At 58.6% G+C, this 204,772-nt stretch overlaps 57 protein-coding genes across 57 annotated transcripts in view, besides 11 other annotated features; all 57 read right to left on the reverse strand.

The window, feature by feature from the left end:
• The window catches only part of LPMP_271800 (hypothetical protein), a gene marked incomplete at both ends in the record, with an annotated part of 7,840 nt that extends 5,416 nt beyond the window's left edge, over window positions 1-2,424 (reverse strand). The window contains one exon of the mRNA XM_010701964.1: window positions 1-2,424. Within this exon, the coding sequence (XP_010700266.1) occupies window positions 1-2,424 (2,424 nt within the window).
• Window positions 2,425-3,662: 1,238 nt separating this feature from the next.
• LPMP_271810 (GTP binding protein, putative) lies at window positions 3,663-4,781 on the reverse strand (the record flags this gene model as incomplete). Its single annotated transcript, XM_010701965.1, has 1 exon — window positions 3,663-4,781. One exon carries the CDS (start codon window positions 4,779-4,781, stop codon window positions 3,663-3,665), a length of 1,119 nt encoding a protein of 372 aa, XP_010700267.1.
• A 970-nt stretch (window positions 4,782-5,751) lies between these two features.
• Window positions 5,752-10,050, reverse strand: LPMP_271820 (dual specificity phosphatase, putative; the record flags this gene model as incomplete). Its single annotated transcript, XM_010701966.1, has 1 exon — window positions 5,752-10,050. One exon carries the CDS (start codon window positions 10,048-10,050, stop codon window positions 5,752-5,754), a length of 4,299 nt encoding a protein of 1,432 aa, XP_010700268.1.
• Window positions 10,051-13,369: 3,319 nt separating this feature from the next.
• LPMP_271830 (paraflagellar rod protein-like protein) lies at window positions 13,370-15,697 on the reverse strand (the record flags this gene model as incomplete). Its single annotated transcript, XM_010701967.1, has 1 exon — window positions 13,370-15,697. The coding sequence occupies one exon, from the start codon at window positions 15,695-15,697 to the stop codon at window positions 13,370-13,372; it is 2,328 nt and encodes a 775-aa protein (XP_010700269.1).
• A 1,006-nt stretch (window positions 15,698-16,703) lies between these two features.
• LPMP_271840 (hypothetical protein) lies at window positions 16,704-19,466 on the reverse strand (the record flags this gene model as incomplete). The annotated part of the gene is made up of 1 exon (XM_010701968.1): window positions 16,704-19,466. The coding sequence occupies one exon, from the start codon at window positions 19,464-19,466 to the stop codon at window positions 16,704-16,706; it is 2,763 nt and encodes a 920-aa protein (XP_010700270.1).
• Window positions 19,467-21,672: 2,206 nt separating this feature from the next.
• On the reverse strand, window positions 21,673-23,631 carry TRYS (trypanothione synthetase, putative; the record flags this gene model as incomplete). The annotated part of the gene is made up of 1 exon (XM_010701969.1): window positions 21,673-23,631. One exon carries the CDS (start codon window positions 23,629-23,631, stop codon window positions 21,673-21,675), a length of 1,959 nt encoding a protein of 652 aa, XP_010700271.1.
• Window positions 23,632-24,385: 754 nt separating this feature from the next.
• LPMP_271860 (hypothetical protein) lies at window positions 24,386-25,939 on the reverse strand (the record flags this gene model as incomplete). Its single annotated transcript, XM_010701970.1, has 1 exon — window positions 24,386-25,939. One exon carries the CDS (start codon window positions 25,937-25,939, stop codon window positions 24,386-24,388), a length of 1,554 nt encoding a protein of 517 aa, XP_010700272.1.
• Window positions 25,940-26,918: 979 nt separating this feature from the next.
• On the reverse strand, window positions 26,919-29,510 carry LPMP_271870 (endo/exonuclease Mre11, putative; the record flags this gene model as incomplete). Its single annotated transcript, XM_010701971.1, has 1 exon — window positions 26,919-29,510. The coding sequence occupies one exon, from the start codon at window positions 29,508-29,510 to the stop codon at window positions 26,919-26,921; it is 2,592 nt and encodes an 863-aa protein (XP_010700273.1).
• Window positions 29,511-31,057: 1,547 nt separating this feature from the next.
• LPMP_271880 (hypothetical protein) lies at window positions 31,058-34,522 on the reverse strand (the record flags this gene model as incomplete). The annotated part of the gene is made up of 1 exon (XM_010701972.1): window positions 31,058-34,522. One exon carries the CDS (start codon window positions 34,520-34,522, stop codon window positions 31,058-31,060), a length of 3,465 nt encoding a protein of 1,154 aa, XP_010700274.1.
• A 2,197-nt stretch (window positions 34,523-36,719) lies between these two features.
• LPMP_271890 (hypothetical protein) lies at window positions 36,720-37,439 on the reverse strand (the record flags this gene model as incomplete). The annotated part of the gene is made up of 1 exon (XM_010701973.1): window positions 36,720-37,439. One exon carries the CDS (start codon window positions 37,437-37,439, stop codon window positions 36,720-36,722), a length of 720 nt encoding a protein of 239 aa, XP_010700275.1.
• Window positions 37,440-38,574: 1,135 nt separating this feature from the next.
• Window positions 38,575-38,997, reverse strand: LPMP_271900 (hypothetical protein; the record flags this gene model as incomplete). Its single annotated transcript, XM_010701974.1, has 1 exon — window positions 38,575-38,997. One exon carries the CDS (start codon window positions 38,995-38,997, stop codon window positions 38,575-38,577), a length of 423 nt encoding a protein of 140 aa, XP_010700276.1.
• A 1,085-nt stretch (window positions 38,998-40,082) lies between these two features.
• On the reverse strand, window positions 40,083-43,940 carry LPMP_271910 (hypothetical protein; the record flags this gene model as incomplete). Its single annotated transcript, XM_010701975.1, has 1 exon — window positions 40,083-43,940. The coding sequence occupies one exon, from the start codon at window positions 43,938-43,940 to the stop codon at window positions 40,083-40,085; it is 3,858 nt and encodes a 1,285-aa protein (XP_010700277.1).
• Window positions 43,941-47,305: 3,365 nt separating this feature from the next.
• Window positions 47,306-48,240: a repeat region.
• Window positions 48,241-48,439: 199 nt separating this feature from the next.
• Window positions 48,440-49,938: a repeat region.
• A 298-nt stretch (window positions 49,939-50,236) lies between these two features.
• Window positions 50,237-50,888: a repeat region.
• Window positions 50,889-51,218: 330 nt separating this feature from the next.
• LPMP_271920 (hypothetical protein) lies at window positions 51,219-52,277 on the reverse strand (the record flags this gene model as incomplete). The annotated part of the gene is made up of 1 exon (XM_010701976.1): window positions 51,219-52,277. One exon carries the CDS (start codon window positions 52,275-52,277, stop codon window positions 51,219-51,221), a length of 1,059 nt encoding a protein of 352 aa, XP_010700278.1.
• Window positions 52,278-53,272: 995 nt separating this feature from the next.
• On the reverse strand, window positions 53,273-54,040 carry LPMP_271930 (hypothetical protein; the record flags this gene model as incomplete). The annotated part of the gene is made up of 1 exon (XM_010701977.1): window positions 53,273-54,040. One exon carries the CDS (start codon window positions 54,038-54,040, stop codon window positions 53,273-53,275), a length of 768 nt encoding a protein of 255 aa, XP_010700279.1.
• A 1,667-nt stretch (window positions 54,041-55,707) lies between these two features.
• On the reverse strand, window positions 55,708-58,587 carry LPMP_271940 (protein kinase-like protein; the record flags this gene model as incomplete). Its single annotated transcript, XM_010701978.1, has 1 exon — window positions 55,708-58,587. The coding sequence occupies one exon, from the start codon at window positions 58,585-58,587 to the stop codon at window positions 55,708-55,710; it is 2,880 nt and encodes a 959-aa protein (XP_010700280.1).
• A 1,179-nt stretch (window positions 58,588-59,766) lies between these two features.
• Window positions 59,767-64,302, reverse strand: LPMP_271950 (hypothetical protein; the record flags this gene model as incomplete). The annotated part of the gene is made up of 1 exon (XM_010701979.1): window positions 59,767-64,302. One exon carries the CDS (start codon window positions 64,300-64,302, stop codon window positions 59,767-59,769), a length of 4,536 nt encoding a protein of 1,511 aa, XP_010700281.1.
• Window positions 64,303-65,724: 1,422 nt separating this feature from the next.
• LPMP_271960 (hypothetical protein) lies at window positions 65,725-67,041 on the reverse strand (the record flags this gene model as incomplete). The annotated part of the gene is made up of 1 exon (XM_010701980.1): window positions 65,725-67,041. The coding sequence occupies one exon, from the start codon at window positions 67,039-67,041 to the stop codon at window positions 65,725-65,727; it is 1,317 nt and encodes a 438-aa protein (XP_010700282.1).
• Window positions 67,042-68,175: 1,134 nt separating this feature from the next.
• On the reverse strand, window positions 68,176-68,508 carry LPMP_271970 (small nuclear ribonucleoprotein, putative; the record flags this gene model as incomplete). Its single annotated transcript, XM_010701981.1, has 1 exon — window positions 68,176-68,508. One exon carries the CDS (start codon window positions 68,506-68,508, stop codon window positions 68,176-68,178), a length of 333 nt encoding a protein of 110 aa, XP_010700283.1.
• A 1,280-nt stretch (window positions 68,509-69,788) lies between these two features.
• LPMP_271980 (FtsJ cell division protein, putative) lies at window positions 69,789-72,572 on the reverse strand (the record flags this gene model as incomplete). The annotated part of the gene is made up of 1 exon (XM_010701982.1): window positions 69,789-72,572. The coding sequence occupies one exon, from the start codon at window positions 72,570-72,572 to the stop codon at window positions 69,789-69,791; it is 2,784 nt and encodes a 927-aa protein (XP_010700284.1).
• A 1,231-nt stretch (window positions 72,573-73,803) lies between these two features.
• Window positions 73,804-76,980, reverse strand: LPMP_271990 (hypothetical protein; the record flags this gene model as incomplete). The annotated part of the gene is made up of 1 exon (XM_010701983.1): window positions 73,804-76,980. The coding sequence occupies one exon, from the start codon at window positions 76,978-76,980 to the stop codon at window positions 73,804-73,806; it is 3,177 nt and encodes a 1,058-aa protein (XP_010700285.1).
• A 1,503-nt stretch (window positions 76,981-78,483) lies between these two features.
• Window positions 78,484-79,704: a repeat region.
• A 293-nt stretch (window positions 79,705-79,997) lies between these two features.
• On the reverse strand, window positions 79,998-80,591 carry LPMP_272000 (hypothetical protein; the record flags this gene model as incomplete). Its single annotated transcript, XM_010701984.1, has 1 exon — window positions 79,998-80,591. The coding sequence occupies one exon, from the start codon at window positions 80,589-80,591 to the stop codon at window positions 79,998-80,000; it is 594 nt and encodes a 197-aa protein (XP_010700286.1).
• A 1,265-nt stretch (window positions 80,592-81,856) lies between these two features.
• On the reverse strand, window positions 81,857-83,530 carry LPMP_272010 (hypothetical protein; the record flags this gene model as incomplete). The annotated part of the gene is made up of 1 exon (XM_010701985.1): window positions 81,857-83,530. One exon carries the CDS (start codon window positions 83,528-83,530, stop codon window positions 81,857-81,859), a length of 1,674 nt encoding a protein of 557 aa, XP_010700287.1.
• Window positions 83,531-85,308: 1,778 nt separating this feature from the next.
• LPMP_272020 (D-lactate dehydrogenase-like protein) lies at window positions 85,309-86,790 on the reverse strand (the record flags this gene model as incomplete). Its single annotated transcript, XM_010701986.1, has 1 exon — window positions 85,309-86,790. The coding sequence occupies one exon, from the start codon at window positions 86,788-86,790 to the stop codon at window positions 85,309-85,311; it is 1,482 nt and encodes a 493-aa protein (XP_010700288.1).
• Window positions 86,791-87,130: 340 nt separating this feature from the next.
• Window positions 87,131-87,378: a repeat region.
• A 533-nt stretch (window positions 87,379-87,911) lies between these two features.
• Window positions 87,912-89,117, reverse strand: LPMP_272030 (branched-chain amino acid aminotransferase, putative; the record flags this gene model as incomplete). The annotated part of the gene is made up of 1 exon (XM_010701987.1): window positions 87,912-89,117. One exon carries the CDS (start codon window positions 89,115-89,117, stop codon window positions 87,912-87,914), a length of 1,206 nt encoding a protein of 401 aa, XP_010700289.1.
• Window positions 89,118-89,840: 723 nt separating this feature from the next.
• LPMP_272040 (hypothetical protein) lies at window positions 89,841-90,527 on the reverse strand (the record flags this gene model as incomplete). Its single annotated transcript, XM_010701988.1, has 1 exon — window positions 89,841-90,527. One exon carries the CDS (start codon window positions 90,525-90,527, stop codon window positions 89,841-89,843), a length of 687 nt encoding a protein of 228 aa, XP_010700290.1.
• An 845-nt stretch (window positions 90,528-91,372) lies between these two features.
• Window positions 91,373-91,647: a repeat region.
• Window positions 91,648-91,888: 241 nt separating this feature from the next.
• Window positions 91,889-93,055, reverse strand: LPMP_272050 (ribonucleoside-diphosphate reductase small chain, putative; the record flags this gene model as incomplete). The annotated part of the gene is made up of 1 exon (XM_010701989.1): window positions 91,889-93,055. The coding sequence occupies one exon, from the start codon at window positions 93,053-93,055 to the stop codon at window positions 91,889-91,891; it is 1,167 nt and encodes a 388-aa protein (XP_010700291.1).
• Window positions 93,056-94,013: 958 nt separating this feature from the next.
• Window positions 94,014-95,168, reverse strand: LPMP_272060 (hypothetical protein; the record flags this gene model as incomplete). Its single annotated transcript, XM_010701990.1, has 1 exon — window positions 94,014-95,168. The coding sequence occupies one exon, from the start codon at window positions 95,166-95,168 to the stop codon at window positions 94,014-94,016; it is 1,155 nt and encodes a 384-aa protein (XP_010700292.1).
• Window positions 95,169-96,359: 1,191 nt separating this feature from the next.
• LPMP_272070 (hypothetical protein) lies at window positions 96,360-98,258 on the reverse strand (the record flags this gene model as incomplete). The annotated part of the gene is made up of 1 exon (XM_010701991.1): window positions 96,360-98,258. The coding sequence occupies one exon, from the start codon at window positions 98,256-98,258 to the stop codon at window positions 96,360-96,362; it is 1,899 nt and encodes a 632-aa protein (XP_010700293.1).
• A 933-nt stretch (window positions 98,259-99,191) lies between these two features.
• Window positions 99,192-99,336: a repeat region.
• A 1,140-nt stretch (window positions 99,337-100,476) lies between these two features.
• Window positions 100,477-100,689, reverse strand: LPMP_272080 (hypothetical protein; the record flags this gene model as incomplete). The annotated part of the gene is made up of 1 exon (XM_010701992.1): window positions 100,477-100,689. One exon carries the CDS (start codon window positions 100,687-100,689, stop codon window positions 100,477-100,479), a length of 213 nt encoding a protein of 70 aa, XP_010700294.1.
• A 1,029-nt stretch (window positions 100,690-101,718) lies between these two features.
• Window positions 101,719-101,897: a repeat region.
• Window positions 101,898-102,217: 320 nt separating this feature from the next.
• On the reverse strand, window positions 102,218-102,664 carry LPMP_272090 (hypothetical protein; the record flags this gene model as incomplete). The annotated part of the gene is made up of 1 exon (XM_010701993.1): window positions 102,218-102,664. One exon carries the CDS (start codon window positions 102,662-102,664, stop codon window positions 102,218-102,220), a length of 447 nt encoding a protein of 148 aa, XP_010700295.1.
• Window positions 102,665-104,055: 1,391 nt separating this feature from the next.
• On the reverse strand, window positions 104,056-105,279 carry LPMP_272100 (RNA-binding protein, putative; the record flags this gene model as incomplete). The annotated part of the gene is made up of 1 exon (XM_010701994.1): window positions 104,056-105,279. One exon carries the CDS (start codon window positions 105,277-105,279, stop codon window positions 104,056-104,058), a length of 1,224 nt encoding a protein of 407 aa, XP_010700296.1.
• Window positions 105,280-107,705: 2,426 nt separating this feature from the next.
• LPMP_272110 (lipase, putative) lies at window positions 107,706-110,243 on the reverse strand (the record flags this gene model as incomplete). Its single annotated transcript, XM_010701995.1, has 1 exon — window positions 107,706-110,243. The coding sequence occupies one exon, from the start codon at window positions 110,241-110,243 to the stop codon at window positions 107,706-107,708; it is 2,538 nt and encodes an 845-aa protein (XP_010700297.1).
• A 1,934-nt stretch (window positions 110,244-112,177) lies between these two features.
• Window positions 112,178-112,329: a repeat region.
• A 1,308-nt stretch (window positions 112,330-113,637) lies between these two features.
• Window positions 113,638-114,651, reverse strand: LPMP_272120 (hypothetical protein; the record flags this gene model as incomplete). The annotated part of the gene is made up of 1 exon (XM_010701996.1): window positions 113,638-114,651. One exon carries the CDS (start codon window positions 114,649-114,651, stop codon window positions 113,638-113,640), a length of 1,014 nt encoding a protein of 337 aa, XP_010700298.1.
• A 1,806-nt stretch (window positions 114,652-116,457) lies between these two features.
• Window positions 116,458-121,494, reverse strand: LPMP_272130 (hypothetical protein; the record flags this gene model as incomplete). The annotated part of the gene is made up of 1 exon (XM_010701997.1): window positions 116,458-121,494. One exon carries the CDS (start codon window positions 121,492-121,494, stop codon window positions 116,458-116,460), a length of 5,037 nt encoding a protein of 1,678 aa, XP_010700299.1.
• A 5,548-nt stretch (window positions 121,495-127,042) lies between these two features.
• Window positions 127,043-127,196: a repeat region.
• A 1,077-nt stretch (window positions 127,197-128,273) lies between these two features.
• LPMP_272140 (hypothetical protein) lies at window positions 128,274-130,880 on the reverse strand (the record flags this gene model as incomplete). The annotated part of the gene is made up of 1 exon (XM_010701998.1): window positions 128,274-130,880. The coding sequence occupies one exon, from the start codon at window positions 130,878-130,880 to the stop codon at window positions 128,274-128,276; it is 2,607 nt and encodes an 868-aa protein (XP_010700300.1).
• A 2,675-nt stretch (window positions 130,881-133,555) lies between these two features.
• LPMP_272150 (hypothetical protein) lies at window positions 133,556-133,717 on the reverse strand (the record flags this gene model as incomplete). Its single annotated transcript, XM_010701999.1, has 1 exon — window positions 133,556-133,717. The coding sequence occupies one exon, from the start codon at window positions 133,715-133,717 to the stop codon at window positions 133,556-133,558; it is 162 nt and encodes a 53-aa protein (XP_010700301.1).
• A 1,510-nt stretch (window positions 133,718-135,227) lies between these two features.
• LPMP_272160 (hypothetical protein) lies at window positions 135,228-136,358 on the reverse strand (the record flags this gene model as incomplete). The annotated part of the gene is made up of 1 exon (XM_010702000.1): window positions 135,228-136,358. The coding sequence occupies one exon, from the start codon at window positions 136,356-136,358 to the stop codon at window positions 135,228-135,230; it is 1,131 nt and encodes a 376-aa protein (XP_010700302.1).
• Window positions 136,359-137,913: 1,555 nt separating this feature from the next.
• LPMP_272170 (hypothetical protein) lies at window positions 137,914-142,686 on the reverse strand (the record flags this gene model as incomplete). Its single annotated transcript, XM_010702001.1, has 1 exon — window positions 137,914-142,686. The coding sequence occupies one exon, from the start codon at window positions 142,684-142,686 to the stop codon at window positions 137,914-137,916; it is 4,773 nt and encodes a 1,590-aa protein (XP_010700303.1).
• A 1,102-nt stretch (window positions 142,687-143,788) lies between these two features.
• On the reverse strand, window positions 143,789-144,652 carry LPMP_272180 (hypothetical protein; the record flags this gene model as incomplete). Its single annotated transcript, XM_010702002.1, has 1 exon — window positions 143,789-144,652. The coding sequence occupies one exon, from the start codon at window positions 144,650-144,652 to the stop codon at window positions 143,789-143,791; it is 864 nt and encodes a 287-aa protein (XP_010700304.1).
• A 1,583-nt stretch (window positions 144,653-146,235) lies between these two features.
• LPMP_272190 (vitamin K epoxide reductase, putative) lies at window positions 146,236-146,724 on the reverse strand (the record flags this gene model as incomplete). The annotated part of the gene is made up of 1 exon (XM_010702003.1): window positions 146,236-146,724. One exon carries the CDS (start codon window positions 146,722-146,724, stop codon window positions 146,236-146,238), a length of 489 nt encoding a protein of 162 aa, XP_010700305.1.
• A 489-nt stretch (window positions 146,725-147,213) lies between these two features.
• On the reverse strand, window positions 147,214-147,939 carry LPMP_272200 (hypothetical protein; the record flags this gene model as incomplete). The annotated part of the gene is made up of 1 exon (XM_010702004.1): window positions 147,214-147,939. One exon carries the CDS (start codon window positions 147,937-147,939, stop codon window positions 147,214-147,216), a length of 726 nt encoding a protein of 241 aa, XP_010700306.1.
• A 2,231-nt stretch (window positions 147,940-150,170) lies between these two features.
• Window positions 150,171-151,238, reverse strand: LPMP_272210 (dual specificity protein phosphatase, putative; the record flags this gene model as incomplete). Its single annotated transcript, XM_010702005.1, has 1 exon — window positions 150,171-151,238. One exon carries the CDS (start codon window positions 151,236-151,238, stop codon window positions 150,171-150,173), a length of 1,068 nt encoding a protein of 355 aa, XP_010700307.1.
• Window positions 151,239-152,638: 1,400 nt separating this feature from the next.
• LPMP_272220 (ribosomal protein L11, putative) lies at window positions 152,639-153,676 on the reverse strand (the record flags this gene model as incomplete). Its single annotated transcript, XM_010702006.1, has 1 exon — window positions 152,639-153,676. The coding sequence occupies one exon, from the start codon at window positions 153,674-153,676 to the stop codon at window positions 152,639-152,641; it is 1,038 nt and encodes a 345-aa protein (XP_010700308.1).
• A 1,214-nt stretch (window positions 153,677-154,890) lies between these two features.
• On the reverse strand, window positions 154,891-161,334 carry LPMP_272230 (hypothetical protein; the record flags this gene model as incomplete). Its single annotated transcript, XM_010702007.1, has 1 exon — window positions 154,891-161,334. One exon carries the CDS (start codon window positions 161,332-161,334, stop codon window positions 154,891-154,893), a length of 6,444 nt encoding a protein of 2,147 aa, XP_010700309.1.
• Window positions 161,335-164,069: 2,735 nt separating this feature from the next.
• LPMP_272240 (hypothetical protein) lies at window positions 164,070-165,554 on the reverse strand (the record flags this gene model as incomplete). The annotated part of the gene is made up of 1 exon (XM_010702008.1): window positions 164,070-165,554. One exon carries the CDS (start codon window positions 165,552-165,554, stop codon window positions 164,070-164,072), a length of 1,485 nt encoding a protein of 494 aa, XP_010700310.1.
• Window positions 165,555-167,377: 1,823 nt separating this feature from the next.
• LPMP_272250 (ribosomal biogenesis methyltransferase, putative) lies at window positions 167,378-168,118 on the reverse strand (the record flags this gene model as incomplete). The annotated part of the gene is made up of 1 exon (XM_010702009.1): window positions 167,378-168,118. The coding sequence occupies one exon, from the start codon at window positions 168,116-168,118 to the stop codon at window positions 167,378-167,380; it is 741 nt and encodes a 246-aa protein (XP_010700311.1).
• A 1,027-nt stretch (window positions 168,119-169,145) lies between these two features.
• LPMP_272260 (hypothetical protein) lies at window positions 169,146-172,580 on the reverse strand (the record flags this gene model as incomplete). Its single annotated transcript, XM_010702010.1, has 1 exon — window positions 169,146-172,580. One exon carries the CDS (start codon window positions 172,578-172,580, stop codon window positions 169,146-169,148), a length of 3,435 nt encoding a protein of 1,144 aa, XP_010700312.1.
• A 1,939-nt stretch (window positions 172,581-174,519) lies between these two features.
• On the reverse strand, window positions 174,520-176,529 carry LPMP_272270 (hypothetical protein; the record flags this gene model as incomplete). The annotated part of the gene is made up of 1 exon (XM_010702011.1): window positions 174,520-176,529. One exon carries the CDS (start codon window positions 176,527-176,529, stop codon window positions 174,520-174,522), a length of 2,010 nt encoding a protein of 669 aa, XP_010700313.1.
• Window positions 176,530-178,170: 1,641 nt separating this feature from the next.
• Window positions 178,171-178,563, reverse strand: LPMP_272280 (hypothetical protein; the record flags this gene model as incomplete). The annotated part of the gene is made up of 1 exon (XM_010702012.1): window positions 178,171-178,563. The coding sequence occupies one exon, from the start codon at window positions 178,561-178,563 to the stop codon at window positions 178,171-178,173; it is 393 nt and encodes a 130-aa protein (XP_010700314.1).
• Window positions 178,564-180,184: 1,621 nt separating this feature from the next.
• Window positions 180,185-180,716: a repeat region.
• A 1,220-nt stretch (window positions 180,717-181,936) lies between these two features.
• LPMP_272290 (acyl-CoA oxidase, putative) lies at window positions 181,937-184,096 on the reverse strand (the record flags this gene model as incomplete). Its single annotated transcript, XM_010702013.1, has 1 exon — window positions 181,937-184,096. The coding sequence occupies one exon, from the start codon at window positions 184,094-184,096 to the stop codon at window positions 181,937-181,939; it is 2,160 nt and encodes a 719-aa protein (XP_010700315.1).
• A 1,521-nt stretch (window positions 184,097-185,617) lies between these two features.
• Window positions 185,618-187,699, reverse strand: LPMP_272300 (transcription elongation regulator-like protein; the record flags this gene model as incomplete). The annotated part of the gene is made up of 1 exon (XM_010702014.1): window positions 185,618-187,699. The coding sequence occupies one exon, from the start codon at window positions 187,697-187,699 to the stop codon at window positions 185,618-185,620; it is 2,082 nt and encodes a 693-aa protein (XP_010700316.1).
• A 799-nt stretch (window positions 187,700-188,498) lies between these two features.
• LPMP_272310 (hypothetical protein) lies at window positions 188,499-188,807 on the reverse strand (the record flags this gene model as incomplete). The annotated part of the gene is made up of 1 exon (XM_010702015.1): window positions 188,499-188,807. One exon carries the CDS (start codon window positions 188,805-188,807, stop codon window positions 188,499-188,501), a length of 309 nt encoding a protein of 102 aa, XP_010700317.1.
• Window positions 188,808-189,626: 819 nt separating this feature from the next.
• LPMP_272320 (hypothetical protein) lies at window positions 189,627-190,370 on the reverse strand (the record flags this gene model as incomplete). The annotated part of the gene is made up of 1 exon (XM_010702016.1): window positions 189,627-190,370. One exon carries the CDS (start codon window positions 190,368-190,370, stop codon window positions 189,627-189,629), a length of 744 nt encoding a protein of 247 aa, XP_010700318.1.
• An 869-nt stretch (window positions 190,371-191,239) lies between these two features.
• Window positions 191,240-192,184, reverse strand: LPMP_272330 (protein phosphatase-like protein; the record flags this gene model as incomplete). Its single annotated transcript, XM_010702017.1, has 1 exon — window positions 191,240-192,184. One exon carries the CDS (start codon window positions 192,182-192,184, stop codon window positions 191,240-191,242), a length of 945 nt encoding a protein of 314 aa, XP_010700319.1.
• A 578-nt stretch (window positions 192,185-192,762) lies between these two features.
• Window positions 192,763-193,941, reverse strand: LPMP_272340 (GTP binding protein, putative; the record flags this gene model as incomplete). The annotated part of the gene is made up of 1 exon (XM_010702018.1): window positions 192,763-193,941. One exon carries the CDS (start codon window positions 193,939-193,941, stop codon window positions 192,763-192,765), a length of 1,179 nt encoding a protein of 392 aa, XP_010700320.1.
• A 375-nt stretch (window positions 193,942-194,316) lies between these two features.
• On the reverse strand, window positions 194,317-194,796 carry LPMP_272350 (hypothetical protein; the record flags this gene model as incomplete). The annotated part of the gene is made up of 1 exon (XM_010702019.1): window positions 194,317-194,796. The coding sequence occupies one exon, from the start codon at window positions 194,794-194,796 to the stop codon at window positions 194,317-194,319; it is 480 nt and encodes a 159-aa protein (XP_010700321.1).
• A 311-nt stretch (window positions 194,797-195,107) lies between these two features.
• Window positions 195,108-196,358, reverse strand: LPMP_272360 (hypothetical protein; the record flags this gene model as incomplete). Its single annotated transcript, XM_010702020.1, has 1 exon — window positions 195,108-196,358. The coding sequence occupies one exon, from the start codon at window positions 196,356-196,358 to the stop codon at window positions 195,108-195,110; it is 1,251 nt and encodes a 416-aa protein (XP_010700322.1).
• Window positions 196,359-204,772: the final 8,414 nt, after the last annotated feature.

Raw genomic sequence — 204,772 nt, forward strand, 5'->3', positions numbered from 1 at the left:
AGCGCGGTACTGCGCGTCTTCCAGCTGATGCGCAAGCGATTCCAGAGCCGCATTCATCGTGCTGAGGTCGGACTTAGCAGGAACAGGAGACTGAGCGTGCCACGTTGTGGCAAGGCTGTTCGCTGAATCCTGTCCAGCCATCTGCAGCTGCGCCACTTGCGCCTGAAGGTGCTCCACCGCACGCTGCTGCTCTGCACATCGCCCACGTTGGGCCTCCTCGGACGTGATAAGTTGCAGCTGTTGCTCCTGTGTTGCCACTAGTTCGTCTCTCAAAGCCACCATGATACCCTCCAGGTGCGCCCGCTGCGCCGCCGCCGCGTCCTCGGCATCAGAAAGCGCACGGGACTGCGATGCTAGCTCAGCCTCCAGCGCCTTTATCTTCGCCTGCAGCTCAGCCTCCACGCGTACACGCTCTGACTGCAGCGTAGCTATGGTCTCCTTCAACTGCTCGATGCAGTGACGCGCTGCCTCGAGTGCAGCAATATCCTCTTGCTGTGGCACTTCTTCATCATCTGCATGGGTACCTAGAGTCGCTTTCACAGTTGACAAGTGTTTCTGCAGCACCTCCTCCGCTTGAGGCAGTGGTGATCTGAGAAGGGCGAGCCGGTCTTCTTGCAAGCGACGCACCTCGCTGATAATTTCGTCGCGGTCGCCGACGAGTGCGTCACGCTGCGAGCGCAGCGTTGCGAGCTCATCCTCCAATGCCTCTCGTGTCTTCACCGTCTCGCTCTCTGCTGATGCGGCTGGGGTGTAGCTGAACATCGCCCCCCCTTCCACGTCTCTATGCTGCTGCCGCCGGCGCTGATCCTCCTGTTCAAACTCTTCGATACGCTGTCGAAGCTCACGGAGCTGGGACTCTAGGCTCCCACGCGTGTTGCAGAGATCCTGCAGCTCAGCGGTGGCGCCAAGTAGCTGCTCCTGTGTCGTACGAAGGTTCTCAGCCAGCTGCTGGTTGCCACTGACCGCCGCGTCAAGCTGCTCTTGACGCAGTTGGTTCGCCCGCTCTGCCAGCTCCAACTCCCTCTGCAGATCAGTGGCAAGGGACTGCATTTGTTCATTGCGGGCCTGCAGCTCCTGTCGCTCCTCCAGCCCAGTAGTGAGTGAGTGGCGAAGCTCCTCCTGCGCCTGCTGTGCACTCTGATGGTATTGCTGCTCTTTCACGTGGAGCGCGGCTATCTGGTCCTCGGCCTTGGCAAGTGCAGCGGTGAGGTCATTGTACGACGTTTGTAGTGCTGCGTAGCCTTCCTTCGAGATCGGTGCACGCTGGGTGAGGGCGGCCACTAGCTCGTCTTCCGTGCTCTGCATCTCTGTGCACTGCTGCCGCAGCTGCGCAATTGTGTCGAGTAGCTCTGCGCGATCAGCTGTGGCGGTAGCGTTCTCTTCGGCGTGTACAGCTAGCGCAGCTTTGTGAGCCGCGTGTTCTTCTTCGAGGCGGCGGCTGAGAGATGTGTTGAGGTGCTGGAGCTCCTCAAGTGCGGTGTGCAGTGCAGTAGACGCCGCTTCAGACCCATTATGTACCTTCCTCGTGCTCGGTAGATCCCGCAATGGCGATATCTGAGGAACTGCAGCACCCTCACCGGAGACGTTGATGCTTCGCCGGCCATGCTCAGCTGCAGTGGCGCTGGAGCTGTGTCGCTGCGACGACGCTGCAGCTTCCCTCTCGCATTGTTGTTGCAGTTCGCGCAGCTGCGCATCTTTGAGAACCAACTGAGACTGGTAGAAATGAACAGCAGCGGAGGGATCGGCGCCGCTCAACACAGACACTTTGGCCTGCATGTTGCGGACATGTCCCTCAGACTCGGCGAGTTTCTGGTGGAGTTGAGCATTGTCCTCCCGAACCTTCACCAAAGCCTCGCTCGCCCTCTCTTGCTCACGCCGGAGCACATCGATCTGCAGGTACTTGCTATGCAGCTCCTCCTTCAATCGAGCAACCTCGCGACGGTACTGGTCGCGCCTTGTGTACGCCTCCAATAGGTGTTCGCTGTACTGCTTCGATGCGCCCTGCAGGTGGGAGGCGTAGTTGTAAAGGTCATCGCCGCTGAGGTTATCAATGTCGCGGTGGGCGAGTGACATCAAGTCACTGGCGTCAGCGCGGGTGGAGAGCGGTGGCAACGTCGACACGCCGCTGGTGGCAGCATAAATAATGGGCGACGTGGGTATTCCAAACCCTGCGAAGCCGGTCATGGCAGGGCTGCGTCGTGGTGCCGGTGGCACTGCTGGAGGCGGCGGCACCGCAGGCACTCGCGAGTGCGCTAGCTCCCGCACACTAATCGGTCGTGCGAGATCGGCTGAAAGCACGCCAGCGGGCAGTGGGCGTGCGGGCTGCGCAGTGTACGAAGGAGAGGCAAAAGAAGTCGGCAGCCCATCGTGTCGGAGCGAGGGCTGCTGGTGCGCACCAGCCTTGTAGAAGTCGTTGCCCCACATGTGCAAACTGCGTGGCTCTCTTTCCCTCTATAGAGTGGGTGTACAGATGGCTGCAGCTCCCTTCCTTTCAGGGGCGGGGAGCTTTCTTCTTCCTCGCCGCGCTTCTGACTTGCCGAGTATGCGCTTCGCCTGCTCGCCGCTGCGTACGCGTTACCGCTTAATATATATGTGTGTGCGCGTGCGTATACACTTTGCCTCTCCTTTCGTGTTCTTCTTAGCTCAGGTTGCGCTTACTCTGTTCGCTCTGTGTGTGTGGTGGGGGGGGGGTCTGTGCTCGTGTGCAGGACGAGGGAGCAGGCAGGAAAAAGGCCAAGGCAACTGCGACGCCACACAACGCTTTGAATGCCTCCGCCTTGTCACCCTCGCGCTCTTTCGTATGCGCCGCTTGAGCTCCTCGTTCGCTCCCCCTGTTAGATAGGACGCTACACTCCTTAACCGCGGTGAATCTTTGGTCCACACACACACACACAGAGAAAACCAAAACAGTAAAGGGACCACAGAAGGAGAGAGAGGGAGGGAGAGAGAGGGAGACGGTCAGTAGAAAAAAAGAGAGGAAGAGCGGATGACCAGGGCGAGGGGTGGAGATTACAGCGAACGGCGACGCCAAGACGTTACGAGGAGGAAGAGGGGGTGAGAGAAACAGCGCCAATGAGTGTGACTTTAAACAGCCTCCACGTGCACTCACACGCCCCACCACCACTACCACAGCAGTGCCACACTGGTCAGTTGAACGCTGTTTCTTGCAGATTGCAAACACTACCACCGATACGCACGACTCCGTCGGCATACGCGGGTGTAGGTGAGGTTGATGGCCTATTCCTGTGCATGGAGGATGGTGATGCGAACGCCAGTGCCATTTCCTCTTTCTTTTCCGCTGTTTCCTTTGCTAAGCAAAGTGCCCTGTGTGAAGAACAACCGTCGCCAACGACCAAAGCGAAAAAGGGTGAACTACTCTCATGCGCGGCCGCCAAAGCAGAGACCGACATGCACAGTCCTCCTCCTCCCCCCTCCTTGTCCACCTTCCTCATACAGAGACACAAGCACATAAAGAACAGAAGAGCACATCTACTGGACTCACTGTGCAATGTGGACCCGCGCGTATGCGCGATGCACGATGCTGGTCACGGTAGGAAGAGTGGCACGGGGCTCTCGCAATCGGTGCCCGCCCGCCTCCTCTCCCTCCCCCCACCTTTATACACACTTTACCCTGACCTGCACGTCGGCGCGATTCAGCACCGCTACCCACGCTGCGTGTTGTGCTCCACAATGAACACCTCTCCATCCTGCATCACGTACCTGTCGTTCACCATGCGCATCTGCATCTCCGCAGATTCGAGGTTTGGCATGCTGACAAACATGTCCCACGCCGAGACCTTGGCACGCACGAAGTTCTTCTCGAAGTCGGAGTGGATCTCGCCGGCTGCCTGCCGTGCCGTTGAGCCCTGCACCACTGTCCAGCCATGCGCCATCTTAGGCCCCACTGTGAAAAAGGACTGCAGCTTGAGAAGGGCATATACTTGCCTCATCAGCACCTGGCCACGCGGCACGTCTATGCCGTACTCCTCCAGGAACAGTTGCTGCTCCTCACGGGAGGCAAGCTGTGCAGTCTGCTCCTCGATAGAGGCCGACACGCGGCAGGTCCGCTCCACTCCAAAGGCGGCCTCCACCTCACGCGAGAAAGCGTTGCCGTCCCTCACACCTCGCTCGCTCACGTTCAGCACAAACATCATAGGCTTGTTGGAGAGCAAGTCGTAGCTCTGCAGGAAGTCCTCCTCCACCACGGTGAGCTTCGCCTCTGCATGCATGTCCGCTGCTGTCTTGCCCTCCCCCAGCCACTGCTGAAGACGCTTCAGAAAGCTGTACTCAGTGTCCCGCGTCTTCGCTGTCTTATGCACCTTGTGCATCCGCCTTTCCACCACCTCGAGGTCTGATAAGACAAGTTCACTCAGAATGACGTGAATGTCCTCCAGAGGGTTCGGGGTGTCGAAGCCATCCTTGGAGCTTTCGAAGCAGCGTACCATGTGCAGTAACACGGCGCAGGTTCGGATATCGGCAAGGAACTTGTTGCCGAGTCCGGCCCCTTTCGATGCCCCGGCGATCAGCCCCGCCACATCCGTCAAGTCAACCTCGACATCCATAATTTTCTCTGCCCCAGTAAAGCGTGCCAGCTGGCGCAGTCGCTCATCGATCACCGGCACCCTCGATGTGTTCGCATGAATAGTGCAAAAGGGAAAGTTACCTGTTTTAGCAATTTGGCTGCATGTGAGGGCGTTAAAGAGGGTGGACTTTCCCACATTCGGTAGCCCCACAATACCCGCAGCACGCCGCTTCCAGCGCGCCACACTAAGCCGCAGCATGAGGGGTGGTCGGGCCGCGGTGGTGCACCGTCTTTCACGTTGATGATATGCGGTCGTAACCCACTCTATAGAGATAGGAAAGATAGTGAAGAGGTGTGAGAAGGAGAGAGCGCGCGGGCGAGTACGGGTATGCGTGTTCGGAGGGAGGGGGGGAGCGGCACCAAAGTCCGGAGAAGCAGTCGAACATTTTTCCGTCTCCTGCTTCCTTTCGACTGAAGGAGGAGAGGGGGAGGCAATTATGAACACGTGAGCAACGCATAGGCACATGCGCGCAGCCGTCACGTGGGCCGCTCATCAAGCACACATGACGTCACAGCTCCGTCGACATACACTTTGCTTCCTCACAACATCGGTAATGGGAAAGCATCTCTCCCTCTCTCCTTCTGCATACATGGGGAATGTCTTTGATTGCCTGTCTCTCTTAAGCCTGTCGGTGCCTGTGGCCACCACCTTTGATTGCCAAATACGAAAGCGAGGCCGGACATCTTTGATGTGTTTTGCTCTCCTCTCACGAACCCCACACACACACACACACACACACACACACGCACGCACGCACGCACGCGCCAACCCTCCACGGGGGAGATCGCTGTCTTTCCACACGAAGCTCGTTGGGGAAGAGGAAAGAGAAGGGAAAACGAAAAACGAAAAGAAAGTTTCTAGCGAATGCGCCACCCTCTCTGCAAACAAACAAGCACCTGCCCCAACCAACATCTGTCCAGGGTGCCAGCAACCCTCCCTCCCTCCCTCCTCTGCCAGTAGCCGTTGCATGGACAACATGCGAGATGAAGATAGTGGAAGCAGAGGGTGGCACTTGACAGCACCAGACGACAGTGACAACAGCCGAAGCAGCAAAGCGTGCCCCTGAGAAGGGGAGGAAAAGGAGCTGCCGCACCACATCACCCACGAGCGCTCACATTCATCGCAGCTTCCCTGCTGTCGCTCGCTCCCCCGGCTCTTTCCTCATTCTTTACAGGAGAGTGAAGAACTCCTTTGGCTCGTTGCCTTGCTCGACATACAACACACGCACACCTGCGAGCACCTCTGTCGCCACGTCAGCTTTGTCCGCCACACTGGCAGCGGCGGCGCCGTCGTCGCCACGAGGGAAGTTGAGGCTGCAGGTAGTCCATTCCCCAGCTTTCAGCGCCTGGGCTACCGCGGCCTGCCCTGCCGGGTCGCTGGCACTTAGCAGCTGCCGCACAAACGCGCTCACCACGTCGGTCGAACTCTCCGCTGCGTCGGTGCCACGCCACAGGTAGACGAAGGTGCCAGTGCGCTGCTGGAAACCGAGCACGTAGCACTGGTCGTCTTCGAGATCGTCTAGGTCCGAAATAGTCACTTTCGCCGACGCCGTAAACGGGTAGGCGTAAGCAAAGCTCTCCCCCTCAGCCATGCGCACTGCCACGTGCGTTGGTCCGTTCTCATTGTGAGCAGCGGCAGCAGCAAGTGATAGCCCTGAGATGCCCTGTAGCGGTAGAGAAACTCCGGCAGACTCCATGTGCGGTGGGAATGCCGCCGCAGAAGCTGAAGAAGCAATGGGAAGCAGAGTTACATGTTGAAGCTGACTTACCGCCGACTGCGGTACTGAGGTGGAGGCGACAGCTGGCGCGCTACCAGAAAAGCTACGGCGCTGCGATGAGGAGGTGCCAGTCGACGACCAGTATGCAGTATCACTGCTCGCAAGCTTAGCGCTCTCTTTCCCCCGCCGGTGGTAGCCGCTGTTGCCGGAGGACGATGTGTGTAGCTGTCGCGGCGTTCGAGGTGTGCGCCGCCCGGTGCGGAGCAAGGATGATGTCAACGCAGTAGGGCTCACGGGTAGCGAAAAGTTAGGAGCCAGTGTCGTGCGTCCTGTCGCGCTTGTCGGTCGTCCGGCTGCGACCCTGCTGCTGCTGCTGCTGCTGCTATGCAAGCCACTGCCCTCGGTGACTCTTTCGCGCGCGTTCCGCCGCACCGCTTCTCTGGAGTCGAGCCGATCCTCCTCGGCGATATAGTAGCTCAGCATGGCGCCAAGTTGCGTGTTTGACAAGAGCGCATCCCACTGCGATTGTTGTGCCATTCGGATGCAAAGTTGACTTGAGACACGCGTCCACAACAACTGTTGCACCACCTCCACCGGCACAGCCGCAGTGGTGGGCGGAAACGGAGAAGAGGTGGACGGTGGGCAAGTCGCTGAAAAAGTTGGCAGCAGTCGCACCGGCCGCATCGGGTGGAAGTGCACCACCCTCCCAGTGTTAGTCAAACTTGTGCGCTCCTCGCCGTTGTAAAAGTTGAAGCGCAGTAGCTGCTGACAGGCAGTAAGAGCGCGTTCAGTGTAGACCTTATTAAGACAATGTGGTCCCATGACGACGCATCCTGTCACGGCGCTGGTGTCCTCGTCGCTGCAGGTGCCAGCACCGGGACCCAGATTGGTGCTCCGAGCGAGCCGTGGCCGCTGATGGCCCTTCTCCTTTGCTCGCCGCCAGTCTGTGCAGAGGCTATTGGAGCGGCTGGTTCTGTCCGCAGCTCGCGCACCTGGTGCGAAGAGAAACAGATAAGCCAAGCGCGGATCCAGCGAGAACGTGCTGGGAAGTGCTTGTGGCGCATCACTCATGTCGGTTGCGCGCGTCAGGACATCGTGGCGAAGCTGCTTGTGTGCTTCCTTGTCACGTGGAGAGAGGAACCCAGGCAACCGCCCCTCCGGAGAGCACGACGACGATACAGGCAATGGCAAGGTAGAACACGACGCAGCGGCGCTGGCGACAGTGGAAGACGTGGCGCAGTCGAAATACGCGGTCAGCTGGTAACAGAAGGGCATCGGCGACGTGGAAGTGTATGGAGCGTAGGCAAACACGCTGTTCAATAGAGGCGTTGACAGCTGCGCCTCCCAGAGACGAAGGTTCATGAAGAAGCCGAGGTTCGGATTACACACGTTTCGCCGCGCCCGCACGAGCTCGTAAGCGCGGTCGTAGCACAGCCCCTTCTTCCACATGATATAGGCAATGATGAACGTGCACGAGCGCGATACGCCCTGCTGACAGTGTACGAAGACTCGGCCCTGATGCCTCTCCAGCGCGTTCTCGATGAAGGCGTTGACGACGGCAAAGAGGGAGAAAATCGGCTCATCAGCAGCGTCGCTCAGGCTGAGCGTGAAGTACCGGAAGAGGTCTGGGTAGAAGTTACTGCAGCAGCAGCTGACGGTGTTCACAACATGGGTAATGCCTTTCCGGAGGAGCTGCGCTCGATCCCGCGCGGCGTCCTCGCCGCCAACAAACAGGTATGGCAAAACCTCCGTCACCACTGGCTGCGACGCTTTCAGCCGCTGCGCTCGTTCCTGCTGGACGTACACTTCATTGTACTCGGCGTCCTCTACCGGAGGCAGTGCGGATGCCTCTCCGTTGCGATTCGCGGAGACGCCCTCGGCGCCGATATCGTAACGGCCGGTGATTCCGTCCATGGCCTGGGCACCTCCGCCGGCATGACTGTGATGGTAGTGCCGGGTGTGGTGACAACACTCGGCAGCGCAACCGTCTGGCTGCGCACCGTCCTCTTGACCGCGCGGAAGAGAAAGCGCGTCTGCTGTTGGGACAGGGTTGCTAGTTCGCTGCACCGTCTCCTCTCCTTTCACGCTCGCTTCCACGTTAAGCAGCTGTAGCGGTGGGAGCGCTGCTGCGGGTGAGACTAAAGACGACGCATCCGTAATGCTTTGCTCCGCAGAGGCGCTGTGCTTTGTCGAGCACACGTTTGCAGCGCCGCCTGGCGTTGCAGAGCAAAGTAGGCTGAGTGGGAGGCTGAAGGCGTGGGTTTCTGCGGCAGACGCTGTCAAGGTCAACGTGGTTGGAGAGGTGAGCGCGGCGCCTGGCGGAGTCACTCTGCCAACTCGGTGATCGTCGCTCAGCACGCCCAACGCGAGCGAGGGCAGCTGTGGCGGTGAAGGTGTCCGTGGCGTGGAGGGCGGTACCCATGCGCGTCGTGGCGTTCTGCCCATGCGGGGGGTCGTTGCACCAGTTGCGGCGGGCTGTGCTGAACCTGAGGGTCCCATGGCTGCGGGAGCGGCCCGTGCCGCCCGATGCACGTCGAGGGGCTGGGGTCTCTGTAGCCAGCTGGAGATGTTCAAGGAGGGAATCGACGCCATTGTGGCAGAGGGAGTAGCGGCACTGGGGGCCGCGCCGTCGCCATGGACGCTGCGACGTGGTGGACGGAAGGACAAAAGTGGGTCAACGTACCACGGGCCCGTTGCTCCAAGCATGGCTGCGCCTGAACTTGACCCACCTGCGACCCCTGCGGATGCACCACCAGGCACGGAGTAGGGCGCTGAGTTCAGTGCGCTGACTACGTCGCCTGTGTGCGTCCAGCGAGGTGTTCCGACGCGGACGCCACTCAAGACGCGGTAGACGGCGTTCAGACTATACAGCTCCGCAGGATTCGAGGACACCACTGTGCTTGTCACGTGGTCGCTACTGCGCTTGTTAAAGCACGGGACGGGCACTGTGACCGAGCTGAGGCGTGTGACAGCAAGCAGCTCCCGTCGCAGCTCCTTCGATGCCCTCAGCACGGCTGTACGGTACTGTCGAGACGTACTCGGGGCGCTGTTGGAGTTGTTCACATCCCTGCTCGTCGTGTTGCCTGTTATCGCCGTCGAGGTAGTGGCACCCCCTCTCGAGCTCAGTGACGCCTTGGGGCTCTTGCGCGGATTCCTTGCAGCAGCATTCGTGCTATTGCTGCCGCTACCGCTGCTGTGACGTCCAGAAGTGACGTCAGGGCTGGGGTGCATGCCGTAGCCGCCGGCCATGACCTTTAACTTAGCCACGTTCAAGTTGTAAAACAGTCTTCGATCGAACTCGGCACACTCGAGGAAGAGCTTCTCAACGGCGCGGGCCGTGAACAGCCCAGCCGCCGCCACTATGGCATCCGCCTGCTTACCTGTAAGAAGATGAACGCTAAAATGAAACTCAGAGGCACGCGGCGTCGCCAGCGAGGGCGTGGAGCGGGCGGATGCTTGCAGAAACCCCCCAACGCCGCACCCGTTACCTGGGGTGGTCGGTGTTGCGGATAGGGTTGAGGATAGGGTTGCGGCAGAAGCAGCGGTGGCGCTGCGTGGGGTCAGGCGGCCACTTGTCGACCCATTCGTCCGTGGCGTCACGGAGGGAGAGTGCCAGTGGCCGGCGCCGCCGTGGCTGCTGCTGGAAAGAGTCGGTCGTGTCATGTCAGTTGAAAATGGCACAGCGAGGCCGCGCGGGGTAAACAGCTGCACCATGTCTCGTGGCCACTCGGTGGTCGCGTTGGCGACCATCGCTGCGCTGCTTGCCTCCCATCGCGCAGCGGCGCCGGCTGCAGTGGCTGCAGGGAAGGAATGCGGCGAGGTCGCTGCTCGGGCGTTTGTAAAGCTCATGGACGGCATTGCAGGCGCCGTGCTCGTTGCCGGCGTCCCCAGCATCGTTGTCCGCTGCACAACAACGAGAACATACACCTCAGTCGCCCTGAACTCGGTACGGCGCGTCAGATCGACAGGCTGCACGGATACCTCGCGGAATAGCCACGAGCGTGGCGACAGTAGAGCCTCAGGCGGCGCCGATGTAGACACCACCCCTGGCCAACTGCCCACACGGCGTTGGGGAAGGCAGTCGACGTTTGCATTCAGCAAGGAGGCATCGGCCGCTGTCGAAGGAAAGGTAGTAGCGGCAGCTGCAGTGCTGTCCTCCGTGGCATTCGGGTCGCTGTCACGAGAGCCACACCACTCGTGCAGGCTCTGCGGGGGCTCGCGAGTTGACCCCCTGCCGACTGCCGTCGTGGAGGAACCTAAAGATGGGCGGGACTTGCCTGGTGGTTTCTTGCCTCGCCCTTGACTGGATATTGACCTCGGCGCACCACCGCTCGGCCCCGCTGCCGTGTTCGCTCGGTGGGAACAAAGGTGATGTCGGGTGCCACTTCGATCTAGCACGCAGCGCAGAGCATGAAGCGATGTGTCGTACTCGACGTACTGACGCTCCACCTCCGCTCTCAACTCCTTTCGAAACAGCACATCAGCGCAGCTGCCAGTCGAATCTGCGGCATCGTGAGGCTGTGCGTCGAAGAGCGATGGGCCGCGGGCCAATGCCTCGAGATCCTCGAGGGAGAAGGGGGAGGTGCTAGTGGACACACGGTTGCCCATCTTTTGCTGCCACTGCGTCTTTTAGAGACGACTGCTTGTTGGGTTGTTGGCCTGCGTCACGCCCCGGCTTGTCTGCTGCGCTGCTTTCGCGTCTTCGATTCGCTCTGGCAATGCTGACAGTCACTTGTTGAAGTCTCCGCAGCCGAAACGAAAATGTAATAGCGAAGAAAAAAGATGTAACCAACACTGGCGAGAACAAATACCCAAGAGAGGCCGATAAAAGGGCCCACGATATGTTGCACAGAGAGAGAGAGAGAGATGACAGATGACAAGAGATATAAACGCACGCACACAGACGCCTACACTGACACACGCCGAGAGGGCGGAAGAGGGAGAGGAGGGAGTCAAACGACAGCAGCAAAAAGGAAAAAAAAGGAAAAGGGTTCGCAATGGCACGAGCACCGTAATCGCCGACGGAGAGAGGCAGCGAGGGGAAAAGATGAGGCGGGGCAGTAGGCGAGAAGGAGGGAAGGGGAGAGGGAGAGCTCGCCCGCAAAGCAAAGCAAAGCAAAACAAAGCAAAAAAAAAAAACGACCAAGGCAGAGCAGCAACAGTGAGTAGAGAAGTGGGTGGATGGTGTTATGCCACAAGTACCGAGTGATGAACGACAAAACGGGTCGAGCAGAAGATGCACCGTCTTTGTGTCGCCTATGCGTTGCGCGCACGCTCCCTCCCTCTTCTCTCCTTCTTCTCTCCCCTCCCCCCACCCGCCCCTTTTTGCATTCAACGCTCAAAGAAAAAAGAGATAGATGCCCACACGTGCCAGGGATGGGCAAACCACACAAGTGTGCGCAGCTGAGGCTGTGTGTGTTTTGGGTTTGCGTAGTGTCACTCCTCCTCTATACCCTGCCAGAGGCAGACGTGCAGGCGTCGAAGGGGGAAGTACAAACTTTGAGAAACAAGAAACGTAGAGAGAAGGGCACATGCGTGCCCACCGCCATTCGCGAAGAGAGAGGGGAGAAAAATGCAAGATAGACGTAACGGAAGGAAAGAGCGGGGAGATGCGCAATGTAGCGCAGGCGTGCAGACTTCTTCAGCTGCCTGGGCGGTGTGCGTGTACGTGTATTATGTCGATGTAATGTCGGCTCGGCAGGTGGGGTTGGATACATGAAAGCTACCGAGCTCCAAGTGGGGCATCGATACACACACACACACACACACACACACACACACACACACACGCACACTAAGCAGAAAAGCAACGAGCATCATTGCTGAGATCGCCCTGTTAAACATGGCGTGCAGTCGCTGTTGTTCTGCTTTTCTGGTCGTCAATTTTTTTCTTCCTGCATTGGTTTGTACTTCGTGTTACTAGTGATCATCGGGAGAGAGAGAAGAGGGATAAAAGAAAGAAAGACGAGGGGACTTTGTTCCTCACTGCTGTTGAATCGATCGGCACGCAGGAACGCACACGCACACACACACAGCGCGAGGGCGGAAAGGCGAAGTTCACACACAGAGAACAGCGTGTCGCCTAGTCACAAATCAAAGTGCAACGCACCACACAGCAAACAGACACACACACACACACACACGCGGTAGAGGAGCGAGAAAGTGGTGGAGGCCCCATCAAAGGTGGATCGGGCAAAAAGGCTCGAATATACGAATGCGGTCTGTGCGCGTATGCATGTGAGCCTCTGCTCCCCGGATACACACACGGGCGCATGAAAAATGATCGAGGAAGCGCTCATTCATCCAGCGCACAGGCGCAGAAGCACGCGTACACCAAGAAGGAGCCACAACTGGGAGGAAAAGGGGATAAGGGAATAAGGGGAAGGGGAAGAGAAAGAGAGGGCTGAGGAGGGGTTGAGAAGCACCCGTTGTGGGGGTGTAGAGAAGTACAATGACAAGCCGAGAGAGAGAGAGAGAGAGAAAAAAAAAGGGGGGGCTCCCTAGTGTACATGAAAACGCATGAAATGTCCACACCTGGGCGTGTGTGTCGGCGTGTGAAGAGCACCACCCAGAGGGAGGGAGGGAGACACACACACACACACACACGCGTGTGAGTATACGCAGGAAAAGAAGAACACAACAAAAACGCTGCCAACGTGACTCAACACCAAAGGCGCAAACAAAAGAGAAAAGGGGAAAACACAGACAAACAAACGAATGTACGGAGGGGTGGCGAGGGGGAGAGAGAGACGGGCAGAAAGGGCAGAAAGGGGACAAAGAGAGGAACACGGCGAGAGAGGCGCAAGGAAGGAGCCATTTGGCTTCTGTGGCGGTTAATTTTCTTTTGTTGGGGGGGGGGGAGAGGCCCATCCGCGTAGGTGGAGAAAACTGTGGACGTGTGGATACGCCGCGGCAGCCATGCACGTCCGTGGGTCACTTTGTAGGCGTATGCATACACACATGCTTGACTTCCCCACCCCCCCCCCACACACACACACGGTGACACTCGGCTCGAGTCTCTCACCACAGTACCTCTGTCCTCTTTTTCGTTGGTTTGCCATACAAATTCTCACCGCACTGCAGCTCCCTCGCGCACAGGCTGAACGTAGTTGATTGGGAACAGCCCGGTGCGCTGGTTGCACACGCCTCTAAACCAACCCTCCTCCGGTGCGCGGCTAATGCAGATGATCTCTTGCCCCGCCTCAAAGGTTAGCTCATCTGGCGCGCGGGCGCAGTAGTCGAAGAGCGCCTGGAATGTCGCCCCTTCCATGCGCGCCGGCGACAGCGGCGCGGCAGGGGTGGCTGTAGCGGCGCTCGTGTTGATGACAGACCCATCGCTGTTCACCACGCTTGCCGTTGAATGTGCCACCGGACGCGAAATGTATGGCGAGGCGGCGGCACCGCCTGGCGTGTCCTTCGAGGGTGACGACGTGTTTGTGCCCCTGGCGCCGCCAAAGCGTGTACCGCCCTGCTGTACCATCGCGTGTACGCGCTCAACAAAGCCCAGAGGCGCGGACTTGGCGGGTGCAGTGCCCGTGACGGTCGACTTAACGCCCGCAGCACCGCAAGCGTGCAGGACCGACTCACTCGTGCTTGGTGCTGTCCCGGCGCCCACTTTCATCGCATTGCACAGCAGTCGCTGGTGTTGATGCTGGTTGCGCGTCGACATCTTCTGTGTCTCTAGCTCGCTCCGCAGCTTCTCGATCGCGGCCGTCGCGCGTACAACCGATTCTTCACCGTCCTTCTCCAAGTTGATGAAGGTGCGATAGTCTAGCATAGTGCTCCACCGGCTGAGGTTCATCTTCTCTACAATAATGCGAGGATGTACATAAGCGATGCCAGCAAAGTCGAGTGACCGCAGGGTCGGTGTGACGGCCCGCTCTGCTCGCTCTAGCTTGTGCCGGATGCGCATCACTTCCTGAGCCACCTCGTGCCGCAGCAGCGACAGTCGCTGGTCCGCCTCCACGTACTCCTTCACATGAGGATCGAGCGTGTCGGAGAGGATCTCACGATGCATATTGTTGGTGCACATCTCCGCATCCATCTGGCTCAGCCGCCGCTCCTTGCGGTAGAGGTAGCGGCTGGCGGCGATGTAGTAGTCGGAGAAGCGCGTGAAGTGGTGCTGCTGCACGAGCCGCAACAGCTCCCCCAGCGCGTTCTGCTGCTTGTCGTATTTGGCAGCAATGTTGTCGCAGCCGTCTAGCACAAAGTCGTTGAGCGACGTGGCAAGGTTGCGCGCGGCGGCGGCGTTGTTGATGGTGTCCTGCAGCTTCTGCACATGCTCCGCGGCGGCCTGCAGGAAGCTCTCGTGTCCGCTGCGCCGTCCTGCCTCGCGCTCCTCCATCTGCAGTCGTCGCTCCACCTCCTTGTGCCGCTGCTGCGCCAGCGTCGTCAGCTCACTCGAGCATGTCTGCAACTCTTGAAAAAGGGTAAAGATGCGGTTCCACACGCTTTGCTGCTTCTCCTTGTTCTGCTGTAAGAACTCGTCTGACTCGGCGCGGTCAGCCTCGTAGCGCTTGCGCTGCTGCACGTCGTCAGAGCTGTAGTTGGACATCTGCTCTTGTATTTTGAGCATGTCCTCCTCGCAGGCTTCGATCTGGCGGTGCTTCGCCTCGATTACGGCGGTGATGTCGCGGTCCACCATGCGGAACACTGCCCAGCGCCGCCGACGTTCGCTGCTGCGTGACTCGGAGTAGTAGTTGGAGATGATCGGGTACTGGTCTGTGATGAGGCGCAAAAGGTGCTCGTACACATCCAGCTGGCGCTTCGAGATGTCCTCGGCGAGACCCATCTCGCCATTCGCAATGCTTGCCTCCAGCAGCTGCTCGCACTGATCGATATCAGGCGAGACCTCCTCAATTGTGTTTTGAAAGACTGTCAAGTCATCAAAGACACGTCGTGTATTGCCATCCTCAACGAGCTTTGTCTGCAGCGCGTTGGTGATGAAAAGGAGATCGCGTGGCTCGAAGACAACGGACTTCAGCTCCGCCTCGCACTCCTCAATGAAGCGGCGCTGTTTCGGGGTGATGAAGGAGTGCGACTTGGTCTGCTGCAGCGTCGACACGAGCTGAATCACCGCCGGCAGCTCTGCGTGCTGGTCCCCGTCCAGTTCCGTGTTACGGCGCAGAAGCCGGCGCTCCGCCAGGTGCAAGTTGCAGTGCTCAATGACTGCCTTGCTACTCCAGAAAGCACCTTTGGGCACCGACACGTGCTGATGTAGCACCGATAACTGCTGTTCGCATCGCTCGTACTGGAAGTCCAGCTGCGAGATGCTCTGGTCAAGCCATGACTGAAATGAGCGGAGGAACTGGTCGCTGCATATGATAGCCTGCAGCTTCGCCTCTTCCTCCAGGTAGACGCGCTTGCTGCGCTCAAAGAGTGACACGGTGGCGGTCATTTTTTCGCTCTCGCTCTCCTCTGCGGTGTGGAGACGGACTCAGACGCGCGTATGTGTATGTGCGTGTACGCGTGTTAGAAAGAGAGAGAGAGAGAGAGAGAGCTGCCGTTGATGCGCACCCCCCGTGATAGTGCGATGGAGAGCGCAACAACGCACCCGTCAGTGTGGCGCTGGGGTCTGCGAAGGTGAACGTGTCTGTCGAAAAGTTGGGCTGACGATCGTTTTGTGTGTGGGGGGGGGGGGGAACGTGGGGGAAAAGAAGTGGTCAGCACAGAGGTGCAAAGATGTGCGGAGCAGCGGGGGCTTGCCGCTGTGCATTGCATGTGTAGTGGGGTCTCTCTCTCTCGCTGTTTCGCTTATGGGCGTGCGTTATGCCTGTGCATATTTGCACTATCGGACTCAGAAGAGAGAGGGACTGAGCACTGAAGCAAACAACATGAGCCCCAGAAGGGGGAGAAAGAGGAGGGGAGGAGCGGACCACCGCCTCATCCACCTGTCGCCTAAGTCGCTTCTGCTTTCTAGTGCTTCCCAGTACCGTTGATCAGCGCATCAGCGCAGCTCTGCAGAGCGATTCATCGTTGGTGCCTCCTGAATCCTTAGCGGTAACAGGCAAAAAGCGACGCTCCACTCCAGTCCCCGCACCCTCCAGTACCTCCACTCCGCTCTCCTCGCCACGTATCACGATCACATCGCTGCAGAAAGACGGTTGACGCAATTGCGGTGGTCTGCGCACACACCCACACACACGCGCATTTCGGGTATCGGCATGTCAGTTGTGTGTGTGTGTGTGTGCGCGTGTGGTGGGTGTGGTGGGTGGGTGTCATTCTCTACGTGCTGAGGTCCGCCTAGACCTGGGTGGTGGCACTTCACACGGACATGCAAAGGAGAAGGGAGACGTCACCAAGAAAACTGCAATGTAAGTGCCGGCGAGGTCTACGCGCACGATGACCGCATGATGAGTCCTCACCGGCGACGGAGAGAAAGAGGGGCAACAAAATCTAAAAACTTACATACCCGAAACCCAGCCGCAATTCAGATGTGCCTCAAGCTGCGCGCGCCACTCCGCGTAGCCGTCGTTGTCTGCCAAGTTGGCCCTTTCGTCGGTGATATTTTCGCCATTTATGTTGTTGCTGCTCGCAGCCCGGTGATGTCCGTCGCGTGCCTCCTCCAGCTGTCTCTTAGGGGAAGATGAGGACCTCTTACCAGAGTCGTCAGCCAAGCTCGCCGTCTCGAGGGATTCCCAATCGCTCGACAAGTACACCGGCTCGTTATCAGAGTGCGTCGTCACACTGCCGTCGTGTTGATGAGTATCAGTAAGGTGTGTGGAAGTCTGCCGAGGGGAAAAAGAGAATGAAGCTGGTGACGGCGTGTGAATGAGCTCTGTCACTTTGACAGGGGCAGTGCCAACAGCAGCAGCCTCTTTGGCTAATGGCCCACAGTTGCTGCAGCCGCTGTCACCGCCGCGCGGCAGCTGGGGTGGCTGTGGTGCGAGCGCGTGAGAATGGGACTGCGGGAGCAATGAGGACGCCAACGATGGCAGCGATGCAGCATGTAAGGTGTTGCCCTCAGCCTTCGGTTCGGAGCTCTGTCGTAAAATGGGAGAACAGCTCGGGGCCAGCAAGGGCTGCCTAGAGGCTGAAGAGGACGAGGATGACGCCATCGCTGGCATAACCCGCCTCGGATGGGCAGCCTCACCGGAGCTGTGGCTTTGTGTCGCCTCGGCAACTGTGGCCTGATAGTGAGCGAGGTGGTGTGCAGCAGCAATCTGCGCTGTTGTATTGGAATCAGTCTCTGGAGACGTGGCAACCCGTCCATGACCCAACGTCGCCGTTGCCTGGGTCGCCGTGTCTCGACTGCGTAGGAGCTCCAGCAGACTGTGAACGACAGACGTGGGTGCAACCTGAGGAGCGGCAGCAACAACAGCAACAGCATCGAGGGGAGCGCTCTTGGGTGTCACTGACTCTGTCCGCATGGCGGTGTTGATTGCCACAGCACGACCAACCGATGGGGAAGACGGAGACAGCGAGTTAGCAGGGTGACCTGGGCTGTCCTCCACAGCTGCAGCAGCCGGCGCAGTAGTGCCAGCGTGCGGAAATGACGACGCCGACTCACGACGAGCCACTCCAGAAGCACGAACCGCAGCTGGCAGCTCTCGGCTCCACGCCGTTGGAGTCTCGAGCTCCTCTGTGCCGCCACGGTGTAATCTTTGCACTGAGTTCCCCCTATCCTCGCACTCCCACGCCATGGCCATCTCGTATCGGGCGTGTACACCGGTGCCGACATCGTCCACGTGGCCATCCCATGAGGGCTGATCCCACCGCGTCTCTACTACCTTGGGCGCAGAGGTAAGCGATTCGGAATGGAGACCGTGAAGCTCGCACCAATCGCCAGGTCTCTTGACAGCGGCTGTGCGCAACCCCTCATCGATCCTCGGCACGGTGGCATCGCTGGCGGCGAAGGTAACTGACTCAGCATCGTCGACCTCGTCCTCGTCCTCGCCGTATCTGCTGCTACTGCCACTGGTGCCGTAGACGAGGTTCAGCGAGCAGCCGAGGGAGCCTTGTATGAGCTCACTCACGGCGGACCGCGACGTGGGGCGCCATGGTGAAGCTGACGCCATATCAACCGTTGCTCCTACTGGTGCTGACTGAATCAGCGCGCTTGGCGACGTTGGAGGAGTGCGGCTCGGCACAGTTCTGTCAGTCTGAGTCGACGCAACAGTACCAGAGGCGGTCCCTCTGCTGAGGACGTCGACCACTCGCTCCGCCCCCTCCACATACGCCGCAAGCAGCGCCACAGTACGCCGTGCGTGCCGCAGCTGCCGTGTAAGGCGGACCTCACGCTTGGCAGAGACCTGTACGCTGGCCTCAAGGGCACGTGCATGGCGCTCCCAGGCAGCACCGTCCGCCAAAGCCTGCAGGAACAGGGACTGGTACAACTCCGCAGTGCCTCCTTGGGCACTTGCAGCATCCGTCGCAGTGCACCCTGCTCGTTGCGCCTCTGCCTCAAGCGCGCATAGGAGTCGCCGCACTCGTGAAGCGGCCCGACGCGAAGAACGTGACCGCGAAGGCGATGCGTCAAGGCGCATAATGTCGAAGGTCGGAATGGCTGCCCGTGTAGGTGAGTCAAGCAACTGTGAGGAGAGCGGTGACAGCTGCCGATCGCAGCGGGGACGAGCGAGGTGTGCGTTGGGTGCCTTTTCCTCCACCACCGCAGAACTAGCGTCCCCTCGCTGCGATCTTAGCCACCGTGCCTGTGCTTCAGAGGGCCACAGCTGCTGTGCTGACGCACTTGCTGCGCTGCGTGGATAGTGAGTCCGGGAATAAGGCCTATGCTTGACGCGGCGCATATGGGCAGCGTTAGCGTCGGGAGTGGGCGAGGCCGACATAGACGAAGTTGCTCCACACTTCATGAAGGGGGCACTAGTGCTGTAGTGGATAAAAGGGTCATGGTGATGGTGGTGCTGGCGCAGATGCGATGACGAGAAGCCGCCAGGTGATGCGTGCAAGGTTGGTTTCGGACGCGAGCGATGCGGCTCGGTCTTATCGCCTCCGTTGTCCACCCAGCAGCAGAAGGCATCTCCAAAAGGCAGTGGTGTGCCGTGGTGCGCTGCGTCGAACGTTAGTTGCTCGTAAGATGGGTGAGGTGTGCATGCGGGAGAGGGGCGAGCATGGCGGTGCGCTGGTTGCCGGCAGTGTGGCGACAAGGTCACGCGCCTGGGGAATACGGCCTCCGATGGAGCCGCATTCGAGCGACCAGACATCCCCATCGGTTCTACAATATATCTCGACACTCTATGAATGTGCTTCACTGGGAGAGCCACGCGCTGTGCAGTGCATGCGACGCTGCAGAGCAGCCGAAGGGAGCCAAGCCAAATGAGTGACTACCACAAGCGCAGGTATAGACAAGACGTGCATGCGCAGCCACACAAACGTAGGCTTCGCTAACACACACACACACACACGCACACGCACAGCGTAAAGGCGGTTGAAGGTGCGTGCGAGTCCGTAAAAATGCGCGGAAAGAGAAAACAAAAGGCCCAGAGTGTGGGGGTAGGGGGGAGGAGGAGGAGGAGAAGAGAGAAAGAGCGGAGTGAAAGTGAATTCGATTGAGTGCGAGAGAGGGAAAGGGGAAGGAGCAGGGAGTGCGTGTGTGTGTGTGTGTGTGCGCGCGAAGGAGGGGTGATAAAACACCGGTGTTTTCGCCTCCTTGAATGCTTTCTTTTCTCTCCCAGCCACGTAGCAGCACCGTCGCTGCCGGTTCTCGCTTGGAGATGACTCGTACATCCTTTCAATGTCAAGAGCAACATGTACGTAGACAAAATTCGCAGGCTCAAATGCACACGTGTGCATTTGAACCTGCCTCCAGTTCGTGGTGATCGTAACGGAAGGAAAGATCAATGTCAACGGACCGAGAGAACGTTGTTGTGACAATACTAATCGACCAGCGCCGCGTGTCTTCTCTCTCTCTTGCGCCTCACGTTACTTCATCCTTCCTTTTCCTTTTTCCTCGTCATGAAGCAAACCAATCCCTACGGACACCCGCCAAAAAGCGCCAACCTTCTCGCCCTCTGCATTGGCCACAGTCGGCGCGACTCACATTGGCCTGCGTGTGCTTTACAGTTAGGGAGGGTCGCCCATCACCACTTGGTATTGGGCTTTTCAGAAATGCGTGAAAAGAAAAGGGGGCCAGAGAGAGTGGCCGAGAGAGAGCATTCACACACACGCATCTACACACACACACTGAAGGACAGAGAGAGATGGAGAGAGAGGCGGGAAGGGAAGTAGAGGTGCTCCTCTCTGAGAGGTCAGTAGAGGGGTTTGTTCTGCTTGTCTGCCCCCTCTGCCTCGCTCGACGGAAAGGAGGAGAGAAAAAGAGAGTGCTACTGCTAACACGTCGCTCGGTGTAGTTCGTAGTCGTAAGAATAGGGGAGAGGGAGGGTCACGGAAGGTGACCGGGGAGCAAGGCGACGGAGCGGGGGCTCGGGGGACACCCTCATGCGTGTTTGAGGGAGAAAAGGCGAGGAGGAGGGGAGGCTGCACTGCCGCGGAAGAGAGAAGTGCGGTGGTGGTGACCTGCTCGGCTGCTGATGTCGCAGACATACACATACGCAGTCGAAGAGGGTGAACAAGTATAGACACGCTTATCAAGTTGTCAAGACAACAGCTCGCAAAGAGAGGGAGAGGGAAGAGAGGCACACACAGCGCGGGTGCGAAGAGAGCCAAGCTGAAAGGGAAGCAGCCAGGGAAAGGGGAAAAAGAGAGAGAGGCGCCATCACAGCATTCTCAGCTCTCGTAACGAACGGAAACATCAAAGAGTCGTGTTTTTTTGTTGTTCGTCCTCCCTCCCCGCGCCAGACCGCACACACAGAGACGCCAGCTCACCCGCGTGGAGAAGAGACCCGGACACGCACACGTGCGAAGCGTGTTGACCATCGGCAATGATAACCGTTCCTCCTTCCCCCTCTCGCCAACATAAATGCCCTCCATCTACATCGAGCGCGTTGCCTCTCCTCTCATCCTAATCCGCTTACCCGCTTCGAGAAGGGGAGGGAGGGAGGGAGAGAGAGAGAGCAAGTGTCTGCAAGACGCCTTTGTAGACCGCGCTCATCAGACCTCGCAGCAATCGAACCCAGCAAGAGAAAGATGCTACCGAAATGGGCAATAGATATATACTACTGAAAAACAGGCGACAAGCGCATATGAGAAATGTATATTGTGTGCGCGTCATGTGCACGGCTGGAGTGGTAGTGAACGCGGGTGTAGATAGGACTGGGTGCGCGAGGATGAGAAGCATGTAGATCGCGAAGCGTCGGTTGTAGTAGCGCAACTCAGCAGCAACTCCTGCGCATCGTAGAGAAACCGTGCGGCCCCAGTCTACAGTCCCCTTGCTTTTCTTCTTCGCATATGACTGTGTGGGTGTATGCGTGTGTTCTGAGTACGCACTTGTCGCTAAGCGCGCTTGCAGCCCGAGCTTTACTCGTCCTCGGCCATCTTGTCGACATCCTTGGGTATCACAGGCGCCGGGAGGCTGTCTGCCTTGATGCGAATAGCAGCAAAGGGGCTCTCCACGCCGGTGATGATGGACTTGTCCTCGCGGATGCCGGTACCGCTGAAGGTGTCGCCGATCATCCAGGCTCCAATGATGGCGTAGTAGTCGTCCTGCTTCGTCAGTGGAAATAGCTGCTGGTAGACCATGTTGCGCTTGCCATAGTTGCCACCCGACTCAGCGTGCACCTCGCCGTCGCCGGAAGTGATGGTCACGTTGCTACCAATGCGGCCAACAATCGGCTTCTTGGCATACCCGCACTTGCGCAGCTCGTCAGATAATTCGTACTCCGCCTTCAAGATGGCGGGGTGCCGAGGGTGATTGTGGTAGATCATGGGCAGGATGGCCTTGTTGCTCGGAATGACCTTCCACATCGGCTCGAAACAGAGGATGTCCCAGTCATCGCCGAGGAGCAAGTCGCACAGGCGCACCTTGTCCTTCGGGGACGGCTTCCAGCCCTCGCCACGTTCCTCCCGGGCGGCATAATAGTCCGTGATAGCCGACTCCCACATCCATGTCTTCCACACATTGCGCACGCGCACGCCGTCGCTATCCACAATGTGGCCATCCTCATCAAAGTGAAACTCATCAAACATGATGCACAGCCTACACTCTAGCCCGACCGCCTCAGCGGCCTGCAGGCAGTAGAGGGCGGTGTACTGCTCCTCCCTTTCCTTATCAACGCAGAAGTGAACGCGGCCAGTCGCCCCGCTGGAGGCCCACGCCATCTTGAGGTTGCGCTCCACTGCGAAACCGGAGCTGCGGGTGCCCTCCTTGTTCAGCCCCACCGACTCGGCCCACTTTTGCTGAATGCGGCCGCATTCCAGCAGCGTCGACGCGCTGTCAGCGTTGTACTCGAAACACTTGATCTCGCATGTCTCGTTGTTGAAGGCAAAGTCGAAGCGACCAGAGATATACGTCTGCTGGATCTTCCAGGAGTGGCGAATGCGGGGCCAGAAGTCCTCAGGAATGCAGAAAAGCCGGAGCTTCTCATCGCTCTCAATCACCTGCGCTGTTGCCTCCATGAAGATGGCGTGCAGCTGGGTGCCGTAGGCGATGCACCGCAGGTGGAACTCATGATTCGACTCGTAGTAGCTGGCAACCATCTCCTCCAGGCGGGAGCGGCTGACGTCCATGCCGAACTCTTCCACGAATAGTCGCTCCGCAGGGTCGTTCAGGTCAAGCCAATTCGGCTTCGCCTCCTCCACCACAAAGCTGCGACGCAGCAGGTACGGCTTCGGTGGTTCACTGAAGTACAATGACTGATGCAATGCCACCGGCGGCGCCCCTTCAGCCCGGTTCTCACGACCAGGAAATGTCACCCATCCAAGTGGGATCTCGATGTCGTCCACGTTAATATCATCGATGATGGTCCAGATACCGTCCTTGTGCTCAAGCTTCAGCCTGTACGCGTAGGAGGACTCCCACTTGTGGAAGCGGTAGTTCTGATCCGCAACGCACACGTAGTCATCGCCCACCTCGGTGATAACGCTGATGTGACCAACCGGGCATGCATCGGTGGAGGAGTAAATGAGAAGTGTGTCGGCCTCCGGCTTCCTCTCGGTGCCGTTGCACACTTTCAATACCGCGAAGCCCTCCGCCGTGGCGGCATCCCGGACCTCCTTCAGCTGAAAAATGTGGCAGGCCCAATTCACATTCGGCAACACCAGCCCCTTGCGCACCAGCAGCCAGCGGCGTGCGAATTCGACGCACTGGTACTTAAACCCGCAGAAGAAGTTCCCCTCAATGCTACGCTCGCCGGAGAAATAGTGATCATGCTTGTTGCTGTACGCCGGGATGCCACCCGGGGCGTAGCCCTGCAGAACACCAAAAGGAACGTGCCCCAGCCTATTGAAGCTCACCGGCTCGTGTTCCAGAGACGGCATGGCTTACGAAAATGCCTGCGTGTGTGTGTGTGTGTGGGTGGGTGTGTGCCTGGGTGGATGTGGGTGCGCGCGCGTCGTTGTCGTCGCTGGCTGGTGTAGCACTTGTGGTGTCAGGAAGTGGATTAGAATAGGTAAGCCTTTTTTTGTCGCTTTCTTATTGGTTTTCTGTTGCAGTTTGTTTTCGTCGGTGACCTCGTTGAGGATGGCGGTGATGAGGTTGACTAAAACACCGACGGTGGGGGTGGCAGTGGTGTCGGTGGTGCTTGGTGGGGGATGTTGAAGCTTACAAGGCATACAAGAGAGTCACAGAGAGACAAAGAGGGAGGGGGTGAGGAGAGATCAAAGAAAGGCTGTGGTGTGTCAGGGATGGCCGTGGTAAAGACGGCAAAGGAGAAAACGCATCGTTCTCGTCGAGGTGGGGAGCGGCGGCGGCGGTGGCGGGAGGGGTGTGCGTGCGGTAGTGCTCCTCACGTTCACCCGACGCTCCTTCGTTGTCAAGGTCCGCTTCTCCGCCTCGGCATACCCCTCTTCCTTTCTAGCCGTGCGCGGTATGGCGCTATGAAAGGGGGTAGCGATACGACGACAGCCAGAAGAGGGAAGGGAGTGTGCTGAAGCGCAACTGGGGCGAAAAGAAAACAGCGAGCGAAGGGGATGTGAGCGCACGATATCAGCTGCACACAGAGGCGCAGACACACACGCACGTAGCTCTGTATAGAGAGAGAGAGGGACATCACTTTGAGGGTTGAATGGCCATTCATTTGGCGCTCTCTCTTGCGCTCGTCGCCACTACTGCAGGGCCGGCGTCAGCGCAGCTTCCGGAAGGCTTTTCGGGGCCCTCATCGCGCTCATGGGGCTCCACCTCCGCCTGCAAGCCAGCGTGCAGAGGGGCGTAGGTTGGCTGTAACGGCACACCGAGCTGCTCCGCCGCCGTCCGACGCTCTCCCTCCAACATCTGCTGCTGCTCCTCGCGGGCGCCAAATACTCGAAGGCTCGCCAGTACCTCGTGCTCTTCAATCAGCCGCCCGTCCAGTCCGACCTTCGCACCGCGCAAGAGGCTCTTCCCCTGCGTCGCAATCCCCTGCACCAGCTCCGGCCGTTTGCCGATCCACCCGTCGTACTGCAGCAAGGTCCGCGGCGGTGCCAGGCCCGGGTACAGCGCGGTGCGTCCGGGATTCAGCGTCGAAAGTGGCACCTCCCACGGCTCCTCGAGGAAGGCACGCTCAAACTGCTCCAGCAGCATCGGTGGCACGTAGATCTCCACAGTGAAGCTTCGGTTCATGATGAGCGCCTCCTTAGCCTCGTTGCTCAGCCGGTGGAACCCCTTGATGACGGCCTGCTGGTTCAGCTTTCCCAGCTCGTGAAGAAAGCGCCTGCCACAGGAGTAATGGCACAGCGCCGGCACCCGTACCACATCGGCCACAAATGGCACCGCCCGCTGCGTCGCCGCCCTCCCCCGCAGGTTGCTCCCGGCAGACGATGACGACAGCGCGTGCCCCAGTTCAACTGCTTCGTACAGGATGTTGCGGTATGCCGAGATCATCTCCACCTGAGCCTCCTCGCGGTGAAAACGGTCGTGGCTGATGTCCGGATCGACGCAGACAGCTGTGTGGAAGTGCTGACGAATGGTGTGCGGCGAGCACTGGAGAGGCTGAGTCGCGGTGGAGGTTGAACTTGGTATGCCCAGCGTCGTCTGCCGCACCTGCGCGCTGGACAAGAGGGTCGTATCACCGTTCTGCTGCAGGTGGCGTCGGTCGCCTGCGGTGTAGAAGAATGCAGGTGTCTCAGGAGCGTCAACCTTGGCGACGGTACCGCCAGCAGCATCAGCAGCAACTGCGGCCTCAGCGCCTGCCTCAGTCGTATCGGACGGCGACGCTGGCGTGGGGATGCCGAACTCCGCAGTGGGGAGGCGCTCTAGCACCTGAGAAGACGACCACCCCTTGACCTCTGTGGTAGTCCAGTCGTTGTAGTACGCTGGATGCGGACTCGGAAACGGCACAGGTGTACGGACCATGTGCAGCTCAATGGGGTCCACCACAAGCACGTGCCAGTCGCGCTTTTCGCGCAATGTCGCCTCAACTCGCTGCTTATCCTCTACCACCTTACGCGCGCGTGCATCGCCTGCCATGTACTTCTTCTTCTCGAGGGGGTTGCCCTCGCTGCTCGTCGGGTCGTCGGCGTTGACTGCAGTAAGGAGCGAGACGTCGATAGGGCCGTAGAGGTCAGACATCTGCGTCAGCGGCACGATGCGCAGGCGGCTCGCAAACGCCACGGAGAAGGTGTCCCGGCCGCGGGGGCGGTTGAAGGTCATACCAGAGCGCCGCAACCGGTGCACACGCGACTCATCAAGGCCCGAGTAGAAGTTGCGGTGCAGCGTCCGTACAGCCGTCGCCGAGCTAGTGCAGGGGGAGGCAGAAGAGGAGCTCGGTGCGACCGACGATGCGGTTGCGCGTAAGAACGACTTATGCAGAGTCAACGAGCAGTACATTTTCGACGCACCGATGGGGTAGACGCGATGGACGGGGATGTCACTGCTCTGATAGTCACTATCACAGGGGCCATGAAAGAATTGCTCCACGAAAGAGGGCAGCACAGCTACTCGGCTGCTCACAGTCGTGCGTGGCGTACGAGTGGCACGTAGCACGTGAGGGTAGAGGCCTTGGCGATGCACAGCCGACGCCAGCGAGAGACGCGCCACCGTCGATACAGAGGGGGGGTGAAGCAAGATGCTATGGATGATGATGACGACGATGGACTCCGCCGGATGCAGCCGCACTCTCAAATGCAAAGAATGAGCAAATCACAGTTGAGGGAAGGAGGCAGAGGGATGGCGGTGATGGCGTCCCTCAAGTAGGAGGAAGAAGAGAAAGCGAGCGAGAGAGCGGGGACACAAGAAGCACGTGATCGAGAGAGTAGTCATAGAAACAACGGGTCTGGGCACCGAGCAACCAATACCAAGGCAAGGCGGCGGTTTATGTTGCTCTTCCACTGTTCCTTGCCTGCAACCAGCAGGCTGAAAAGTTGCGTACACGAGAGGGGAGAGGTGGTGCACTGTTGTGGTGTGGTGGTCGGTTTATATGGCCCCTCCGGCACGGCAAGAGGCAAGAAGAGGGCGTGATGAGTATCGGCATCCAGCAACCGTGAAGTCCGAAATAAAAGGGAAGATGGACAAGTGTGTACTCTCCCGCTCCATGCGGAAAGGGATAAAAAAGGCTCAGCGCGGGGGGCGTCGGCTTCCCACTAAAGAGAAACACATGCGTGCACGTGCGAACCGACAGCTACCCCTGCCACTAGTGCTGTTGCTGGTGAGATCCACCTGTCCACTTGGACAAAAGATTCAGCATGGCCCCCTTCGACGTGCTGACACCCTCAGCGGAATCTGCGGTGGAGGAGGCCGGCCTACGGCCAGGTGACAGCACAGCCGAGCACCCTTGATGCGCAACGAAGGTCAGCGTAGGCCCGGCGCCAGCTGAGACTGCCGATGCGGCGCTCAGCGCACCAGCATTGGCGGCTGATGGCGCGCCTTGGCGAGCTGTAACACCGCTGCCACCACCGCGTCGCGCGCTGTTTGTGCGCTGCTGCTTCTTAGCGGGGGCAGGGACCTTCGCGGAATCGCTTGCTCCAATGTGACTGCAACCATGTCTAGAGGTACCATACCCCCTGCCAGAATTGGCATCGTCCCAGTTGTCCCCGTCGACGACATGCAGGGTGTTGCCATCATGACCGTCACCACCGACGCCATGCCTCGAACCATTGTCACCTGCCAAAACGGGTTTCACGTTGGGTGCGTGAGCACTCCGCGCTCGCTTCGATGGCGGGCACACCTGCTGTATTGCCTGCGCAATCACGCTGTCAATCGGCATTCGGCCGAGCCCGTCATCTGGAAGCTCCTCGCCATCATCATCCGCACCACCCCCATCGGCGTCAACCTCGACAACGGCACCGCCGCACCGTGGAGCTCGCTGGCGTGGTACGCCGGCCGCTGCGCCCGCGCCATTCTCGCTTCCTTGTTGGATGGCTCGCTCCACGAGTCGCGAGACAGACGTTTGCGCGAAACGGCCGCTGAAATGGCTTTCATTGCCGTCCCCGATATCGCTGGCGGCGAGACCTACGCGAGGAGCAGCGGCGCGCATTACCGCAAAGGAGTCGAGCTCACATTCGCGCTCCGCTTGATGCAGCGATCGCGAGGCAGCGCCGCCTCGGCTTTGTCGTTCGCTAGCAACCCCATTGTCCTCATTTTCCTCAGCATCGTCCCTCTGCTCCTTCTGCTGTTGTGCGTCCTCCAGCTGAGCAGCCCGCGCGTAGCGCTCGTTGACGTGCCGCTTGTGCGTAACAATCTCCTCCACGACGCGATCTGGCTTTAAGATAGAGTCATTCGCGCCATTCTCCAGACGACGCCACACCGACTTCTGCGAGGTATGCAGCAGCTCCATCAGCCGCTCATCAATCGCATCCCGCTCGCCTTTTTCGGCAAAGGCGTAGACGGCGGCGCTCAGCTCCGCCTCAGATAGGAGTGTGCAGGCGTTCTTCGTGTTGTGGTTGAAGACATCGGCGACTTTCACTCGGATGTCGAGCGTGTTGAGCTGTGGCGCGGCCGGCACGATGAGGCCGCTCGCCGAAGCGCCTCCAGGTCCGAGGACCGTGCCCAGAGCACCGCCACCAGGTCGTCGCTCCAGCTTCGGTTTAACCGGCCGCAACAGCTCGCCTGGGTTCGCGACGACGTCCATGTACTGCTGGCCAAAGCGATTGAAGTTGGGCTGCGGGTATGGTGCGGAAGTAACATCGGTGAAGTCCACGGCCAAGCGAATTAGCGGATACTTGAGATTGGGGTGAAACGTGAGGACGTCGTCAGGGATGTGGCTCACATGCTCTTCGGCTTCGCTGATCATGTCGCTCATCACGCTGTGTAAGAAGGTCTCCACCGCGTCCAGCGTTCGGCCGTCTGGCAGATCCTGCCGCAGCTCTACCGTGCGCCGCACAACTGGGCGCACGCTGCGCAGTGTATACGGGGTGAGCCGGTACGACGTGCCGCGCACTTCGAGGATACCGTACTCCTTTGGGTTACACTCCTGCGCGGAGAGAGATGTCATAATGGTGCTGCCTGGCTGCACCACATCAAAGCCGTCCGACGGCTGCGGCACCATGAGCTGCTCGTGCTCGTTGCCCCAGATCACGAGGTCTATGCCGAAGCCGGCGAGCATTCCCTCCATGATACCGCCTTTGCTTGCGAGACCACGCACACCGCGGTTCTGATGAAGTACAAGGATGTTGAACCACTTGCGCCCAGGCACCGGCTTCGGATAGACAAGCTGAACCTTCTTCAGCCGGAAGCAGCGATGCAGTCGCTCGTCGCGTACGTTGCCGAGGCCGTAGAGAGCGATCAAAGTGCTTCCCTTGCGCAGCAGCACCGGCTCGAGGATGATGTCATCGAGGGAGGTGACGTGGCCAAAGTAGTTGAGGTAGCCGTTGGTTGCGAGCAGGTCGAGAGACGAGGTGCCGCCGACGGGGTCATCGTGGTTGCCGTGAATGGCAAACACAGGCAACGCAACGTTGATGTTGGGGTCTTGGAAGTTGGCCATGGGCAGCGCGTGCGTTGGGAAGTTTGTCGCCGCGTCGCTGAGCAGCGAAAAGGGTACGGTCTTGTTACCAAAGACGTACTTGCGAAAGAGGGAGCAAGCACGGACGAGACAGCCGAGGCTAGGCTTGTTTTCGTGGAAGAGGTCGCCACCAAGGAGCATCGCGTCCACGTCGTGCTCCGTACGCGCGGCACGCAGCACCTCCTCGAAGGTGGTGAAGCTATCATCACCTCGCCTGGGGTCGCGCTCAGCGAAGCCGAGGTGGTTGTCGGTCGTGAGGAGAAATTTGAACGTACACTCTGACATTCTCGGCGCAAGGGGAGGGGTGAACGCCCTCGATAGATTTCCCTTGCTCCTCGGACAGGAGATCGACTACCGCTGTTGTGCCAGGCGCGAGCTGAGCAACAGTTCTTACGACGTACCCAGAATTCAAAAAAGAGAAAGCACAACCAAAGTGCGTACAATGTCTTTATGGGCCGCTGCTGAGTCCAATTCCCTGCACGCTTTCGCCGTCTATGAAGCTTTGTAGTTCTCTGTATGAGTAGTGCACGTCTGTGTGGAATCTGTGTCGATACAAGCCCTTCGTGTGGGGTGTAGCTCGGCGTATGAAGCGGGCGCGTGCGTGTCTGTGAAGGTGTTCGCCTGTCCAGTGATGACGACAAGCATGATGAGTGGTTTCCGTGTGCTGTGCTGGACTACAGAAGATCCAACGTGGATGCGTAAAGTGTCATGGACGGGGACCAGGAAGTAGAGAGGAGAGATGATTCAGAGGACCAGAGGGGTAGAAGAAGGCATGAGACAATGCGCACCTCTCTCTCAAGTAAGTACCAGTACACTCCCCCCTCCCCCACTCAATGCGCCTAGTGCGTAAGAGAGGAAGGGGACAGAGAGAAAAGGAGGGGTCGAACTCAGTCAGCGCTCATTGGCGAGATGAGTCTCCCTCTTCGGCAGTGCAAGCCACCACCTCGCCTCGTCTTTTCCTCTTACTCACTCCCATTAACGGAGAGAGAGGGGGGAGACACAGAGGGAGAAAGACACGCACAGTCTCTCCTGATATTTATGTGTTGCTCATGCTAACTCAAGCCACCTGTCTGCTACGTGCGCGCATGCAGATGTTCCTCTGCGCGCGTGCGTATTCGCCGCGGTACGAGAAATGCGCTCCGTCACCTGCCCTATGATGTCGTTTCTTTTTGAGTGCTTTTCCTTTTCTTACGTTCCCTGTCGTTCAGTGAAACTCGAAGAGTCAACAGTAGTGCGAGCTCAGCCGCATCGCTACAGAGTGCGCTTCCTCGCCCGCCCACCCACCCACCCTCTCCCGCACTCCACTGAATTGGCACCCATGCCGAACAGACACACGCACACAACGTAGGCCAACGCAGCAGCAGCAGCAAGAAAAGGGGTATGTAGGTCAGCGCAGACCACATGCACAATCTGAGCTCCCTCTCCCTCGCCACCACCACCATGGCGGAGATCACCATAAGCGTCTCCTCCGCCATCCTCTTCTGCCCTGGACTACTCTTCTACAGTGTCCATCAAGGCAAACGTGATGAGAGAGAGTGTGTGTGTACGTGTGTGTGCAACAGAGAGGACGACAGGGGGGAGGGAGGGAGGGAGGGAGGGAGAAGCAGAAAGCCAAGAGCACCAGCGATGCCTCCATCACCTCTCGCTCAGTAGAGCCAGAGAGACAAAGAAGGGGATGAGCACAGAGAGCTCTGCAAACAGAGGTATTCCTGCCTACGGATATACCCACAACAACATCGGTGACGGCCATCCCGTTGGACCCACAAATTCACCCGCGCATACGCGCACACCGGTCTGTCCGTCTGTCTCTCTCGAACAGCCCCTCATCACTCTCACAGCTGCACCCACTTGGGCAGCGGCACTTTGGTCTGGTAGTCGCGCACCGAGTCCTTGACGGCACGCACTTTGCCCGTTTTCTTGTCCGTCTCCCACATGTGCGAGGGCAGCAGGCCAGCGTTGTTGCGGTGCATCGCCACTTCCGGGCGGTTGAACTGCGGCATCGGGTGATGCTGGCGGACCTCCCAGTAGGTGCGGATCTTCTGCGCCTGCTTCCACGGCGTTACGCCGTCGACGAACTGGAGCATGTCGCGCACCTCGTTCTCGTAGTTGCGCAGGTACCCGTGTGGCCGGGCCTTGTAGCGCCACGAGCGGTTAAGAGAGAAGAAGTAGCTCGCGCCGACGTTGTCGGTGCGCACCGTTTCATAAATGATGGGCTGATCCGCCTCTTGGATAGCGATCCACTCCCACGGCGTGTACCGGGGCAAGTAGCCTTGGCGGACGTAGTCACGGCGGTGCGAGATGGAGAGAGGGCGGTGGTTGTCCGCCCGCGATGTGTCGAAGCGGTTCCACTGATCAATCTCAGTGATCTGCTTCGTCGTGCGGTACTTGGCAGAGGCGGTGTTGTTCACGAGGCGCCGCTCGTATTTCTCCAGGAAGTGGTCATCCGGGTCGTTACCGCTCGCGCCGGCAGACGAGCTGGGCGACGCCTTCTCATTGTTCGGGTCGGCAACGTCGATGTAGCGACGCAGGCCTGCGGGGTTGTACCGACGCGACTCGTCGCCGGCCGTACGCTCTGGGCCGTGGTAGCAGCGCTGCCAGATCATAACATCGGCTAGCGGCACCTCCTGCACGACGCCGTCGGCGTGGAAGGCCACCGTAACGAGTCGAGGATCAGGGTTAAAGAAGGGCTGCCGATGATACTGAACGATGCGGCCTCGCTGGTAGTCACCAGTGATGGCGACCCCAGCCCTGTCCTCGCCTGCAACGGCGAGTCGCCGGCACGCGCGCACTGGCAGCCCTGGGCGAAGCCCATCCGCGTGCGTCGCTGGCGACCACCCTTCCTCTTGATCTGCTGTCGCCCTCTCCCAGATTATGTCCTGGGTCTCGACGTAGTTGCCGCGGTTGTAGTCATACTCACCAATGCCGTAGTTCAAGGCATGATTGTACTTGGCACTCGCCGGCACCTCCAGCGGGTACGCGGAAAAGACCTCATCCGTCAGTTCCATGGACTCGCCGGACTCGAGCCGGATAGACAGCGGCGTCACGATGCGCTCACTACCCGGCACAACAAGGTACTCCTGGCCATCGACGCGCACCACTGTCGATGACGACGACGATCTTGCGCTGCTGCTGCTACCCCCTGCGGGTTCTTTGCCGGACAGCGCGGCCGCCACGCTCCTCTCCAGCAGCTTCGCCGATATGGTCAGCACCGCTCCTGTTTCTTGGTGCTGCACGTCTACAACGTGTACCTTGTAGCCCTGCCCCACCACCTCGCCATACTGCTCCTTCTCAGCAATATAGCGGCGGCCACGTGTCATCTTCGCCCACTCGCTCAGCTGCACGTCCGACTCCTGCTGCACGTACTGCTGGTACATGGCACGCTCATCGGCGTCAAAATACTTGAGGACCTCCTGTGGCTGGGCGTACTTGACGACCGGCTCTGGCGCCTTGCCAGCCACCTCCTTCGTGAAGCCACGGTTCCAGCGGTGTTGGAAGCCTTCAAACAATAACAAGCGGCTCAGGTAGCGGCTGCTGAGGATGTGCTCGCGTGTGTCGGCCGCATTCAGCTCATCTGCGGCGTGCTGCAGGTGTAGGTTGAGCGCACCGCCCTCCGCGCGCACGACGGACTCAACGATGGTGGGAGAGGGCAGCACGTACACGCCAAACCAGTTGCGCAGCGTCTCAGCATCGATCTTAACCTCGTCGTCACTGGTGTGCAGCTTGGATGGGTCGAAGGGCGTTCTCTCACACAGCTGATCCAGGGCAAGTCGCCGCGCCGCCCGCTGAGCTGCCGTTTCGTTTGCGACTGGCTCCAACCCATGCAGTAGCGCCAGCTCGCGTCGCTGATTGTGGTGGGCTCGGTAGCGGGTGAAGAGCTCCCACTCGAAGGCCTCCGGGCGCTGTTTTAAAAGGGAAAAGCCTTCAATATCGCGGTACATGCGGTAGAGCCGCTGAGCGCGAAAATTAGGGAAGGGCTTGAAATAGTCCAGCGGCCGCTCCCCGCGGGCATTGCGGTGCGCAAAGACAAACTCGTCGATCAACTGCTGAATGGGAACGCCATAGTGTATCGTATTACGCTCTGTCAGATCCTGCTGCCCGTGCGCGACGCGGTCCTCGCGACGCGCCATGTCGAAGCGATTGGTGAGAAGATGTCCGACGCCTGCCTCCGTGTTGCGTCGCACGTACGGATCAACGTGCTCGTCCGTCGTCGTCCGTCGGTACGCATCAGAGGCAAAATTGACTGCGTCAAGCAGCCGTTCATCGTTCGTGTGCTTCTTGAGTGTTCGCCGGTCCGGCCCACCGTCCTGCACAAGCGCGCCTTGCCGACCGAGACCGAAGCGCTGCTTTCGGGCCTGCTCCTTTGCATCCTGCGAACTCTGGCGGCGCGCGTGCAGGCCACCGATGACGTCGCTGGTCAGCGCTTCGCCGAGCTTCGGATCCTCAGAGGTGGTGTTCTGCGCGTAGGTCTGGCGGGCCTGAGCCTCCGTGTCGGGCAGCGCCGCCGTACTACACCGCAGGTTCTTCATCGCCTCTTCCATGGATGAGGGCGGGATTAGGGGTGGCAGCTGCTGTGCGCCGTGCGGACGTCCTTCGCGCTGTGCTGCAAAGCGATCCATATCGTAGCCCTGAAAGGGAACGCGCGAAGAGCGCTGCATGATCTTGAAGTCGAAGCGTTCCTTTGCGCGAAGACCGTGGGCGATGCGCAGATCCTCGTCTATGCAGTCATCCGCGGCGGCAGCGTAGTCTTCCGCTAGCGCGTCGACAAGCTCGCCTCCAGTGAGACCGATGGCTGCAGTGTATGACACACCAAGAGCAGCAGAAGACGACGACGTGGCGGCGGCACGGTAGCGATCCAGCGTGGCCTGCTGATAAACCTTCTCGGGGCTCTGCAACCCACTCGTCTGTAGCTGGTCCATGGCCGCGAGTGAAGTGTTGACCGAAAACGCGCTGCGGTGGCGATCGGCTGGCACATGACGTTGCATGAACGCTTCGCGCTCTGCGTCACTGCTCAGCTGCCGCGACGTCGCTCGGGCGTCCTGCGACTCAAATCCCATAGCGGCCACGTCATGCTCCAGCCAATTGCGGCGCACCACTGCCGCCGCGTACGTATCGTGGGCACTCCCGCTGCCCTGCAGGTGAGGGTAGGCGATACTGCCACCTTGCACAAAGTCGCGCGGCGCGTACTGCGGTGCATAGCCGGTAGCTGGGTCGCGGTAGTAGTCCTTGTGGGCTAGCCCACCGAGGGGGTCAGTAGGGCTCATCAGCTCCCGCTGCAGCTTCGATGCCCAGTCCGACATGGGCAACTCAACTGCAGCAGCAAACGAGGAGTTGTGCGGCGGAGGCGGCGTTGCACCACCCGCAGAGTACACGCTGTACAAAGCACCAGATGCACTATGGCCGCTGCCGCCTCTGCCACCTCCCAAAACCCTCGACGGCGAGGGAAAGGAGGAGGTGGGGCCAGTATTATCTCGAATGAATGTGTGGAGGCCACGTCCGCTCCCGCTTTCACCGCTGTTGCTCTTGCTGCTGCTCTGTGCGCGACAAGACGTCCTCTGAGCTGGAGAAGTTGAGTGCGTCGTGAGTGATCCGGCGGTCGCTGCGGCGCCGAAGACACCGCCGGGGACGCCGCAGCGACGACGCATCATGGTCAATGGAAAAAGAAGACGGACTTGAAGCACGATTGCGATTGCCCTACGGTCACAGACGCACAAGCCCGAGCTGCTGGTGGTAATGCAGTACACTTCTGACTGATACAAGAGGGAGGGAGGGAGGGAGAGGGAGAGAGGAGGCGCACATACGCACGCGCACACGAGAAAAGAAGAGGTGCAGTAAAGAGATGGCGCACGTGCGCCTGCGCGTCGTTTCTGGCAGGAGCGAAGCAACATGTAGTGAACCGAATGAATCACGGCACCCCTGTACGCACACACACACACACATACACCCCCAACTTTCATATCATTGGAAGCCACTGCATGAACGGTGGAAAAGGGGGGTAACAGGAGGCAGAAGTCCTCTATCAGACCGTGCCGCTCGATCATCTCTCACACATCGCGCCCCTCCTCCTCCTCACTCTCATTCAACGCTGTTGTTCAGATTGGCAGGGTGTGCACCTGATTGCGCAGTCCACACAGGAGACAGAGAAAGAAAAAGGCGGTGAGGGTGTCCAACAGAGAGAGGCGGGGGGCATCACGCGTTGATAGAGCAACGGCAGAGAAGAGACAGAGCGAGCCACGATGAGCGCCAATGGGGATAAGAGAAGGCGTCTTTGAGACTAAGACAAAGAAGCGTGTTTTTCTTTTGCTGATGATGAGTTGAACAGGATAGTGGTGGTGGTGACGGCAGCACACACACGCACAGGTGTCGATAATGCAGAACAGCCATCTAAGCCTATTTATCCGCATCACACACATACGCACATGCGCACAGAGAGAGAGAGAACATGTCATGCCCAGAGACGAGGACGTAGAGAAGCAGCACCGTAGAAGCGCATATGAAAACAAAGAAAAGGCAAGGAGACGCTGAAGAAGAAATGAGAGAGAGACATTTTGTGGGGGATGCACAACACACGGGGAACGAGACAACCGCAAAACTAAACACCCGCCTGTACAAACAGAAGACGCAATCAGAAAGTTATGAGGGGCAGAAACAACATCTCCTGAATTCGTAGCTCATCTCTCCTCTTTCCTCCCCTCCCCCTTCCGTTCCCATCCGCTCCGAGCAGCTCCATCACTCACAAACACCGTAGGCAATGTCACCAACACAAGCAGCAGCACAGACAAAAATAGACATAGTCGTCCATCGCGCCAGCCGACCGCGAAAGCAATGCACACGAAGGTGGGTGCCTGCAAACCCGTCAGCAGCAACGGCAGCACCTATAGAAATGAACTAACCACCCAACACCACTGCACCACGCCACATACACACGCACGCACATGCATCACCGCCGTCTCTGAAAGATGCTAAAAAGGGGGGCTAGAGTCGATCGAAGAGACGACAAACAAAACAAGTAAGACAACCACCAGGGGGCCCCCAAAGGCTAGCATGCGCCCACAGATGCACCTATACAGACGCACCGAGAGAGAGAGAGAGAGAGAGAGAGACGCAGCCCGCTCCCCCTCCTCCTCCTTCTTTCCTCAACCAAGCTAGGAAGCATTACAGCTATCGAGAAAGCGATGGAGAGAGAAGTCCGCAAACAAGGCAAATGAAAGAATGCAGTGTGAGAAAGGGAGGGGAGACAGTGACGGGTGGAACAGGGGGTAGCGGTGGTACGGCGAGAGAGAGAGAGAGGAGCTGGACAAAAAGGCGGTGAGTCCCACGCAGCTGTCTCTCTCTCTCTCGCCCGCTGCGCCTGGGGGAGTGCACGTGTGGGGGGAGAGTAGGTGTGTGTAACGTTGCTTTTGCACTTTTCTACTCCGGAGGTTGTCTCCATCACTGCGGCTGCTGGGTCTCTACAGCAGCTTCCGACTCCTCAGAGTCGCTCTACACCGCGTTGCCTCAGCTCTGGGTAGCGTTAGTGTTGTTGCCGCCACCACCTCCCATGAAGAAGGACGCGACGTGCCCAGCCGCCTGTGGCCGGGCCACCGCCTGGGAAAGCATGAAGGAGGTAACCTTCTGCTGCGCGTCGCGGCGGCACTTGAAATAGCCGAGGAAGTTCGCACCAGAGAGCAGAAGCCCAGCGAGGGTGATGGGCAGGTACTTGAAGGACAGGAAGTTCAGGAAGAGAAGCACCACCCAGACCACACAGTTCGCGCCAGTTGTGATCCAGAAGAACCAGTTGTCGTACGCGTTCACGCGCTGGTCCGCCTCGTGGCTACTCTCGAATATCCACTGAGTCGACCCATCCTCTTTTACCTCATTCCACCACCGCATGGAGACAAGGATACGGCCCGTCACGTTCTTGGTCGTCCAGAAGTCGGCGGTGAGGAGCAATATCGTGATGACAAGGACCAGTACATACTTGAGGCCGAAGATGCCGCTTAGCAAGAAGACCAGGATCGCCGCTACCTTGAAGCAGACGTGGAAGAAGGCCACGATGGGGTGCGCACCCTTGTAGCCACCGTGGTCCGTCGTATCAGCCGGGATCGTCTGCCCATCCTGTCCCGCGGGCGGCGTCGTCGTGTAGTTCTGGTTGCTCTCCCCCACGAAGCCAGTGCCGCCTTGCGCTCCAGCCGGCTCGCTGCTAAAGTAGAAGGTTTGCTTGTTGTCTTGGTGCATCACTGCGGCAACTGCGCTTTCTGCAAAAAAGGGAGGGCAGCGTTAAGGGAGACGTGCGTCTGTGTCGATGCGTGTATGTGGATGTGTGAGCTTGAGTGATGGGGAAACGCGGAAGAGGGGCAAAGGTGTCGAGAGAGCGAAAGACAAGAGAGACGCGAGCAGATCTTCACGACGGCGATAACAGAGGAAGGGGGGCTTTGAGTGGAGCAGACGCAAGCACATAATACACAATGAAAGCAAAGGCGAACAGGAGAGGGTGATGGGGGGTGAGGAAGTGAGGGGAAGGGTAAGAGGACGCAAGTGAATGGCGTGGAGAGCGTGGGGGAGAGGGGCAGGAAGTGAGAGCACATGGGCAGAGGTAGGAGAGTGGGTAAAAGAACTGCCTCCAGCTACAGTGCGGGTGAAGGATGGAGAGTGAACAAGCGAAAGTGGGAGAGGCGGGGGGAAGGGCCAGCGTGCTTATCCTCCGTGACCGCCGCCCTCCCCTCCTCTCTCTCTCTCACCCTCTCCCGGGTCGTGCATTCTTTGCTCAGTTCCTCGGTGCTCTGCGGTTTGTGAGACTGCTTAGGAGCGGCGAGATGACGGCACGGACCCTCCCCTGCCCCGGCTTGCCTCCCCCAGTTCGCGCTGCTTTTTCTAGTACCCTGTAATGTTAGTTTCCTCTCTCCTCTAACCTTATTTGGGCTGTGAGGGTCGCCCTGTGCAGGTGTTGGGGTCTCACCGCGTGTGTTAGTGTAGGTGAAGATGTGTGCACCTGTAGGCCATGGAAAAGGGGGAAGAAGAGTCATCGGTTAGTTAGGAGGGGGAGAGTCGTCGTCGTCGTCGCCAGGTGGGAAGAACGTACGCACACAATCGGTAGCAAAGAACGAAGAAGCAGCAGCCATACACAAGCACGGCCACATGGCAGGCACAACGAGGGCAATGGCCGGCAGAAGAAGCGCACCACATCACTCCCAATCGTCATTAAGGAAAGAGAAATTTAACGCCTCCTGAAAATCGCTCGGAGACGGCGCGTGAGGGATCCAGAGAGAAAGAGAGAGTCACAGGTGGGGGGTGCAGTGTGTTCAGGCGGCGTGCCATCCGCCATGCCTCCCTCCGCCTGCCATGTCAGGCCGAGTGAGCACACGTTGCCCGGCTACTCTACCAAGCGCGGCGCCACAGAGCTACCCTGGCGCTCCTTTTGCCGCTGCACAAGGTAGACCATACCGCAGTACACCGTCTCTAGCGCCTCGGCCTCGCAATCGCGCCCCTTCGCACGCTGGCAGCGCTGCAGCGCCCGCTGCTCGTTCTTGCACGTTGGCGCCATCGCGGCTGCGCGGAAGATGGCTGTTTGCTTCTTGTCATCTTCTAGACACCTACGGGCGACCTCCTGATACGGTTTGCATCGCTTGATCCCTCGCCGCTGGAGACTCTGATCCACGTAGCTGCCATCTATGTGCTGCGGCACGAAGTTCTGAATACACGCGTCGAGGTCACTGGCCTCTTGCGAGCAAAAGCGATCTGTCATCAGCTTCGTCAAGAGAATCTGAAGATTCTCGTTGGTAATCTGCTCTACCATGGTGGGTAGAGGAACGATTGGGAAGGGGGGGGTGTTGAAAAAGTAGAGAGGAGGGACACGTGCGACTGAATCGATGACAGGATTCTTGTTTGCTGCGTTACCTCCGTTTTGCCTTCAAGCCCCAGCGCTCGCTCTTAGCGAGTGTCCGATATCCCCTGCTTGTGTGTTGGGGTATGAGAAAAGGAGGGGGGATGGGGCAGCTCGATCGCGCTTTCCCGTTGTTGCGTCGGGGTGGTGATTGACAACGGGTGATGGTTGATGCGTCGCTTTGTGGGCTGGCGGCGAAGGAAATAAATTAAAAAGAGGAAAGCGGTAGAAATGAAGGAAAAATGAGGAGGGACAAGAAGAGGTGAGTGGGATAAAGTAGCAGGGTGCGGAGGGGTAGTGCACGCAGTGGCGGCTTCAGATCCATGCGTGTGGGCGCCGAGAGTAGATGCAACGTAAGATATACCGCCATGGTGGTGGTGGGGGGGGGGGAGCGGGGCGCAGACGTGCATGCAGTCAGAACGCATAGGCGCACATGGATACTGAATGCAGAGACAATAGAAAAGTGAGTGCACCAGTGCTTGGCCAACGCCTGCCTCCTCAAGAGGAAAAGAAGGAAATCAACACGCAATACGCAAGCCCACAAAGACTGTGGAGTACATACGAGGGCAGGGCGGTGATGGCAAGAGTAGGGAGTGAGAGGCACGAGGGAGGAGCTGAAGTGTGGGGTACACGCATACACACACACACACACACACTTAGGCATGTGAGACCGCCAGTTGAGAGGAAAGAGGAGGAGCTGCAGCGTGCCTAAAGGGACGTCGTATTATTTGAAGCAAGAGAGAAAGAGAGAGAGAGAGAGAGAGCAGGAGTAACGACAAGGATATGAGAGAGGTAGCGAAAGGGGGAAGGGGGAAAGGAAGAAGCAGCACCGGAGAGGCTACTCGCATTATATGCGGCAGTCGCCCCCGTTCCTCTCCCCCTCCGCTTCGCTCCGTTCCGTGTCGCTTTTTCCCTTTTGGGAAGCCGCTACCGACGCATTCTTGCACCGCCACAGTCCACCACCCATCAAAGAAACAAGAGTGTAGCCTCCCCCCTCATCAAGGTTGCCCATGCTCTCGCCAGATTGTGCTCTCGGCAGCACACTGCTGCTGCTGCCAAGCGGCATACTGCTCCACATTCCACGCGAGGTTCTGCGTGAGATGTGGAAAAAGTGACGGTAGCGGTGATGACGCTGGAATGATGGCGTTGTACGATGCACGCAACCTACGTGGCGATGGAGAAGGGGTGTCACTGACACCTGCAGCGGCAGCATCAGCACGTTGGTGGCGATGACCGTGCCCTTTACGGGGACGCCGGCGTTGTCGTCGGTACCCGCTGCAATGATGACGACGAAGATGCTCCCAGACAAAGTGATCAATCGTTACGTCATCCCTCTCCACCCATCTCCGCCATGCAACGACGAGCAAGACCGCTCGGACAACGGAGGAGAAGACCGTTAGCACCAATAGTAGAAGCACTGCGTACGTACGATAGCCATCCTTATGTCGGCACTGACCGTACTCGGCACAGCAGCCAGCGATGCTTCGCTCAAAGAAAACGTTGTCCTTCTCCTCCCGCGCAAGAAAGCATGCTGCGTTGCACCCCTGTACTCGGGAGTAGTCAGGGAACGTACTGTGGGTGGGCAGGTACGTGTCTGTCGCGTTGCTCACGCGCTGCATCGACGATGCTAATCGAGAAAGCACCGCTAGCGCAAAGGAAGGCGAAGTCGTCCTCAGACTCTCACGCGCGCTTAGGTGTCCGTGCAGCAGTGGTACACCGCGCGTTGCACCACAACAGAAGGTGCGTTGGCGAGCCACCGCTGGCGACGACGGCGGCGGCGGCGGCGGTGGCGGCCGGGCCCGCTCAAGCTGGCGGGAGGAGGGGTGCGAATCGTCAGCACCGTCTGTGGCGAATGCATCGCGGAAAATGCTGACTGGGTGCTCGCAAGAAACTTCATAGAGGCACTCGCGCAGTCGATCCCTGTAGCAGTTGCTGTGCCATGGAGAATTGGATGCAGATCGCAGACGCTGGTCGTTGCGGAGCGCACCCCCAACTACGACGACGTAGTAGGTGCTTACCGTCACTAGAACGCCTGCTGCGAGCAAAAGGGGCCACCAGTGCCGTGAGCGCCGCAGCATGGGGATAAGGACGTAGTGCAGCGCAAAGATGGTGAGTGTCATCAGCAGCAGCTTCCGCTGACCTGGCCAGCTGTCCAGCAAGAACACGGCAGCAAGGTATGCGTTTGCGGTGACGACTCCGTCAAGCTTCACGCATGCTCGCAACACTGTCAGCCTCTGCCGCACGCGAGACAAGGAAACCTGCACGATGCCCTGTGCGTAGCGCCGCCAGCCGAAACTTGCATACACCCACGGCGACAGCAGCGAGGCAGCAACAAAGAGCGACACACTGACACCAACATTGACACAGGTAAGCACGAGGAGGGCCTGCTGGACTGACCCAACCGTCGACGTGGGGTGCTCGTGGAGAAGGGCACCTTCGCTGCCAGAAGCATCAACGCCGCTGCTGAAGATGCGGGCGATGGGACGGCGTAGACCAGTAATCAACAGCGGCCAAAGCGGCCGTGAAAGCGACGACACGGAAGACGCCTGCGTGTAGGATCGGGCAGCGATAAGAAGAAAGTAAGTGGCGCGGCAGACCTGCAGCGCCACTATGACGACCTGCACAATGAGGAGGCCGCCCTTCTCGTAGCGCACGGCTCGGACCGCGTAGCGAACGGCAAGGACGCCGTTGAGCAGGAGGCAGATAAGGCTAAAGGACACTTCGGGTGGGATGCGATTCTCGAAGGGGTAGCGATTGCACGCCGCCGTCTCCTCCTCGACGTAAGTCACACGAAAATGGTCAAACAAGAACACAGTCAGCAGTAACACCGTCGCGGTGAGTATCGTGAGCCCCACATACTGCAGGAGCACGAACATCTGGCTGACAAACGCGATGTCAAGCAGTAGCGGCTGGCTCAGAGAGTGGGCATTCGCGGGCGGAGGTGGTCGTGTCGCTTCAGAGATGCTCGCCACCGCGTCTGTGTGCTTGCCTAGGCGTGGAGGCAGCGACGACGAGCCAGGCATCGCGTGACAGTTTGCAGCATCGCGTGCGCCTGTCTCAGGCGTCGGCGTCACCGACGTGCGCTGTGAAGCGAAGACGTTGTAGTAGGCCACGGTGCTGCTCAGCATGCGGTAGCAGGAAAGAGAGCCTCGACGCAGCGACGCACCTAGTCTAGAACAAAGGACTAAGAAGCAATGCGACGACGTCACCACGGTGTCCGCGGCGGCGGCCTCTCCGAGGCCCTGATGTCGGGGTGCTGCTGTCACGCCTGGCGGCAACTGCGTGGAGGACGACATCGGCAGCGATGAAAGAGAAAGTGGGGCAGCGTCATGTATGTTCTCTCCTTCTTCGCTGTTGGCACTGCGTTCATCGTCTTCCCGTGCAAAGCGCGGTGGGCGCACCGCGCCAGGCCTCTGCAGCAGCCGCTGTCCGCACTGCGTATTAGAAGAGCTTGAGAGCAAAGGCCGACGAACGTGTGGTATCATCCCCGACCACGCTCCGAAAGGGGATGGTGTTCCTCCCGTGGCACCGGGCTGATCGTCCCCCTCTTCCTCCGTGCTATGAATGGTGTCTCTGCCGCTGTCGTAGCCGTCGCTCTCACTCGCGCTATTGAGTAGGGAATAAGTCATCGCGCATGTGCCCCGCCCAGCTAGGAAACGTCGTAGGCACCGGACCACCGCAACAAGGCCCATCGCGGCATGACACGGTAGCCACAGACACAACCCAACTCCACAGAGAGCGCCATCTTCGTCGAAAATATTTTCAGTCCAAATCGCCGCCGCCTCCTCGTCCGGCTCCTCGGCATCCCACCCGCCAGTGGCGGGCTCACCGTGTGCGGTCCAGGCCGCCTGCCACCGGCGTCTACCATTGAATGGTAATCCAGAGTCCCAGGGCCCTTGCTCAGTGTTCGGCATCACCGAAGATGCTGGCCACCACGCACGGGCTCGTGTACGCACTGCCTCATGAAGCGAAGCTGCCGGTGCTATAGATGCCCTTTCTACAGCACACTGCGCATCGCTTGTAAGTGGAGAAGCGCCACCGGTGGCGGCGGCGGGAAAGCACAGCGATGAAGGCGACGAGAGTGCGGCATCATTGACAAGTAGGTCACGACCTACCATGGCATCGTCAGCCTGCCAAACGACTTGCGCAGGAATGACGAAGCCGAGCGGCGGCGGCGGTGGCAGTGACAGCGTGGTGCTTATTGCCTCCGACATCCCAGACAACGAGGCCGCCCGCCGCGCTGCAGCACTGGTGCAAACGTCTGGAAGGTACGGCGAGGCTAAGGAGGGGTCAGCCAGCTCCCCAAACGGGGGTGTCACCGCGAAGGGCACGGGCGTGGCTGCAGCGCTGTTGCTACGTCCACTCTGTGCAAGTGGTGCGTCGACGCGGGCAGCGGCAGGACCGACGGGCTGGTGTAAAACAACACTGGGAGCTGCCCACGAAGCTGCCTTACGCATGACGCACTCGCATCCCTGAACTTCGTCGTCACTACTGCAGTCGCTGAGGCTGCGGCTGCCTCTCCTGTACAGTCCGTTGTCTTTATCAGAGTCGAGATCAGGGGAGCAGCCGAAGACACCCTCGTCCTGCAGCGTTCGCTCTGGTGCCGTGAAGTACCGCATCGCAAGCGCTAGATGTGCAAGAAGCTCGCGAGGAGACGACAACGCAGCGGCAGATGAACTGTCACCAGACGCGGCCACACCGGCGGTATACAACAATGGCGCACTTGAGTCACCCGTGGCGGCTCCTGCGGCGAACACCTCCACAGGCGGAGGGGCCTCTGCGTTCCTTTGCTCACTATTTTCTGGGCGGACGCGACGCTGCGCTGCAGCGGCGTCATCATCATTGAAGTCATTCATCGCGCACCTCTCTCACATGGCATACGCGCACGAAGAACTCAGTGAGGTGCGCTGCACGACCGTGAGCGTGGTAATACGCGAAAACTCCGACGAAGAGTAAAAAGAAAGAGAAGAGAACGTTGAGGTGCTCAAGTAGCCGCAGCAGGCGTATGCGGTGTGAGTGTGCAGCCGTGGTGCGTCATCGATTCAGCGACACGAAGAAGAAATGGATAAAAGGAAGAGCAAAGAGGACTTGCCTGCACGCGCCTCGTCGCATCCGCTCACGTACATAACGAAGGAGCCCAGGCAAGACTGAAAAGGGGGAGAAGAGCGAGTGATTATGATGAGAGGAAGATGTAGACGTGAAGAAGAGAGGAGAATCACAGTGCCCGTTGATGGGTAACAACGTCCAAGTAGCGCTGGAGCCAGCAGGTGAAAGAGGAGGAGCGGGGGTCAGTCGACTGCGCAGGCGCGTGGCCACACGCACACATACATGTTCGTGTGTGTGGCATGACTTCATCATCGAGAAGTACGAAGACGACACAGTCAAGCAGCGAGGGATTGAGAGATGCGTTCGAGCAGAGATGAGAAAACACACATAGCAGCAGACGCGAGAGAACAACATAAAAGAGAGCAGCAGAGACTGTGAAGAGGAAGGAGAGGAGGAGTGCATGTAAGGGAGCAGACAATAATGAACGATGGAGGCCACAGACACGCACACGCACACAGAGAGGAGGGAACGAGCGGGAAGGCGCAAACAACATGGCGGAGAGCAAAAGGGAGAGGGAGAGGGAGTCACCTGGTGAGCTGCGGGCACACATCAGCAGTAAATGACACAGAAAAGGAAGAAGAATCGCGATAGTGAGACGAGAGAGAGCGCGCGTGAGTGGAAGATGAGGAGGGATGGTGGCGTTTGGGGAATGATCTGTGGCTCCACTCCGTAAGTCGACATACACGTACACGCGATGCTAGTCAGACAACGCAGCTTCTCCATCTCCCCCATCCATCCGCGTCCTCACTAGAACGCTCTCTCAAGAGCAACTCAAAGCTACGGCTGTAGCCGCACAAACATGGGGGCATCAGGCTGCCCACATGCACAGCACATGGTTGCGCCCCATCTCCAGCACCCTCATTGCCAGTCCCGCAAGGATGAAATAAAAGTCCGGCTTGAAGGACACCCAGACAAGCTCAGAGGAGGCAGAGCTGTGGTAGTACGCCATGAAATGAATGATTACACCCCAGCGCGCCACACAAAACCGCTGCAGAATTACAGTCAAGTATGCACAGCGCCAAGTCCACCAACAAACGCCACCCCCCTCTCCTTTCCGCTACTTACGTCGCAAGCACCACTCCCTCCATCACAGGGAGGAAGTCGCCACCCTCCCCGTACGCCTGGCCATCACTGCCCGCCCCAAAAGTTCTGTGACTCGCTTGCCGTCGCTGCGCGACCTCTTCATCCACGTGTACCCTCTCGTAGAACGCCAAGCAAACCGTGCAAACAAGAGAAAGAACAACTGGAGTCAACAATACTATGACCTGCATAACAGGCACGACAGGGAGTCCGGGGTACGCCATGTCACTGCAGTCTTTGGAAACCCCACGGTCGAGTTAGTCGCTGTAGCCGTCCTCCTCTCTCTCAACATCGTTTCTGCCAAGAGCCGCGCGGAGGCCGGCGTTGGAGTACAAGAACAGGATGCGCAATCCAGTGATCACCAGCGTCGTCACCACCACCTCAGCCGCGGCGTGCAACAGTGCACATCGCACACGCTGATGGCATGCCTTCGGGGTCAGCGAGTACGCTGGGAGCGCCGGTAATTACGCGGTATCACCGCTCCCAAACGCACGACAATGGGCGCGCTTGGTGACTCAAGCCCTACCCGCGCGTGCGCCAGGCACCGTCCCTCCTGCTCTGTTGCAGTCGTGGTGGGCACCATAGCAAGACATGTTAGGTCACATGCGCCGTCATCATGGAGAACAAGGGGCCCTTCAAGTCAGTCAAATAATGGTTGGCTGGCGGAAGAACACAGTAAAGAGAAGAGAGCTATGTACGATGACAACTTGGCTGAGAAACCGAGTGGTGCAGCACCCAGGTCGATGAGGAAGGGGGGTGACGACGCCAAGTGGCTGAGTGGGCGGGGGGGTCGTACTGTGGAAAAACGGTCAGAGTGTGTGCGGTGATTAGGCACAGAGAGAGAGGCATGCTGATTCTGAAGATTCGGCACCACACACACACACACACACACATGCGTGTGAATGGGCACCGCCGTGATGAGCAACAGATCAGCCAGTAAGAGTGAGTCGGAGGAGAGTCGCAGAGAGAGAGAGAGGGGGGTGTAAGATAACAATGCAGCAGGTGGGAAGCTGAGAGGAGGGGGATGGAAGAAGGGAACATCACCCCGAGGCCACGCAGAGAAGGTGGGCGGCACATACAAAAGTCCGATGGCGCAACTACTCGACAGCACCAGTGAAGAAACGTGACACTTTTTCATTACGGCAAACGACGGCACGTGCATTCGCACACGCACACACACACACACGCGTCATACGCATACACTATCGTCATTCTCATCACCCGAGAAACCATAGAAGCGGCAGAGAGGGGGGGGTGGAAGAAAAAAGAACAAACGTCACGCGTAATGCCCCAAAATGAAGAGAAAACTAAAAACAGCGCATATCACCACCAACATCCTCAGCACTGGTCATGATGACACAAAAGAGAAACAGAGGGCGAAGACGCTGGCTACTGAAAAGGGGGAGAGAGAGAGGGGGGAGGGGAAGGAAAGAAAGGGAGTAAGAGAAGGCGTGTGCAGTGGGCTGTCAAGGAAACGAGCTCTGCACACTCGCCGCAGAGGAGCATAAATCGGTCAATAAAAGCGGTGCCCACGCAAAGCACACCACAGACAAAGCGCTGACAACACTTGAAGTAGAAGCCAGAGGAAGCAATGACAGTGACTACTACCAATATAACAGCAATAATAACGTAAGAATCATAAGAGTGAAGAAAACGCGCGCCAGCCCGCCAGCGTAATGTGAGGAGACGACCCGCGTTGCACGCCTCACCAACTTTCACAACTCGGCCTTCCCACGGGGGTTGAGAGTAAGTAAAGCAAAAGTGCACACACGCACACACACACACAAGGAGATAGATGAAATAGCCCTCCTGCACCAAACGTTGACAAATATGATGAAATAGGGAGAAAGAGAAAGAGAGAGAGGGGGAGAGGGGAATGGGGAAGCGCGCGAAGACAGAAGAGACGTACAAGCGGGGGAAAGAAAACGGCACGTAGTGAAGGAGGGGGAAGAGAGGGAGGGAACAGAAGCAAAAAAACGCAGCGCTGAAAAAGGTAAACAGCGGCAGTGGCTGTCATGGCAATCAAGACAAGCGAACAGACGCACACACAGCCACAGCTCACGCCACGCCGCCGTGTTGCACCACGGCAAAGCCCGAGTCGTCTCGGACAAGACGCCCTGCCGTCGAATCAAACCGCGCGTCCAACGGACTCTTCTCGGCCTTCCTCGCCCCGTCTTCGGATGCGCAATGGGCGCCAGACGGACACTCAGGTGAACCGCATGTCTCGATCCGAGTGGGCCGCAGCACCGGGGCCCCGCTCGAGGACAGAAGCGGTGGCTGCTATCGTAGGGGGTAATAGGGAATGCTGGCCTAGCCTCCTCCGGGAGCGATGACCAAGCCAGCCACTCGTGCAGTGGGCGCCGGTGCCTCCTACCACTGTCAATTCCACCGGCTTATAGATTTCGCCATAGTGCTCCAGCTCACGGTGACCAAAGACAAACTGAAATAAGAGGAGAGTACGACAGACTAGTGGCGCCAGCTTTTGTGTCCTGAGATGCCGCAGCACGCCATCCCCCCATCCTTGTAGGGTCCCGTGCTGAGCGCCATGAGGAGGGAGGGTGATGCGGCAACACCAGCCACGCTTGTTTTTTTTCTGGGCCTTGGTTGCTGAAGTTGCCTTCGCACCAGGCCAAAGCCCAGATCTGCTGCTTCGCACTCAGCGCAGCAGCTGCAAGGGGTCCGCAGCCTCTTGTCGCTGCACCTACAAGTGTATTATTGTTGTAAGCGCATCGCGGCTGCTTCTGGTGTGACGCGGCTGCTCGTACCGCACCGTTGGTTCACAGCGGGGCAGGGCGACTTCGCAAAGGGGTAGAGGGCGCTGCCCGCACGTCGCGCCTTTTCTCGTTCTCGAGAGACCCCGCCGCAGCCCGCTGGGGCGCGATGGGCCCAATTGTACGCGACCGCTGCGCATGGGGGAGGCGTGCGGATGTGGTGCTCCGAAGGGGTCGACGCCTGCACGCCCGTGTGAGAACCGTCGAAGCATTATGACCACACCGTCATTCAGCGTCTACACCTCCCCGCCGCAAGGTGCCAGAAGGCAGCCTCCTTGAGTGGTTGTGGAGGGATGCAGGAGGGTGCGGTGTACAAGCACTATGGCGTCGAGGCGCAGTGGATCCGCCCCTCTCAGTACGTACCCGCTGCCTGCGTCTGTTGCGGCTCCCACTGCGATTGCGGCTGCTTTGGCGTGAATGCGCTCAAGGACCCCTCCCGCAGTGCTTGCTAGCACTATCCCACCACGCGGTGGCGCCGCAGAGTTGCTCTGATCCAATCAGTGCCCTGGGGAAAGAGCTGGGGTGGCCCTTTGATGGACCTCACTCCTGCGAAGAGATTGCCCTCAGCTTGGCAGGTCGAGCAGTGCTGCTTGGATGCCCTCTACGAGGTGTCGGCCAGTACCACGCATTGGCTAGAGGGCCAATGTTGGGAAAGAGGGAGTAGCGATTCCCCTTCCCGGCACGGGCGTGCCACGGGGAGCTTCAGCTGGTGGCGGTGTCGCGCACCAAAGGGTGTGCCCTTCGCTTTGGGGGAAACTCAGCTCCACGAAGTGCTCCAGTGCCCCGTGCTCGGCCCTCCAGAGGGTGGGCTGCAGTGTGGTTTGCATGACATGCTTGCCTGCGGAGGGCGAGAAGAGTGGGAAGTCACCAGCAAAGGAGGCGTGGTGCGGTCCGGGTGTCCTGCTGAGCTCCAGACTCAGTGCGTCGACCCCAAACAATGATGAGGGCCTCGGACAGAGACCTGAGGAGCCCCGCAAGTAAATTTGGTCCTCTTCCATTTCGCCTCGTGAAAGCGAGCGCAGACAGGGAGACCGCCTCAGACATCCACTACCCAACAAGTACGAGGTGTGAGCCTACGTTCAACTTACTCAGTACCGTGATGATAACAGCGTGGTTCCGTGAGCCGAACCACCGGGCGTGGTCCACAAGCACTTCTCCTACCTTGGCACCGGACTGGGGCTGCACCGCTTTGTGCAGGAGCAAGTCCAGAGGCTCTACAGTGCAGCAGCGGGGGGCAAAAGCCGGACTGCTTTAGGCGGCAGCCTGCCTCCCAGATGGTCGCGCAGTCGTCGTGAGACCATTCACTCGAGTAGGTGGCACAAATTGCTGGCCGGCACCGCACAGCGCTAGGACGCGGGATCACCACCGGGCTTGTGCGGCTTTCAGAAGGGGCGCAGTGAGCCCCTCTCTCCACGTAGAGGGGACGCGGTTGCCGGGGACACTGTGGCTGTTGCTGCTCAGCAGCACTTTCCTGCAGTGCATCGGGAGAGTCTTGACACTATCACAGTGAATTTCGGCGACGTTCAGGGCGCGGCCGCAGTGGACCGCGCGGGGTGCCACCTCGAGCCCACCAGGAGTGTGCGGGGAGGGGGGCATGGGGGGGCCTGGATGCGTGCCATGGATTGAGGGTCGTCGGAGAGAGCATTGCAGGATCGTGCCCATCCTTCGGGGCTCGCTCCTTCAAGCTCGCTGATAAGCGCATCCGAGAGAGGGCTGCGCTCGGAAGACGCACAGGGTACCTTCTCGAGAGCCGCCCCCAATCGCGTCAGCGTTGGCATCCAGGGCGGCCTATAAGCAGTTCTACCACACGGAACAGCCTTCCTGGCGGCTGTTGCTATTGGCCAGGAATCTCACCCTATCCATGAGGGATACCTGACAGCTGTGCATGTGCTGTGGCAGGTGTCACTGCATGGGCGATCCGCCTCCCCTTTGATGCGCTTTCGGGTTGTCGCGGTGGTCGGCACGGGCTCTGCGGGTCGACTTGGCAATCAGGCCGCAGCACAGCTGGGCGCCAGTCATCACTGGCGGCGCTGGGCCATATCCCGCCACAAGGTGGACAGTGAGCGTGGTCGCGCGGCGTCAGGATGACGTGCGGTGACGTCTGCGCTGTGCCATGCCCGGGCGTCTTTTCTCGCTCGCACGCGCCAAGTCGTTGCCCACTGACCTCACCGCGCCGAATGGCCCCAGCCCGGTCAGGTGGCGCGAGTCGGCGTCCATTCCAGCAACGTGTGAACTGCGTGCGACGCCGCTTGGTATCTGATTTGAGAGCTTCCCGTGTCACCAGGTCACTCTTTCGCACGTAGCCGGACGGGAGGTGTGTCCGTCCAGTAGGGCCACCGCGGCAAAGCCAGGCCGTCACGGCCCCAGCCCCGTCCTCGAGAGCACGAAGGCCCCTGCACCTGCACGCATGTCCTGCTGTATGAGCAATGGGGACGCCACCGCCACGCTTCCCTTCGCGTGCCGCACTCGAATGCTGAAAACAGGGGGAGGCCCAAATGCCCTACAGGCCTGTGGGGTGAGAGATGTGCGCCCCTTGCAGAATGCACACCGGCATCGAAGACCCGTCAAGGAGCCGGGCCAGCCAGCCAGCTCCCTTTGGCGCCGTCCAGCCCATTCTAATCCCACCGCAGCGCAGAACAGGCAGAGAGGCGGTGCGCGGGTGCGCATCTTTGCTGAGCCGTCGACACGATTCGCGGTGCGTCGGGACAAACATCATCACGACCGCAAGTCACCTTGGCACACCGCGAGCCCGCCAGCCATACCCGAGAGGGGGTGGGCTGCAGGCTGCTTGGCTATCGGGCAAAGAGTGCGCAGTAGACCCTGCGATGCCACGGTTAGGTGGTTGGCACCACCTGTGCATGTGAAGAAAAGCAGCAAAAGTAAATAAAAAGAGCGAACAAGGCTGCTGATTAATAAGCACAAAAAGCGCCGCACAAGAAGTCTCCCCAGCTCGCTTCGGTACGAGTACTCGGTGTCCTCCACCCGCTTACAGGCGCGTGTCGATGGCGTCATCAACAGCAACCGCCTCCCACCCACCGAGGAATACCAAAGCGAAGGGAATGTGCTTTCCCCTGTCTTCCCCTTCCCCTTCCCCCCCCCCTCCCCCTCACCGACGCTGCGCTGTAACTCGCCTGTAAGAGCGAAAGGGGGGGGGGGCAGCACTCCCCTCACAAGCACTTAATACAGCTGAAGGTGTGGCAGCGATATGGGCTCCATCTCGCGGCTACCTTCCCTCTCAAAGGGGCCGTGGCACGACTTGCCCGAATAGCCCTCTTTAATGCCGTCTTTGAGAGGCGGCTCGGAGGAGCTGCAGGCGCCGTCACCGGTCGCGAGGGCACCAACTTCGCGACAGCTGGACACAGGGACGAGGTGGCAACGCGGCAAGCGCTGATGGAGACGGATGCGCAGCATCCGATATGCGATGTAGCAGTATAAAATAAGCTCCAAAATCTTCAACACCAACGCCACGATGGTGATGAAGAAACCCCTCTGAAAGGACACGGCTCCTTGTTGCTCCATGGTATTTCTGTGCAATAACCTCATGTCGGACACAACGGCGATCAGGATGATCACGCTGATGACCTCCACACCGCACTGCACACAGAACATCCCGGCGTTTCGCAACAGCCGTGAGTGCTCGTTCGCCTCGAATCCACAGCATGGGTCCAACGCGCCCTCTTCCTTCGCAACGCTCGGCTCACCACCGGGGCCGCACACGTGCCCATCATCGCGGACCTGCACGCCGTGCTGCTCCAGCAGTTCTCGGTTGAACAGCTCTTCGCTCACGCGCGCGTGCTGGTCTCGACGCACACATAATACTACGGAGATAGGGCAAATGAACGAAAACAATAAGAGGAATGCAACAAGAAATGCTGAAGAGACAACCAGTGGCGTGCGTCGCTCGGGCGGATCGATCATAAACGCCCCGCTCCCACCCGCGAAGGAGAAGAAGCTCCGGCTGTTTTTAGTGAGGAATGGCGTGGACAAGCCTAGCAGCGTAAGCAGGAAAACGGCCACCTCCAACAGCACCAGTAAAACGGCACCAAGCACGTAGCGGCTATACACACGAGGTGACAGCGAGTACATGGGGTGCACAACCAAGTACAGTTCCCCGTTCACGCCTAGGGCCATGTGATTCTTCTGGTGGGCATCCGAGGTGAGGGTGGAGTAGCGGACACCAGACGGGAGTATGCAGGCTGCAAACACAGTCACCTCCTCTGTGTCATGCGACGACATCACGCAGGAGCGGACGCGTGGTGGGGGGATTTATGTAATATCTCTGCGAGACGAGGAGGAGAGAGAGGGGGGTGAGGGGGGGGCGTGTGGGCTAAAAATTGCTAGAGGGAAGAGGAAAAAGGCAAAGCAAAGGAGCAGGGCTCGTGAGTGTAAGTGCGATCACAATAGAGACGCGGAGTAGCCGAAGACGTTCTGTGGCCAAGCAGGGGCTCAGCATAACCATAGCAGGCAAACACGTAGGCATAATCAACGCAGCAGCGCAAAGAAACGACACAGCAAAGGGGGGTGGAGAAAAGAGAGAGGGTGAAAGGAGATGAGGTGGGGAAAGAACGCAACAGCTGGTGTGGTGGCGGTGCTGCGCATGAGCAAAGTACGGCGTGCCTGCAGCGGCCGTATCTCCACTACGTGAGGACAGCTTTGCTGTGTAGGGAGTGGGAGGAAGGGGTGTCGCGCGGGGGCCCTATCACCACAAGAAACGAGCTGATGTGGTGAAAAGAGAGCCTGCAGTGCACGCCTATCTGTTTCCTTCCTGACATCCGCTCCCATTGCGGCACGAGGCATCCACGCATACAAGGAAGCATAACCATCACAAGGACTATGGCGAGAGGGGGTCGCTGAGGGCGGAGTGGGAAAGAGCTCGCAGGCACGGGAGCGAGAGGGGGGAAGGGGAAGAAAGCTCTACAGAACACGGAAGAGAGGAGTATGATCATGCAGGCGGAAGAGAGAGGAAGATACACGGCTCGGCTATACATCGAAGAGTGTTGTTCCCCCCTCTGCAGAACCGCTGGCAATAGTGAGAGAAGGCGGCAGCTCGCGGAGCGAGAGCCCTATACACGGTGTGGAGGCACACACTGGGGGATGCAATATACAGAGGAAGGGAGAGTGCGAACGAGCTACGTAAGCCACGTCATGGCACGCACTCCCCCCATCCACACCTCAAACTACCAGCAGCTCAAGCACGCAGACAAGCACCTCACCCACTCATCCTCCATGTACTATCGAAGTTTCCATGTAAGGATGTTGTACTCCGTTGAGTTCATCTGCCGGCTGAGAAACTGCTGGCGTGTGGCGTAGCGGGTGCGCACCTCAGCGTTGTGGCGCATCACCTTCTGCTCCGCCTCCACTGTGTAGCATTGGTGAGTGATAGGATCACGGTCGTCTTGCTCACGGTTCTTGCGCGCCGTGCCCGCTACGTTGGCAAGTCGCCTCTGCACTGCCTCAATGGCCGCGTTGCGGGTAGCTTGTAGTGTCGCCTCACGCGCCGCCGCCCGCTCGTGGCGAGCCTGCTGGTACTCACGGAGCTTTTGACGCCTGCACAATCGATCCTGACGAAGAGTCGCGTCGACTGTCATATCAGCATCAAGGCGCTGCGCGTCCGCTAAAAATGCATCCCCGCCACGCCCGCTGTCACAGTCCATGCGCGGGTGGCGCTGATGCTGCTGTAGTAAGTGCGGTGGCACTACATTGTTGAGTGCAGGAGCAGTAGCGCAGTGCTTTGATGTTGTATATGATGACGTCCCAGCAGTGATGCTTGGCTTCACCGAGGCTTCTGGGGAAGGAGAGACAGACGAGAGCGACGAGTGCGCCAAGCTGCTGCTCGTGCCTGGCCGTACTGCTGTGCTGTTCGATGCTGAGCATGGCGGGAGAGGAATGATCGGGTGCTGATAGCCGGGAGGATGCTGCAGAACCTCTGCCTGGTGCCTCCAGATACCGCGATACGGAATTGGCTTCAGATGGAAGGGGGCCTCGTTGCCGAACAGCATGATATCTGGAAAGGTCTTAATATGTTCTGCCTGCGTGTGTGTAGGAGGGGTTCAAGGGAGGGTGAGAGAGTAGGGAAGTCTGGCGCGGATGAGAGAATGATCGAACGAAGAGAAGGCGGAATCAAAAATGAGCAGCTGGGAAGGGAGAAAGGCGCCAGTGCGGAAGCAGCGGAGACACCGAGAAGCGCTCAGATCTCAGAAAGAGAGAGAGAAGAGAGGCCATCGTTCGCCTGCACAAGCGATCCGCCTGCCTCCATTGGCACATTCTTTAGTTCTTTATTTTGTTCCTCATCCCGCCCCGCCCGGCATTAAACCGCGTCTTGTCACTGCACATAGGAGATGCGACGTGTATGCGGTGCACGTGTCTGTGCGTAGCGGAGAGGGACAGAGCGGGGGAGGGGGGGGGGACGCAGAGACGACGACAGTGGTGGCTCCCCGTTGAATGGATGAGCATGTCGACATACTCTGAGGCGACTCTCCTTTCACGCCCGTTCCCTCTCTCTGCGCTTGCGCATGTCTGCCGCGCAGCGCCTGCTGAAGCCTCGGACGCCTCCATCTGCAGAAGGGAGGGGAAAAGGAGGGCTTCGTACATTGCAGTTCCATGCTGCGATGTACAGGCTATTGGCAACGGCAATACACGCGGGACACAGGTGGCTGTCAAAGTGAATCCCACACCAGCACACAAGCAAGCAACCACACAATCTGCACGCCGAAGAGGTACAAGAAGATGAGGAGGGAGTGGAGAAAAGCATCACGAGATGGCCGAAAGGGATAATAACGACATCATCGCCAAAATAATAGTGAGAGCAACACCCAGACAGACAGACAGACACACACACACACACACACACACACACACACGCGGCGTGCGAGCACCAACACAAGCGGTGATGTGCACGCAGCGGAGGAAGAGAACCAATGAATGGAGGAGGGGAAGAGAGTCAACGAGCATACGAACACACACACACACACACACGTACACACCAACAAGTACACAGATATGCATACTTCAACACAAAACATAGATTTGCAAGGAGGTAAATGACAACAGTCGCAGCGATGCGAGGTAAAGTGGGAGAGAGAACGGTGGCAGTGGCACGGGTGGTGGCGGTACCACGGATGGGAGTCGCGGAGCGGAGAGAGGGCGGGAGAGAGAGGGGGTGAGAAAGAGAGTGGAGAAGGGGATGAAGGGGGTGTGATGAGGAAGGGCGGCGCCAAACATGTCCCCGCGCACGCTCACAGAACCGGCCGCACCAGCGGTGTCGAGAATCTCTGAGGAAGTCGAGCGGTACAATAGCCACAAAGGGTGGAAAGGTGAAACTCCGCAGGAGCCTCAACGTGCATCTCATGGCTCTCGCTCGCTCCGCCTCTCTCTCTCTAAACACACGTGAATGAGTCAGAAGCGCCCTACCGATGTGGCGCAAGAGCAGGAGAGGAGAGCAGAAAAGGGAAACACCAGCCACCGCCACCACCTGGCTCTGGACAGGGAGGAAAGAAGGCAGCGACAGAGCCGGCAGCAGCAGGAGGAGAGCGCGCAGGCGCAGATGCAAATACACACACACACACACGCACTCACATGGAAGAGGAGGAAGAGGGTCGAAGCTAAAGACGACTACAAGATCGTACGGCCATTACCCTCGGGGGGAAGAGAGGGGGAGCTCTCTTTCTCACTCATCTCGGTCTTGGTTCGCGAGGAACCGCACCTGTTGCTCCAATCTCTCTGTACCCGCATCACTGTCGCTGTCGTCGACCTCGTCCTCGATCTGGTCGCGCGTGCTGCGGCGCGTGTGCAACTTCAGTCGCTGCTCCTCTTCTTCCTCTGGTGCTAGGTCCCCGTCGCTGCCGCTGTAGTCACGGACACCGATGGCTTCCTGGTATCCGCCGCCAACAGTGTTGCTCAGCACGGTGTTACCGTTGCTTCCAGGGAACATATCCGGTGAGGCACTCGCCAAAGAAGATGCGCCACCTGTGGTGTCAGACGCTAGTTGAATAGCTGCGACGGCCACCGTCGCTCCGCTAGGAACGTCCATCACGTGCTGCACAGCAGGGGGCACACTCGCAGAAGACGGCCCCTCAGCTGAGTTCGACGCCATCCGAGTTGCCGGGGGAAGGGCACCCTGCGACACCGGGTTGCCAGGCTGATTACGCCGATCCTCGCAAACAAGTGCTGAGGAAGGCATAACATGAACCGCAGCAGCGGCAGCATCCAGCCACGGCATCGGTCGCATTAGCTCTGCCGGTGCACACGGCAGCGGTTCCTCCGTGAAAAATCGGTGCTGCAGAGCCTCGGTGGCAGATGGGCGGCGGCGCGGGTTCCACTGCAGCACCGATGCGAGCAGATCCACCCCGCTTGCAGGCAGCAGCGCACCCTCCGCTGCCACAGGGACACTGCCGTGCGCTACAGTGGGGAGGATAGCGCCACGTTGGAAGAGGCTCGCCAGACGTGAGGTGCGGTTCCAACGCGGTAGCGACTGCATCATTGCCTTCGTCTGAGGAAGGTGGTACAACCCAGGGAACGACTCCTCCGTCGGAATGCCCAGCACCTCGCACAGGGCCAGCAGGTGTTGACTGTCGGTCGAGGCGTGGAAAAGAGGACGGCGCAGGAAAAGCTCGGCAAATATGCACCCGACCGACCAGACATCCATCTTGTGAGAGTAGTCCACGACACCAAAGTGCAGCTCCGGCGCGCGATACATGAGCGTCACAACGGTGGGGGTGAGCGCCTGGCCTTCGCGGTAGAGGCGGCCAAGGCCGAAGTCGCACACTTTCACGTAGCCGTTCTCGGCGAGCAGCACGTTTGACATCTTCAGGTCGCGGTGGAGAATACGGCTGTCGTGCAGAAACGCCACGGCGCGCAAGAGTTGGTATACGATGGACTTGGCACGTGCCACGTAGCTCGCCGCCGCCTGTGGATGCGCGTTGCGTGGCGTGATGTGAAAGAACGGCACCTGAGTACTCGTGTGAGGGAGCTTACAGTCGCCGCTGCCCCGAAGCTCCGCCATGGTGGTGTACCGCCGCATGTAGCTCCCCAGGTCGTAAGGGCAGTAGTTCATCACAAGGAAGACGTCCTTCGCCTTGCTTGCAGCGCCGACAGCAGCCAGTGGGCGTGTGGTGACAGCGTCCTGAGCAGTGCCTTTCGCACCCGTGGTTTGAGTTTGGGGAACGGAGCGGCCCTCGTCCCGCTGCAATGGTGGCTCGCCGGCGCTGTCGCTCTTCGCCTTTTTCGTTGGGTTTGGCGCTGTTGTGTCCTCCGCGGTGGAGCGGGGACGGCGAAGGGGGCGATCGCTCTCCGTGGCCTCATCTGCGGGCTGCTCGGTTGATGGCGACTCCGACTCCGATGATGATGACGGTGACAACGAGGATGACAAGGAGGTCGAGCGCGATTTTGGTGGTGATGTCAGGCGACGCGGGACCGGCGTCGGGTCTAGCAAGACGAGCTCTAGCGCGCCCATTATGTTTGGATGCTGCAACCGGAGTAGCAAATCAATTTCGCGCATGAGGTAGGGCGGAAGCCCCACCTGCGAGTCTTCTAGCCACATCTTCTTTATGTGCTTCAGAGCATATACCTGCACATGCGTTGGCGGTGGAGCGGCTGACGAGGAAGCTGAGCTCTGTTGAGTCACGCGGTGGCGCGATTGCTGTCGGTGCTGCCGCTCGTAGTCCGCCGTGGTGACAGCGCGGAAGACGACGCCATACACGCCCTGCGAGATTCGGCCGACTCGAGTGTAGTAGTTCACATCCCGGCAAATGGGCCGAACTGCCCCGGAAACATCGACGCGGGCCACAGCGCAGGCAGCATTGTACGCTGCATCGGCAAGCAAGGAAGCGCTAGATGAGTAAAGAGAAGAAATCGACGGCCCCGCAGCAGTGACAGTCTCAATGGCGGTGGCAGATGACTTACTGTCCCCTGTCGCTTTGGGGGCCATCTGTGGGGATCCTTGCGCCGCCAGGACCTCTCGCATACGCGCGACAGCCTTCTCCACGACAAGCTGGCTCTCCGTGCCGCTGTTTCGACGTCCGGCGCCGGAGCTCTCCCCAGACATCTTGCTGGATGCATGCACGTCATGGGCGGCGCCTCCAGTCGCTTCAGTGCTGGCTACCACCCCCTTCGCCGTGGGTGCCACACTACCATTAACGCCGCCTGGAGCAACAGCGGTAACACCTGGCGTTGAGTGGCGCTGGTAGTCGTTGAGGAGCGTGTTGAGGACCGACACGACCATGTCGCATGTGAATGGCACACACAGCGGATCCGTCGCGTTGTCGCGGTATTCGAGCCGCGCTAAGGACGGAGAGGCAAACACAGGCGGAGGCGCCGGCACCGCCACACCGGTAGACAAAGACGACGAAACGGCGACTCCACCGCCACCCGTGGCATCTGCGTCAGCGGCGTTCAATGTGGGTGCGTCTCTGCTCGTCGTGTTGGCAGTGGGGACAGTGGTAGTAGTGTTCGTCACTACTGGCGGAGCGGTGGCAGTGGCGGCGGCGGCGGCAGCAGCCTTCTCCTGCCGCACCTTCCGCATACGCTCCAAGAGCGAGTTGACCTGCATTGTTTAGATTGCGGTGATCTCCACGTATGGGTGTGACTGTACAGGTGGCCTGCAACCACAGTCGTTATTTCTTCTGGCTCTTCTCACCGTCCGCCAGCGGATGCGCAGCCGCTCACAACGATGCAAAAGCGCGGAGAGGACGAGAAAAAAAAAGAGGGAAGAGAGGGAAAGACAGGGCGCACCGATCGAAGGTGAGCGCGCTGTCATACCCATTGGAGGAGCACCCGCACCGCATAGAGGACCGTGATGGCACATGTGAGAGAGATGAATAGAGACAGAGGAAGGGGAAAATAGGGACAGGATGAAAGGGAGAGTGCTGCAGATGATGGAGTGCGGAAACGTGTGGGCGTAAGAGAAGGGGGGTGACAACGCCGATACGCGCACACACGTAAGCGGAGCTACATACCCAAGCCTGCACACTTTGCATTAGTCGCACGGTCTGCTGGCTAGAAGCGTTTCAGGTCCTCAGCGGTTTTTCTTCCCTGGTCCTGGCTAGAGCGCGGCTCTGCTTAACACCCACCAGCCCACTCAGTCACCACTGCTGCCAACTACTCGTTACATATCTTCAACGCTGCAGCACCGCACAGTCACCGCTGACGGAGCCCGGCCGTGCTTTAGTTTGGGTGCGTATGGGTGGGTGTGTTCGCTTTTGCCCAACCCTTCTGGCATCACGGAGAGCGGATGCAGTGTGACGTGAGGGGGCACATACACGCGCCTATACATGCATACCAGTACATCGGCCCACCCAAGGACTGAGTACGCCGGCAAATAATAATAAAAAAAACGGGGGGTGCGCAAGAAGTGGGTGTGGTGCGCTGATGCTCACACAGCTCACATTAACAAGAGAAAACGAAGGTGTTGTGGGGGCGTATAGTACATATATGCGTCAGGCCCCTCTCCACCGCAACGTAGTCCATAGAAGCATCCGCGTTACTTGGGATAGAGGAAGGGCAGACGCGAGGTAGAGAGCCACTGTTGCGCATGCCCCAGAGACAGAGAAGTGCACGCAGGCAGCCACACACGCATAGAGAACTCGCAGCCATTGTACATACATAAAAAGGGGGAAAAATAAAGAGTGGCAAAACGAAAGTGACGGAGATACACCGCAGTAGGGCCACACACACACACGCGCGCGCGAGCCTGCACTAACATCAGTAGCTGCTCAGACTCACTTTTCTCTTACAGCGTTACACGGCGGCAGTGGTCGAAGAGAGCATCGGCTAGCGTGGAGACAGGGTCATTTGATCGCATGCGCACCACACCCGTCATGACAGGCGTCAGATTCGGAAGCACGTACCTCATCAGGTACGTCTCCGCAGGCAGTCCCAGCATTTCCGCCGTTTCAGGGCTTCCTTCAACGATCTGCAGATGACGCAGGGAGGCCAACTCATGCAGGATCTGGGACGCCTCGTCCTGAGAAGCAGCAGCGAGCCTCGCCTTCCGCTCCGCCGCTGCCGCTGCAGCGTCTGAGGCGCTAGCATCGGCTGGTGCTTCAGACACCCCTATGACATCCACTTGACTCGCTGGCGCGGCAGCCGTCGCCGTGGCGTTGAGCGCGAGCGGCGAGGTTGTCTCAGTGCTTGTGTACGACGCACGATCGGCTGTTACGCATGCCGCTGGCAGTGCAGCAGCCGTAGCCACAGCTGTAGGATTTCGGCGCGCGGGCGCAATACGTGTGCACAGCTCCTGCGCAAGAGCCTCTAGAGATGCGGCCGGCTGTAGTGCACACCGCGACGCGGCGAGACTGTCACGAGGGTGCGGGGTGTGCGCTGAAGAGGAAGGGGCCTGGCTGAGGAGTGCTGCAGACTTTGGGGCCGCAGCGCCGGTCCAGCAGAGCGGTGCGAGCCGCATCAGCGCCACCGGGAGCATTGCATTCACCAACGCCGATCCGCACTCATCACCGCATGTACGGTTCGGCATCGTTCGTGTCGCCATACCGACCGTTGCCGCCCTCGCGTCAGCTCGCGCCTTTCGCTCGCGCGCCGCGCACCAGCATGCTTTCACTTCCTCTGTGTTTAACACCGGCACCGACATGAAGAGCATCTGTGCGGTGCGGGTCGTTGGAGGTGCCTCCATGGTAGTTGGGGCGACGCCACCCGCGCCCTCAGCGTCAGCAACATCATCATTGTTGCTAGGGGGAACAATAACTTGCGCGCTGCGCACACCTAGCGCGGGTGTTGTTGTGATGGCGCTGAGCCACGCCAGGAGCGACTGGATCGGAGAAGCAGTGGCAGCGTGATGCTTCATGTACCACTCGAGCTGTGCAGCATATGGAGTGATATGAAGAGAGTCACGAAGCGTGGCGAGCGCCGCCTCTGACAACCCTATCGCAGCAGCACTGTGCGCAGAGGGTGCGGCGTCTCTCGGAGACGTCGATGATGGCCGCCGATCCGCAGCCGCATCCAGCTTTGTCTGTAGAGCATCGATCGTGGCGCGCAAGAAAGCCGGGTCGGCCTGGAGTGCCACAACATAGTCTACGAAGAGAGACTCGTCCACAGGCGTCATTACGGTCTCCACGTCGCTGCTGGCAGCGGCCGCCTCCTCCGTCAAGTCGCCCATCGACTCTACCTCACCGGCGGCGCTGCCACTACATGCTGGGCCGCGGCCACGGCGATGGGCCCGCTCCAGCGCCAGCAGCTCCTCCTCCTTGATGCTGGCGATGTCAGGTAGAGGGAAGTCCGCATCTATAGGGGCTAGAGGCCCGCCGTCCTCGTCGTCCGCGTCGCTGTTGTCTTCGGCAGCGTGGTCATCAGTGCGCGTCAGCAGTGGGGCGAGAGCACGTTGGCGGCGCAGCTCTCCATCCTCGAGCTCGGTTTCATTTGCACGGAAGCATAAGATGGCCTGCGCCAGCGTCTGCGGGAAGTCGCTGAGAATGTAGCCTTGGCAGCGGCAATCCGACTGACGCAGGCGCCACCGACACATGAAGGCGAGCGCACAGTCGAGGTACACGGAGTCGTCTTCGTCGGGGTCAATCGCAAGGATCGGATTCGCCTCGTTGATGGTGCCAGCGCGTCCGTAATCGGTATCCTCGTCCTCCTCCTCGGCGCCGTTGTTGCTGCCCTCCAGCGACGCGTGAGGCTCACCGTCGCTCGGCGCCTCCCCATCCGCCTCCTCATCCTCCTCATCCTCCTCGTCCTCCTCGTCGCCCTCTCCGTCGGTCCCATTGCTGGTGCCGCCGCGGCCAACCTCGTCACCGTACCCGCCATCATTGACGCCGTCCTCGGTCACCGCTGGAGTGGGCAGCGGACGTGGCAATCGCCCCTCCGTAGACACCTTTAGCGCAAGCACCTTTAGACCGAGAAGGTACTCCTGACGAAGCGCCGCGATGCATCGCAGCTCCTGCCGGTCCACGTCGCGTGCAAAGGCGCGGCCACGGCTACGGGCAGCAAAGCGCGGTAGAGCTAGTGAAGGCAGGACCCTATCGCCCATGGCAGCGGAGAGGGGCACAGGAGGCAGTAGCTCGCGGTCCTCTTCCATTTCTGCTTGTGCTTCCTCATCCTGTGCGTCGAGCTGAGCGAGCCAGTTGCCGCCACCTTCCTTGTCATCCTCCTCGCCCCCTTCCTCTTGCTCCTCGTCAATCTCAGCGCTGTCTTCGTGGTCTCCATCGCCAACGCCGGCATCGGCGGCGCCGCGGATGTACGCCTCGTTCACAACCAGCTCAATGGGCCGTAAAGGCGGCTGCCACCATTGCTGCACCGCGCCCTCCTCGTCTTCGTTGCCGTCATCAGCACTTTTGGTGGCCGGAGGAAGAAAGATCGACATCAGAGAGGCACGGGAGTCCACCTCAGATGCCGCGTCGATGCCCTCGCCCTCCTCATCCGCTGCCGACCCTTCCTCGTCCCGTTCCTCCTCGCTTCCGCTGTCATCGTCTGTGTCGCCGCGCTGCTGCCGATCCTCTCGCCGCTGGCGCCGCTGCTCCTCTTTTGCTAGATGTTGAGCAACTTTCTCCTGCGCTGCCTGACGCACCAGCCGAGCTTGCATCCGGGCGCGACGGCGCTGTAGGCGACGCATGAGCAGGCCTCGCAGCGCGGCGCGCACGTCCGCCATGTGCGCCTTGTAGTCCACAACAATGCTTTCACGCGACACGCACGGCACACGGCAGTGTTGCGCCAGCAGAGCGGCGACGGTCTCTGCCCCGCTCAGCGGTGGACCGGTGATGAGGGCGCGGACCGGCTTGAACATCTCCGCGTGCGCAGCGCGAAACTGCGCGCATACGACGTCAAGGTTCGCAAGGAAGCCGTCGAGGGACACCCACTCCTCCTCCACGTGCACCGTCAGCGCGGTAGAGGGCTCCGCTTGGATGTCCGAGAGCACCAGGGCGGTCAAGAGAGCGCCGCCGTCGCCCCAGCACGACTCGTTGCCAAACGTGGCGAAAAGGTCTTGCGGGCTGGTCGGCGGTGGCAGCTCCAGCCCATCAAGACACACCAAGTCCGCTGCCGTCAGCGGCAGGGACACTGCAACAGCCGGCTGCACAAACCCGCCGAAGCGCGCCTGCACAGCGTGTAGCAGCTGCCGCTGTGTGACGTGGCCCTGGTCGACAGCGAACACGTACCGCTTGTCAAGCACATCGTAGGCGCTGCCAACCTTGTAGAGGACCGAGGCCAAGTCCTGCACGTGGATCATGGGGATCCTATTCACGCCGGCGCCGTACTGCGGCAGAACCTGGTGGTACCATGCGCTCCGCAGGAGCCCGAACAGCATGTCCGACCCTTCGCCGGCGCCGTACGGGAGACCAGCGAAGACAACGTAGGTGTGCAGCGTCTCAGTGTTGGCGCACTTCACGAGGTGCTCTAGTGAGTGCCAGTGCTGAAAGCGCGGGTGAGGCACACGCTGCGCATAGGCGTCGTCGGTAAAGACTCGGTCCGGAACAAGCGCGTGGATCTCGGCCTCGTCCTCGCCAGCGGCAGGCTCGCGCAGTGAGAAGGGAAGGCGCCGCTCTAGCTCTGTGCGACGCGCTGCACGGCGCGCCTCTCTCTCTGCCATGGCAGCAGCGCCCTCGCTAAGGTCATCCTCGTCACCAATGTCTTCATCCTCAGCGTTGAGGAGCTCCTCCAAGAAGGCGCTTCTTTCCTCCTCGCGCTCCCTCTGCCGCATCTCACGGGCACGCGCGCGCTCTGACGTCAGTGTGTACGCCCACGTCACGGCCGAGGACACCAGTACAAACGTTTTCTCTACTTCGTAATGTGTCCCGGCGAGAATGCGGATGGCGCACATGGCCTCGTACGTGTCGTCCTGGAGGACAGCAATGACGACGTCATTGGCGAGCAGGCGCTTACGGAACTCCTCTGCGTTGTCGTTGTGCTTTGGAACGATACTGCGCACACAGAACTGGAGGTCTGCCGGCAACATATCTTGCTCCTCTGCGGACAAGCCTGCGAGTGGTGGTGATGTGGGCAACTCCTCCGTGCCTACAGCGGATGTGGCGCGCTTCTTGCTTCTGCAGTGCGATCCAGGTGTAGAGGCGGTAGAAGGGTCGTCCGAGTTGTCGGCTGCAGCGGCGACCAGCGACCTTTCAAGCGAGTCCCACAGACTCTTCATCTGATCCCACAGCCAGTCACTCGAGGTCGCCTTCGACACCGTACGTGTCGTCGCCGCGGCCCGCTCGCCAGTGCGTGTGAGCGTGATCTCAACGTCATACTCGTACGACTGGTAGAATGCCTTCACGACATGGCGACCGACATACGAGTCGCCGTTCAGCACCAGCACCTTCTTCATTCCAGCGGGGTAAAGTTGCTGATGTGGCACAGACAAGAGAGGGAAAGAGAGAGAAAGAAGAATGAGAGGCGTAGTAGGTGTGTGGGTGTGCAGCGAAGGGGAGGGGCAAGGGTGTTGGTAGATGACCCCAAGGGGAGAACAATAGCAAGCGGAGAATGGAGGGAGAAGTAGATGGAGAGGAGGGAAGGATGCGGAGTCAAGCATGAAGAACGAGGCGATGGATATGTGGGCAGGTGTGGGTGTGAGTAGCCACTGTTGGGTGTACGCAAGCTCAGCGGCAGAATCGACGTAACACATGAGCAGAGAAAGGAGAAAACAGCGGGAGAGAGACGGCAAACACACACGCAGCACGAGGGGGGAGAAATCGGTGCTGACGACAGTAGCACAACAGCACCCCTCCCCGTGGTCCGCTCTGTGTCTCTGTGTGTATGGGCCTCACTGCGGTTCCCCGGGCCCTCACATCTGTCATTCTACTTCTCCACCCTCTCTCTCTCTCTACAGTGTCGGAAGCAGGCAGCTCGCACAACTCGAAACCGGACGCACATGGTCGCAGACGCTCTTCGGCGGCGGACGCATCGAGTCTCCGCCTCCCCCCAATTCCCGTTGCCTCTTCATTGCTCGAGTAGGTCTAAGAAGAGAGTTGCAAAAAAGCCCGTGACTCGCCTCACGGGCAACTGAAACGCTGGAGGGGTGACAGTGCACATGCAGCGTCTCATCCCACATATGCACAGGCACACACACACACACACACACACACACACACACACACACACACACACACAGACGCAGACGCAGAGAAAGGGAGACACAGGCAGCCACCACATTACTCTCGCGCCTCCTCCTGATTTTTTTTTTTTTACACGCGCGTGCTTGCGTGAAAGAGCGAAGAGAATGAGGACGCGTTTTGCCTGCTGTGTACGAATGAGAGAGGTCGAGTGAAAATCGACTGCATGTGGGCAGGGAACACCGTAGCACACAGACGCGGGTCTATGTGCCTGTGCGCAGGTCGTGCTCTCGCGAAATACATGAGTCGAGGAAATGGGCCAAATCAGAATGGCGCGCACACACACACACACACTATATATATATATGTTTATATAAAGAGACTCATACACATACCCAACAGGCAACCCACGAGGAGTTAGGGAGGGGAAGGGAAAGGGGAACAACGTCATTGGGGCTGCGCGAGACAGAGAGTAGAAACCCAGCGGATCCAGCAAACACAATCGTAGGTACACCCACAAAGCCAAGGGTGAGGAGAGAGACAGTTAGGGATGAACGGCATCGGGTCGCACAGGTGGCCATCAGGACTGGATGAGCAATGGGTAGAGACACACTGTGGAAGAGGCGCGCACGGGTTGGCAAGGTACGTCTACGTGTGTCACCTGTGAGAGGACAAGTGCTCAGTCACCCCTCACAGCTCTACTTCGGGAAGAGCTTCGCTCCCTGGGGTTTAACAGCAGCATTCCTATTACTCTTGTCTCTCCTTGCCTCGCGCCTCACCACCGCCGACGAGACATTGGTGTTGCTGCCGCCGTCTCCACCGGCCTCTCCAGGTCTGGAGGCAGCGGCGGATCGGTTGCAGCTCGACGGGGAGTTGGTGGGCACTGTGGCACCGTCGTTGTCCCCGTTGCCTGCATTTTTGCTCTTCAATACCGCGGCAGCCGGAGCAGCGGTGGGGTGCTTGCCCAGCGTCTTCGACATAGTAGTCTGGAATGACGGAGGCGGCGAAGCAGCCGCAGCCTTTTCGTGGCGCTTCTTCTCTGACTCGCGTGCGGCTCCTCCGGTGGTGCCCACCGCTGGTGCTGCGCCCCCAGGCATTGGCAACGAGGTCGTCGGAGCCGTAGTCATCAAGCCCTTCTCGTTGCGCTTGCGCGTCGCCTCGCCGCCGGTCATCTGGCCGATGTCGCTGGCATCCACCGGTACGTACGCCTCTCTGCTATCCTTCTGCAACTCAGCCGCGTCCAGCATGTCGGAGGTGAGCTGCACCAGCAGCATTTCTGGGTTCCATGTGACGTCCTCGTCCAGCTCCCGTGCCAGGCAGCTTGTGAGACACGATAGGTCATACTCGCTGCGCATCATTCGCAGCAGTTTGTCCCAGCTGTTTGTGGCGTCGAGTTCGTTGAGGCGCGGCAGCGTCGCCTGGTATCCCGTCGGTAAATCAGCGATGTGCTGCGCTAGATGTTCCTTCTGCCGCTGTGCGCGCTCCGCCTGCTCATGACGAATCTGCTCCAGGTCGTCGATGCCGTCATAGACGACTTGAACGTTTTGGTTCAACTCTGTGTCAGCAGGGCGATACACGTTTGCAGGCTTCTCTGCGTCGAACCAGTTCGAATTATCTCGTCGTTGACCGCGGCGGCCGCAACCAGAGCGGGACTTGGATGGAGAGTCGCTGCCGTCTGCTGCAGTGGAGGCCTTCATGCTATTCACGCTCGGCTTGCTGTGCTGGTCTGTGTTCATCGACGCGCGCGGTCCAGGAGCAGAGGACTCCGCAGCCGTTCTACCGCGGACCTCGGAGTAAGACGGACTCACCAACATCCCACCCGTCTTGTTGGGCGCGGAGAGAGCGCCCTGCGAGGAGAGAGAGGAGTCGGCAGAGTGCATCGAGTCGAGTAAAAAGGGCTTGGGTGTGCCATGCATGTCTGGCACCGACGTGACAGGCGCACTGATCTCCGTCCGCAGTGGAGACGGAAGGGTCCCAGCGGTCCTGTTGCCGCCGCCATTGCCAGTGGATGTCATGGTGCGTTGCACAAGATGAAGCAGACACCCGTGTGCCGTGAGGATAGGTGAAAGAGGGGGTGGTACAACTACAGTGTGAGCAGTAGCGGAGCCAATACTACCTACAAGGAAAGCTCCTTCCGAGGTAATGTACCCCAACGGACTCCGAGTAGCTTGCCTGGGTAAAAGTCGTGCTATGGGACCTCGCGATGATGCGCCGAGGTCCGTGTAATGGCGCTTTGGTATGTGAGAGTATCAGCAATCTCTCAAAACAACAGCTAAAGACACAGTAGCAGCAATGGAGGATGCGCCGAGGTGAGCACACAGACGAACGGACGCGCGCCCGGCTGAGACGCAGATGCCAATTCAGTAATCTTCCACGAGTGATAAAGAGGGAGACAGAGAAACGAGAGAAGACGGCAGGAACGGAGCAAGAGAAGCAAGGTGAGTAGAGAGGGACGGTGAACACGACAGGATAGGCAGCCATCGTCGTCATCCTCATGCGCGCAGACGCATACGCAGGCATGAGAGGGAAGATAGAGGAAGAGAGGGGGGGATCAAAAGCAGTAAAGGGGGGTAGAGAGGATTAGCAGTCGTGAACACTGCAGTTGCACCTTTACTCCTCTTCGCTTCTTCCTTTCGGGTCCTCATGCAATCACACGCGCACATACGCTCCGCAAGTACACGTCTCTCTCACTCTCCCTGAAGAGGAGCTACGCAGGCTGACACTCGCCTCGAGGTGATGAGCAGAAGCGCATCAAGGGCGTTCCAGCGATTATTCGTTGTTGCTGCTTCCTGCCTTCTTCTGCTGTTGCGCACTATCCTTTCGGGGTCTTTTTCGTACTACGCGCTCATCCATCATCGCCCCTTTCCCGCCGCCATCGCCTTTTGTCGTGGGGGGAGGAAAGAGACACCATCGCCATCAGCACCAACGCATACATGCCTACACTCAGCACACGCGGATGTGAGCACACAGGGGCACTCACAGATATGCGACCGTAGACGGACACAGAAGAGAGAGGCCAGGGTGCTTCAGAGCACACGCACACGCACACACACACACACACACACACACACACACATACACAGCGGTACGAGAAAGTTCAACTCACTCCTCAGCTTTTTGGAGGTGCCAAGTTTGCGTTTTCCTCGTTACTAGCTGCGCTTGCGCTTCATCGCCGTCGCCTTCGCCGACTTGGGAGCGCCGCTAAAGTTTGCCGCGGCCCCACTCCCGCCGTTCTCGACATCCTTCATCACTGTAACGGACACGACGTGCTCGCCGCGCAGCAAGATAAGCCCCAGCTGGCGCTTTGACGAGACGCCCTCCTCAGCCATCCTCTTGGACTGTGGCCGCTCCTCGACGGCATCGCCGAGCACAACGTTCATGTGCTTGTCAAAGACGAGCAGCTTGCCCGTGACGCTACGACCATCATCGAGCACAACGCACAACACCCTGTTGATGTTGTGCAGCATGGTGTATTTGCCCATTTTCGGTTTTCCCTGTATGTATGCGCCTGGATGTGCTTTGCCGTGCTTTTCGAGACTACGCTTCCACCACTGAATCGATTCTGCGGTTGTGCGTGATCATCCATGGGTAAGACCACACGGCATGTGCAAGAACGAGCAAGAGAGGCGCGCCAATGTTGCCATCATGGTCAGGGTGTACGCACACACACACACACGCTCGCGCACAGAAAACACAAAGAGTGGGAGAGGAGGAGGAGGAGGAAAGAAAAAGGAGCAGAGAAAGGAGGCGACGTGAATCGGAAAAAGTGAAGATGTGCTGCGGTTTGGCTGTACGCGTCACGCAAAGGTGGAGACAAGCGGGTGAGCTCGAGTCCTCTCCCCTCGCCTCCTCACAGCACCTCCCATCACATGGTGTCATGGCCACGTAATGAGCACTGCGGCCGCGGATCTTTCACCGCGCGAGATGAGTCGAAACACGCTGCTGCATGCGTGTTTAGAGGTGCATGGCATGCACCGCTGCCGGCAGAGAAAGAAGAGGGAAGAGAAGAGAAGGACGGGCGACACAGTCGGACGTCATACCTGAGCTTTTCTTTTGTCTTCTCTTCATTCAACGCCATGGTGGCTTACAGGCTTCATACGCCAAGACGCAAAAATGCGGCAGGACGAGGAAAAGGAATGTGTGTGTGTGTGTTAGCTGTGCGCGTGTGTACGTGTGTGAAGGGAAAGGAGGTGGGAAGCAAGGAGGTGCAGCTGAAAGGGAGGGGAGGCTGATAGCTGTGCAGCGTCGGTTCACAGAACGATGTGCCACCAAAAGAGCGAACGACAAAAACTGAAGAATGCGCGCACAGAAGAGGAGGACAGCACAGGCGGCAGGGAGGCCCACACGCACACACGCACACACACACACACACACACATATATATATATATATATATTATGAAGCCACAAGAAAAGAGAACACTTACACCGCTAGAGACACACACACACACACGGACTCTCTGTAAAGAGCTGAAAGGCACAAGGGGAAACAAGAGAGACCAACTTAACCGAGTCTTATCCGTATCAAAGATAGCAAAATACTCACCGACACCGACACACACACACACACACAGACACATACACACGTATACACGAAGGTAGACACTGGTGCACGATGAAAGGCACATGCACGTAGAGAAGCGCTCATCTCCGAGAGAGGAGGGGAGAAGGGGGACAGAGAGCAGAGGCGAGACAGTACGTCACCCCTACGTCGCTCCCTCTATTCACACTCTACCCTACACGCCCAAGCACGCATGTGTGCTTTACTTCCGGCGCTTCAGCTTCTGCTTCTCGCGCCGCATGCGGCCCATCAGTTGGCGGTCGAGGTACTTGTGCTTCTTCTTTCCCTGGCCTTTCACCACCTGCGAGCGCATCAGCTTGCGCACGCTAAGATTGCCAGCCTTCTCGCGCGCGCGAGGGTCGGCCTTGCCTTTGTCAATCAAGCCACGTAGCATGCGCTGAGCCTTCCGGCGCTTGCGGCCCATCGCTTCCATCACCTTGCGGCTCGGCCGTGCGTTCAGCTCCTGAAAGCGGCGGCGCTGCTCCTCAATCTCCTCCGCGGTCACGGGCAGCACAACACGGCAGTTGCGCTGCTCATCCTTCACGAACCAGTCTGGCAAGTCATCGTCGTCGTTGAATACGTAGCGGTTCACAGAGGCGTCAAGGATGTCGCGGCGCGCCTTGGGGTCCAGCATCTTCTGCGCGATTGCCAGCGTGCGAGCGCGGATGTCGGGATCCGTCATGGCAATCGGGATCTCTTCAAACTCGGTGTCCTCCTTGCCACTGACATGCTTGCCGCTGTTTGTGTTATTCTTATTACGCTTGTTCTGCTTGCGCACTTCCTTGTTGTCCTGCAGGGCTTGCTTCCGCTGCTGCCGCACGAGCTCCTGTGTGGTGGCCTTGCCGATGTCAGGGACGAGCTTGCGCTTGCGGCGCGAGTCTTCGCGACCACGGTTGATCTCGTAGTCATCGAGGTCGCCATCGCTCAGCTCCTCGGACAGCTCACTAGCAGAGGCGTCGCTGTCGTCATTGTCGTCGTCCTCAAAGCGCGTGCGCACGTGCTTGCGCTTATCCGGGTCTGCCATCTCTGTGGGCGCGTTCATGGTGATGCGCTCCTCCTCTAGGACACGCTGTCGCTTCTTGTTCTTGGCACGATTGTGATCCTTCGGCTTTGGAAAGGTGTCGTTCAGCACCTTTTCGATGTTTAGCTGATGGCGCTGCCACTTGCTGCTCTTACCCGCCTCCTCAAGCTGCGCCGCGTCCTTCTCTGCCTTCACACGCTTCTTCTTGGATGCCGGCGTCTCGTCTGCCGCCTCCGCATCATTGCTGTCCTCGTGACCCTCCAACCCTGCCTCGTACAGCGTCACGCGCGTCGAGCGCTGCGCCGGGACGTAGTTGCCGTAGTTGTCGACATCCATGAAGTACTCCTCCCCCTCAACGAGCTGCTTTGAGTGCGGCATTCCATCGTCGGCACCTTCGGCCTCTGATCCGTCACTGTTCTCCTTCTCCCCCAAGTCCCAGTCATCCTGAGCGGCGAGGTTGACCGACATGACGGGGTTCAGCGGATCGTTGCCGCAGTCCTCCGGCCCCGTCCAAGTTGTGTCCATGATGCGAGCCAGCTCCTTCTCCGGGATGAGCCCGAGCTGCTCCACAGTAAAATGATCGAGCTCATCAGGCTTGCCGTCCTCGTCGCCTGCCGCAGTGTCGCCATCATCGTCGAAGGCGTCAGTGTGAGTGCCTTGGTAGTCGAACCCATCGGCCTCCGTCATATGCTCGGCGCTCATGTTGGGGTCATAGTTGATGAGTCCCTTGATCTGCTTCAGTTTGCGATCCACCACCTTCTTCTGCTTCTTCTTCAATTCCTTAGCCTTCTTCTTGCGAATCTCGAGCAGCTCACGCGCGATCTGTGTGACACCCTCAGGGCTGTCAAAGTCAAAGTAGTAGTCGCGCTTCCTCTGGCCGTCATCTTCATCGTCGCCGTCGTCGTAGCCGTCGCTGCCGGTCCCGCCGACCATGCTGTCCGCGTCGCCGTCCTCTTCAGTGCCCACCGCGTCGGCCTGGATGTGGCGAGCTTGCTCGCGCAGCAGCTGCTCACGCCACCGCAGCATGCGCCGGAGGTCGGCCTCACCCACCTGCTGAAGATCACCACAGAGGTACACCAGCTCCTTCTTGGAGCTCTTCGATTTCAGGTACGCCTTGTCCACATCGTCGCTAAAGCGCAGCTCATGGTGTATCTTGAGAAACCCCTTGGGGTCATCGGCGCGGAGGAAGTCGGAGAAGGACGCGACACGGTGTGAGACAGTCGCGAATTCGTCGTACCCTATCGGCACATCGGACTTAGGGGTAACAAGCAGGCCGGAGGCGGAGACGATCTTCTCCTCGCCGACCTCAGCAAAGACCTTCTGCGGGTTGAAGAAGGCGGGGTCGATGTTCTTGGGGGCTTTAAAACCGGCACAGACAACGAAGATCTCGGCAGACTCCATACGAGACGCCTGCGGCTTCGTCGCCTCGACCTTATCGAAGAGCTGCTTGAACACCCAGAGGAGGTTGTGGAAGTCCGGCGAGCGGAAGACCTTCGTAACAAACCAGCCGCTTGCCTTCAGCATAGAGCACGCCATCTTGGCCGACGCCAGTACGAGCGCGTTTTGGTCGAAAAGATCGCGCGACCAGACACCACCGACGTTTGGCGCACCATCGTGAATGACACAGTCGACCGGCTCCTTCTTCAGGTACGTGACGATCATCTTGCGCGTCTTATCATCCACGATGTCGCCAACGAAGGTCTTGACGCCGCGGATCGGCGCGATAGGTACAAGATCGACGCCGACGATCTTAGAGCCTATCGGCATGTGCTGTGCCGCCACCTGGCACCAACCACCAGGCGCTGCGCAGAGGTCGACGAGGACGCGTGACTTGGCGAGGAAGTCATACTTGCGGTTCAGCTGGATCAGCTTGTAGGCAGAGCGGGCGCGGTACCCCTGATCCTTGGCCAGACGGTAGTACGCGTCCAGCCGGGTCTTAGCCTTCTTCTTGGACTTGACGCCCATTGGTGCCTACCTGAGGTACCGATGTGTCGTGACTGAGGAGGTGGGCAAGAAGAAGAGGGAAAGGGCTGGTCGCTATGATTCACGTGCAAATGCTACCAGTACCACCTCAGGCTCCAAGTACGCAGTGGGTGTGTGTGTGGGGAGGGGGAGATGTACGGAAGGAGTGGGAGAAAGAAAGAACAGTTGAAGGAGAGGAAGAGTGGGTGGGGTGGAGGGACTCCGCGGACACGCGAACGCTCCTACCTGCACTCGCTCACACTTCGACCTTCGCTTTACTGCGTTCAAGCGCGGTGGGTGCGCGAGTAGCGGCCATGAACAATCGAGGATCCAAAAGAAACCCCAGCAAGGCGGCATTCAGAAGGGGAAAAGGGAAAAGCGAGAGAGAGAGAGAAGGCGGAGACAGAGAGGGCTAGAGATGGAGGAACACGAGCCTGCGTACGTAGCCGCGCTGCCATTCAACGAAAGAGCGACAGGTCGCGCACCGAGAAGAGGAGAGAGAGAGAGCTCGTGGGTATGTAAGATGGGGGAATCAGAGGCGCCGCGCAGTATGTGGGCTTGTACATTGGCTGGGGAAAGTGGGGTCGTTTGTTCTCGGCTGACAGAGCCCATCACCGTGAGGACAGAGAATAAGGAGCACAAAATGGCGAGGAACGTCCAAAACAAATGCAAAGAACAACGAGAAAGACGAGAAACGGCGCCCAGGTCGATTGATGTGTGTGTGTGTGTGTGCGTGTGCGTGGGTGGGTGGAGAACATAGAATAAAAACCGAATGTGACGTCGCTGTATCGCGCAAGCGGGCGTCAAGAGCGACGTGCTGACTGAGCAACCCAAAGGGGGGTGGGTGGGTGGTGGTGGTGGTGGTGGTGGAAAGAGGAAGACGACAATGGTGAAAGAGAAACAGAGGAGAGACAGGAGGAAGAAGGGCTGCAAGGAAGTGCAGCATGTTCAAGGAAGATGAAGGCGCACAGATACACGCTCACGATGAGTACGTGTCAGCAAAGACGCAAGAGCGAGAGGGAGAGGTTGGAGGCAGGGCTACAGTTCGCACACGCCTCGTTCCTTCAAACCTTGTTCCGACACACTCTCCGTCTCCACCCCCGCTGCCACCACCGCCACTCCCTTTGACAGCCACAGTGACACTCACAATCGCCGCCAACACCACCGCTGCACTCCACAAGCCAGCAGACAGGGAGAACTTACATCAAATCACACCTCAGCCAGTGGTTTACCCTCAACCACGCATCGGATGCTGCCGCCAGATGCAGTAGGCGTCGGCAATGAGAGTGTCCAGCCACCGCGTCGCCGCCTCCGTCGAGCTCGCACGGGCTTGGAGGCTGCTCTGCGCATCCCTGTTTTCCCTGTCCACCGAACGCTGCTGCTGTTTGGCGGACGTGTACTGGGGAAACAGCGCCTCGAACGGATGCTTCAGCGTATTCATCACGACGTCCATGGGTGGTGCAGCTGTCAAAGATGTGCCCAAACGTACTCCCACATCTGCCGCTGAAGATGCCGACGCGCCGTTTCCCTCGCGCTGTGGGGTACGCGAACCAAAGACAGGCAACACTGTGGCAAGCGCCGCCGCCCCCCACCTTCCGCCAGGCACTAGTGACGCAGTTGAGGTTGAAGTATGGGAAGCGGTACGGAGCAAGCTGGTGCGCAGGTTTCGGAGCAACGCGCAGCACACACATACGTGGAAGTGCATGATCTCCTCGTCGCTCGCCCAGGACTCCTGTGCTGCCATGCCAGCGGCGAGCAAAGAAGTCGCCACGTGAGCACCACTGACCGTTGCTGTCATCGTTGGTGCACGATCGCCATCAATCCCAATCGCCAGGTAGCAGTCCCACAGGCGAAGCAGCAGTGGTAGTGGCAGCTCGCGTGCCAGCAGGCAGTGCAGCCACTGGAAGCAGCCGTCCATCACAGTCAAGCCATACCCGTCCAGGAAGGCGATGAGAGAAGGGTCCACAGCGCGCACGAGGGCCTCAAGGCGACGCACATTGCGTAAAATGCCTGGCTGACCCGGCATAAAGTTATCCTGCAGCAGCGACAGCACACGACCGGCGCACCAGTACGTGTCGCCCTCCACCTGCATCAGGTAGCTCTCCGGTAGCTCCGCCAACATCGCGTCCAGGGCGGCGGGGGTGTCAAACAAGATATCAACATCCGCCTCGGAAAGGTAGGGGGAGAGCGCGGCGGCTGAGGCGGCCCGAGTGGCAGGCGCGCTGAGCGCCGTCGTGGCGATTGGCGGCGCCGCCTCCGCCGGCGTCGGGGCAGCTGTGAAGGGCCGGGAGGTCCGCTGTCCCGTGGCAGAGAGTGACGACACCAGCAGACGCATCACCGCTCCCGTGTCCGTGTCGCAGACCATGCTGCCCATCTCTGTGCCGCTCGGGCAGGCGCCTTTATCGTCACTTTCGCTATCAAAGCGCACTGCCGCTGCTGTCCCGCTTTTTCTCGGCTCGCCCTCGCGCGTATGGGTGGTGGGCTGCTCCGACCCCCGCGCAAACTGCCGCAGCGCGTCCGCGAGGAAGACTTGATAAAACACGGCGACTACGTCGTCCATGCCTTGCACGTACCCGACAACAGGGTGCCGTTGGGACCAGAGAAATAAGCAGCGCGCCATGCCTGCGAGGGAGCGGCCGGCGTGAAAGATGGGTGACTGATGGCGCGGCAGGTCCAGCAGCATCTGGTAGAGAATAGCGCGCTCGTATGGAGAGAAGACCGCCACCGCGGACGTGCTTGAGGCACCACCGCTGAGCGTCTGACTGAGGCCATTGCTCTGCGGTAGTCCGGCGCCGGGAAGCCGAGAGAGGGGTGGCGCGTCGCGAAGGCCAGCAACGCCGGCAGCACTACTACCCTCGTGCATCCGTGGCAACGGTGACGTCCATGGCAATGTCGACGGCGATTCCCTTAGCGACAGCATTGTCAGTGCACTGCAGTACTGCCGTGTATAACTCTCATACTGACGACGTTTGCGCTGCAGCTCCTCTTTCTGCCGCGTGACCGCAGCAGGCGCGTAGTCGCTCAGTAGCCGCCACACCACCGCTCGCAGCAACGGCGGTCGGCAGCCACCCCACGCGACACACCGGAGCGAGTTTGGCTCGTCACAGGAGGCGCCAACCTTGATGGTGACGCCAAACCCGCTGTCGATGACGATGCCGTTGAGAGTCGCTGCAGCAGCGGCCGCTGCTTGTGCATTTTCAGAGTCGGCTTCCAAGGTCATTGGCAGCCTCTCTGCTGCAAAGCCAGCGCTGCTGCTCGTCGCTGTTGCGCCGGTTGACCCTGTCGTCTCGCGGAGGGTGGAGAGTGGGGCTCGAGATATGCTGGAAACCGCTGCGATATTGTTAGTGCTGAGAGGAACCAAAGGGGAAAGACGGGTCTCCCCGTTGTCGAAACCGCCGCCTCCGCTGCCGGAGGCACTGGCGGGTTGTGCTGGTGTTCGCCGTAGCGGCGTCTCGCGCAGCCCAGCCGCCTCCTCGGGGGTGAGGAGAACCGCCAAGCCGAGCCCGAGCCCGCTGGCGCCGCGTATGCAAGAATCCGCCGCCATTGCGGCACCATGCCGGCCAATGTTACCGCCAGCGCTTCGTTCATTACCATCTGCGTCGCTGCCCTTACCATTAGCCACGCCCGACGGCAAATGATCTCCGTGAGTCACGACAGCCGCCGACGATATCGATATGCTGGCGTTGAGAGTCCTGCTGGTGTGTGGTAACGGGAGTGCGTGACTCGCCGGCTCAGCTGCCAGCTCCTCCGTGTAGGCCTGCTGCAACAGGCACTGTGGCGGCACTACACGGAGCAGTGGCAGTGCCTGCAGAAGAGACGACAGCCTGAACTCCTGCTCTGCCTTGCATCGCCGCTCCGTCTCCATCGCCAAGATGGCGGCACGCTCGCGACGATCTTGGCTCCCCGTGCGGTTGCTCTTAGTATCTTGGACGCTCAGCTGTGCGTGCTGCGTCACAGCGATTTTCTGCTGCTTCTCCTCTCGCCGCTCTTCAGCTGCTGTAGCCTGCCGTCCTCCGAGGTGCCCCGTGCCAAGCCTCACGCTGCCGGCAGACTCACGCACTACCTCCACACGCGCCTGGCCATCGTCGCTGTAGCGCAATAGGCGGCGCAGCAGGGCGCCAGCAGAGTGGTACGCCGTGCCTGGCGGAACACGGCGCACTCGGCCTGGTCCACGCAGGCGTCGCACACAGAAGGGAAGGAAGCCCACAGACCTGTCCTCTTCCACGCCCGCGACGAGCGTGGCAATAGTGGTGTGCCGCGGCTGGAACGCTGTAGGCTGCCCCCCAGAGTGTGCGGCAGCTCCGGAACAGTTTTGAAGTGAAGAGGTGGACGGTGGCGAAGGGGATTCAGGCAAACCTGACGCACCGCAAAACAGCGACGACGCATCTTGCGTTGGCACCATCGCGGCCATTTCGGGCGTGACGATGCGTATAGAGAGAGAGAGAAGTACGCGTCTGTCTTGGGGCAGATCAGCCACCGATGGTAAAGAACAACAGATACACACACACACACACACACACACACACGTGTGGGCACAAAGACGCGTTGTGCGTCAACGGCTGCAAGCAGCAAGAGGAGAACGAATTGCCTCAATTACGATGATTAAGAGAGGGCGCAATACGAGATGGTTGAAGAAGAAATGAACAGAAGAGAGGGAGATTAAACGCACTATATTTTTTGTGTTCCGGTGCATTCCAGCGCACCTTTCTACCATGAACAAGTCAGCACATATATACGCACACGCAGCCGCAGCTTATCCGCCCGTGTCGCACTAGGGCCGAATCCTCCTAGTCGACTGGGGAATGCGGGAGTGTAGAAGAGGGAACCAAAAACTGACGATGAAAAGACGGCACCAATGCAAAGCATAATGCAAAAAATGCGTGGGCGTGCTGGGGAGAGAGGGGGAGAGAGAGGGGGAGAGAGGGGGGAGAGAAAAGTTAAAACGGGTGCCTACAGAGGACATGGAGAGAAAGACAAAGAAGAGTGCGTCTTCCTATGCGTAGGTGTGTATCCCAGCTGAAGCTTGCGCATTCGCCAAGCTGCTCACAAAAGATGAAGACAGAAAGAGGGCTGTGTTTCGCACATCTACAACACACAGGCACGCACACGAAGCAGATGCCTGTATCTTCGAAGAGCAAGCGTCATCCTATCGCTAGCCCGGTGCCAATTATTCTCTTCCATTACGAAGAGCCTATACTATTCCACACCGACCTGCAGTCGCTGCTGTCTGTGCATCAGTATCTGCGTGCGGGGGTGAGCACCACTTTTATCTAGCTTCTCGCTTCTTCATATAGCCAGCTTTCTCATTTGCTGTTCCATTCGTGCTGCACTCGCTTTCCGTCTGAACCCTGTCGCTTTTGATAAGCACACTGTTCCTATTATACGCCCATACACACACAAGCACACACACGCACGCACGCACACGCACGCACGCACTACACATATTCACATGCAGACACATATACACATGCACGAGAAGAGCAAAGTTTGCAAAGAAGTCTAAAGCAAGCGTCCCTCCAGGTCACATCACACACAGACACAGAGAGAGAGAGAGAGAAAGGGGGGGTGGCGAGGCGAAATCAGTAATAAATGACGAAGGTGAGAGGAGAAGAGGAAATATATATAAAGAGAGGTGGAGAGGGACCGATGACGCCGCACACGTGCACACGAGAGGAAAGAGAAAGGGAGGGGAGGGGGGAAGCGCAAAATGTCCCACATGATCAAACGCCCGCGTTTAGGGCGTTTGCTTCGCGCGTTTCCCCCCCCCCCCCTCCACACGACTCCCTTATCGCACCTCACCCCCTCCATCGCCTCAGTACGCTAGCTCATCAGCACCCGCCATCTCACGTTTCTCTCCGTCTCTTTCTTGCGGTCTTCTACAGTGCAGCAAGCAGTTTTCATTTATGTTGTTTTCCAACAGGCCCATTCCACCATGAACAAGCGAACAGACGCACACACAGCCACAGCTCACGCCACGCCGCCGTGTTGCACCACGGCAAAGCCCGAGTCGTCTCGGACAAGACGCCCTGCCGTCGAATCAAACCGCGCGTCCAACGGACTCTTCTCGGCCTTCCTCGCCCCGTCTTCGGATGCGCAATGGGCGCCAGACGGACACTCAGGTGAACCGCATGTCTCGATCCGAGTGGGCCGCAGCACCGGGGCCCCGCTCGAGGACAGAAGCGGTGGCTGCTATCGTAGGGGGGGGACACGAGGCAGTCCAGACGCATGCCGGCTAAGCCCAGGAAGGAAATGGACCAGCTGCAGGTCAGGGCTCTCTGGGACCCGGCACCCTGTCTGTATGCCGTGTCTCTCTCTAAGTCGCCTCGCGGCGCGGCATCCCACAACACGTCGAGACTCTGTACACTGGAGTTTGGGGGACTCGCTGATGTCATTCCAGGTGCTCTCGCCATGCCCCCGGTATCTGTGCCGCATCGGCCAACCCGATCGGATGGAGAAGATGCCGCATGTTTTCGCACGCATGCACTTTGGCGCGGACTGCTGTGCATTTCCTTGCCGCTTTTTCGTCGATGACACATGCTCTCCTCAGCTCTGCGTGCCTCCCTCGAATGGGATACGCCATGCAGGCTCTGTGCTTGACAGCGCTCGCACTCCTTCCTTTCTCTTGTTGCATCCTGGAGCCCCTTGCAGGGCGGCGTTGTGGTCCGGATGGCTGGCCCGCATGTACTGTGGCAGGTGGGGACGTTACTATGAGTCTGTAACAGCACCAATACTCCGCCTTCTCCTGGACCCGCAAGCCCTTGACAGCAGTGGGTGTGTCAGGCGGATGGGGCCCATAGAGGAGCATGTGTCCGGGCACAAAAACCCTATAGCCGGTCGTCTTGAAGGGGCCCAGGGAGGAAGGGGGGCAGCGATAGAGAGCCGACAGGGGAAGCCCATGCAGCGCAAGCGAGGTCCGGGGCGAGGTGACTGCGCACACAATCATAGCGCAAAATGAAATGCACTTCGGCCCTCGAGAGATCCTAAAATCCTGCGTGGCATGGCAGGTACAACGCCGGGTCGGGCATCCTCCTAGCATAAGCAGCTGAGAACAGAGGCTCTGGCAGGCGTGGTGCACCACAACGCTAGCTGAGCACTAGGCAGCACGTCATCTGCGCTCCATGGTGCCACTGCCAGTATAGTCAATAAGTCCTGTCCCCTAAAGAGCATCGTGCCGCTATTGCGCAACGCCAAGTGAATGAGAACAAGAAGCTCACGAAGAGGTGGAGGAAGGAAAGGAGCTGCACCCAGTAGGTGAGCGGAAGAAGGAGCACTGTCACAGTGGCCCGGACAGCGGCGACACACTGAAGATCAACAACACGAACAGGATAGAGGAGTAAATCGGCCTCTGGGGGGCTGTGCTTGGCACCACTCGGCCGCACTCTGTAACACACGTCACACCACCAGCCATTGCCAGCAACACCAGTGCGCCTACGGCTCCTCGCCGTCGTACGCGTAGTACGCCTTGTTGTGCATGATGAGCTGGTTGCCTACAAAGTAGAAGCTGTCGCTCGCCGCCTCGAATGGGTTGGCAATGATGGCCTCCTCCCACTCGGGGCTCAGGCTTGGCATATCGTAAATGGCCTCCCACGTGTTCGTCGAGTGAGGAATACAAAAGCCAAATTCGAAGTCGAAGGACTTGATCAGCACATTTCGAAAGTAGTGCCGCTCAATCATGCGGAACTTCGGCACTGGCGCATCACCGCTGATTCCGAAGACGAGCTTTGCGCCGACGGCTGACTTGCGCAGGAACGAAGGGGCAAAGCGGTAGCGGATCGTGCGGACAGCCGCAGCCTCCTCCTCGGACAGCTGCGCCACGCGGGCCAACATGTCCCTGACGTTCCCATCCCCGGCACCATTCGGGGACTCCCCGATAGAGAACAGTATTTTGTTCTGCTCGATATCACGAATGGTAAATTGGTAAAACTCGATGCCATATATGTTTGCTGTGAGTGGGCACAGAAACCGCTCCGTTGGGGCGGTGAAAGCCAGCACCTGCGCAGGGGTGACAGACGACGAGCTCATGAGGAAGGAAGGAAGGGAGCCCTCTCCAGGTAGCACCAACGAACAATACAACGAGGATAGAAATATAAATATAAAAAGAAGGCTCGTTTTATGGGCGTGTGCCTGTATATGAGCAATCGTGCATGCGAAGGTAACTACGTATGATGGGGGGGTAGGGAATAGAGCAATACGGAGCGCGGGGTGAGTGAAGTATGGCGACGGTTCGCTGTCGCGCTAGCCGGTGGATAGATGGGGATCCCGCTGATCGATGACGCCAATGCCTAGCGGGGATGTATGAAGACGTGCTTTGAGAGGAATTGTGGAAAGGGAGGGGAAAAGAACAAAGAATGAAGATGAACCGCAGCTGTGTAGATGGGGGGAAAGAGAGAGAGAGAGGAGGGGAAGGGCAGAGGAGAGCAGGAGATGTGCCCGAGGCAGGCGCGGTGAAAGCGTGCTGAGGGAATGTGATCTGGCAGGAGGACAAGAGGGCAAAATGTCGTCAAGCAGGGTGGAAGACAGCGAGGAAGAGAGATGAAATGGACGCCATCGCTACTACCTGCCTAAAATGTCGCTAGCTGAAAGAGCTCACACCCTCAAAGGATGACGTTGCCCCGTGCAGCTGGACACAGCATCAGCAGTTAAACGGGGTGTAAATACAGCCAGGCAGAGTGCAAGAGAGGCAGCCTCACGCACGTTCAGCAATGCTCGTAAGAAATGCTTTGCACAGAAGAAGCGCTTGCCTTGACCCCTGTCTAAGGTCAGGAGGGGGGAACGAGACCACCGACCAACACGCACGCACGCGTGGTTACGATGGTGTCTCGAACAACGGTAATGAGTCTAACGAACGAGGGGTGCCTGTTTCGAAGAGACGGAGGGAGGGGGGGTAGAAGGAGAAGCGAGAGAGGCATGCACACACAACCATCCAATGAGAGAGAGATAACAGGTACAGAGAGAGGGAGAGAGACATACAGATGTGTGTGTGGGGGGGGTATGGAACCACGGAATTCGGTGAACCGGGAAGTAAAAGAGAGGGGCAGAGCGAGATGGGTGGCCGACAAGGTAGGAAGAAGCGAACACACACACACACAAAGAAGAACTAAAACACATATGCCCGACACCCCCACGCCATCAATGCAAATGTGCACACGCACACGAACATGCACGCACGCACGCACACGTCAGAAGAGAGAGAGACGCGTGGCACTACGTTGACGAGAGCAGAACGCGAGACAACTCTCCCAAAAAGGACACGCAGATAACAAAAGAGAGCGACGAGATGGTACAGCTCACACCTCGGCTGTGACCTCTTCGCCTATTGCCGACCCACCGTCGGAACCACGACCGGGGAAGCATAGTGCGTCGTATGCACCGTTGGGGGCATGATCGAGCGCTTGACCGTGATACATGACAGGAGGATACCTAGCGACTGCATCTAGCGCGTCTCTGACGGTTGCTAATGGCTCCTGCAAACCACGCCCACGGTCCAACACCGAACAAGACACTGTGGCGTTCTGTTCCATTGCCTGCTGCAGCTCTGCCAGCTTTCGCCGCTCGCGCGCCAGCTGCCGCTCCACCTCGGCCACTGCCTGGTCGTACCGGGTCGACTCGAGCTCCAGTTCGTGCTGTTGGTGCTGCAAGGCGGTAAGGCGCTTTTGCCGCTCGGTGCGGAAGCGGTACGCCTCCATTTCCCATATGTAATTCTCCTCATCAAGGATGGTCTCCAGCTCATCAGCTCGGATGATGGCGCTGGGTGGGATCGACGCAGCCACATATGGTAATCCGTTATGTAGGGCAGAGGATGCCGCGCGAGGGCGATACACCTGCTGTTGCTGCGACGCGCGCTGCGATAGCGACGGACCACCACTGGCTTGCTCACAAAAGTTGCTTTGGTGGTCATCGTGGTGAGAGTAATTGAGGCCAGCTGCCGGTGCCGCGTACACGCCACGGCGACTCGCCGATCCGGAGCGTGACGTCAGTGGCGGCGGTGCACTCAGCGGAGACGGCGAGTCGTGCGGTACGTGCCACCGCTGCTGCATTGACGGCGGCGGGGACGCTATTTCATAGGACGACCTCCGGAAGCGATCGGAACGCGACCCGGACGGTCGAGCACGGAGCTCCGGTGGTAGTGGCGACGGCTGCGGGTACGCGTACGGCGGGACAGCAGCCTGCATGTTGCCTTGCGCAGAACGAGATGTACATCGTGCAGGCATCTGGGGTCGCGGGCTCTCGGCGTTGCCGCTCCCGCCATTGGCCCAGTTCCCGGACGGCAGGGAGGATAGCGTTGTGGCGGAGGTCCACAGTGGCAGACTGCTATCGTTCAGTGGTGCAGGATGAAGCTGCTGCGGCAGCGGCTCGCACGCGAGGTCGTCACCTGCGGTGGTTTGTCCTTGGGCCCCCTTTGCAGGGGGTGGCGGTGCGTTAACGAGGAGGTTAGGCGATGGTGCGCGGCGAGTCGACGCTGAGGCGCTGGACGCCATCGATGCGGATGCAGAACCTGCGCCACCCCCTCTCCTCATGGTTCTGGGGTCCACTGATCTAGAGTTACCCTGCCACGATATTGTGGGGGAAAGCGTGCCGGCTTCGGTGGAGGGACGCGGGGAGGGGACGGTTGCCATAGAGTCACCTCCATCGCGACTGCCTCGCTCGTTGTGGTCTCGCCCATCCTTGGCTATTTGCACGAGGTCGAGAACATCCTCCGCATGCAGCCCCACGGCGGCGCCTATGGTATTCGGCGCAAACAGCTGCCCATGCACGAAGAGCTGCTGCTCCTCCGGTGGTATATGGCTGATGCGCGCGAGATGGTGGCGCAGCTGCTTGCCAGAGAGCCGCCGCACGTCGCCTTCAAAGACGAGGTGGTAAATGACGCCAACAGCGACGTTTCGAACACGAAGGGAGGTGCGCGGACGTGGCGAGCAACGGCCCCTATCAGATGATTGCGAAGGCGATGCGTAGTGCGTCATTAGTGAGAGGGCCGGGAGGGTGTAGGACGATGACTACGCTGGCAGGGATGTCCTCCTCTTCTACCACCCTCGCTTCCTCCGTATACGAGAGTGTATAGGGGCTGAGATCGAGCAAAGACTTCGAATAGCGTCTGTGTGGGTGGAACAGGGAGAGGTGGGGGGAAGGGAAAGGTTGAGGACGCTATATTGCTTTATGCGGGTGTGTGGACGTGTGCTGCTGACCTGCCACATTCCCTTTGTTCGTGACAACACCGCGGCGATATGAATGAGGAATGAGAAAGCAAACGCGTGTATGTGCGAGGTGCGAGGGAAGCCAGCAAAAAAGCGGCAAGGTAGGAAAGGGAGTAGCGCATGGGTGAGCTGGCGGAGAGAGAGGGGGGGTAGGGGCATCCACACACACACACACGCGCGCGCGCCCATCCACCCACACCTGCGGGCAGCAGCAACCCCAATAGCCAGCGTACATGTAGGGCGAGCGGGATAAAGAAAAGCAGAGGCCGAGACACGTGAACACCCGATGAAACCAAAGTGCAACCCCTGAGCTTCAGGGGACAGACAGAGACACACACACACATATACAGGCATCACCCATCACAGCTCCAGGGAGAGAAAGAGAGAGCGGCGTACGTACGTGTGGAGTGCATACGTGCCGTATGCATACGCTACGAGAGAGAATGGGCACGTTGACTCTTGTTTGGTTTGTCGTATTCGATTTAGTCATCATAATCTCTACCTCCGGGGGCTTTCCTCTCACGCTCTAGTTCTGCGTCGGCGTGCGCCACATGCGAACGGGCGTGTAACTCTCGTGTGCCCAAGCCGCAGCCGTGTGCCGCGGTACTGCAGACACAGTCTACTTACCAACACCAGCACATCCACAGAGAGAGAGAGGGGGGGAGAGGGAGACGAACAAGGAAAGAAGCGTTACATGCACACTGCTTCACCACTGACGGCAGCGACCATCGACGGTTCAGAGAGGAACAGAGGGCACATGTGAGTAAATCGGAGAGGAAGAGGTGGCGGTAAAAGAGGATAAAATACAACAAAGGTCCGGGAGAAAACGTTCAGAGAATGAGAAGGGAAAGGGGGGGGAAAGCGCAGCGTGTGTACTACTTCAGCATCACAGCATCCGCAGCGACAGGGGGTAGTAGTAGTAGTAGACATCATCGCAAAGCGCCCACGCATGAAAAATCTACAAAGTACTCGCACTGTGTGTCAGGAGTAAGAAAAAATGGGCTTCTCAGTAGGAAAGTGCCGAGGAGGCCGTAACGAATGGGAGCACCGTCGGAGTGCTGAAGAGTGCGTGGCTGTCCACTATCAGTTTGATGGCGTCTGTGTAGATGGGTGGGTGAGTATGAAACCTCCGAGGGGAAGGAGGGAGGGAGGGGAGCTCTGTGCTCCACCTCTCCATTCTCTTATGTCCTGCCACGCTCTGTCTCCCTCCCCGAACCCAACGCTGCGCGAGAGCAGCAGTCCAGTCACAAGTCCGCAAGGGAAGTCATACGTGAGAGTAAAACGCGCCCGCAAAGAACGGGAGAGGAAGGGACAGCAGTGCTACGCCACGCTCACGAGTCTGCGTCTTCCTTTCCGCCTCGAAGTTGTGGGGTAATACACGTGCTGTTGCTCCTCCTCTCTTAGCGTCATTTGGGTAGGGAGTCTCTCTTTTGCCTTTCCGCGTCATTCAACGCGCGGTTTGAGGTCGATATCACGAGACAGGTGCACACATATGCCCATGCTCATGTTAATACAGGAACACACGAAACTGATGCTCTCGGCAGCTCTCACAGGTGTGCCGTGGGATACAAGCGCTGCTGGAAGGGGTAAAATGCGCCAGGGTTCATCAGGTTGTCCTTGTCCAGCGCAGTCTTGATCACCTCCTGCACATCGATGTGTGACTGGCCGTGCTCTCCGACGACGAGGTGGACCTTTCCCACGCCGATGCCGTGCTCCCCAGAAATCGTGCCTCCGAGCTCGATGGCGCGCTTGATCATTTTCGTCTCCAGTACACGCAGCTCCGCCATCTCATCCTTGTGGGCAAAAGGAACGGTCAGGTGGTAGTTGCCGTCGCTGATGTGTGCGCAGATGAAGCACTTCTTGTTCATCTTTGCAAACTCGGCCTCCGTGTACTCGATAATCTCCGTCAGCCTCGATATGGGCACGCATACATCTGTGCCGAACACCTTCTCCTCCTTGCCGCGGCAGCGCATCGCGGCAAAGTAGCACGAGCGCCGCGCCGTCCACACGTCCCCCATCTCCTTACCAGACCGCAAATAGTGCATCACCTTCGCCTTCCCCACCTCCTTGAAAATGTTCTCCACGCACTTGTAGTCACGCTTAATGTCACTCAGCCGAGAGTCATTGCCAGTGAACTCCAGCAGCACAATTGCCATCTCTGGAAGCGACATCTTGTTGTAGCTGTTCGTTGCCTCAACGATCCCCTTGTTCATCAGTTCGCATCGCAGCAGTGTCTGCGGCACACCACGCTGCCGCATTGCGACGACAGCCCGCACTGCATCACCTGTGGATTCGAAGGCGGCATAGCCGCCAGCGGAGTACTTCGTCAAGGGGAACAGTCGGAAGCACACCTCGCACACAATCCCCAGCGTGCCCTCGCTCCCAATGTACAGCTGCGTCAGCTCAAGCCCAGTAGACGACTTCCGCACAACCTGCCGTGTCTGCACAACGTCACCACTCGGCGTCACAACGCGTAGGGAAATCACGTTCTCGCGCGTCGTCCCGTAGCGCAGCGTCGACATCCCGCTCGCGGACGTTGATACCATTCCGCCAACGGACGGGTTTGACGCAGGATCAGGCCCGAACAGAAATCCCTTCTCGCCCGCCGCATTGTTCAGCGCCTTCTTTGTCACGCCAGCGCCAACCCATACACACGCATTGTCGACGTCGAAGTCTATGCGGGTGAGTCCCACTGTGTCAATCACGACACCGCCAGCGTAAGGAATGGCTCCACCCTCGATACCAGTGCCAGTGCCGCGCGGCGTCATGGGCACCTTGTGCGCCGCGCAAACCTTTACTACTGCTACGACCTCCTCCACAGAGCTCGGCTTTACCGCAGCGGCAGGAAGCACATGCATGTGGTACGAGTGATCCTTGCTGTACACATCCAGCTTGTTTTTACGCACTTCCAGCTGCCTTTCAGGATTCTTCAGCACCTTTCGAAGCTCCGCGATGCACGCCGCGTACTTCGCCTGCCGCTCCTCGAAGGTGCCCACATTATACTCGCCCTGCTTCAGTGGCCCCGTCATGGTGATTGTGCCACCAGTAGACCAAAGGGAGGGAGGGGGGTGGCGAAAGCGGTGAACAAAACGCAAAATGGTTATGTATAACGAATGGGCGGACTGCGCTGCTGATTCGCCTTCCGTGAAAAAATGTGTCGAGCGATAGGCCGCCGAAGGAAGGAAGAGCTCAGCTACACGTTCAGCAGATGTGCCGTAGAAGAGCAGCCTATAGAGGGTGAGCTTTCCGCTGTGCGAGGGCGAAGCGAGAGATCCACTGGCTGGATAGACGTATGTATGGGCAAAACAGGCCCATGCAGCACTCTAAAGAAAAGAGCGGATATACAGAAAAAGATTCAGTAAACGCTGGTCGGCGCGCCCATTCGCTGCTGTGGTACACGAGGGTAAGCCCCCCACCACACACCCGGCCTGTCTCACACAGGGCCCATCGCGTGGCGCGAAGCAGCCGTGGACGCGCGCGCCGCAGCAACGCGCCGGCCCAGCCACCCGAGCACGGCCACACCAGGACCACCCCGAGAGGTGGCGCAGGCTCCCCACAGAGAGAGAGTGAGAGCGGGGGCACTGGGCCCTACGACACCACGCACTGAGGTGTCTCCCTGTTGTCGGGGTGTGAAAAATAGAGAGGCAAGAACTACTGGCGAACAAAAAGTATAACGAGGTGCGTATGAGGTGCCGCCTCTCTGTCTGACGCTACACATGGGCACCCTGGCGTGGAACCGGGAAAGGGGGGAGGAGGGGACAACGATAAGGCGATACAGAAAGAGAAACAGCACGAAAGAGAGCAAGACGGAGGGCGTAGCAGGGCTACACGCGCAGGCGCACGCAGAGCGTTGGAAAGAAGGAGAGGTGCGCTGACAACCTTCGCGCGCCTCTGCGCTCGGAAAAGAGAGGGAAGGGAAAACGAAACAAAAAAGCGCACATGTCTATCTCACTTGTTTATGCCAGGGAACGCATGTGTAGGTCGCGGAGTTCGTATCGCCAACGTCATCGTGCGTCTGTGCCGCCTGCTCATCGTCTTTGAGGCTGCTGTGCTGCTCGCTGCACCTTCTTGTCCCAAATAAGAAAACCAAGTGCCACGGCGTCCCCGTGGCCTTCCTCCGTAGCAAGTGATCAGTAGCGTCGCCTCCGCCTTAAGCCTCGATCTTCACGGACCATGGGCTAGGCGTTTTGCCGTACTGGATGTCTATAATCGCCTGCAGGAAACGACTCGCGTAGCTCTGCGCAGGGAACGGTACGCTGTACTCCTTGCCGCGGTAGGCAAGCATGTTGACGGGAGACACGACGAGGGCCGTGCCGCATCCGAAGCACTCAATCACGCGACCCTCCTGCAGCGCCTCTATCAGCTCAGACACGTAGTACGGACGCACAGACACCTCGAATTCGCCCCACGAGCGGGCAAGCTCCAGGATCGAGTCGCGCGTCACGCCGGGCAGGATCGTCCCGTCCAGTGGTGCGGTGACCAGCTCCGTCTTGCCCTCCTTCGTCTTCCACATTGTACAGAAGTTCATAAAGCCGGCCTCCTGCACCTCATCCTGGGCACCGAGCCACAACACCTGATTGTAGCCCCGAGCTTTCGCCTCGTCCTGAACCAGCAGCGGGCCAGCGTAGTTGGCACCCACTTTTCTGCCTCCCGTACCTCCAGGCCACGCGCGCTTGCGCGTCTCCTCCACGAGCAGGCTCACAGGCTTGATGATCACCCCATCCGAGTGGCCCTCTGGAAGCGGGTAGTACGGCCCCACGGGCGAGGCAATCACGAAGAGACGCACAGACCTTGAGGGAGTGGCGCCGAGGCAAGCTGCAGTACCGATCGCAGCCGGGCGCAAGTACAGGGAGTAGCCGTGTTCCTTCGGCACGTAATTCTTCTCTGTCCTCACAAACTCTGTGATGATCTTCAGCATTTCTGCCTCGTCAAAGCCGGGGAAGCACAGGGCGTGCATGCTGTCGTTGAGGCGAGCAACATGCCTGTCAGGGCGGAACAGGCGCAGGTTCTGCTTCCCCAGCTTCTCACCCTTCGAGACCTTCGTGATGTCACCAATGTCCGCATACACCTTCATTCCATCAAAGCACTGTGTAGCGTAGTGCAGGCACGACGTCTGCGGTGGAAACGAAAAGTTGGCGAAAGGAACGATCTGCGGCGCACCCCACTTGCCGTCCTCGTAGTCAATGAGAACCATGTGCGGGCTGAAGACGGTGCCGAAGGCGACCCCCTTCATCGGCGGCAGCGGCGGTGGGTTGGTCACCAGCTTCTTGGTAAGCGCAGCAGCCGTAAAGGAGGCGACAGGGGCCTTGCTGTCACACGCCGCGCTACCCTGGCGCCAAAGTCGGCTAAGGAACATAACAAGAGATCTAGTGCGCTTCGAGGGGAGAGAGATGGTGATGATGCAACTAAAGAAAGTGGTGAACAGTGGTGACTTTAGTACTCGTTGATAATACTGAAATGGGCCTCTGCGTATTGTTGGGAATAAATGAGTGATGTATCTGAGAAGAGTAGACAGGCTTTGCCGATGAATACTTGATGACCTGTCGAGAAGAAGAGAACGAGCGGTGCAGCACCATAGTGGGGGGGGGGGGGGGCAGCAGCAGCAATGACGAAGAAAGACACAGGAGAGCGTGAAAGCATGCACACACAAGATACCCAGGCAGTCGCCACTGCGAGCACGCAACACGCTGCCGCGAGCCCCAATGTCAAAGCCAGCGACTATGTGCCGTATGCGAGCTAAACTGTACCGCCCTCCAAAAGTGGTGGGGGGTAAAAACCTCCCTAAAGTGCACGTCAGTGTATGGACAAGCGCACACCCGCCCGTATGCGCATTTCAGCTCGCACGCCAAAGGCAAGTGGAAGGACGGGGGAGTGTGGGAAGCCAGTGGCCGGCTCGATCACTGTCGCGCTCCCTCTCTTTGGTGTTCATCTTGCTGTTTTGTGTGTGTGTATGTGGCGCGCGCGCTCTCTCGCTCTCCCGTCGGGCGCGCATGCCTATGGGCGGGTAGACAGGCACATGGACTCTGGTGTTTGAGCGTGGGCGTGTATGCTCGTGAGTGCGCGCCTCCCTTCTGTCTGTTTAGGTGTTGCTAACCAAGTCCGCTAGGCGATGGAGGACGGTGCGTCTCCGACGCCCACCCGCCATTGGGTTCGCCGCGGGTGAGTCGCCGACGGATGGGGCGCTGAGACCACTACTGTATATCCCCCCCGCGCCAACGCCGCCCGGCAGCCGATCATCCTCCATAACACACGACGACAGCAGCCCGATTGGAACGAGCCACAACAGGAGGAAGAAGCCCATAATCAGCAGCGCGGACGTATAATACATAAGTCGTAGCGCATACCAGTACCACATGGCGCTCTCCACCAATACCGCCAGAATCGTCCCCAGCACGAGCAGGTTGTTCACGCCCGACACAAAAGGGAAGGTGCGCATGACCCGCAGGTAAAGCACATTCACGAAGAGGCTCAGCAACGAGCGCCACCAACTCATCTGATCCACAATAAAAATAGACACGTGCACGATAACGTTGAAGGAAATGAGCGCACGAAGAGTCCACTTGGCGCGCGACGGGTGCTCTTCCGCAACTTCGGCTACGAACATCACGGCACACGCGAGGCCGAAGGCGATGAGGGCAATAGCGACGGCCACCATCAGCGTGGAGACGACGCGGAATGGTCCGAACGACCTGTATGCGCGCTTCGGAGGTATCCACCAAGATTCATTCTCCTCATCGTCGTAGTTGTGGTAGCCTTGTCGGCTCATGATGTGCCACTTTCTTTAGACTCACCTACACACAGGCACACTTGCAGAGATCGCCTCGCTTAGTGAAAACCTTCCAGTGAGTCGCACCTGCCGCTGGCCAGCTCCCCTTGTACCGACGTGCTGCTATTCTGGTTACTCCCACGATGTGGTACAAGCCGCTAGAAGCGCGGGTGAGCGTGTATCTGTCCGCTCGTGTCTGCCAAAGAGTGAAACGGCGCTGTTGGGATGATTTTCCTGCGCTGCGAGTAAAGCTCGCGTGCAGTTTAACCCTACGAAGGGCTGCACTTGGGTTGCAGCTTTTCATGCGGTATGCCGCATGAAAAGGGCAAGTCAGCGTTGAGTACGTAACGTGTTGGAGGTTTGGTTCCCGGAGGTGGTAAAGAAAGGGGGGAAGGAGAAGAACAGGTGAGAAGATAGCCGAGATCGAGAGGGACAGTCGCGTGAACAGAAAGCATCTGCGAATGAAAACAGTTGGGGTAACCAAAGCTCCACCGCATCACATCTGCTGAGCTCCCGCAAGCACGGTCGAGCCACCTACACCCCTCAAAGCGCCGTCGCTGTTCGCATTCTTTTCATCCTCTCGCTGGGTAAGGGCCACTTTGCAGATTCGAAAAGACGCGCACCACTACGCAGTTCATACACCTCTCGCCAAGCGAGAAAGAGAAGCACAGAGAACAGAGACGTAAGAAAACAAACCACTTCACAAACGCAGTTGTTGTCCGCTGCACGCGTGCCGCTGCGGGGACACGTGAGCAGAAGTCACAGGGTGGTTGGGGAGAAGAGAGCAGTGGACAAGAAGCGCAAACTAAGCCGATTTTTCTGCTACGTCCAACATGCTCATTCCCTGCCCATTCGCTGCCGTGGTACAGGAAGGCAAGTCCCCCACCACACACCCGGCCTGTCTCTCACAGGGCCCATCGCGTGGCGCGAAGCAGCCGTGGACGCGCGCGCCGCAGCAACACGCCGGCCCAGCCACCCGAGCACGGCCCCACCAGAACCACCCCGAGGGGTGGCGCAGGCTCCCCACCACTGGGCAGCGAGGGCTAGCGGCAAGGCGCTCGAGTCGCGCTGGCACCCCCCTCCCCACCACACGCATGCTGCAGGCCTGCTCACCGACACATACGCGCCTGCAAGATGAGATCACACAGTAGTGTGATGCCGCTGCAGTGCAGTGATGGTGTTCGTGCTCACCACATACAGCCCTTGATGGACTCACTGATAGATGTACGTAACTGCGCGGTATTGCTTATTCCCCTCGTACTCCCTCCTCCCCCTCCCAATACACACACCAACGAAGCACTGCCCCAAACGTACAGCGCTGGTTAAGCAGTGAGGGGAAAGTCGGGTAGCGTTTTTTCTGCTTAGAAGTCCTCTGAGAGGGAGAACTTCTTCGACGTCCCCTCCGCGCTCATCACGCCGGCCTTCTGGTACTCGCCCACCTTCTTCTCAAAGAAGTTCGTTTTGCCCTGCAGCGAGATCATCTCCATGAAGTCAAAGGGCTGAGTCGCGTTGTAGTGCTTCTCCTCGCCCAGCGACACAAGCAGCCGGTCCGCGACGAACTCAATGTACTGCTCCATCAGCTCAGCATTCATGCCAATCAGCCGCACCGGAAGCGCGTCACAGATGAACTCGCGTTCGATGTTCACCGCATCCACAATGATCTCCAGCACGCGCTCGCGCGGCAGTTTGTGCTTGATGTGCGAGTTGTACAGCAGACACGCGAAGTCCGTGTGTAGGCCCTCGTCGCGCGAGATGAGCTCGTTGCTGAACGTCAACCCCGGCATCAGACCGCGCTTCTTCAGCCAGAACAGCGCGCAGAAGGATCCGGAAAAGAAGACGCCCTCCACTGCGGCAAAGCCGATCAGCCGCTCCTGGAAGCTCGCGCTGCTCCCAATCCACCGCACGGCCCACTCCGCCTTCTTCTGGATGCATGGGATCGTCTGGATCGCGTGCAGCAGCCGCAGCTTCTCCTCGCTGTCTGTGATGTACGTGTCCAGTAGCACAGAGTATGTCTCTGAGTGGATGTTCTCCATCATCAGCTGGAATCCGTAGAACGCGCGCGCCTCCGGCACCTTCACGTCGCTCATGAAACGCTGGGCAAGATTCTCGACGACGATGCCGTCGCTCCCGGCGAAGAAAGCGAGCACGTGCTTGATAAAGTGCCGTTCCCCGTCGTTCAGCGCCACCCAGTCCTTCATGTCGTTGCCCAGGTCGATCTCCTCTACCGTCCAGATGCAGCTCTCCTGCTCCTTGTACTTGCGCCAGATATCGTGGTACTGGATGGGGAAGAGAACGTAGCGGAACGGGTTCTCCTGCTGCAGCGGCTCCTCCTCCGCGTTCGTCCCCTCGGCAACCTTGTCCGCCAGCAGCACCTCGGCGCCGGTCGCGATTGGCTTTATGACGAGATCCTCCGTCTTGGCAACGTCGGCGGCCGCGCCGTCCATCGACGTGCAAGCCACTTCCACTTCTGCATCCTCCTCGCGCGGACGCTTCGCAGCAGCCGTCCCGTTGGCTTCGGTAGACGACATGGTGATGAGCAGGGATTGCACGGGTCTGAGGAAGAGAGTCTAGAGATCTGCGCGTGGGCGTAGGAGTATCTATGGTGTTGAAGAAGAGAGGAAGAATTTGGCTAGAGCGCACTTGTGGGCGTATCTATGAAATGCAGATGTGGAATACCAGAGAGAGAAAAGAAGCGAGAGATGGCGGCCTGTGTGTGTGTGTGGGCGGGAGGGAGGGGGGAGGGGGCGTTGAACGAAGTGTTTAAAGTCCGCGAGAGGAAAATTGAGAAGCGAGAAGACAAGGATGAGTGCCCTTTATGAATGTACATGCGCACGCGAGGAGTGGCATAACTCACACACTCAGTCACTCACAGCGAAAGAGACCACGACGAACGCCGACCCAAAAGTGAGGGAGAAAAGCGAAACCTCAAGCGCGGAGGGCAGACACCGATCCCACCCTCCCCCACCTCCGCCTCTCCAAGGGCGAGGAGAGGGGAGCTGAGATGGACACAGATAGAGTGCGAGGCACGCATACACAAACAGCAGCCCTTACCACGTCTTCTGCGTCTTTATCGCTGTTTCGGAAGTTTACGTGTGCATTGCGCACCTTTCGTATGCTTAAGAGAACTGTGGAGTAGCGCCAGGGAAAGAGAGCGCGATACGGAGGGAAAGGAAGACCAACATGCCATCACACGCGCACGCCTCCAAACATACCCGCTTGGGTTTTCGCAGATCCACTCATATGGTAGATGATGAGCAAAAAAGGAAAAGAGAGGTAGATGGCGGGAGAAAGGGAAGACGGCCAAATTGTGAGATGGAGCAAGCACGAGGAGGATGGATGCGTTGCGTTGGAGAGGCTCAGCAGCGACGCACACAAAGAACAGGGACATCGCTGTCCACCACCACCACCATCACCACCCAACCATCATTCCTGATTTCTCTTAACGCCCTCTGCACGCCTGCCCTCCATCTCCTTCAACTTCATCACTCATGATGAATTCAATGAAGTGCGTGGTCGCTTATGCGAGCCCTTACGGATGCCTGCCGCTGCATCGCCCTCCCCACCTCTCTCCGGGATGGCGCACTCGATGGCCACGATGCGACGCGCTGGTCTAGCGCCATATGTGCCGCCGGCGGAGGCGCGCGACTTGCGCGCTCGCCTCTTCGGTGTCGCCTCGGCCTCGTCTGCTGCCGCCCCGCTGGAGGACTGCGCTGACGGCGGTGTCCTTTCGGTGAAGAAAAATGGGCCTGGTGCCGCACGCGGTGGGCGGATACCGATGCAACGCATGGCAGCCGGCTCAGAGATGAGCAGGACTGCTTGTCCTGGTACGATCGACTCGTCCTCAAGGCACCGCGCTGTCACGCGCAGCTGCTCATTTTCGGGGATGTCAGTGCGGCACTTGTGCTTCGCAGCAGCAGCAGCAGCAGCGGCGGCTGGAGTGGAGGCATTGACAGCTGCGTCACCGCTGCTCGGCTCCACCTCCTTGTCCTCCTGCGACACATTGTCGGTGCCGGACACCGAAGCACCCCCGAGCAGCAATGCTGCCACGTCATCTGCGTTGCCCCTGGCTGCCACCGCTGCAGGCACGGCCACTGTCGGCACCCGCACTTGCATGCATGACGTGAACGGTGACGCCTCCGAGACACCGGCGCAGATCCCGTGCTGGAGACGTGCTGCGACAAGAGTTACCATTATGTTCACCTGCACATCACCGCGTGGGTTCACCTGAAGAGCCGTGTCAGCGTGGACCTCGGCGGACTTGATGTGAACAATCACGTAAGGCGTCGACGAAGAGGATGGTGACGTCGGAGCCGCATAACTATCAAGTGAGCTGTGTGCACTGTGGTCTGGCTTGCCGCCATTGTGGGCCTCCTGCTGCGAGAGCTCCTGTTGAGCGAGGTCCTCTGCGGATGGCTCGTAAGTGCGGTGGAGCAGCTTCTTCAGCAGTGTCGCATGCAGGATGCTGCGGTCACGCAAGTGGTGTTGTGGAAGCACGACGGAGACGACCTTGGCGATGGCGACGGCGTCGGTGAAAGTAGCGCAGCCTAGAGAAAAGAACGGCGACGGGTCAAGCACACTTGTAGTCGCATCCACCGCGGCTGACTTGGACGGCGCTGCTTTCTTCCCCCGCTGCTGCCCCATCAACTCTTGCCTGTGTTGTGTGTCAGTGTACGTCGCCAAACAGGTCTGTGTGAGTTGGCATATAGGCAAGCGAGTGAGTCTCTCTGTACACAGCTGGGGGGTAACAGGGGGACTTCTGCTGTTTTCTGTATACATACATACATATGTACATGCATAGAGTGTTTGGGCGAGTGAGAGAGAACGAGAGAGGCGGGGATGAGAAGGCGTAATGCATTCGATGCGAGAGAGAGGAGGGAAGGGAGGCACACGCGATCCAGCAATGTACAGGCCCCCCCCCTCTCTCTCCTCCCGACACTCATCCATATGCAGAGACAACGTGCCTTCTTCGTTGCCCAGTAAGGAGAACACTGCCCCATCACGGAGCCCTTGAAAAGGAAAAGAGTGACACGGCCGTTGGCAAGGAGGAAGACATCAGTGGTAATGGCAGCGGGGGGAGGGGGGGAGGGGGGGGGTGCCGGGCGTGCGCGTCCCAGCATAATGTCCCTTTCGTATCCGGCGCGTCCAGCCCCGCTTCTCTCTTTGTTTTGCTTGCGCAGGTGCGTGTGCCTGACCGACACAACGCGTAGTTCGCCATGGAAAGCAGCAGGGCTGTGGAACAGAGACGTCCGCTGTCTCATCTACTTTGAAATACATGTGGGAGAGGGGGAGAAAAGAGATGCATCCCCAGCCACCCCATCCGCCACGCAAGACGCGGATTGCAGAAGAGAGCCTGCTCGTCCTTGCATGTATGAAGAGGGAATAAACTGACCGAAAGACGAACATCAAATACAACGACGAAGCAGCACACACACGCACGAGCCGCAGCGCTCCTACTCCTAAAAGCGCGTACGCACTCATCAACACACGTGCCAGGAGAAAGAAATACTTTTCGGACTAACTCTACATCGAACTCTTGGCGGACAGCAGCAACGTACTTCCAGCCGGAGCGCTGGTGAAGGTCAGCTCTTCATTCACCCGTCTCGCCACTCTTCTGCCGGTTGCTGGGGGAGGGTACTAGCTCAGTCTGCCTTCACCATCCGGGCCAATTCATGCAGTCCTCGTGCGGGAGGCGGTCGCAGATGCTGCCGTGATCACTGCCGCCGCAGCTCCGTCTAAACACCGCCACTCGAGCGCACATCATCGTCGTCGGTGTCCAAGCCCGTGGGGGCTGTCACGTAGCGTAAGTGCATCCTCGCTGTTCCAGCGATAAAATCAGTCGCCACTGCGGCGGCTATTCGGCGGGCGCTCAAGCATGCGATCCAAGATGTCATGGACCCCAACGATCTGGTCCGGCGATTCCTGCCATGACCTCAAGGCGCAGTTGTAGTACTCCTGCGTCAGCGGGTCCCAGAACATGTTTTGGTCGAACGAGTAGAACATGTCACTGCGGTCATCGTAGACCCAGTCAGTTGCGCCGGCGATTGGCACGCCAAGCTCCGCGGCGGTAAGGTAGTTGGAGTCGTGCTTTCGGCTGAAGAAGCGGAGAAACATGTTTTGGTGCTTGCGGCCTTGCCGATAAACCGGTGTTGCACGCAGCTTGTGTGGTAGGCTCTGTTTCTGCCTTTTCGAGGTCAGTGAAGGCTGTGCCGTTGCCATCTGCGGTCCAGCGCTGTACTGATGACCTGTGTGTAGAAGTAAAGAATTCTCTGGCGATGTTCTCTGCCGGTCACGACACTGACGTTGGTCATTGCCGCTATCGTCCGCCGCCGCGGTACCGACGCTCCGCTCACGCGTCACAAAGCTGCTGTCCGTGCTGTGCCCTGACGCGTTGGATGCCGCCGTCGTTTCAGCAGCAGGAGCGCGGGCACGGCCATCGCCAAAGGGAAGCGTCGACACTGACTGATGCTGTAGATGGCGGCGAGATCGACCGTCTCTGAGCAAAGCAGAGCCCCCATCGTTGTCTGCGCCGCCCGGCGCATCGGCAAAGAAGACATGTAGCTCGCTATCCTGCACAGAAGGCGAGTCACGAGCCGGCTTTGTTAACGTAGTCGCTGTAGCATTGTTGCGCCCATGGTCACTGTTGTGATGAGCTGCGTTGCCGCTCGCACCGCCACCCTCGCAGCCGCCTTGATCGGCACGACCTCGATTGTTCGAAGGGGCTGCAACGGCACGGTCGGAGACAGTCACTATTGCGCCGCTTGGACCAGCGGCGGCAGTACTCGGCTGCCCCACAGGCTGATGTTCATCCAGAGGCAAGGTTGTTCGGATGGCATCCGGGGTACTGCGAGCACAGCTGTCACCACCATTGTCACCTGCAACGCCAGCAGTTGTCGGCGAGTCCAGCATACGCACAATACTCTCTCCAGCTTGAGCTCTGTGGGAGAGTCGGCGACGCTCTGTTAGAAGGTGGTCGCGCGACGTGACACGGATGTTGTGGATGTAGCTATGCATGCACAGCGCGAGCACGAGCAGTAGCCCATGTACGGCGACAGAGCCGATGTGCAGCCGGTACCCGTAGCGGTAGCGCACGTCGCACGCACCGCCTGGCACGCGCTCGCCATCGCAGGTGCGCCGCAGACAAGAAGTGTAGGAGGTAAACAAAATCAGGGTCACAATACCGCTGCAAACGCTCAGCAGGAAATCAAAAATTAGAAGGACAAGTGCACCACTACGGGTCGGGCGAGCCGTGATCCACAGGCTCAGAACCAGCGCCGCCACCTCGCAGAGGAGCTGCAGAGTCCCCATCGTCCACAGCGCCCCGCTAAAGCGACGCACGAACCCCGCAGATGCATGGCACAGTGTGGCCTCCGTGACAGGGTCCACGACGGTCCACTCCAGTCGCGAGCTCTGCCACGACGTGCACGTGTGCAGGGGCGGATTGCGGCACGAGAAAAACAACCCGACGGACAAGAACGAGTTGTTGCTCTGCACGCCTAACCACTCCGTCGTGAACGTGCTGAGGACAAGGCAGAAGACCGAGAAACTGAACACAAGCAGCAGCAGGATGGAAAAGCGCCAGAGGACGTTCACAGCGTTGTACTTCTGTTCTTTGTAGAGAATAAAGCTCTCCAGGTCGTGGCGGCTGTAGGACTTTCGCTGATGCGGCTTCAGGACGACCATGCTGCTGCCCATACGGTGGCGGAGGACAACCACGGCGGGAATGTCGGGCATTGAGTCGCGCGGCTGCTGCTCCTCGACAGAGGTCAAGAGTAGTGTGTCGACTGGAGCTGCCTCGGTTACTAAACGGTCAGAGAACTCCTCAGCAACGTGCTCTGCGGAGAAGACCTCGTTGTCACGTAGCGGAGAAACGTCGGCTTCTCTGGCAGAAGTGCCACGACAGCCACTGCCTGTACGCCACTCTGCAGTAAGGCGGGGAGAGCTGGTGAGAGGAAACACATCGACCGGATCAACGCCGACGTCACCAACCCTAACGGTGGCGTCACTTCTCCTATTGCCGTCTCCGCCACCATCAACCCTGCTCGCCCGGGCCCCCTCCCGTCCGGGGACCTGCGCTTTCAACGCATCATCAGCTGCAGAGGATGCGCCATTGGCAGCGCAAGCTTGACTCCCGCTGCTGGTATTCAGAGCTCCGCTGTCAGCGACATCATTCAGCGGCACGGTCGACAACATTTCCAGTGTGAAGCAGGAGGAAGAAGAGGTAGCGGTGGGTATAGCGGTGAAAAGACCAGTGGCGGCAGCAGGAGCAAGAGATGCGGATGATGTAGAGGTCTACATCAAAGCGATAGAAAAGGGAAACTCGACGAGCAACTATGATTTGACCGCACCAGAGGTAGAGCCTCAACAGCGACAGTGATAAGATGTAGGAAGGAGGAGGAGGAGCAGCAGAGATGACTACGGATAGGGAAATATGCAGAGAGAAGAAAAAACGAACCGCGCCTCCGCACGATTGATGGCATAGTACAACAGAAAGAGCCAAACTTCAGATTGGGGCACCGCGAGGTGCGAAGGCAAAGATGCCGGCAGATCAAGCAGCAAACGCGTCTCTCAAAACACAGAGAAGCACACACACACACACACATACACACACCACCATCACTCACGCTCATGACAAAGGGAGAGACGCCTTTCGTTTTCTTCCCCCACTGCCCATTCGCTGCCGTGGTACAGGAAGGCAAGTCCCCCACCACACACCCGGCCTGTCTCACACAGGGCCCATCGCGTGGCGCGAAGCAGCCGTGGACGCGCGCGCCGCAGCAACGCGCCGGCCCAGCCACCCGAGCACGGCCCCGCCAGGGCCACTCCGAGGGGTGGCTCGGCGTCGGCAGGCATAGAAGGGGAGGGGGGCTGCTCGGCCTCCCCACACAGAGAGAGAGAGAGAAGATGAAGTGTAGAGAATTTGAAAATCAATAGAGGAGCAAAAGAGGCAAGCGCGACAGTGAGGGGTGTGCAGGCCAGACCCGCTATCGGGCTTCAGAGAATGGGGAAGAGGAAAGAGAGAAGACGGGAAGTCAAGACGCTTTCAAAAGGAGGCAAGGGAAAGAGGAAGCACATAAACGATGGAAGAATGAAGCAGAAAGAAAGCGAGAGAGACTGCCGCCGCTCCTTGACGCGTCTGCCCCCTCCCCCCCCCCCGCCTCCTTTCTCTCTTCGTACTCGATATCGACGAGTAGGGGAGGGAGGTCGTATAACAGGAGAGAAAGAGCGAGTGTAGAAGAGAGATGTATGAGTGAGTACGGTCATAGAGAGAGAGAGTGGCGTCAGAAGTTACAGCATACGAGTGAGTGAAGCTGCCATGTCTCTCATCTCGTTAAACTCAGTGGAGTTCGTCCGCCTCTGGAGACGCAAGGGTACGTGGGCAGGTATACTTTCGTGTACTGCAGCCTCTAGCCGTCATGTAGCGGGGGAGAGGTGTAGACCGGGGGTTGAGCGCAATGATGCGCTGCTTTTCACTTGGTTTCTGTCCATATCGGTACAGATGAAGACACAAGGCGAGCCAGCAGGGGAGAGGGGAGGAAGAGGTAGGAGGGACAAGCGCGAAGCCTTGCATTCCAGCGAAGTGTCAGCATGACCTACATAAGTCGCTGGTTCAGCAGAGGCATTTTAAGGAGTAGGGGAACTTCCTTCGGGGTAGTTTTGCGTGCTCTCCATGCTGTTCCTTGTCATTTCTTCTGGTAAGAGGGGGGCACATGGACGGCAAGACACAGCAGCAGCAGCAGCAGCAGCAGAGGAGAGGAGAGGAACAGAAGACAAAACCCGGCGACCCGCCATCATCCGAGAAGAGACAGAAAATGAGCGAGAAGAGCGTTGATGAGGGAAGGGAAACGCATCATGCTGAGCGCGCACGCCAGCGACTACACAGGCATGGAGCTGTGTGATCTGGCGTGCGGTGCCGCCATGCTGCGTCATCACGAGGGCCTCTACCTGAGCGCTACAGCCCGCTTGACGCGTGAAACGGCGTCAGGGCCTTGACCCGACCTTCCATGTCGCGTATCATGTCATGAATCTTCTTGATGTAGTCGAGGTGAGTACGGTAAGTGCGCTGCCGCAAAACAAGATTGTAGTAGACGCGAGCCAGCTGGCCCTGCAACTCCTGCTCTGCAAGCACCACGTCCACCTCCCTCCGGGTGAGTCGAGATTCCATCGGCGACAGAAAGCGAAAGAGCGAGCGAGGGGGGGATGGCGTGTAGGAGGCTGTGTGTCTGTGTGAGGATGTGGGTGTAGCCTGCTGAGAAATGTCCTCGTCGCGAAGTGAGACGCAGAGGCCAAGCGCGTTGTCTTCCGCACACCAAAATAAGGGGGAGAAGTGAGGTGTTATGAAGGAGGGAGGGAGAAGTAAGCGAACGCCACGAGGAAAAAATGGCAAGGCGACACACCAACTCCTCTCCTGACCTCCCGTGCTGGTCTGTCGTCTGCGGGGTGGTGACTTTGAGTGTGGCCTTCATGGCACCTCAACCGTCGATCCGCTGCTGAGTGTTTGTCTTACAAAAATGCAACGCACACACGAAGGCCTACGGGGGGGGGGACGTGCACATGTAGGTTAATCCTGACGTATACCGTAGGCATGGAAGGACGGAGGAGGGAGAGAGACGAAGGAGTGGGTTGTGGAGATGCGCGCCAAGAGTTCAACACACGAAAAATCGTTTGCACACATCCGCCCAATCCACTCCCCAACCTTACCATAACCACTAGCAACAATGCTCAATCATGTGTGCGCGTCTCTGCGCATCTGCTATAAGCGCAACCATCGCACCCCTCGCGTTTGCCCTCGCTCTCTCTCTCTTGGTGCTACCATTGCTGCTCAATTCATTCCTCGTTTCGTGCTTTATTTCGGTCCACTGATGCCCCAGTGAAGAAGGCAAAAGTGACCTGTGCTTTGGGGGTGGGAGGGAGGAGGGAAGAAGCGCAGGGGACGAGAAAGCGACACCGAGAGAACGTGTATGCCACGATTGGCTCGTAAAACGCGTGCTGGTGAATGGCCTTCTACGAGAGTGTAAGCGAACCTGGAAGCGCCGGGTAGTGGAGTCGATGCTGAGGCCTGCGCACACGCGTGCCACGTCAGGCGCACAAATGCGCATTTAGACAAACACACCCGCGAATCCGTGGTTGACTGGGAGTCAGTGAGTGGGTCAGGCGCAGGGGGAAGGGTGACCACTATCAAAGCTTTCGCTGGTCAGCGCGCCCATTCGCTGCTGTGGTACACGAGGGTAAGCCCCCCACCACACCCTCGGCCTCTCTCACACAGGGCCCATCGCGTGGCGCGAAGCACCCGTGGACGCGCGCGCTGCAGCAACGCACCGGCCCAGCCACCCGAGCACGGCCCCACCAGGACCACCCCGAGAGGTGGCGCAGGCTCCCCACAGAGAGAGAGAGAGAGAGCGGGGGCACCGGGCCCTACGACACCACGCACTGGGGTGTCTCCCTGTCACCAGAGACGCTATTGACGAAGCAAACGAAAAAGAAAGCAAGGGAGAAAAAGGGGGGCTACCAAAAGCTACAGCAAGCCTTGTTCGGCATATGTGCTAGCATACACGTACAGCCAACATGAGAGCCATCGCCGATTTACGAGGACGGGTTGACGCGTCGATACGAGCCTGGACGCACACGCACACTCACACAACCGCGTCCCGAGGGGAGAAGAGGGGGAGGCTGAGTTTTTCGCTTTTGCTAACCTACTGGATCTTCATGTCGGGATGCACAGCCTTGGGGTACGACGCCACCCAGCGATCCTTGTTCACTTGCGAGTAGTCCCAGTGCTTGGCGCACTCCTTCGCCCACCACACCCGCCGCATCATAGATGTCTCCTTGTTGTTCGCCACGTTCTCGTACCACAGCGGGGCGAGGGACATACCAATACAGAAACCGAGCACCGAGAAGCCGCTGAAGGTGGAGAAGAGCACAAAGTACGTGTTCCTGCGCCGCATCACGACGTACCACGACCCAAGAAGTGTTGACGCTGCAGACAGAGTCAACGCAAAGGTGAGCTGATAGCGCCGCTGCCTAAACTGCTGCCCCCATACACCACCCTCCTTCTCGAAACGGCGCATGTCGCTCGGCCACATCATCGGCAGATCGGCTATGAGGACCTTACGGCCCGTGTTGGTCTCGTTGGCGCTCATCATGGGAGGAGATATGCGAATGCGCGGCGCCTGTTGGGCAGAGGGAAAGCGAGAGAGGTGCTCAAGTTTTGCTCTATGTCAAGTGCAGTCACAGACACGCAGAGCACAGTGAAACGCGGAGACTGAAGGCAATCGGTGCGCGCCGTTTCTCTTCTTTTTCTTCGTCGATGATCCGTATCGCTCACTTGAGAAAAACAGCACGAGTTGTTGCGTTCGACGAAGTCCTCGTCGAGACGAAAGTTGTGCTCGCACAGGTCCGCTTTTCTTTTCCCCTTTATGTATGAGTGTGTTTGTGGGGGACTGACGCGTGAGTAAAGGTGTACGGTCGTGAGTGCTTGCGTCACCAATTTGTGCTTTTCCTGCCTGTCACAGAACTGAATTCCTGCTGTCCCAGCGATGCGGATATGCTGAACTGGTGCGTATGGAAAGGGTAGCGAGGGAGGGAGAGGAAAGGCAAGGTGAAGGGGCAATGCTGAAGGCGGAGAACGAGAGAGGGCGACAGGCGCACACACGCACAGAATCTCCTCGTACATGCGACTGTCATGAGTTGCGGTCATGCGAAATGTAGAGCGAACAAGAAACAGCGATGGGTACAGAGGGAAGGGTTGATGGCAGTGCGCAGGTGGGCGTGTGCGTCAAACATGCTACATGAGAGCAAAATGCATCGTCTCCACTGCGGATCGCATCGACGGGGCGAGAGAGAGAGAGAGAGCAACGGGAAGGGAAGCGCATCCTCTCCCCCTCCCCCTTCGGCACCTAAAACCAGTGCACCCTTGGTCTGGTTCTTTCCACACTCATCCACACCCGCAAACCCGCTATAGCATCGCCGCCCTGTACGACTGCAGTGACAGTGTAGGTAGCTGGGGATGAGGCGCCCTCTTGGCTGAGGGGTCTGTTTCCTTGCTACGCGCAGGGTCATGTTAGTCTGCGTCATTACCACACAACGAGAGGCGCACTGCATGATGTAGAAGACAGACAAACAGTCAAACGAAGAAATAAGGGAGAGGAGAGAAAGAGAAAGCCCCACGCATACCACGAACACGAGCACCCCCAGAAGTACCAAAGAGATGCGCAGATCGCTCACAAACGAAAAACAAACCGCAACACCTTTTTTTCCCGTGAGATCGTCAAGCTGCCTGCCGCCTCTCCATACACACGTCTGCATACACACACACACACACAACACTTTATCCGCAACGTCGGGCACCTCAGCATCTCTGCGCCGTCTTATGCTACTCGCCTTCCTCTCTCTCTTTTTTTCCAGCCCTCAACTCCCCGGGAATCGCCTCCAAGGCGTTATTGGGCTCGTCAAGAGGGAAACAGGGGCGCACTGGGGCGCAGCGCTCGCCTACACACCCCACTACTGCCGTTACGCACACATCGCCCTCGTTTTAGTCTCTTTTGCTTTCCTTTTGACGGCGGTGACGTGGCGGGCTGCGGCTGTGACGGCGGCGACGCGGCGGGCTGCGGCTGCGCGAGTGGCGACGGCGGTCGCAGTCAAGCGAGTCAGAGCGGCGACGGCGACGGCGGTCGCGATCGGACGAGGAAGAGGAAGAGCGACGACGGCGATGGCGCTCGTTGCTGTAGCGTTGGGAGTCGCGCGAATGCTCCTTGCACTGTGCCGCCACGTGTCCCTCTTTGTCGCACCGGCGGCAGATCAGCGGAAGTCGTTGCTCCACCTTCACACGGGTCCCCATAAAAGTCTCGCCCGACTTACTGATGGCCCGCTTGGCATTCTCGGCCGAGGTGAAGGCCACAAACGCAACGCCGATCTCTGGCTTGACGTACACGTCTGTTATCGGCCCGCAGTCGGGGGAGAAGAAAGCGCGCAGCGCCTCCTTGGTGACGTCAGAGGGGACGCCGTGGACGACGACGCGGACGTCCAGCGCCCGCCGTTTCGGCCCAGAGGCACCGGCGCCGTCATTGCCGTGGCGCGACGCGTCGCGCCGGGACGCAGGCGCAGACGCATCATCGCGTGGAGGACAAGGCCGCACGACGACGGGACTGCCGTTCACATTGGTTCCATCAAGCTTCAAGGCCTTCTTGTACGCCTCATCCGTCACGTAGCCCACGAAAGCCATGTGGCGGGCGGGAATCAGGTGGAGGTCGCAGATGGCTCCGCACGCACCGAAGGCGTCGCGCAACTGCGCCCGCGTTGTATGAGGAAAAATCGACGTGACCAAAATCTTATTCTTGGATGTCCTCTCGGTCTCCGCGGAACGACGTACCGGCAAGCTGGTGCCCGGTTCCGCTGGAGCTGCGGCTGCAGTCGCGTTGCCGTTGGTATCGCCGACAGCGTCAGCAGCGGGGGTCTTAGCGAGGACCTCCGGCTCCCCCATCGCAGCGGCGGTTGGTGCCACAGCGGAGATGTAGATTGGGATGTCCTCCTGGAAGTCGCTGCCGCTGATCGACACAGCACTGACGGCATCCTCGGGTTTGTCGAAGACGACCTCCACAGTCGGCGCGATTCCGGAAGTCGGCTGCTGCTGCTGCTGCTGCTCCGTGGAGGGCATGTGCACCTCTGCCACGTTGCCGATTCGAGTGAAGAAGTCAAAAATGTCATCCTCCGTCGCCGAGGCTGGCATGCCGGTTACATAGACAGTGCAGGCACTCATGATGACGTGTCCACCCCCCCCCCCGTGTTGTTCTCTCTGTTTCACTTTAAAGAGAGAAAAGCTGAGAAAAGGGCATGCAAAGCACCCGCCTCTTCGTGTGCGTCCCCCGAGTAGCGCTACAGGAGGGGCCAGAAAACAAGAGAGAGAGAGAACCTAATCCAACCCAACCACTGTGCGGAGAGTCAGCCGCAGACACGCGAACGCACGCCGAAAGGGTGAAGGGTATGCAGAAGACAAGAACCCACCAACAGCGCCAGTCCAAGACACCCCTTGAGATGCACAACAACAACGCGCAGAGGGACGAATGCTCCACAACGCAAGAAGAGTGAATCACCGCGCGCGTCAGAGAGCTAAGAGGATCAAAGGAAGCGATAGTTTTAGTGGGATTGATTATGCTTAGAACAGTGGAAATAGTGGTGGTGGTGGTGGTGGGGGCGATGATGCTGGACGTGTCGTATGAACGAATACAGAAGCAAACGAAAGAGAGAGAGACACGAGGAGGAGAAAGAGGGGGGAGGGGCAAACACCGCAACACACACACGCACACACACACACACACGTACAAGATCAAGACACTCACGGAGACTGGAAAAGAGAAAGCGAGAGAGGGAGGAGGGAGGGCGGCGTTCGAAACGGGTGAACTTTTGAGGCCACGAAATCGTCTATATCGCTTTTGCGCTCTTTTTTTTTGGTTATTCTTCCGCGTCGTATGGGGGAGAGAGAGAGTGGAGAGAGGGAAGTGTGGCGCGTCAGTGCGGGTGGGGGAGGGGCAGGGAGGGGGGCACGCAAGGTTTGAGTTCGGCGAGGCGGAAAAGGCACCGAAGAGGGGGGAGGGGAGGGGGGGACAAGGCACATACACGCATACGTGTAGGCAGAGAGGGAGAGGGACACGAGAGCAGCGAAATAACGAAAGAAACGCGTGTATGAGAGGCGGGGAATGTTCAGGCGAGGTGTGGGATGCAAACGAAAAGACATGAAAGAAGAGGAAGGGGGCTGAAGGGTGGGGTGCGTGTGGCTTTGTTTCGTCTTGGCAGGAAGAAGGGGGAGGGGAAGAGAGTCCGAGGTGGAGAAGGGGGCGAAGGGGGGGGACGGCGCTGAGAGACCAGCATGTAGGCAGGTGTGCTCTTCTTTGCGTAGAGGTACACGTGCATACCCACATTCTCTCCTCCTCCTCCTCCTCTCCCAGGAGGCGCAGTGACAGGCACGTACAGGCACACAGATACTACCACAGCCACCATTCGTCGTCGCTCCTGTTTCCTTCGCACCGTTTCTCTCTCGCTTTCTCCTCCTCTTACTGCTCCCACCCTCTCTCGATGTCCGCTATGCCTCACCCACCCGCCCACAGGGAAAGAGAGACATACTCCATCCAGTGAACACAGCTCGCTCTCGCTGCGGCTGCTATTGTAGCCGCTATTGCCGCTTCTCTGCCACTAAAGCTTGTGCGCTTCAGCACGGGTGCTGTTGTGTGAGTGTATAGTTGAATCACTGTAGAGATCGCGTCATCCTTAGCACATCAGCGGCTAAAGCGCTGACCCACTCGCTGCGCTGCCGGTAGCTGCTTCCTGTTACTGTTCTACGAGTCACTGCTGCTCCGGTGGTGGTGGTGGTGGTGGGTGGACGGGGCTGTCACCCTGTCCCCCCTCTCGTTACATTCGGTCACGAGCATGTCCCACCCCAAGGCCCATGCATGTATGAGCCTGTTCTTGTTTGCTTGTTTTCTCTTTTGTACGTATGACTGCCTGAGTATGTACGTAACCTTGTGGCGTGCGTGGGTGGATAAGCGGCTGCCTGTGTGCTCCACTCATCCCAGCGCTCATGTGCAATGGATGCTGCCCATCGTCCGCGTTAGGGTTGTCCCCACACACACGCATTCACCCTCTTCCCACCCTCCCTCGTGCCCGCTCTACCTTCCACAACCTTCGCTCACGATTAAGGGTGGTCGTGCGTAGACATACACACACATACACATGCATACATATAAATCCTCTTCCACTCTACTGTCTGCACAATCCTTGCGCTCGACACACCTGATTGTGTTGGCCTTCCTCTTTACCCATCCCACCGCAGACGCCAAGCTCCGGCAGCAACTCTCGCACATCAGACACCCGCAGGCACACTTCGAGAACGCTGTCCCCTGCCGTCGAAGTTCCTCCTCCCCTTCAACACACCCCATTACTGTAATCCAGGTGAAAGTGCCTCTCGCTCCGCTCATCTCGTTCCGTCCCCTCTCTCACGTAGCCACGGCCTCACCACCATACCCCACTCCCGTGTCGCTGTCAGCTCTGTGAGAGTTGTGTCCCAGTTTTAACCAGTCCAGTTTCATCGCTGCAACCAGAACAAGATGGAGGGCGAAACTTCGGTCCCTGAACAAACCTCCATCCCCAGACACTGCTCTGCGCCATGCTGCTCAGCAATTGCCATGCTGGTTAGGCTCGCTCCTCTCCGCTTGCGCACCGTGGGGCTTCGTGTATCTCTCTCAGTGACGCGCTGTACGCGTCCACCATGTGCTGCATCAACATGGACTTCATGAGGAACAGCTCATGCATGACAGGGTGGCCACGCGGCACATCCACCAGGCGGTTCGTGATAATATCCCACGGCGAGGTGAGCAGCAGCACTCGTCCAGGGTGGTGAAGCTCGTGCGAGAGGTCCCGCACATTGTACGTCCTGCCTTCGCTCTCCAAAGGCAAGCTCCCGAGATGGGATCTGCCCTGAGCGCCACCGTCCGTCGATGTGAGCAGTTCGTCGAACTGAGGAGTACCAGCCACGGAAGTCGCAGAACGGGATGCAGTGGAAGATGAGGCGATCGCCTTCTCCTTTGGTGCTGCCACAACCGCACCGATCTCCTCAGCACCCACTGCACCTGCCCCTGCACCAACGAGCCCACTTGGCGTGCGCACTTTACTCATCACTCCGAAAACTGAGGCTTGCACGGGGTCCTCCACGGTATCATCCGCTGCTGTTGCTGTGTTGTCTTTCGGGAGACGCGCCAATGATGCCTTCACGGTGACGATTGGGGTGGGCATCGCGGACATGCCAACCATCCCCATCTCCTCATGTGCGCCGGTATCCGCACCGTGCGCCGCTGCGTCTCGCTCGCACAACTCTCGTAGCACCTGATGCTCTGCATCTGCGGTGGCCGGGGTCAAAGCCGAGGAGGCTGCAGCTGACGGCACCTCTGCAGAGGCGGCAATCTGAGGCTCGACCACTTGCCGCAACAGTCGATCAACAGTGTTCAACTGCAGCCGCGGCACGCAGTCGAAGCCATTCACGACATTCCACACTGGGAAGCACGCCGCTGGTGTACTTTGCGGCGCAGTATCGCGACTACTGTAGCCACCGTCGCCCCGCGTGCTCACCTCGTCAAAGCATGAGGCAGCTGGCAAGGACAAGGTCGGCATCGGCGCGAACGCGATCACGTGAATACGCTTGAGCACCGCCGGAGGTAGTGCTTGGTCATAGTGCAGCCTCGTGGCGAAGAGCACGGCAACACCGCCGCCTAGTGAGTGGCCTGTGATGAGGATCGAATAGGAAGGGTGCTCCGCCGCAAGCTGCTCGAGCCCGTCGAGAAGGCCATCTGGCGTGTCTAGCGGTTGCAGCGCACACGGCTCCAGTACGGTCATCACCGACTCCTTGGACGCTTCAGGGGCGCCGATGTCGTCTGTTTTACTGCTGGTAGAATGGAATGAGGTCGGTTCCTCCACACTTACAACCCTCCTCGCTGGAGGTGACGGAGCCGCCGCTGCCCGTACGTTGAGGTGACGTGTTGCGTCCTCCGCAGTGGCAGAGGTCTTGTCTGTGGCACCCGCGACAGCCGTCATAGCCGCACCTGTTTTCTTTCGTTGCTCCACCCTCTCCCCATACCGCGAGGAGCGCTGATCAAAAAGCGTATTCACCACCTCCGCTGCGCCTTGATGGGCGTGGCCACCGCAGAATGGCTGAGTGGTCGCCGCGAGGTCTGTGATTATGTCGAAGGTGCTTAACGTCCCGCGGAAGGAGACGACGATGCTGCCAGCGACGTCGTCCACGAGGAGGACGTAGCTCGGCTCGGTCACCTGTGAGCCCCACCGCGACAGCTGCAGAGCACTCGGGGGCAGCCCCAGCAAGGTTGTCACCGCCGCATCATTTACCTGCTTCGGTACTTCGACGGCGCTGCGGTTGATCGTGAAGAGCAGTGCGGCGGAGAGGGTGGAAGAGAGGGAGCCGCGCCGGTACACCTCTCCGTAGACTGCGGTGGCGTACCGCATGGCCTGCCAGAGCAGGAACTGCACCGGATAATGAGCGATGGGCCACGTTGATGGTGTGGCATCTTCATTGCCATTGGACGCCGTCCACTGTGCTGTCATCGGTGTCGTTGCCTCCCTGCTGAAGGGGGAAGGGAAGAAGCCGTTGCCGCCGGCACCGCTCACACTCGTCTTGAGATTTTCGAAGACGAGCCTGTCCACGCGCAGCGGCCGCATGGCGGCGAAGACGGACGTGGGGGATGTGGTGGCGGTGACACCAGTCCGCGCTTGTTGGTGTAGTCGCACTTCATCCCAGCTAATGCCGCGGAGGAGTGCCGTGTCGTCTAGAGATGCCACACACGCTGCATACAACGTCTGGTGCGCGCTGCTCAGATCCTGCATCACCGAGTACCGCTTCACAAACGTAAGCGGCGTCATCGTCGGATAGCGCGCAATCACCTTGTCGAGTAGCGCGCACACGCCCCCAAGTACGGCCTTCACATTGGCGGCGCGGCGGTTGTACGCACCGTCATCGGTGTGGAGGTAGCTCTCAAGAATTGCCTTGACGCGGTCCCATGAAAAGGGTCTACTGGCCGTTAAAGACGATGCAATCCCTGTTGCAACCGCCGCCAACGTTGGGGATGCGGAGGTGGTGGGGGAGGACGAGGCTGGTGTGGACGAAGAGGACAGTATCTGATGCGCGGCCGGCGAAAGCACCTCGCACGCCTGTGTCTGCCGCATCTTCGTGATGCAGTGGAAGTGCAAGACGAGGTCACAGATATCGCACCGGTAGCCCTCTTTGCCGAATCCAAGCAACGGCTGAGACGGAGCTGCAGTAACAGCAGTCAGCCCTGGCGAGGACGTCGAGGAGGACGGAGAGCACACCGCCTCAGACGGTGTGCTCAGATCACTGGCTGAGGTCGAGTTCGCAGATTTGGGGATGAGTAATTCAGGGAGTGATAACAACAGAGCGAAAGGCGACGACGAGGCAGTGCCTGACTGCGGCGTCGTCGTCGACGTCGTCTCCGGCGGCTGTGGATTCAACCAGATCCTCTTGAGCATTGCTGCCTTGCACACCTCACACAGAGCAGGAAGAAAAAACTGTGTTGGCCGCAGCTGATGGACGTGCATCGGGGACAAGGACGACAGCGGTGCGCGGCACTCGGGCACAGTCCTCGTGCTGCCAGCACCCTCCGCCCTACCGCCAAGCCCGCCGGTTCGCATTGGTGTAGATGGATCCATCATGCGCTCTGCAACCGGGTATATGTCCGTCAGGGCCAAGTACGACAGGAAGCTGCTGAAGAAGGCATTGTCAGAAATGAAATCGGCCAGCATGGTAGATCGAGCGGGTGGCGGCGACCACGATCGGTTGGCGGCCACCTCCACCAATGTATCGTTGGGATCGGGCGGTGCTGCTTCACACATGCGCGGAGGGGCCTTCGGTGAGGCTGCAGCAGCTGCTGCTGCTATTGATTCCGACGACCTTGTTGCTGCTCCCTGTTGTTGGCCTTCCCTGAAGAGCTTTAGCACCGCCGCCTTCTGCTCGGTAAGATACTGCAGGAAGTCTGAGGATGACATCACATCTGCCGGTGTAGACGGTAGAGTGGTGCTGCAGCCAACAGGTGCTGGCGCGGCTGTCGCTACAGCCTCCGTCGCATCACCCACCGAACAAGTCGATGCGGACGCACTCGTCATTGGTCAACAACGGCGACACGCCTATGCAGTTGCCGGTATAGTTTAGAAGGAGAGACGGAGGAGCGGAAACAGAAAAAAGGGCCAGAGATGAGCCTACGCGTGTGCTATGCCGTCCACCACCACCACCACCACCATCCTCAGTGCGCGACCAGTTCCTCCAGAACACTTCCTATGAATTAATCACTTGGTGTTGGTGGCAGCCGGCACGCACGTGATGAAGTCTCGAGATCTAAAGGTGGTGCACGTGATAGCCAACGAAAGCGCCTGTCTGTGGGTCTGTGCGAAGTAAGCGAGCGGGCTTGACTGCGCACGTCGGTCTTGTTTCGATGCCCAATATGTGAGCCCAACCGTCTCTTTTTGTTGCCCCACTTATCGAGACGAAAGGGGGGGACGCGGAGAAGTGTGTGCAGAGACGGATGGCGGGCGAGAGAGCGCGCCGAGCGCCAAAAAGACACCAAAACACAGCCAAGGCGAGGAGAGCAGAAGTGAAAAAAAAAAACGAGAGTTGCCCCGTCACGAGTCAAAGGCGAAAGAGACACAAAGAGTAAGCAGCAGCAGCAGCAGTGGTAGTACTAGTGGTAGTGGTAGTGGTAGTGGTAGTGGTAGCGCGTGTGTGTGTGTGTGTATGTGCGTTGGCCTGAGTGTCACAGTCGAGTAAGTCAGCGCTATGATTCGTTATTGACAGGATGGCACGAGCAGTACTGCAACCTTGGCCAGTGCTAGAGAGAGCCTGTTGGTCTGTCGGAGTGCGCATGCCTTTAAAGTGTAGGGCATTAGAAGAAGAAACAAACAGGAGGGAAGGAAGGAGGGGGCGATGGCAGCAGTAACTACACACACACACATGCACAATGGTGCGCGTTCAGCAAGAGCGCTTCGCTGAGTGAGCGTGCGTAGGCATTAGATCGGCCACCTCATGGGTTCAAAGAATCAGGAAGAAGCCCGCAAAAAGGCCGACGCTTCAGCGCGAGAGCCACACTCCCTTTTCTATGCTTCCCCGCCGCCGTGGTACACGAGGGCAAGCCCCCCACCACACACCCGGCCTGTCTCACACAGGGCCCATCGCGTGGCGCGAAGCAGCCGTGGACGCGCGCGCCGCAGCAACGCGCCGGCCCAGCCACCCGAGCACGGCCCCGCCAGGGCCACTCCGAGGGGTGGCTCGGCGTCGGCAGGCATAGAAGGGGAGGGGGGCTGCTCGGCCTCCCCACACAGAGAGAGAGAGAGCGGTGGCACAGAGGTGTCTCCCCCCTCGGCCATCATCAGGAGAAGTGAGAACCAGAGGTAAACGGAAAGAAGAGGAGGGATGCATCGAGGGAGTGTAGAGAGAAAAGGGGGGCAAACAAGAAAGATGCAGACGGTAGAGACTCACGAGTACACCCCCGTCCGTCTCACTGTGCACTGCTCGCATTATAAACACCAACCGCCGTCATTATGGCGGCAATGTGTCAGGTAAATCTATGTGGACAGTACCAAATAGCGAAACTCGCCTCTTACACCGTCTCTTACGATGCATCTTTGCCGAGCCAGGGCCAACTGTACGGGAAAAAAAGGTGCGTTGTGGGGAGGGTACACGAATCCGTGCCAACTCTACAGGAGCTAGGAAAAGTAAGACAGAATATGGTCGTAGCTAGTGCAGGTGAAAGTCCTATCCAGAGACAGAGCCTCTGATTGTCCCTTCTCGCGTATGTGCTACTCGCTTCAAGCCTCACGGAACCCTCATGCGTGCTTCCTCTATGCACAGCGCGCAGTACGCTGTGAACCCGAGAGACGCTGATACAGCTGTATACAAGCACCTGTAGCGATGCAACAACTCAGACGCAAAGGAGGCGCCAAGGAAACAAAGAAGGGGAAAAAAAGGGAAGAAATCGAACGCGATGTCTGGCATCTCTCTTCGGCTGGTATGGCTGTGTGGCTTTCCTCATGCTTAAGGCGCTCACACACTTCGACGTCAAGGCCTTCCACTTTCTCTCTACCCGCCAGCACCGCACCTCTCTCCCTCTCCCGACTCTGCGCCTGAGCAGTAGTACCCCCTTTGCAAGGACAACGTTGCTAACAACAGCCAGAGGCGACGGCACAGATGCGCGCAAGGGGGGGCGAGCTACAATGAGGGGGGGAGTGGCAGAGCAAGACAGCCAGCCAGAGAGCAAGGGGAGGGGAAGCGAGAGAAGGATGCGCGACTAGTACCCAGAAGAAAGAAAGAGGGGAAAGAGTGGACTGAGACCACAACAGGAAAAGAGAAGCCAGAGCACACGCACACACACCAATGTCAGGGCCGCAACCAACAAAGTGAAAGGAAAGAGAAGAGGGACACGAAAAGGCGCAAAGACAACACACACACACAGAGAGAGACAGACACAAATCACCTATACCTCTTAGGCGTTTATGCAGTGCAGCTCACAGACACGCTGCGCCTGCCCACTCACCTGCGGGTGCAGGTGCAACGCTAGCGCTTTGTAATGAGCCACGTCAGGAGGTTGGACTGATCCAAAAGGCCGCACAGAAATGTGAGAGCCAACAGCACGCTCACCACCCTGTAGGAGAGTTTGTAGTTCATGACCTGACCTAAAATCCCCTTCAGTGTGACCTCGCCATCAGGAGCGCCACTGGAAGACCTCCACTTCTGGGTTGGGCTCGAAGACGTTGGAGAGGCGAACGGCGCCAACGCAGCCCCGGCCACACCTGGCCTCCCTGCAGAGACGCCCGGACCACGTGCTGCAGGCAGAGCGCCGCTGGCATCGTTGTGCGGAGTCGATGCGGTCGGCGTATTGCGTTGATTTTCGGTGTGGCGGTGGAGCAGCGCCTCCGGCGGAGCGGTGTTCTGCGACTGTGTCGAGAATGTCATGGGAGGGCAAGTACTCGGCAGCAGCGCGGTACTATCCGCTGTCCCCCTGGTCCTGCCGCCCTCCTCCTTCATGCACATCACCAGGCTGTCTGGTACGTTGTTGCGCGGGGCGAAGACGCATCTGAGCTTGTAGCGCATCGTCGACGGCGAGCCCTCCTTCACCGGGCCGCGTTGCTTCCAAAACAGCAATGCGTCGGTCATTACCTCCCGCGGCACCTTCGTCACCTTGCTGCCAGGAACCCAGTGCGCCAGCGCTGTCTGGACCGACTGCGCGTCAACGACCGCGAAGTCGAGATGTATGGCGTCCCTCGTCGCCTCTGTCGGCAGCTCGCGCTCCTCAGGGATCTTGGCCATCCTAACATGCTCGGGGTTGAAGGAGAAGACGATGGTGACATGCTCGCCAGCACCAATGAAGCCGACAGGGGGACGAACAGAGTACCTATGCTGCACCCGGCTCAGGATCTTGAACGAGATCACGTTTGCCTTCGGGTTGCCTTGCACGACCGGCAGGGGGTTCTTCATCTGCACGACGTTATCGATGGTGGCGTTCGTGAAGGGCAAGGGAAAGAAGAGGCTATCCTGCGATAGCGTGACCTGGAGGTTGTCGCTGGTCATGGTGGTCTGCTTCTTCTACCGCGCACGTGGGTATCAATGTGTACGTAAGCGTGCAGATGGGGTGAAGTGAGGAGGCGCTTGATAGGAAGAGAAGAGGGAGAGAGATTCTCGCGGGGAAGCAGACACGCACGCACGCCGAGAGCCACGGACACAACTGTCTCGGGGTAGCGGGGGAGGGAGAGAGAAAAGCGCTCTGCCCTTGATGTGACAGAAAGGAGAGGGAAGGCGAGGGGAACAACTGGAAAGAAAGCGGAGGAAGGGAAGGGCAGCAGAGCAAAACCTCAAGAGAGCAGAGGGAAGCGAGACAGGGAGAGGGGGATGGCAACTGATGGGTGTGTTTGTGTACGTATGATGGAGGGAGGAAAGGCAGGGAAGTATTATGTAGAGGGACGTCCGAAGAAGGTCGTAATATAGGCAAGAGTACAGCCGCGTGCCGCCAGTCTCCATTACCTCAGTGCGCCTCTGCTTCCACGCTACGCTGCAATAGTGGACGGCGTTCTCCTTTCGTTTTTCTGCGTCTGTGTGTGTGTCTGTGTGTGTGTGTGTGTATCGAGGGCAACAGACAGCGAAACGCCGAGCTGCAACGGTGCGAAGTCCCAATAGGATAAGAGAGTAAATATAAGCTTGTGCATGTGATGAACGAGAAAGAGAGAAAGAGAGCGACAGCATGTAGTATCGAAGATGGAGATGCTCGAGAGACGTTGGAGCGAGGGGAGGGGTAAACGGTGGAAAGCGTAGATAGATAGAGGCAAGGAGCAATGGCGATGTAGATGTGAGCCGTCGTCTGCAGTGTTTAAGCTCCCCGATCACTAAGGGAGTGGGGAGGTACGAAAAGGAAGCCACACACGCACACACCGTCGAAGTGATACCTGCGTTTTCCCTCTCTGCCACACCCACGTCGACGCCGCAGCGACGCGTAGCAAGCACAGCCTAACCCTTGTCCTCGGTGTCATCGACTCAAAGACGGCGCACATGAGAAGAGAAGGGTAAAACGAAAGGAAAGAGGAAAGAGAGAGGGTGGGAGTCGAGAGCAATGAGAGACAGCTGTCACCAGCAGTCGTCACACAACTACAGCGTGGACAGCGCTTTCTTACTTCAACTACTTGTTTGTCTCGCTGTGAGGGTCGTCAAGCGCTCGTGGTTGTGTGTGTGTGCCACGCAGCACCGACTCCGAGACATACATCGCTCTCTCTCTCTATTGTACTCGCCTACGTGGACATGAAGAGTGTAAAGAGGAAAACGATGCGGCATGGGGCATCACACACACGCACACGCACTCACCATCTTACGATACCACGCGAAACAGCGAGGAGAAAGGCAAGAGAGGAAAGAGAGAAGAGAGACTGGATGGTGGGCATCGGGGTAAAACTGTACATGTGTGATGGTGAGTGTCGTTGGTGGCCTTTTGGAGAAGAAAAAATGGGCACGCCAAGTGAGCAAACACAAACAAACAAAAAATGGCACAAGAAGAGACGGGCGGGAGGAAGTGTGTGGCCGAGGAGGGAGAACGTGCGCACAGAACGCCCGCGCCATCGCACAACGCCTACGGACGACTGGAAGGGGAAAAGAAGAAGATGCAGGCGCCGCCGTCCCCACACATGCGCAGCCAAATCCAGGCATACACACGCGTGCGGAGGCAACGCGAGCACACGAGTATAGCTACATGTCAGGCACCGCACAGATGAACATCCACAAACACCCACACGCACTCACCCTTTCTCTCACTGGGGGTGTCGCTCGACATCGTCGTGGAGAAGAACCGATTCTCTTGTCTTGGGTAGCACAGCCTACGTGGCGAGGAAGGCTTCACACTGACCACGTCACAGCGACCTCGTCGTCAATGTAAAGCGCGGCATGACCGGCAAACGTCAGCGGTATCGAGCAGATCGCCGCGTACACGACAGCGGTGCCATCACCGTCGCCCTGTGGCGGTGACGATGGCGACGAAGAAAACGTTGTACCATGGGCCAACGACGGCTGCGGAAGCAGCGCTACTTCACCCGCCGCCCTCGCCGAGAGTCGGGCGGCACCCTCGCCAACCGTGCGGTTCAGCATGTCAGCCCGCTCTGAGGACAGATGCTGCTGAAGACGAACGGCGTGGAAAACTGCGTCACGGCCGCTGCCGGCAGCCACCGCCGCTGTGTCGAAGAGACGGAGCACTACATTCGGCGCTGCTGAATACAATGGCATCCGCTGCAACTGTGTGGTCTCCAGCTTGTCATTCGAATCCTTCAGTACGAGTGACGGTGACCAGGGCTCAATGGCAGCCAGCTCGGCAGCAATGCGCACGAGGCGAGCGCGACGCAGCACCTGTGTACGCTCGCGTGTGCGCAGCGCGTCGGTGGCTGCCACAGCCGCCTGCCTCAGTGAGGCCACGCCTTTCTCGACCACCTGAAGCTCACTCACCACGTCGTCATGGTCGTGCTGCAGGCGCAGTTGCTCCTTCCCTTTCTTCTTGTTGATCTCTGCGGCTATGCGGTCACGCTCGCTGGAAAGGATGAATCGCACGCGCGTCAGGTATGCCTCCCAGAGGTGCAAGTCGGCGCGCAACCGCGCAGAGAGCCCTCGAAGGTCGATGATGGAGATGAGTGACGGCTGCAGGCATGCTTGCACGTTGCCGCTGCGGGTCGCCACAGACTTCAGAGCTGCAGCACGCTCAACTACGGCTTCGTACTCGCGCAGTGCACCGCTCTCCTGGAGTTTGGGTGTCGCATTCCCGCTCAGCGTGCGACGGCGTGCCTGTGTGGGTGCCGGGAAGGATCCCGTGGCGGCTGCCGTTGCCGGAGTAGCAGCTGAAGACGCCATCGCGCTGTCACCGTCCTTGTACGGCATCTGCACTTTCCTCTTCGATGCGTCGGCGGGAGCATTGTTGGCGGACGAGTGGCTGCCCTGCGCCCTTGCTCCACTGCCGCGGGCGGCATCCGACGTGGTGGATTTGTTAGCGGCGCGCCTGCCGTCGTTGTTCATTTTTTTCTTCCCCGCGCCCCTCCCGTTGAATGGCGCCGATGCAACTTCAGCAACGACGGAGGTGCATTCTGCGGCCGCACCAGTTGAAGCAACTGATGCGGTAGCGGTTGCTCCTGACCCATTGCTGGCGCCGAAAGCAGTGCCCGTTGCGCCTGCATGCGCATCATCGGACGGTGGTGCGCATTCGGTGACAGGCAGATTGCCTCCCTCCACTAGTAACTGCAGCGGCTGGTCTTGGTCAGAACCGGCAGCGCTTGGCGACTGTGCTGCCGAGACGGCGGTTTGTTCGTCGCCCTCTGCCACCACTTCATCCGTTAGCTTTGTCTGAAGATGACGCAGCGTCGACACGCGACGACGCCACCACCGCTCAGTGCAGTTGACGGGCAGCTGCACTGCTACACGAATCACACGCCCTGCAGCTGCAGCTGCCTCGCTGCCTCTGCCACCACTCGTCGTCTCGTGACAGACATGCAGCGCCTGCGGCACGTCACCGCAACGCTCCGACTCGCGGAAGTCCGCAGAGAGCGGGCAGAGCAACACGCCATCCCTGCCAAGCAACGGTTCATACAGCGTGGGCCACCCCGCTGACACGGCAGTCGGCGTGGTGGTGAACGACCTTGGAAGCACGGATACCTGCGCCGCTGGGTGAGAGATGGCGATCAGACTCGTAGCCGTCTGCGAGAGAGGCGAGGCAACGGCGCAGGCGAGACCATTCAGAAGGTACCGCCACTCCGGTGCCACCAGCACAGAGGGCGCGGGCATGGCAGGCGCTGCAGAGGTGGCAGTGACGACAGCACCGGCGTTCATCTCGCGTGGCTGCAGGTACTGCTGCATACGGATAAAGGCGACGTGCTCGAACTCGCCCATCGCGTCGCTCATGTCCTTTGCGTAGATGTGCAAGGCGAGCGGCACGACGGTGCTGGCAACGGTGATCGCCGTCCCATCCGCCCCGCACAGCCCATCTGCGTTTAACACGGCGCCGCTGTTGTCCGTTACTGCGGCGGCGTGGCGCTGGAAAGCAGAAGCGGTGTCAACCAGCACGAGCCAAACAGAGGGGTCCACAGGGCTTCGCTGGACCAGCACCTCGGCCGCGCACGTGGTCGGGTGTGGTGGCGTCAGCTCACACTGACGAGTCACCTGAGCTACAATGCGGATCGAGGAATCGTGACAGCTGCCGCTGCGCACTCGCCCATCTGCACCAGCGCACGTGGAGCTGTGTGTGGCGGAGAGTCCTGGTGAGGTGCACGGCACACGCACAGCCACACAAACAGCGCAGCACGACAGGTCGTTGGCGTGTAGCTGCACAGGATGCATGGTCGGGGTCAGCAGTGTCACACCTAGCGTCGAGTGCACATCCACTGCGGCGCGGCGCGCCTCGACTGCGTCCGCAAGACCACCGCCGTGCCTGGAGCTCTGCGGGCCACCTTCGTGCACCGCCGCTAGCGTACTCTGCACAACACGCCGTGCCGCTGCTGGACTCATGTGGCGACATCCACGCACCACCTCGTACTCCTCGAAGCCAGAGGCAAACAACAGTGTCGTGCAGATGACAGCGTGTGCCCCCTCCGTGAAGGGGGACTGTGGGTCCCTGCTGGTCAGGGCACCGGAGGAGGCACGCGCTGTCATCTGCCGCCTCTCGCATGCCTCCGTAAAGGTTGGTACATGACGCCACCCACGTACCTGCTGCCAGCCGCACCCAATCGTGTAGGCACCAGCCCACAGGAGAGGCCACAGTCGCTGCGCTGCTGCCGCTGCCGCTCGTTGCGCATGAGACGTGGCTGTTGTGGCGCCAGTGCCGCCGTTGCTACATTTCTGCTCAGCAGCAGCGGGCGCCACTACTTCTTTGCTCAGCCACACCGCTGAGGTCTCATCGATGCTGCCCTGCTCCCCCGCCTCCTGCTTCGATGAGGCCACTTGGATCTGCGACAGATCTAAGCGCACCGCGTCGTCGCTGGTGCTGGTGTGTGGGTCGGCTACCGCGTACAGGCACCCCTCGATGCGCACTCCCGCGTAGCACTGTGTTGCGTTGGTGCTGTGCGTCGTTGGGTTTGTCGATATCCTCCGCGCTGCCTGGCCGTTGCACTGCTGTAGGCTGTGGCTCGAGAGGTACAGCACCGGGGTCAGCGAGCCGATGATCATCTGCAGCAACAAGGAGCGGGGGCTTCCAGCCATAACCTGCAGGTGCAGCCCACGCACCTCGCCAGATATGTAGCCATACGTTGTACACGCATCCCTTGCAACGTTGGTAAGAAGCAAAGCCTCCTCCGACAGCAACGGCAGCACCCACGACGGCACCGTCTCTGCCTCGCTCCGCTCGCGCGTGTCGCTTTCCTCGACCTCTTCAACGCGATCGCACCGGCTGTGCGAGCCGCCAGCGGCTGTCATCTTGGTGTGCGACACTTCAACTTGGTGCTGCTCAAGCCGGCGCGAGAGTCGCTCTAGTGTCAATGATGTTGTGGGGGCACCTGGGTGCTCTGCCAACCCCACCAGCGTGGCACGCGATACCGCGTAGAGCTCCTGTAGCGCCGCTACCCGCTCCTCGTCGCCGTAGTAGGTTTCAGCTGTGTCACGAGCAGCCAACGAGAGGCCACGGTGGCGCTGCACGAGTGGGGCTGGTTGTGCCTCTCGCAGGGCACGCACCGCGTCGAGAACGAGGTTGGCGGCGGCAAGACTGCGCTGGCAAGCATTGCGGACGTCGCAAAGCTCCTGCTCCATTCGTTTGGTGCGCGCCTCGTGCATGCCGCGCAACTGCGCCATGTCTTCGCTGCGGCGCAGCGCAACGTGGTCGTCCGTTGGGCCGCTCGTGTGCGTTGGCAAGTTGCTACTGTTGGTATTGCTGAGCTTCTTGCTGCTGTGCGGCACTACCACCGACGCGCTCGAGTCGCCCGTGCTGTTATTACTTTGCAGGGCAGCCGCTGAGCTGCCTGTGTTGGCGCTGAAGCTGCTTGTCGTCATGAAGCGGCGGCTCTTCTTTAGCGCTTTCTCGTCCTCGGAGGCCCATGCAGCCTGCTGTGCTGCCTCGGCCTGCCGCTGAGAGGCTCGCATGTCTCGCAGCGCCGCCTCCAGAGCAGCTCGGTAGCGCTGCTGACAACGAAACTGGTGACGCAGCTGAGAGAGGGTCAGCTCATGCAGCCCGTGGTTGCGCAGCGTGGCCCGAGTCGCGTTCAGCGCAGACACGCCCACCACCGTTACCCCACCCCCTGTGAGCTCGGGCGAGATCACCTCCCGCCGCGATGGCGATACGGCACCGCCGTCAGGACCCAGTGTGTGCGCGTTCTGCCGCTCGGATGCTGGCACTGTCCGGCTGCTGCGGTATCGAGCGCCGCTGCTCGCACCAACACCTGTAGAGGTCGCCGGCGGCGATAGGGAGACGCCGAGGCCTTTTTTGCCGCTGCGCTTCTCCGGACCGGTTTGCACGCCCGCCTTCGGCGACATGACATGCATTACACCACGAGACACGGCGGCGCCAGCGGCGGATGACACCTCGGCCTGCACAGGGCAATATTGCTCCTCCAGAGAGCGGCGAAACTCAACAGCCGCGCTCTCGGCCGCGCTCTCAGCCGCGCTCTCGTCGCAGAAGTAAAGGTCGTTCTCCTGGACGTACGGTGCTCCGACTGTGGCCTCTCGCTCGACGACGGCTGCGTAGGCTGCTGGCGCACGTCGTAGCTCGTTCAACTCTCGCACGAGTTCCTCCTCAAAGGCGGTGTAGGCCTCGGTATTTGTGCTGACCGTCGCGCGCAGCGTCGCGGTGTTGCTGAAGCTCGCTGCCCACGTCTTGCGCAGCGATGCCTCCTCCACCATGTGCACCGATTCCGTCGTCGCACCGGCACCAGCACATGGAGCAAAAGGCACTGTCACCATGGTTGAGGCTTCCATGCCTGTACGCGCGAGAGGTGAGCGTCCGCCGTAGCGCGACAGTAGCGAACGCGCCGTGCCGTTGTGCACCCCTGCGCTCGGCTGCATCAATTGAGAAGAGTATGGCGTGCGATGGACAGTACCTTCGCTCAGCCGGCCTCGCAGCCCACGAATAGACGTAGTGGAAACGGCTGCAGCACGAGCAGCTGGTGGCCTGCTGCCCGAGGCATTCACGTTCACATCGGCAACACAAGTGGCAGAGGACTGCAGAGCCGATGACGTAGGGTTCAATTTGGATACCATACAAGAAGAGCTGTGCCCGCGCGGCGACACATCACCACGGGTAGAAGACAGGACGGCATGGATGGCGGCCTCGGAGGCCGAGGCCACTGGTGTCGTAGCATATGGCGCCGAGTACACTGGGATAGAGCACTGCCCTGGCGGACGCGCGGCCTTTATGGTGGGCATCAAGGCAGTGAGAAATCGCAAGTCTGACGAGCACAGCTAGGGTAGCGAAGACAAGGTGGACTACGCACGCACACAGGCACAGCGGACAAGACTCAGAAGGAGCGCAACAATGCGCTGCTGGAGTCTCGGTGGCGATGTAAAGATGCGTCTCGTCACACATGGGCGCATGCATGCGTGTATTCCCATACAACAACAGACTGCAGAAGGGGAGGGGGGACTGCGAGTGATTGCAAAGAATAGCGTGGGCAAAAAGAGAGAGAGATGCGCCGTAAAGTGAAGATGCATGCGTGATGAATGCTTCCTTGTCCGCCACTATAGTGAAGGGGGGGAGGGTGCAGAGACGAGAAAATAGGTCTTGTCACCAGTGGCACAAGCATGATCGGATAATCCCATACGCAGAGCGTATGCGCGATTGTGCCGCTTACACCAAGTCGTATGACTCAAGGCAGTACTCTCGTGCTGCAGGCGTCACTTTTTCGGTTCTGCTTGATGCACACAGAAGTGCTGAGCCCCCACTCCAATCCGTCCGACCTTCCTGTCTCACCTGGAGGAGATGTGAGCGATGGGTGGGACTGACTTCACCACACGCGCATTTGAGGAAAAGTGGACCTTGAGCGGGCACATTGAGTGAAAGGGCAAAGAAACACGAAGCGTGCAGAGCCCTCGAGGAAAAAGAATAAATGCCAGGGCACATCCAAGCCAAGAAGCAAAGCGCCTGGTGCCTAATACACCAGTGCCTGGTCGCTGAGTCCCGTCCGTCAGGGAAGAGAGGGAGGGAGGTAGAGGGAGGGCTGACCAAAGACGAAAACAAAAGAAAAAAAGACTCAGATGAAATCGGTGAAGAAAACGAGCAAGACCGCAAACGTGTTCGTCCAAGACGATAACCGAGGCGCCCACACTGACAGCCCGTGGACGAAGGAGAAGTTAAGGCACTGAGGCAGAGGAGAAAGAGAGGGGGAGAGTAGGGCAAAAGACAACTGGCGGATGCCTGCATTCGCTGCCCAAGGCGAGTCATCATCGCAATGCGCACATACGACTATTTGTTCCGCCTTTGCTAGCGTGGAATCAGAGAGAAAAGAGAGAGAAAAAAGGACGGTTAATTAGTCAGCTGAGGAGTTCCATATCCTCGCTTACCAGTCGGGATTGGGAGGCGCTGTCACCAAACGTGTTGGGTCGTGGCCGGGGTAGGGGGAAACCGGTTGCCATATTCCGCTCTTAACGAGATTGCTGCTCATCGCTTCAACGACTTCTAGGAAAGCGCAGAGTCCTCCCCTCCTTACCCAACATCTCCCCCTTCCCCATGTCGCCCGTCAGACTCTGTCTTGCGTGGTATGCGGGGTGGTGCCTCGGGCCGTCTGCAGGGCTAGCAGCCGACTCGATGGATTGAGGCTTGAACGCGTATGGAGAGGTCGGGCATTGACGCATGAATTTCAGCATGAATCTCATGACCGCGTGCGTAGCCTTTACGGGAGTCGGAAAGGCCTGCGGTACTGTCGAGGTATGGGTGTACTGCTGCCCCCCTCCCCCATCAGCGCCGTGAACACCGAAAGACCACAGCGAACCGCGCAGGGCTTGGCCGCGTTCATGCTACCCGCGTCTGACGCCCCCCCCCAGCCCCTACCGACAACGACCGTCCGCCTCGTATGTCGGGGAACGCATACCGCTCCCCATCCTCGCGGCGTTGCACATGCATGAAGATCGCACTCTGCGGCAGACGCCGGAAGATGCGCGCCGCGGCGTGGTCTCCCTGATTCCACGCGCGCAGTTCACTTGGCGCGCTCGGCGGCAAATCCGCCCACGACGCAGAGAGGAGACCGTGCGTGGCCGCTTGAAAACAAGGCGGCGCATCACCGTAAGAAAACCACAAAATGTGCAAGCAGGCACGTCCAGGACTCAGGCGGCGAGTCAAAGGCGTCACATGAACCGCCCCAGTCCTTCTCGTGGCAGTTGCTTGGTCGCATCAGCTCTCAGTTTGGTGCACGTCTGCTCTCCGACACAGCCCGTTCCAAAGCTGCCGTCCAACACCACGCCAGCAAGCCCGTGCCTAGGGGAGATGCCGGTCTCGTTTGCTGCTCAAAAGGCGCTGTCGGCTGTTTTAGCGGCGCGTCGAGTCGCCTGCAGGGCTGTCCCCACCGCCTGTGTCGACAACCCGTCAGTTGGGTGCTGTCGATCCACACGCTCAAGTGATCGCTAGAGGCGAGTCGCTTCGCACACACACAGAGGATGGAAGACCAATGCTGCTGCCACCATCTGCGTCACCACTGGTCTAGTGGCCAAGCCCGTTGGGTGCGCGTTCGTCGCTGATGCACGGAGCCGCCTCTGGCTCGCAAGCTAAAGTGCGCCCGCAGATGCAGGGGAAGAAGCACCTGCAACAAGGACGCTGTCAGCTCCGTCACCCCTCCACACTCGCCGAGCAGGAGCTCCCACAGCTTCGTAACGATGCTCTTTTCCAGCCAGCGACTGACTTGTCGCCGCCAGAGTGTGAGCCGCCGCCTGAGAAGTCCCTTCCTCTCTTCCACTACGGTGAAAGCCGATCCGAGGAGAAGGCTCGGTGCCGCGCTCGCCTCCAGTCATGCCGGCTGCTAGTGGGCCCTGGCCATCCGCGTCTGTCGCTGGCGGGGCGCAGTGGCGTGTCCGGCGGAGCGCAGGGGGGTGCTGGCCGGGGAGACACCCAACCGGGCCGCACGTCCGCTGCTGCCTCTCGTCTCTCATCCTGCCACGCAACTCGGGGAAAAGGGCATCACCTTCATCCGCACCACCCGCAAGGGGGAGGGAGGGCTCCGCTTCGGCAGCTGATAGGCGTGCTCGGCTTCCCCTCGGCAGGATGGGATGCAGCGGCGCCGGCAAGGGTGGCTCGACAAGCGCCGGCACCCATTCCGCCGCCACAACAGTAGAGAGGGCAGCAACTCCGTCCCCGAGTGGCGTGCGGCACTGACTTGTTCGGCGCTGTAGCGTACTGTAAGGCCCCCTAATATCGGGTAGCCCGGTGTATGCTTTGCCAAGCATGGAATTACCGGCAGCAGCAGGCTTGCCTCAGGTAGGGTGTGTGAGACGTGTAGGACCACCCCACCCCACCCCAGGCCGCGAGTCGAGCACCCGCACGGGAGTAAGACATTTCGTATCCGAGGCGAGGGGCGCACAAACACTTTCCCGCCCGGAAGCTTTCCTCCTCATCTTCACATGAATAACTGCACCAAAGCCCCCATGCATCCCACGCGCATCACGCAGAGCACATCGGCGAGGAATGCCCAGGCTCTGCTGCTTTTGGTCGCGGTGTCACAGCACAGGGCGACCCCGCCGTTGGGCAGGCAGAGGGTGCGCTGTGGCTCTTGGCGCTGGGCCCCGCCTCATCGACACGCCACCTTCCACACGAGCAGCAGCGGCGCACACGGAGAGCAGGTCGCTTCCGCTCAGCGGCGTCGCTTGCTGGAGGGGAGGGGCAATGCGCCACACAGATCGTGCTGCTCCCAAGGCGGAGTGAAATTTCTAAACCGGCACGACCTTGCTGGCGAACTTCTTGCACGCCGCCGAGGAAGCGTTGAAGAGCCCTCTTGGGTTTCCCTGGGTCTGTTTAAGCCGGAATTCGGGCTGGTGGAAGGCAATGTAGGACTGAAGCATCCTAAGCGCCTTCGACGAATTCAAAGACAAGGGGCGGCTCTCTTCACTCGTCTCTTTTTCGCTGTCGCCGCCTGGTGAAAAAATGGCGAGGTGGCTCTTTCAGGTGTCTCCTACGCTCATTCTTTCCGAGCCGTGCAATGCACACGTCCGGGAGGTGTACTTCATATCGCAAGAGTTGCGTGATAGCTACGTTGGTGGGAGGGGGGGCAACAACTTCACCGAGCGGGGCCCACCCCTGCCTGTGGGAGGAGCGCCAGCGTGGCGTACACGGTGTGGCGTGAATTGGCCATTGTGGGAGACGCAGCCGTATGATTGGCTTTTGCTTTGCTTTCCTTTTTTGTTCGGCAGGGAAGCGCTGATTTCACGCACTCGCTGAGAAGGAGGGGGGAAGGCGAGAAGGGAGATTTGGCTGAAGTTCTTGGGCATAGCTCCCCCCCTATACCGCAGCATGGGTGTACGGCCTAGGCGAACAGCACGAAGACTAGCAGTGAAGATGCAAATGAAAGGAGCACGGGAAAGAGGGACGTAATTGATTGCCTATGCGCGTGCGTTCTCATCTCAGCTCCAGAGATGATTAGGGAAGGCGCGTACACGTGGGCCTGCACATTCTCTCCCACCCCACCCTCTCTCCTTTCTGCCTTCCTCCCACAGCCTCACAGAGTGCAGACCTGCGCATGGACGTGCCCAGGTGAGGGAAGCAGAGAGAAGCACACACAGAGGGAAGAAACAGTGCAACTCCTTATCATTATCCCCCCCCCTCCCCTGTCTCTCTCTCACCGTTAGCGTGTGCGCGGAGGAACGAGCACTGCCGAGAAGACGCACGACACGATGTGCAGTGGTAGCGTGGGGGTGCACACGAGCCACCCAAATGGCCATGAAAGGGAAACTCACGTGCGTTTGTTTGACTGAACGCCTTTTTTTTCTCTGCGCTTGCTGGCATTGCCCTCAACGTTTGGTTTGCTCGAACGGAGATGAAGCGAGGAGGGGTGGGGATGTGCAAGTATGGTGGGGGTAAGGCGTGGAGAAAGCGTGTTTGCCGGCCATCCCAACGCCGTACCACCTTGCCCGCTCTCTGCCTCACCCGGACACATGCACACATTCATTGTATTTCAGTCTCCCAGCCCCTTCCAGCCACGCTCACATTTACCGATGCACTCTCCCCCACCCCTTCTCCCTCTTCAGCGAGTCGCTACCTCCTCGGCATCATTCACATTCACAATAGTAACACTACTCAAGGCAGTCTTCACCCTCTCCTCTCTCCCTCTCTGCATTGCGCTCTTCAACCAGTCTGCTGACAGCAGTATGCAGTTATGTCAAGCCGCAAAACAGGAGGGAGAACGTGGCGTACGCGAGGCCCGGAAGCGCAGACGCCAAACCCAAACACAACCAACCAAGTCCAGCAACAAGGGAGCAGAACGAGACAATGTCGATGGAGAGACAACGGCACACGCACAGGCTACGATATCCACAGCAACGGCTTAGCTTGTCAGCGTGCCCATTCGCTGCCGTGGTACACGAGGGCAAGCCCCCCACCACACACCCGATCTGTCTCACACAGGGCCCATCGCGTGGCGCGAAGCAGCCGTGGACGCGCGCGCTGCAGCAACGCGCCGGCCCAGCCACCCGAGCACGGCCCCACCAGGGCCACTCCGAGGGGTGGCTCGGCGTCGGCAGGCATAGAAGGGGGAGGGGGGCTGCTCGGCCTCCCCACACACACACAGAGAGAGCGGGGCCACTGGGCCCTGCAGCACCACGCATTCAGGTGCCTCCCCTCCTCGCCCATCATCAGGAGAAGTGAGAAAGAAAAGCGCGAGAAGGAAAAATGGGCATCGCCATAAGTAGCAAACGACTCTTCCTCGAGAGAGAGGAATCAACGCAATGATGAACCGTGCTCGCGAGCACACATGCATGAAGACGCTCAAGAGTGCTCTGCTACGCACCTCGCTCGTGCCGAAGATCACCTAAAAGCAAGCAAATGACAAGCAGTGTCAGGCATCCCTACCCCTCTTCCCCTCTCGGACGGAAGGTGAAGTGGAAGGGGGGTGGGCGCTAAAGGATCCGTGAGTGAGTAAGAGATGAGCACCAATCAGAAACGTCAGGTGCTGGGGGAGGGCAAGTGATTGCGCAAAGGAGCTCCAAAACAAACAAGACGCTACGCAGAGGCATCCGCGATGGGAAAACGAGAGGTAATGGGGTGGGCGGAGCGAAATGGAGAAGAAAAGGAGATAGAGCTCAGACGCATACACAGGCAAGTCTCGCAGGTGGTGCCAAGCACGAAGGGCGGGAAGCGCTCGTGCACGCGTGAGCAAAAAATGGTTGGGACCGCAAGGATCGCAACCAAGAGGGATAGGAGAGAGAAGTAAAGTGCAAGAGAGGGGGAGGAAGAGGGGGAAGACTGGCACATTCGGCGTGGAACGAAAAGCCACACCGAAACAGATGCGTGTGAGTGTCCCGCTCAGTTTGTGTGTCTGGGTGAGTCTTCGCCTTCCACACTCTGCCTCGACCCCCTTCGCACATATCTTCACGCACCACGATAGAGGGGAGTAGGGAACACGAGCAAAACGTACAACAACAAATAGAAGAGAGAAAAGGCGGAAGGGGTGCGGCGAGTTGGCAGTGATGGCTGTTCGCCACACCCGCAGATGCACAGTCATGTGCTCCACCTAGCGCACACACACGCGTGCACACGTGGTTCAAAGACCTCAGACTTGCTATTAGCCAGGCCCGTTGCGGCAAGCGAGACGCTGCCGAACAACGTCATCGAACCTGGACCAGACCGGCTCCCATGTCAGCTCATCCCTCGCCTTCTCGAGGACTTCCTCCAGCAGCGACGCCTGCGCGATGCGTGGGCGCCGGCACAGAGTCCCAATCTCGTAAGCCGTCATGTGAAACTCAAGGGCAGCGATCTGCAACAGGCGCGTCGTGCATTGCATCACCTCCGCCGCCGCTTTGGCCGCGTCCCTGTCGTATGTAAAAGAGGCGGAGACACGTTCGCGTGATCCGACATGCAACGCCTGAAAGGATACAGTAGAAGAGGACGAGGACGACCAGGCGGAGGGCATTGCATGAGCGGGGGAAGCGGCAGCATCATTGCGCACCTCCTCCACCCCAACATCATGGTAGCCGGCGCTTGCCCGACTCGTCGACATATCGTAGGTACGGACAGCGTCCTCTGCGAGGAGTGCTGATCGCACCAGCTCCGCATCTGCCACTGCATCCAGGGCGGCAATGTAGGCCAGATTGCGTGCTGAGAATGGCTTCTTGGCTTGTGGCCACGACAGCCACTCGTAGTCCGGATCGGCGTAGCCGGATGGACATATATAGCTGTGGTCGATGGGGATCAAGTGCGGAACACCGACCTTGGCTGTGGTGAAGGTTGCAGGCACCTCAGGCGATAATCGGGTCACTATCGAAGACACAAAAGGCGACGATGCAGCCCCGTCACTCTCCGCTGCGCTACCTAGACTGGAGCACCGCGGGAGGCATGCCATGCTAGGTTTGCGTCCGTCGCAGCGGTTGCGATAGTTGTGCACAAGTACGTTGCCGCCGTGTCGGTCGCCATTTAGGGTGCGGATGTCGAAGATGGCAAGCGCATGCACCTCGTCGACGTCGAAGTGGCCGGGAAGAATGTCCGCGGCTTCTTCACAGCCGGGCACAAATAACTGCAGACTGCCAATCTGCGGGCGCGTGAATGCTGTTGTTCGAGCGACGCTGCTGTCGCCATCGGCAACACCGCTACCTTGCCAATCCATCTCATCTGTGCGATGACCATGAAGGCTGCCGTTTGTGGTAGCAGCGCCATTACCCTCAGCCCAGCTGGCTGCTCTCGCACCCACCCCAGTCCAGTAGACCGACATCACCTCCAGCGTCGGTGGCACCCCGGCGTTGTGTCCGTGATCGAGGCGGTACGCGAGCACCTCACGTCGGCTGCCACTGCCGGGAGCAAACGTCTCCGTGCGGTCACTTTCGCGATTCGCATGTGGGTTGCTCTCTTGACCGATTTCCTCGTCACATGGCTTGAACACGGCCACCACAGCGCCACTGCTGCCACCGTTGGTCGTGGAAGAAGTCACAGCCACCGATGAGGGTGAGGGCGACGGCGAAGACGAGACTGGGGGTGACAGCTCTGCAAGTCGCACCATGTACGTGCCACCTGCGCTGTTGCCGTGCAGCTCCAGGCGCAGTAGGGCGTCCCACAGTTGAAAGGCAGCGAGCGCCTGGTGAAACAACTGGGGCTCGTCGGACGCTGATGCCCTCTGTAGCAGGATCTCGTTGACACCACGAAGCCGCGGTGCCATGGTCCAGAATTCGTGTGGGCTGCAGCTCCTGTCGCCGAGGTATCGGCGCGGACAAAGACACAGCGAGCGGTCTCCGCTCGTGTCACTGACGGGCACGACCCTGTGGTCCTCAAAGTAGGTCGTGTAAGGGGAGAGAAGACCGGTAGATGGCGTTATCGTCAGCGTATTGGTGTACATCACCAGTCCAGTGCATCGACCGCAATCAGCGCACGCGAGATCAGCGGGGTGTAGGCATTTACAAGAGCGCTGTCGCGCTGGGCTGCTCCTGCATCTCAACACTGCAGGGAAGCATCCCACCACGCTAGGTAGATCGTACGACGAGACGGACGAGGAGGAGAGTGGGGAAGGCGGGGTCATTCCCGCTTCGGGGGTCGCAGCTGTGTCTGCACCTGACGAGCCCTTCTCCTGCTCCTGCAGCACATATCTAGCATGCGCGTATGGGCTGCTGCCTCTGCTGCTTCCCCTCGTGCGATCGCTGGTCAGGCCAGCGGTCGTGCGACAGGTCGATGGGCGCAAGGTCGCCGGCATTGTGATGTCGAAGGCGCCTATGCGGTCCCAGTTGCTGCCGCGGTCGTCCCGGTCGTCCTCGCCACTCTCAACGGTTGACAACAAGCCCACTTCGCGGGAGCTATAGGAGGAGTGGGGAAGTCCACTGTCCTTGCAGTTGCCAGCGGGTCCAACACATCCAATCACGTTGATGGGGGTGACGGTCGTGCTCGCACTGCCTTCACCAGATCCCGCGACCCTTCTCGGCGTGCAGTTGCCCAGAGTCACTGCCTCACGGTTTGGCAGGAACAGGTGCGGTAACGTCAGCGGGGACGATGGCACCGATCTGGCTCGCTGTTGCTGAACGCACACGTCGTCAGCGACCTCGACTTGGCGCCACCGCGGCTCCTCTCGCACTTTCTTGAGACTTGCTGTGACTGGAAGAGACGCTGTTATTGAAGGCTGCACAGCAGCTACAGTTCCTGGTTCTTCGTCCTTCGAAGTCAAAGTCACAGTGGCTTTGGAGGGGACAAACATGGCGTAATTGCAGAGAAACACAAGTGCTGCTGGGGCTGAGACTTTAACTAAGATAAGAGGGCGACGGTGACGGTAGGGGGACGAAAGGCGATCAGTGGGAAGAAACGAGCACCTTCCCCACCCCCTGCAATGGCAAGCGAAGCGCAAGACAGGGGTGCACGCGAGGACGATGGGTATTTGGAAAAAAAGGGGAAGTGCGCCAGCCACCACAGCAGTGAAGACGAAAGACGCACAAGAATGATGGTAAATGAGTAAAACGAAAAGCAAGCCGAGAAAAGAGTATGGGGCGCGGCGGACGGCACACGCTCAGGAAGCAAGGAAAGACGTGGCAGGGCCGACAAACAAACACCGAAAAGAAAAGCAGCACAGCCAAACCTACATGGAAGACCGGCAAGCGATGCACGTCAGGCGCAGTAGCGATGGTGGTGGTGATGAGTGCGACACTGTGGGAGGAGAGGGACTGGGAAAGGGAGAGAGCTGATAAGTGCTTTACACAGCTTTGGGGGGAGAGGGAAAAGAGTGTGTCCGGAGAAACTCCTTTGATGAGAAGAAAAGGACGATGAAGAAGCTAAACGGACGATCGTGACTGTTACTGTACGTGTAAGGGGCACAATGCAGGCGTGTGCATGTGTGTGTGTGTCTTCGCACGCCAGTGAATCAGTGAACCAAAAAAAAAAAGCACCACACTGTAAGGTAGACAAAATAAACATCCACCCGAGACACGCACACGCACAGGCTCACATCCGGCACCTGCTCAAGCAAGCAGACACATAAACGCAACACGAGGAGACGCCTCTACACACATCACACACACATACACACATAGAAGTGTAGCAGCACCAAAACAAGAAGGCATAAGAGAGAAGAAAAGGTGATAATAGGGAGCACGAGGGGGGAGCGAGCGGAAGGCAACAAGGCAGAGAGAGAGAGAGAGAGAAAGGAGAGATGAAGCGATGAGGATGCACTAGGTAAAACTCTGCACTGCGCATTAGCTATATCATTCCATGTATGTGCGCCGGTGCCTCGTGTGTCCGTCTGCGCGTGAGCCCGCTTGTGTGTGTGAGGAAGAGAGAGAGACGGGGAGGGGGGCAGCAGTGACGTGGAAAGGAAGGCAAACAAAGAGAAAACGAGGGAACGAGGGGGGTCAGATATGAGCCAGAAAAGCAGAGCGGATGAACAGAGTATTGATGATGTTGCGGCCTGACAGGCAGGGCTCTCGTGGTGAGAGTGAGAGAGAGAGAGACGACAAGAGTCAGAGCATGAAAGAGGAAAACGAGAGGAAGGGGCCCGGTGTACTGATGCATGGGTGTGTACAGCTGTATGGAGGTGTTTCCGGCGTAGGGAGAGAGGGTGGGTGGGTATGTGCGGGTGTGTTTTGCGTCGCGGTGTGTCAGTGCGTCAGTCGAGCATTGGTGAGAAGGAAAGCGGAAAGCAAGAAGGGATCGCAGAGGGGGGAGGGGGGCCGCATGTAAGAATGAATAAAACAGGAGAAGGAACGAGCCGTGCGGTGTGCATGTTTGGGTCGGCGGGTATACATGTGCGCAGAGGAAAAGAATCGAGTTGACTCTTGCAAACACTCACAGATCCGTGTCCGGCCTCCCTACCTCGCCTCCTCCTCCATCACGTCGCTGTCACAGCCTGCTTGCGCTTTGGTGATTATTTTTGATGCCTACCGTTGGCGTTGCCCCCCCCCGTAGAATTGTGGGCTGTGAGTCAACACGCACCCAAGCATATACACGCACGATTCACTCAACCACCCTTACACACGCACGCGCGACGAAGGGGGCAACGATGCGTCGGTTGGTGTGTGTGTGGGTGTGGGGGGGGGGAGGAGGAGGAGGAGGAGGAGGGGGGGCGTAAAGTGACAGCTAATCGTATGAGTGCACCTCGTTTGTGCACTATGAGTGCCTCGACAGACAAGACGACGAGCCTCAACTGACAAGTGAGGAAAAAGACTCACCGAGCTGTGCTTCGAGGCACATTTACTGCTCTGAGGCTGCACAGGCGGGAGCTCAACAGACAAGTATGGGATGGCGCCACCAAAGCACAGAAGTGCAAGCCGGTATTGGGGTGTACAAGGCGCCAAAGAGAAGGGGGAGCGACAAATCAAATGGTCAAAGCCGCGTGTGCCGTGGCGTGGAAACAAGTAGAGAAGGAAAGAGAGGCGCGACGTACGTGGACACGGGCGCGCACAAGGAAAAAGATAAGAACAAGAGGGGGAGATGAAGTCTACTACGTCCCAGAGCCTTCGCTATCCGCCTCTTCTCGTCGTTGTTGATGCTGCTGCATTTCAGGCATATAAGACGTGTGTGCGTGTGTGTATCTGCCCGTGTAGATTGCCAGCGAATACTCTGCGAGAAGAGAAATATAAGCAAAACAGTACGATGGCGGAACGAGGAGGGAAGGAGAGAGACCCGCGGCGATGGAAAGGGGGATATATGTGGAGAGAGAGGGGGGAGCGGAAAGGCACAGAGCACTCACTGAGAAGAGAAGCGAAGGACTTCAGCGCGGGATGAATGCATGGGCTTGCTTTTCAACTTCCAGGCGCACGCGCCCCACCTGTTCAACGCTCCTCGATAGCAACCCCTCTCTCTTTGCCCCTCCCCCTTCCCCATTCCCTCTCTGTAACGTTCCCGCCCCCCTCCCTCCTCACCTAGTCCCTTCAATCTCCTCTTCTACTGAATCTTCTTCGCCTGCCGCAGATCGTACTGCTGACGCATCCACTCCCAGCTCTCCTTGGTGCCACCGCCATCGTTCATCAGCGCCAGCAACGACGCGGCGCACATGAACAGGAGTCCATACCTGTAGATGTTGGACTGATATGACGCCCACCGCATATCCTCTTCTGTCTCTTTCCTTTTTGGAGGTTTTTCTTCGCCGCCCCAGCAGACAAAGACGCAATCAACGGAAAAGACTTTGGGCGATGGAGGAGAGAACGTTCGTGTCGGCGACAGTGGTGTTAACCTAAACAAGAGCGAGTGAATGGGGTCAGCTTCTTCGTATCAGAGCGTCAGAGAGGTGGGGATGGGGGGAGGGGGGCAAATGGGAAAGGGAGGTAACGAGTAACGGAGGAGAGAAGTGAGTGCGGCGAAGCTCAAACTAAGAGTGTGTGCGTGCTTGAGTCCTTTTCGTCTGACGTCTTGACGTGAAGCAGCAAGAGAATGAGGCCTGACAACGATGGCGGGTGCGAGATGGCTGTGCTGTTTACTAGCCCCTTGTACGCGAGCGAGCGAGTGTGTGTGTGTGTGTACTGTGGAGGTCCGCTTTAAGACGGGTTCCTTTGGGGGTACACAATGTAGAACGCGCGTGGACCCGTGCGTCCACCAAAGGAGTGGCGGCAAAGTGATGAGACGACAACAACAGCAGCAGCAGCAGCGAGTGCGTTTGGGTAAGACCCACACAACCAGACGCGCATGCACGAAGGCGGTTGTGCCCCCCAGGCGAGTTACCCGTACAAGAGGAGATTTCAGAGAGAGGCACGAGGGAGTGTAGGTATGCGGGGAAGTAACAGAGAGCCGCGGAGAAAACGTGCCGGACGCATCGAGGAATGGGGCTGGTGCCTTTTGCGCTTTGGGGGGTAGTAGCAGTGAGACGACGCATCCCGCATCGCCTGCCACCGTGCACACCGCAGCCTCTCCGAACAGTCACGCACACGCATGCACACTGCTGAGGCACCAGCGAAAACATAACAAGAAGCCGAAGTGTCTCCTCACCTAACAGCTGTGCTGTGTCCTTTGGGGGCACTCTCAGCGAGACACATCCGTCAGAGAAGGAAAAGAGTAAAAAAGCAGGAGAACATCGCATCGCACTGCCAGCGCCCCACAGTGGGTGAGGCGTGTCCTCCCGCTGTCTCTGCCGCGGACGTCATTTCGTGGCGAAATGCGTGCGAGACGCTTCACAGTTGTTTCTTTGCTTTTTTTTCCCCGGCTGTGCGTGTGGGGGTGTCTTTGCTCTCGCTCGCCGTCAGTTCCGCCCCCACCACCACCACGACCATCCCTCACTTCTACTCATGCTCCCCCCTCCCCTCCACCTCTTGCACGGGCGTACACCCGAGCAGACAGACAGACAAACAGAGAGAGAGAGAGAGAGAGAGAGAGCAGACACGTAAGAGGAAGAGGAAGGAGAAATAAAGTAGCACCGATGAGAAGCACACGGGCAATCAACGGACCAGCAGCAGCAGCAGCAACACTTACCGAATCACCCACATGCCAGACATTCAAAAACTGCGTGATGTCACTCGGGTTGATGAGGAACGGGGAGAGGAAAGGTGAGGAACAGAGAAGTAGACGAGTCGAGGAGGCGCAAGCTATAACAGACACACACACACACACGCACACCTACACTCCATCATCCGTCGTCGCGTGACAGTAGCCGATTCGCCTCCATCACCTGCGCCTCCATTTTGCGCTCTCCTGCGCGAACCCCCACATCAGGGAATCGACGCAGGTACAGCACGTCGCCAACACCCAGCGGCTCCAGCGCGCGCAGGGCAAAAAAGCCGCCGCCCTCCAGCAGAGCCGGGTCCATCAACTCGTGCTCCACGCTAATCCTCCGCGATACCCCTTGCGCTGCGTGCGTCCTCTGGGTCACAATCAGCTCTTCCTTGCTCTTGTCGAAGAAGGGGATCAGCAGCTCTTCACATTGCACCCGAAGTGCTGCCACGTCTGAGTAGGGGAAGTACTCGAGGACCGTGTTGTGCGAGCCGTCCTCCAGCTGCGGAACGGCGTCGACGAGGGGGACGAGGGTCGGGACGCACATCTCGCTCGACTTAGTCTTGAAGAAGTTCGTGCCGGGAATAAACGCCTCCACAGCAGCAGCCTCAATGGGCTGTGAGCGGAGGTGCACGCACGCCAGCCCGCGAAAGAAGTTCTCCAGGAACACCTCTGGGTCTTCGCAGGCGTCTGTCGCCATCTCGGAGAGATAGTGATCCAGCACGCCGCTCTCCTCCTCGCGCTCCTTGCCCATGCCGTTCGAGATGCCGTCACGGCCGCGCGTGTCCTCGAAGAGGTACTGCACGTACGGCGTGTATGCGGACTCCTCAAGGGAGACGATGCGTGTCATCCAACCGGCCTGCGCGAACTCGTACGTGCAGGCGCTCCGCATGAAGGGCAGGCGCTCGTTGTAGTTCATCCAGTTCAGCTGCAGCGGAAACGCTGTGGATGGGCAGTCGTACATCTCCTTCGCAACCGTCAAAAAGTTAAAACATGCGGAGAGGGGACTGGTGATGATGGCCTGCCCCGGCAAGATCGGTTTCGAGACCCGCAGGCACCGCGCGAAGTGAATCGTCGACGTCATCTTCACGTTACCGTACGCGCGCACCTGCCGCTCGCGACACCACTGGTTAAAGCTCTGCATGGTCTCCTTCTTGTAAAGCCACGTCCCCACCTCCGTCACGAGGCGCGGTTTGCGCGTGGTGTCGCGGTGGATGGGGAAGCCCCCACCCATGGCATTGCTCGCCGTCCGAAATGTACGACGCATGGCAATGAGGAAAGTAGAATACAGAGGAGGGGGGAGGGGCGTACTTGAAGGCTGATCAGCCGTCGCCTCTCCTCATTTCGTCCTCCCTTTCCCCTTCCGTTCTGCGTCAGCACACGGGCTGCACAGATATGTTTTTCCCTTTCGTTCGCATGAGCATGTGTGTGTGGGTGTGTATGTGGGTGGGTGGGTGTGGGTGTGTAAGAGTGTGCGCACGTGTGGAGAGGAAAGGGGCAGGGGCATGGGTAGGTGGAGCGAGGTGTTTAACGTATCGACGTGAGAAACACACCATCACAGTACGAAATTGTAGTAAATGAAAAGAAGGGAGGAAAGAAAGGAGAACGATAAGGGGCAGTGGAAGGAGGGGACGCCGGCACGAGTACGTTGTCGCATGCATGTGCGTAGGTGCGCGGGTTGGTGTCGGCAGAGTGAGAGTCACGCAGGTGTACGCGCACTCACACGCACCGTTCATCGGACTCCACAGAGTAGATGCGAGGGAGGAAAGGGAAAGAAAAAAAAGGCGGCGCCGACGCGGATGCGCCACATCAGCCGCGTCATCCTCAGTCGCTAAGTGATGAGCCCCGCCGACAAATTTCTCGGTGACTACAAACGCCTGCATGAGGTAAGCAGGAGCGCTTTTCTTCCCTCGGCGCAACTGCAAAACAGACTAACTCGCTGTCGTTTGCTACGGCCTCTCCTCCGTCGTTCCCACAGCGTCGACCATCACCTTGTCGTTCGCTTGGTGTTGAATGAAGGGGGACTGAGGGGTGGAGAAAAGGCTGACTGAAGTGTGCGCAATACAGAGAAAACACACGCAATCGCACTTGAACCAGCTCCCATGATGGAGCGAGGGAGAGGGGGAAACAAGAAGAGGTATGGTGCACCTACACAGAGAGAGAGAGAGCCTATACATACATGCAGAACCGCACTCCATCAGCGCCACACTTGAGGGACAGGGGGGAGGCGGACACAGAGGAGAGTCGCACCGAAGAGAGAGAGTGAGAGAGAGACGAAAAGAAGAGGGCGGTGATGACCCCAGCACGCCGGCAGCAAAGGCGAGAACAAAAAGGAAACAAACGAAGGCGACGAGGACGTGAACATCACGAGACATGACAAACCAGACGGTGTGCGTAGGTGTGCGTGCGTGGGATGGGGTGGGGTGGGGTGGGGTGGAGTGTGGCGGAAGCAACACAGAGTCATACATCAAAGAACAAAAGAGAACGGGAGAAAATAAAACCACAAAGACTGAGAGAGAGAGAGAGAGAGAAAAGAGGATGGGAATCACAGAGCGGCCGAAAAGAGGGAGGGAAGGAGAAGGATAGCGCTCGATTGAGAACGGGGACATAGGCGTACACACAGCCCACCACGTGAAAGGAGGAAGAGAGAGGCATACACACGCAAGGAATGACAGAGGTGAGCGTGCCTGCATGACACACACCTGAATGTGATCCCCCCTTCCCGTATGATCGCTCTCGATCCCTTTCTCGACCACACTCGCGTGCAAGCTTGAATGTGTATACGTGTGTGCGTACTCCAGAGGCAATAGTCGGCTGCAGTTCTACTGCGTGGTGGCAAAGGGATCTACGGGTGGAAGGCGCACACTTGCCATCGCTGCCGCCGTAGAGGTCGGCAGCCCAGCGAGGGAGCGCTCTAACTTCTCTATGTACGCCCGCAGCATACGTAGTTCACGGCTGTTCACTTCGATCTCTGACTGTGGTATCGACGGTTGTTGGCCGGAGTTGCCACCGTCGCCGCCGCGCCGATGCATCCCTGTGTCGCTGCGGGTGCTCTCCGATTCGATGGGGGCAAACTGAATTAAGCGCCCCACAGCATCCGCAGCGGCGGAGTCCGATGTGTCGGTGGTGCCCGCGTCCGCCACGCCGCTGCGCTCCGCTCTGGCGCGGCCTGCCCCACCACCACCCGTGCGCCGTTGCAGTTGATACTGTTGCTGTTGCTTCGACACTGTATCGGCCGCCACTCGTGCGCGCAGGTGATCCATTTCGCTGCGTAGCGAGTGGATTTCGCGAATGAGTGACAAGTTCTCCGTCATCATCGCCGAAACCTCCCTCTTGTGCCGCTGCTGGTCAGACCTAAGCTTGCGTCGGAGGGCGTCGACGGAGGTAGAGAGGTACTCGAGCTGGGACTGCAGCTCATTCTTCACATTCGGGTCCGCCGGTGCAATCTGCTTAACATCGCGCGGTGCGACGTGCACCTCATAAAGCTGCGCGACAGCGGCAGCCAAAGCTGCTGGGTCCTGTAGCTGATGGGCAAGCTCCCCAATGTCACGCTCAGCTCGCGAGCGGTAGGTCTCCAACCCTTGCAGCTCCCGCAACCGAGCCTGCAGCATGCGCTGCTGCTCCGCAATGTCCTTCTTCAGCTCCTCCGTGTTCTGGCGCAGGGTGAGGTTGCTGGTGTACTGCGCCTCGAGGTTTGCGTTTTGTTGCTTCGTCTCCACGTTCAGCTCAGCGATTTCGCGCTGCTTCGGCTCGATCTGCCCCTTCAGCTCACGGATTTGGTGGTCAAGCACGTACTTGTGCTTCTCCAGCTCCTGGTTATGCTTCTTGAGGTTGTAGATGACCTTCTCCTTCTTTTCCGTGATGCTGTCGCGTTCATCGATGTCCTGGTGCAGCTGTGCCACCTGCTGCGTTAGGTCCGTCAGCCGGCTCTGCAGAGCTGCTTTGGCACCGTCGAGCAGCTGAAGCTCGTTTGTGCGCACCTCAATCTCGCGCTCCAGCCGCACCGCGCTCTTCCGCATAACGGCCCCCTCACCCTTCAAGTGCAGGAATCCCTCTCGTAAACTCTGCAGGGTCGCTTGCAGCTTCTGAAAGACCGCCTGCGACTCCGAGTCCGTGTCCAACTCCAGCTGGTGGAGGGTGACGCGGTTTGTCTCTTGACTTTGCTCCAGCTGGTGGGGCAGCTTGCGCACAGCCTCGGTGCGCTGCCTCAGCACGTCCTGGAAGTGTGCCTCATCCTCGGCGCGGGTCTGGGCCAGGCTGGCACGTAGCGCCTCGAGCTCCGCCGCGTTCGCCACCTTCGCCGTCTCGAGGCGGTGCTGCAGCACGCCGCACTCGTCGGCGAGGGTGTCGACTTCCCTCTGGCGCTGCATCTCCACGTTCTCTAGTGTCTGCGCCGCATCCCGCGCCTTCTCGTTCTTGGAGTCCAGAAAAGTCTGCTCCTGATCTACCTTGGCACGCTGGAGGGCATCGTACTCCGCAGCCAGGGCGATGGCGTTCTGCTGAAGCTCCTCCGACCGCTCACGGGTGCGAGTGCCCTGCTCGTGCGCGCGACGCTTGTCCTCGCTTTCCATGTCTGTCTTCAGCTTTTCAATGTACTGCTGCAGACTCTCAATCTCGACGCGCTGCTCCTCCATCTCCTGTCTCGTTACGAGCACCTCCTCGGTGCCGTTCGTGTGGCGGCGGCTCGCCGGGTCGTTGTGTTGAGCAGTAAGGACGGTAGCCCCCGCACCAGTGGACTTCACCGTGTCCTTCTCCGCGAAAACCTCCCACATGATGACGCTGCCGTCCGCGCTGGCGGTGAAGAGCGTCCTCTCATCAAAGGACAGTGCCATGCGGGTCACCGGCAGCGCGTGCGCGGCAATCGGAGCCTCCTGGATCCCGGCCTGAAGTGGAAACGTCATGGCCTTCACGGAGCCGTCCTCTGCGCCGGCGACCAGCACGCGCTGGTGCGGTGCCACTATGAGGCGCGTCAGGGCCGTTTCAGTGAACTCGTAGTCGCCGACGCTGTTGCCCAGGGCGCTGCAAACACCACCACCACCCGCAGACGTCGCCGCCATGGCACCCGCGCCACCCAGCGCGCCTGGGCCGCCCGCTGCGCCACCTTTGACAGTTCCTACGTTGATGGTGCCGAGGCTCTGCCGATCAATCTCGCGCAGCAGAACCTTCCACGACACGTCAAGTGCCGTCGCCGGCGTAGGTGCTGCCACCGCCCAGACACTTCGGTCATCGGACGCGACTGCGACATACTGGAAGCGCTTATCGGTGTGCTCCGTCTGCTTCCGCATCTCCGACATGTTCCAGTCCATGATCATGCCGTCTGAGGAGCACGTCACGACGCGGTTGTCTGTCGGGTACGCCGTTGTAGAGCACCACTGGAAGTCTTTGATGCGCTGCAGGTGGCCGCGCAGCTGCCCTTGCAGCTCGCACGTGTTTGCGTCTATGATGCAGACAAGGTTATGGTGCACAATGGAGATGAGCTGGCCGCCCTTCGAGAAGGCAACGTCGGAGGCGTTGCGCAGGTTGATCGTGCGGCGCTCACGCAACGAACTCCACAGAACACTCATGATGCGCACCTTGTCAGGGAAGCAGATGACTGCCATGAGGCCATCGGGGTGGATCGCTACGGCGCCAGGCTCCTGTGCGAAGAACTGGCACATGAGCAACTTCCCCGTCTGTGTGCTCCAGATACGAATGCTGTGGTCACTGCCGGATGTGATGAGAAACGGCTTGCGCACACTGCAGTCCATCCCGGTCACGCGGCCGCAGTGGGTGAAGGGGTAAAGAGGGTGGAAGAGCACACCGCGGGTCGACACGTGCCCAGGTGTGGCCGCCAACGATGCCCACCCGAGCCCGCCACCGCCGTGCTCAAGGGGAGAGGAAAGCTGGGGGAGCAGCAGCGGTGCCTCACCGCCGCCTACGACACCAGCGAAGAGAGGGGTCGTTGTGGATATGTGCGACGTGTGGAACATTGCCTCGCGCGCCGGCCAGTCCTGCTTGAAGTTAAGCCCGTACAACTTACCGGATGCCATGAGAACCGCCAGGCACTCTTCAGCCTGATCGAGGGCCAAGGCCGACACGCTGTACCGTTGTGCATCCCCGCCCAGGGCTTGGCCAGCACTATCAACGCCGCTCTTGTAGACGCTTATGTCGTCAGCTGCTCCGCGCTGTCCTCGCCGCCCAGCAGCGGCCGCTGTGGCCACCTTCGCGCTGGCACCCTTCGTGCCGACTTGATCGCGGAGCTGGAAGAGACGGCGGGTGCATCTCTTGCCACCGCTCCCCGCGTCTGCAGTATTCGTTGCTGCCCCCAACAGTGGCGCAGCGGTGGTGTCTGTGATTGTCGTCAGCGCTGAAGCGGCCCAGTTCTGTCCGGTAGATGCCTGCTGCAGCGCGTGTGGCAAGCGCTGTTGCTGCAGCTCACCAGCTTCGTAGGCGGGTACCTCTAGTCGGCAGACAAACTTGTAGCCAGTCGCGTCGCCTGCAGCGATCTCGCCGCCCAGTCCATCCACGTCGCCGCCGGCGGCAGTGGCATTGCCGTCTCCCTGAAAAATGAGAACATTGCCGTGATTCGTTCCGGCAATGAACCCGCTGTGGTGTCGCGCCTGCTGATGCTGCTGCTGATTTGTGGGGACAATGCACGTCACCACATCCACCGCTGCGGGGACAGCCACCCCCTCCAGGAGGGGATCAGAAACTGTGCCTCGCAGTTCCGACGGCGACAATGACGGCATCTCAATCGCACTCAAGTACCGCCCGTCCTGGATCAGTAGAAGGCCTCCACTGTGAGTCGCGACGACGACGTTGTGCTCGGTGACCCAGAGGTGCGTCGAAAAGCTATCGAACTGCTCGCGCGGCACGCCTGTACTGGGCTGCGGCTGCAGGAGACCCTCGGTGTACCGGTAGAAGCGAAAGAAACCAATACCTGCCACGGTCACCAACAGTGGATCAAGGGGGCAGATACCGATGCTTGTGACTACCTGCGGCGGTGTACGCGATGTCTCAAGGGTGCTGCGCGCCACCGTGCTGGCAGCTGCCTTCAGAGACTGTGTGTCCCCTTCCTGACGAGTGGAATCACTATCGATGCGAGTTGCGTTGCCCCCCGACGCGCCGCTTAGCTTCGACCCCTGTACCTGCACATTTGCTGAGTACAGCTGCCTCACCGACACGGACGCCAGCGGTTGCGAGCGCTCCCAGTTCCAGTAGTGCAAATTCCATCCTGGGGCACCGCCCTGGGTGACAAGGTGCCGCCCATCACTGCTGAAGCTGAGGGCCACATACTTATTGCTATCCAGGTCCGTCACACTCAGCACTTTGCGGCGCTTGCGAGTCACGGTGTCTATGATCTGAACCTGTGGATGCGAGCCGCCCTCAGCGATCGCCATGAACTTCTTATTTGCACTCATCGCAATGGCTGTGATAGCCGAGCTCTGGTATGCCGCCTCGAGGAAGCGCTGGGTGCACGAGTTCGGCTGTTGCAGCACAACGGTCTTGCCGACCGGGTAGACCAGTGAGCCGTCATCGAGCCAGTGCAAGCAGCTCTTCCCGTCATGGTTCGTGCCGAATACGTAGCGCTTCACCAGCGCACGCCTCGAGTCCATGATGCCCCTGCGTTACCTGTGGCCCGTCTGCTGTGTCAAACGCCCGCCTCCCTCGTGGGTTGAGGCGCGCCGTTTGTCCTCACACAAGAACTCTGCGTCGGCGTTTCAGCGCTCCAAGAGAGAGTAAACGTGGGTATGCCCGCTGCCAACCAAGGGGCTCGCACTGCAGGCTGCCTCCTCTCAGCTGGGGTGCCCTACAGCCGATCCCCGCAGCGGCACGCGCCCTTATACACGCACACGACACACGGGCGCACAGAGAGCGAGAGAGGGACAGGGGGGAAAGGGGGAGGGGACGCAAATGAGTGGAAAGCGGCCGTGAGTGCCGCTCTCTAGACCCACAGTCGCTGGAGAGAACAGAGGTGGGGGGAGGGGGCGAATCGGAAAAACGCGCAGACAAACACACAGAGGAGATGGCTGCGGTCGTCGTCTTATGAATACGTACACAAACCGCGCAGCGCCCTAAGACTGGGGCTGTAGAGTGGCGTCCAGACAGGGGAAAGGGAAGGAGAAAGTGAGAAGCAAAGGAGAAGGTAGGAAGCTGCACAGAGAGCGAGAGAGCAGACCCCCGATGACTTGCGGGCTGACGCGCGCTCATGAGTGGGGAAGGAGGGGGGGAATAAGGGCACAAGGGCGAAGGGGGAGTGATTGGTCCAGTACTTTGTCACGACGACAACAATGTGCGTTTCCTTTGCTTGTGCTTCGAGCTTACCGTGATCGCTTCGCCACATCACCTTCACCTGTAGTGCGGTAAAAGACACGCACACAAATCTGTCGTGCAACAAGGCAGACGGAGGCACAGACACACGCGGCATTTCCACAGGCCACCCCACCCCACCCACCCACCCAAAGAGTCACCGCCTGTGACAGCGTGCGCGCGTGTTCAAGTCCGTCTAGTAAAAGACTACAGGGAGGTCCCTGAAGTAGACATAAAACAGCACCCATCGTCACGCGTCAGCATAGCTAGCAGCAGCAACGCGTACCTCTCCTACACAGCTATCAGCACCGCCAAGATAATCGTCGCCGCCCCCCCCCCGGTCCTGCTCCTGGCGGAGACCCATGCTTGTCTTGTACACTTGGCCCAAGGACCTTCGACAACAGATGATCAAGTGGCGTCGGACTTGGCCTTGTACTTATCACCGATAAAGTAAAATACACCTCGCGCGATTTCTTCCGGCAGCTGCCGAATTGCAAGGTGGCACGGAATCTCCTTAATCGCTCTACTGCGCACTTTGTGGTTCGCGAGGTACTCCGGCACAGACATGCCGCTCGTCTCAAGGTCTTGCACAATATTCTTGATCGTCCGCAGGGCGTGGTCGTTTGCGGGGTAGTCCTGGCCAGTGTCCATGTACTCGCCGCGGATGAAGTCGTCCACGAGGATGGCATTCCCGTTGCAGTTGCGCACTGAAAGGGGGCGGTTTTCGATGATAAGGGTGTTCTCCAGCGGCCGCTTCAGCCACAAGATGTTCTTCTCGTAGTAGTTGTCGTGTGTGAACCACTCCCTGCCGCGCGCGAGGTATTGCGACACGCGCACCCCCGTCGGATCGATTACGCCGAGCACCTGCCGCATGTACCGCTCGCTCGAGGCGGACCACAGCACCACCTCCGCATCGATAGAGGTGAGGTAGTCAAGCAGTTCCGCCAAGTAGGGGCGGGGAACGAGCCCGGCCTTTAGACGGAACGCCTTGTCGCCGTAGGAGACGATAGTCTCGTCAACGTCAAGCACGATAGTTAGACGGCTGCGGTACTGCTTTTTCCGCGGCCCCAGCAAGCCGCTCTCCTCACGCTGTAAGCTCTGCATCTGCCAGAGCTTCGCCGTGGCAGCCATCATGAGGACGATGATGGTGAAGATGTAGTACCGCACGCCTCGATCGGCCAGCATGCGCTGCCAGTATTCGCGAAAGCGCTTGGCGCCATAGAAACGGTCGTCCGTGTAGCCGTCCCACGCGTTCTCCTTGTTAGCGTACATATGCACGCCCTCCTGGCGGCCGGCGCTGCTGGCCGTCCCAAGCGCCCCAGCAGCCACCTCCGCGTATGATTTCTTCCGCGCCGTCGAGGACGACGCCGAAAGCGATTCAGACGAACTTGCAGCTCCTCGGCCACCAGCAGAGACGGTGTAGTGCGACTGGCGGTGCAGCGCCATCCTCTGAAACAAGTCACGCGGGGCGGAGCCGCCATCACCGAAGCGCGGCTTCGCGCCAGAGACGTCGCCAGAGCGGTCTGGGGGACCAAAAGGGGTCCAGCTGCCAAAGGAGACGAGCAACACACAGGAGCGGCGGTACATGGCGAGTTTCGGCTTGACTGCACGGTGCGCTTGTGTGCTAGCTTGTGCAGGAGAAAGAAATGAAGAAGAGTGGTGAACAGGCACGGAGATACCACGAACACCGATTGCGAAGGCTGAGGCACAGGAAGAGGGGGGGTTGACCTATGAAACTGTGAAACACTTGGCGTCGATCTGTGCGCGAGTCTCGGTGTGGGGGGGTGTAGGAGTGATGTGATGTCGATCCTAGTGGCACCCACTTGTTCTCTCAGCAGCACTGCCGCCTCCTCTCTCCCTCACCAAGGGGAAGAAGAGAACGGGAGAAATGCGGCCACACGAAGAGAGGATATCAGGCGAAGACAGACACACGAACACCCACGCATGCTAAGTGTCACGCCTACAGTACATGTAAGGAATGCCCAGATAGGGTAGCGGAAGGGTTCCCGGTGAGGTTCTTCCACCAACGTTGCTGCTGCCTCTCTGCCCTGTGGAAGGAGCACAACTCTGCGTGGCTGCAGAGAGGGGGATCAAAGCGAAGGTAGTGTAAGAGAAAACACATTGAAAGAGGGGAGGGAGAAGGTGGTGACAAAATCTCAGCGTGCGGTCTGCAAGGAGGGAAGGCAACATGGAGTGTCTGTGTGGGTGTGTGAGAGAGAGAGAGACACACACAGAGAGAGAGAGAGAAAGCAGAGCAGAGTAACAGTAGGCCCGTTGAGGGGACGTTTGGCATGGCCCTGTCCGGCCTGCCTCCCCTTGCCCGTCCCTGCCCGTTGCCATCGCCTATCCGGCGCAAAGACACGCCATCATCCCCTTTTGACACCGGAACAACGGTGACATCGCTGCAATACCCATGAAGACGTGGATGGGGTGTGAGTAGGAGTGAGGGAAAGGAAGAGGGAGCGGAGAAAGTGCCCAGAAGCTATGTCGTCTCCCTCCTCTCTGAGCCACTTCCCCCCCCCTCCCTCTTCCCTACACCCACTACCCTACAAATCGTTTGCTCTACGTATAGGGGTCACGTTCATATGCCCATCGTCTTCGCCGCAGCTATACAGAGAGACCGAAGAAGACTAGTGTCTGATATCAGCACGCATACACCCTTGACCCCACACCCGCAGGGGCTTCCCCTAAGCCTTTGTCCGACATGCCACTCACCTGCTATATTAGGCCGCGCCTCGCAGAGCTTCCGACACATTAGCCTCGTGCGATGCATCTGCCTGCTCTCTCCACAGCTTCCCTCACCATGCGTTCACCACCCAACGCGAGAAGAGGAAGAGGGGTGAGAAATATGTGGCTCACACGTGTTTCTTCGACTTCGTCGATGACGAAAATGCTGCTGCCACATTGCGTGCCGCAGTTTGCCTCCACCATCGGTACGCCACGTACACTGTTGACACGTTCACCACATAAGTCAAGCAGCACACTATGCACAGGTCATGCAGGATTACGGTGAGAATAAAGGCGAAGCACACCGTGACCAGGATGCCCGGCGTGCTGATGATCAAGATCAGTGTTGGATGCCAGCAACACAGCATCTCTACCATATAGTAGATCATCGCGACGAGCGCGTTGGGGACCTTTGGAAGGCCAAATAGGTGGGTGGTGGAGCTGAACTCAGAGGAGAAGACCTCCGTGCATGAGAAAGGCCCGATGTCGCAGTAGGCACGGTACGGGACGCCAAGCTGCTTCGCCCGCTCCACATGCACCTCGACCGAGTAGGCGTAGCTCGACAAAAGAAAGCCGGCCAGGCACAGCCCCATCAATGTCAGGTTAAACTGGACCATTTGAGTTTCCTCTTGGACCTCACCAACACCTACCCGCGCGTGTGTGTACGGCGTGTGCTGTGGAAAGGAAGTAGGGAGTCGGTGGAAGCTATCACACACGTGTATGTGTATCGGTGTGCACCGTGGGGGGAGAGGGAGAGAGGCGTTAACCAACACAATACAACAGAAAGGTCGTAAGGAATCACAGCGGAAAGAAGCGTCCAAGGATGGGGTGGAGGAAATGAGAGAGGATGAGACACTTGTGCGATACACAGGGGGACACGACACGCACACAATGCATCACGACGTTCCCACTTGGTACAAGAGCCTCGCGTGAATCACCGCGAGATGCATTACAGCAGTAAAAGCGCTACGCCCCCTCCCCTCCTTCCTGTCACTTTCTCCTCCAAAGCGAGCCCTTGTCTCTTCTAGCCTTCACTCAACATCTCATGTGTGTGTGTGTGTGTGTGTGTGTGTTCGCCTGGCCCGTCGCTAGTTCGACTCTTATGCCTACTCGTCGCCCTCGAGCTTGAGTGTGTGGACAATGCGCTCCCGCAGCAGGTTCGCGTCGAGGGCGCCGTCCTCTGTCGCACACCCCTCAAAGCCAACAATTCGATCAATGCACACGTCGTTCAGGAAGATCACACAGTGCGGCAGCGTCGTCACGTGCAGCCGCTCCACCAGGAAGGGTGAGCGCTCGGCGTCGATCTTCACAAACTTCACGGGTAGCAGGGTGCGTGACAGCTCCGACAGGTAGCGGTCCATCACCTTGCAGGTCTCAAAGTCTTTGTGGTAGAAGTGCACGCACACCCGTTCGCTTCCACCCTTCTCGCGCACGACGATGTTGAAGAAGTCATCTTGTGAGATTTCGCGGTACTCTCCGTGCTGCTTGCTGCGCCACTCCGCCTGCTTCTCTTGATTGGTTCGCATGCGCTGCAGACGCATCCGGCGAAGCTCCATCAGCTCAGCATCCTCGTCGTCGTCCTCGGCATCCGCCGCATTGCCACGCTCCACCCTCTCTGCGTGCTTCTCCGCAGCTGGGTCATACGCTGGGACACCGTTGTCGCGTACGGCTTCCTCAACCGGGCGACGATGCGTCGGGATGACGTCGTTCATGTCACGGCTCTGGCGATACGCCTTCGAATTCATCTGCTCTATAGTGGCGGTAAGGTTCTCATTGGCCTTGAGGTTGCTGGCCTCGTTCACCACGCCGCTCGATTTGCCAGAGCCTAGCATGATGCCGCTCTGTGTGCCTGTATGTGTCGAAGAAGGTATCTCGGTACTTGAGAAGCACACGCTCGCAGCTGTGAACGCGGGTGTGGAGGCTGTGTCTCGTAGAGAACTGCTTAACGCGAGAAGCAGAAGAAATGGGGTGTGACGCTGTTTCTCTCTGGCTCTTTTTGCTTTTTTTTTTTTGCGGCTGTGGGTATGATCGTCGGTGCGCTGATATGCCCAGTCCTGAGAGATGCCAGGAGACAGGCAAGAGAGTCGAGGAAGAAGAGAAAGATGGAAGAGACTCGAAGAACAGTGAAGCAATGCGGACTGTGGTGAATACAATCTGTGAGGAGGTGCAGGTCAGAAGCGCCGCTGTGTACCTCCTTGACTGCGTGTGTGTCTGTCTGTCTGTGTGTATGTATGTGTGGGTGTGTGTTGCATGCCTTGGCGCAGTTATTCCATGCAAGCATAAACTCGCATAAGAGGCCTCTTCCTACATCGCATGCAACCCACTCACCTACTTCGAGCGTCTCTGAGCTACGAGAGGAGATAGAAGGAGCACAGAGAGAGAGAGGCTTCGTCCATGAGGATTTACAGAGGAGTGGCGCAGACATCATCAACTCCTGATGACATTTCCTTCCGCCGGCACACACGCTCATCACAGCGCTCTCTTCCCGACTGTTGTAGACAGTTCAAAGACGAAAACATTTAATGTCCCACATGGGGTCACGGAATGATCGACAAGGCACGGCGGCGTCTCAACTCCCACCACTAATACACATCTACACCACGCACGTTATCCTTCCCCTTGCGCGTCCTCTCGCCTCCTCTCTTGTTTTCGCCTAGCTGGCCCTGTGTGTGACCAGTACGTTTGGCATCCTTCTCTTGTCTGCCACCAGCGGTCTGCCAGCGGGCGACCCCTCTCTAACACAAGAAGCACGCACAAAGAGAACGAAAGAAAAAGAGGGGGGCGGCAGTAGTAGTAGTAAGTTGAAGCAGCCAGAGGGCGCATGGCCCATCATGACTGGCTTTCTCGCATGACATCACTGGATAGGTGCATGAGGGGGGGCGAGGGGGGGTGGCTGTGTGTAGCGCATGTCAAGCTCGTCGCTGACCCACACACACACACACGAAAAGTATACAGGCGCTCAGATAAACGCCAATGAAAAGGAGTAGAAAGACGAAGAGAGAACGTAAGAGGGGAAAAAATTAAGTACAGAGATTGCCTCACCATTGATGTGGACATGTTCCCCCCTCCCTCCCTCCCTCCCTCCAAGGAGCTACGGGCGAGCGAGGTAGTGCACAGAGAAAGAGGGAAAGGAGAAGAACAATGAGCTGAGGCAACGAGGGAGAGAGACAGAGAGCATCAGTGAAGAGGTAAGAAGCGATAGCCGGAGCTGTAGATGGAGCTCGGGAAAGGAAAAAAAGGGAAAGGAAAAAAGGGAAAGGGAAGGTTCACGCTGTGTTCGTGTGTGCAGATGGAGAGAGGAAGCGCGTGCGTGGCTGCACTCCTCTCTCTAAAGCCGGAGACAGTGTGATCTCTCATCCTCACAGCTACCCATGCCACTCACACCGAGCACCTCCGCCATTGCCGACCTTATTTGTCCTGGTCACCCCTCCCCCTCCCTCCCTCCCTCTCTCTCGGCAGTTGCCCCTCGTAGCTGCGCTGTCGATCATGTCTACCAGACAAGGAAAAGGAGGCATGCAGAATGGGCTGGGAATACACCGCACGTGTGCCAGCAAAGTTACGCTCGTATCGATGAAAAGGGGGGGGGGGGGCAAAATGAGGAAGAGCCACGCCACTTCCGGCAACAACTACGCCACGACTCAAACCGATAAGAAGGGGGGAGGGGCGACGACATTGACAGGAAGCCCAACAGCAGCAGTAGCGGAGGGGGGAAGGGAGGGAGGGAGGGAGAGAGGGACACGACTACGTCTGTTCGAGGCAGCGACAGGCCATCACAACAACATGAACAGAAAGAGGAAGGGAGCGAGCGTGACGAGCGAGGAGAACAAAAATTCAGCGGAAAAACGCACACGCGCACACACAGAGAGGCGACAGAGAAAAGGCTGCGGGAGGGAGGCGTCAATGCGCAAAGACCGAGTGAGAGACAGTGCCTGTGTTCAGTCGAAAGAGAGACTCAGGGACACAGCGAAGACTCCCCCACCCTCTTCCCTCCACGTGTGTGCATACGAGTCTTCAGCAGTCGACCCTTTTGACGAGTCACCTCCCCTTATCCCGCCTTGGACATCTAAAGCTTCCTTAGTACATTTACCGCACGCGAGAAGCTCTCGCTCGCCAGCTCCCTACGCGCCCCCGGCACCTGCTCATCCACACCTATTTGTGTGCCGTACTCGCGTAGCTGTCTCCAGAAGCCAATGTTCGGCGACGCACACGGGCGGTGTTGCTGCACAAGATGAATGGCAGCAGACGAGCTGAGACGCAGCTTCCGCATCAGATAAGCTGATACCACCGTCGGCGCGCGAGAGATGCCGGCACCGCAATGCACAAGCACCCCACCGTGATTCTTCACCAGCGCGTTCTCAATAAACTCAAAGGTGCGTGCAAAGTGTGACGACATGTCATAATCCGGGCGGTCGTCGGCTGAGAGCGTCATGTACACAAAGTCCTTCGGGAATCGTGGCTGCGTGTCAATGCAGCAGCACACATGAGTGATGCCGTGGCGCTGCATCAGATTGAGATCCGTCGCTGGGTGGTAGGAGCTGCACCACAGGCCAGGGACAATCTCGTGCATCTGGTGGAGGGTATGGATGCCAAAGTTGCTTGAACTACAGATGGCACCGCACTCCACAGCTGAGCTACCCGGCGCGCCACTGCTGCTCGAGCTTCCCGGGGTCTTTCTCTCGCCCGTCAACAGCACCTTCTGCTGCAGCTCCTTCGTGATGACAGGATCTGCAAGCTCGTCACAGAGCTCTTCGAGCAGCTCACACACGATCTTGCGCGCTGCATGAAGTCCTTCCTGATCGATGGGCAGATTCGTCGCCATCATGCGGAACTCCTCCAGTGGCTCCCGCAGCACGGGCGGCATCTGAATTCGGTTGTTCACGGAGGTGCTGGTCCCGGTTTGCATGCCCTTCCGATCCAAAGGCGCGCTGCTACTGCTGACCGGCGTGGAGAACGTGGTGGGTGGGCTGCGATCGGCGGTGTTGGGGCACTCCGTGGCCTTCTTGAGGGTGGCAAACTGCGGGTAGGTGGAGACGAAGCGCAGTATACGGAAGAAAAGGTCTAGGTCGGCATCGGGAAGGTGGTGGATGGCGCTCTCCCGCCACCTCGGTGGTTGGATCACCTTGGGCGGCATCGACGTGGTTTTCTGTTGCTGCTGATGAGGCTGGCCAGGGGGAGCCTCGTGGGAAGCAGAGGGGCAGGGAGGACACACGGCTGTAGCTGGCAACGGTAGGCCACGTGATCTTTTTGTGGGAGTCTCCGCGCACGAGTGGCGGTGCTCGTTTTGGGGGAGGGGAGGGGGGAGCCTCTTCGCCCTTCGATGCGGACGCTGCCAAATGTAGCGGTAGTGGTGAGGATGTTGTTCTTGGTGGGGGTGGAGGGGTCACTTCGAGGATAACGGTCTTTGGGAAGCTGTGCGAGGTGGCGTGCGGTCTTGGGTAGGAAAGGAAAGACTGTGCGTGAGGAGAGAAATGGAAAAGGTCGACAAGGAGAAGAAGTGTAGAGGTGCGTTGGTGTTCGCTGATATTTCGCTTTCGACTTTACCTCTTCTGTGGAGCTTCACGGCGGTGGAAGTTTGTGCGGCTTCTTTTTTTCTCTTCCGTTGCGCTCTTCGGGGTGTGTGGGTGTGGGTGTGTGGGTGTGTGGGTGTGGGTAGGGGGGGCGGTAGGGGGGGAGGCCAGCCTGGGGATGGGGTGTGGCGGAGGGAGTGGAAAAAGAAAGAGGGAAGTAAAAAAGGGAGATGGAAGAAATCGCTCCGAAACAGAACCGTCAGCATCGAAGACGCAGCAGGGGAGGGAGGAGGAAAAGAAGGTCACCGACGGACACAAAGGCCTGAATAACGACCAAAGGAGAGAGAGCAACTGAGCGAGAAAGAGAAGGACGGGGGGGTACACGGTGGCCCCGTTGTTTGCCGCCTTTCGTCCCCCCTCTTCTCTCTCCCTTCCCTCCGTCTCGCTTTCTCTTTCTTCGATCCATGACAGCCTCCGCCCTCGCTGTCGTTAGAGGGTTGCCCTCTATGTTTCGTAAGGACATCGCTTATGCCTCGCGGCTGCTTTCTTCCGTATTCCTCCTCACAACGCCCAATCGACCTCATCCACCAACCAACCAACCAACCTGCCCTGTCGTCTCCCCTCCCCCAAAAAAACCACCACGCACCACCTGGAGTGGCTGGCCGTGCGCGATAAGCAAGGCTGGAGACGGTGGGAGGCAAGGGCGAGCGGAGCTGACACGGCGGAGGAGAGGGCAAAGCAGAGCTCAAAACGAGAGGCGAGAGGGGGAAGAGACATAAAGGAGGTGAAAGAGGGCAGAAGAAAGGAGGAGGCACAGCGAGAGGAGAGAGGGTCTATGCCCTCGTGTGTGTGGGTGTGTGAGTGTGGGGGGGGGGGGGTGAGTGGGCGATGAAAGAAAAGAACAAGGTGAGTGGCGACACAACCGACTCGGACTCAGCACAACCAGCAACGCCTCTGCTCAGAGCCACACAAACTTCCTACACACACACATACGCATGTACAGACACATACAAGCGTCCCTGTCTTACTGTGGTGAAGCAGCATCACGCGACCAGTAAGCCTGCGACTGCACCTGCCCCTCTGTCATGCCCAGCTGCTGCTGGCGAGGTTGCTCGGGCAAGCGGTAGTTCAGAAAGACAACACGCATCTCCTCTGGGGTCATTTCGTTGAACCAGCCGCGCGTGTTCAGGTAGCGGCGCGCCATTTCGCGATCACGGCTGTCCTGCGCAAAGAGGCTCTTGGGATGAGACGACTTCCAGAGGGCGTTCAGCAAGTTTGCATCCTTTAAGCCCTCCTCGAGTTGTGCGTTAGTTAGCGGAGCCATGTTCGGTCGATGCAGACGCTCAATCAGCGGGGCTGACTCGAGCTCCTTCGCCTTCAGCGTCTCGTACTGCGCCATGTGCACCTTGCGGTACCTCTCACTCTCCTCCAGATACTGCTTCTCCGTCATGCCCTTCACAGGCGAGCTGTGCGCGGTGTCAACGCCGATGATGGCAATGCCCATGCGCCTCGCCTGACCAACGACGCGCCGCACACGTACCTCTATGGGTGGGTACTCGACCTTGCCCCACGACATCTGCTTCATCTTGGCGATCTCATAGCACATCTCTAGGGTGAGGTAGGCACAGTAGTTGCCACGCAGCCCTACGGGGCCCGTCTCGCCTCTCTTCTTGCGAATCGCGCGCAAAAGAAACCACGCCGTCGGTGGCGGTTCGATGCGGAAGATGTACGACTTGTCAAAGTAAACCTGAATGCGCACAATGAGCTCGATGTCATCCTTAAAGTGCGGCTTTGTGCGGTCGTTGAAGGCCTTGGCGAAGTCCATCGCCTTCAGTCCCAGCTTCGAGAACTCCTGACCAACCGGAGGCCCCGTGGCAGCCTTACCAGCCTTGATGAAGAAACGCCAGTTGTGCAGCACTGCCTTGTTCGGAAACTCCGGTACTGCGAAGAGGTCCTTCGCCTTTGCTTCCACCTTGGGGTCGAGGAAGCGGTTGCTACCTGGCTCTATGCTAACCGTCTTTGGTCGTGCCTTGAGGCACCACGCCGCACAACGTCGAAGCATTTCAGCAGCACACGAAAGGAGGAGAAAAGCAAGCGTGCCTCTGATGCGGAGGAAGAAAGTAGCAGCAACAACACGTTGGGAAAAGAGCGACCTTCCTCAACGGGGATGTGAAAGGCTCACGCACGTCTGTCCCTATCCAAGCACCTGCGAAGGAGTGGCAGAGGGGGGGTGGGGCAGTGAGGTGACCACAATAGAGAGCGCGACTACACACTCAGCGCGTACAATCCGAGATGGCAAGAACACCACAAACGAGAGAAGGAACGAGGACGGACGTGACGACCACAGAAGTGGTGCGCACCTGCCTGCCTACGTGTGTGTGTGTGTGTTGGGGGGGGGGGGGGGTATCCGTATGTACTGGTGAGGAGCCACACCACAAAGCACACAGCTAACAAGCGCACCAGGAGATACAATGGTTCTCCAAGTGCCTCTCTCAACGAGTCCGTGTGTCAGGCCCTAGAGCAAGGCAGTACCGAAGGAGTCGTGGGGGGAGGACAGGTGTGTTAGTGCATGTGGGTAGGGGGAACGAGAGAGACAGGGAGGAGGGAATGGGAATCAAGATGAACGCCAAAAGAAAATGAGTGAAGTGCACGCACATATGCGTCTGTGTGTGTTCAACAGAGCTGGGGGAGAAGGGGGATAGCATGGGTCGCATCAATGCGAGCACACAGGCCAGTTCATCTGCCTTCACCGCCACTAAAGAGAAAGACGAATGCGCAAATCGCGCAACGTTCGCCATCTCCTCCCTCTACATCGTTTCGGTTTTCTCCCGCAACAGAAGGAAAGAAGGAAAAGGAGATGGCGTGCGCTGTGCGTTGTGGATGAGCGTGCGTGCGAGCTCGTCCATCCTTGTGTGTGTGTGTGTGTGGAGAGAGAGAGAGAGGAGGGGGTAGTGTGCAAGCTCGCTGGTTGCTTCACAGCAGTCTTTGAAATATGCGCAAAGGAGCCTTGCGTATGCGGATGGCCACACAAAGACGGACAAGACGAGAGAAAGCGCACAACGCGTTGCGCCAGCGCCGCCCTAAGTCCCTTTCCTCCTCCCACCCATCCACCCCACCCCACCCCGAAAGAACAAAGTCAAAGCCATCATCATCATCAATAGGGGCCACGCTATGTCGTCCAAGTCGTCTGTGTTTTGTGGAGGTCTGTTGAGAAATTTGGGGGGAGGGGGGTGATCTCGGTAGAAGTTTTAGTGAGTAGCGCCGGTGATGCATCAGCTACGGTGCTACACACGGCTGCTCGGGTCCGTGGGTTGTCAAGCATCGCTCGCACTGCACACACCCGTGCAACATGTGGGTTCGAGAGAGCTTCATGTCCCGCAGGTATGTCCACTTGGTCTCCGTGTTGATGTGCTCCGCCTCGTGTGGTCGGAGCAGGAGGCACAGGCGGCGCAGCGTGGCAAAACCAATTTCATCAAAGACAGTGCTGCTGCTGACCACATCGATTAATTCGAGGGCTGCAAGAAGCAGCCGACGAGTCCATGCGTCCTGCAGAGATGGCGGAAGTTCTGGTGGAGACTCGTTCTGCTGGTGGGTGGGATCGCCCTTGCCGTGATGTCGTCGCCGCGGTGACCTCGAGCTTGGCAATGAGCCCCTGATGCGGTGCTCGGCAAGAGTGCACACGCCGTCCAAGACCTGACGTACATCTACAATGGCCGAGTGCACCCTTCCGGTGTCGTGAGCACCGCCCTCAAGCACGCCCACTCGCGGGTCAGCGGAGCAGGCCTGCTGCGCAGACGCCAAGTCGCAGCCGCGCCACGGCAGGCGCTCGTGCAGGCAGTGCAGGTGATGCACCGCGCACGAGCCCCCGCCAGCGTCACCGCGGCTGGGTAGAGCCTCCGACACGGAAGAGGTGATGAGTCGGACTCCAGAGAAGACAAAACGTGACAGCCACGCCCAATCTAGCCTTCGATGCGGAGCCGTCACACCCACCGAAGAAGAGGCCACCGTTGAGGCTCCGCAGCTATGAGTGCAGGTTGGCGTGGAAGCGGCGCGCCTGGGCGGTGGTACTTCGAGCGCAACCCCCTCCTGTACAGCGTGCGCCAGGGCCTTCAGGAGCAGCCGCAGAGCCATGGCGTGCTCTCCCGGCAGCAGTGACGGTTGTGCCAACATGTCCTCCTCTCGCCGCTGACGACGTGGCGGGGACGAGGACAGCTGCTGCATCATGCCATCGCCCGCACCGGCACGGGGAGTAACCGGTATGTCATACGCGCACGACGACCGGCCCCATGTGCACCATCCGCAGGAGGCGCACACGTTGATCATCAAGAGGGAGCGAAGGCGCAGCGGCAACAGTTTTGACACCTCCGCCGCCTCTGCCACCCCAGACGCCCCAATCGACCCGCAAGAAGCACAGGCAACGGTGGTCGTTGCGCCTAAAGACCACGAGCGATGAAGCCATCGCTCGTGTGAGTGAGAAAACGTTGTCGCTGTCTCTGCTGATCGTACTGTAGACGACCCTTGCGTAGCTGCGCTCACAGCGGTGAACGCCTCGGAGTGTCGCACGGTGATGTCACCAGGCAATGGGGCACTCGGTGGCAACAGCAGCGCCTCCACCACCACCGCAGCGTTCGTCGGGGAAAGCTGCGCCGCTCCTTCACTCCAGGCAAAGCGGTCATGAAACGGACTCAGTACTTCGACTGGACGGCGCAGGGTGAAGGCACACGCGGCACAGCTATGACAGAGAGGCGTCGGGCTTGCGCCTGAGTTGCCATCGGCGTCTGTCGCCGCACTGTTGACGAGGTTGAGGTGCATACAGCCATCATGCAAGCACAGCCACTGCGCAGCGCGTGGGACGTGCAATGGGGCGTCTGCGCCTGTGGGGGAGCACGAGGCATCATTTTCGGTTTGCGATCCTGTCGCCGTGACGTCCACCACAACATGCGCTACCTGTGTCACCCACCGCCACCACTCGTTGGACACTGCCTGCCGCACCTCGAGCGGCCACGTCAGCAGCCCGTGACACTGCCAGCAATGAGCCACGCCAACACGGCTCTGTGCCTTGCAGGAGGGGCACGCCTGCATTAGCCAAGGGATTACAATGAACGGTGCGGCAGCGTTGGACTTCTCTAACAGCAGTGAGGGACCACATGACAAGGACGCTGTGGTCATCCGCGTCGCCTCCGGAACAGCGGCTGCAGTGGCGGGCCGGCCGGCACCGCAGAGCTCGCAGTGAGTGCGTGTCCAGGGATTGAGCACTGACGTGCACTCAACGCACCACCACAGATGTGGTGAGTGCCGGTCTGTAGCAGCAGCAGAAGGGATAGTGCTGATGACGGGGGCAGACGAGGGTGACGGCGAATTCGTCGACAATGGCAAGGCACCGCTCCCCACAGAAGCCTTGCACAGCTCTTGAATACGCTGATAAAGAGCACCGCATTGCTCGCACCACGGCAGCATACGCGCCTCGGTAGACTTGGGCCTGTGTCCACAGCACCCACAAACCAATGCTGTCGCAGCATTGCTTGCACCGCTGACCGCAACAGTCACGCTGGCCGCCGCCTCACGCTTCTCCGGATCGGTTGCTGCTCTCCCGCAGCCGCGGCAGAAGAAGACGTGATGGGGATCGTTCGGACTGCGGCAGTGCGTGCACGTCCACTGCCGCAGCGTTATGACGCGTGCGATGGAGGCAGAAGTGGTGAACCGGCTGGCGGCGCGGCCGGTGCCGGTAACAGTGGCCGCTGCAGCGGCAGCAACGGCGAGGTGCCTACCCGCGGCAGCCGTAAGGTCTTGTGCCAGCACATCCACCTGGCTTGCATTGATTGTGGAAGCGCGTAGCACGGGGTCGGCCGGTGACAGAGGTGACTGCAGCCCTTCATCACTGTTCTGAAACGACAGCGGTGGGACCAGCACAGCTCCACAGACGTCACAACTCAACCCATTATCGACCCGGTCGTCCGCAGACGACGTCAAGCACCCGCACGCACGGCATTGCAACAGCACCGTTGACAAGGCATGGCACCGCTTGCAGGTTCTTGTGTATCGACTGTTCCACAGGTAGCACCCACTGCACTGCCAGGGATGTCGCTGTCCCTCTTCCTCGGCTTGACGGCACTGCAAGATCACGTTGATGCGATCGTGGAAGAAGCTGGAGCTCCATCCAGAGAGAACGCCTGCCCATTGCACAGTCCCACTGAGAGAGGCGGTCGGGGTGCTGGCAGCCGCGGCGGCAGAGTGCCACGCCAGCGGGCGCAACAGCCGCTCAAGAGCCTCCAAGGCGATGCGCGGCATCAAGCGTAGTGTGTCCAGCGCGTAACGCTCTGTGAACCCAGCACTCCACACGCGGCAGCGAGAGAGGAACTGCGTATCCCATGACATGAGCGCCGCTTTCTCCGTGTCTTGCGCTGAGGTCGTGGTGGTGTTCACTGGTGGCATTGTTACCGTCACTGGTACACACAGTCGATAGGCGAGGGTCGGAGCCATGGCGACGCGTGCGTGAGGACGAGATCCGGCGCTGGTTGTGGAGTGGCTCGTCTCAGGCATACCGACAAGCCTGTAGAGCACCCCAAGCAGCCACACCACCGTCAGCGCTACCCGTGCATCATGTGCTGCGGGGACATTGTCGTTGATGGCTGATGGGCCACCTATCGTGTCCGATGCCGCTCTCAACAGCGGCGGAGTCGTCAGCTGAGCCAGACGCGACAACAGCAGTCGAGCGACCGGCAGCTGAGGATAGCCACAGAGGAGCCTTGTTGTTACAGCACGGAGGTACCGATCTGAGAGGGATAGCTCCAGCAACGTCGGAGACACGGGTAAAGCCTCAGCGCCGTCGCTGCTGCGTCGACCCAAGTACGGCGCCACGCACGAGGCCCAGAGCTCCACTGTCTTGGCCAGAAGTCCTCCTTGCGAGTTTTCAGCGAGATGACAGCGTAGAACGTATGTACATAGCACCGCCGTCGTGCGAGTGCGCTCTTCTGCGGATGTGCCGGGTTGTAGTGATGAAGGTGGCAACGCAGACGGGGAGTGCAGAGTCGTGTTAGACTTTGATCTGACTTGCCAACGCACAGTTAAGGGTGGTGCGGCGTCGGCGTCGTCGTGGACGCCGTAGGCAGCGGTGTCAGAGGATGCCGAGGTGAGGCCTCGCACGACTGCGTGAAGGCACAAAGGTAGCGGAACCGGCAGCGAGTGCAGGTGTGTGTACAAGGAGTGCAATTGCGTACGCAGCTCTGCGGGGAGCGGCACCTCCCCCTCTCCCGCACTGCCGTCGGTAGGGGTGGCAGCGGCGTGCGGAGAGGTCCCCGAGGTAGGAGGTGCCTGCGACCACCGCGAGTGCTGCACCAGTGCGGCTGCGGCACCCTCCATCGCCTCCAGCAGAAGCTGGCGCAAGGCAGTCGTACGGGAGGACAGTAGCGACAGAGGAGGAGATGTAGAGGAGGTGGCCGTCGGATACATCGACTGCGCTCCTCGCGCGGCTGCACCCGTTTGCAATAGCGATTCCAGCACCCCCATAGCGACGCCGTACTGCCCACACTGCAGCAACGCCCGCCCCACCTCCCAACTGGCCCCCATCGATGGATAGCGCAGGTAGAGTGCGCAAATCTGCTCCGGCGTGCCCCAGCGGGAGAGCACCTTGGCACTCAGGCGAAGTCCCTCTTGCAGCTTGGCAATCAACCCAGCACGAGTGCGCGGTGTGAGGCACCGCAGCAACACCGGCCTACGTGCATGGGACACAGCGTAGGATGCATCACAGTCTTTGGTCGCTGCTGAGTCGTCGTCGATGTTCCCACTCGACTCGGCAGGCTCGTAATCGGTGCCAGCTCTCTCTCTTACCTCGCCCTCTGAAGCTCCCAGCACCGTGAGGTGTAGTGCACACTCTTGCTGAAGCCATGTCAGCTGCTGCAGCACGGCGTTCTTGTCCAGCTCCGCGCCGTCGATGGCGTATTCGCTCACGTGACCGATTGTAATGAGGGTGTACGCGTCGAAGAGAACAACCTCGCGCCACAGCATCGCACCTGCCTGATGTCGTTGCAGAAGATACGCTGGCGATGGGCGATCGTGGCGACGGTGCCATCTGCGCTTATCCTGAGAAGCCGGCGCAGTGGATCGCGGTTGCAGCAGCTCTCCTGACAAGAGACGGCGCCGCCATTGTGCTGCAGCTGATGCCATCGATAAAGAGCCTGCGACACCGCTAACGCTTCGGGGTGGAGCATCGTTCTCGTACGATCGTCGCTGCTGCTGCTTCGATAGAAACGCATCCGCGACTGCGCCGGACGGGCCAACGCACCCGCTCACCATCGCATGCAGCTGCAGTAGTGGCACGAGACGACGATGACGCTGCAGCGAGCTTGCAATGCGTCGGAGGGAGACATAGGAGCCAACAGCGTAAAATTGCATCTCCTCCAGGGTAGCTAACGTCGAGCTTGACGGCTTCGGATTGTTTTGTCGCGTGGCCTTGGGTCTCGCTGAAGAAAGCTCATCACTGCGTCTCTGCACGTTCGTGCCCTTGCTGAGCTCGACAATCATGTCCACAGCGCGGGCACAGCTTTGCAGCATCCCACTGACCACCAGCTGCCAGTAGGGGTGCCACGTGCCGGTGGAGTCACTATTACTCCCTCCTCCCATGTATGTAACGCCGTACCCAGCATACCAGTCCCGCAACCACGACTTGCTTGCCGCCCTTCGCATGACGCCGCGGCCGTCTCTCTCACACGTGTACGTCAGCGCCTCTGCCACGCAGGAAACCTCGGCGTCCAGTACGCCCTGCCACAGCCCAAATATATGCGCCCTCGCTGCCTGCTCCCGCTGCACCGAGGCGTCAGTGCCATTGCCAGGTGCCGCGTCTTTTCTCCTTCCCTCAGCAGGTGTTGGCGTGAGCTGAAGTAACTCGGCGCTTTGCGTGGTGCACACGCGATCTGCAGCGGCGGTCATCCATGCGCTCGCAGTCGACCAGCTTGCAACACTGTCGCCGGGCGTTTGCGTCGAGGTGGTCAGCAACGATGATGATACTCGGTTATGTGCGGTGGTGTAGCAGTGAAGCAGCCACGGCACACAGCTGCACCAGGGTGTCGTTGCTAACGACCCTGCACCGCCGTCCCCACCACGCTGGCCGTGATGCGCCATCACTGCTGCTGCCGCTTCGACAAGCGTGGTGGCTGACACCGCCACCCCCACATCCGCTGCGGCAGTGAGGACATGGACGAGGCAGGCCAAGGACTGGGCGTCGCGCTCATGAACACCGCGCAACGCCACAAGCTCGGCAACCACACGGACCTCTTCATCGAAGAATGCGGTGACCGCCTCACGTATTGCCTTTGCAGGGCCGCCGAGTATATCGCCCTGCTGCGATGTACCTCGGGCCATCAACCTCTTGAGAGCGAGCTCCATCACCTGTAAGCGCCGCAGCACGCACTGCTCGACATCCTGCTGTAACGGGAGCAACCACACCTCTTCTGCATCCGTCGACGTCGCCACCAGCTGAACCGGAGCGCGCCTGTCCTTTGGTGATCCCCGGCGTGGTGCGCTACTCTGACTTGGATCTAAAATAGAGGGCGTGGTTCTCGGCACAGAGACAGGCAGTGGTCGATACAAGAAGCGGTAAGCACGCAGCAAGTCACCCAAGGCATGGACTTCACAGCGCAGTCGCACAAGGTCCCCCTCCTGTTGGAAATATGGTTTCGCCGGCGGCGGCGGAGTGTCCCTAGACACCTGTTCAGAGAAGGTCATCAAGCCTGATGAGCATGCACCAGCTACGGAAGTAGGGTACGAGCTACCCCAGCGCCGAAGCTGCAGAAGATGGAACAGTGTAGGGGCCAGAGGCGCCTCCTCGGCCGTCTCACCGGCGCAGCTGATGCGGTGAATCCTCGAAGAGGGAGAGACTAGCGCTGCTGCAGACATCTGTGATTCATCACTGCCACGTAGAGTGGGAAACTGTGGCGGTGCAGCCATTCCACCCAATGCCGATGGCACCGAGTCTGCAGTACCCGGCGCTTGCATCACCCTCAGCGCGGCAGTCAAGCGCAACTCTGGAATCGACAAGGGCACACAGAGGAGGAGCGGCGGCATGGCCAGATGAAGCTCGTTGCGTCGAGGACGACCGCCACCTATGCGTGACTCTCGCTGAGCGGGAAGCAAAAAAGAACCCAGCACGTGAGGCCTCCTCATGACTTCTGCCCTGTGCTCCGTCCAGTGACTACAAAGACTGCGGCAGCTGCGCGGATGAGCAGATGTGCGCAAACGATGTGGCAAACACCGAAGGAAGGGAACGAGTACCGCTTCTCGTGTTGCCTCCCCTTCGACAGCTCTGCATCAGCGGCCGAACTTGGGAGGGAGTGAGTAGTGCTAGGAAGAAAAACGAGCGATTTCGCACCTTGGCTTCCCTCACTGGCATGCTATCTCCCTCTCTCCTCCACTCATACGTGCACCAGACACCCACAGCCAGCGATATGCCCGTACGTGTGCGCGCGTGCTTCTGTGCCAGTGAGGGAGGTGGATGAAGTCGATACGAGAGAGAGAGACACACACACACAACAACAACAACCGTGGCTGTGCCTCACATGCACCGCAAATGGAGAAGTGGCCTAAAACGCACGATGAGGAAAATCCACGAAGAAGAGAAAGATGGACAGAGTTGAGCAGCGCACAGGACAGTATAGAGAGAGAGAGAGAGGGAGCGGCATTTTTCGGTAGTCTACAACGCATTTCTTGCATTCGGAGGGGCGCAAACGGTGTATTTGCGAGCCCCCACGAGGTGCATGTCCATTCGCTCTGTGCGGACTGGGGAGCGTGTGAAATTACGACGGCTGATGTGTAGACTTCCCACCCCTCTTCCGGCGTTGCAAGTCGTCCTTTGGTTCGGCTCCGGTGTCCACGCGGGAAGGGAGATGGGCTGGCGAGGTCAAACCCCCTCGCTGCGATGCGTGGAGAGGGAAACAGAGAATTGAGGGAAGAGCCAGCGAAGGACACCTCGCTTTCCCTGCAGCGCGCACCCGCCGGCACCGTTCGCACCCCACGCACAGCCATACGTGAAGCGAAAACATCCCCAGAAGCATCCGTCAGTTGGGTGCAAGCGGAGACACACACACACACACCTTCATAAGGCCCTCGCATCAGCACACACCGTTGCGCGGAGCTCAACAGCAGGGCCGATGCCGTGGTTAGCGTTTCCTCCTTCGATGCAGCTGAAGTTCATTCGGGAGACTCTTTTAGTTTCACAGCGTACTATGGGTCGCCTTCTCCACGGCATCCACCACGTCCTGCACCCGGATCGCTCGGTTGTTCACAACGCGGAGGCGCTCGACCGGTTCATAGAACGGGAAGAGGATATCACGATAGAGGACCTCGAGTGTGCGCTGAAGCTCCTCGATGCGCGCGGCAGAAGCTGAAGAGAAGACATCCTCGCTGGCTGAGACAGCGTTGGATTCAGCGACAACACCGGTGGAATGATGGAGTGCGTCCCCAGCGTTTGCAGGTGTGGAAGACATGATGTTTTGTCGGTGGCCGTGTCTACACGTTTGTCTTTGGGCGCGTGCTCGTGTGTGTGCGTATCACTGTGCGTGTGGACATGCGTGGGATGAGGAACAGTGGGGGGGCACCGAAGTCACTCTCCTTCTCTGCCATATCGGCCCGCACAGCGCATGCTCAGCTACTCCCGACACAAGCACACACACACACACAACGCGTGGTGCTGTAGCTGTGAGTGGAGAGGAAAAGGAATCAAGAGTCACACGCTATATATATACATATATATATATATATATATGTGTGTGTGCGAGACCAGACCAGAGGCGGGAGAGGGGAAAGCGAGGGAGGCGAGCGAGGGAGGCGAGCGACAACTGTGGAAAACGAGGGAAAGACAGGATGCAACCTGGAGTCTGAGAGGCCACACAGCATACAAGGTGGGAGCGGTGGAGATTGTGAAGTGAGGACGGAGAGCGCTAAAAAGAAAGGAGGGGGGGGTTGTGCCGCGAGTAACTTCCTCTCACCACCACCCCCTTCTCTTGCTAGCATGTATGATGGAACGCCTGCACGATCCGCCTCACCTCTGTGGGTGGGTGTGGAGAGGGAGGGCTTTGTTTGTTTGTTGTTGACCACAGTGACACCTCTCTCCCTCGTCCTTCATCAGAGGTGAAGAAAAGAGCGAGCAGAAACACGCAAAGAGCAGAAGCGCAAGAAGGGAAGGTGAGCAAAGGATGGTCAGCCGGTGGTGACGTGGCGCGCCGCTCACTCACATGCCCACCCACCGCGCGCAAGAGAAACGAGCACGCATGCGTGTGCACTGTGACACACGTGAGGGGGGACGAGGGAAAGGAAAGATGAGGTGAGGCAGAGGGGTTCTCAAAACGGTCTACACACGCCCCACACCCTCTCTTTCTCGCTCACACACGGTGTCACTGCCCCTTCGGCACTTCACATGAGTCTCGCCATCACCCACACGAGCACACCTCTCTCCTTCTTGAACCTCACTCAACGTTGCGTAGCAATAGATCAAGCAGCGCTCCGAGTCGATCAGAACAGGCGAGCACGCGGCGCTCTGGCTTGCCCATTGCCTTTGCCAGGACAATACCATCCTGCAGCAAGAGATGCACGCCGGCCATCATGAGAGGTCGCTCCGCTACCTTATGGCAGACTAGCGGGTACTTGCAGGCCTCCGTGAGCGTGTAAGGAGCCGCCAACACCTGCTCGGCGCTGATGTTCGGTGATGAGAGCACGTGACTCTGCCCGCTCCCTAGAAGAATCGGATAGGGTAATGCGCAGCTGTACAGAACAGAAAGCACAACAAGCAGGTGACCGGCATGGCCGAGAGCGACGGCTTCCTCATGCATATCCTCGGCTGTGCTCGCCACCAAATGCGAAGCAGTGTCGGTGTCGGCGCGGCCAGCAAACATGATGGGGAGCGCACACTTGTTGATGTGGTCCTTCGCATCCGCCGCACGTGTGCAGGCATCATTCGCGTACTGAGATGAAAGCTCCACCGTGTAGACGAGACACAGCTCCCGCGCGCGCTGCTGTCGGCTTCGGGCAAGCTGGGCACGGAGTCGCGCGCGCTGCGCCTCCTCTTCGTGGGCTGTCGCCCTTGCCTGCTCTCGCACATCAGATGATGCTGTGTAGGCCTGGTAGCTCTGCAGCTTGGCGTGTGCCTCCTCTTGTCTCTGCAGCTGCCGTTGCCGCTGCTCCACTTGCTCTCGCAGCGCCTCCAGCTCGAGAGCGGAGAGGGTCAGCTGCTCTTGAGCAGCTGACAGCTGCACACGAAGCCCAGCACACTGCGCCTCCTGTGCACGCTTCAGTGGATCGGCGGTTGCTTCGCGATTCAAGTCTACTGCCAGTTTTGACTGCCGCGCCTCTGTCAAGTCTGCCAGTCGCTGCCACGCAACTGTCGTGAGCGCCGCCGCTTTCACGTCCCCCATGGTCACACGCAGCGGTCCGGCACGAAGGACGGCGGTGGGTGGGTATCGCCAGCCAACCGAAGACGGTGCGCGACTCCACGGCAGCTCCTCACACGCCGCCGATATCGCCGCCGCAGTCGCAGTGATTGATGTTTGGCCAGTGGTCGTGTGAAGCTTGATGGGGAAGGGGGATATGGCTTGCAGTTCGGCCACCGTCGGAGGTGGGGCGAAGGTGCGAGTTCGAGCCGCCCGCATCTCCTCCAGCAGCGCCGTCGCCGCGGCCGAGACGTCGGACAGGCACACGCGCGGCACAAAGATGCCGTCGGTGCATCGTAGAAAAACGATAGGTCTGGTGCCGCACCGAGTTTGTAGCTGCTGCTGCTGCTGCTGCTGCTCGAGGTGAAGCATTCGGCTCAGTGTGGCGTCTGCCTCCTCCACAGTCGACCCAGCGTATACCACGTCGCGCATGTCTACTTGGCACCGATGCACGCACATGTCCGTGGGCACAATGCCACTGGGAGAAGCCGTTGTGGAGGGCGTGGTATCCGATACAGGGGCCATCAATGACACTGCGTTTGAGAGGCACGTAGCTGTGTAGTAGAAGGCAAGCTCCACCTGTGTGGCCGCACCGTACGCGTTCAGTTGCCCAGGCGGTATGGCGGCCCAGCACGGATGCGAACTTCCACGTGCCACCTCACTCGTATACACGGGAGCTGGTGAGGTAAAGAGCGTGGGTGCCCACCCCCCTTGCACGGCCCACTCATCAGCACCGCTGCCGCGACCGCCGTGCACCTCTGACGCCTCTATGTCATGTTTCGATCGCGCAGACGCAGCACTGCTCGCCTGGCCAACTCCAGCGGCGGAAGAGGAGGAGGAAGAAAGAACGCCGATGGTGTAATAGACTTCGATGCACAAGGAGGGATTGTGGAAGTTGATAGCGGGTGCTGATGAGCTGATGCCAACGACGGCTCCAGTGGTAGTGCACACTGCTTCTTCGCCGAGCGGGGTGATGCTTTGGACTTGAGGAAATGACAGCGGCAAAGACAAATGCCTGGTGTCATCAGCAGACGTAGCGTGCGGCGGCGGCGATGAGCAACCCAACGCTGCTGCGGTGGTCGCATCGCTGTTCTGCCGTACTCTTGAGCTGTGGCAGCTGCCTCCCTCGACATCCTTCACCGAAGACGTAGTCAAGTATAGCGAAGAGTCGTAGTTGTCCTCCTCAGGTACACCCGTTGGCAGCGCTGGCACGGTGGCGTCGTGCTTCGAGATGAGCGTGGCGCAGCGTTCACGGTGCGCTGCCAAGCATACATGCAGCGGTGCACAGCGGAGCGAGACACCGGTGAGATGACTAACGCAATGAAAGTCGAATGGAACCAGTGACGTCATTGAGTGTTTTGTGGCTCAGTGAAACCGCCTTTGAGGAAGTGGAGGTGGTTTGTTAAGGTATGGGGGGAGAGGGAGAGGGAGAGGGAGAGGGGGAAGTGAACATGGGGAGATGCGACGCCGGATCACGACCACAGCTCGCTCAGCAGCAACTGCACTCTGTCACAGGCAGGTGTGAATGCGTATCACGTTGAAATGGCGAAGAGAAAAGGGAGCGTGAAAGGGATGAGCTGTACATGACACACACACACACACACACACACAAAGGGGGCTATGGAGGACGCACACACGCAACGCAGGGGCTGCGAGCGAATCTGTGAAAGAGCGGTAGAGGCCCAGACGTGACGAAGAGGAGCGCGAGAAACCCAGAAAGAGAGTGGGGAGGCGGGAAAGCGAGGCACACACGCGCACACATACACGACTTGAAGGCCGCTTGGCGTCAGCCCTGCACTTCCTTTCGCTCCGGTTGAACCTTATCTACCTCTCCCCTCCATTGCCTACACCCACACAAGCCCGGCAGTCTGTACGCGCGTGACATCATGGGGAAGCCCAACGTCGTAACACTGAAATGAGAGCTGCTCCACTGAACACCAGGGCGTACGTCTCCCCTCCTCCACTGGTGGTCTCCCTTCTCCCACTGCATCTTGGGTTTGCTTTTATGCTTGAAGAGGTTATCCGGTTATTGGTCCTGCGTGCGCGCGCACACCTCACAGGAGTCACACACACGCGCTTACAGGCTCACAAACACACTCATACCAGGCAACAGGAAACTTTATGCGGTTTATGTTGTGAGGGGCACAGCCCTCAGCGGCACTGCCCGCCTCTCCTTCGCTGCCTCGCCAGCCATCCGTCAACAGTTGAGGAAACTACCGTCTCAGCCCCTGGCTCCGTAGCTACACAGGCAACAAAAGTGGCATGGGGAAGGGTGGGGAGGGGGAGAAGAAAGCAAAGGAGGCGATGCTCAGGCTCTCTCGGCCATGTTGCCGACGGCAGTGGCCGCCTCACCGCTCGTTATCCTCCGCCTGATGAACTGGAAATATTTCGCCGCTTCTCCGCGACGGCTCTGATGTGCTGCTCCTCCCAGTCTTCGCTTGCCCACCGCCTACCTCCATGGCCGCAGTGCTACTACTGAGACTGTCAGCCGGCTCCATACGTGTGTGCCCCTCACACACTCGTGCACATTGCACATGCGCTGTCATCGGATATGCGGAGAGGCACACAGATTTGGTGATGTAGTCGATACCATCCAGGTTGCAGTCGTCCGTGCACGAGATGCAGTAGAAGGCCGTCACGTGCTTGATACCGCCCTGCAGAGAGTCATCCACCGGTGCGGCGGCAGCCTGCTGTGCCAGCTGCGTCGCCGTAACGATCGGAGAAGAGAGGCTGTTCGTGAGTCCCACCACATCTGCGCCATGGGGAATGATGGGAGCCACAGAACCTGGCATCAGCCGCATCAGCACCTGCCCATCTGTCGAGCAGATACGCCCATCACGAAGCAGGGCAGACATGAGACCGCGGAAACGCGCATACGTACGTGGCGGCCGCAACGCAGGCGACACCTCGATCACCTTCCCTTGCCGCACGAAGAGGCTAATGTACACGCGCAGTCGGTGCTGGTAGGCGAGGTCGGAGTCGAAGAGGGCGAGGAGACACTGATGAACGATGTCGGGCCGCACATCTTTCAGAGACTCGTTCGCAATCTCGGTCGTCGCCGCCCGGTCGTAGGCGTCTACAAGACCCATGTTGCCCAGCAGAATTCCGGCCTTCTCTAGGATGACGACAATATCACGCGGCTTGGCTGCACCGGTGCGGCTACCGCTGGTGTTGCGAGAAGCTCTGCTCATGAGGCGACCACCCTGGGGCGAGGAAGCAGCAGCACCAGGAGTGTCGCGTCGATGTGACCACGACGAAGAGCGAGAGTTGGTGAGAGACGAAGGGGAGAAGGAATGGCTCCCAAAACCGCCAGTTCCCCCACAACCACCGCGACCCTCACGCGTGCGCTCACCGGGCAGGTGCGGCCGCGGAATGGACTCGTCCGCGACTTGCGGTCGATACCTGTCGGACCATTTCGAGCTGCTAGATATGCCAGCTGCGCTGAGGTCTCGATCACGAAACCCGCCGCCGCGATTGCCACCACCGCGCCCACGACCACCGCGGCCCTCGAAGCTACCGCTGCCGCTGCGCTGGCGTTTAAAGCTGGATTGCATGTGTGCTGTCAATGGAGCAGGCGAGGAAAGAAGAGCAGCAGACGAAACAGTAAGCAGAAAAGGAGTGGGTAGTCGAGGCGCGGTTGTCCGCCAATGAAGAGGCCAACATCATCTTCCTGGTCTCTGACTGTGTGCATGTGCACCCTTTTTTAAGGGGGCGGGTCCTTCCTGCATTACTGACTCTCAGAGATCCAGTATCAAGGTGGAGCGAACAAACAAACAAAAAACAAATAAGGCGGCACTCAGCCGTCATACACGTCAATCTGTGCCTGCGATACTTCGGCCTACAGTTTCGTTGCTGAGGTGAGAATAGGCCATGGAACAAGCCTCCTCCCCCATCCCTCGGGAGACTGAAAAGTGGGCAGCAAGAAGAAGACGCACACACATCTGGCATGGTGTTACTGCTGTCGTGTGCCTCGGGCTGTGAGTGAGAGAAACCAAGCGAAGTTGAGAGCGAGGCGGGTGCGTGCAAATTTGGCGCTTACCTTCGTTATCCACACACCACACCTCACTCTTTTCCTTGCCATTCCGCACTTTCGCCCTTCCGCTACAACGCGTAGCACTACTCCACATCGATCACCTGCACATTCGACGGTACACAACTCCTCTCGACCAACTCTGTGTCTGTAAGCGTGAAGACGGGAGCGCCACTGCCGGTCTCTTCCGCGCCGCCTGGTGATGCCGCCGCCTTGAGAGACGTGGCAGGAAGCGTTGGTGGAAAGGGGACCGCACCAATGGCAGCAGCGGCCTCGGTAGTGGCTGTGCCGCATGCGCCGCGGGTACGCACCAACAAGGCGTGACTCAGCTCCTGAATGCGTTCTACGCTTTGCATGACAGCTGCAGCAGCGGCCTGCGGGTCATCGCCATCTTCGGTCCTGCGGCGCTTGCTCTGGCTCTCTCCATCGTCGAGCAAGATCAGATCGCGCTCTTTAAGGTGTCGCAACACGGCCTCGCAGTACAGGAGACCTCGGCGCAGCTCCTCGTCAGACGAGGGCGGCGCCGTTACGTCCATGTAAGGGGTCGCTGCGCGAAGCTCCTTCGCCAGCGCTGGTGCCCACACCAACTCCTCCACCTGCTCGCACTCCTCCATAGGCCGACGGCAGGTCATAAGCTCTTTCTCCATCTCGCACCACTGCGCTGCCTCGCGGCGCCACAGTGCAGGCCAAGAAGGGCAGCGACCATCACTGCTGCCATCGCCCCCCACCCTATCGACCTCTCCGGAGATCCTTCCATCGGCACCCTGTAGGAGCTTCATGAGCGAATGGGTAGCATGCTCGGACAGGTGCAACTTCTCCAGCGGTAGCGTCGTGCACTCCTCCATTACGTGCAGCAGTGAAACAGCGGCGTCTGCGAGGGCGATGGGGTCATCGACCCGCACAGCCGCAGAGCCCTCGCTTGCAGCGCAACCTCCGCTTCCAAAGGCAAGGTCCGTCCATCGACGCACACACGCAAGCAATACTGCGTCCTCAGAGCTGTCTGTCAGCGGCACCACGGCGACCATGTCTAGTAGCCGCGCGGCCACCCAGCGTGCCACATGTGCGTAAGGTAGACCAGATGGCATCTCCGTCTCCTCGCTCGCCTCCGACAGACCCGGCTCACAGCCTAGCGATTGCAGGGCATGCGTCAGCGAGGCGAGTAGTGGCGAAAGAGACAGCAGTAGTGCCTTCAGCTCCATCCCGCAACACTCCGCGGCGTCTGTCCCATCCGAATCTGCTGGGGCAGTAGGTCGGTGCTGCGCCACAGCAGCGGCAAGAGCGCTCCATGCACGAGGTACACCCAGGACCAACAGGGAAGTCTGAGTATGTCGGGCAAGCTTTACGGACCCCGAGGACCTCCTTGTCCAAGCGGCAGAGTCGGGCTGCTGCACAGACATGAGCAGTTCACGCATCTGCGTCGTGGCGTCGGTCACTGCTGACGACTCGGTGATGGTTTCCATTCCGCTCACCCTTCGCGCACGAAGGTGGGGAGTAATGTGTGCCCGCATTACCGTCGTCAAGTGCACAATCACCCTCGTAGCCGTGGCACGGTCAACCTCACCTCCGCACTCTACTCGAGTTGCCACTGCGACACGTGGGGAATGTACCTCTAACACTGCTTCTCCGTAGGCCAGCAGCGCTACCGTTGAGCAGATCCATTGGAGTGGTATTGCAGTCATCGCATGTGTACTGCCGAAGTCAGCCGGTTGCGCTGAGCCAGCCCTGCATCGGCCATCCTGAGAAAGGTGTCGCTGCAAACGCAAGAGACTCTCAACTAGTGAAACTGCCCCGCAGCGAAGATTGGCTAATACCCGCAGCAGCGCATGCACGACTGTCGCTGCATCGTCGGCGGTGGACAATATACCTGGAGACGGTATAGAGAATGCTACGCCGACCACTGCCTCTTCCGCTCGATGGAAGAGCTCTGCCCACGCCTCCAGCACCATCAAGGCAACTGAAGACGAGTGAAGCGTTCCGGCGACAGATGACAGCAGGAGAGAAGCAAACCATGTACTCTTGGCGACAATCGCAGTTGGCGCAGTTTCCCCGCTTCGGGCCATTGATGTGTCTAGCTCCGTCACTGGCCCCACGGACTTCGCTCCGCAAGGGTTACTTGCGCGCAGGGACCCTGCAGCACCTGCGCGACTGCCCTCACCGCCCTGCCGGGATATCTCGCACATGCTACGAAGCCACTGCTGCCACACTGTGACGAGCGTGTCCGTCCACAGCGCGCGCAGCGACACGGGAGGCGCTTCTGATGACGTGTCTGAGGTTTCAGAGTAACAGAAGACATCCGGTGGCAGTGCAACTGCCCACTTGTGTACTTCCACTCGTAGCAAAGAAGCTCGAGTTGTAGAGGTGTGCGCCTGCTCCTTCTCCGTTGTGCATTGCGTCCACCAAATCAAACTCTCCATAATCAGCTCTAGCGTCGGAAGTGGGGTCAGCCTTGGTGAACTTAACGCCTGCGCGGCAGTCACCTCGACAGCCGCTGCCTCATTCTCCTCTATGTCTCGCTTGCTGGGGTTACCCTCCTGCCTCGTCGAGCCTGCACCGGTGCCGGCGGCAGACGGTGAGGCCGCCTCGAGCGCGCCTCGCACGACATGCAGATAGAGGCTGAGTGCGGCGGTGGCAATCGCCATGCGCACTGTTACCCCACCACCCGCCGCCTCCTCCACCTCCCGCGCGACTGCCGTCGACACACACTGGGTCAGCAACTCCTCCATCACGCTGGGCGGGCTCTCGCCACGTAGCTGTGGTGGTAAGGTAGCTGAAGATCCTGAAGCAGCCTCGCCACACAGTGACGACGATGCAGCGCCGTCCCTGCCCACCTTATCAGCGCTACATGCTGCCTTTGCGTCCAGCTCGCTGCTGTGTGCACTCGTCATAGAAACAGCGGCAGCGTGACCAAGACAGTCGAAGATGGCGTGGAGGCGAACTACAACGTTATCGTAAAGCAGCGCCACTGCCTCTGTGTCCCGTGCACTCGTCGCCACTGTCACGCATACGGCGAAGTACAGCCGTACGAGCTGGCCAATCACGGCTGTCGCCTCCAGCGTGCGCAGCAGCAGCATTTGAGGATGAGCTCGAACCGTGGAGACGACGTGTGATGCAAAGAATGTGGCTAGACGAATCCGCTTGCTATCGCTCCAGTCATGCGTCAGAACGCCCCAGCGAAGCTGCTCGACCATGCGCGAGACGGCGGCGCTGTAGTAAGCCGGCTCCACCCCTTCCTGCGTAGCAATCGTGAGAAGCAGCTTCCACACTGTGTTGAGCATCGTCAGCTTCTTCGGTGCAGCCTCCACCGCCGTTGTGGCATCGCAGGCCTCCAGTACGCTGGAAAACAACGCCGGCGTGCAGTGCGAGGCCAAGTGCTGAGCGGACTGCACGAGCGGCGCTAAGGCGTCTGCACTGGTTCGATGCTGACACGCCGCGTGAAGAATGCGCACTGCCTCATCCACATCGACGAGACGGGAGGCCGACGGCGACCTCGTCTGGAGCTGACCTCTCGCCCCTGCAGTCATCCTCTCTTGGCGCGTGTCCTCGACGCTTACCTGTCGTTAGTCACTGAGAAGTTTGAAGGCAAAGAAATACGTGTATCTGATTGGTATCCTGCCTCCCCGTAGATGAGCGTAGCAGGCAGCTGTGGAAGCTGGCGTGGCAGTTTTAAGGAGACGACCAAATGGAGGAAAAGTGGGGGAAGGAGGCCTTGCGTGACCTCCCTCGTACTCTGTCTGCCCCCCTCTATCCTTGATCCCCTGTGTGGGTGTGTGTGTGGGTGTGTGGAAGAGGGGGGTCTTCTCTTTTTTTTTTCAATGTACTCGAAACCGCACAGTAAAAGGCGGAGTTTCTGTGTGCAGCAATGTGTCCCTGAGGATCTGTGGGCGTCTCACCATGTGCGCTGCTGTGCCCGTCCCCTTAGCGAGAAACCCTACGGCGGTGCGTTCGAGGGGGGAGGGGTCTTGTGGGAAGACAAGGTTTGCTCCGAGCTTCTACTTCCTCCTCCCCCCTCTCTCTCTCCTTTCGTGAAGGGTATGTGCTTGGCACCAGCACGGGAAAGGGAGAAAAGAAGCGGAAAAGCAGAGGGACACAGCTGTGAAAGAGCACAGAGAAAAAGAGGAGGAGAACAACACCAGACAACAAGTGTGCCGCGCAAGGTGTGTATGAGGGGAAACGAACCATCTATGTATGACGAAGAGCCGACAGTCACACACGCACTCGCAAGTGTTTAAGATTGCTTTGGGGTAGGTGAGCTTGTGAAATTGATGTGCTCCGCCCCACCACCACCACCTCCGTCCCCTGCACACACCGGCGAGAGCTCGTCTGTTGGTTAGTGCTCCTAATAGGAACGATGCTGAGCAAAGACAGACGAGTCAAAGGAGAGCCATGGCCAAGGCGAAGGCGTACGACACGCACAGACATACTGACAAAGCCCGTGGAAGTGAAGAAGAAAAGCCCCTTCTTCCTCCAGCGAAGGATACAGGGGAAGTGGGTGGACCACCTTCGATCCATGCGTAATGTGCGCACAGGAGTTGCCTCGTCCGCGCTCTCTCCCCTCATCGCCTTTCCCCTGCTCCCTTCGCCATTCTGCTTTTCATCACCGCCACCACACCTCTCTCCCTCTCTCGCTCCTCCCTTATTTCAACTTTTTATAGGTGGACAAGAACGTAAGAGATGCGTCCCAGGCCGTGTGTCATGCGTACGCTACATAGTTGGAACGCCATTACTTGCGTGGCAGTTGCTTGGCCCACAGCACTCGCAATCACAACACCTCACAAGCAGGGAAAGAGAGAATAAAAGAGTAGAATGAGGCAGATCCACAAGAGGAGAGAAGACAAGAAGAGCACGGTGTGACAGAAATGTCAGCGCAACACTCTAAAACTGCGAAGACAAACCAAAAGAAAAATCGCATCATCAACGTCGATTCCCGTGCGTGCATCATTTCTATTCTAGAACGGGATAAGGAGGGGGGGACGGGAGAAGCAAAAGGGAGGAGGAGAGCCTCGAGAAGGACGTTGAATAGAGGGTGCGCGGAGGCTGTCATGGTGGCCGCCCGGCACGCCATCTTTCACATACACGGAGGGAGAGAGAGAGAGGGGGGGGCGCCATCGTGTGGACGGAAACGGAAGGAAGAGCAAAAGCGAAAAAGAATCGCACGCTTCCAGACGTGCCTGTGTGTGAAGGCGTGGGTATATTACACGTTTGAGAGACGTCTAAGCAAGTTGAAATTGTGTAGGTGGTGATGTCGAGGCGCGCGTTGTGAGTCACCTTCGGTCGCCAAAACGACTTAGACAAACAACGACTTCACCTTGCGTAGATGTTGCTCCCCCACATAGAGAGAGAGAGAGAGCCACACCAATACGCGTTCCTTCCTCTCCCTCCCCCTCTTTGGAGCCCTCCCTGGGGTCATACGAGACAAAGGAGAGAGAAATGTGTAGTCCGATCGCACCGTCAATCATATCGTTACTGGGTGGCGGCGGCAGCGTGCATGTGGAGGATTAGCGGCGGCGATGGCGGTAGGCGCACCTGACACGCGGAGGCGTTCCCGCCGTCGGTGTTGGCGCTGTTGCAACGTGCCGGCGTGGGTGTTGCCCCAGGGGCACACGGAAGGGGACTGCCGTCCGCACTGTGAGAGCCACTGTTGTTGGTGATGTCAGCAATGTCCACATCCTCCTCCCAAGTGGTGCTCTTCGCCACAGCGGTGACAGTGGGGCAGGCCGTATCACCCGCCTCGCTTTGCTCGGTAGACACCTGTGATGTGGTTGTGTCCGAGATCGCTGTCTCTGGCGCTGGTGTGCCTGTTGCCTCTTGGGACGCTGCGTTCAAGTTCGCCTCAGCATCGATACCGCTAATCCACTCCGCGATTGAGGTCACCCTCTGCTCGAGCGCTGCATGCCGCACCGCCCATGCCGTCTTCTCGGCCGCGTGATCGACGAGCAGCTGCTCCAGTGCGTGAGAAAGAATGCTGCACTGCCGCTCTGCCTGGGTCGCCCGTGCGAGGGCCACGTCGCACCGGCTCTGTAGAGACGTCTCTCGCTCCTGTTCCAGGGGAGACGTAGTCTGCGCTACGCTATGTGCGTCGTGGCTCTGAAACAGCGCCCGCGCAGATGGCGGAGACAAGGGGGAGGTAACTGCTGCCCGTGGTGATTGCCCAGTAGTGTGACGCGGCGCTGTCGGTTGCTCTTGCTTTAGGTGCAATGATATGGAGGCGGTACGCCTCAGGGAACGCTCGGCGCTGCGATGAGAAGCCCCTCTCGCATCTTTTTCCTCCGACCTGGCGCCGCGCAACCCCTGCGCGTTGATGGGCGTCTCGGAGCTGCGCGATGCACACCGGCGTCCCGACGACGGCGGCTGCGATCCTGGCACGCTCACCACAGGTCGCTGCTTCTTCTGCGGCTGCCGCTGATTCCACGCCGGCCGCGCCGCCTGTATTGGATGCGGATTCCATTGTGGGTGTGTGGATTGGTGGTGCACGGACTCTGAACGGATGCCACTGAGGCTCCTCTGCCTTCCCACGCCGGGCACCCCAGTCCACGCCGCTGTCGCACGACTCCAGAAACTGTCCAACTCCTTCTCGTCTGCTTCTTGTATTGGGGAAGCCAATGGCACGCGGGCGTCGCTGTTGTCGGGCCGCTCCGCACTGAGGGATCGCCGACCACGCGATACGCCAGAGCAGCGGCTGTACTGCAGGCTGCTCCGCAGTGCTCCTCCCGTCGCGTACAAGTCGGTAGACGGTGGTCGAGGATCCGGCGAAGTGGGGCTGGAGCGCTGATACATTGGAGATCCAGGTGCTTGAACCCCTCGGCCAACAAGAGAGGCAGTTTGGGCTTGTACCGCCTCAGTCGCAGCTGGCTGAGTCAATCTCTTTACCATAGAGGAGGCTGATATAGGCGACGGGCTGCGCGACCGCGATCGACCCATCGATCGCTGGCCTGCATCACTTGAGCGGACTCGTGTGCTTTCGGCAAATTTGACGCCAGAAGGCGAGGGCCGCCGAGGCAGTGGTGAAGATACCCGATGACTCTCCGTACGCAGCCCCGTGTCTTGCTCTGAGTCCGATGTGCTAGCGCTATGCTCCCGTGGTACACTTGCGCAACTCGCGCGCACACGTTGCACGAGCTGCCCCAGAAACTCCTCCTTCTGTAGAAGCAACTCACCAGTGGGCGGGCTGGTTTGGAGAGCACCCGGTCCAATCACCGATGGTGACTTGGGAAGCGCATCGCCAAGGATCGCTTGCAGAGTCCCGCTCTTCTTTTGCATCGTCACCTCCAGCTGGGACAGCTCATTGTACAACTTGCTGTCATCGCTGCAACCGCTGTTCTTCCCCCACTCACGCCACTGCGGCGACTCCACCACTGCAGCAGCCCCGGAGCTGCATTCATAGACGCAAAGCTCTGTGGCTGGTAACGGTGATGCACCCGCAGGAGTGGCAAACGCTCCGGGCAGTCGAGTAGCAGAGACACGACGCTTCATGCTAGAAGAGGGCGAGTAGGGAGTCGTCTTCGTCGCAGCATCGCCACTGTTAGAGGAACTGAGCGTTGGGATCTTGACGGCCGGCGCGACGGGCGCGTGGTTCGTATCGCGCACAGCAAACATCACCCGAGTCCTACCAGCAGTGATTTTGTATTGACCACTGCGTCTGTGTGTATGCAGTTCGAGTTTCTTTTCACTTCCACCAAAACGTCCACAACGCAGGTCTGCGCTTCTCTCACACACGCTGGTGAACACAGAGAGAAAGAAAGAGCGACAGTGTGAACGAGGGAGGAAACGGTGTGTATTATCTGTCGTTGTTTTCTTTCGTTGAATGTGATGGAGTATGCGCTGACGGCGTTCTCGCAAAGTGTTCTAAAGAGAATCTAAGTTGACCTTCCTAGGTGCTGTCCTTTATTTCCCTTCTCTGTCGCTGGCGAGCGCTCCTCAGTCGTTAACGGATGTGGAGAAGAAGAGAGAGAGAGCGCGAGAGCAGCTAGGAAACGAAAGAAAAAAGAGGTGTCTATGTGAGTGTGTGTGTGTATGCGTGCGCGTGTGGAGAGAGACTGAGGTGCTCGCTTGCCGAAAAAGGAGAGAAGAGAGCGTGTCAAATAAGAGGACGAAAGAGAGGAGTGAGCGCGAGAAAAGAGATACATCGATCCAAGTGATCCACTGTGGCGACACCCTCGCTCTCTCACTCGCTACCTCCTTTTTCCGTTCTCTCTCTAGTTGTGGCTCTCAGCGTGTGAGACGACGAACAACTTCCAGATGTAATCAACCGCTGAATTGGGGTGGGGTGCGCTTCTGCAGGTGCCGCATATGGGAAGAAAAGGAAGCAGCCACGACAGAAAAACAAAAAAGGAGATGCAAGGTGGGTAGAAATGAGTTTCTCTGTGCTAGCAAAGGAAAGAAGGAAGGAACCATGATGTACACGTATGGGTGTATCAGTGAGTTAGACGCACAAGAGATGACGATAGCTGTTTCTTTCCCGCTTAGTCACCTCAGCACCGAAGGAATGGCAAAGATCGGGAGAGGGGGAAGTAACCAGGTGTGTGTGTGTGTGTTGCATTACCCTTTGCTCTTCAGTGCATCGTAGATGGGGCCGAAGGTCCTCCTTCTGCAGTGTGCAGCACAGCGTAGAAAGAAGGGAGCAACAGAGGAGAGGCATACCTGCGCTACTGACACACGCATACACCTCCTCCCTCATCCTTGCACTCTCGTAGCCTCCACCTCCTCCACAGGCGCACAACCCAGTGGGCCGTCTCCATCCATCAAGACGTCAGATGGCCTACCTGAGAGAGAGCGCGCGCGCGGAGCAGAGGGGAACCCAACAACAACAACAGAAAAAAGGAAAAATTGCGAAGTGGGGCCACTAAGACGGCCGGAACAAAAGAACGAGGAGAGTCTAAAAGAGAGAGAGAGAGAGAGACATCGCGACGATCGGTAGTAGTGGTACAGAGAGGGAGGGGAGAAGGAGGGGGAGGGAGAAAGAGAGAAAGCTACAAAGTGCTGCAGTTAGCAAAAGGTAGACACGCACACGCACACACAAGCACACACGTCTACAAGCACGCATACACATACTCACCACAGCCCAGAAAAGACGCAAATATATATAAAAAAACAGCTCGGGCGCACATACCCGAGTCAGTCAGGGATCAGGGCACCCTTCGTCATGTCATTACGGTGGATGAACCTCATCACATTATTCAAGGCCTCGAACCACGCATCACACTTGTATTTTAGCTCCGTCGCCAACTGCAGCACACGCTTCCTCGTCTTGATGAGCAACACATAGTACGTCTTAGGGAGCCCGTTCTCGTCCATGCTGGACAGGTCGTGTGAGGTGACTTGGCAGATGTGGTCTAGGCGCACATTTCCACAAAAGTGGGGGCTGTAGGTCTCATAATTGCTCCACACGAGCAAGTAGTCTTTCGTGTCGATCCAGACCCACCGCCGGTGTACTGAGTCACCCTTCGCTGTCCACTTGTAGAACCAATCGCCACCGCGCAGTGTCTCGACGCTCGTGCGCAGGTCCATCGTAGAGCGGACGTCAGGAAGACCGAGGGAGAACTTGCGCTCCACCTGCGCAGCCCCCTGGGACAGTCGCAGCGAGCGCTGCGGCAGTAGCGCCATGGATGCTGAGCGAGACCGTCGTGAGCTGCCTTCTCGCGAGGAGGGTGACGGCGGTGCCGCCCTGGCCGCAGACCCCATGCAGACCACAGGTGGTGCGTAAACCTCTCCGCGCTGTCGTGCGTGATAGCGTCCCTGACGACCAGAGCGTCGCTCTCTGTTGACCCCGCCATCCTCATCCAGCCCTGCCCCTCTGCGTTGTCGTGAATTCTCTCGCCGCTGGCAGCTGGCGTCGCGGGGTGACGATGCTCGAACGCCAGAGTGCCCGTGCCGCTCAGGTGGGAAATCTACGCCCCTGCCTTTGCTGCCGTCGTAGTCCTCGTCGCACGGCCGAGTGCCACCTCGGCGATGCTCCCGCGACCGGTGACGAGAGAGTGTGTGATGATTGTCGCAACTGCCTCCAGATTTGCCAGAGGGCCACGCCATGAGTGGCGCCGTGGTTGCCCCGTCGCCCCACCGTGAGAGATGGCTTGTGTCCCGCTGATTCCCAGTCATGGGTAAAGTGCACATGTTTGGGCAGCTGCGGTTACGCCATGTATTCATGCCCGTCGGAGCCACCGCGAGCGGGCTCGAGTGTGGAAAAGAGTCCCACCCACCCAATGGACCTATGCTTGGTGACCGTTCAGGCCACAGAGGCTTCCGAGGAACAAAGCGCGACCGCGGAATGTAGAGTGGCGGTATAAGAGATTCGATGGAGCGCGCGCGCTCCTCCGCTCCAGACAACCAAGCTGACGGTGATGAGGCAGAGGCTGGCGATCGCCATGGATCTATGCGTCGCCGCGAAGCCGAACTCGGGGTGCTGTAGGCTAGTGATGGAACACGACCGGGAGACCTGAAGCGCAACCCTCCATCTAGCGTTGCCTTTGGGTTTGGCGACGTCAGAGTAGGCGACGTCAGAGTAGGCGCCGTCTGCGCCGCTGTCGACATCTTCAGGTTACACGCCGTCTGCGCTGCTGTCGACATCTTCAGGTTACACGCCGTCTGCGTGCCCATAGAAGAACCGCGGCGCTTGAGAGGTGATGTAGGCGGCGGCGGCGGCGGCGATATCATGGCGTTGGCGTACTCGCGCGGCGGGGCCGCTACTAGGTCACAGAATGGGCCTAGAACGCCACGGCGCCGCCGTGCCTCTAAAATGCGGGCCAGGTGCGCCTCGTGCAAGCTGTCCATTCTCCACTACACGCCACTGTGGCCCCGTCCCTGCTTCTTGTCTATGTGTAAAAGAAGAGCCTGTGTGAGTCTCTCTTCGCTAAATCTAATGTGCAAGTAATTATCGATGAATTAGAACAAGGCAGTGCAGAGTGCCTGATTGTGCGGAAATGCCCACACAAGCAAGCAAGCATAGGGAACCAAGATCTACGAAAGGTGGAGTCGATGAGGAAGAGAGGTGGCAGAGGTGGCAGAGGTGGCAGAGGTGCAGGTGAATACAAGACGCTGGTGGAGAACAAGCAAAAAGGAGGAGCGGGGAGACCTCAGACGCGCACGCGCAAAGTGGCAGCGCCTTCAACGAAGAAGTGGCCGCGACAGTTAATTGTTTTCAACGTGTCCATTCCTGCCGTAGAACTTGAGGTCAACTCCCATCCTACCCGCCCTGTCCCACGCCCATCGCATAGTCCAAAGCAGCCATGGGTACGCGTTACGGCAATGCCCACTCAGCTACCCAAGCATGGCCTCAGCCTTGGACTCTGTCCATCACCCGCCTCGCGGGTCGCCGCCCGGCGCGCTTCCCTTGGGGTAGCGCAGGCTCCCCCACACCAGTGTTCAGTGAGGGCCGGGGTAGGATGCGTTCGAGTCACGCTGACATTCTGCGCATCACATGGGTGGTACAAGTCTGTTCACGATCGCAAGGCGCTCCGACGCAACGCCACCTAGGATCTGACCGCAGACATCAGTAGCGAGATCCCTTCACTCTGACTACGTTACCTCGTGGGGACTTGACTCTGCCACCACCAGAAGTGGTTTGGCATTGGGAAGAATGGAAAGTGATTGCCTTCCACACACAGAGAGAGAGAACGCGTACTGCACTCTGATACCGCGCGCTGAGGTGTCTCCCGTCATCAGGGACAACAATAGCTAAGAAACGAGTATGACGTCCACCCGGAGAGGTGAAACACACAACAGACAAGGCGAAGAGAAAGAATCGAGAGTGCCAAAAAGCCTATGAGGGAGACAGGAAGAAAGAGAGCGCCACAATGTGTGTGAGGGAGACGTAGTGGTGGGTATAATGTCCTGTGTACGTTGTACTGTGTGGAGATGCCGTGCTGAGCAACTCGAAAAAGCGTGACTGGTATGCGGATGAAAGAACGAGCCAAATGTGCTTTAATGGAAAGAGAGACTGGAGAGGAAGAGGAAAGGAAAAGAAAGCCACGCTCTCGTCCTGGCTTTATTAGCAACTCCAACCTTATCCATCGCTCGCTCTTTTTCCTTCCGTGTTCTCGGGGCAAACTCACGCGTGTGTGCCCACCGATGAAGATGCAGAAATCATACCCTGGTCTCGGAGTCAGAGTGTGGGGTGAAAAAAGTGGGTAACAACGACGAAGACGCACGCCGGTTGTTGCTTGTTCGTTTGCGTTTCGGATTTCGTTCCTCGGCGCATATCGTAACGGTGAGTCACACGCAAGGGAGAGTAAGTAGATGAAAAGAAACAAAGGAGGGATGGGTACGTTGGGGAGAGCAGACAAACTGTAAAGAAGAGGAACGCATGTGCCACTATCGTGCACATCAACTCATCAGGCGATCCATGCCAGCCTCATCTGATCACCACTTACCGCGTACCGACACGAGCTACCTCAACCGCGCTGGGACGAGAGCCTGCATGTCATGTAACGCCCTGGCAGGAGAAACACAGCCGAGCAAGAAAAAAAGAGCGATCTTTCTTGATCGCTCTCTCGTGTCTGAGATGTCATCTGCGTGCCTTTAACTGCGCGCCGAGTCGTATCTTCCTTCTCTTGGTTCTTTTGTTCCTCAAGCCTCTGTGATAACGTCGCGCCAACCACACGGGCCAGACAACAGCGACATGTGCTTCCCAGAACGAAGGACCCAAACGCCTCATCCCTTTTCTCAAGCAGTGCATATGCGCGACAGACGTAGAGGCAATGGTGGAAAGGCAAGGAAAATACGAAACACTACTCCCCCTCCCTCACCCTAAGGCATCTCAAGCGCATACACACAGACATGTAATGGTTGTTGCGATCTCGATGCACTCCAGTGCACCTGCTTGATACACGGCCATGCTCTACACGCAATAAGCGCTCATCGAAGCTCAAATGCCGCAGCCACGCTACTACGGCGCCTTGCGGCGCGCGTACGACGGCTCGTCGGCGAGACCGTGAAACAGGTCAAACTCCTCCGTGGACTCACGTATCGCCTCCTGCTCCGCCTTGGCACTTTCCGCCCCGCGGCCGCCCTTAGATGATGAGGCGTTTGCAGGGCTATGCAGGGTGAGTCGATCCCCACGCTCAATGTGTGTGTTCGTGCCTGGAATTGTCCAGTAAGTCTCCATGTACATGGCTGAGCGGCACGGCGCACGAGTGACCTCTGGCACCTGCATTGCCTCCACGAGATGCACGCATTGTGGCGCGAGTACTGTCACAATATTGTCAAAATGGCTTGCGAGCGTCTCTGCCTTGCCGGAGCTCAGCATCTTCGACGAGAGCAAAAAGTCCAACCGGTCCATCTGTCGCGTCAAGGCGTAGATCCAGCCAATGTCGCGCAGGATCTTGCGTCCACGCGGGTCACTGCACTTCTCAGTCTCTTTCATCATCACATCAAGGTAGTACGCCTCCATGAACGCCTCACCGCAGTGCACGACAGTGCGGTGGCGGAACATCGCCCAGTCGTACCACTGGTGCTCGCTGCCGCCTTTTCGCCGCTCTAGTTCGCGTGACTGCCGAAGACGCTTTTTGAGACTGTAGTGCTTGTGGCTGAAAAAGATCAGATGGCGTCCGAGATCGGCAATGCGAGGCGAGTACAGTGGGTTCTTCAAAAAGCGATCGAGCGCGGGAAACACCGACTGCAACAAACTGGTCAACCACCACCCCCAGTGTGTGGTGCCGATGTTCTTGGTGATCGACTGAAAGGCGACCTCGCGTATCAAGGCGGAGGTGTCCAGGCCCTCTTGCCGGAGATGAACAAGAGTTACAGCAGCGTCCTTGCCTGTGCTGGTGAAAGAAGCGTGCAGGCCCATGGTCTTGTCGGCGAACGTTTGTAAGTCGAGCAGGTTCTCCTGTAGGAAGTGAACCGTGCCGACGAGGCGCATGTGGTCTTCATACGACGGCAGCCCGGAAGGGTCCGTGAAGACTGGCAGGAGCCGCTGCCACGCAGCCAGGTACACATACGACTTGGCCACCATACTCACAAGCGGCGACTGAATGTGCTGAAGGCCCAGAAAGGGGTAGTTACGGTGATAGTCAGGTCCCACTACGTACTTGTCGGCGGTGTAGGCCACCACGTCGGTGAGGAACTTCTTCGTCGCACCAATATAAATGGCGCCGGTGGCGATCCGGCGGCGGGTGCGTAGTACCTCTGTTGCCGGTTCGTGACCCTCTTGTCCACCCACGTACCCTATTTTTGACTCCCTTGTGATACAGTACGGGTCGAGCAAGTGATCGCTCGGGATTCGCACGTCCTCGAAGTGTAGCACGGCCACGCCACAGCCAGCCATGACGATATTCTCGCCCGTGATAGGGCGCACCGATACGCCCTGACGAAGCTGCCCTGGCGCACCGAGGACATCACCCTCTCGAAGATGGACCAAAAAGAGGTGTGTGCCGTTGTGCTCCTTCTTGTTGAGGGTGAGGGTGGCGCTCACCACGGCCCACTGAGCGCAGGTCGCTGCCACCACACCGAACTTGCCTGTGCCACGAAGCACAAAGCACCGCTCGTGGATGTCGTACCGCGCCTCCGTGTTCAGCGGAGGGCCCTCCGCGACGAGCTCTTGCTCAGCGATGCACCCGATAGTCGCACCACTGTCGACGCCCGCGAGCACGGCGTCCCGCACACTCTTCTTCGCGTGTGTCGCCACTATCCCGGCGAAGGTGTAGTGCTCCGCCGCCAGTACCGCGAGCACCGGGCTGACCCCGGCGAGAGTCTCATAGTAAGATGCCAGCCGTCGCGGTGTGGAGCAGACCTGCGCGAACGAGACAAGTTGCCGCCGGCACAGCGACCGAAATGCCTGAAGTACCTGGGGTAGCTGCAGTGCTGCGCCTTCCTCCCGCTGGGTGAAGTTCGACGGGGAAGGGGGAAGCACCTCTGCCAGCGCCTCGCGTACGTCCTCCTTGAAATCGATGTCAACGCCTTCACAGATAAAGCGAAAGGTAGGCCACTCAAAGGCAGCCTCGATCACGTAGCTCTCGCGAGTTGGGTTCACCTCAAACAGACGCGGCTCCGTGCATCGCGCAAAGTGACGGCGAGGAGTGAGAGGAACCGACAACCTCGTCGGCATACTAGCGAATTGGAAAAAGACGGAGCAAGAGTGCATGAGGGGAACCCGCCTTGACAACCACCTCGACGACAACACTACTGGGGAAGTACTGGCAACCATCACGGGCAGCCTCGCTCCGGGGCTTCGTGTGTGGCGCATCGTTTTCCAACACTCTGTGTGTGTGTGTGATCGCACGTAGCCAGGGGGCAGAGGACCGACAGAGAGTGGCAGTCAAAGACGCGCCTCTCGTTTGCCTTTTCACCCCCAGCCCGCCTTTGATGACAGAGAGAGAACACAAACGGTATCAGCAGAGAAAGAGAGAGAGAAGTAAAGCCCTTTCCCTTCTTTCTTCCGAAGTGTGTGTATGTGGCTTGAGAAAGCGGTTGGCCTATTAAGGAAGGAAGCAAAGAGAAGGCGCGAGGCGGGGTAAGAGTAGGCGGAAGTAGAATGAAGGGACTCGGCAATGGAAAGGCGCGCCGGTGTCAGAGAGAAGCCAGGCTCGACACACGTCGTCACGCACGATGGCCTCCTCCCTCCCAGTGGCCGTGCGTTTGCGTGGGTTTACGCCGAAGCACTTAAGCGTCTCACTGTTTTTTTTTTCGGTTCGTGAAACAGATGTGGTGTGTTGGGACAGTGCGACAAGTTCCAAAACCGTCTCCCTGTCGCGCGGCACGCCCACAAACAAAAACAGCACACTGAGAAAGGGGCGCTCGCCAGGGTGAGGCACATCGCTTGCAACCACGGGGATAGCTGCGCTGTATGCACGCCTCTCCTCTTTTCCTATAACAGTAACACCCATTCCCTTTTCTTCTTTTCCCCTTGCTTGGCTGTTACGGCCAAGTACACATACAACCGCTGCCCCCACGGGGAAGTAAGATGTGCCCCAAGAGTGAAAAAAAAAAAGAGGGAGAAGTCTGAGCACAGGATACGCATACGCATACGAAACGGCCTCACACACACACACACACACACACACGCACACACATACGCCAAACAAGAAAATGGATCCACGCCGCCAAAAATGGGAACAGAAAAGAGCGAGCTCGACGCCTCTCCTGCCTCTTCCTCTGTGCCACGGGGAGTACACAAAGAGAGTCGCAGACACACACACCCACATGCATGCACGAGTATCCGTCAAATACAAAAAAAAATGGATAGAGAGGAAGCCAATGCCATCTGAGGAGCCTGCGCACACTTCCTTGTCCCCCTCCCCCCCCCACAAACACACACATAAGAAAACTTGCCCATCAACTGCTTGCGTGCTCTGGTGTGCACAAGCCCTTCCACATCTTCCGCCACTTACACACGACTGTGCGCATGAGAGTCCTAGTTTGCGCGCGCAGACACACGTAGAAGAGGCGGCAGCACTTAACGTCATCCCAGTACGTTCCGTTTCACAGACAAGACGACGACTCATGAGAGCATGCGCAGACTCTGATGCTGTAGAGGGCACCACACCACAAGAGACAGACTACCATGCGATGCACACGCAGTGGTGAAGAAACACCTATTCTCTCCCCTGCTTGCTCGCGTAAGGACCGCCTAGGCCATCGCGGATGCATTGACGTCCATCATCGAGCTCTCATCCCACAGCTCCGAGTCGCGGCTCTGCCCAGCAGAGAGGCGAACGGCAGCCGCGGCGTATTGGTCTGCGCTCATTCCCGTTGCCACCTCCTGCGCCGGTGCAGTGCGGCGAGTCGTCTTGCGGCCGCCGATGAGGAGCACGCACTCTGCCTTCAATGCCACTATGTTCGCATGAAGGGGCGATGCGCGACAGCGCACAAAGATGGTCCGGTGAAAGATGTGCTCGATGCGGCCCGTTTGCCCCTCCAGGCCAATCGGTGTCCAGGGGTGCTTCTGGATGTGCACCTCCGCGCCTCGAGAAAGCGTGTTTTCGCGGCAGTCCGTCGTCTGGCGTGTGTCACGCCCCACCGCGTTCACCTGCGCGTACGACAACGTGCGCACGTCGTTGTTCTCCGTCAGCACATCCACATCGCTGCGGTTCAGGCGCACGATGCAGCCAACACAGTTTGGCTCCGTAATGGAGACGAGATCAAACACCTGCCACACTCCCTTCGAGTGAACAGATACGCTTCCCAGCTTGCTCTGGTGGCAGTCGTTCGCCTCGACCTTGAGTTCCGCCCCAACGGCGGCGCGGTCCGGGAACAACAGCACGATACTGCCCCAGGACTTGACCACGGTACCGGACTCACCAGCGTGCTCACCACGCTCCACTACGACGTGCGCGCCTTCAGAGAAGTGCTTTGTGCACGCGCTAAGCTCTACCTGCACCTTGATGGGCTGCACGCGGCCAGGCACTGTGCAAGTGAGTACGGCCGTGTTCGTATTGGTGAACACGTTTTCCACCACTCCAATAGTGTTGCGCAGCTGTCCTGTCGTCACACGAACGGAGTCACCAATGCTAATGGGTGGAACCTGCGCAGCCGCCTCCGCTGCCCTGAGGGCCCGCTCCACCTTTTCGCGCTGATCGTTGTAGAACCTGGCGAGCTCCTCGATACTGGGCTGCTCTAGCTGCGCTCCCGACACCACCATGCGAGTCGAAACAGTCTTGAGGAGATAGCCCTCCCGGTCAAAATGCAGATCACCCCACACGTATGAGTTCTCCATCTCTCGAACATCCACCGCCTGCCGCGGCGTGAAGAAGCGAGGCTCAAGTCGCTTCGTCGCCTTATTGAATGGCTTCTGTACAAAGTCCTCGCGGGGAACCACCTTGCACGTGATATGAACCCCGTCCGGGTGCAGCGCCGTCACCTGAGCAAGGTCACCACGATAAAAGCGCTGGCGCAGACGCACGTAGTCGCCAACACGCACCTTCTGCGTGGACGGACGCGTCTCCATTGTCTGTAGAAGCTCCTTGGGGTCCACCACGGCGATGTTGAAGCGGAAGACGCCATCGAGACCGTTGAGCACGTTCTCCACGAAGCGCTTGCGACTCGCCTCGACATAGATGTACTCTTTCACGTGATCCAGCGCGAAGACGGAGATGATGCCGAGGTCGACCTTCTTGTGCTCGTAGTTGCGCCCAACACGGTAGGCGTAGCATTTGTTCACAATACGCGTCACTAGCATGCGTGACATCCGAGGGCGGCACTTGACAGCGAATACCTTCGGGTCGTCCTCGCGTGGCAGAAACTGTGAGGCGAGGCGACGTGAGGACAGGTCGCTGCGTGTCAGCAGTGCATCTTCATTGTCTCCGTGCCGGCGGTAGTGTCGATCAACCTCCTCGTAGTAGCGAGCCATTTCATCCACACTTTTCTTGTCGTCGCCTTCGTGGAACATGTAGCGCTTCGGACGATCACCGTAGTTGACGTCCTCAACCTCCTCGTCATCATCGACGAGGTCTGCATCAGACAACTCGTCCTCGTCATTGGAGTCGCCGCTCTCTGCGGCATCCAGGACGTACTTGGACTTGACGCGCTTATCATCGGAAGACCCGGCATTATCCTCCTCACGTGACCGCTTTTTGTCTCTCCTGTGCTTTTTGTGCTTCCTCAGCCTATCCCTCTCATGTTTGCCCACCACGCCGTCGGCGGCCTCACTCATAAAACCCGCATTCGACCCTAGCAAGTCCGCCAGTTCGTCATAGTTCACCTCCTCTGCCATGCTACCAGCGACAACTGTGTGTATAACCCTGCGGTTGCCCTCTCTGTATGAAGACAAACGTCTGAGCGTGTGTACGTGTGTTGTCTGCAAGAAAAGAGGAGATCCGCTCCTCCGGAAGTGGGCAAAGGAGATAGAGAGAGGCCCCAGAGTCGGTGCGCTTACCCAGTTACTGTCCTTCTCGTATGTCCTATTTAAGGACAAAGCACATACACACTGAAAGAAGCAGAACACAGCGCCAGGAGGTGATGCTAGGAAAGGGAGAAACAAGAGAAAAGAGAGGGGTGAAAAGAAAGGAAGATGGGGTGAGAAGCATCGACGGAAACAGATACGATGGAAGAATCGCCCGCACACGCACACACATGCATCATCTGTACCCCACCAAGACTGCGCCCATCCAGTGCTCGTGTTGTTGTTTGTGCCTTTCTTTCAAGCGGCAACTGAAGTGAACCGCGATAGATGTAGTGCACTAAGTGCGCAACTCCAAGATGATTGATATGCGTACCACGTTTGAGTCCCTCGCCGACTTGGTTCGTCTTTCCTTCTTCTGTTGCTGTTTTTGCCATTCAGTCTCAGCTCAAGAAGGGTCTCGTGCGACCCCACTTCCTGTTTCGAATGAAAAAAGCGGATGGGGTACGCGAGGAGAACGTGCGTCAGTGTCACTCATACAAGGGGCAGAAAGCGGCCCGTCTCTGCTTCTATGTACATATCGTCTCATGGGAAAGAGACGCCCCTACCGTGGCGAAACAGAAAACGAGGAGGGGACGTGATACTGAACAAGAGGTAACGGCAACGGTGCCCTTCACAGCTCCACTTTTGCGACAAGCTGCGCCGCGTTACCGTTGGTGAAACTTCCGTGCCATCGCTTGCCCGTACAGTCCACATAGACGCCAAGCCCATGCATCTGGTTGCGGCACCACTCCCCTTCATAATACGAGCCATCTGCCCACATGTAGCGCCCTGACCCATGAAACTCGCTGCGTGCAAACTCCCCCGTGTAACGGCCACCGCTAGGAAGAGATAGAGCCCCGACCCCCTCCATCAGGCCATTGCGCCACTCTCCTTCGTAACGGGCAGAAGACGAATCGTCGAGGATGCCAAAGCCGTGCATGTATGCGTTCAGCGTCGCAGGCCCAGGCGAAGATGCGGGTGCTGCCGCCACAGTGGTGCCACCGGCGGCACCGGGCCTCCTCGCTGCTGAGGAAGGGGATGAGGTCGCAGACCCCGCAGATACCGCCTCCGCGTTAGCGTCCTGCTTGACACCGTACTTGCCCTCATAAACACTCCCGTCTGGATAGCGAAACGTGTCTGCTGGCACCTCGCCTTGTTCTTCTTTTCGTTTGGGCGGCATTCACAGCGCCCACTCTCGTCCTTCCGCAAGGGAAGAGGTGATAGGAGTACGAATGCAGGGGCAAGCGTTTGGTTTTCAACAGGTGCTTGTAAAACAGTAGCAGCACCCCCGCCGAGAAATCGCGAGCGCCACTGTGCGACTCTGCCACTACAAAAAAGAAAGAGAGCCAGTATAAACCGATAAAAAGAAGGGAGCAAAGGAAAGAGTTGTCGGAGAGAGAGCGGTGAGGCACGCCACACATGCGGAAAGCTGCGTCGGCAGCGGCGGTGACATATCCACGATTCACCCGTGCGCGCCGTCGCAGATATGATGTCTACGGGCAGAGAAGAGATGCTAACTCGAACGCGCCGCCAGAGACGTTAATGAAATTGAAAGGAACATCATGAGGCGAAAAGAAAAAAGCGCAGAGTAGGGGGGAAGATGAAGAACTGATAGAGTGGCGCACGTAGCGCCTGTCCCCCTGTAAAGCTGCTGCTGCTCTCCTCCTGTTACGCATCGAAATGAGGCAATTGCGCACGCGTCCGTAGGGTATCTATGCGGTACCCAGCTTATGTCGATAATATAAGTGTGTGGCTGTAGTCAGCGCAACCTGTAAAACGTCATATAGACACTTGTACGGATGCGCAAGCAGTACAGCAGCATCAGCGTCGTTAAAAGAAAGTGTACCATGAATAGCAGAGAAACAAAGGGCTGTAGAAAGAGTAGCACAATATTTGGCCACAGAAGAAGATGCACGGCGATCGTGAGAAAATAAATGCCGCCCTTAAAAAGCAAGATAAGTGCCCCAATATCAGGCACCAAAACTAGAATACAGCACGCTACTATCAACGCTTTTTCCGGTTTGTACGTCGTGAGGCTCGCCACGAGCAACGCGATATCTATCAAAAACACACCAAACGGCATCAAAAAGGCCAGTTGCAGGGGAGGGGGTAAGATCGTCCCAATCACCAGCGGTTGTTGTCGATGTACACGATTTCTGTGATTAGAGGGAGCACTTGGCCGTTCAGGACAGTCTACGAAAAACAAATCTTCATCAGAGCGCGCACCGGTGTCGGTGGACCGCGGCGGCGCGAGTGACACAACCCTCATCTTGTGCAAGGAGGGTGGCGGAATCGCAATCTTGCGCGCCATGTAGCGTGGCACACGCGACTCCTGCTGGTTCTTGTCGCCCTTCATTTCATACAGGAGGATGGGTGCATCTGTGTTGTCGAGAGAAATCTGGTGACTCACGTCTACTGTGAAGTCAACTATAGGTCCCTGTGGAACCGGTCTTTTCCGGAACGTTCCCACGACATTCCACTCTGACACTGCACCTTGATCCATCGAAGAACCTTTCCAGGGAGCGTCCGTCGCTATCTACTTTCCCTTTGTGGGTATTGATGCGTGTATTGGCGCAGCAATAAAAATATGTACTTTCTTGGCTCGAAAGAACGAGAGGAAAACAAACAAAAAAAAAAAAGAAACGGCCGCTGCTAACCGCGTGAAGGGCTGTTGCCTGCGTGCCCCGTTTCTTCTTCTCTTTGCGTACCGTCAAGGATGGACAAGAAATAATAGGCTGATCATAAGTGTGATGTTGTTTGCCGACATGAAAAGGAGTTTTGAAAACGGGGAAAAACAGGCGAGGTAATAGGTGGCGGAGGATAGTCGGGCTTCGTGATAAAGCGGGCGGTTTTTCCGCCCTTACATGCGAGGGCCCCGCTTTGTCACTTTGGGCGAAACAGCTGAGACCACGAGCAACAGCTTACCTTTCACGAATCCGACAGCGCCTCAGGAGCGGCTTCTTGCAAGTCCTCCCGAAGACTCCCCTACTCTGTGATTCCACGGTCTCCACGAAAGGGGGAAGCAGTACCAGGAAAAAGCGTACACGAGACACATGCGAGCGGTGAGTTTGATGGGAGATAACGGGGCTCTTTCTTTCAAGGGTGAACAAGCAAGAAAGTCATAAGGAAGAAGGAGCGCGCGGTGCAGCAACATACGCTGCCAAAAGAGAACAACACAGCCGAAACAAAATGGACAGAAAAGGGGGAGCAAGGGAAAGAAAGGGAGAACAGCGCAGTCTCTACAGCGCACTTTCGATAGTGCTGAACTATACATAATGAACTGTACGAGCTCTGCCTTTCGACATCCCCTTTGTTTTGGATTCTGTCTTGCTTATGCCTGCCACATGGTGTGCAATTGCCTTCTCTTGCAGATCACTCTGTAGAGAACTTACTCTCCACCTTCTTCAAAAACAGGCTCTTGAACTGAAGAATGACTATAGTCATGTTATCAGTTCCGTAGGTAGTGGGCGTGGACGCAAGACACGCGTTCATCACCCGCTCACACGCTAAAGATACGTCGCCATGGTCGGCAACTTCGTTGCGCACAAACTCAACCGCCTTCTCATTTGTCATCATGTCCCATATGCCATCGCATGCAACGATCACAAACTCATCGTTCGGAGTCAGCTCGGTATGGAATACGTCTGGAGTCACTGTGATGGCCATCTGCTCTGGCTTGAGACTCATGTCCTTGAACGCATAGTCACCAAAGGCACGGCTGAGAGACAGGATACCGTTAACTCGTCCAGCATGCACAAATCCTCCTGCCTTCATGATGCGCTCTCGCTCTGCAGGGTTTGTAGGCTTGTGGTCCGCACTGAGCGCTATGGCCTTACCATTGCGGCACAACACCGCCCGTGAATCGCCGGTGTTGGCACAGTACAAATGATTTTGGATGATCAAAACACAGTTGCCTGTGCAGCCGCTCAGCTCGTGTGGCATGGCCTTGTGAAGAGTCACGTCGCCTGTGCAGTAGGCGTCCGTCAGCGCCTTCTCAAAGTGCCCCTTCTTGAACGCATCGGTTGACGTCAGCCAGTCGCGGATGTTTGCAGCGCACGACTGCGCAAATTTGCTACCGCAGTGGCCATCAAACACGGCGGCGATCGCGCAGTCCTCGTCGCGAATGTTTCCTGGCATGTTGGGAAGTGAGAGGTAGACAGCGTGGGCATCCTCCATCGTGCTTCGCCACCCCTGCATGCTACTCGCACCGGCGCGTATTTTGTCATCCTCCATCAAGATCGAGTATTTGTCACACACAGGAGAGATGAGGATAACTTGTGTGTTGCCCTTGAGGGCACTCAACCCTTTTAGAGGCATGCGTTTTTCTTTTCTCGCGGGCCAAGGGCTGAAGGATGAGAAGAAAAACAGTTGTGACCCTAGGCAGCCTAGGCGCAGAGCGCAACGTGTGGCTCTGGCCCTGTCAGAACTGGCTGCTAATTGTGTACGTTTGCAGCGGCGACAAATCAGCTTCGGGAAGATGAGAAGAACCAAGCACACATTAGTGCAGAAAGCAGAAAAAGGACGAGAGTAGAGCTGGAGGTCTCGTGTGTTAAAGACAGCCTTCTTCGTGAACATCACAAGCGTCGCGAGGGTCATCGACTACGTGTAACTAGCATATGATCATAGACGTCTGTACGCAACGTGGAGGGGCACACACACCACAGCACAGCGTTTGAGATTCAGCTACACCCGCAAATGAGCCTTCTTTGTGTTTTCAGGTTTTTTTTCGCACTCATTTTCTCCGCTGGAACCACTAAAAGGTCTGGCTTACCTTTCGAAAAGGCGTAAAGATAGCGTATCTTAGCCAGGCCGCACCACATTCATTTAATTACGATTTGCTTCCGTTACAGGTAAGAGAAAAGGGGAGAAGACAAGGGAAATACGGGATGTGTAACTCACTTCTTTCCTCCCTTCGCCGCGTTGAACTTGAAGAAAATGATGTCACCGTCCTGAACCTCGTAGTTCCGCCCTTGCTGATGCTGCTTGCCCTCGTCACGGCAAGCAGCCTCATTCTCCAGCCGGTCGAAGTCAGCCCATTCGATCACCTCCGCGCATATGAAACCCTTCTCCATGTCTGTGTGAATCCTGCCAGCTGCCTGTGGTGCCTTGGTTCCACGCTGGATAGTCCAACACTTCACCTCATCAGCGCCAGCAGTGAAGTAGTGAATAAGGTTGATGATGCTGTACGCCGTGTTGACGATCTTGTGGACCTGTGACCTGGTCGTCTTCTCTGCACAGTACCTATCCACCTCTTCTGGGGACATGGCGATAAAGGTCGTCTCCAGCTCCGCCGAAAACGGGATCATGGGCTCACCAGTGTGCTCGTCGATCCAGTCTTTGAGCTTCTTCAGCCATTTGTTGCGCTGGCGTACATAATCATTCTCAGACATGTTCACCAAGAACATGGCCGGCTTCGCGGTCAAAAGCTGAACTGTGTTGAGGAAGTCGATCTCCTTGCCGTTCCACTGGCAACAGCGCACCTGCTTGCCCTCCTCCAACACCCCCTTTACCCTGTGCAGTGTCTCAAGATCGCTCTTCTTCGACTTATCGAGACCACGGTTGACAATAGGTGTCAGCTTATCGATCAGAGCATTGACGCACTGCAAATCTTTCATGACAAGCTCGGAGAAGATAATCTCAAGATCGCGAATGGGGTCTAAGTCGCCCTCCACGTGCGTAATTTCCATCTCCTCAAAGACGCGCACCATGTGGATGATACCATCGCACGAGCTGATGTGAGACAAAAAGTTGTTACCGAGGCCCTCGCCGTTGCTCGCACCGCGCACAAGACCAGCAATATCACAAATGTGTACTTGTGCAGGCACGATGGACGCCGGTTTGTGAATACGCACCAGCTTATCGAAACGGTCATCTGGAATGTTAATATCGGCGGTGTTGGGATCAATCGTGCAGAATGGACGATTCTCTGCCGGAACACCCTTCTTGGAAAGGACATTGAAGAACGTTGACTTGCCCACGTTGGGAAGACCAACGATACCAACCTTGAGATTGCTGCCAGGACGGCCAAGCAACACAGTTTTGGACTCCGCCTTCTCTTGCTTCTTCGGTGCCATTGAGACAAGGGTGCACAGCAGAGTGTTTGTTGATGCTTTTCTGTTTTGGTGCTAAATTGTATTGATGTGTGGAAGAAATGTGGTTAGCAGGAATGTGAGAGACGTCTTCAGATGTTGATAAGCAAGCGGGCATTAGGCAAATTGTGTGGAAAGGGAACATTTTGTAAAGACGTATTGACAAAAATACGCCTTCAACAAGAGCAATCAAAAATACAGTAAGAGTCTCTCTCGTTTCTAGTTGCAAACACGTGTACCCATACAATACCAAAAAAATCGTATGTGTACTCCTCGCCTGGTGGTAGAGATGTGGCAGAGAAGTAACTCGCAATTTAATCAAGAATGGTAGCAGACACTCGAAGTGAAAATGAACGACAATCACAGAGAAATTCTTGTTTCACTGCTTGGAGCTGTAATCGACTGAGGATCGTGGTGCTGAGTGTGAGTGCACGAGCAGCCGCAGCGCTGCCCACCGATGAGCGCACGCAGCTGTTCCAGCTCCCTCTTTTTACTCGCAATGACCAGTTCGTTTTCCTCTAATGCCTCACGAAAAACTGAATCGTTGTCCTCTTCCTCCATATCGCCAGAGAGCGCAATCATCGAACCAGCACCACCACCACCCTCCTCTGTGGAACGGCTCTCTCGCTGCTCTTTTAAATACGTAGCAATGTCTTTGTTGCTCTTTTCGAGTAGCTCAACATACTTTTTTGTCTCATCGATCTGGAGGTGAACAAGCTCCAAATTCACAGTTTTATCTGGTCGTACAGTTCCGCTTGTCATTCCAGCACCTGTAGACCGCTGAATCATGTAAACACCTGGGAGAACCATGTCTCCCCAATCCTCATTACCTTGGCTCATGACTATGGTATTTATTGCTACCAGTTGTGACACACTACGCGAGGGCTGTGAAGTGCAGCAATGATTTGGCACTCAGAACCGACTCCACTGACAATATAGGCCGCGACTGTGAGAGTATGATAATGCTACAGGGCAAGCAAAATTGGGAGAGAAGCGATCGCGAGTTGAGGGCCAGATGTAAATCTCTGTTGCAAGTCTCTGTGGTCGAGAACACCCTTGTGATACCAGCACTCCGACTGAGAGCTTGATCACACTCACTCATAGCCAGAATTAACACAGTGAATTTATAGTGCGAATTGCTGCTTTTAATGCTACATAAGAAGACGACACAGCTGACATACTGAGTCAAGAGTACGCAAAACAGTTTTGTAGCTGACCACAAACACTGCATTTTCCTCTCTACCACTTCGCCCACCATCTGCACACTTACACAGCAGGGCTGCGAGAAAACTGTTGCGGACCAGAAATGCCTCAATATCACCTCCGCTCCCAAAACTCTTGATTTTGAAAACCTCCTCATCTACTTTGTGCAACACCGATTTCTTCGCAGCATTACACGAAGCGCGTGGTATTGAACTTGTACTCTTTCTAGAGGTCTCGGGGCGGTGTCGTATACGCAGTTTAAGGGTTAAACCAAACTGATGCTGCGTGGTGGTCGCCCAGCACCTCCACAACCTTCGACTGAAATCTGTCCTTATGCAGAAAAACCAGTCGCTGAAGTTCTCGAATACTGTCCACCGAAGCGTTTTCTCCGATGCGTCTACAGTCTGGCGTCCGAGTCTATCAACAAACAAGACGTTCTGTCTTATAAAAGTCTCTCTCAGTTGTTTACTAATAGACTGCTGTACAAAAACAACATCGGCATCTGATTCTGTCAAGCAGGCCACCAAATCCTTTGTGTGACAGCAATCGTCTAATCGCCTGACGCAGCATGATCGAAAGGACTTGCGCCTTTTGATCATTTGAGTGCAGAAAATAACAATATCTTTGCTTTCTTTACAATCGGGTAGAAAAATTTCGAGCACAGGCCTTCGCATATCGTGTTCAGGCTGAACACTAGCACAGCAAGCACTGGTGGTGCCATGTACTCGAATCTCTTTGTGGAAAGCCTTTGCAGAATCCAAGAAGAAACTCGCTGGAGCCAACTCCTGATCGCGCGGTTTAGCACCTTCTAAGGCAAGGCTAGGTAAGCCGTGTACGCTTCTGTCACGCTCGCCAACACCAAAAGTGCTTACTGGCATTGACAGTCGTAAAATCCTTCTCGTCCGTTCGCACTGCCAGTACAGCTTGCTAATGTCTGCTATCCTCTCTAACAGCATGTTACACAGTAGCCAGATGCTAATGAACTGTTCTCGTCTTGTTTCCGCCTCTGCAGAAGCATGAGACACAAGTTTTAAAAAAGCGAGCACCGTCATAGTACGCTCATTCCTGCTGAGTTGCAAGTGCTTGACGAAGGTCCCAACATCATCAACAAATGTTCTTGACACGGTAGAAAAAACGGGCCGAGCCTGCATAGAGATACGACAGAAGCTGCTAAGACTCAACAGCAAGTCAGCCTCCATGGTTCTCTGACGCCCAGGCAACTCCAGCGTGTTCGACTGCTTTCAGAGTGTTGTAAGAGGTGATGCCAGAGAAAAGTTCAGAGGTTTTCAAGCCTTGATTCATAATCCGAGGCTATTCAATCGCCCACCGCAAACTGCGCCCACGACCCCCGATTACGCTTTGATGACAAATGGGTTCAGTGTCCAGAACAGTTATTCCTCTACACACTCTTGCTGGGTAGGTAAAAAGAGATGTGCAGGTCGCGTTTGTCTTGCTTCGGAATCAGTGTTTTCAATATTTCTCCCTCGTCTCTGTATGTCACACAAAGAAAGCATCGGGTACACCACCTTTGCAAAAATGAAAGTACCGAGCAACTTTGACCGAGGGTTGTCACTCAACAAGGCGGCTGCATGCAGGCTCGGGGGCAGAAGCACACGCCTGTTGTTTCCACGCCGTCACCACCGCAGCGGATCCCCCCACCACAGTTCATCGGGAAAACCGCAGTTGCGTGGACCTGCCTTTCTGCGTTTGCCTGAAAAGGAAAAAGCGATGACGAACTGAGCGACCCACCGCCAGCCCAAATTCCAAAACCCTGCGCCACCAAGCCCCCCCCCCCCGGCTAGCGCGGCACCACCGCGGAGAAAACCCGCCGGACAGCCCCCACTCGGAGCGCGGATCAAACCACAGCCGCCGCCAAAAAGCCCGCCGCGACGGGCCAAAGGGTGACGGCGAAAACCGAAAAGCCAAGATCCCATGACCCCTTCCCCGGACAGAAAACCAAACGGCAACCCTCGAAAACAGTCCCCACCACGAAAACGAAGACACCCTATTTGGCGCAGGCCACCCCACGCGGCGCTGGGGACCAGCACCCCCTCGCGGGGGAGAAAAAGCCCCGACGCCAACACACCCAGATCTCCTCGGCTTGGCGCCACCCCCGGGCGCGGGGTTTGCGGCCGGCCGCGGCCCACCGACCGAGAATGCCGCTGCCCCGGCGCGGCGGGGCCGAACCCAACCCCGGACCCCTCACGATCGCAAAAGCGAACGCGGACGACCTGAGCAAGGCCAAACAGCCCGCCCTTCTTTCGGCCGCGCGGACCCCCGCCCCCCTCAATTGGCGAAACTCCCGCTAAGTCCTTCCAACACCTGGAAGGCGCCCGGGCATACAACATTTTTCAGCGCCCGCACAAACCGGGGCGGCGGCACGGCAATATTTTCACACCAGAAAGAGGACGCGCAACCCCGAAGGGTCCCATGGAAGCCGCGGGGTGGAGACCCGCCCGCCGAAGGGACCATCGCCGAGATGGTCTACCGTTACCTCGCGCCAGGTACCGGAGGCATTTGCATGCCCGCCAAAGCCCCGGCCACGGCGAGCCCCCACCGCTTCACGGGCACCACGGGAGGCTTTTCTTCATTGCTCTGTGGGAATTTCAATCTTCCCCCCCCCCTATCCCAGTTGCGCCCCGCAGAATAGCCAGACAATGCTGACTAGTTTGTGGCCCTGTTTGGCGATGCGGGCTTCATGCTGGAGAACGCGCCGGACACACCTTCACATCCCCAGAGCGGAATAGCAAGCGCCGGACTCGGCGTGGCTCAGGGACGTAGGGGAGGCAAGCCGGCGCACCAACCGCACGGCGGATAGCAAGCACAAGTTCCCCACTTCTGATATTACTCCGGTTCGTGGAACCATACCAGCCCCGTCAACCCCCACATTCCCGAGGGTGTTTTACAGCGGGAAAAGGGGGAAAATTGAGGTCATTTCGGTGAAACACTAAAAGCTGCGAGACCGTTGGGAAGAGCCACTCTGGACGAGCACAAAGCATCGCCCAGCTCTGCCCCGCAGTGCGCTGTCAAGCGCAGTTGCCCACATGGGTGTCGAACTCGTGGGGTTATGCGGCGGTCCTCCGAGACGGGCACCGTTGACCAGCAAGCCGTAAACACGCAAGATGCTCACCGCGTCAACCCAGACAACCACACTTTAACCGCATACCAATTGCATGGACATGAGAGAAACCATGTCACTAAGCAAGCCGCCAAGGACATCTTGAGCCGACGGGCATGAAATGCCGACCTCAGCTTCCCAGCCCCATGGCAGGCGCTGCAAATGGCCCCCCCCCGCACCAACCCCTCCCCGGCCCACTAGGCGCCGCCCGCCCCAACGGCTTTCCCGCACACACCTCCCGTTTCGAGCACCGATCGCTTGCGATAACCCTGCTTCACCGACACACAACCCCCCTACCCCTTCCACATTTTCATCGCCGCTTACCATTTTCCCTTTTCAGAGCCATGATTTTGCTTGGTCATTCCCTTTCCTCGTTCCCGGGGTCCTCACGCACACGATCCCTGATTATTCCTCCTTTTTCCGCCCGGCATACCGACACACAAGGGCCACCGCCCCCCTTTCCTCTTCGAAGACACACCGAGCACACGCACCTGCCCTTTTCTTTCTTTCCCGCCGGAGCATTATGTGACAGCAAATTGGATGGGGACAAATAGGTAAGAGGGAATGGAAAGCCTTTTACCAGGCGAAGAGCTCGAAGACAGCCGGGCGGCAGGGCCGGACGGCATCTTCAACGAGGCGCGGGACCACCTTCCCATAAGGCCAAAGCGCACCTTTTAGCCCCCGCTAACTGGATGTGGATCGCCCACCTTGTTCCCCAACAGCGGAAGAACGCGCACGTTTCACCGCCACCAAAACCTGGGAAGCCACAAGAACAACCTCTGTCGTACCGGCCAATTGGTCCCACCTCTTGCGTCTCCAAACTTATGCGGCACACAACGTTGGCGCGCTTATTTCATGCGCGGCGGCCCCATCTATGACAACATGCGCATGGGCGTTGCTGCGCCACGAAAATAGTGCTTCCCAGGATCACGGATACGGTCGAGATACATAGAAATGTCCATTACCACGTGATGATCGGCAAGCGCCCGGGCAGGGAGCAGCAGGCAACCCACCGAGCAATGCGGACGTTAATAACCGCGGTGGATTTTAGAAAAGCCTTCAACAGTGTGGATCCCGCGATTCTCGCGAAGAGACCACAGTGTTTCCCCTGCACCCGCTTTTGAAGCACTGGCTCCAAAACTTCCTTGCACACCGCCATGCGCAAGCAAAGCTTGGAAACCGATTAAGCAAACAGTATCCCCTAAAGGCTTGTGTCCCCAAGGAGCTGCTCTTGCACCACAACCATCCCCCTGCAAGCCACTCCCCTCCCAGAGTTGTTGGTAACCCGATTTCTTTACGCACAGTTCGGCATGTACGAAGAGGACCTGACCATCACCATTCCATGTCGTGGGCGGAATTCTGACGTAAGGATCGGCAACGCGGTCCTTGGAAAAGTGGAAGCGCGATCGAAAGACAGCGGCATGCGGATAAATTCGCAAAAAGGCGAAGCCCTCTTTCGCACACCCCCGAGCCACACGGACGAAGAGAAAGTGTTCGACCCACTTTGCCTCGGGGGGAAAGGGGTCACTGTTTCACTGTTTAGTGGCAAAAAGAATCCCAAGCTTCTTGCTCTTTAACCGGGAACCCGAGCCATATACAACACCAATGCAACACATGGGCAAAAGCAAGCAGGACCGCAGAGGATGCGGTTGTGTTGCGTTGAAAACCGCAGGTTTTGACCCTCGCCGAACGATGTGGGGCAATTTCCCCCCGGCCATTGTTGCCCCAAGCCGCCGGATTTGGGGAAATGCGGGGCGCAGTCAAATCCGAGCTGATCGGCCGGCGCGTCCGTTTTCACCTGCTTGCCGCTGGTCCTCCCCCCGCCCGTGATGAGGAACCGGTGCTGTTGGAACCCGGCCCCTTTCCCCTGCAAATAAAAGTGTATCGAAGACGGTCCATGCCCCGCAGGCTATCCAGGTTCGTCGAAGCTGGGTTTTCCAACCGGCCACTCTTTTTCCCCTGCCGTCAACGCCCCGTTTCTCGCCGGCGGTCGGGTAGGGATGAGTGACTTTGTTGCCGGGCCGCCTCTTGGGAATGGATCCTCGCCAACGCCTACACCTTTTCCACTGCGCCAGTGTGCGCAGTGCGTTTGCGCGGCGTGTCTATTGGAATCGGTTTGCCTTAAGACTATTTACCCTTTGCGAGAAAGGGAAACCTTTTTATTACAAAGCATGTCGCATCCGTAGGCGCCCCCCCCCCCCACGGCACCCTACGCCATACTTTCGGACAGCGGTGCTAGTATCAACGGGCTCTCTTCAGCCGCTGCCGCTATCCTGCCATGAAACCCTTTTAGCACGACTGCCCGACGTACTATCACCGAGGACTGTTACCCCCTAGCTAGCGGCCACGGGGCGGAGAGCATGTCTATTCGCAGGGGTCTTCAGAAGCTCGTCCTTGCTATTGCGGAAACTGTGCCAGGAGAAGGGCGTTGCTTCTTCACGCAGCTGGCGGCCAATCTCTTCTGGCTGCTCTAGAAGGAGGTTCTTTGCGCTAAACATCTACTTTTGAGAGCGAAATGGGGTCCTTTCCACTATTCTTTGTGAACAACGAATGGGGGGATTCACCTCCAGTTTGCATGCGCGCACGCAGGGATCCCTTTCGACGAGGTGGCCTATACGGCCCCGGTGGGGGCGGTTTCTAAAGGGCTCTATGTCTCACCTAAAATCAATCCTGTCTGCATCATTGGCCTTCACTCCTTCCTTGCAAGAGTGCTGGTTAACGAATGGTAGGTCAGGCTGGGGGGGGGGGGTGGCGCGCATCGCTTCCGCTCATGCGGTGGTCGATCCTCTGCCCTGTCCTCGCCTGGCCTGTTGGCGGGGGCCCCGGCCCCTTCGGGGGGAAGCGGGGTTGTCAAGAATTCGCTGCGGGGAATGCCCCCACTTTGGATGTCTTTTCTGGGCTGTGGGAGGCTGCGCCAACGAAAACCATTGGCGCAGCCCATCGCGGAACCCGGCCGCGACTTTGCGCGGCGCACCGTCAACGGGGAATGGGGGCCGAGGAAACTCCACAACCCCCGAAGAATTCAGGAAACATGCCCGCACCTTGGAATTGTGGAAAGCGGCCTCCGGGCGTTGAAAACCGTTTGGCTCCCGCGAATAGCGGCGCCCAAAAAAAGCACTGCCCCCGGCGCGGGCGCCTCCACACCCTTTGCAGTGTGGCGAGCCTGCAGGCCGCCGTTGCGCCGGGCCCGGTCTTTCGGAAAAATGGCGAACCCCTCGCATAGCGCCAGCCGCAGGAAAGCAGAAAGAGCAAAACAGAAGCAAAACGCGAAATTGGTTCATAAACGGCCATTCCCCACCACCACATAAACCCCAGCGGCGCCAAAGCCCCCAGGGAACCCAAGGGTTTCAAAGGGAAAAGCCCCACCGAGGAGAAAAGACAATCCCAACAAATAGGTGAAACCCACTACCGACAACCAATTTCAGATCAAAAGCACCCAAAGAAAGTTAGAAAAACAAGTGGCATGGTGGTGGCCTGACGAGGTTCTGTTCGGCAACCCCGGGCGTGACGAGGGGGATGCTTTTCGGCGCCGCTTTAAGCCGCGCGCAGCGAACCTCTCGGGGGGATCGCCCAATAAAAACAAGCTGGCCCACTCCCCAAATAAACAACGCCCGCTGCAACACCGCGTCTTGTGCAATGGGGGGGTGGACCCTTTGGTTGCGGTTCTCCTGGCGCTAAGGCGCGGCGCCAGGCGGGTCGATCCCGCCGCGGGCGCCCCTCCCCAAGCGGCCCCGCCCCGCAGACGGAACCCGCCCCGCCAGCAGCGCCCCCCGGGCCCCGCGACACCCCGCCAACACCCCACCCGCAACCAGAGCCAAAAACACAGCGCGGGCGGCAAAGGCGTCCCCCCTTTTTGCGAAAAGGGGTCGGGGGGGGTCTGCGCGGGGTTGTGCCGGCGCTGGTTTTTGGCGCCGCCCCCCGGGCCAAAACAAAAGCCCCCCGAACCGCAAAATACCGAGTGACAAAAAAAAATTTGATTCTCGGACAGCCACTGCATGAATCAATGCCATGTTTTTCTTTCGGCGTTTTCTCTTACCAAATACTTTTTTTTTTAGGGAGAACGCCGGATTTCCCGCTTCCAAAGTGCAGGGGCCACGGCGGCGTTCTTTTTTAAAAGTCCCCCTTGGTGAAAAGAACCGTATGGCGCAAAAACTTTTGGTTTGCGCTGGGGTTGGTGTCCCGTCGTTTTGGCATTATGCGGCCACCCGCTCTTGCTGGTTCAAACCCCCGGCGGCGGCGAGCCGTTATTTGGCCGCCCCGCGCACCCGGCTTTCCGACGCCGGGCGGGGCCCCCTGGGGCGGCAAACCTGTTTTGGCAGAGCCACCGCCGCGCACAAGACACTAAGAAAACGAAAAAGTCACGGGCCCCCGCGAATTCAGGATCGCGCCATCATGGCCTGGGCCGTTTTGCGTTTTTAAGCAATTGGCTCCCTGATTTCGTGGCTGTGGTCTTTGTGTGGCTTTCTTTCCCTGTGCGTGTAATTGTGGCCGGCGTTTCGCCAGGTTTTTGTGATTTTCTTTAATGGGTGGCCGAGGGGGCTTTCTTCCCGGGCTGGAAAAGTGTTCGGGGGCCGGCTTTGTTTGGTCTTTGCGTGTTTTGATGGGTTTCAGGCGCGGATTGCCGCTTCCAAAGGTGGTGGCAAGGGTCCTTTGGGGGCGATTTTTGGTGTGTTTGGGTGGGCGGGGGTCTCGGTGGCTGGCTGGCTTTTCTGCGGTGCTCCGGGGCGTGTGCGCGCGGGTTGTGATGGGACGAGTTCCCGCTGTGGTACTTTTGGCGTCTTCAGAAGCGGCTGTTTTCGGAGGCGTTTTGGTTCTGAAAAGCGGTGGCGCCGTCCTTTGCCTGCTTTGGGCTTCGTCTTGGCGGGGTGCGGGTTGGCGGCTTCTAGTCCTCGGGGGTCGTGGCGGTGGGTGCGCCATTCGCCTGTTCGCCCTTCCCCTTCTGCGTCACGGACTGCTTGGCGGCGGTGGCTTCGCCGGTAACGGGGGTTGTTTCTTGTTTTCTGTTTTGGTCCCGCCGGCGCCGCCCCGGGGGGTTTGCGGGGGGGCTGCCCTGACAATGCTAGGCGCCGTGTCCCCGGGGCCGTCCAAGGCGATATTTGGCTGCCCCAGATCCTTCTGAAAACAATGGGGTGGTGCTACTGTGCTTTGATGCCCGCCAAAGTCTTGCCCCCAACTGCCGCCATGTAAGCGCTATGCGGCGTCATGTCGTCACCCACTCGCCGCCACCTGTCGGAGAAATCTTGATGTTCATGGGTAGCTTGCGTCACGTGGCCCTTCAACGGACCAGGGTTTCTGCCTCCCTGCGGTTTTCATCCCTGTGGAGCCCTCGAAAACCAGTGGCGCGTTTGACGGGTTGGTTTGTGTTAACTGCAGCGGCGCGCTCGTGTCAAGCACTGCGGCTCCCCAAGGTCCGCGGGGGCAAATTTCTCTGAGGACAGATGTGCGGAGCCTACGTGCATAACGGAAAATGAAGAATTCGCACCTGGTCAAGCGCGCGCCTTTTTGACAGCAGTTTAAACGCATTTCTTCTCGGCAACGGGAATGTGAAGATTGGTTTCGTTTCTCGAGAGAACAAGTGCGGAATCCAAATCTTCTGCCACACGACGGCTGCCACCTCTAATGGCCCCGGGGGCCTCCGACATGCCGCACCCCGCGCGTCCCCACAACATTCCATTTTCCCTAACAAGCACAACCGTCCCTCTAGTCGCTGAGGTGGTGGCCGCCTTTTGGTTTAGCAGCACGCAGCATGCAAGCTGCACCATATTGACCGGTTGAACTGCGCGGGGTCTTCGCCATCAGCAAGTGTGGCGGCCGTAAGATGGCGAATGCTATCTTACGCCCGTGCCCTTGGCACAGCGGCGAGTAGGTGTGCTTTCTGTCTGCTATGAAACCCCCGTAAAACACCACCAAGAACAATGCACAATCCCTAACTTCCTCACCTCCGCTGCATATAATTTCTAGTTCGAAGAAATTCACTCCGCACAGTAAAGTTCCCCGATAGTGTTCCATATTCATTCCATACTTTCCGCTATCCGAAAAGAGTCAACACAACCTCTGCAATTCCCTCGCATCCCCAGTCACGGCAACGCGCAAGGCCACGCACAAACACACCCCAAACAAGAACAAAAGCACACCTCTTTTCACTCACAAGAGTTTCACCCACCATAAGAAAAGCATTCGCATACAAAAAAAGAAGGTGGGGAGGGGGCAACAGGAGCGGAAAACTCACCGCCGCGATACACTCCACGTAAAATATCTTTGATGCTGTCCGTGCAAAGGTCGCCGTGCACTAGGGCGGGGTGGGGAGGGGGACCCGCGCACCCAGCTCTGCAGAGAGGACTCCCTCACGCACCGCTCGCTGCCGGGACATGGTTCCCGTTTCCCAGGGAATGGCAAGGTGTGTGTGTGTCTCGCGTGCCTACAGCAGTCGCGGGCGTCCCGCGCAGAGACCCGCTGCGCCATCCTTGTGGGCTCCACGTCTAAACCCATCCAAGG

This window comes from Leishmania panamensis (genome assembly GCF_000755165.1).
Source record: "Leishmania panamensis strain MHOM/PA/94/PSC-1 chromosome 27 sequence".
NCBI lineage: Eukaryota > Euglenozoa > Kinetoplastea > Trypanosomatida > Trypanosomatidae > Leishmania > Leishmania panamensis.